The following is a 288,358-nucleotide window of genomic DNA, read 5'->3' on the forward strand; positions in this document are numbered from 1 at the left end:
GTTTGCAAACTGGAACACTTACGTCCGGGTTTGCGGCGCTCAGGAGCAGATTTGTTGGACAACTAAGCCATTTGAGAACAAAGGTACCACTGTACTGTACATCTTTGATAACACTCATCACATAGGCAGGAGATACCGTAGATGTCTTGCTAATTGACAGTGGAATTCTCTGCCTCCTTTAGATCAGCCTTCCTTGACCTAGCACCCTCCAGATCCTTTGGACTACATTTCCCATCAGCCCCAGCTAGCATGGGCGATGGTAAGGGATGATGGGAGTTGAAATCCAACATCTGGAGGGAACCAGGTGGAGAAAGGTCGGCTTAGATCAGGATTTCCCGGACTTGGGTCCCTGGCTATTGTTGGACTATAACTCCCAGCATCCATAGTTAGCAGGACCAGTGGTCAGAGATGATGGGAATTGTAGTCCCCAAAAAACAGCTGGAGACTCAAGTTTGGGAAACCCTGCTTTAGATACTGCTCTTTTTATTTATTTTTTAAAAAGTGATACAGTTTTATGATCACTAAGTAGCTACACGATTCCTTTAGTATGTTGTTGTTGTTGTTTAGTCGTGTCTGACTCTTCATGACCCCATGGATCAGAGCACGCCAGGCACTCCTGTCTTCCACTGCCTCCCGCAGTTTGGTCAAACTCATGCTGGTAGCTTCAAGAACACTGTCCAACCAGCTTGTCCTCTGTCGTCCCCTTCTCCTTGTGCCCTCAATCTTTCCCAACATCAGGGTCTTTTCCAGGGAGTCTTATCTTCTCATGAGGTGACCAAAGTATTGGAGCCTCAGCTTCACGATCTGTCCTTCCAGTGAGCACTCAGGGCTGATTTCCTTCAGAATGGATCGGTTTGATCTTCTTGCAGTCCATGGGACTCTCAAGAGTCTCCTCCAGCACCATAATTCAAAAGCATCAATTCTTCGGCAATCAGCCTTCTTTATGGTCCAGCTCTCACTTCCATACATCACTACATTTTAATATAGCCTAAGCAAAAAGTCTTATGGAATCTTAAAGGCTAATTTTTTTTAATGGCATAAGATTTTGTGGATTAGAGTTCACCAGATGCATAGAGCGGAGTCCATGAAATGAAGTGCATGAAAATGAACTATGATAATTTCATTAAAGCTTATCAGTGTATGTAAAATAACGACAGTGGTTATTCACAAAGCAGAGCTGATAACGCAGACATTTGTCATTAATGAGCTACCACCTATAGTAGGATAAACAATATTGATCTTCATTCAAGCGAATTTTGCGGGTTGTAACTGAGCTAGAAAAATGCCTAAATTATCAGGTTATTTCAAACAGTAAAGAGAGAACGGGGAAAGCAGAGAAGTAATATTATATATTATAAGCTGTGTGTCTGAATTATTAACTCTTCTCAAAATCATCAGAACTGGAGACTTTCCCCCACCCCCAATTGGATTGTACATCCAGCAGAGAAGTCTTAACGGAAATGACAAAATAATGAATTGTGAGCAATAGATCGACTGTTGAATTTGCAGAGTCCCGTGCACAGCGGAATGATGAGGAATACGTGTACATACTCTAAATTGCTTTATTTACATTTCAAAGCTGGTGGATTACAGAAAAACATCTTGCCTCTGCCGGAGCAGAAAAGGCATCCTCTCTCCTCTGAAGCACAGAGAGAATCACTGTGTGAGAACAGTGAAAAGCAGGAAAACCAGTGTACGTCACATCCAGTCTCCCTTTCCCGTGGGAAAAACCCAACAGTAATGCTGTCTGGAATGTAAACATTGTCTTGTGACAAGCATTTCGCTGCACAGTGAAGAGAGCAGAAACCAACATCCTCCCCCTTTCTGTGAACATCACTGGGCAGCGTGTTCGTACAATATCAGTACAAACCCAACTTCTGCACATAGGTACAGTGTTGATCCCTTGATACAATCTTGGACAATACATCAGCAGGAATTTCATTACCTGGCATATAGGACACCGTTACGAGTCCCTTTTGAATACATTCCCTAGCATGTTGCAACTTCAATTGCAAGTGCTTCGTGCTTTGCTTACAACCTTCAGAATTCAGCAAAGCCAAACATGCTTTGTTGTCCTGGTAAACCTGGATTGGACATTTGACAGGAATTTTTATGTCTTTGCACAATTGTAACAACCATTCACAATCCTTAAGTGAATAAGACAGTGCATTCAGTTCAGCTTCACAAGTACTTAAGCTAACTGTTGTTTGCTTCTTGCATGACCAATCAAATAGACCCTGATTGTACATGTAGCAAACTCCAGACGTGCTTTTCCTGTCTGTAGTGTCACTTCCAAAACTTGCATCTGCAAATATCTCAAGACCACCAGACTTCTGATTGTTAAATCTCAGTCTGTAATGCACAGTGCCTTTCAAATAGCGCGCTATACGTTTCAGAGCTTTCCAATCCTTAACAGTAGGATTGTTGACTTGTCTGCTTAGCAAATTACAGCTAACAGCAATGTCTGGTCTTGAACATCTGGCAATGAAGTTTAGCTTGCCTAGCACACTTCTGTACAGTGTAGTGTCAGAAAATGCTTCTTCAGTGTCATCTACCTGATAACCTGTTGTCATTGGTGTGTCTACAGGGTTAGCATCCATCAGGTTTAGTTTGCCTAACACATCAGCAATTTTCCGTGACTGGTGTACTAGAATGTTACCATCTTGATCTCTCTCTATTTCCAGAGACAGGTAGTTGTTTACCTCACCAAGATCTTTCATGTCAAAGTGTTCTTTCAGTTGAGCTAGGGCGTTATTGTACATTGTGACATCTTTCCAAAAGAATAATAAATCATCAACATAAAACAAACAATACAGTTTCTTTTGCCCCTCCTCTTTGACAAATACACATGGATCAGCTTTCCCTTGCTGAAAACCTAGAGAAAACAATACCTCAGTGAGTTTTGTGTGCCAACACCGTGCACTTTGTTTGAGACCATAAAGGGACTTTTTCAGAGCACAAACAAATCCCTGTTTTACCTGTACGCCATCAGGTGGAAGCATATAAAGTGATTCATCTAGAGATCCGTACAGAAAAGCTGTATTCACATCGTGGTGACTAATGTGTAGATTCTCCTCTGCAGCTAGCTTGAGCATAAGCCTAATGCTCTCATACCTCGCTGTGGGTGAGTAGGTCTCGTGATAGTCTTCACCTGGTACCTGTGCAAAACCTCTGGCTACCAATCTGGCTTTGTGTCTGACTACCTTGCCATTTTGATCAGTCTTCGCTTTGAAGACCCATTTGCTTCCAAGCAGTTTCATTCCTGGAACTACTGGAACAAGTTCCCATGTTTTGTTCCTTTCCAAGGAATCAAGCTCAGCCTTCATGGCATTTAACCATGGCTCAGCTTCCTTTGAATCCAAATCCTGGATTTCTTGGAAATTTGAAGGTTCAAATACCTTCTTGGAGCTTTTAACAGCTGTTACTGCTATCTTGGCAAACTCATCAGCAAATCTCTTTGGAGGTCTGCCTTTTGTGGCTCTTTGTGACCTGCGAATTAGCCTTAGGTCTTCAACACTCTCCTCTTCCTTTTTAGGAGAAAAGTGACCTATCGTGAACAATGGTTCCTCCAATTCTTGATCAGAGCTTTCAGAGGGTCGCATAGAGGCTTTCGCACTCTTGAAATCCTCTGAATCACCTGATTCAGTTTCAGACTCAGAATCAGAACTTTTATCAGTGGGTGTGGGTTGTTGCGGTTGCTTTTGACTATCCTCAGTCTCGTCACTTACATCAGGATAACATTGGAAAATTCCCACATTCTCCCCCCACTTGGCATTGTACTCAACACTTCTTGTGAGCTTAATAGTCTTAGAGCCAGTCATCCTTATTCTGTAAGAACCTTTCTCATAACCTAGAAAGATACCATGCAAACCACGCTTGTCTAACTTGGAGTTTTGTGGTGAGTGAACCCACATGTCAGAACCAAAAATTTTCATGTGTTTGATGTATGGTTTCTTGCCAAACATCTTCTCATAGGGGGTACAACCAATCGCTGAAGATAACCTGCGATTATAACTGTAAACAAAACACGAGAGAGATTCGGCCCAATAACTCTCTGGAAGATTTGCATCATGCAGCAAGGTTTTTAACCCTTGAAGCAATGTCTGATTTGCTCGTTCGGCAAGTCCATTCTGCCATGTCGAGCGAGGACTAGACAAATCGTGTTGAATTCCTTTCTCAGACAGAAAAGTTTCAAACTGCTGAGAAGTGAATTCTCCTCCGCGATCACTGAAAAGGGTTTTTACCTTCTTACCATGCACATTTTCCAACCAAGCACAGAATTCCTTGAACCTAGGAAAAGCCTCTGATTTCTGCTTGAGATTGTACACATAAATATACCTGGAAAATGCATCAATGAGAACCATGAAGTACCTATTTCCACCCAAAGAGGGCGCTAGTGGTCCAACCAAATCAGCATGAACAATTTGGTGTGGTTCTGTAGCTTGCCTACTAGACACCTTACCTTTCGCAGCCATTTTCATCTTGTTTGCTGCGCATGCCTTGCACTTCATGTGGTACCTGCAGGGTTTAATAGTCATACCTTCAACCAAGGCAGGCATTTTAGATACTGCCTCAAAATGCAAACGACCAAATTTTCGATGAAAATCATGAATACATTCTGCATGCAAACTTTCGTTAGAACCTGCAATGCAACAAGTGTCATCCTGCACAACATCATAATACAAAACATATAAACGATCAACATATTCAGCATACAATACATAATCATTTTTCTTTGTGATGATGCACCTTTTGTTCTTAAAGGAAACGTCAATTTTCCGCTCATTCAGCTGTCCAACGCTGAGCAGATTATGTTTAGCATCTGGTACATAAAGTACATTCTGTATCGATAAGTCCAAACTGTGAAGAACTACAGTTCCATAGCCTTTACTGGGGATTGTGTGGTCATCCGCTTGGTGAATCGCACCTTCTTGCAGTGTAAAAGACACGAACAGTCGCTTATCGTTGCACATGTGGTGCGTTGCTGCTGAATCAACAACGAAGAAAGATCTAGACGTCTTCTGGACCTCTGCAACTTTTGGAGTGAAGCGTGAGACCATTGCTTTGTGCTGCGTTGTCCTGGACACCGGACCTTTGCCTCTGCTTTGGCCTTTTCCACGCGATGAGCTTCCGCTGCGCTGCTCTATCTTGGCCCTGGGATATCTGCATTCCCTCTTCATATGGCCTAGACGTCCACAGGAGTAGCATTTCATTGCCTTCAAAGCTTTGGCGCCATCTGGTGGTTCCACTGCACTCTGGGATGACGTCTGTGAAGACTCCCCCTTTCCCATGCAGTCAGCACCCCGGCAATCTGCTTCATTCTGAATCACGGCAGTAATATAATCCACTGTCAGCTGAGCGGTAGGCTGTACAGCAATCTGAGTCGCAACAGACTCCCAACCTGAACCCAAAGATTGTAGTATCATGAAGGAATACACAGCCTCTGGAAAGTTGAGTCCTCTCTGTTGCAGCTCATGTCTCAGATTCTGCATCTCCATCAGATGTGTACGCACATCTCCACCTTCAGCAAGAGCCATATTATGCAGCTTGTTAAAGTAAAACATAGTAGATCCAGCTTCTGTCCTCAAGTGAGCCTCTCTCAAAGCGTCCCAAATTTCTCTGGCTGAGGTCTTATCACGCAATAGACAGAGCTCTTCTGGGGATACTATCAATGTAAGAGTTCCCCTTGCTTTGGAATCTTTAGCTTCCCATGCATCTGTAATTGGAGCTGGGGGGGGGGGTGTCTGTAATAACTTCAAACAGACCCTCTTTCCGCAGAATAGCCTCTGCATAGAGAACCCAGTCCGCATAGTTCTTCTTATTGAGCTTGGGAATCCCACAAGCATCCTGAAGGGCAATCATGACTCTGGCATTAGCCTTCTGCATCATCTCTGCTGCTTTAAACAAGCTGCTTTATACAAGCTGCGTCTGTGCTGCTTCAAGCCTCATTCCAAAGGCAAGTTCAAAACAGCCTCTGCCTGTGAGCCTGTGCCACTCTGCTTTACTGCAGCTGCCTCAAACATCATTCCAAAGGCAAGTTCAAAAGTGCTTTCTCTCTGCTGCCTTAAATCAAGCTGCGTCACTGTTTTCTGCAGCTGCTTTATCCCAAAAGCACTTTTAAAAGTTACTTTCGATTTCCCCAGCATAGCCTTCGCCTTTGATCCTTTGCCTGTGCCCGGCAAACGGACATAAAATGTCAAAGTCCAGCCATAAAGCCATTAATTAGATGCAGGCAGGCTGCCCGGAGCAGTAGCACATACCTCATCAATCATCTTGACGTGCAGAGCAGATACTGTTCCTCTGCCGCTGTTCCGAATCTTTGCTCCTTTGTTCCTTTGCCAGGAGCCCGATTCTACCTCTTGGCGTTTTTCTGGGCCCATAACCATGAATGTTGAATTTGCAGAGTCCCGTGCACAGCGGAATGATGAGGAATACGTGTACATACTCTAAATTGCTTTATTTACATTTCAAAGCTGATGGATTACAGAAAAACATCTTGCCTCTGCCGGAGCAGAAAAGGCATCCTCTCTCCTCTGAAGCACAGAGAGAATCACTGTGTGAGAACAGTGAAAAGCAGGAAAACCAGTGTACGTCACATCCAGTCTCCCTTTCCCGTGGGAAAAACCCAACAGTAATGCTGTCTGGAATGTAAACATTGTCTTGTGACAAGCATTTCGCTGCACAGTGAAGAGAGCAGAAACCAACATCGACACCTTCTTCATCGTGATATGAAGACAATATGAGACTGATTGAGGGAACAATAACCTCAACAAAGCTTTGAAGTGGTGGGAAAATCAATGCTCACGGCTCTAAAAGCAACTCACATTCTTCCTTGTGGGAAGGAAAGGGCAGAGCATTCTGAATTTTTATTATCTTTCCATGCAAGTCCTAGCAGGTAAAACCCATAGTAGAGCATCTCCTGTAGCAACCTGTCAGGGAACTGCCATCGGAGCCAGAGGCGGAGGCAAGGCTCCAAAGCGATGCAGGAGAAGGGCCCAGCAGGGAGAGGGGCAGCTCATCGGCGGGGGAAGGAAATCAGCGTAACACCAGGGATAAAGGGGGGCGGATGGGGGAGTCGGCGAGCGGGCTCCAGGACTCATCACTGGAGACTAGCGGGGAGAGCACAGGTCCTCCGCTGCCCACACCCACCCTGTGGAGAAGACTCCTGCGCAGGGAGAGTAGGAGGAGACTTGGCGTCAAAGAGCTTCTATGCTGGAAGAGGTTCAAAAAACGCCCACTGATGGATTCTGCTAGCGACTGAACAGCCACGAAGTGAAGGGCTGTCCAGCCAGACAGGTTTAACCAGGCTACCTAGCCAGGACTGGCGGCAACTTACGCACGAGCAACCCCTTATAACCATTACACAACCCATTCCTTTGCTAAGCAGATTGCCAGAATGGCCAGCTGAGCAGCTCGCTGTTAAAAGATAGTTCCTTGATATTTAGAGATCTTTATTCAATGCCTTGAAGAAGATAGCCAGGTTGAGAGCTTAGGAAGGTCATCCCTGCTTTAGCTAAGAGGAGGGAGAAGATGTATATTGATCATGTGAAGAAATAAGCTTTTACAGTTTGGAGCAAAGCCAGGCTGAAGATACTGTGTTAGATGTGGGGCATCTCTGTCCGGGTGTCTTGTTGAGGAAATTTGCTGCCTGACAAGAGTGCCTCTGTGCTTCCAGTTATGCTCTGCTTGCACATTTGTATATAAAGCAAATATTTCAAAGGTGCATGCCTTGCATGAAAAAGGCTCAAAGTTCAATCCTGGCATCCCTACGTGGAACCAGAAAACATTCCTGTCTGAAAACCTGCTGTCAGGCAGTGTTGACAATACCCAGCCAGATGGGTGGGGTATAAATATTTATAATCATCATCATCATCATGGGCTAGATGGATCAGTGGTCTGACAGCATGTGGCACCTTCCTCTGTTCCTCATTCAAAGCAAACAAAAACATTCGAGAACAGTGCCACTGGAACTCCTCAACGCACAGAATGATTGGAAGCAGCCAGCAATGTTATGTTGAGCCAAGGGATAAGGAATCATCTAGCTCTTGTTAGAAGACCAATGGTTTTACTTTCAGTTGGCAGGAGAGGAAGGAAATCCCCTGAAATGCATAAATTTAAGATAAAACAAAATAAAAAAATTCCTTCTAGTAGCACCTTAAAGACCAACTAAGTTAGTTCTTGGTATGAGCTTTCGTGTGCACGCACACTTCTTCAGATGCATGCACACGAAAGCTCATACCAAGAACTAACTTAGTTGGTCTTTAAGGTGCTACTGGAAGGAATTTTTTAATTTTGTTTTGACTATGGCAGACCAACACGGCTACCTATCTGTAACTAAATTTAAGATAGTTACTATAATGAGATAACCTTCCTTATAAGTGTAATGATTATGGAAGGAAGTAGTAAACCACAGATAGAGAATATGAGTGGAATTAAAAATCATCACAAGTGTGGTGATATTTCCAAATGAATTATTCTTTAATTTGGCACTGTTAAGATGCATGCAGCTGCCAGGAAATGTGTGTAGCAAATGTGATGGAATGAACAAACATATGACCAATCTATGATCTCCTTTCAATTTATGTTTAATATTTGGTTTATCATTTTGCAATCTCAATATGCCAGGGAAGCTGCAGAGCTCCAGGGGCTATGGAATCTATCTGTCTATCTACCTACCTACCTACCTACCTACCTACCTACAGTAGTACCTGGGGTTAAGTACTTAATTCGTTCCAGAGGGCCGCACTTAACCTGAAACTGTTCTTAACCTGAAGCACTACTTTAGCTAATGGGGCCTCCTGCTGCTGCCGCGCCGCCAGAGCACAATTTCTGTTCTCATCCTGAAGCAAAGTTCTTAACCTGAAGCAATATTTCTGGGTTAGCGGAGTCTGTAACCTGAAGCGTATGTAACCTGAAGCGTATGTAACCCGAGGTACCACTGTATCTATCTATCTCTATGTATATATCTATATCTAAAAGCTGCTATCACCCATTTCAACTGGAAGCCCAAAACTCATTCAGTCACAAATGAATCTACTATCAAGAATGCTCATAATGTGAACATAATGTGAACATAATGTGAACAGAAAAATCGCTCTCCCGGATGAGACCAAAGGTCTAGCAGGAAGACTGCTCAGAAGCCAGTGCATCCCTGGGATCTATGTCACATATACACTCATGGATATTGTCACAGGGCCACAGCACTGCCTTCCACCACACCTCAAAACCACCAGATGGTTTCTATGAATAACTGCAGAGTGAACACCCGGGCCCTGTGGGAAGAGACTTGGCCTGTGTGGTATTTAAATAAGCCACCTATGGCTGAGGTGACATAATTTATCACCGTAACAGATTCCATTTCACTTCCTCTGTCTACAGTAGGATTCCTATTTGGGGAAGACTTCTTGGTAGTGGCTGGTTGTGGTGAGGTCAGCTGTGGGCGACCAAAGTCTGCGGTGGACATCTCCCTCGAGAGGGCTTCTCTCTTCCCTTATGAGGGCATGAAAGAGGCCTGAAACTGGGCCGGGAGCCAGGTAACAGTGAGGAAGGCCTGGAGCTTGCCGTGACATGCCTTTCATGGCTGCCACCCTTATTAGAATCCCTCGTATTATTTAGCACAACAACATTTGGTGCTATGGGCTGTTTGCAAAAGAAGGAACAGAAAAGGAACTATATTAAGCATGCTGTCTGTCTCTGCAAACAGTAATTGCTTGAGTGGCATCACATTTGGCTGCGTTCAATGACTTCTTGTCATGAAAGTATGACTTACTTCCCACTCAGCCTCATTTGAAATGCTTTCATCAAATAATAATCCTAATAATCCCAACAACTTGACTGTGAGCTTTAAAATCTATGCCTATGGCTGCTTCATAGCTGAGAGAGAAAAGAAAGCATTTCCTAGAGATTGTTTTTGTGTTGGGTTGCCATATTTTGAAGAGCAAAAAAGAGGACACAATGGGCAACTTCTACTTTTAACTATGGATCGCTATGACAACTCTACCTATGAAAAAGAGAATGTGCCCTGGAAAAAGAGGACATATGGCAACCCATGCCAGTGCTTGGCCTCTCTTCCTGCATTGGCCTTGTCCATCTGTAAGAGCAGCTTAGGCCACTTCCAGATGTTCTGTTTAATGAATATTCTTCCTGAATTGTTTTCACAAAGTTTGTAGGGAGGTTAGACTGCATTGCTTCAAGCAATGTTTATCCCATTCTTTCCAGTGCATTTCCCCATCACTTTTCTTGTTGCAAAAAGTCTTGATTTGGGGGGTAAGCAGGTTTGTGGTGCAAGAGTGCCAAATGAGCTTTAATTTTGCAATCTGAATTTGCTGCCGTGTGATTGGATCCCACCCCAAAATAGAGAGTCTGGAAGCTCCTTTAGGCTCCTGAGCAAGGATTGTGGTAATTCTGCATTGCATCCATGGTGCATTCCACATCAAGGAGCATTATCCATTCCTTCAGATATCACGGTTGTATGAGCAAGCCTGTTGTATCTTCCTGCTAGTTCTTTAAGCTTAATCTAGCCATTGGCAACCTCAGACCTCCAGATGTTTTGGGACTACAACTCCCATGATCCCTAGCTAACAGGACCAGTGGTCAGGGATGGGGATTGTAGTCCCAAAACATCTGGAGGGCTGAGGTTGACTATGCCTGGCTTAATCCTATCACTTGCTGTGGCCATAAAGGCTAAGAACACTCCAAGTTGGAGCCAACTGAGTTTTAAGTACTATATTTTCTCAAATATTTTTGCTTTGAAGATACATGCTTTAAATGGCATGTATCCTGCAAGAGTCTCATAATGAAGGGCACCAACCCTCCACACGCACCAACATTTTCACCATATGGACTCCCCCTCATCTAGGTAGTCTGTGGTGCCATAGAAATTTTGTCCTCCTATGTTTTTAAACAAAGAAAAACAATTTGTTGAATGAAAAGTAACTGCACTTGAGACAGGACAAATCTTCAGAGGTGTTCGAATTGGCGCAGTTTGGAATGGTTCAGTCTGCCATCTTGATTCAAAATGGTGTCCAGCAAGTTCCAGTTACGGACAAACCTGTCTCCACAATCTCCAGGTGAGTGATGGTATCTCCTTGGGTATCCAAATTGGCCCAGTCATACCAAACTGGGTGATAGTAACTTCAAGAAGCGCCGCCTGAAAAATCCTGGTTCCATATAGACATCATCCAACTTGTTCTTGTGCTGATTTTAGTGTGATTTCATTTTGACAGTGTCTTGGAGCTATAAAGTGGGATATAAATATTAAATAAATAAGAGATTCTGCCTGAAGACCAGGGAGCAGAACTTGTGTCAAGCTTATATCAAGCTCAGAGACAAACCACTGCTGAGGTGCAGTGCTGGCGTAGGCAGGTGGAAGCCCACAAGTAAATAATGTAGTTGAAGACAGACCAGGGGCTATGCTTTGGATCAGGCAAAAGAAAAAGAAAAAAGCAAGGGGCAGAGGCAAGGATCATGGTCAAACAGCGCCAGCCCAATATTTTGTTGCCTGAAGTGTAGCATCAAATGCCCCTTTTGTCTTACTCCCCATCCCTTGGTAGGGTGAAGACATTAACGTCTCTCAGATATCAATTCCTGGCTTTAGCTGTCTACCTAAATAACACTGCCTGAAGCTGTGTGTTTCACCTTCCTGAATGAAAAAGCTACCGTAAATGGCCCTGTCGGGCAAGACCCGATGTTTGCTATATGTGGAGAAATAGCTCTCCTGTTTCTACAGAAAAGGGCAAAAGTACACAGTACAAATAGAGTCATCATCTTAACTTCCTGCACAATATAATTTCCACAACTTCCCCAAGGACAATGGCAGTTTTTATTTTCTCTTCCTTTTGTTAATTGGGTAATGCTTATTTGCCTCCAGTTTCATAAAAGCAAAAGCTAGGCTTGTGCATCCTGTCGTTTTTAATTATGCCCTCGAGGTAGAATTCTTTCTCTTAGGATTTGGATTTAAAGAAATAAAAATAAAAGAAAATCCTTAAAAAATGATATCTGCAAATGACCAAGGTGTGGAAAGTGTGTTTTAAAACTCACTTAGATGAGTGTACTTAAGCAAGTGAATGGTACCTCTGGGATAGCCCAAACTCTGAATACACAATCAAACAAAGGAAGGCCAAATTGTTGAGCAAGGCTTTGAATATGGTGACTCAAAAACCCATTGTATCACACCCAAACTCTCTATCTAGTTAATATACAGTGGTACTTTGAGTTAAGAACTTAATTCGTTCTGGAGGTCCGTTCTTAACCTGAAACTGTTCTTAACCTGAGGTACCACTTTAGCTACCACCGCGCCGCCACCTCGCAATTTCTGTTCTCATCCTGAAGCAAAGTTCTTAACCTGAGGTACTATTTCTGGGTTAGTGGAGTCTGTAACCTGAAGTGTCTGTAACCTGAAGCATCTGCAGGTACCACGGTATTGAAAAGTGCTCTGAATATCAAACACAATGGAGATTACTGAAAAGCACAATCATTATTTCCCTAGCTGTAACAGAGGCTCTGCTGTGAAATAATTGTGGGCAGATTCAGCATTCTGAGTATTGATATTCAGAAATCAACACTTGAAGAGGAACTATGGAAAACGTATACTGAAACATAGCCAGATCTGTTATCCTAATGCTTGTACATGGGCTTCCTGCCAAGTGAGGTGAGGTAATTCAACACATGACTTGGAACATCTTTCTGGAAATGCCTTCTTGAAGACTCAGAGAGAGATTCTAAAGCAGAGGTGAGGAACCTCAGCTTGGGGGCCAAATGCGGCCTATTTATCTGGCCCTTGGGGTTCTCCACAGGATACAACCCTCTCTTCAAATGCTTTTGTCTGGCTGGAATGTGATAATGCCCCTTACTTGTCTGGATGAAGGATGGGAGTATGACTTTTGCATGGTTGGAATGCAGCCTACTATCCCAGGAGTACTCACCTGTGGCCCCACCCACTTTTCCTGACTAGTGATTCATATGCAATTAATTATATAAATTACATTGTCATTAGATTAATCCACCTCATTCACTGTGCACCATTCCGCAGATGGGGGCTACCCATGGCACTCGCAGAGCCAGGACAGGATAGTGACCCACGAGTCACTGGGGAGGCAGCATCACACCAAGGCCAGAACCGCTTGGCACCATGGCCTAGGAACACATCACCTAGGACTTTGGGGGGGCCTACAGTAACTGCATACAGTAATTGCTTATCTTACTTTTCCTTGAAAATATTCACAAAAGGAAAAGTCGCTCTTTGAAGTGAGAAAATGGTGAACGTAGCTTCAGAACAGGGTTGGGTAAATATTAAGGCAGGTTGTTCCATTGTTCAACTCTCCTTCCATTTTTTGAGTCATTAGAATCTATGACATTGGTTGTTGTACAGGACTAAAGACATGCTTCAAGTTATTCTGAGCAATGTCCTCCCCTCCTGCTTTTCGCACCTTTCCTGTGAAAATATTGGTAACTGATGGATTTTGAGATGTGGAGGTACAATTTAAATGCTCACATAGTGCATTTTGAGCAACAGAGGGAAATTTCTTTCTTTTTTTTTGAGGGCTCTTGGATGCTAGTGGGCTTACATGAATGTAAGAACAACACAGGACGGGGTGATGAACTTTTTTCAGCTGCATTCCTTTCTGGGGCTAGGGGCAAATCTGGGCAGATTTGCCTTTGTACAGTAGGCTAGTCTCTACAAACACGCAACACCGTTCTCTACCCTGTATTTAAAGTAACTAAAAAGCTTTACAACAGGTGAAGGACACACCTGAGCCAGTAAAAACACTCAATAACAGAGCTGGGGAAGGGTTGTGGGATGGGGAGAGTCCTGATAGAAGGGGGCACATTTGGTCACTGGGCCTAATGTTCTCAGCCCATGCTCTAAGATATCTGGTTAAACCCTCCCCCCAATATTAGAAGAGTTTGGATTTGATATCCCGCTTTATCACTACCCGAAGGAGTCTCAGAGCAGCTAACATTCTCCTTTCCCTTCCTCCCCCACAACAAACACTCTGTGAGGTGAGTGGGGCTGAGAGACTTCAAAGAAGTGTGACTAGCCCAAGGTCACCCAGCAACTGCTTGTGGAGGAGCGGAGACGCGAACCTGGTTCCCCAGATTACGAGACTACCGCTCTTAACCATTACACCACACTGGCTCTATTAGAATTTTTACTAATATAAAAATTAAATACCCAATTTGGTGGGTGGGGGTGGGAGCGAGTGCCAAGTGGTCTCCACTCCCGACATAGGATATCATACTACAGTTGCTTTTGGGCTTTGTCTAATGAGACAACACAGCTACCTGCAAATTGCATCTGCTTCTGAGGGATTTAATCAACTGCAGGAATAACTAATGAAATGGCTCAAATCCTCAAAAGAGAACTTGCTTCAAAATGTACTAGATGAATATTTGAACAGTTTTAGAAAAAACAATGGACAAAATTTGTAAGTAGCCAACTTTGGGGAAGGCCCTACAAAGCAACCATTACAGAGAATGAGACTCTAATTTCAGGTTCATGGGTTCGAGCCCCATGTTGGGTAACACATTTCTGCATTACAAGGGGTTGGACTAGATGACCCATTTGGGTCCCTCTCAACTCCACAATTCTATGATTCTGTTCAGGGTGAGAGGGATCCAGTTGCCCAGGCCCACCCCTTTACTTCAGAGGGCCTTAGGTGTTGCCTGGCAACTGCCAGCCAGGGACTGAAGGCTGCCTCTGCCATCTGGGCTGAGTGAGATCCCACCACTTAACCCCAGTCCCTTGCCTCAGAAAAGCTCAAAGGGAGTTGCATGAATGTCAGAAATCCTGCCTAGATAGTCCTGGTTCCTTGTGGATGCCATGCAACCTCTGCTCCTGCACCAGATTTTAGTGTGTTTATACGGAGAATATTTTACAAGCTGTTTTGAATGCCCCTGTAGGCTAAAAAGAAGGAAAGAAGGATGCAAGTACCTATATAAACCAACAGCAGTATTTTCCTGTGCCTGAGGACCTGGGTGTAAGGAAAGTATTCCTCTCACATGCACAGGCAAACCAGGTCGCACCTATCTTTTCGATCCCTCAGAATGGTTACTAACTACAACCTGGGCTTCTCCTCTCCGTCATGTCCAGGAACACACTATCCGCCCATTCCCTTGTTTTGCTGAACTCCCAACCCTGCACAAAACTTGCCAAGTTCCGTCACAAAGCCTTTGTGACGTTTTCAGCGGGTCCCAGCAGCGAAGGTGCCGCGGCGCTGCTGCTGCTGCTATTTTCGAAGTGCATGGCTTCTTTAAAAGAGTGTATTCATCTTTGCAGGTGGCTTTTGGGACACATACACACACACACACACACATGACCCTGAAAAATGCTTGCAAGGGGGAGATGACCCTGCTAAATGATTGCAAGGGCCACGGCGCAGGGGCGGGCGGACTTCCCTGCCTGGGATGCATCCCCCATAAAGGCAGACGGAACCCAAACCAGGTCGCCTACCTGAGAAGCACTCCGCCCCTTCCTATCAGCGCCTCTCCACTTCCCTCCAAAGCAACCTGCCCCTGTTGTGTCCCACACCCCATTAAACGAAGGGGCGCCCCGCTCCGACGCGCGCGCCTCTCCAGCTTGCCCCCGCGCCCCAACACCCCACTGAAACAAGTGCATGAACCCGCAGCCTCCTTCCTTCTCTCCCCTCCCCTCTCTTCCCCAGAAGCGGCCGCTTGCAAAGGCACCATCTTCCCCGGCCGAGCCAGCCAGCCAGCCTCGACCTCCCTCTCTCCCCTCACCCCCAACCCGCAAAAAGAAGCCTCCTCCTTTGCCCTGCCTCTGCTGGGCAGCAATTGGCGCTCTTCCCTGCGCGGCGCCTTCACTCAAGAGCAGGGTCGCATCCGGATTGAGCGCCGCCCGTGCCACTTACTGGCCCGCCTGGCTCCCGCCTCCTCGGGTGCCCCGCGATTGGGCGGCGGCGCTGTCACTTCGGAGTTTTCTCATCTCCCCCGTCCCGCCTCCCTTGTTGTCACGACGCCGCTGAGGGTTGGGGCTTTTTTTTTTTTCCTTCGCCTCCTCGCTGCCGCTGTTGACTGATGTTCTGAGGGGAGAAGCGGCGGCGGCGGCTGGTCCTTCTTCTTCCCGCTTTCCTCTCTCGCCCCGCTTCCCCATCCTTCCCGGGCCGGCCCCGGAGTTGCGGGGCGGGGGGTGGGTCGGGGGTCGGGGGGGGGGGAGAGCGAGCTTCCTTCGCCATGACCACCAGTACCACCGGCTCCACGCTGCTGCAGCCGCTCAGCAACGCCGTTCGGCTGCCCATAGACCAGGTGAGGATCGGCGGCGGCGGCGGCGGCTGCAGGAGCAGCAAAGAGCAGCCGCCCTCCTGCTTTTAGAGGGAATGAGAATAGGATGTAGTTCCTCCCTCCCCACCCCCCATCTTATCCCTTCCCCCTTTTTCTGTGTTTCCGAGCTTGCATTCCTCCCCCTTTGCAACCCCACCCCACATTGCCCACCCGAAAGTAGCAGATTCCCGCCCCCGGTCATTAGATTTTTACATGCTTTTCTGCATCTACTGCCTATCTTGCATCTCTTTTTTCCTCCCTGTGCAGTGCTGTGTATTGTGCGCAAAAAAGGAGGAATCTGGAGAGGGTGTGTGTGTGTTGGGGTGATTATGCATCTGCACACATCCACCCTTTTGTATGTGCCATCATGTTCTTAGGGTGTGTTATGTGTGGTTGCTTTTGCCTACCGTTTAGACAGCCGCCTCTTTTAAGCCGCTGCATTGGCAAAATTCTGTTGCTGAATAATAATAATAATAATAATAATAATAATAATAATTAAGCGGGTGTTTTAACTATCTCAAGGTCGTATTGTATTTTTTTTTTAATCATTGGGGAAAACAACGTTTTGGTTACAGGTGCTATAGGGAAGAGTGATAAGCTTATTGATGTGCATAAACTGCTACTTTCCAAACCGTGATCGATAAGCATTTAAATCACAGTTATTTCCCCAAAAGCAGCGTTGTTAGAAATGTACTTTGTGTACAACCCAGAGACTTTAAAATAGGAAACTGGGAACCAGAAGCCTTGAGCTATTTTGTTGGCTGTGGGGGAAGTCCTGGCTCTATTAAAACCTGTGGCAAAATTCCCATTTGACCTCCTTGGGGGGCAGAATTTCATCTTTTTCAGTTTGGCCTTGGGAGAAGCTGAGAGAGGGGCTTGTGGGGCGCCAGACATTGGGAAGCTTTAACGATTTGCAGTTAATGGGTGCTGTGTGCTGTAGTTGAATGCAGAGTATTTATTTTGTGAGTCTGCATAAAGGCAATGCATTGTAATATTTACACAGAAGCAAAACATGTGATAGTATGTGTATACTGATTTTCCCTTTCAGAAAAGCTGAAAATGCTAGGTGATGGCAAAGTTCGTAAACATTGCACATTACCTGTACTAAAGAAGAGTGCATGTCATTGGGGGAACTGAGGCACACAAATCAATTTACTTGTATATCCAGGGAGGGGGAGGGGAGAGATGTGGAACTACAGTTCTCAAGTTAAATCTGTGGGCGGTCCAGTGAATACCTTTACTTGTATTTGGTCACGCTGATACTTCTAATCTCATAGTGAGTAAACGATGGGTGTGAAAATTTATCTTCTCATTAAAAAAACACCCTTTATGTACCCCACAGTTTAAAAAAATGACTTGAGGCAGACTGTACAGATGTGTTTTTAGTAAGAGAGAAATGGAAAATTACTCTTGTGCTGTGGTGAAGAAAGCTCTACCCGTACAAAGGATACATTTACAAAATAATTGGTAGTACTTTCTGAAAAGTAGAAAAAGAGCAGTAGTAGTTTGGAAACACCCAAAAACTTTTTGTAATATCTTCTGAGCAGAGCTGAAAATTTCTGTGTTTAGGGTATCTGACAATAAACAAAACTAAAAGAAACTGTCAAAGCTGAATCAGGGGCTGAATGCATATGCCTTAACATTTGAATCCTGATAGTTTGAGAGTATGCCTTAACATTTGAATCCTGATAGTTTGAGAGTATGTGCTCCCAGGTACATGATGCAATATGATTCTGTTTTATGGACGAATGTAGGTTTTGCTGACAAAGGTTACAATCTGGTCAAAGTTAAGGCCTTTAAGACCCATTGATTTCATTGGAGGAGAACTTTTTACTGAAATCAGTGGCACCAAAATGTGCTTAACGTTGCCTGGAGTGAATTAATTACGTGCTTCATTCTTATATTAGGACAGGGATCAACTTTTGCTGTGCCGCATCTGCTAGGTTTCATCTACGTTTTTGCTAATACTGTTGGTATTTTAGCAGTTGAGTATAACGTCATGTCAACCATTCCACACTTTTATGAAATATGTTCACCGTGGGCTTACTAGTGCTACAGTAGAGTTGCTGCACCAAGGTGTGAGTATGAATGGAAAGTCTCTGGTTCACTGCATTTCTCTAAAATGTGTTCACTGAGTGCTTGGAGGCATGTCGGCTGTTCATATTTATTAAGTTGCATTATAGCAAACACCTATGGCCAACATAATTGCTGTGTAAAAGTGGATAGTGTTCAGTCTCAAAAATTCCCAGAAGCAGGGAAGACTGAGTTGGTAATTTGCGACACAGATACACCTCTATACAAAATGTGTGGTACATTTTAAAAACCTCCTATTTGATTATGCAGCATATTTTGTGGGTACAGTGTTCTGTACCCAAGGCAGTGGGCGTGCCACCTCTAAATTCTGAGATGAGTATTTGCAAGCCTATTACAACTTTTTAAAGGTTTAAATATTCTTTTGATAAATATGAAGAAGAACCCTGCTCAATCATTCAAAAAAGGTCAGACTAATCCAGTACAGTGGTACCTTGGTTTAAGAACAGCTTAGTTTATGAACAACTTGGATTAAGAAAGCTGCAAACCCAGAAGTAGGTGTTTTGGTTTGTGAGCTTTGCCTTGGAAGCAGAACATGTTCCGCTTCCTATTTATTCAGTGTGTTCCATTTGTAAATTGAGTCCCCCACTGCTATGAGGGAAAAACAACGCCTTGGTTTAAGAATGCTTTGGTTTAAGAATGGACTTCCGGAATGGATTAAGTTCGTAAACCAAGGTACCACTGTATCCTGTTCTCATAGTGGCCAACTTGCTAGCAGGACGTGAACACAACAGTACTGTTTTCACTTGGGATTCTGGTATTTAGAGACATACAGCCTCAGACAGTGGAGGCAGAACATAGTTATCATAGCTGGTTGCCATTGATCGCCTTATTCTCTATGAATTTATCTAATCCTCTTTTAATGCCACCCCATTGGTGGACATCGCTATACTTTGTAAAAGTGAGTTCCATAGTATATAGCAGGCTTCCTCAAACTTGGCCCTCCAGATGTTTTGAGACTGCATTTCCCATCATCCCTGACCACTGGTCCTGGTAGCTAGGGATCATGGGAGTTGTAGGCCAAAAACATCTGGAGGGCCGAGTTTGAGGAAACCTGGTATATTGTGTGAAGGATTTCCTTGTCTGTCATGAATCTTAGAGCATTCATCTTCATCTTATAACATTCAGCTTCATTGAATGGCCTTGGGTTGTAGTATTGGGTTTTTCTAATTGGCCTTAGGTTGTGGGGGGGGGGAACCCCTTTTCTTCACACTGTGCATAATTTTGTACATTTCTATCATATCCCCATACTCTCCTTTTTTCTATACTAAGAAGCTCCAGATGTTGTAACCTTTCCTCATAAAGGAGTTGTTCAAGCCCTTTCAGTTGACAAGTGGGTGCCTATAAGAAAAAAAAAGTCATTCCCCTACCGCCTGGTTGGTGAATCATAATTGTGCTCTTCTGATGATGATCAAAGTTTAGTGTGAAGCAGCCTTTGTCCTCAGGATGTTCGACTAGGGCTAAGGAAAACTGGGTTCAGCACTCAGCCACGAATCCTTCTGGGTGACTTTAGACCAGACACAGTCTCTCAGCCTAACCTACCTCACAGGGTTGTTGTTAGGGTAAGATGATGGGAGAGAAAAACGGCCATACGTACGACTTTGAATGCCTTGGCGGAAAGGTGGGATACAAATGCGATAAAAATTAATATGTGCAGCTTCCACCATCCCCAGTTAGCACAATCATGAAGGCCAGAACATGTCCAAAAACATCTGGAGACACCAGGGTGGGGAAGGCAGGTTTGGACTGAAGACTGTTCATAGGAAACAAGCTTACTTTTCATGGTACTATTATAAGAACATCTTCAGAAGAGAAAACCTAACAGATCTTGGGCTGAATACTGTGCACTGCAAATTTGTCAGTGCAAGAATAAAAGCAGACATGGGCTTAGGACAGTTTGGTGTTCCGTATGAAATAGTAAGATGTCATCATTTCATATTGTATCCTGAAGAAGAAGAGTTTGGATTTGATATCCCGCCTTTCACTCCCTTTAAGGAGTCTCAAAGCGGCTAACATTCTCCTTTCCCTTCCTCCCCCACAACAAACACTCTGTGAGGTGAGTGAGGCTGAGAGACTTCAAAGAAGTGTGACTGGCCCAAGGTCACCCAGCAGCTGCATGTGGAGGAGTGGAGACGCGAACCCGGTTCCCCAGATTACGAGCCTACCGCTCTTAACCACTACACCACACTGGCTTTGGGGACTAGTCAGTCTTCCCCTGTCCTTCATGCCTTCCAGTTTGCATGCTCCATCTGGGTCCATTTCTTTTCCCTTCATTGTTTCAGTTTGTTTAGGGCCCTTTACTAGTATCTCTTGCTCCCCTGTAGGACAAGCCTTGCCATAAAACCTTTCTGCCTTGTAGGTCGATGAGCAAGCATAACCCATATTTCACATTCCTGACACCAGGTTGTCATGATTTCAGTTTGTTCATCTCTTATGTACATTGCATGCCAGCCCTTGCTTCAGTTATAGGTTGGATTTTTCGTGTTTTCCTCCCTTCCTCCCTCTTGTTCCTTGGCTACAGCAGCACGTGCACCAGCATAGTAGGGACTGAAGGAGCACACTATTTTGTTGCAACAGAAGATAATGGCCTCTTCCCAAGTGTTACTGATTTTTTGGTATTCAAGCCAGTTGTGAGTTACAAAGTAAGACAGGTTTTTCTACAGGTTGATTTATGCGTAGGCACAATTGCAGTATTCAAAGAGGCAAGAAGGATGTGTTTTGCATTTTTTGTTTGTTATAGTTCTGCAATTGTATGGCAATCGAGTGTGTATTTGTATGTATACGTGGAACGAACCACACTAATGCACAGAGTGTAGTCAGGTAATCATGAACAAGGGTTGGGTGTGGCAAAGAGCAATGAGAAATTGGCTCCTTATGTTATGTGCTAATCAAAAAGATAAGCTTTGGCGTCTGTGATATAAAGTGAAGTAACTTTTCCTCTCCATGTGTTGAAAAAGAATACCTGGCTCAGTTCAGAGGAGAAACACTTTTTTCCTTCTCTCCTGCTTGCAGATTGTAGTTTGCAATTTAGGGCTAATTGTAGTTTGCTATGACATACAAATTGGCCAATCACGTTTAGAGCCTCAACTTCAAAATGGTTTCGAAAAACATGGTTTGAAGTGGATTTTTTTCTTCTGGTTTCTGAGATTGTGAGAAGGCACAAGGTTGTGACTCATTTCTTATTCAAACCATATTTTGGAGCTATGCATGTGTGTTGTATAGTATGACCAGGGATGTAGATGTGGGCAAGATTGTAGGGGCCTGTTCCCTTCCTTGAATTTTTAACTTTTCATTAAAAAGTAAATCATGAACTCTCTTGGTTGTGAAGCTATAAGGAAGAAAAAGTGCAGGTTCAATTTCTCAGGAAGAGGTAAACCTGCTTCTGCTTTTTAGCATTAAAATGCACTTATTTTTCAATATTATTATTTTTCCCAATATTATTACTTTTTCAATATTATTAATTAAATTTTAAAGTATTTATCTAGGCTCTTAGTGCAAAACATCCGCTGTTAATTCCCCAACAATGTTTTTTGCTACAGGCTTCAGTGTTTAGAATACTATGATGGGAAGGAATCAGGAAGAATATTGGGAGAAGGGGTCGGTTTGATGGTACACTTTTGGTGCTTTATAACAAGTTTGATATCATATTATGCACTGTGTTGGGCAGAGTCCCATGTTCACATTCCTATGGCATCATGGACTTGGGAAATATCTCTACCTCAGGACAGTGGGAAAGATAGTACTCTTCTGCATCTAGATAAGTGAGGATCAACAGAATAAATATGATAAATCACGTTGTAGACTTGGAATTATAAAAAAATTATATTATTTTTTAATTTCCAACACCTTTGCTGCTGGTTAGTTGTATTGTTGGGAAACTGGCATAAAGCTGCTTTATTTTAATTTATGTAGAGTTGGGTTTTCTGAATTCCTATCTCTTTATTTGTATAGCACATTGTGAAAAAAGGGATCATGTTCGAGAGCTGATGTTGCACATGAATTTGTTCCTTGCTCTTCAGGGGAAAAAAAGGGGGGGAAAAGAACTGTCAGCACGGCATAAGAATTGCAATAAGAACGTTTCAGATTTACAGCCTGAAATAACTGACACAAAAGGAAAAGAGATTGGGAACGGAGGAGGAAAAAAGTAAAGCTAGGCATTATTTCTTTGTTACCTTACTGTTGTTGAATGGCTTATCTTGTGAGTTGACAATTGAGATCCTTCCCATCTAGTCTTCAGAGTTATCTCTGCCAGAATTCATTATCTGCCACTATTCATTTTGACTTGTCATTAGATCTTTTCTGCTTGCACCGAGGGCCTTTGGGCCCCTTGTTTTGCCCTTGTTTAGTCTGACCCTGGTGACTGTGGAAGACAAGAATCTGTTTTAACACTGCTGCTTTTCTGTTGCCATAGAAATGGGCAGCTGTGATAGAAAAGAGGTGCTGTACAGCCTCTTGGCTATTGGAGAGGGAAAGCTGCCATGGTCGATTCAAGAGACCAGGGCAAAGTAGAGAATGATCTAAATCTTCTTCCCATCAGCAAATTGCTCTGAATTGTGGAGACAAGAGAGAGGTTCTAAGTCAGGAGTTTCAGCGGCTGGGAATGGGGGGAAATCAAGTGCAACATGATTACTGGTGGGATATTTTGTGTATGGAATGAATTTTCTGTATAGCCGAAGGCTTGAGCCTTTACTGTTATAATGAAATGGCTTGATGCAAAGCAGCAGCTAGTTTATAAATGTAGATGGCAAATTCTGGACTGCAAATTGGGTAATTTTACAGATTGCCTTGAAACAGATTTTGTCTACTGACCAAGTGCACATGAAAATTCCATGACTTTTTGTCTATGCCCAAACGGCAACTTGTCATACAGCGTCTAAACCAGAAGAAGAGTCAGAAAATTTAGTTCAAGAAAGTGGTTTCAGGTCTGGTGATTTCACTTGTATACATGTTATTTGCCCTGACAATGTCATGTCAAACCATGGTTTAGTGTAGCGTGCCCAAGGGGAAATGAGCCACAGAAAACTACAATCTTGCATGTTCCCCACCTCTCTTTTTCTCCTCTTTCACCTGTGTGTTTGATTACTCATGGCTTGTCATGTTGCCTGGCAGGACAAACTCTGGTTAGTGTTAACTATGGTTAGTTTAAAACAAGCTAGCTTCAAATCATGGTTTCTGAAGCTGGCTTGTTTAAGCTAACTATTGCTAACCCTGGTTCTGGGTGTGGCCAGCATGGCAAGCTGCACTTAACCAGGCACGTAAGAAGTGGAGGTGAGGAGTCTTCAAGCCCAAGGCTCGCTGTTGCTTGATCCTGCTAGTGCATGTCATATTAAAGCATGTGTAAACTACAGCCACTGTGTGTGTGTGTGTGTGTGTGTGTGTGTGCAGCAGCGCAATCACTGGTTAATCTTAGGGTCCCAGGCTCACTGAATCAACATATCTGATTCTCCAGAAATCCTTTTGGGATATATTCTAGTTTAACGTGATCCTAAGATTTATTTAAAGCGATTTCTTCAACTATACTCTTGTGAGAGAAAGTGTTAGGATACAAATTTGAGAAATTCCAGCCCTCTTACCCTTCTAAAATTGGCACTTTGTTGGAGTCTGTAGCAGCAGCGTAACTACTGATCCGTATGCCTTAACTATAGGACCAGACTTTGGTGCCTCTCACTACTTTGGAAGGCAGCAATTCAAATGCTACTAATGCTTTAATTTATATCGTGCCAAAGAAATGTAATTAGTAGTGGGGAAAGCAAGGAACGGGGTGGAAAATTTGCCTTGTGTGGGCTTTGGCTGGAGATCGACAATCAGAGTTTGAAAAAAGGCTTACCTGGGCCAGGTATGCACACATTTTTGTCGCTCACTTGACTTTCACCATACAGCTTTTTTGAACCAGACCAAACGCCAGGAAGTTTAGTGTTGGCTTCAGTTTAGGAGGGCTCTTGGGCAAGAGTTTGGATTTTGGATTTGATATCCCGCTTTATCACTACCCTAAGGAGTCTCAAAGCGGCTCATAATCTCCTTTCCCTTCCGCCCCCACAACAAACTCTCTGTGAGGTGAGTGAGGCTAAGAGACTTCACAGAAGTGTGACAAGCCCAAGGTCACCCAGCAGCTGCATGTGGAGGAGCAGGGAAGCGAACCCGGTTCACCAGATTATGAGTCCATTGCTCTTAAGCACTACACCACACTGGCTCTTCCCAATAGCCTCCCGTACCTCAATGAGACTGTACCCTCACTGCCTTTGCTGGAGTGGCGGCTCCTCTTCTGCCACCTCATTACTATCACGAGTCTTCAAAATTAGCCAGGCACATTTTGCATTGGGCTATCAACCAGCCAAGTGAAGATGCCTGGGTACCAGGATGGTGCCTGACATCTCTACCATCTGGAGGTGCATGATTGAAGATCATTGAATCTTGACAGTTTTCACACAGTAATACAACATCCCTGTAGAATTCTATCAGATATATTTTTATCTGCACAATCAGAATGAATTTCAGGAACCCAAATGCTTTTTCTGTGCAGCCTGAGCCAGGAGCAGTGATCAACGTTATAGTTACTTGTTGTAGCTTGTCTTCACTTACCCCACCCCACTCCCTGCTCACAGTTGTGAAGAATATCATTAACATTGTGTGAATGGTTCGTGTCACCTTTAAGAAAAAGAGGTCGGAACAGGCCCGTATATATGCGAACTGTCCCTGGATCAAGTGACTTTTCTTCTTTAAGTTCTCAGAGTCCGTAACCCAACTCAAGGTAGTCATCTGAACTAGCCAGATGTCTTTGAATCACTCACAGTCAGTCTATCATTTGAAAAAAATAAGACTCTTTAGAGCTGCCTTACCCCAAAATGTCAAGTAGACGTTCAGTTTTGGTGACTGTCACCTTGGTTTAAGGAGGTATTTGGCACCTAGTTTATATATCTGGGTTTCTAACACTGGCTATTATTACCTGCTTGCTTGTCAAGCAGAGCCAGTGAGCAAGTAGGTAGTGAGTGACAGCTCCTCCTCCTGTTTGTTTGTTCATGGCCTCTGAGCCAGAGCAAGAGACAAGCAGATTGCAAGGGGGAAGAGAAGGGAGCTCTTGTCAGTGGGACACCTTCCTGGGGCATGGGACCTTGGCAAGTGCCTGGCCATGCAGACCCATCAAATCCTAGCAAGGTCTGTTTGACAAGAGACAAAAGTGGAATGAACTTCCATAGCCTAAGTAGTGTGATCACTGGTTTTTCCCCAGACTGACACCTCTTTATTTGTCACATCGGGACATTTCAAGATAACAGCCAACCTAGGCTTGGGGAGGAAGTCAGTTGCCACATCCAGACATTCATATATCAGTTTAAGAAGCCAAAATGTTCACGAGCCTTTTGCTTATATGTGCAGCTCCTCTCTTGGCTGTGCACTGCGATAAGCCAGGATATGTCTATCTATAGTTTCCTGCCTCACTGGGCCATTACACAAAAGATTGTGTAAAGGTCAAGAGCTGTAAATGTCTTCTTCAGCAGGGATATAGCGCCAGAAATATTTGTAAGGAGGTCTGCGTGTCTTTGGGATTGTGTCTCCTAATAACAGCACGTTGAGAAACTTAACAGAGCGTTTGGTCTATCATGTCGAACTTATACTCTGCTTTTGGCAGAGTAGGCATTCGAAATGTTAGAGATGTGTACTCTGTTTCCCTTTTTTAAAAACCTCATTCATGTATTACTTGTGTGTAGAACATAATCATTAAGACCAGGAATTGAGTATCTGTAATGCTTCAGATGTTGTTGGATTCCCAACTTCCATCAGCATGACAAGTAGTCATGGATGATGGGAGTTGTAGTGTGGTGAAGAAGGCATAGACTTGCTAAATAAAGAAGACATGGTAGACCAGGACTTCTGAAAATGAGAAATTTCAAAAAACTGTAAATGCCAGTGGCAGGTAAAGTGCAATAAAGCATTCCAAAGTAAATAGCCCCATAAAAAGGTGTTTGCTTTTATCTGCCATCAGGCTACTTTAATGTACCAGTATAAGGTGCAGGATGCGCACATATGGCTATGGCTTTAAATTGATATTCAGCACGGCTCTTAGCCAGGATAGGCAATTCTTGGCACAGTTAGGGTAATTTGATGAAAATGTCAACCTACAGACTCATTTTTCACTTTCATATATGGTTAACATGTTCTGTATAATTTTTTGGCTGCAGTGGGAGAGGAGGAAATTGGCAAACGTGAACTCCCTTTTTCCTTTCCATTAGCAGACATTTCTGCGGGATTAAAAGCACTCCCACAAAGACACAAGTTTGATGCACTCTCTTCTTTGTGGGCAAACTAGTCTTGGGGCAGTTTGGGCAAAATGGCTAATTTTGGATTGCCGAGAACCGGGAAATAAGTGGAGAAATGGCATCTCAGAAAGGGGAACAGGGAGCACAGGAAATCGAAACTCCAGTATTTTCTTGCTTGTAACACCACACCTTGGTTTACTGTTAATTCTGAGCTGTCACTAGGGTTTTAGATATAAAAATGGAGTGCTTCTTGAGATTACTCATGTTCTGATGCTTGAGGTCAAATTGTTAATTTATTTCAGTGTGATATGTGTGAAGAATCAGTGTGTGTATAATTCACATATTTTTCCTTCAAAATATGAAGTAGCGGGAACCTTATCCTTAACTAGTTTCCTCTTGTAATTCTTCAGAAGAAAAATAATCTACAAACATGCACCTATTCAAAATTGACATATGCGCTCTGTACTCTGATTTGACAACAGAAAAAGCATTGTGTTTTTGAGTAAGAAATATGTATTATGAGAAGAAATTCTGTAAAGGTTGAAGAATAGATCAAACCAAGGGATGCAGAGACAGATAACCACACTGTTATGCTTGTGAAAAGCAGAAAATGTGGTTTAATGTACTGGTTGTATACAAGCAGTTCCAGCAACTGGTTTCTAAATGCAGTGCCTGAGCCAAATGATACAAATGCTGTCTATTAACAAATATGAGAAATAATGATCAATTTAAAGGGCCATATATTTGTTGCCTGATGTTCTACATTACTTTTTAACAAATGCGGGTGGCGCTGTGGTCTAAACCACTGAGCCTGTGGCGCTGTGGTCTAAACCACTGGCGCTGTGGTCTAAACCACTGAGCCTCTTGGGCTTGCCGATCAGAAGGTCGGCGGTTCGAATCCCCGCGACGGGGTGAGCTCCCGTTTCTCGTTACCAGCTCGTGCCAACCTAGCAGTTCGAAAACATGCCAAAAAAAGTGCAAGTAGCTAAATAGGTTCCGCTCCTGCGGGAAGGTAAACGGCATTTCCGTGCGCTGCTCTGGTTTCGGTGTTCCGTTGCACCAGAAGTGGCTTAGTCATGCTGGCCACATGAACCAGAAAAACTGTGAACAAACGCCGGCTCCCTCGGCCTGTTAAGTGCGATGAGCGCCGCAACCCCAGAGTCGTCTGCAACTGGACTTAACTGTCAGGGGTCCTTTACCTTTACCTTTTTAAACGTGTGGATAGCCCCACTGAAGTAATTATCATTTATTTCATAGAATTGTAGAGTTAGACGGAACCCTGAGGATCATCAAACTTGCAACCTTGGCGTTATCACCACTATGGTATAACCAACTGAGCTATCCAGGCTACTTAAAGTGGGCACATTTTACTAGGTTGCTGAAATGAGATGTTCTCCCACGCACCAGCTTCTTGCTCATGTTTCTGGTTTTGGGAGGAAAATATCTATGAACCTAGTTATTGGGGTGATTTTTAAAACAACTTTCCTTTAGAAATTAGGATTCCCCCCTTACTTCTGCAGGTGTATTCCTATTTAAGATGTATTAGTGCATAGTATGTGACAAAGGAAATAATGAATTTTGAACTTACAGCAGATTTTGAAATATAGGGAGAAACATGGGTGTTATTTTTTTAAATGTTGGAGAATTGAATATCAGAACAGCTTCCTTTGTTGATGAATATGTTGGTTTTCAGTCCGGCATTGATTAAGCATTCAGGAAATGAACATTTAGCCTAGAAAGGGGCATAAAGCACGTTCACTCTCTAGGACTGTGTGAAGCTCTGCTGGCTTGTAACAAATATAGCCAGAGCAATTTTACACGTCCCATAAACTGGGGCAATTTCAATAGACATGGCTGTCGCACTCCATCTCACTTGCTTGTTGACTTTGCAAGAAGAGAGTTATGCTTGGACATGTAGTAAAAGCTCCAGAGTTGCGTTACGCAAGAATTGCATTTCAATTTGAGGATCTTAGTGTTTTGCAGGGTGGTGGTCGAAACCCACATAGTCCAAAGATTGGGCCTGTCTCCACCACAGCCCTGTTTTCTTCCACCATTTTAATGTTTTGCAAGGATGGTTGTGGAGGAAGTGAAATGGGGGGCAGTGGGTTGATGGGGTGGAACAGCGTAATCTAGAGAGAGGGGGTCTCTGGAAAGTGTTGGGGCCAAGACTGAGAGACCTGGTGGACTGTATTTGGCCTGTGGACTGGGAAGTTCCCAATCCCTGGTAAATGCACCCCATTGCTGCACAAACAGTTAAACTGGACAGAGATACAACATCAAAATCTGGAGGCTCAGTAATGGAACCTGGTATTACCAGTGGTCCATTCATGCACTAGATATACTAGGAAATAAATCCTCTCTCACTAAGTGTTGGCTCAATTTGTGCTCTTTGTACAGCACAAAGCATTCATCCACCTAGGTAGGGCAGTAACAGAATTGGGTCAAGTTCTGAATTAATATGTCCTCCTTTGCTGCAGTTTGGCATATGGTAGGGAAAGCACTTGGTGTGTGCATTGGACGAGATCTGAAGTTTGCTTTTGCTTTTCTTCTAAGGAAGTCCTAGAAGCAAGCCAAAATAGTATCCCTACTATGTATAGATGAAACCCTTAAAAATAACAGTTTTGGAATCTTTTTATACAAGTGTATTAACATTCTCCATTGAAACAGCTTTTCCCACCTTTATTTGGTCAGGATTTCTTTTGTATGTAATGTGCAAAACTCTGTAGAGCTACATCTTTACTTGTGAAGTGTCTGAAGTCAAATTCACTGTTTGCTGCACCAGTATTCTTGCTGTTACACACATGATGGAAATAATTTGATTATACCTGCATTTTGTTTGGTAGTTCTTGCATAATATCAAATTGATAGTGTAGGCATGCTCTAGGGCAGGGGTGGCTAATCTGTGGCTTGCTAGATGTTGTTGGACTCCAACTCCCATCAGCTCCAGACAACATGGCCAGTGGTCTGGGATGAAGAGAGTTGTAGTTCAACAACATCTGAAGGTTCCACAGGTTAACCACCAGTGCCCTATGGGAGTTTTTTAAAATAATGCTTTCTCTATACAGTATATAATTTTAAATTAAATTTTCTGTTTTACAATTTAGAATACTTATTTAAACAGCCTTAAAATATCAATGACTTCCCTTCTTCTCTTTCCATGGTTCATTTTGCATAACATAAATCCCTGCATATTTTATATAAACTAAACCATTCAGTATTCCATGATTACTTCCATCCAAACTTATTTACCCTGTTGAATTTATCTTAATGCTGCCAATGTTTTCAAGTGTACACAATTTCCCCCCATATTTTCAATAAACATTTTCCAATCTTCTTTAAAGGTATGTTCTTCTTGTTCTCTTATTCTATAAGTTAGATCTGCAAGCTGCACATATTCCATCAGTTTAAGTTGCCATCCTTCTTTAGTTGGGACCTCACTCGTTTTTCCATTTTGGGGCTATCGAAACACGGGCTGCAGTAGTGGCATACATAAATAAGGTTACATTTTATAATCTTTATTGAAAAATAAAAAAGATACAAGTGCACAGAGTAAGACCAGACACAAAAAAGTAGAAGGAAAGAATAGTACCCATGTGCAAAACAAAACAGAACAGCAAGAGAAAGTATACATTACCAAAAATAAATATAAAAATGTCATTTTAAAAGGTTACAAATGTTAACCAGATCTTAACCTAATACGGTATTTATAAAAATGAATTCCAAATATTGTTGAATTGGTCCATGGCATGTCTACATTTGTATGCAACTTGTACATGTGTAGCAAGTTTCTACACATTGAAGTTGAAGGGGTAGTTCCTTGCCTTCTTTTCCAGTCTGCTCTTTTGTGCTGATAGGTCTAGGAAGCGGAGATTTCCTACGCGACTGTGTAATAGTAGTTGATGGTATTGAGGCCAATATGACCCTCCCCATCTTCTTTCACTGGCATTTTGTCAGTGGGAGCCAGCGTCGTCGCATAGTGTTTATCTGAGTGTCTCAACAGGATCAAGTAGTCCCAAGTTCAAATCTCCACTCAGCCATGAAGCTCTACTGGGTTACTGTGTCAGCTGCTGTCTCTCGATCTAACCTGCTTCACAATGTCCTTGTGAAAATAAAATAAAGGAAGGTATAATGAAATCAAGCAAAATGTTAGTAAAACCTTAAAGCATCAGTTAGCGGCTAGGTGGGCTTGTGGCCCTGGGCAAAGATATGGTGCAGGGAACCAAGTTGTTTACCATTTTCATACTTGGCCACAACTGTGTACAGTGGTGCCTCGCAAGACGAAAAGAATCCGTTCCGCGAGTCTCTTCGTCTAGTGGTTTTTTCGTCTTGCGAAGCAATCCCATTGTCGGCTTAGCGGATTAGCGGCTTTTAGCGGCTTATCGGATAAGCAGATAAGCGGCTTAGCGGCTTAGAAAAAGGGGGGGAAAGGGGGGAAAAAACCCGCAGGAACTCACAAGACATTTTCGTCTTGCGAAGCAAGCCCATAGGAAATTCGTTTTGCGAAGCACCTCCAAAACGGAAAACTCTTTCGTCTAGCGAGTTTTCCGTCTTGCGAGGCATTCGTCTTGCGGGGCACCAATGTAGTCTTTCCTGGGTGGGCAGCAAAAATTGCAGGAAGCACGAGGGGCAGCCTAGCCTGTGTGTCCCTGGCAGTTTCTCTGCTGAAACCTTAAACTGAGCCTTCATGGACATATTGGTGAGCAGTGAGTCAAGAGGCAGAAGAAGTTTTGCCCACATAGCAGAAGTTAATGCCTGTGCTTTAAAACAGAGTTGGAAAACCTTTCATCAGTCCATGTGTAGATGGACAAGTCTCTGCTTTTTCTTTAAACTCCCTCCACCTTAACTCGATGAGAGTTTTGTTAGGACAAGGTTGTGAAATTATGGTCTGACTAACCCTCCTTCTTGTCAAACCAGTTACTGTCCTATCTTGTTACCCATACATTTTAAAGGGAAGCGAAACTCCACAGAAACTGAAAGTCTCTAGTAATAAATCCAACTACAAATGGTTACCTCTGTCCAAATATCTTTATGTCCTGTTGATTTCAACGAGGGAATGCAGTTAACTTTGCTCTGCTGAAACCAGTACTTACCTTTTGCCTGGATTGCATCTGTTGGGTGTGTAGTGTAAACAGTTTTGAGACTTGGGTACCTGAATGGTTGTCTCATCTCGTGATGAACCTGTTCCCTGTGACATCCTTTTTCAGGCCTCTCTGCTGTAAAAGGTGAGGCATCTGATGGCTGGGATTAGGGTATTTTCTCTCACATATACCGTATACACACACACACACACACACACACACACTCTCTCTCTCAAATTTTTCACATTATATTCCCCTCTCTCGAGCACTCGATTACGGTATTTTCCATGTCTGGTGCCCCAGTTATTGAATGCTCTTCCCAGGGAAGCCTTCTTCGTGCCCAGACCTAGTTCTTACTGTGATATTATTTTGATGCATGCAGCCTTTAATATTTTTGTTAGACTTTAGTATTAACTCTGGTTTCACATTGTTTAAAGGTACTCTGAGTCTTGGCTGAATAATGTGGCAAGAAGAAACAGAGATACTGGATTTGTGATAACCAGTATTTCTTTTTGAGGTTGTTTTTTTTAAGGTGGTGTAGTTGTTGAGAATATGGCATCCTCTAAAAGCGTCTTTCACCCAGACCATATCATTAATAGCTCACTAGCAACATTCACACACGGTTACTGGCTTACCTTGGATGATAAGATTGTTCCTGCTTTGCTCCTCCCTACTAGTGAGTCAAAGCAACAAACCATGATCCTTGGCTTAGCATCACATCCAAACTGGGAATAGTTTTACTCAATTAAATGATAATTGATAAACCAAGAATGAATCATGGCTTCAGATCATAGTCTGGAGCAGTACTCCCCCCCCCCCCGAGAAAAATAGGTGCTGATACTCATAATGAACGCGGGTGGCACTGTGGTTTAAACCACAGTGCCGCTTCGGCTTGCTGATCGAAAGGTCGGCAGTTCGAATCCTGGGTGAGCTCCCATTGTTCGTTCCCAGTTCCTGCCAACCTAGCAGTTCGAAAGCACACAGTGCAAGCAGATAAATAGGTACCGCTCCAGCGGGAAGGTAAACGGCGTTTCCGTGCGCTGCTCTGGCTTTGCCATGCTTAGTCATGCTGGCCACATGACCTGGAAAAAGTGTCTGCAGAAGCGGACAAACGCCGGCTCCCTCAGCCTGTGAAGCAAGATGAGTGCCGCAACCCCGGAGTCGTTTGCGACTGGACTTAACTGTCAGGGGTCCCTTTATCTTTACCTTTTACTCATAATGAAGTTGTTGCAGTAAGTGCCAGACTTTTTAACAACAAAAGAGAGGTGTCAGTACTGTGTAACCTTGAGTACCCCCTGGGAAAAAAGCACTGGTCTGGACTGAAATGAACCACAGTCTCTAGGGAGGATGTAATGCTAAGCTACAGATCATGGTTTGCTGTCCTGTTTGCTAGCAGGAGGGAACGCGGGTGGCGCTGTGGGTAAAAGCCTCAGCGCCTAGGACTTGTCGATCGAAAGGTCGGCGGTTCGAATCCCCGCGGCGGGGTGCGCTCCCGTCGCTCGGTCCCAGCACCTGCCAACCTAGCAGTTCGAAAGCACCCCCGGGTGCAAGTAGATAAATAGGGACCGCTTACCAGCGGGAAGGTAAACGGCATTCCGTGTGCTGCGCTGGCTCTCCAGATGCAGCTTCTCACGCTGGCCACGTGACCTGGAAGTGTCTGCGGACAGCGCTGGCTCCTGGCCTCTAGAGTGAGATGAGCGCACAACCCTAGAGTCTGGCAAGACTGGCCTGTACGGGCAGGGGTACCTTTACCTTTTACCTTGCTAGCAGGAAGGAGTAAAGCGATACCTTTGCGTATACAGTGAGTCATTATCCATGGTTTACTGTGATGTGTGAATGCACCCACTGTGTAGGTGGGACCATCATGTTATGACTAACCCATCCATGATTCAAATATTCTTTGATAGGGAAATGTATGCCACAGTGGGCCTGAGGGGGGACGGGTATTGCTGACACTTGTGGCATATGTAACTTACAGAGCTGGTGAGAGAGAGGCATTGAGAGTTCAGTAAGAGAAATGGGGAAAATATAAACCATGTTGCTTCCAGCTGCAATATATCGCATTTTTAATGCAGTTGTGCGTTTTTGCAGCTCCCCCAATTTCTTTTTTTCCTTCTTCCTCTGTTTGTTTAATATTAATTCTTCATTGGTGATATGAATTAAGAAAATCTTTTCCCGCCCCACTGTTTTCTGGAAATGTCTAGGCTCTATAGAATCTCAGGGGTGGGAGGAGGAGACCCATAGTTGTAAAAGAGATTCATAGTTATAGGGCACTTTCAGATGAACTTCAGAGCCTGAGGACAATTGGTCCCTTTCTTTATAGTAATGTGTTGAGAACGAATAATTCCTTTTGTCTGGCACTGCAATAATACTTAAAAGCAGCCATTGTTTAAATTTTAAACTGTGAATGCAAGTTTAATACAGTTTTTTTATGAATAGTAGTTCTTCACATTCCTTTAGAAATTTTCTCAGTGAAATGATAGGTGGGGTTGTATTGCTAATTGCAGTGTAGTCCAGTACACCACCCAAAGATTAATGAATTTCGCAACATAGGATTTTGGATTGTTAATTTTAATAATGGTGTTTACTTTAAGGATTTCCTAGGCTTGTTGAATAGGAGGTTACTTGGGCTGAAACAGTGCCAGCATCAAACAGCTTTTTAGGCTTTGCTGGTAAGGTTTTAATATGGCTTCCCGGGCTTGAAAAATCAGGAATTTGACTCTCTGTCTCTGATAACTCTGAAGAATAGGCACAATTGTTCCTGCTTTTAAGCAGTTTGGAGTAGCAGAATCCAGAAATATTGTTTGATTGGTAAGCTATTGCACCTGGAGAGGGCTTAGCAAATCCAGCTACCATATCATTATGCCAAAGTAGAACCTTGCAGTCAACCTTGACTCTCCTGAGAATTCCAGCCTGGATTGGTCCACTTACACTTTAACCAAGTAGCTGGAAGGAGGAGGAAACTCCAGCTAACTTTGTATACTCTTAAGGGATGGGCTTTTGACTGGCCCGTCCATCAAAGCATGGCATTAATGCCACCCTGTGTAGGTTTGAATGGTACCAGTCTTGGCCTGTTCATACTAGGGGGTTCTTCTTTTCTCTCCCTCTCCCTTTGACCATTATATGTGTTAATGGCAATTGTTGAAATGCTTTGACATCCACGGTGGAATGCTTTCACTTCAGCATGTATTAGCTCCTTCCTTGCTTCCCTCTTTCTGTACTCCTAGGTATTGGTTTTTCCTCTTCCTTTCCTCTAGTATTTGGAACTGAAGTTGGATGCATACAAATTTGCACAGTGTATAACTTCTCTGTTAATTCATGTGTGCGGTTGTTGGTAGCAGAGAAGTTAGTCCTCCCACTTGCATGCCAATTTCTTCTTGGGTTGTCTTTTCCCTCAGGCTGCTTTTATTCTTGGCCAGAGTTCTAGTTTTTGAGCCTGCCAGAGAGAAACTTTGTGGGAGAAATCGTTGAACAAGCAGCTGATTAAGTACTCCCTTCGTGGCCAGTGAATACCCTTTCCCTATGCCCGCCCTAGCAGTCTGAGGTGAAGATAAATTTGGGAACTTATAGTTTCTGCCCTGAAACATAACTTAATGCACCGGTTTGCCGGCTTCTGAATATGGAGTTCTTCAGTCTCATACATGTGGTGGCCTGTCTCAGCACATCCTTGCTGCATCTCTATGCTGTTAAACACAATTTGTATGTTTGATAACATTTAAACTTCAGTTCTTCTGTGAAACATTGGGACTCATGAAAGCTGTAGGTCAAACTTGTCTTTGCGGTTTGCTTAAAAAGCCTTCCTTGAATAAAAAATAAGTCTCAAAGAGGTTTGACAAATCGCTATGCGGACACAAAATCAATTTTTTAAAAAACCACAATATTAAATGGTGTTAAATTAATTTTGTGGCATATGGCTGCCTCCTCTGAATTCCAAAATAACATTCTACAGAATGGTGAGGTATCTCAAATCTGCAAAAGGACATTTCCAGAGCTCTAAATTATTTGTTTTAGAGTTTGCAGTGGACAGTACTTATATCTTACTCAGGATAATGAAGGTCATTGTTAGAAACTATCTGCCCCTCTGGTTTTTAAAGTTCTATGTATGCAGGGGTTGACTTGATGCATTTTAAATTGGGCATGAAATACAAGCCCTGCAGGGACCACTAGAAGCTGATCCTTGCCAAAAGCAGGGCTTGCCTTTGGTGCTGAACGCAAGCCCTGCATTTAGCAGGAATCTTTGCAGCTGTGGCTTAACTTCAAGCCAGGGCTGTAAAAGAATAAACTGGAGCGCATTTAGAGTACACTTGTCAGTTGAATCACCTGATGGCATGTGATAACAGGTGGGTGGCCCTGTTCACCTGTCAGAAGTGGCCTGCAGAGAGTCTTTGTTCAGTTTTCTCATGAAGTCTAATAACAGGGAGTACGTTTGTCTGATTTGTATATGCTTTACATTTGGTAAAACAGCTGCAGTATTTTTGTATGTATATAGATGCATGTTTTTGCGGCAGAAATAGCTTGAAGAAACTGGCATTGCATATTCAATGGCACTTAAAAGGTCTGACTGGAGCAGACCTGTGGTTCTGTATACCTGTGACCTAGACAGTGCATCTTACACATTATCTGGTTTTGAAAATAATACATGTTGTCAGGGACTCAGCGGGAGCGCAGGGAGGAGAAGAGATGGAGAGCGAGGGGGAGCAATCCGAGGGCAGCGTAGGAGAATATGACAGCAGTTCGAGAGATTCCATGAGCCTCTCCAGCGAATCGGAAGATTCACAGAAGGGGGCGCCGATGGGCAGGGCAAGGGGCGAGCCAAGGGGGACACCCCAGAAGCAAGGGGCCAGCGGGGACTCCCAGAGCAGCAGTTGGAAATCAGGAACAGCTTCCCCACCAGAGCGCAGTGGGGGGGAGGAGTTCCAGGTGTCAGAGCCCACATATGCACCACCAGCGAGAGAAGATGAGTCAGGGTTGGCCACGCCTCCATCGGAGAGCGAGTTAACGGTCAAGAGGAAAGTTGCAGGCTGGGCGCGCGCGCCAAGTTCAAAGGTACAGGCGAGCGGCACAGAAGGTAGCCCGGATAGGGAACCAGGTCCTAAAGCCCGCCGGAAGGAGGGGCAAGAATCGTCAGGGTCAGCGTCAGAGGAGTCCAGGAAAGATGAGACCCTAGCGGGCAGGAGGGCCCAGAGGAGAAAGGAACTTAGGAAGAGGTGGAGCAAGGCGAGGGTCTTAAACTGGTGTGGAAGGGGAGGAGACTCAGACGGGACTTCGCCGATCTAAGGTCGAGACGTAGAGCTGCACGCTGCGGCTTTAAAATGGAAACTGAATCTCAATAAAGACTTTTGTACATAACTACAGCCTAGCGTTGGTCCTCTGTGAGCTGGGACCTGGAGGCAGCTCTGACACATGTACTTTGAGTTTTAAGGGTATCTAATGTCTTAAAGTCATCAATTTTTATCTCAGTTTATAAATAGCTTTCATTTTTTCTTTTTTTTCTTTTTTTTTTCTTAAAATTTTTTTCCATGAAAAACTCCAGTCATATCAATTTACACATCACATATTTTAGCTTATTGGACCTCCCTCAACTTCTCTGACAATCATTCGTAGTTCGAATCCTATCTTCACATTCCTTAATTTTAATATTGCCATTAAACACTATATTTCTGACCTTATTTGCTTTCTAACAATATTCCTTGTATTTTCACAAAGCTTCTTTAAAGCACACTAGCGTTGTACAGTCCTCACATACAGTTTTCAAATACTCCGTAAATTTTCCCCAGTCCTCAAAAAACCTGTGATCCTTTTGGAATCTGATTTTCCCAGTTAATTTATCCAGTTCTGCATAGTCTGTTAATTTTGTCCTCCATTCTTCCAAAGTCGGTACTTCTTCTTGTTTCCATTTTTGGGCCAACAGTATTCTTGCTGCAGTGATTGCATACTGAAAAAGTTTACAGTCTCTCCTATTTATGTCCATTCTTGTTATTCCCAGCAGAAAGGTTTCTGGTTTCTTAACAAAGCTATATTTTAGCATTTTCTTTAGTTCATTATATATCATCTCCCAGAACCCCCTTACTTTCTTACAATCCCACCACATATGCATGAATGTACCTTCTTTCTCCTTACATCTCCAACATTTGTTACAAGTTTTGTACATTTTTGCTAATTTTACTGGTGTCATATACCACCTATATACCATCTTCATAACATTTTCTTTCAATGTGACACATGCTGTAAACTTCAGGTTTTCATTCCATATTCTTTGCCAATCATCCATTTCTATGTTATATCCTAAATCTTTGGCCCATTGAATCATGACCACTTTTACTTCCTCATCCATTGTATGCCATTCCAACAGAATTTTATACATTTTGGAAATTATCTTACAATCATTATTGACAATTTCTGTTTGAAATTTTGAATCTTTTTCTTTGTACCCTTTTTCTTTCACATCCTTTTTAAACATTTCACTTATTTGATAGTAGTGCAACCAATCATAAACATGTTCTCTTACTTGTTCGTATGGTTTTAATCTCCACTTCCCCCCTTCCTTCACCACCAAATCTCCATAGGTAATCCAGTCACTTCTCATATTAATTTTTTTTGACACCTATAACCTCTAATGGGGATAACCAATGTGGGACCCCCATTTCTAATATATTTTTGTATCTGTCCCAAACTTCCAATAACGATCTCCGGAAGATATGATTTTCAAATGATTTATAACCCTTTTTCTTTTCTTTCCAAAGGTGCGCGTGCCATCCAAATCTGTTATCAAATCCTTCCAAATCCAGGAGCTTCGTATTTTTAAGTTTAATCCATTCTTTTAACCAGCAAAGACATGATGCTTCATAATATAACTTCAAATCTGGCAGGGCAAAACCTCCTCTTTCTTTTGCATCTGTTAATAATTTATATTTGATTCTCGGCTTTTTGCCCTGCCAGACATATCTTGAGATCATCCTTTGCCAATCTTTAAAGATCGCTGCTCCTTTTAATATTGGTATCATCAGAAATAGGAATAACATCTTTGGTAGCACTGACATCTTAATCATTGAGATTCTACCCCAGAGGGATAGTTTTAGTCTTCTCCATACTTCCAGGTCCTTCTTAATTCCATTCCACACCGGGACGTAGTTGTTTTGGAACAGATCGATATTTTTTGGAGTTAACCATATTCCCAAATATTTCACCTTTTTAGCAATTTCAATACCCGTTTGTTGTTGCAATACTTCCATCATTGTTTTTTCCATATTTTTGGCTATAATTTTGGTTTTCTTCCTGTTTATTATAAAACCTGCCACCTCTCCAAATTTTTCAATTTCCTCCAGTATCTCAGCTGCAGTCCCCATCGGTTCTTCCACCATCAAAACTAAGTCGTCGGCAAAGGCTTTAACTTTATATTGGTTTTGGCCTACTGTCACCCCCTTTATGCTTTCATTTTTCCTTATTGAATCTAAAAAAAGCTCAAGGACCATTATGAATAATAGTGGTGATAGTGGGCAACCCTGTCTGGTACCTTTAGAAATTTTAATTTCTTCTGTTATCATATTGTTCACTATCAACTTCGCTTTTTGCTCCGTATATATTGCCTTTATTCCATTAAAGAAATCATTCCCCATTTCCCTCTGTTCAATATTTTTCAACATAAAGTCCCATGATACGTTATCAAATGCCTTTTCGGCATCCACAAACATCAACATTGCTTGTTTCTCATTCCTGGCTGTCAGATACTCTAAAATATTTATGACATTCCTCACATTATCTCTCATCTGTCTGCCAGGAAGGAAACCCGCTTGATCTTCATGAATGATTTCTTGTAAACCCTTTTTTAATCTCTCTGCAATTATTCCTGCAAAAATTTTGTAATCCGTGTTTAATAGAGAGATTGGTCTGTAGTTCTTTACTTGAGTTAAGTCCGCATCTTCTTTTGGAATAAAGGTTATAAATGCTTCTTTCCACGTCTCTGGAATTTCTCTCTCCTTTAATATGTTGTTCATTACTTCTCTCAGTGGTAACATTAGGGTTGTTCCCAATTCTTTATAATACCTTGCTGTAAAACCATCTGGTCCTGGGGCTTTCCCATTCTTCAATTTTTTTATCGCCTCCTTCATCTCCTCTATATCAATTGGGGTGTTCAGCCTTTCTTGTGCTTCTGTCGGGATCTTTTGCACCTCTTTCTCTTTTAAATATCTTTCTATTTTTCTCGTGTTGTTCTTTTCTTTTCGTTTATACAATTGTCTATAAAAGTCCAGGAATCCTTTTCTGATATCTTTAGGATTAGTTATCTCTTCTCCTCCCATTTCAATTTTATTTATTATGTTTTGCTCCTTTCTTTTCTTGATCTGCCAAGCAAGCCACTTTCCTGATTTATTTGCGAATTCAAAGTTCTTTTGTATCAATTTTTTGATGTTCCATTCCACTTCCTTGTTTATTATCATTGCAAATTGAGTTTGAAGAACCTTAATACTTTGTTTAATTCTTACGTTATTTGGTTTCTTGATTAATTTTTGTTCATTTTCCATAATTTGTTTTAAAATTTCTTTCTTTTCTTTCTCTCTATTTTTCTTTTTGATCGAATTCTGTTGTATTTCATTTTTTCTAATGGTAAGAACTTTGGTTAATATTCTGTCATGTGTTGCCTTTATAACATTTTTTTTGAGGGAAGTAACTGTTTCTGTTCCTACATATATGTGGTTTTTCCTTACTAATCCTGCATATGGAGAAGGCAACTTTCTTATTGGAATGAATTACATTAAAACAATCTTCCTGTGTTTCCGGCATATGATTTGGACCAATTGTTAGTGTCTTTGAAACTGATTTATTTTGACATGTTGGATCCACATCTGGTAACAGCTGTGGGAAATGTTTCTGGAGCATCAAAGGGTTTATGATAGACGTGATGTTTAGAGATTTGTACCAGCTTCACAAACGATTCATATGATTCTCAAGAAGATTGGCTTTTAAAATGCAAAAGACTTGGTTGCCTTATTTCTTTGCAACAGTGAGTATAAGCACTTAACCGCAAAAAAATGATGAGAGTTTTCTTTTCTCCGCAGGTCAACTTTGTAGTGTGCCAGCTCTTTGCTTTGCTTGCTGCTATCTGGTTTCGAACTTACCTTCATTCAAGCAAAACTAGTCCATTTATAAGGCATGTTGTTGCCACCCTTTTGGGCCTTTATCTTGCACTTTTTTGTTTTGGATGGTAAGTAACTTGATTTTTCTTTTTTGCTGTATCCAGGCTCTGGTTTCTGTAGTCCAAGGTTTCCCAAATTTGGCTCTCCAGCTGTTTTTGGACTACAGTTCCTATCATCCCTGACCACTGGTCCTGCCAGCTGTTGTATCAGTGCTGCTTGATTTCAAGGCTTGTCTGCTTTTCTGTTTGAAGTACTGCAAGCCTTACAAAACAAATATGACCATGGACCGCGTTGGGACATGCACAGTGAACATAGTTACTATGGGCAGTGATAGTTTCACAGCAATAATAATTTTATTATTTGTACCCTGCCCATCTGGCGGGGTTGCCCCAGCCATCCTGGGCAGCTTCCAACAAATATAAATAATCAAACATTAATATACAGAGCTGCCTTCAGATGTCTTCTTAAAAGTTGTATATTTATCTCCTTGACATCTGATGGGAGGGTGTTCTCATCTTTTAAAAGTTATTGCCTGTACACAACCTTTGTCAAAATTAACGGGTAAATATAAACATTTTGGATGAGTTAATCTGGGCAAAACGTATTTTCTCTTCTGCTGCTGCTTAGAATTGAAATTAACATTGACAAAATATGCAAACTACTTCGGCTAACCATACTTTGTAACCGTTTCCCCATTCTTAGGTATGCCTTACATTTTGTTATACAAAGTGGAATTTCCTACTATATCATGATCATTATAGGAGTGGAAAATATGCACAAGTGAGTATTGACACACTTTTATGTTTTCAAAGTGAAAGAACATAATTTGCAGGTGGGTGGAGCTTTAAAGCAGGGGTGGCTACCCCACCCTCCCTGAGCTCTGACATAGCCCTCCAAGCTGATTTTCCTGGGGCTTCATTCAGTACTACACTGAATTTTGCTGTCAAAGTGTAAGCTTTCTTTTTTTTAAAAAAAAGAAGAAGAAGAAGACACAGACCTGGGGGACCTGGCCCAACATGTTGATGGAAAATGCTGATTACTCCCTCTCCACTAATCAGATTGATGATTCATTGAGCAGAGAGGATGTCTGCGATAGCTCAGTTAGTAGAGCTTGAGACTGTTAATCAATGGGTTGGGGGTTTGAGGCCCACCTTTCGTAGCATGGTTTGCAAGCGCCCAGGGCTATGCAGAGTGGGTGGGTGAGTGTGCATTCAACTGCCTAAGGCAGTGGTGGCCAAACTTGGCCCTCCAGCTGTTTTGGGACTACGACTCCCATCATCCCTAGCTAACAGGACCAGTGGTCAGGGATGATGGGAACTGTAGTCCCAAAACAGCTGGAGGGCCAAGTTTGGCCACCACTGGCCTAAGGCATGCAAGTCACCCAGGAGATCACAGCCGCAGAGATCAGAAAAGAAGAGTCATTCAGTTGTCTGGAGAGGCCACTTCCTGGTTCACCTGGAGAAGCCTTTTTCAATGGAGCCTGGTGGTGGGAGCATGCAGCCATATTGAGGCAGCAATGGGTGTTGAAATTTTGCGCTCCTAACTATCTTGCGCATGAGGCAACTGTCGCTGTGCTGCTATACCCCTGCTACTGCCACATTGGGCAAAAAGATGACCCTTGTGGTCCTTTCCAATTCTTTGATTCTGTGATAACCTCTCAGCTGGAGTTTTGTTTTGTTTTTGTGTGTACATACATGCCAAGAGTGTGGGGTGGCCACAAGCACTGCTGGCACGAGGCCTTTGGAGGGGTTAGTGAACATTAGAGTGGCCCTTCAGCCGACAAAGGTTAGCCGCTCCTGCTTTAAAGGAACAAATTGTCCGTGATATCAGTGCAAGCACTCCTACCCTGAAACACTACCGTTTCCAATGTATATTTCCCTGAAGAGACCTTGTGTAGCAATGTGTTGCTCTTCTTGTTTGCTATTCAAAGTGCCAAAAGCTTTGTCATACCTACTGTTTATGGAATCAAGCCCGGTGGGGTGGGGTTGCTGTAATTTTAAGTACATAGCAGTTAACATGTTTCCATTGCTGCTTCATAAATTATCTGACGTGCAGACTTGTAATACATCTGAGTGCTAACTCCCCTGCCAGGTGAACATGTAAAAAAACCCCCACTCAGTAGCATTCAATTTTCCCGTTTCGTTTCTGAGAAATAAAAAATACATGGCACAATTTTATCCTTGGGTAAGCATAGCTTGGTATTTTTCTATATATTTTTTTTATTGAGCTGGGTTCATTTTATTCAGTATCTTTGCTGTCCTCTAGGAAATGTATGCTGTGTGCTGGTTTCTCTCTTATTCTGTCATACTGTAATACGAATTGCCATAGGCAGCAAATGCTTACGGGCCTGATGTGATAGAACTGTTTCATATGGAGGGTTGTGTTTACTCAGTGCAAGAGGATGCTCTTACTTATCTGTAGCAGTGTGGGTCCAAAGGCTCACTCCTGCTATGGCAAGGAATTTGGTACGGTTGCTTCATACTTTACATTTTTTAGGTATATACGATTTAACTGTGGCTGTGGAATTGTGGGCACAGATTGGCTTCTACCTGGTTTGGCATTAATGTGAATCTTGACAGCTTGTGTTAAAATGAGCTGAAGAATACTTTGCAAGCTCCCAAAGTGAGTTATATACTGAAATGTATAGCCTATACTGAAATGTCCTTGTTGTATATTATCATGCCCAAGAATCCACATTCGGAACAAATAAATGCCTTATTCATCCATTTCAGGAAGCAGAGTTACAACAGATAGATAAGATAGGTAGGTAGGTAGGTAGGTAGGTAGGTAGGTAGATACATGGAAAGCTATGGTATAGATAATACAATTTAAGTGCTTTGAACATTTAACTGGCTAATTACACTATGAGTTCAATAGTTCAAGTCATCAGTATGGCAAAGTGTAATTTGGATGGCTATGAAAGTCTACTTAAAAGTGTTAGTCTTTGAAATGATAGTATAGAACAGGGGATGCAAGCTGGTGTACGTAGTAGCCTCCCAACATACTTATGTCAGAGTGCAAACAAAATTGAACCTGTTCCATTTTAATGCACCAAGAACTTTTAAAGCCGTTTTATAGCACAGGTGTAGGTAACTAGATTCGGACCGATGTTAATTCAGATGCAGCTAAAACATTTAATACCATGTAAACTTGCTGAAAATCTGGTGGAGAAGATTTGCATAAACTGAGACTCCAGTAAGTTTTAATGGGATGCTGTGATTTTGAGTGATGCAGCAGTATGTTTGCCCAAGGACTTAGCCCTTGACCTGCTGGCAGTTTTCCTGCTGACTCCCCTCCCCTCCCCTTCTTTTCTTTGTGGAGAACTTCAGAGAGGTGTTTACAAGCACTATCTCAAAATTGCAGCCTTCATAGGCTGCTTTTAACTTGGTTAAGAAAAACCAACCTGTTGGTTTCACTATACTGTACATTTGTGTTTAATTTGTTTACTCCTCCCATATTCTCGGGAATGGGCTGGAGAGGAATTGGACTCTGCATTGAATGAAGTACCATTCATTTGCTGATTACAGGAAGTCTAACAGGATGTTTATAGTAATTTATAGCAGCTGCCTGCATTTGCCATGCTTCCAGGCTTTTCATTTTCACTATAATCAATAGACACCTGCTCATTTTTTAAATTCCCCCGAAATTTAATTTAGAAGGTTTTGTGGTCCCTATCAGATTCAAGACCACTTTTCTAGACGTCTTCAGACAGTGTAGTGTCACTCTCTAGATAGTACTGGCTTTGACAATGACTATGCTTTGTTGCAGTTTTGTTTGCTGCACAGCAAAAAAACACGCAAAGTGTATATAGGCAGCAGGTGCACTTAAAATAGCCACATACATATGCCGTGGACCTCAGAGTGTAAAATTGGCATATCCATGGCAAATCTGCTGGAGATTTTGAGGTGTGAAACTACCCTCCAGTATGTAAGTCCATTTGCATGGTTGTTGCTGATTTACTCGCAGAAAGAAATTTGCGTTGCATTTCAGGAGTAATGATATGTGAAATGTGTGTTCCATGCTGAGCAGGATTTTTCCACCTTCCATCTTGGACCTGCTAGATGGTTTAGGATACGGGTAGTATTGCTAGAACTGCTAAGATAGACAAACAGCACATTCCTTTTTCAACAGAAACTTGCCTCATATAAGAAACCATTATGGAACTTGTGTAAGTGTAAGCCCCATTGATATTAACAGTGTTTTCTTCTGAATGGGCATGTCTGGGATTGCGCTGAATATCACTTGCATGAATGGAGAATATTTTTCATTGTATATCGGCTACTGAATGCAAAATGGTTGTGTCTTAGGTGGAAGTCTTCCATTCTGCAGACAACAGTATTTTAGATTTGATAATGATTACTTAGAAGCTGACATATAAGCCCCAGATTTGACACTTAGAACAGTGTATATTCTTCTTCTTCTTTTGTAAAGATACTTGCCTTTGTCTGTTTTCTGGCAATTTTACATATTTTGAGCACTCGAGGGAAAAATAGCATTTGGTTGCAAAAGTAAATATGTTGGGGTTGGATTAGGCATGGCCAAGCCTTCTGTAGCGCATATGCCAAGAGATGACCTTGAAGTAACAGCCCTTAAAAAGCTCATTATTGTCTTGTTTCAAAAAGCTCAAAGCAGGATGTGAATTTTCTGTGCCTCCAAGCGAAGCTGACAGTACTTCGGGGCCCTCTCCCTGCAATATGTTTAGAAAACAAAAAACCCAGAACCAGTGATAACTGAAGAAACTAAAAAATAAGGTGGTTGGATTTCTTTACGCTTTCCGCAGCTAGCACCAGAAGTGCAACAATGCGCACACCTATCCATGAAGAGACAGTGTCACTGAAGGGGTTCATAGATGCTTGTGGTTGGCAGTGGGGTTCTTTTGGAATGGGAGATTTATGTTTCAGCACTGGAAAGGAGAAGTGCGTATCAAGAAACCTGACAAAAGGATGGGAGCATGTTGCTTGTGTCCACTTCTAAGAATCATAATTTAAGTTACAGACATTTCTACATGTAAGGTAAAGGTAAAGGGGCCCCTGACTGTTATGTCCAGTCGTGACCGACTCTGGGGTTGCGGCGCTCATCTCGCTTTATTGGCTGAGGGAGCCGGTGTACAGCTTCCGGGTCATGTGGCCAGCATGACTAAGCCGCTTCTGGCGAACCAGAGCAGCGCATGGAAATGCCATTTACCTTCCCGCTGGAGCAGTACCTATTTATCTACTTGCACTTTGACGTGCTTTTGAACTGCTAGGTTGGCAGGAGCAGGGAACGAGGAACGAGAGCTCACCCCGTTGCGGGGATTCGAACCGCCGATCTTCTGATCGACAAGCCCTAGGCTCTGTGGTTTAACCCACAGCACCACCTGTGTCCCTTTTCTACATGTAGTTCACAAATATTTCCTAGAATAAGTGCATTTGGTAATAAAAAACAACAACCTTAATATGCAGGAGATTAATTTTATATAAACAATTAGTAAGAACATGCATTCTCACCTAATTTATCATTCCTAAAGTTTGTAAAATAGCATCTGGAAGTTTGTGTCGCATTGCTAATAATCTCACAGGCAATATCTAATAAATGCCCAGGACACATTTCTGCAGCCATGTTTTACGTAACACTTGTATCACAATTGATTGCACTGGATTAGGTGAGAAATGATTACAGGGCATAATTCTATGCAACAAAAGCAATGTTTTGCCGGTAAAATGTTTGAATTCCCAGTAATAAATGAGTGAGAATTGTGTATTTATTGTGTCATAAACAAGTGTAATGACCTTTATTTACATTCAGTTAATTAACAAGTATTACCTGGCTCAGCAAGAGCTCAGTTGGGAAAAATGAACAGATTCAACTGTGACAGATCTTATTTCCTCCTGGGAAGACAAATAAACAATAACAAGGAATTGTTTCTGAGAGGGAAGGCTTGAACAAATGGCTAATTACTGTGGTTTTCTCAAAAGAGCATTGAGGAGGAATGCCTTCTATTATATGAGACCAAGACAGGTTCTGTTTTGTACAGAGTTTTGCTAAAGACTTGTCTTAAAAACATAGGCGATCTGTTTAAGAACTAATTATAAATATACGTTGCTGCTTTATCTGTTAATATCTTTTGTGTGTCACTTTTCTATTTTTTTAATGCTTGTTTGTTATGCAGAAGATATGAACTATGTGGAAAATGTGATGTTGAGCCTAGAAATATAAAATTCATATTTATGACATACACAATTTGCTAGATCAGACCGTTTGAAATGTCTGGTTTGCAAGATTTTTGTTTCTATCCCTTTGTTAAGCATCCTTGACATGGTAATTTATAACCTACCCTCTCACATTCTTTTCCTGTAGTTGCCTTCTCTTCAGCTGTCTTGTCAATCTGGCTGCAGATTTAAAAAAATATTTGACGAGGCTGAGCAGGTTCTCAATCGCTATATTAAACTATTGTTCTTGCTGACCTTCACTCGGCAGTCTAATTTAAGGATAAACATCAATCTAAGACAGAAGTTACTTCTTTTTTTAAGTAATAATGACATTTGCAAGAATGACATGACAGCTTCACTTTCTGTGCGTGTGTTTTTTCTGTCTTTCTTTTAAAAAAGACCTGTTACCTGTTGAGTGACACAACGGTCCTTAGACGGCAAATAGAGTTTCTGGTGGCAATAAACGAATGCAAAAATGCTGTATGGGCAGGGAGAGTCAGGTGGTATCAGAACCAGAAATACAGCTAACGAAGGAATACAAATGAATGCTAAGAGGGAAATGTGGGAGTGTCCAAACCTGGATTTCTCTCAACATTAACTTGGAGGCTGAAGTGTGTAATCTTTCCCAGCCCACTTATTATTATTTTTCCTGCAAATGTCCTATATTGTTACTAAATTAGACAAAATTAGATTCTGGAACTAGAAGTGATGCTCCATTAGAGTGCGGGTTGCCTTTTAAGGACTGGTTGCAGCTTAAAAAAAAACCCACTTATGCGCCAGTCCTCCCCAGTGTTGGTCCCTGCACTCTCTGTTACCTCTGGAAAGGTAGGCTAGTCCTAGGGGTTTGCTGAGAGCATCTAGATCAGCCTTTCTCAACCTGTGGGTCCCCATATGTTGTTGATCTACAACTCCCATCACCCCTAGCGAGCAAGGCCAGAGCTCAGGGATGATGGGAGTTGTAGTCCAACAACATCTGGGGACCCACAGGTTGAGAACCGCTGATCTAGATAGACCAAAGGGAACTATGGGTGAGTTGCTTGTGAAGTTGGGAGCAATAATGGTGGCACTTCAACCGATGACATAGACAGTTGAGTCCCAGAGTTGGCATCCATCTGTTTTGGGAGACAGTGGAGGAGTGCGCCTTTGGGGGTGAGGTCAAGCTGTTGGAAGGTTGCAGCACCAGCTGTGGCTGTAGAGACTGATGCCGGAGAGACAAGCTTTGTTACAACTTGGGCAGATGAAGGTGTCCTTCTGGTTGTGCTGCCGCAGATGCACCATGGCTTTTCTCCTTCTCTCTGTGCTTTCCTCCTCCTGCCACTGCTAGGGATGCATGACTTGATTGCCTGTCTCCACGCACTGTGGTGAAACTCATCCATATATGGAATAGCAAAATTTATGACACAAATGCATAATTACATGCAACACAGTAGAGGGAGAGCTTTGCAAGAGCTGTGGTATGCACAGGAGATCTCAGAGTGAAGATTAGTCTTGATCACTCCTTAAGTGGGGGGGGGCAGCTCATGGATGGTTTTGTGTGGGGAACCCCTTTCTCATGTGGGAGCTTTGTGTGCACATCTAAGCTTCTGCCTTGTGCAAGAATCTGCCAACCAGACGAACCTGTCTGGGCTTTAACTCTGAAACCTGCTTAGTTTAGGTGTGTTCTTGTTAACAGTTCCTGCCGTGTGTGTGTGGGGGGGGGGGAACCATGTGATGCTATTGCATATTTGAAGAGGAGAGACGCATTCCCTTAAAAACATGTAGCTCTGTATAAAGCATCAGAGTAAAACCTCCAGGTTTTGTCGTTGTGAAAGGGCAGAAATGATGATGATGATACAGTCCAGTATGCTAAGGATGAACTGTACTTCCTAGCAAAGATTTTAATTTGGGTTGCTGCTTAGGTGCACACGGTTGACTGCATTTCATGGCATCTGTGCCATATGGCTAACTGCTTTTGAAATGTCCCCACTCCCTCTGTTTCATGAACAGTTTGAGGAGATGCATTAGGTGTTGGTTTTTTTTCTGAGGAAAGAATGTTTAGAGCCCTTATGGGGTTCCATTGCTCTTTCAAAAAGAAAAGAAAGCTTGATGAGGATCGAATTACCACCCAGTCAGGTTTTTGTAGAAGTTTTATCTTCTAAGCACAATTGTATCTGCTGGTGAACGTGGACAGGTTAAGCCGGCTATTCCAAAAAAGCACCACAGATTATTATTTTGTGTGTGTATTACAATCCTGTCGTACAGTGCTTTGTTTTCAATCCATCAAACGAGAACTTCAAAGGGTGAAGGCATTTCTTTCTCACTGTCTATTCAGTTTTCATTGAAAGCAGCAACTGTATCCCTTTCCTGATGCTTCTGTAAGGCTGGTTACTCCACCTGTCAGGCTGCCAAGTGATTTGACTGGGAGCAAATGAGCTCTGAGTCATACTTGTACTGCTTGCGTGCTTTTATTACAGCAACAAACTATTCCTGTCAAATAAATCGGACTCCGCTACAAAATCAGATGCATTTAGGGAGGGGGGGGGGGAAGTCAGTGAAACGTATGTTCCTTTTCACCATCTTCACAGCATACAAGGTTGCTTGTAAAATGAGATTAGAAGTCATTGGCGGGAAGGCATGCATTGAAGGAACGGATGAGGTTGTTCTTTGGAATGTTGGTGTGTTAGCTTGGAAAAATCTTTCAATTACAAGACTTGGCTTTTTGTGTTTACTGCAAGTGTGTCGCTGAAGTTCAGTGGCTGCGCTGTGAATCTCCAGGGATTGTATAGCAGAGAAGAAAGGGACAAAAGAACTGGTATACGTAATATAAAATAACATTACATTCAATAAACTTCTCTTTCTAAAAAGGTTTAGGCCGAAAAAAATACTGCACTCTTCAACGTGAGTCATGTTATTAGGATTGGTTTATGCTTTGAAGCAAACGTCTTATACTATTAATTGGTTACGTGCAAGATTGTTAATTGACTTGCCATTTAATAATCTGGCAGCCTGAGACTGTTTTATCACTACAGAGTGCTGAGATGAGCTGTTATTTTTGGATTAGGCTGGGGGAACTTCAGAATAGCAAGAGTCAGACCTGCTTGTTACCATTGATGCATCGGTGTTTGGGCTGTTTTTCCCCCTCTTGCGTCATATGCAACAGAGTACTGTGTTTCAAGGGCATTGGAGCATTTTAGTGAAGCCAGCGGAACAGCCACATTTTTGTGCTAGACTATGCAGATGATTCTTAGCAACGTTTTAAAAATAGGCCTCTTTTCAACAACACTGTAAGCCAAAGTATGGCATAACAAGAATACGCACTGTTTGTGTAATCTTGCTAAGCCATAGTTTAACTTGCTATTTCAGGTGAACCAGTTTAGGCAACATCACTTTCTAAATTCATTTTGTTTTCTAGTTGAAATGATGATGATGATGATCATGTATTAGTAAGTGTGCATAGCTTTTTATGATATATTTGAAAGCTGTTTCCAATATCAGATACAAATATGTTCAGTCAGTACACAGGTTCTTCAGGTCATGACTTCTGATAAACTATGACTTGATTTCCGGTATATATGAATATCATGTCAGTTATGGAGGGCTATACATTGTTTAATTTATTGCTTATCTTCTTTAACACTTCCAAAGGGGGACTGGAAGAGGTGTTTGTTTGTTTTTAGTTTTCCCACTTGATTATTACTTGATTATTTTGAAGAAAAATTGGTATATTACAGGCAGTGTTCAAAATTAGCCAGGCGCTGGGCGCATTTTGCACCTGGCTATTGGCTCTGTGGGTTAAACCACAGAGCCTAGGACTTGCCGATCAGAAGGTTGGTGGTTCGAATCCCCACAACGGGGTGAGCTCCCGTTGTTCGGTCCCTGCTCCTGCCCACCTAGCAGTTCGAAAGCATGTCAAAGTACAAGTAGATAAATAGGTACCGCTCCGGTGGGAAGGTAAACGGCATCTCCGTGCGCTGCTCTGGTTCACCAGAAGCGGCCTAGTCATGCTGACCACATGACCCGGAAGCTGTACGCCGGCTCTCTCAGCCAATAAAGCGAGATGAGCGCCGCAACCCCAGAGTCGGTCACGACTGGACCAAATGGTCAGGGGTCCCTTTACCTTTATCAGCCACTTGAGACCAAGTGAAGATACATGGGTGCCAGGATCCCCCTGTGCTATTGGGCGAGTCAAATTTTAGCTGGCACTAACAATATGCACACTTCATTTTCAGCTTTGTAATCTTGCACAAAAAGGGTTCTCAAACATTCCCTTAGTGCACCCGTAACCCAGGTTTAAGCGAATAGCTTTTATATCTCAGTTTCTAACACTGGTTGCTGCATCCATTAGGCCCTACTGCATCATGGTGTCTATGCTTTTGTCTGTATGCATTGTGCCAGTAGACAGTAAAATGCTAGGAAAAGCATAGATGTAAAATATGTGCTCAACAGCGTTGTCTTACCTTACTTGATGTTGGTTTTTCATGTCTAACTGCAATTGCTGTCTATATCAAAGCCCTTTTTAACTTCAAAGGGCCGGTTTAACCTTGCAGCCCATTTTGATAGGTAGGCACGGCATACTTTTAGATGTGATCAAATAGTCTGAATCAAAACAAAAACTAATTGCTCCTTGACAGTTCCCTACAGTTCTTGTTTTAGTAGGAATTTGGGTGTTTTGAGCTGCTCTTTACTAAGGTATTTCTTTCATCCACACTGTTAAGATCATTGAGAGGCAAGTAGTAGCATGCCCATTTTGACTTTGTATGTAGGAACTTTGTTTTACTTTCCTCCTCTTTTTATTTCTTTTAACAGAGACGTTCTTTCAGGTTAGGTTAGTTTTTTTTAGGTTAGTCTTTTTCTCTGTGTGGCTTCTAGTTCACTGTCTGTGAGCGGTGAATGCAAGGTATGATAGTTTGTTCATGGCCCTAATTAAGACCTCACTCTGTCAAGTGTCCAGTTGGCTGCTTTTCTAAAAGCTTGTGTTTCTGGAAAGGCAAGAATAGAACTTTGGAAAGGCATTCTAGGTGACTTTTGCCTGCACATAGGAATGCTTTGAAAGCTGCCATAAACTTGAGCTCCAATATTTGGCTTCACTACAAGCGACTATGTGGCTTGGGGGGCAACTCAGTTAATGACTTTGACAGCTCTCTTTTGCCTGAAACAAGTGTCAGCATTAATTGCTGTATATTAGTGTAACACCTCAAAAATGTAAGGCTTAATAAAAGTTGTAATAGGATAGTGAAGCTAATATTAAGAAGGTCTGCTCAGTCTGTGAGCAGAAACCAACTTGCTCATTGAGACCCTTATCTGATACAACATTTAATCTAAGGTTTTGCAGTGAGCAGCAGGCCTGTGCATTTCCATCCCTTATCCTCCTCTGACATGACCACAGTTTTGTGATTTAGAAGTTTTCACTTTCTATTTTTAAGCTAAGTAATGTTCCTTGTGGTGACTGGACATGGGGAAACAAAGCAGGCTCATAAATTACAGATTGAAACTGGATTTTTAACAAGACTAATCACAGTTCTCCGAGTTGGGAAATAACAAAGATCTCTTGTTTGGAAGCATCCACTTGTGCTTTTACTCTCCTTTTCATGACTGCATTGAACAAGTGGGATGCAGAGTGTGTGATGCCACATGTGCACAACATGTTGAAGGTATGTTTCAGGTCTGTTTTAATATATGGTGATATTTCATAGGCTGCACGTTTTAAGAAATGCCCCAACACACGTGCAAAAATGTGGCTGGTATTTTGGAGGAGCTTTTCAGATAGCTCTGTTGTTGGCTTCAAAACAGGTAGTATCTCACAGACTCAAGCCATTAAAAAAATAAAATAAAATTGCACACATTTGCACCAATGCATGATGAAAGCAAAAATAAAAGGTGCTGCACCAGATTGGTTTTATTCCTAGAAATGATCCAATGAGCGTTGAGTTTTTCAGGTATTCAAAATTGCATTTTCCAACATTTGCAACTTTCCCCCAGAAAGAAGAATTGCTTTCTTTCTTTCCTCCAGCAAAGAGTCTTTTGCTGTTAGATTTCTGTGTCTGTGGAGAAACGAGAATCTGCATGCTTTGCAGAAAAGAAAATGCCTGTTGAGAAAAAGCTGTAAAGGTCAAAACCAGTCTTTTACTGCATGTTTGAGGGGTTTTGCTCTTTGTATTCTTTTTCTTTTGGGAGGGGGCAGGGGAAGCCATATGATGTAAGAATATTGTAGTGTAGAATTGGTATTCTACTCACCTAAAAGTTCCCAATTTTAACAATAGGTGTACAGATAATTTCGAAGTGGTCTTTAAAAGCCATGCCTTGCTTGAAGAAAAAAAAAAAAGTACATCTAGCATATGAGGTCAATGAGGATAAAGCAGTGTCAAGAGCCTATACCAGGGGTCAGCAAACTTTTTCAGAAGGGGACCGGTCCACTGTCCCTCAGACCTTGGGGCGGGCCAGACCCACCCTCTCCCAAAAGCACCCCCCTCTCCTGAAAGGACCCCCCCCCCCCGCCGATGCCAGTCATGCCGCCGCCGCCTTGTCTTTGGCAGTGTTGGCGGCGGCCTCTGTCTCAGCAGAGAGGAAGTGATCAAGCAGGAAGAGCTGAGTGGGAGGAAGCGGCAGTGGTGCAGAGGCTGCGTCAGCGTTGCCGCCTGCCCAGAGGCGCCCGTGGCTTCTGACTGGCTGCAGGAGCTTCCAGCAGCCAATCAGAAGCCGTGTTGTGTCATGGAAGTCATTCACCGTGTGGTGAGGTCTCCGCGCCGGTTTAGCATGGGGACTGACCGAGTGGGCAGCAGGGTCCGCAAGGTTTGTGGGCTGGATTAACGAGCCCGGCGGGCTGCATCTGGCCCATGGGCCTTAGTTTGCTGACCCCTGGTCTATACTTAGTTTTTGCTTTCTCCTTTGAGATTAGGAACAACGACCACTTAAGTATCAGTGCCTCCAGGCTACTTCACTTTTCTTACAGAAATATTAATTCCATCAAAGGAACAGTCTGCATACCTCATATATGCATGTTTCTACTCCCTGCTGTAAGTGTAATGCAAAGTATTCTGCTAATGTTGCGAAGTATAAGCTTGCTGGAAATACCCAAGTATTTACATAATTACAGAAAATGGTTTCAATTTATTATATTAGCAACAGCTGAATTTGGAGATGGTATTTTGAGCAGCTGGGCATTTCCTTTTCTGCTGCAGAGCTGGTGATCCAATCAGTTGCTTTCTTGAATGATATGGAAGCTTGAAAAATATGAGCCAGCTGTTTTTGGTGGCTCTCAAAACTGGGGACATTTGAAGCAAAAGGATATGGAAAGTTGGAAGCAGGTGGGATGAAGTGAAATATTCTGTTGTAGACATAAGCATAGAACCAAGGTCCATGGCGGTTCCTTCCTTCTCATGCATGTAGTGCCAAACCATGGTTTTGTTTGATGTGCAGAGACAGACAGTATGTTGCTTAGAGTGAGATTTGTGTAATAGACCTGCTCTGTGTGCTAAAATAACTTGGAGAAGAAGAGAACTAAAACTCTATTTGGGTCTATACCACCTTGGATGCTTTCTCACTAGGTTTGAACCAAGTTATCTAGGGTTAGGATTTTTGGCAATGAAAAGGGACATTTAGAGGGCATGCAAGCTTACATGCATTTCCCCCCCTTCCACCTGTTATGTTACCTGTCTCTCAGGAGCTGCTTTGGTGCCATTTCCTAAACAAAGTGTCTCCCCCCCCTTCCTGTCAATGTGCTCTCAGCCAATCAAGGAGCACATAGCCAGCACAATGATCTCATCAAGGGCAAATGAGGCCTTCGCATTGTTTCGCTTTGAATGGAGGGGATGGGGTAAGTGAAAGTGTTGGCCTGTTGCAAAGGCAACCATGCTGTTGCTCCCTGTTCCACTACACAGTGCTGGCAGGCGATGAATCTCTCTGGGGAGTTTGGCATGCAGAGAAGGCTTCCGTGCAACTGTCACTTACTCCGTGAAGAACTGCATCTTAAACGGGATGCATTTTTGAATGCAAATGTCTCTGTACTGCATTGCCTTCTGTGGGATCCAGACACAATATGAGTATACTTATGCACATCCCATTGAAAGCAATGTAGTGCAGCATCTGTACTGGGACAAGGATTCCCAAATGTTTTTATCTGTAAGCAGCAACTTTGATCCAGTAAATGGAAGGCACACACAAGCCTGGTTCTGCACACTACACTCTGTAATTGGATCAGGTCGTCTGTCTCATCCGGGCCATGCTGTATTTGATTTTCTGCCACTGCAGCAAGATGGGGAAGTGTTAGTGTAGTTGTTCTGGCGCATGCTTGTGCATTCCCTTCTTCCTCTCTCCAAACAACTTCCTGTCCGTCCTCCCTGCAAAATCACTGGAAAAAGTAATGGTTGTTTTCAAGAACGTGAATGTCCGTAGCTTTCCTCTCCCTGTTTGGTTCAACTTTAATTGTGACATCAGAGGAGCTAAGTCAGTGGAAGCTACACGGGTCACGATGCTTTTGCCTGAAAAGCCCTGGTATGAAAGCAGAGAATATCAGCTGCTGCCGTAGATATAGTGTCATCAGTTTCTGGAGCAAACAGACAAGAGAAGTTGAAGCATGCTGCAAGTTTTTAATGAGAAAACAAAAATACAGACTGTTACATTGATGAATTCTTCAGTAAATACGTAGAAATGACAATTGAACCCCCACCATAATTAGATTTGTGGTGTACTGTATATGTTGCAGAATAAAGACAAATTGAGAGGAGGAGGATGGAAAGATAATTCTGCATAAATCACTTTTGTTTCTGTCTCGGAGACATATGAAAGAGACAAGATGATGTAAAAATAAAATAAAATTCAAACCTGAGTGGTTGAAAGGACAATCTGAGGGCTGATTCTGATTTCCCTACAATTTTCATTATTGAGAACCAGGGAGAAAATGTGTGCCATATTTTCAGCTTGTCTTTTCACAAAATGTTGACAGGCACAAATAGTAAAGACGCTTGTTTTTCCTTGGTGCGTAGCAGTAATAACAATGTGACTGTCTCCTAGATCCCTCATTGTTAATGCCTTGATTTACTGGAATGCGCAGGGACCATTATGGTTCTAAAGGAAATAATTCATTGAAAAATATACAGTACAATGCAAGCGAAATCCATGAGAGATTACAGCTCCATTTGAAGAGCTGATGTGGTTCAGTAACTGGAGAGATGGGGAGAAAATTTCATTTGTCATGGACTTGTTTTTGGCAGGTCATGGTCTGTCACCCTTGGTTCCCTTTCTTAAAATGGGGATAATAGTCATCACAAAGCTGTTGTGAGAGCACAATAAAGCTTGTAAAGCACTTTGCAATTGCCAGCCCTTTATAAATAACAAGTAGCAACAATACTTAGCATTTAATCAATTGATGCAGTCTCTCTGCCTAGAAGAAAACTGGCAGCCAGCAACTTTGCCGTTCGAAAGCCTTGTCTGATTGCCAGTGGTGTGCCTTTTTGTGTTCATAGTACATTTAATATGTTACCACTTCAAACTTTGCCTATCCAAACAAGGAAAAGTAAACTTTAGAAACTGCTCTAATTAATTTTTTTTAAAATAATGTTAATTGTGTAGCTTTTTTTTAGTTGTAGGGCTATTATGCTGGCCACTGAGGTCAGGAAACTGGTAGAACAGTCCTCTGTTAAAGTTAAGCCACTAAGAGTTTTGCTTTACAATGTCTGTATCTTTTTATTATGTCTTTATTTATGGCAGTTCTAAACAGCTTTCATATTAAAAAAAAATAGTCAGTTTGTGCCACAAAACACATTTTGAACAAGAAGACGGCTAAAGACTCAGCAATAAAAGGAATAAATAATAAAAGGTATAGTGGAAAACCAGAGCTGTTTTATAGAAAATAGCAAATTAGTCTTTTGTAATGGTGAGCACCTGCAATACCAGTTGAAGCCAGCCATTTGAGGCTACAATTCTGTACAAACTTGCTTACGAGTAGACAGTCATAGGCCTGCATTGTTGGTGACCCTTGGAAGAGTTTTGGTGCACCCTGACATGTGCACAGGCATTTTTTGTTGCTGTAACGCCTTTTCACAGATTTTCCAAGCATGCCGCATAAAATGGGTGGCAGAATGATAGTGGACATGCCTGTTAACATGGACACCAGGAAAATAATTTTGAAAGGGACTGGCTGCCTAAAGAGTTTGTCCCCCACTGATGTAGTGAAATGCTGTTTCATGCTTATCCGTTGGATGAGGACGATTACAGGAAGGATAACAAACCTGCGACTTTCATGAAGATGCCTTCTCGCTGCAGGCTTTTCTTCTGATGAAAGGATTAATGTGAAACTAATTGAAGGCCAGAAAGATCTCTGTGGTTGGTTGAGTGTGCTGATCTAATCTTTCAAAGATGAGGTGAATAACGTAATTTTGGATTTACAGTGGCCTTTCTCTGAGTCTTGCTTTTGAATAGTATTTTTTTCATACTCATCTATAGAAAGAAGGCCAATAAGTCCAAACATCATGAATGCTGCTCCTAAATACATGAATAGCCACCTTCAGTTTTGCAGAAGTAATACCTCTGATGAGTGTTCTGTAGTATGGAAAATGTTTTAGTATCTGAATCAGCCCCCGAATTCCCCACTTGTTAGTTTGAAAACACTCATGAGGGTTATAGATGGGAGGAACTACTCTGTGAATTTCTTAAAAGCTGTTAACACCTGTTGTATAACTTTAGTTTTAGTTACGAAACTTTAGATTTAGCTCCATTTTGCAGTTAAAGACAAACCTACCTAATTTGCACACTGGAAAACAGTAATTGAATCATATCCTTCCTGGTAAGGAGCAGAACTGTCCAAGAAGTTTAGATTGCACAACTTCCAATGGCTTGTGACAAATTCTAATTTTGGAAGTTAATTGCTGGTTGTGTTGCTGGGGGTGGTGAGGGAAGGGAGGAATCTGGTACATCAGTATGTGTGCAATTAGAGTTTAGGACATTAAGGCTGAAATCCTGTACCCACTTAACCTGTGAGCAAGTCTAATTGAAATCGTTGGAATCTTTGAGTAGGCATGCATAGGATGGAATCCAGGACTTGCTTAGAGGAACAGGTGTTAAGGGCTCCTGTGCATGTTGTATAAGAATATTTATAAAGGCACAACTCTGGCAACAGATAAACCTTATTTTCTTTTCTTCTTGTTGCTTCTATTTAACTCCCAAATATGATTCTGAGCTTCATGGGAGTATCTAGAATTTGTGGCTGCTTAAGAACAGCTATGCACATTTGTTTTATGCCTGAAATCATTTAGTATAAACAAGAATTTTAATTAATGCAGCTTATTAATAACTGTTATAAGCAAGCAGATGCTCAGTGCTGCTATCATTGGCTTTTTACATAAAATGTGCACTTCCATATTCATTGCTACAGATTCTATCGTGGTAAGGGAATATTAATGACTGTAAAGTTTGTGTGTCAAATTATTGTATGTACTATTGTGTTCGAATTCATTTTCTGTAGTGCTCATTATTTGAAATGTCATCTGTCTTACCATAAATGGCATTTATCAGAATGCCTCTTTCTGTAATACTTAATGAAATAATCTGGTGTTGGAGTGGGCACTGTGTAATAGGAATTTAAGTTACAGATTTTCCAGCTATCAAACACTGTTTTACCTCCACCGCCCCCCACCAAATTTCATCTACAACTATGAATATTAGATTTTGTTTTTTATCAGATAAGTTGGAAAACGAGTGCCTGCACTCAAAACCGAAGCTATTTTTTTATATGAAATAATTAATAACCTTAATAGCTAATGGCTGCTTTGAACGCTTGAATTTTCTGGTCGAAAATGGTCATGTAAATGCTAATCGTTCTGACCAAAGACACGACCATTTTCGACCAGAAAATTCAAGCGTTCAAAGTAGAAGACAGGGGCTGGCCTTCAGTTTCCTACTCTAAACCTTCCCAGTTCTCATAGCAGCTACTCCAAGTTGCAATTTCAAGTTTATGTAGTAAAATACAACCCAGGTGTTCCATGGAACAAACCTGTGGAACAATGAGAGACTAGGGTAGCAGACATTTTGAGGTAGTTGTGAGTCGCGTGGTGTTGAATAAAACTTGCACCACGCTTCGATGGGCATAGTTTTCCTCAGCAGAAAATTATAAGCTGTCAGCCAGTGACACACTGGAGCTGGACAGGTCCCCTGCTGGGCAACCATCATAGTGAGAAGTCTCCAAGTGGAGAAGAAACAATAAAGGTACATACAATCCGTACCCTGCGGGTTCAGCAAAAAGAGTGGGGAAACAGTCCTGTTTGACCAAGCCATCTCAGTTGACTGTGGCATACAACTCCCAGGCAAAGCAAATCCGCTGGATGCAAAGCTGGGGTCGCTAAGGCCTTTCATGTAAACCACACAACGGCCCAACAAAATTATGGGGGTGAGGTGTTCACCACTGATGGTGGTTCTGGCAGGCATCATTAGCGGAGCAGGTGAAGTAAATGCTGAGGTAAAATATCACCCCCAAAATGGCTGTCCTGCTTCTAGAGGTTCTGGACAGGCTGCACCATCTCTTGAGTGTTGAAGGAAGAGAACGCTCCAAGCACAAGGAACCGACTTCTGAGAACTGCTCCCCATTCCCTTCCCTAAAAATAAGACTGTGGGGATAGGTTTTTGAGAGACAAATCTCTATCTGTCTGTCTGTCTGTCTATCTATCTATCTATCTATCTATCTATCTATCTATCTATCTATCATCTATCTATCTATATATCTATCTATCATCTATCTATCTTTTGATGGAGTTACAAGTTTGGTGGATCAGGGCATGCTTTTTGACAAAGTCTCCCATGATATTCTTACAGAGAAGCTGGTAAAAAGTGGACCGAGTGAGGTGGATTTGTAGTTGGTTGACTGACCGAACCCAAAGAGTGCTCACTAATGGTTCTTTGTCATATTGGAAAAAAAGTGACAAGTGGGCTATGCCACATGGTAGATACCAAGACAGTGTTGGAATCTTTCAGGGCGAAGGCATAGTTCCAGGGTTTATACTTTTTGGTATGTGGTCCTTTGATGCTGCTGTGTTATTACTTAGAATGTAGAAAGGAGAGATTCCTGTGAGCGAGGAAAAGCCTGTCAATACCAGTCCTTGTGAAGGAAGTATTGTTGTTCAAGATGGCTGTAGAACCCATGGTGTAGTTTTACCTGGGAGCTTGTAGATGTTCTTCCTTTCTTTTCTGAGCCTGTCCTGTCTACGCCTGTCTACATTAAAATACGCTTACAGGCTGGCTGTAGAAAGACGCTTCCATCAACAGTATGAAAATATCTACTTTAATAAGGTTACAAGATGGTAAGTGCCCTTTTTAAAAACAAATTAATCCCATAGTGCATATGAGACTATTACCACCTTTGTATAGTGGTACCTCTGGATACGAACGGGATCCGTTCTAGAGCCCCGTTCGCATCCTGAAGCGAACGCAACCCACACCTGTGGATTGCAATTTACCGCTTCTGCGCATGCGCGTGACATCATTTTGACCGTCTGCACATGCACGAGCGGCGAAACCCGGAAGTAACGCGTCCCATTACTTCCAGGTCGCCGTGGAGCGCAACCCAAAAACGCTCAACCTGAAGCATCTTCAACCCAAGGTATGACTGTACTGTGATAATCTCAGATAGCATTACCATATTTTTCCGTTTATAAGACCCCCCCCCCCATTTTTGGGGACTAAATTTTAAGAAAATGAGGGGAGATGGCCCAGAGTTGTTGAGCCTCTCCCCCAATACAGCCACTGGACTTGTTGTGGGGAAAGAATGTTCTTAGCGTGTGTGTGTGTGCGTGTGTGTGTGCCTGATCATCCATAGCTTTAAAGATTTTTAAAAAGCTTATATTACTCTCTAATGCACTTACATGATAATTTAATAACTAGTTTACCTTCTCTGTTTCAGATATTGTTTTGTTTTTGCTTTGGGATACCTCACTGTGTGCCAAATTTCTAGAGTCTATATCTTTGATTACGGACAATATTCTGCTGATTTTTCTGGGTAAGAATAAATAATACTTTCTATATCCTAGGTGTTTCTCTAGCTAAATATAGTGGATTGTATCCAATTAAGACAGATTCAGAGCAGACCCATAAAAATCAACTGACGTTAGTTATGTATTAGTTGGATACAACCCATTGAGGATAGATAGATAGATGATAGATAGATAGATGATAGATAGATAGATGATAGATAGATAGATAGATAGATAGATAGATAGATAGATAGATAGACAGACAGACAGACAGATAGATAGATAGATAGATAGATAGACAGATGAGTTAAACATGTTTTCCTGGAACTGTATACATGTGTGCACAATTTAAAAGTTCTTTAATCAGTTTCTATGGGTTTCTTTTGAGATCTTTGCCTATTTATCTATAATAGGAGAAGAACTCTGTACAATCCTCTCCATGCATGTAGCTCTATACTGAGATATCTGTCTGGGAAGGACTGCTACCGCACAAATTTCTACCTAGATTCATCACAGCTCCTTTTGGAGTTTAGATAGATGCAACATAGGAAATCCCTGGTGCCACTTTCCTGTGAAAATCCTCCCGCCCAAAGCTGTTGTTTGCCATTTGGGGCAAAGCATTTAACACTGCCTCTCCATTTAACTTTGCGTATGGTGATGTGCAATAAAAACACAAGTATTAAAAATTGCTCTCTTCATGCTGTTCTCTTCAACCAATTTATCTGCCAACGTGCTTTTGTCATCTTTCTCCTCTCCTTGGTACAAGAGGGTTTTGTAAAGCCTGCTGAGGGAGTCAAAATCCCTCCTTTATCTGTGGTTGGCGTGGGACCTCCAGATTACCATTTATTTACACTGTGAAAATGTGTTTTGATTTTTCTAGTCTGAATTGTGTAATCAGGGAATGGTGTTTCTCCTGAGTACCGATGGATCTTTGCTATATTGCTTTCTCTGTTATTATAATTACCATTACCCAAGTGACTAAAAGGCAGCAAACAATGTCTTCCTCGACATGCAGGAAAACCAATATGCTCCCTACAGGCTAGCTGTACAAAGACACTAATTACTTTTTATTGCTTTTAAAATAAGTTCAATTTTTCAAAGTCAGCTGCATTCTAATATTTATGGAGCAAATATGTGGCTGACAGCATGTGTCTGACAGGCTCAAACAACACTACTATATTTACTAGGGACAGCCATTTTTTTCAGGTACCTCTACCTGGTGAGTAATGCCCCAGATTTGGGAGTGTCTCTTAAAAAAAATAACCTAGACTTGCCATTTGCCAGGTTTTAGTCTCTTCCATTGGCTTTCAAGAACACCTGTGTATATGGGAATGGCCTTCATGGTAGGAAATCATGCATTTTGTCTGTGGCACATATGTGCATAAATAAATGCATAAACATGAATGCCAAGGAATGGCTCAGACACCCTGAGAACAAGCATTCAACAGCATCAGGTTTGACTGCTCCATCCTCTTCTTCACACTCTTCTGATGAAGGAATTCTGCCGCTGGTTTGTGGGAAACCATGTTGTTGTTTTTTCCCCAATCACAAGGCTTGTCCACAAATCAAGGTTGGAAATAAATGGCAACCCTGATCAAGCTGTTATCTTGTTATGCTAGCTCAAATGAAATGGTCATTTGTTTTCTTACACTTGTCATCCCACCCTTCCTCCAAGGTCTCCCTTCTTTTAACCTGTGTATATATCTGGCAAAAAGAGGAAACCCAATAGGTTTCCTTTGGGAAAGCATTCCACAGTTGCATAACCACCACGGAAAGGTCATGCTTAGTTGCTGAATAGCCCAGAATAGCTTCAAAATCAAAGCCTCTTGACAATGATCTGAATTCCTGGGCATCAAACAATATAGTTGGTTGGTTTAGTATTGATGCTAATGCCACTGGTTTCTCTTCCACACAGGCTTACCTAAGACCTACCCATAAAAAGACTTCTAGTGGCATGTTTTAAAAACAAATTAATGGCACGTTCAGTTCTATCTTTCTGTTGGAAAGCAATACTTTTATGGGTGAGATCTGCATGTTCTGTTTCTGAAGTCTTTTATTTTTTCATTTCCCTCTCACTTTGTCACAGCCCAATGATGATAATTACACAGAAAATCACAAGCTTGGCGTATGAAATTCATGATGGTAAGACTTTGGGGGGCTGGGGGCAGGACGGTGAGCTAAATCCTCTCTTGTTAATGCCTTCTCTTGCGGTGTGGAACATAAGCCATGTGGCCATGTTTATTTTCACATGTCTTTAACAGGAATTGGAGATGCATAATTGTGCCAATATGTTTATCTGTTAATGAGGGGAATGCTATGTGACAGTAAACAACAACAACAACAAAACACGACAGCCAGAACTATGTAAAAATTCTCAAGGAAGCTTCTTTGCTCATGCTGAACATGGAGAAGGTCATGCAAGGATATCCTTTATTCTCTGTTCTGGCAGTTCTTTACAATAGGTGAAGGAGTTGTGCTTATTGCCAAATTAACAAAACAGATAACTGGTGACTGTAAGGGCTGAATACTGTACCACTACTTAGCTGTTCTGTGCCTTGTTCAACTGTTCTTGGTTTTTGTATGCAATATGTATCTAGCAGTATTGTGGTATGTAAAGTTATGAAGACAGATAACAAAAGAGTTCAGATATACTAAACTATAGCTGTCGTGACTGATCAGTTTAGATAGCCACTCTTATAAGCAGGAGGATGTTTTGGGACTAAGCACCACATTTTTCGCTCTATAAGACGCACCAGACCACAAGACGCACCTAGTTTTTGGAGGAGGAAAACAAGAAAAAAAAATATTCTGAATCTCAGAAGCCAGAACAGCAAGAGGGATCGCTACGCAGTGAAATCAGCAATCCCTCTTGCTGTTCTGGCTTCTGTGATAGCTGTGCAGCCTACATTCGCTCCATAAGACGCACACACATTTCCCTTACTTTTTAGGAGGGAAAAAGTGAGTCTTATAGAGCAAAAAATACGGTAAGTTACCCAGTTCACCTGAAAAAAAAAAAAGGGACATAATGATAAATCAAGGTTTAGTGTTAGAAAAATCTCGACAGTCGTTGGGCTTTTATGTTCCCCTCTTCTATGAAGAGAACAGAACCTTCCATGGTGGATAAGCTGCAATTTTATCATGCCCCCAAACCCTACATTAATCTTAACTAAGGTTACTTGAAGCAAGCCTGCTTTTTAAACCATGGTTTGCAGTTGGTTGGTTTCCACTGACCATAGTTAACATTCACTGTAGCTTGTCCAGATTTGAACAATACACCAAGCTGCAGTTTATCTACAAGGGAAATGTAAGCTACTGTGCTCCTTCTTTATGGCTGCACTGAGGTGTGTTGGGGAGTCCGATGGCCCAAGGTTTACCGCAACCCATTCTTGTGACGCCAAGTTATGGTTTGGCATCAGTGTTGGACCCAGCCCAATACGTTACACTCCCATTTCTTTCCTCAACCCACAGGAATGTTTCGAAAGGAGGAAGAATTGACACAATCACAGCGATGCTTAGCTGTGAGGTAAGTTTTCTCTGCTTCAGTGTAAGCTGCCACCTGGCCCCTCAGACCTGCAATTGGCCATTCTGCAGAAAACAGGAAGCTAAGGAGACCCCTTAAAACTCTGGGTTGCATTCTGCTCATTTGTGTAAAGTACAAATGAAGCCATTTTGAGTTTTTCACCCCCCAAAAGTAGGAAAGAATAATATGCTTTGAATTAATAACTTTGGATATATTATGCTATAGAGACTGATTCAGCTCACTTTACATTTGAAATGAGTCAATTCCTCCCAGACCCTTTATTTATATAGACAAGTTTCTAATAGAGTGTTGACTCACCCCTTGGATTTCCCTTTCATTCCAGAAATCAAACCCCGTTAAATAATGCCTGTTAAGAGAAATCAATAAAGTTTGGCTTCAGGATTAAGGGGATTAAGGATTAAGGCTGCACTGGCTCCCGGTGGAGTACAGGATCAGGTTTAGGGTGCTGGTTTTAACCTTGAAAGCCCTGTATGGCTTAGGACCCTCGTACCTACGGGACCGGCTCCTTTGGTATGCCCCACAGAGGACCTTACGGTATGCAAACAACAACACTCGGAAGATCCCAGGTCCCAGGGAAATTAGACTGACCTCAACCAGAGCCAGGGCCTTTTCGGTTGTGGCCCCAGCCTGGTGAACGCTATCCCACAAGAGTCTAGGGCCCTGTAAATAGAAGTAATTGCAACTAGAATACAATCAGTGTGTGGTTTTAGTGTTGTTCTCTTAGAAAATGTCAATGAAAACCTCACCAGATGCTTGTCTTTGAATTACAGGCGCATGCCAAGTCTGCTGGAGTATTTAAGTTACAACTGTAATTTCATGGGTATCCTGGCAGGCCCATTATGCTCTTATAAAGACTATATTACTTTCATTGAAGGCAGATCATACCAACTGACACAGTCTGAAGCAAATGGGAAAGAAGAGATAAAATATGAACAAACAGATCCCTCTCCAAATGTAAGATCTACGGCTTTTTTTTGCTGTGCTGCTGTTCTTCTAGTGCATGAGAAGCTTTGTTTGCACTACGTGTTCTTTGCAACTCTCTCAAGCTGTATCTTGAACATGAGTGGTGATCATTCACGAATGGCACAGTTCTGCCTTCAAAAAGAAAATATTACCTATGTCTAAAAAGGTAGATACTCTCCATAGATAATCATTAATGGACCTTGTGGGCCAACGTATAGTAGCCTCGGAAGCAGTTACATATTTCAAAATGCACTTTTAATGTAATTTCCCTGCTGCTTCTAGTATTAATGAGTTCTTTTGCAGCAGCAGGCAAGAAGAATGAAGGAAGAAACTATGTACAGCAGTACCTCGGTTTTCAAACACCTCCGTTGACTAACATTTCGGTTTTCGAACGCCGTAAATGCTTCGGTTTTCGAACGCGCCTTGGAAGTTGAACATGAAATGCAGCTTTCGTATTGAGTTTTCCGTTTTGAGGCTTCTGTTTTCGAACGTTTCGGAGCTCAAATGGTCTTCCAGAATGGATTACGTTCCGAAACTGAGGTACCACTGTACTTTTTGTTAGATCTTATAATCTGAAGTAATACAGGGTGATATTCCAACTAGATTTATCCCAGGGGACATCCTTTGAAGTTAATGAATCTTAAGTTAGGGCCATTGAAATGAATGAATCTACTCTGAGTAAAACTTGGCTGAATAGCTCCCTGTATTATTTTGGATTCTAAGGTCTAACAAGTTTGTTTCGTTCGTTGCACTAGCAGAATTTGTTATGCTGGCTCCTCCCAGCACAACTGTTTAGCTGAATCGGGCCCCATATCTGCTTAGACGCAGCCTTTGGCTTTATCATCTGCTGCTGTCTCCACTACCATCCCCAAAGCTGGTGTAAATATTGGTGATGGGAGAAGTTGCAGAGGAAATGACTGATGCCAAGCATTGTGAACCAGGGTTAAATGTGAGTTTGGGTGGCTCCACTCATAGTAGCTAAGGGACTACTGAACTTCAGGAGCTCATTGCCAACCTCCTCCACCGCCCTGGCCTAGAAATGAGAAAATATTCTCTGTTCCTAACATAGAACCATGTGGTTGACAAAGAGATGGCCCTTTGCATTTTTACTGTATAAACTTGCTAGAAAACTCCCAAGTGTTGGTCAAGCGCAGGGTCTTTAATTGAGGCTTTTATAAAGAACTCTACCTTCATAATCTCGGCCGATCACACAGTACAGGTAAGTTATCTTTAGCTGTATTGCTCACATGCTTGACATTTTTAGTTACTTATGCTGCACTAGCTTTCTGACATTACTTTTAAGGGAACCTGTGTTTGCTCTTGATATTTTACACTTCCCAACTGGCATTAAAAGAGAAATATGGCTGCATTTTATAACGCCAGTGAGTATTGTGTGCTTCTTGGGAAATAACGTGGATCGTACAACTCTTTGCCCCCTGCTGCATTTGCTGTATCAGGTTGCTAGCTCAACTTGCTTACTTACATAAAAGAGTTGCACTTCAGTTTGCCATCTTGCTGAAATGCTTATCTAAGTGGGGGATTTTGGCTGAATTTTCATACTGATTTTTTTCTTTTATTTTTAAGAATAACAATGCATCATTAGATTAAGTTTAGCTTTCTTGGGTAATGAGGATCAGCAAATGGGAAGCTCTATATGAAATAACTCTCTTTCCCCTAATCTAATAAGCTTCCTTTCTCGTTTGAGTTTTATTTCTGTAGCATAAAATTAACGACAGTCCCTTCTCCTTCTGCTAACTTCATTAGGCGCATGATATGAGCTTAATGTAAGTTTCTACTGTGCTAATTGCATGTTAACTGAATATAGTCAAAATTCTCAAGTGATTTACCTCATATCTCCCTCCTATTGTGCCTTTTTACAAGCTATCATTTGTTGGTGCTCAAACTGGTGTCAACTGAAATTAATGTCTATCTTCGTAAGTTTCTTTTTCTTATAGCTATTAGCTACCCTTAAACTCCCATGTTCTTGTGGAACACATCCCCTTTGCTTATGGCTTCTTAGTAATATTTTTAGCTATTTAACCCCTTGTTAATTGCCTCAGTGTGTGTGTAACTCCTTGTGCAGCAGTCCCAAATGCCACAAGCTTTGCTGAACTAATTATATTTTGTGAAGCTGCCAAGCAAGCATCAAAATGAGCTCCACTCCAAACAGGTGTCTTAAAATAAAGTTTTAACCACCTAGGATCCTCTTAAACATCCACTGAGATTAGTTGCTGTCTTTCCCAGTGGGACATTGAATCTTAGGCATCAGATACAGAGTTAACACATAAAGTAATAATTTCTAAAATGCTTTCCAGCGCTCAGAATGTTTCATAATTTTGTGGGTGCCCACTTATGTGGAGTTCGTGTAGCAAAGTGGAGAGTGGTATGGTATAATATAATTGGATTTTTAAAATTTTATTTCAGGTGTAGCCCATGGATATATTTCATGAATACATATTCTGTGGAGGGCAGTATACATGTTTTCCATCTAGAAACTGACCAGATCCAAACCTGATTAGCTTTGGCAGGGTTGTTGTATCCTGTCCCTTCAGGCCATGGTTGTGAGTTATGAGTCAGGAAATCACAGCTTTAAATCTCAGTCATGAATTAATGGAGTGCCCTTTGGCGAGCCATTGGCTGCCTTTTGACATCACGCTAAGCTGTGGATTAGCTAGATGTGAACATGTCTAGCCCCTCCTAGTTTTGTGTGCTTCTGCTTTTAGTTAATCACAATCAGTTATGCTATCCAAACTTGACAAACGCTAGTTAATCAAACAAGTCAACTTTAGACCCTGTTTTCTGAAACAGGTTTGTTTAAGCTATCCATTGTTAAGAGCAGTTCTGCAGCAATCTGTGGCTAAACCAAAATGGTAGCCAAAGCTTCTGAACTCTACCCAGCCTCATGGGAAGATGCTGGACTATATATCTATATCTATTTAGAAAATCTAAAAGCATTTTAAAACAGCCACATACACTCACAACTAATGATTTCAAGGTTGCTGGGTACTGTATTTTTCAGTCGTCATATAACTGGGTAAATAAGAGGGTTTTTAAAATTTTCTCCTGGGCATTAATGAGAGAGAATGATGGTGCCTTACCAAGGAAGGCATTCCACAAGCAGGGAACTTGCCAGTGAGAAGGCCCTGTCATGAATCATTGCTAATTGGGCAATCGTGGATCATAGCTAACTGCTCATCATCGGCCCTGAGATGATTGCTATCATATCTTTCTTTTGAGAATTTGTAGGACACCCTATAACAAGTTTTAGGGTGGCTTACAGCAAAGTTTAAATAAATTAAATAGTCAGTGAAACAGTAACACAATGGAAAATATAAACAATAAAGCAAGTATTGCTTTCAGGGTCATTATACTTTTATTGAAATGACATTGTGTGAAGAACTTGAGTATTCATCATCAGCATCATCAGCTTTGTAATGGAGGCTGAAATGGTGACTTGCCCAATGGGCCCTGATCGAGCAAGTAGCCGAAACGAAACCAATATCCAATCCCAGCACTCTGTGCTTCTTCACCACACCGACACAATTAAGTATTCTGGCTTAACAAAAAAGAGAGACCAGCATCTTATAGATAAAAACAGTAAACGAAGGAAGGTCAGTTGCTCATGTTCAAACATGGTGAATATGTAACTGGAATGGATCTTTGACAATCACAAAAACTTAACAGCACACACAGAATGGCCCAGTGCAAACTCATGTAACATACAATAAGGCAGAAAACAAATAGTCTTATACATATGCAACAATTACCCATTTGCAGGACATTGCAGAATCATCAGACATTCTTGTAATGAATATAATTGATGGATAGCCAGGAAAGAGCTGTTTTCATTAGTTGTTCCTAGTGAGCAGGGCCAGCCCACTCATGAGGCAAGGGGAGGCGAGTGCCTCAGGCGGCAGGATCCACAGGGGCCGCAGATCCCGATGTTGATCTTTATTTCTCCCTTGTTCCTGATGTAGATCTTCACTCGCTCCTTCTTGCATGGCGGGGAGAGGGGGACACTATTTTGGGGTCTGCTTCAGGTACTAAAATGTTTTGTGCTGGTCCTGATACTGAGTATATAGTGCCCCCCCCACCCGTAACATAGTTTTTATTCCTTTTCCTCTTTAAACTGTTTAACATGCTTGCGTTGAGATACATCTTTGTTTACGTTAGGGCATATGACATGCAACAATTAAATAAATCTAAAACATCAATGAACAATCAGATAAACGTTTCTAGGATATAGTAATTTTAATGGGATTGCTTTATTGTGTATTTAGTTATGGATGTTTACATATATTAATGTCGGTGCAACTAGTTTTATTCTTTCTAAACTTGCATAGAAGCTTATTTTGGTGTGTGTGTGTGTGTGTGTGTGTGTGTATATATATATATATATATATATATATATATATATATAATATTAAGTCTATTTTAGAAAGTTTCCGCTCTAAAAGGTACTGAATGAACCACCCATGTATTTTGAAAACATTGATAATTCATATTTCATTTGCAAAGGAGTGTCACTTTGCTCACCCAATGAAATCTCTTTTAGAACATTTTTTATTGCCTATAGAAAACGCAAACAAACTGATGAGTTAAAAACATCTTCTCTTAAAAGCACTTTTGAATATCACTAATGCAAGTTTTGAAATGTACAAAAAAGTTTCTCATTTTAAGGCTTGACTTTAAGATAAAAAATGTATTTGTGAAAAATGATAAATATGTCAGAGAGTTGGCCCTCACTCTAAAATGGGTTAAATGAACAAAAAGCCGTATTGAATAAAAACCTACTCCAATTTTCGGATGATTTCATATGAGCTCAAAATTGTGTAACCCATGAATTAAGGAGCAAGTGCTGTTAAAGAAACGAGGACAAATCTAAGTAATAATTTAGCTCTCTGAGGCATTGTACCTAAGTTTACTTTCATCAGCAAGTGTATGATTCCAGTTCTAGGAATTTTTCTATATGTAGTTTAAAAATCTGTTGATAGATTTGGCAGTTATTTTCTAGTTTTGATAAATAGTAACAGCTCAGATTGTTATGATTAGTTAAGACTGGCTATTCTGAGAAAACAGCATTAAGGATTTCTGTACGTACCAAAATATATTGACTTACGGTATTTGAGGTCTCCTTTTGGATCTAAACATCTTTCTAAAGATGGCTAAACATCTTTCAGATCTTAAGATCTAAAGTATTATCTCTCTCTCTCTCTCTCTCTCTCTCTCTCACACACACACACACACACACACACACACACACGTGTGTGTGTAAATTCTGTTTCAAATAGATATAAAATTCTGATAGTTAGACTCTTGTATTTCACATGACCTTAAAGTGTCAGATATGAAAATTAAAAGTCATAATGGATTGACATTTTGGAGGGAGTACAAGTCTTGTGACTTGAGTGACTGAATTTTCTTTTGGATGCTTTCCTCGCCAAGTTATTTCTTGTCACTGTTGTTTACTTCTTAGATCCATTACAGCAATGTAATATTTTGCTGTAGGCCCTTCCTTGCTTTCCCTGAAGGAGGAAGTTAGGGGTATTTATTTACAGGCTCATAACATGCATAAAGATTTTGGGATCGGGATAACACAGATTGAAAACAATTTGGAAAAACTTCATTTATCATGATTGGGGAAAAACAGCTTCTGTATCCATTGTCTTCATCCCTAAAATACTGTTCTTATTCATAACACTATCCTTGAAAATAGAAAGCTCTAAACTCATTGAAATACAGAAAAGGACCATGAGATTCATAAGCTCCAAATAAACCTAGTAGAGCATCTAATGAAAATCTATATCACAGGATAAACAATGGAAGACCCAATAAAATGGAGTACCCAATAAAATAAGATACAATCAAGTTTCAGAACTGTGATAGATTCTGGAGTGGTTTGAAGATAATGATAATAAACTATGAAAGATTGAACAGGAATTTCATAAGAAACAACTATGGGAACTACTTTGGTTTAAACCAAAGAATATACATGATTGCACTTTTGCCTTGTTTGCAGAAGTTAACTTCAAGTTAACTCCAGAAGTTACCCTCGTTATTAAAAAGTGAATGTAGCAAACTAACATAATAGACTATTGATCTCTCTGTCTGGAAAAAGCTATAGACAGAATTCAACGTACCGCTAAGTGAGTTATGCACAATGGGAATGAGGTCCACTCATGTAGTAGGACTTCCCTCCTCTCGCCCACTCACACCTGTTCTGCACCCTTTTTGAGAAGTCCTTATTACAAACAGATATAAAAGAAAGCAATTTTAAAAATTCGCTTAATTCTCTCCCAGATGCAAGCACTATATAAGAGAAAATGGGAACGGAACGTAATGAAATACAACACTACAGTGTCAGAAGTAGTATGGGGTTGGGTGTTTAAAAAAATACCCCAATAACATTATTGAATGTTAATCTGAAATGAAATTTATTTAAGGTAACACTTCAATGTTGTCTGCCTATTTATGGGCTGAGTAAAATGCACAGGCAAATACTACTACTACTACTACTGGAGATGTGAAAGCTAAGGCAGATTCTGTGCACATTTTCTGAAACTGCATAAAAACCTTTATTGCGTTTTGCATATAATACAGGAAATGACAGAAATCCAAAAACGATTCTTTCTCTGATCTGAAGTTATTAATGCTGATCTCCAATTGGGAGCAAGTATCAACCCTGTTTAGCTCAGCAATGGAAAAATAAAGATGCTCCAAAAATCATAGGAAAATGTGGGAGAATGTTGCGATGATAAAGCTAACATACAGCAGGAATGCTATGAATTATAATTATAAAAACAAACTTTGTTCATTCAGCTTTGGAGATGAAAGTACCTCCTTACAACTCATTTACACTAATTTAACAATTTATCATCATGTAAATTTCCGACCTTTCCCCTCATCCCTCTGCTACTTTTGTTTTATTACATTATTCTTCTTTTACTTAGTGGATTGTAATATTTAAAATTTCTTTTCTCTTTCCTGGTTTTCAAATGAAAGCCACTTGATAAATTAACTGTGGATTGCTGAAAACTCCTTAACCTTCCAGAATTAAAACTTTATACCTGATCAGAGAAAAGAACCTTGAGAAACAGATGTTTGGTAACTCCATAAATAACAAAATTCATGTAATTTGAAAGCTGCAATCCTATACAGTGGTACCTCGGGTTAAGTACTTAATTCGTCCCGGAGGTCCGTACTTAACCTGAAACTGTTCTTAACCTGAAGCACCACTTTAGCTAATGGGGCCTCCTCCTGCTGCTGCTGCTGCACCGCTGGAGCATGATTTCTGTTCTCATCCTGAAGCAAAGTTCTTAACCTGAAGCACTATTTCTGGGTTAGCAGAGTCTGTAACCTGAAGCGTATGTAACCTGGAGTGTATGTAACCCGAGGTACCACTGTACTCACTTATCTGAGAGCAGGGCTGGCCTACTAGTGAGGCAAGGTGGGGTGATCACTTCAAGCAGCAGGATCCTCTGGATCCCAATGTCCATCTTTCCCCCCCCCCTTTGTTACTGAGGTAGATCTACCCTCGCCTCTTCTTATCTGGTGGGGAGGGAGACGCTGTTTTGAGGCCCCCCTCTGTTGCCACATGTCTTCAGCCAGTTGCCTGAGAGTCAGTCCAATTGAACTCAGCAGGGCTTACATCTCAGTGCACATAATGTACAGTTTCAGTGCACATAAACTAACAGGAAGTCATTGCAAGTACATACCCCTCTTTTACCAGCACAACTCTGCATTTTTATACATAGCACTAATGCTTTAGAAGCTCTACTTCTTTTAAAATGACTCCTGCACTTCAGTAGCATGCCTCTACAAACCTGTTCACAGCAGGTTTTATTCTTAGAACGGTGTAATTTTCACTTTTCAAGTCTTGGTACGAGATCAGATTAGATGGCATTGAATAGCAAGTTTTGGTTACCCCTTTCTCTCTTTTTACTTGATTCCTAATATACTAATCTTCTTAGATTACATGCAGCTCGACTGTTTAGTATACAATTGTTATTGCGTGCTGAATTTTCCTCTTAACGCGCCCCCCCCCGCTTGATTGTGTGAGAAGGTATTAGTCTCATAAACTTGGATCCCCTTCAGATATTTACCTATTTACCACGTATTAACAAAAAAACCCAGACACATTTGTATATGCCTTGGTAGCGAGAGAACTTTTCAAAAATATTGGCACTATATTTTAAGAGACCTTGACACTTGAAAACCAGCTTGCGAGAAAGAACTGAATCTGTTTCATGGGGATGGTATGTACATGTGGGCAATCTAGTCCAATTTTGTCCAGTTCGTGCCCTGAGGCATCATCCTGCTTGGACAAGACAGCATCTGCCTAACACATGAATGCTCCCTCTGCCAACTCTGTCCTACCATGATGAAAGAGCAGGAACAAATATTAAAAAACCTGCTTCTTTAGTTGTAGCTCCGCAACTGTTCTGATTTGCTTGTGTCTGGATATTTATATCCTGCTCTTCTTCTGTGCGGACGCGGGTGGTGCTGTGGTCTAAACCACAGTGCCTAGGGCTTGCCGATCGGAAGGTCGGCAGTTCAAATCCCCGCGATGGGGTGAGCTCCCGTTGTTCGGTCCCAGCTCCTGCCAACCTAACAGTTCGAAAGCACGCCAAAAAGTGCAAGTAGATAAATAGGTACCGCTCTGACGGGAAGGTAAACGGCGTTTCCGTGTGCGGCTCTGTTTTCGCCAGAAGCGGCCTAGTCATGCTGGCCACATGACCTGGAAAAACTGTCTGCGGACAAACGTCGGCTCCCTTGCCAGTAAAGCGAGATGAGCGCTGCAACCCCAGAGTCGTTCGCGACTGGACTTAACAGTCAGGGGTCCTTTACTTTTACCTTTACTTCTTCTGTGCAGAAGGTAACTAGAGCAGCTAGCAAAACGGAAACAACAAACAATAGCAACACATGCAATCCCGAGTAAAATATCAGAAATATGGGGCAGGGATGTAGCTCAGTGGTCAAGTGGGTGCTTTTATGAGCAGGAGATCCCAAGTTTGGTCCTTTGCATCTCTCAGGAAGGGATGGCAATGCCCTCTGCCTGAAATCCCGGGTAGGTGATACAGTGGTGCCCCGCAAGACGAACGCCTCGCAAGACGGAAAACCCGCTAGACGAAAGGGTTTTCCGTTTTGGAGGCACTTCGCAAAATGAATTTCCCTATGGGCTTTCTTTGCAAGACGAAAATGTCTTGCAAGTTCCTGCAGGGTTTTTTCCCTCCCCCCCCCTTTTCCTAAGCCCTAAGCTGATTATCAGCTGATCCGCTAAAAGCCGCTAAACCGCTAATAGCACTAATCCGCTAAGCTGTCAATGGGCTTGCTTCGCAAGACGAAAAAACCACTATACGAAGAGCCTCACGGAACGGATTAATTTCGTCTTGCGAGGCACCACTGTACTGTGCTAGATGGAGCAATGGTTTGACTGGGTGTTAACGCGGCTCCTTTTGAGAGGGCCAAAACCCCACTGAGTGAATAAGTGTCACATTCCAATCTCATAACATCACTAAGTTAAAACTGGGCACGTGGGGAAAGCATCCCAGTACACAGACCATCCAATCTCAGTTGCGGATTTGCGCTTCTCTGCAAGAAAATTTGTTGCTTCCAGAAATTCTGAAGAGGCTAGTGCCTACAATTGAAGAGTTGGTTCACTCCAGTAAGCCTCAAGCAGGGGTGCCAACTTGAATAAAATACGGGGGGGGGGGGGGGGGCGGCGGCCAGGTAAGCCCCGTCCTGCATGATCAATCACATGACATGGCACACACACACCATTTGAATGGCAACTGGGGTGGGCATCCCCCTCAAATATTTTATTGGGGGAGGCAAAGGAACCTCGGCCCCCAGGAGTTGGCTCCTAAAGTCTGGAGCATTTAGATGAAAAGCAACCTTACTATGTATATGGTTCAGTCCACGGCTGGTTGATAGCTTCTCTAACGAGGAAGTGCTCATTACCTGTTGGAAGTGTTCTCCCAAGGGATCCCAGTTTCTACTAGGAAATAAGTCAGGCCATGTTTAGGCTCTAATGTTTGTTTTTATTCTTTCGGGCAAGCAAAGACAATACTGTAAGAGTTTTGTCGACCCTTCCCCCCGCCAAAAAGAAAAAGATAAGGCACCTTCTATACTGTAAGATGGCATCGCTTGTAAGTTTCGTTTTTGAAAGGTGCTCACAAAGTTTTACATCTTGCATGTTTCAGACAGCTGTGGCGCAGAAACTCATAGTGTGCGGACTATCCTTGTTGTTTCATATGACTGTTAGCAAAACTTTGCCTGTAGAGTACAACATCGATGAACATTTCCAAGCAACAGCTTCGCTGCCTACAAGGGTTATCTACTTGTACCTGTCTCTTATGGCTGCCAGACCTAAATACTACTTTGCGTGGACGTTGGGTAAGTAGACTTTTTTAAAAAAGAATGTTCTTGCGCCAAGCTGTGTCATGTTGTATAGTTTGCAGAACATATTTGAGACACTGCCCTCTTGTGGATGGTGAAAGAACTATGGATTCTTTTGCAAGGCAGTAGGAGGACCTTATTTAACAATATTTCTGTAGTGCTTAGATTGAAATACAGTGGTACCTCGGGTTAAGAACGTAATTCGTTCCGGAGGTCCGTTCTTAACCTGAAACTGTTCTTAACCTGAATCACCACTTTAGCTCATGGGGCCTCCCGCTGCCCCTGCACCGCCGGAACACAATTTCTGTTCTCATCCTGAAGCAAAGTTTTTAACTCGAGGTACTATTTCTAGGTTAGCGGAGTCTGTAACCTGAAGCGTATGTAACCCGAGGTACCACTGTAAATCTGAAAGAGGTTTAGAAAAGTAAAATAAATAAATAAAAAGGCATTCATATATAAAACTGGGCTTTCATAAGAAGCAATAAATGAAATGATTTGCTAGTCGTTAGCAATTTATTTCAACTGGATTGCAGCTTAAAAATGTTGCATGTCAGCTATAAAGTTGGGGGGTGATGTAGGAAACATTATTTTAAAAACAGAGAGGAGTGTGATTACTTTGATTCTCTTTATTTATTATAACACATATTATGAGGCTGTCTTTTGAGAACCAATGATTCTGTTCATTTGTGCTGAAATAGAGACAGTGGTTTCCTCTTCTGCTCCAGAAGTTAAATTATTTAACCCATTCATTTTAGGATTGCTTTTGCCAAGTGCAGTTCATTGTGAATGATCCCTAGGCTTTGTATGTGTGCACCTGCGCCTGCATTTAAGCTTTAAATGCAAGCGACACAGACTGTGCTTTTTGCATTTCATTACCACTTACCCCCACTGTTCGCAGTAGCTTCCCCTCTACATCCACGTGGGTGTAATCCTGCCAGCTAAAAAAAGCCACTTTATGCATCCAATGAAGTGTACTCTGCTCTCTTGTCCATAAAAGCTTAGGCTATAATAAATGTGTTAAGTCTTTAAGGTGCCATGAGACTCTGTGTTGTGTTTTACTTCACCCAAGCATTTTTCATCATTAGAATAATTTACTTATTGTGGTACCTGCATTTCACAATAAATGGTCATTATCTTTATACAGCTCTTTTAAAAACAGGTGTGTGCATCTCTCTGTGTGTGTTGAAAGCAGTAATTAAAAGCAGTTGATTTCAAAACAGCAACATCCCCCCCCCCCAGATTAGCTGTACAGTAGTACCTCGGGTTAAGTACTTAATTCGTTCCGGAGGTCCGTTCTTAACCTGAAACTGTTCTTAACCTGAAGCACCACTTTAGCTAATGGGGCCTCCTGCTGCTGCCGTGCTGCCAGAGCACGATTTCTGTTCTCATCCTGAAGCAAAGTTCTTAACCCGAGGTACTATTTCTGGGTTAGTCTGTAACCTGAAGCGTATGTAACCCGAGGTACCACTGTACCTTCATATCAGCCAGCAAGGCAAGTTTTGTGTTAACTTTGCATTTAGCCATTTAGAATATAGCAATAGATTATCTATAATTCTGACGGGAAAGTTTTATTTATGCCAATGAGGGAGGAAAAGAGAGACTTCTTTTCTTTTTATAGTGCTGTATATTATGACAAGAGAGCCAGTAGGGGTCAGAAGCATCACAAAGTTTTATAGCTCTGATTGATGGCAAATAGTATTGTTATGGGAGCTGTTGTCACTATAGTTGTAGAAAGTATACCACATTTCTGGTGGCAGAAGATGTAAAGTGACACATTTTTCTTTCCTTTAGGTGTTTGTGTTGAGGAATAGTTCATTTTTGTTTGGCTATTAAGCAAAAAGAAATAAGTAAGGTTTTCTCTCATTTCCATTGCATCTGAAGCATATGATTAAGATTTTAGTGTGACTACAAAAGCACAATACACTTATAACATTAAATTATCACCAAAGCCCACATTATACCAAGAAGTCCATACTTTATTAGTTAGGCGTGTGCATGAAATGAGAGCAGTAATGCAGTCTTCTCAGGCTTCAGACTGGCAGAGAAATTTTGTTATTACCTTTTCCCTTCTCATTTGACTAAAACTTCTTTTATTGTAACTTTGAAAAGTGTTTTAGATGTCTTGCATCATCTATCTGGTCAAACCAGCCTTGTCGGGGACTTGGCTTTTCATTGAAAATTGTGACTGGTGTTACGAAAGCTTCTAAGCAGACATTTCAAACTTAAAACGCGAAAGAAGTCGAAATGTAAATCTCATTTTATATGATTTTTAAGCTTCTTGCAAATTATTCCCTTCTTTCTTTGCAGCAGATGCAATTAATAATGCAGCTGGGTTTGGATTTAGAGGATATGATAAAAATGGACTCTCGCACTGGGATTCAATTTCAAATCTAAGAATTCTTCATATAGAGGTTGGTATATGGATCTTCTGAAAATGTTAATGGAAAATGTTGAAAGTTGGATTTGTATTGGGCCTTTTCTGGTATAACTTTAGTAATGAGATACATATAACGTGAGACGGGAATGGAAGAATTCCAGTTGCCACTGGTGCATTAAAATCAATTGTGGAGACTAGCATTCAGGTTGCTAAAATGAGCAGCTTTGTCACATTCTTCCTGTTGGGTTACTAGCCATCTTGCTCCCGCTGTCTCCTCCTTATGTTCCATTTCCTCTATTGGAAATGAGGACTTGCATTCTCCCTTTATGAAAAGAGAAGAAGCTGAATCGCCTCCTTTCTTCCCATGTGAAGAAAAGGCGCATTGCTTATGTAGAGGAAGTCTTCCCATTCTATGTAGTAGATGGTGCTGGTCCACTGCTTTGAATGGAGCGCATCAAAGAGAAGGAAACAAGTGATGGAACTTCTGCCACTTTTTAGGTGCCTGTGTATAGTGAAAAGTTCAGCCCTGGCCAACATTTCCTGGTTTTCGATTTAGAATCCTCATTACTGCACTTTCAGAATTCTGTTTCTTGAACAGAATTTTGTTGTAGAGGGTCAGGGCTGAAAGAAGAGATAAAATAAAAATAAAAATTGGAAGGGGGGGCCAGCCGTACTCATTTGGCTCCTTCTCAAATGGCAGGGACCCCAAGCCACTTTCTTGAGTTAAGCTCTTGGAGGATAACAGTTGCTGCAGTAATCGGTAGTTTCTAACCTCAGGCAAGAGTGACATAAGGAATATCCACTGCTGATCATGCCTAAATCGTGTTTGTTTGTGTGTGTGTGTGACGGGCAGCACTCTTTTAAACTTTTGTTTGCCCAGTGGCACTATCAGAGAGGCATAGCCTAAATATACCTAGACAAACATTGAGACAAACCCTTCCACATCCCGCGGCACTTGCTATAGGGGTGCCTGTGTTTGTTGGGGAAGGGGAAGGGGCACACTTGGCAGTCCATCCCCACTGTGAGTCATGAAATGCTCCTGGTATAATGAGCGCACCTTCGACAGTGTACCCTCTTCATCTCTGTTTGCATATGGTGGAGCCAGTCAGTGTGGCATGTGACATGTCTAGGTGATTGTCAGCTACAACATTTCGAAAAGCAGCCAAGATGGCTCAAAGTAGATTATACTTTTGTCGCCACCCCTGAAAGAAACCTTTTTCATTTGCCCATCAATACATATTGCATAGGGGGGACGCAGGTGGCGCTGTGGGTTAAAGCCTCAGCGCCTAGGACTTGCCGATCGAAAGGTTGGCGGTTCGAATCCCTGCGGCGGGGTGCGCTCCCACTGCTCGGTCCCAGCGCCTGCCAACCTAGCAGTTCGAAAGCACCTCCGGGTGCAAGTAGATAAATAGGGACCGCTTACCAGCGGGAAGGTAAACGGCGTTTCCGTGTGCGGCTCTGGCTCGCCAGAGCAGTGATGTCACGCTGGCCACGTGACCCGGAAGTGTCTCCGGACAGCGCTGGCCCCTGGCCTCTTAAGTGAGATGGGCGCACAACCCTAGAGTCTGTCAAGACTGGCCCATACGGGCAGGGGTACCTTTACCTTTTTTACATATTGCATAATACATACCTCCTCCTCCTCCTCCTTCTTCTTCTTCTGCGATCACTCGTAGCTGAGTAAGGTTGTAACTAATACATATCAATACATACTGCATAAGGGACGCGGGTGGCGCTGTGATCTACACCACTGAGCCTCTTCGGCTTGCCAATCAGAAGGTTAGCAGTTCGAATCCCCACAACGGGATGAGCTCCCGTTGCTCTGTCCCAGCTCCTGCCAACATAGCAGTTCGAAAGCATGCCAGTGCAAGTAGATAAATAGGTACTGCTGCGGCAGGAAGGTGAATGGTGTTTCCATGCACTCTGGTTTCCGTCACAGTGTCCCATTGCACCAGAAGTGGTTTAGTCATGCTGGCCACATGACCTGGAAAGCTGTCTGTGGACAAACACTGGCTCCCTCAGCCTGAAAGCGAGATGAGTGCCGCAACCCCATAATCGCCTGTGGCTGGACTTAACCGTCCAGGGGTTCCTTAACTTTTTTACTTTACCTTATTTCATAATAATATGATCTCTTTTAAACCCTAAGTAATGACATAATGATTACCTCTGCATTACAGAAATACAATAACGGTGTGTTAATTTTACAGTTCTCAACAAGTTTCAAGATGTTTCTTGATAACTGGAATATCCAGACAGCTCTTTGGCTGAAAAGGTACTATCTGTTATCTGTTTTTTTTCTTATAAGCCTGTCGTAAAAAGAGTCATGTTATGCCATTCCTAAGATGCCAAAAGCACCAGACACATTGTTTACTGGCCTTGGCGAATGCAGGCGAAAATGGGTGGCCTTTGACTAAAACCTTGTCTCCTAAGATAAGCGGTCATTTTATCAGATGATTTGTGTGTTCATTGGGGGCTGGGACTCAGTGAACAGAGTCCCTTCTAAGTTTGAAACTGCCAATGATAAATACATTAAGTTATTTCTGCTAGGCTTTTTTTTTCTTTCTGAACTTCACTTCCTCCTGTTCTTAATAAATGTATTTTTCCTTGGATTTTTAGAGTATGTTATGAACGGGCCTCCTTCAGTCCAACAATACAAACCTTTATCTTGTCAGCCATTTGGCATGGGGTATATCCAGGATATTATTTAACATTCTTAACAGGAGTACTAATGACAATGGCAGCACGAACTGTAAGTACCGCTGCCTCTCTGCTCTTGCCAAAGAATTGTGCGAATTCAATGCGGCTCTTAACATTTACATTCAAAACCTTAAATTTGTAGGAGGGAGGAAAATATCTGCTTTTTTAAAAAAGGCATTTTGTAGTCCACTTCCATATTTTTGACTGAATTAACCAACCAAAGCACCAGTGTCTGAGTAATATAAGTGAATAATTGTGTGGTGCTTCTTCAAACTTGAAGTGGCAGAACATGGGAATTATTACTCTGTTTCCATCATTGTAGAGGAAAAGCATCAATGAATGACTAATTCAGGATGACCTTGAGCCTCCTTGGTGGTTGCCAAATGGTTGCCTCACCTTGTTTAATGATAGAACAGTCGCTGGGAGTAATGTTTGGAACAATTTATTTGACAAAGATCAGCTAGAATGTATGTCTTTATCAGCAACTGCACATGACATTGATGCATTTAATGCATTCAACATCTTGTCAACCCCTCTGATGGTAGTAATCAGGATTGGAACCCTGGCAGACAGGAAGGAGACATTTAACCCTTTTTCCCCACAAACTGTGATCCCAAGCTACTGCTTCTCCACGAAGGGAACACATTTAAAATAACATCCAGTGTAACTCCAAGTGGGCAGTCTTGTCAGGATTGGTTTTGGGGATATAATTAGTCCTGAAAGGACTAGAGAATAGGAGCTCTGGGAAACTGGCAATAAAACTACCAGAGGGTTAGCAAGTCATAAGCAATCACAGTGGGTCACTTAATAAGAACAGCTCTTCCGTAAATTAAAAACATCCAGAGTCAAAGACAGAGATGCTCGTGTAAAGCTGGAAGCATAGTGCAGGAAGATGGGAAACAGAGGAGGTGGTAGGTGAAGAAATTTGAATGTCTGTTCCCAGCAATAGACAGTAACAAGCAGACAAGTGCACTGTTTTTACCTATTCCAGAAAGAGGCCAAGAACTGATCAGGAAATTTATTACAGCCAGCTAGGGGTGAGGCGGTGGCGCTCACCTGACGTCTGGCCACCCATGTTACTTACTGCATACTGGGATAGGGGGGAGGAGGGGGGAGGTCAGTGCTGTGAAACATGTCTGCAGCAGTGCTGGATTGGCTCCACTGGTGCATTTGCATGGCCCCGCCCTCTGCTTTCACCCTCTCCATCCTGGCATGCGGTAGCGATGCTGGTTGACTGGAGGTCAAGCGAGCACCGCCGTCCCACCCTGCTATTGGCGGCTAGAGCAGAAAACCTAGAAGATTCTCTATTTGAGGGTCACTTCACAGCCATTCATCACATCCTATATGATTCAATCTTAATAAAAATTGAAGGATTTTACTAGAACGCAAACAATAATATTAGAAAACGGGAAGATGACAAAGTCAATGTAATGTCATTTTAATACAGATACCGTGGTACCTTGGTTTGCAACCATTTCGGATTACAACCTTTTGGATTACAACCATGTCAAACCCAGAAGTGCGTGTCCCTTTTTTTTGGATTACAACCCTTTTTTTTGGAGGCCCCATTGGCGAAAGCGTGCCTTGGGTTACAACCTGTTTTGGTTTACAACCGGACCTCCAGAACGGATTATGGTTGTAAACCAAGGTACCACTGTATATATATTTTAATTTTTAAAAATACCACCTAGCAGGGGCCACACTACAACTCTCAATGTTATGAAAACACTTATTGGATCAATAGGGAATCAAGATCAACACTAGGCTTTCTGTATTTTGGCTGCATCTAGATGTAGTTTCTTGTAACTTCTGATGACTACCTATTCTGTGATGACGATCCTGGTTCTCCTACTAATTATTTCCCCTCTTTTTTTGGTTTAGATTAGAAAGAACATTAGGCACTACTTTATTGACTCCCCAGCCATTAAATTATGTTATGATATCATGACATGGATGATGACTCAAGTAGCAATAAGTTACACGGTGGTCCCATTTGTACTTCTCTCCGTAAAACCATCATACCTGTTTTACAGGTGAGTTGACACTTTGTGCTTTTAAAAAAGATTTAAACGGCAGGTGGAATTATTCAGGGGTTCTCTTTCCCTGCCCCCGAAAGCTGAACAAGTAGTAATCTAGTCTTCAACTCCATTTGCAGAGAATTTCATGTGATATTTGATGCTTGGTGGAGGGATTGGGCAGATGGGCGAGGGAAGTAGAAAATCTGAACCAAGGTGTGTTGAACAAGAAGCACCCAGTGGCCATCATCCACTTTTTTTCGACAAGTTTCTTAAGAAGGTGATGGTCCCATTCCCATTCCAGTCGGATTTCAGGCCTGGGTATGGCACTCAAACTACCTTGATCGCCCTGTACCAGTGAGCTTTTTTGGAAGAGGGACAAAGGAACTGCAGTCTTGCTTGTTGCCCTCCAGCTCTCAGAAGCTTTCCATACTGTTGACCATGGTACCCTCCTGCAGTGGCTCTGGGGGGCTGGGAGATGGGGGACACTGGGTCCACAGTGATTTCGCTGCTGCCTCAGAGGCTGATTTCGGAGAGTAGCAATGGAGGGATATTGCCCAGTGCCTTAGGAGCTAACTTGCAGGGTTTCCCAAGGGTCTGTCTTGTTCCCTAAGCTTTTTGACAGCTATACAGGACAGAACATTGGGGAAGTGTAACGAATCCAGAGAAGATGGAGGTTCTGAGTGTGGGAGGTTCTCAAATCCAAGAAGATGGGGGGTTGCCAGTTCTGGATGGGGTTGCATTCCCCTAGAAGGAACAGATGCCTTGATTCTTCTATGCTGCTTGAGGTCTTGGTGCTCACTATAGCAGGCCTTCTGACAAGTAGGTCAGTGTTTATAGCTTTGTCACAAAACACTCCCGAGTTCAATTTGACTTAATATGGTTTCCTCCCCTATTTTTATTTTTATTTGCTTAGTTCCTGTTACTTCTGCCTCCACATAGCCTGCATTTTAGTACTGTTGATATCTCCGTTGAAAAGAACTCAAAAAGGAAATAAAGAGCAAGAAAGCATCCAGCCCTCTTGGTCCAAAAAGCAGGGTCAAGGAGGAGGAGGAAGAGATGATGATGAAGAAGAAAAAGGCGTCATGGGACATAACAGTTACTCCACGGCAAATAGTTTCAATCAGAAAAGAGAAATCACCTGCAGAAATACAACACTGAAGCAATGATTAGGAGATGCTATGATGGATATATTTTATATTTCGAAACCCGTTTATAGCACCTTTTAAAAGGGGTTGTTGTATTTGTCTGGAAAAGATGGGTTAGTAAGGAACGAATGCTATATATCCCTAGGGAATATTGAATACATTAGTAAGAATGGAAACAAAGCAAATTAACCTCTCCCGTGCCATGTTCCTGTGGATCACGCCTTATGTGAAAATATTACCATTATTTCAATGGGCACTCAGGACTTGCAGCATATGTCCATTGGGTCATAGGTGTGCCCCTTTGCTGAATGTATGTTGCACATCTCAAGGCACTTACGGGGATGGTGGGTCATTGTGTCAATTCAGAGTAACAGAAGGAAAATATCTTTAACAAGCAAATGCCTTGCCTTAAACCCTCTATCTACTGAAATAATGTTTCTAAGTGGTATTTTCATAATATGTGGGAAGCATAGTTCAAATATGGGGTTTTTTGGGGGAAACAGAGAAATGGAAGTAGAAAGTCAATTATAGCGTCTGATAAGAAGGAATTGCAATAAGCATCTCAGTATTTGGAGGGTTTTCTTAGTATATCAAATTCATGCAGTTCGGGACTGCAAACAATTGCCAATGCAGAAGTGGTTCATTTGATCAACACTCATTATAAGAACTCTTGGCAAATTTCTTTTTTAAAATCAAAATTCACCCTTTTCAGGGTGAAATGCTCTAGTTTTATGGGTTCTTTTCTTTTTTGCTCTATCAGTATATATGAGTTTTGCAACTAGATACAAAATGGCAGCCATAATAAGACACTCACAGAGTTTCTGTTAAAGCCACAACTTTCCAGTAAAACTCATCCTTTTTTGTCATGTAGAAATAAGAGTGACCTTAAGATAAAGTCACTTGGAAATTTTTGTCAGAGATGTAAAAAAATAATTTAAAAAATAGTGTGAGAAAGTGCTTATGATATAAGTATAGCCAGATTATATTATGGTTATAATTCAGTTTATATTAAACAAAGAGTGAAATTGTTAAATAGGTATTGTCTAGCTCATCTTTGACATTATATATCCTGTAACACTGGAGAACCTGTGATTTAGGAAATCCCTAAACCAGGGTTTCATTCATGGAGGGTCATACTGTACTTTTTGATAAAATATTCCCAACTGTTCTGTTCTCTAACAATTTTATTTTGAAACTATATCAAAGGAGTTGATAAATATTAATCACTTTCTGGTGAACATTAATAACTGCTAAAGAATTGAAGTACTAAAGGGCTATAATTTTTATTTTTCTTGTTTGCATACCATTTTCTTCGTCTTTAGTAAACGGGAACCATTTTAACATTTAAAATGTAAAGGAAGTGCCACAGCAAGTAATGAAAATCAGAACTGAATTGTTTCTAAAACAATTTTATTTCCACTAATATTGTATCTCAGTAATAGGAACCTGTGGCCCTTCAGATCTTGTCGGACTACAACTCCCACCAGCCATTTGCTATGCTGGCTGGGACAGATGATAGATGCGGTCCTCTAGATGATGTTGGACTCCCAAGTTCCTCATCCCTCCCCTAATACAGTATATAGCAGCTGACTGAATATTTTAAGTGAGCAGAGAAAGGTAAAATCAGCTCTTTGCTGTTAGGGATGTAGAAAACAAATGCATTTTCCACATGTAGAAATCTGAAAGCATCTTAATCCGCACAGATTCATGTTAAAATCAAGAGTAAGAAATAGGATATATTTCTTGTTTAGAGTGTTCCACTTCTTTTCATGGTCTGCCTCCATGATATCCCGGGATAGTTAGAGACAGTTGCATTCTGTCTAAGGAAACTGCAAACTAATGCATGTTGTTGATCTCATTGTTAGAACAGAAACGCAGAATAGAATATGTATTTGAAGATCAGGGCTTTCACACTGACTTGTGTCATGGAAATGAATATTAGCGTTAGAATAAATAAACTTGTAATATCTTTGGAAATTGTGCTAACACACAGCATTATTCCATTATCATTATACTAAAGAAATGTGTAGGGAGAAGTTGCAAGGGAACTTCTCATATTGCTGATGGGAGTTCAACACAAGAGAGGTGTTTCTGAGTGTGTGCACATACCACAGGATCTCTATCAGGGGAGGTAGGGTAATCTAGTAACAGGAGGCTAGAAATTGTTCCCCCATCCCCAACATTGTCAATAGAATCATAGAACTGTCAAGTTGAAGGGGACTCTGAAGGCCATCTAGTCAAACCCACTGCAATGCAGGGATCTCAAGTGGATCATACATGACATGTGGCCATCCAACCTCTGCTTAAAAACCTCCAGGGAAGGAGAGTCCACCACCTCTTGTGAGAGTCTGTTCCACTGTCAAACAACTCTTGCTGTCGGAAAATTATTCCTGATGTTTAGTCGGAATCTCCTTTCTTTTAACTTGAAGCCATTGGTTCAGGTCCTAGCCCCCAGAGTAGGAGAAATCAGGCTTGCTCCATCTTCCATGTGACAGCCCTTTAAATATTGACATCTTCTCTCAATCTCCTCTTATCCAGGCTCAACATATGCCCAACACCCTCAGCCGTTCTTCATAAGACTTGGTTTCCAGACCCTTGATCATCTTGGTTACCCTCCTATGCACAAATTCCAGTTTGTCATTATCCTTCTTAAATTGTGGCACCCAGAACTGGACACAGGTGTGGTCTGACCAAGGCAGAATTGAGTGGTACTATTACTTCCCTTGATCTGGACACTGTATTTCTGTTGGTACCGCCTAGAATAGCATTAGCCTTTTTTTGCCGCTGCACCTCACTGTTGACTCAAGTGGGGTGCTTTATTTTTTTCCAACAAATGGTAGCTGTTTACTTAATTGGGGGAAAATAAAGGGATGTATTTTTAACAGCAGTAGGAGTTGACCCCCACCTTACTATGGCTAACCTCAGACTTTGAGTTGGGGGCAAGCGTATTCACCAGCTGTGTCCAAAATGGCAGCCCATTCTTCCCTCCTAGTTTTCAGTGGGAACCCAGCTTAGTCCATCTTGCTTAGTCCATTCTGACTCCTGTTTCTATACATTAAGCTAAAGGCAAGTCTAGTTTAAAGGTTGGGGGTTAACCTACCTTTCCCACAAACACATATACATTGAGAAGCTAGTGTGGTGTAGTGGTTAGGGTGTTTGACTAGGACCTGAGAGAAAAGGGTTCAAATTCCCACTTAGCCATGAAGTTCATTCAGTGATCTTGGGCCAGTCACCCTCTCTTAGACTAACCTAACCTACCTCAGAGGGTTGTTGTGATGATGATAATATGGAGAGGGGGAGAGCCATGTATGCCACTTTGAGCTCCTTGGAGGAAAGGTGGGATTTTTAAAAAAAGCATAAATAAATAAAGTAGGTGGCCTGATCCTTCCCATAGCAATAGCAGTGGCCTCAGTTGGAACTAGAATAGTGAATGGGCGCAGGATCAAAGGTTCTTCTATCCATATCTTACTCATCTGTCCACCTGTTTTTCCAAACCAACTCTGACTCCAAGGCCCTGAGAAGGAAGTGTGGAATGTATTCCACCCACACCAAGCCAAAAGTTGCACTGAGGATAGACGGAAGTGGAAAGGATTAATTCCTTAAAATCCAGTTGTCTTCTCCACTGCCTATTAACATAATACTGTGATGCTATTTGGATTCTTGCATGACTATTATAGTTGCATAATATCTACATTGATAGACACTTGCAAATAATATATTTTTGACATCATACATTTGCAAACATGAATATAAAGTTCTGTCCTGTGATGCAAAAAGAAAAGAAAAAGGTTTAGTGCTTACGACTACTCATATGCACACATACCTGGAAGTACCGGTAATCTTATTGAATGCAGTGGGATTCCAACATGCATTGAGTTGCACAGTGAATACACAACTGATTCTCTGCTTCATTATATCTAGTCCTATACTAGATTGAAAATTCAGCTCAAGATAAGCAATTAATTGTATGACTAGTTCTTCCAACTGTAAACAAAATATATGCTTAGATGCACATGAATTAGGCTTCATTATAGCCACAGTTGGTTCAAACTAACAGTGCAAACTAACTGATACATATCTACTCAAAAGTAAGTTGGTTGAGTTTAATGGATTATTCCCACGTAGGCAGTAAAGGATTATAGCCTTATTCTCAATCAAAGTAATGAGATTAAAGTAATCAGGACTTGTGGCTTACTTAGTTGCATTCATTTTGGTGAGAAACACTCTTTACACCCACTGGATTGGAACCAGGAATTAGAAAAAACAACAACACCATTTGTCTAATTCTAAGTGAGTTGATATTTTCAAATAGTGATTTCAGCCAGAGGAAATCACTGCAAAATCTTAGTATTCCAAATCAGCCTTTAACTTCTAATTGCCACTCCATAAATTAAGTTAGGATTCATCTGAACCTAATTTATACATGTCTCCATTGGCTAAACATATCTTACTATTATCACCTGCCGCCTTTTTATATAAAGTGCATTTACAAATTTGCATTCTGAAGTCAATTCTGACTGCTTGCAATTTAACATGAACCTGACTTGTCCTAACAGCTACCTGTGACTCTTAAACATTTCCATATATTCTTAAAGGAATATACTGACCCAACGGGCTCCATATTCAGCAGAGTTTTAGCTTTAAAAGTAGGGTATCTTAAAAGCCTTGGCATCAAATTGAAATTTGACACTTGTAAGTTGTTTAAGGGGTAACTGTCACTTTTACAAAGGATATTTTGCTTTTGATGATGCATTTTGTGTAGTACATTGTTTTGAGAAACTTAGCATTTGAACGTTGCTGTTTAAAGAAATGATTTGTCAAAAGACCAGAATCCAATCACCCAATCAGTTCCTTTAATAATAAAATGGTTAGGCTAGGAGCCAAAGAGCCACATGCTCTCTCTTCCTACTGTTGGGCCTTGTACCCTCCCCAAAAACACAATCTTAAAAGTTGGGGACACCTGAAAAAAGCATAGGAACCTAGTAGGCTGCCTTGTATCAATACTATTTGACCATCAATCTTAGTATCATCTACTGTGACTAATAGCAACTTGCAGGGGGTTGGGTAGAGATCCTCCACATGTCCTTTGCAAGATCCTTTTAATGGGATTAACCCTGGAGTTTTCCAAATGCAAATCAGTGAGGTATGGTTCCTCATTCAGTTTGGCACAAAGAGCCGAAGTGCCATGGGGGAAATCTGAACACCACCCCCTACAGGACACGCAGATCAGTGCTTTTCTGCTTGGGGTGCCTGGACCTGGCCTCATCTTTTAAGGTGCCACCAAACACTTTGTTTTTGCTAATGTGGCTACTTTCCTGGAGTCCTGTCCTAATTACTCATGCATAAGTGCCATTGAAGTCCGTAGGGCTAACCATGCATAGCAGGTGCCAGGACCGCCTATGTTGTATGGCTGAAGCTCTCATCTCTGGGATATTGTCAGGCTGTGTGACATTGAAGTGGACTTTGGCTTTTGTGAGCTGGAGCTAACAGTATTGGGATGGTAGTAGACTGTTGCCCCACCTTGGCAAGAGCAGTAGCTGCATAGTACCATCCTTAGTTAGATGTCTGGTCTCAAAGGTTTCTAAGCCGTTGTCTTAAAAGTTGAGCCATTTCCCATGCTATTAATTGGTTCTGGTAGGTTTTTGCTCTCGTTCCTGCTAAGATTATAGAAAACTATGTGTGGTCTTAAGGCTCACACTTTGAAGCCTGGCATTAAGCAAACACATGCACTTCAAATTTAATATTTGCAGTTTCTTGCTCTATTGTTTTTATTTTGGATGACATTCACTGCAAATATTCATTCAGCCACTAATGTCTGGGCAACCTGCTGTGTGAGCAACAATAGAGTATTGGAATCCTTTTGCAAAGTAAGAAGTTGGTTGCTTTCAGACGAGTGGCTGTTTTTGAAAACCCTGAAATAGTGGGCTGCATCCAGTCTTTGCCTGAGCAAATTTCTAATGGTGCAGTGGGACTTTCTCGTTCCCATCTTCCCACAGAATCCCGAGAATCCTCTCTGGGGGACCAGGGGACCCTCTGGAAAGGCCTGAGATGGGATGGGATGTGAAGTTGCAGTGGGATGTTGAATTTTGTGCAAGCTGCCTCCCAATTTTAGGCAACCCCTCTCCTCTTGCTAGATCTCAGGCCTTGTCTGAGGGCCCCTCTTCGCAGAAGAGGCTGTTTAGAGGGGGCTGTGGTAGATTGGAAGGGATGGGAAAGTACTGTTGCGCAAGCACATTTCCACTTGTGCAACTTTCCGTACCACTTGCTGATACTTTAACCCTAGTATGTGACTTCGATCCTGGACCCACTTGAAAATACTGGAAGCTCTCTTTCTACCCTTTTATTCAGCCCCACTGTCCTGCCCGTCTGGGAAAAAAAAACTGCTGTTACTTTTGGCATTTACTCAGGTGAGCCTCTTTGGCTTCATCGTCTGGTTCGCTGTTGCTACAAGACACGTCGGGCTCATTTGGGCTCTTGTATTCCCACTTAACATGCGAGATGTGCTGCCTCCACCGGTAGATGACTCAGAACATCGTTTAGCTGTGCATATCGGCACTTAGACCAGAAAAGGTTTTATAAAAGGAGCATTTGCCTACACTTTTTGTTGTCGTCGTTGCCTTGAATGTATTTTGTCAGGTTCTTAATGTTTAATGACTGTCTCATTTCATACCTTTGTTTTCAATGTTCATTGATTTTGACTCTCTTTGAAGTCTTTGGATGTGTCTTACAGTGGCAAAAATGTCATGCAAATACAGTAGTATGTAGAGAGTTATTCTTGAAACAGACCTCAAGCGGATGCTAGCTCAGAGAGAAATTTCTATATGTGTATTGAAAGGAAACTAGCACCCCAATTCATGATAATTAAAATAATATAAAATTATTCAATATAGGAATATAAATATGAAATTTAGCTATTTCTTACCTGGCCACATATTGAAGGGGTCTATTCTTAGCTCAATGCAGAGATAGTTATGCTCCCTCCCTCCTCAGATAATCTGCTTTTTGAGATGAGAATATGCTTCAAAAGTGGATAGTTGCAGTATTTCCTCGATTTGCCTTCCCCGATTCAAAATATAAAGGCGTTGCCCATGAGTTTCATTTTTATTATTCCAATATATATATATAAATATATTTTTTAAAAATTGTTATTTTTCAACAGATCCATAAAATTAGGTCTTGGTGTATGGTAATTTAAAATACCACTGTGTTAGTTTACACTGTGATGTGATATTTTAATAATTACTTATTTCTAGTTTTGTCTCAAGAGATGCTACGTACAAGTAGCAGACTGCTATGTTTTAAAAGGTGTTTTTAACTTGCCTATAAATGTTTTTCTAATTTGTGTCTTTCAAATCTGATTAAACAGTAGTTTAAAAAAAGAGAGGCCTGGAATTGTTTTTTTCCATCTGTTTGGTGCTGTTTAACTTACACAATGTGATGCATTTAAAAACAACTACCGGTAGCTGTTTTATCCCTTCACTTGATGAGAGGAGTCACCGCAAAAAGACGCAAACAACCACACTTCCACAGCAGACCTACAATTCACTTACTGAACAGTCTGCAGTGTGTTTTGAAACATACCATGAGCAATGTGACTTTATAAATGACATCTGGAAATTTAATAGAATCTGGTCTGTCTGGAGCCTGTTCAGACATTACTTTTTATAAATGCAAGTGAAGTTATGTTAATCCCTTATCTGCAAATAGGAGAAACGCTGTTATGAAAACTAGTAGCATATGAGTCTGCCAGCTCTTTTGTCCAGATTATCCTTTTTTTTAGTGGTTATCTCTTTCCATGCACTTGGAAACATTGCTTTCTGTAGCATGTATACAGATGCACAGTAGATTTGGTTCCCAATACGTTTTGAGGAAACACTGTCTCCAAACCCAGCTGGTTGCATGTAATGGGACTTTGAGATCACAAAAAGCCAGACTCTTACCAAAATTTTACTCAGTGGTGAGAGAGACTTCATTTCTGATACTAGTGGTCTGAATTTATATATATATATATAAAGAGGCTAACAACTGCACTTGCATGTCCAAAACTCGAGCCAGTTCTGATCCAGAATTGAAAGAAATGGGATTAAAAGACAGGCTATCTATGTCTGTTGCAGACTTCCAGAGAAGTTGTTTGATTGGAGTTGCACTAGGGGTCACTGTTGACCTCTAATCAGAATGCAGGGCAGGAGCAGTGGGCAGAAGCAACCTTTTAAGAGTCATTGAAATGGAAAATTACTTTGGAAATGGTGAGATGTGGGGATAAGGGTCAAAGACACATCTCTCGAGAAGCAGCAGACAACAAAGCTGCAAAACAATACAATTAAAAAACACACCATGTAAGTACTTTGGGAGGAATTCAGCATCACACACTTCCAATTGTTCCATTCATGCAAGCATTTTTGCCTGGAGGAATGATTCCCCTCAGCCTGCCATGTAGTTTTCTGGGGATTCTCCAGACCCCTCCCCACCCTGATGTGAAAAAGTCCTGTTTGTGCAACTTCCTAGTACAACTACTTAACTTGCATCCAGCTCCCTTTCATGGGTCAGTGGAAACCAGACAGCACTCAATCAGGGGTGGAGCTAGCTGCTCCGGAACCCGTAGGCAGGGCCATGGGGCGGGGCAAGCACCCAAGGGGGTGGAGCGAGCCATCCATGGGCTGCTTCCTGGCCAGTGGGGGTGGGGGGAGGAAGCGGTGCTGCTCTGCCAGCAGCCTTCCTCCCTTCCCTCTTCCTTTCGACAGCTCGGGGGAGGTTCCCACCCCCAGGAAGCAGCCCGGGACCGGGGGGGGGGGGAAATGGTGCGTCACCTGCCCCAAGCCTCCTCAAGCTGTCAAAATGAAGGGGTGAAGGGCGCCAACAAGGTGGCGCAGCTCTGCCCCTTCCCCTGACGGCTAGGGGTAGGCTTGGGAGTCGCAGGCAGGTGGCGCGCCAAGTGTCACCCCCCTCCGTAATGACACCCAGGGTGGCCCGCCCCCACCGGCCCCCCTTCCTCCACTCCTGCACCCAATAGTGGCCCAATGTGGCTGATATTGGGAGAGGTACTGTTTTAGGTGGGACGTGGGTGGCGCTGTGGGTTAAACCACAGAGCCTAGGGCTTGCCGATCAGAAGGTCGGCTGTTCGAATCCCTGCAACAGGGTGAGCTCCCGTTGCTCGGTCCCTGCTTCTGCCCACCTAGCAGTTCGAAAGCACGTCAAAGTGCAAGTAGATAGATAGGTACCGCTCCAGCGGGAAGGTAAACGGCGTTTCTGTGCGTTGCTCTGGATTGCCAGAAGCAGCTTAGTCATGCTGGCCACATGACCCGGAAGCTGTATGCCGGCTCCCTCTGCCAATAAAGCGAGATGAGCGCCACAACCCCAGAGTCGGCCATGACTGGACCTAATGGTCAGGGGTCCCTTTACCTTTACCTACTGTTTCAGGTGCTATTCTCTTTCCCAAGTTACTTAAAATATTTGAAAGTGTTGGGAGCCATCAACCTGGGATTTTTTGTTATGGATTCCTCTCTCTCCACTAAACATGATAACAGAAATAAAAAATGTATGTCTTTTAGATATATGAGCGATTTCTTTTAACATTCAAACTGGAACCTTCATCCGTTTCCTGCGCTCTAGTTCCATTCCTGACAAAGTAAGACTGCAGTCTGCAAAAACACTTGTACTGAAAAACCAAGTTAGTATTTTAAAGCACTGATATAATCCAGTCTGTCTTTGTTAAACAAACAAAAGGCTAACCATAGCCCTGAACCTCTAATGAAAGGTGGGAAAGGAAAATTTGAAACAATGCAGCGTTTTCACAAAACACGGCACTCCAGAAATTTCACTGCAAAAGAAGCTGTCTTATATTAAGTCACACCACTAGCCCATCTAACTGATTATTGTTGACACTGACAGGCAGCAGCCAGGGATTGAACCTGGAGCTTTGTGCCTGCAAAGCAGTTACCCACTACGGAGCTACAGTCTTCCCCCTAATCCCAACACATCTTCCTCGAGGTTTGTGAAACAAGAACTACAAAACAAGAAACTAAGAACAAGGTCACACGTTACAAAATGAGACTGTAGTGCTTGCTTCTCAGTTGTCATAGAAACCTAGCAGTTCTCCCAGTAATTTGGGACTGAAAATGCTTGGAGAGTAACAATTGGCCTACTTGGCTTTTTCGTATTGGGATTAGAGCAAATGGCAGAAAGTTTTAATAGCTGGCATGATTATTCTCTGAAGCCAGTGCTTTTGCCTTCACAAATTATGTACACGGAAGAAGCATGATATCTGGAGGGAGTTCACTGGGCCAAGGAATACAGTATGAGGACCTCCTGGATTTTCAGTGGAAAACGAACCAGATGCTAATTCTGTGTGGTTCCAGCAGAGCTGTGTCAGACTCTGTTTGTAGTTTACTTTGCTTAGCTTAAACGAAGGATAAGGATTCCGTGGCCCTTGGGTAAACACTACAACACTCATTATGCTTGACCACTGACAGTGTGGCCTGGGGCTGATGGGAGTTGTAGTCCAGCAATATCTGGAGGACCACAGGTTCCCCCACTTCTGGTGTATGGGGAGCTTGGAGCTACACGTTAGCGATATTTACTTGTCCTTTGTCTTTTGTTGTGAACCAAAAGGAGAAAAAAAAGAGCTGTGTAGGCAACGCTGAGAGAAACTAGGCACAGAAGGGCTTAATGAAGGAAGTTGTCCTTATCCCCCCCCCATTTCTACCACCAACAAAGCAACAAGTGCTTTAGACTGTTTACAAAGAGCACAAAACATAAAAACCCCATAACACAAACAAAAGTAACACAAAAGAAAGGGAGAAACTAGGAAGAGCCAACACTACAGCAGAAATAGAATGCTATGCTGAAAGTTTTTTTTTTGGGGGGGGGAGTGTTATGGTGATGGAGCAGCCGTGGTAAATAGGGAGACAAATGAATCGTTAGGGGCAGGGATTTCCGTACCATAGATTCCACCAGTGCTGGCTGGTGCTCATTGGGACTGGTAGGGCAGAAGACAGAAAGCCCACAGTAGGTAGAGGCAGAGCCCACTAAACCTTGTTTTGCCTCTTATCTTCTCTCTGCTGAGTTCTCCAACAAGCAACATGGAGAATAAGAAAGAGGAAATTGACAGTCAACAACACTCCCTGAGCTGGATATGACTAAGAAGCCAGGCAAGTCGGGGATGGCTGAAGGCAGACTGAAGTTGGTGTGATAGTGCCCCATTTACCCTACTGGTGCCGGCCTCTGTTGGTGCCACAACCAAAAAATACCTCTTGCTGTATCCCCACAAGCCAAACCTCAGGTGAGAAACATAATGAGGCAGGCTTTAGAGAATATGTCAGCTTTCTAAGTTTCCTGCCGTTCGCGTTAATCCTAATACACGAAAAGCCAAGCAAGCCAATTAGTCTTGAAGCATTTTCAGTCTATTCCTGGAAAAGAGCCGACAAAATAGTTGCTAGGTTTCTATGACAATTTAGCAATGCTTAGATTCAGGTTCATCTTGAAATGAGTGCTAGGAAAGTCACATGACCTTAATCAACACCCTCCTCTTTTATATTTGACTGTTCGCCAGGTTAGAAGTCTTCCATTTCATGACATTTCCAGAATTCCATGCTTAGTAAAACAGCGACAAAAACCTTCTTGACCAAACTGGGCATCTATGCAGATGTGTGTAAAATTATCCCAATGTTCCCCACCTTTTTTAGGGAGGGGGAGCCGTTTCCTTAAAGGATGCCCATTTATTCTTTTCCTCCCTTTAACCCACCCTTAAAGGCATTCTCTCCAGGTAGAGTTTAAAATAAACATCTGAAAATGCTTGCTATTATGCTGGAAAGGGAGAGTGCAGTTACAATTTCACATCACTCACAGGAACTATTATTAGAGTTGTATATACCCTGCAGTCAGGCTCTTCTAACAACTTCTGATGGCAGCAATTAACTTTACTCTTCTCTTAACTTGTTCATAAACAGAGGACACTCCCTTCTGTAACTGTTTTATAATGTTTATGGGCTAGATTACTAGTTCCACAGGGCAGGGCAGGGTTAGTAAGCCATATTTTAAAAAATAGACTAACCCTAACCACATTTACTGGCAAACAAGTGCCCCAGTGCAGAGCATAGGATGGTTTGATTTCAAAAGGCTTAGGCATCCAAAGGTGTATGCCTCTCCTTGCTAAATTCTATACACATAGACTCCAGGTTTAATCACATTTACTCGAGAGCAAATCCCCCCCATCAAACTTAATGGGATTTCAGAATAAACCCAGTGAACATGATTGCACTGCTAAGCCCTTGTTGAGTGTGCCTACAGGAAGGGCCGGCCTTCCGGAGGGCCTTCTTGGTAGTGGCTCCAACCCTGTGGATGTCAAGGAGATGAGTAACCATATAACTTTTAGAAGACATCTGAAGGCAGCCCTGTATAGGGAAGCTTTTTAAGGTTTAATGTTTTATTATTGTTAAGTTGTGGGTGAACATTCAGGCGACACAGCGATTCTTCAAATAGCTCTTGTTTATTCACAGGCCAGGACAGAACTGAACTAAAGGGTTCAGTCAGCCTGCTTATATAGAGCACCAGTACAATGTAACTGTAACAATTTTCTAAAACTATCCAATCACTGAACGTCACTTTCAATCCCTTATTTGCATAACTATCTACAGTATCCCTCTTCAGGTACATAACAATTATGTTTTTTATATAATAGCCCTAGAGTGGTCTAGGGCAACCCAGTCACACGGGAGGGGTACAAATAATAATAATAATAATAATAATAATAATAATAATAATAATAATAATAATAATTCCATGAAGCCAAATGGGAATTGGCGCCTCCTGCCCCAACCAATTCCACAGGTGGAGTGCCCTGGTTCTTGCCGAACTTAGCGGCAGCCAAGTTGGCACCTCAAAGCATCGCCGCTCGGCTTCTCTGTGTGCTGGAGGGCCTCCGCCCAGTGCTGGATTAAACCCTGTGGAGGTCCCTAGACATTCGAAATCTTGGGGGTTCCCCCCCCCACCTCCCTGCAAATTATCTCCTAATACTTGGTTGCAATTTTCTTTCAAGACCAAATCAATATTATTGACAGCTATGGGGAGGTGCCACAGGGCTCTTTGTTGCACAGTAAACGTAGAGGTCGGGTCCCCCCCCCCAACTCTGTGGAGCTCTTGACATGGGCGTAGCCTGGATTTTTGTTGGGGGGGGGGGACGACAGAAACTCAGATTTATATTAATTTGTATTGATTTACAGTGTGAGGGGGCTTGGCAACCCAGACCCAGCCAGTCAAGCAGACCCAGCCCAGCAGCGCTCAACCCCGAGCAGAGCACGCCTCCTGCTCGCCCCCCCCCCCCGGCGTTCAAGCTCGCCGCTCTCAAGCTCGCCCGCCTCAGCCCGAGAAGGAGGAGGAGGAGGAGGAGGCCAGCCGCGCCCACGTGACCGCGCCGAGAACGGAGCGAGGGGCGGAGAAGGCAAGATGGCTGCCGCCGCTACTCGCGGGGAGTGGTGAAGGAGGAGGAGAAGCTCCAGACCCTCGCCGGGCTCTGAGGCGGCCCTGACGCTGCCACGACGACCCCCTTCGCCCTCTTCCTCCATCCAGGGTCTCCCGTTCTTGCTGGTAAGGGGCGTTTGACGGGCGAGGGGTCTCCGGGGGAGGGTGGTCGTGTGAACCTGTCAAAACAAAGGGAAGTGAAGCCGGCACCGCCCAGCATCCTCTTCCTCCTTCCCCAAACCCCACCACCTCGCAGTCAGGCGGAGGAGCCATGGTGGAAGGCACAGAATAGCGGCGGTGAGGCTGGTTGTCTCTGCCCAGTTACTTTTGGAGGAGGACAGGTTGCTGCTTTAGCCTCTTCAGTATGTATTTCTTCCGCCCTCCCCCCCCCTTCCTCGATGACGTCCCCGAACGTGTGAATGTTTTGGACGCGCGTCTGGGTGGCTTCTTCTCTTCAGTGCCCGCTTGTTTGCGGCGTCAGTCAAAACCCCGGGAGTTGCCGTTGTCTTGGGGGTGAGAAATTGTAGGAAAGGGGGGTCGCTGTGTTAGGCTGAAATCCTGCACTCGTTTACCTGTACTCAGTGGGATTTATTTCTTTACCTTTTCACCCTTTTATTTCTTAGTAGATGTGCGACATACCCGTCTTTTGTGTGCCTGAAAGTCTAACCAGTGTATTTTGGTGTATAAATCTCCCCGTTTAGCCTTTAAGGAGCCACTGTTTTTTCCTAGTGGGAATGAGTAATTGGTTTTCCCCTAAGGATACAAAACAGACAAGTAATCCCATTTTACCATGCGATATCTTGTAAACCTGTGTAAAAGCAACAGTCTCAGATTTAACTGTGTGTGTGTGTGTGTCCTTGCATGCATACCCATAAGCAATACCTATTGACTTAAATGAGCCTTACTTCCAGGTAACTTTATTTCATTGCTGCTTTATTGTAGCTTTGTCAGCCTTACAGATTTTGGTGCAATATGTGAAGGACATCTTGAGCTTATTGTCAAAGGAGACGCTGTCTAAGGATGGTTGATGGCTGAATTTTGTTAGCATTGTTATCTTAACATTTTTTTTAAAAATCAGAGAATAGAATTCATACTATTGGCTGTGTGCTAGGTGCTGTGCAGACACAGTGTCTAGTTGATTTGTAGTTTAAGAAATGCAAGAATGAATGGAGAAATGGCTGGAAGCCTTCCAGTTTTTATATGTGCCCTAAGAACAGAATGGCTTTTTTTTAAGATCATGAAGAAGTGGAATTTCAAAAACAGCACATGGCAATAATGGTTGCCAGCTCCAGTTAAGTATGTGGTGTCTGAATGGTATTACATTATTTGTGTGAGTGGGTGGAAGGATATATTGTGATAAAAAATATTATCACTGATTGTGATTATAGTAATTGCTTTATTTTTAACTTTTATTTTCATTCAGTTAGCTATTTATTTCATTTTCTTGTAAAAGGAGAATAACTGGAGAATATTTACTGAATTACAGTTGTAGAGGAATTAATGTGTTGAGGGGTGGGGAATCCAAGAAAAGGGAAGCAACAGTGTTCTATAAGAATTTGTGAAAACAAATGATTAAGAATGAAAAGGGTAGCATTAATTATTTTGAAAGTGGTGAACCTGCTTATTATTTCTATATTTGAGATGAATACATCCAGTATTTAAAATCTAAATGTTCCTGAGGTTATTGATAATTATGCAGTGTTTTTGACTGTCTGGTGTTGGCCTCTTCATATTCACTTATTTATACAGTGGTACCTTGGGTTACATATGCTTCAGGTTACATACGCTTCAGATGACAGACTCCACTAACCCAGGAATAGTACCTCGGGTTAAGAACTTTGCTTCAGGATGAGAACAGAAATCGTGTGGCGGGGGCGTGGCAGCAGCAGAAGGCCCCATTAGCTAAAGTGGTGCTTCAGGTTAAGAATGGACCTCCGGAACGAATTAAGTACGTAACCAGAGGTACCACTGTACATATCTGAAGAATTTTTATCCTTCTCTGACCAAGAAAGATCCCCAGAGTAGTTGTTCCCTAATGAGATGTGCCTGGTGCTAAAATTAAATTTTTTTGGCTTTAGGCAAAGACTTTTCTTTCCTCCTAGGCATTTGACACTTAACCTGCTGGGTGTTTAAATTGGTCTGTCTTCTGCTAGTTATGAGATGTTGCTTTTAGAATTGTGTTGACAAAGTGGTTGGTTGTTGTTGCATCTGTTTTTAATTCTTGTATATTGGGTTTTTTATATCAGGTGGCTATGAAATAGTATAAATAATATTCATTAGAGATCAAAAGGGAGACAGTCCTTGTCCTCAGACTTACAGCCCAAAACAGGGGAGGGCTGGAGGGGAGGAGGAAAAAGTCAACCCAGGCCCTAGGTATTAGTTACAAACTCATAGAACGAACAGCACGGATTGGAACTATTTTAGAGAGATGATGAGCCAGACGTTTTCTGTGCTCTGAATTGGGCTAATAGTGGCCCTGCTTTCACTCCCTCTCCTATAGTCCGATGAAATAGCCTTTGCCAGGTAACAATTCATGGGAGGAATATAACTGAATGCATTACAAATGATTATGTTGTACCTCTATAGTGTTCTTACTAATGGCACCTGTTGTGTGTGTGTGTGTGCTAAGTCTGTTTGTAGCCTTGCAGATCAGTGAGTGATTGTGTACATCATGGGCAGACAAACTAAGAAGGGCTGGGGGCCGGATCCGGCCCAATCACCTTCTAAATCCGGCCCGCGGACGGTCCGGGAATCAGCATGTATTTACATGAGTAGAATGTGCTCTTTTATTTAAAATGCGTCTCTGGGTTATTTGTGGTATTTATTTTAAATATTTCTAAACCACCCAATAAAAGTTTCTCTGGGCTACAGTGGTGCCCTGTAAGACGAATGCCTCGCAAGATGAAAAACTCGCTAGACGAAAGAGTTTTCCGTTTTTTGAGGTGCTTCGCAAGACGAATTTCCCTATGGGTTTGCTTCGCAAGACGAAACGTCTTGCGAGTTTGTTTCCTTTTTCTTAAAGCCGCTAAGCCATTAATAGCCGCTAAGCTATTAGCGGTCCCATGGACTGCAAGAAGATCAAACCTATCCATTCTTAAGGAAATCAGCCCTGAGTGCTCACTGGAAGGACAGATCTTCAAGCTGAGGCTCCAATACTTTGGCCACCTCATGAGAAGAGAAGATTCCCTGGAAAAGACCCTGATGTTGGGAAAGATTGAGGGCACAAGAGAAGGGGATGACAGAGGACAAGATGGTTGGACACTGTTCTCGAAGCTACGAACATGAGTCTGACCAAACTGCGGGAGGCTGTGGAAGACAGGAGTGCCTGGCGTGCTCTGGTCCATGGGATCACGAAGAGTCGGACACGACTAAATGACTAAACAACAACAACAATCACTACCCGAAGGAGTCACAAAGCGGCTAACATTCTCCTTTCCCTTCCTCCCCCACAACAAACACCCTGTGAGGTGAGTGGGGTTGAGAGACTTCAAAGAAGTGTAACTAGCCCAAGGTCACTCAGCAGCTGCATGTGGAGGAGCGGAGACGCGAACCCGGTTCACCAGATTACGAGTCTACCGCTCTTAACCACTACACCACACTGTAGAAATGAATTTCATGGAAGATGGAAATGGGCATGGCACATGCTGGCCCACCCCACCTCCTTGTGTAGATCAGAGTTTGAACATGGAGAGAAAAGGCTTAACCTATCTCCCCACTCTTGCATATAGGGCCTGAATGTGGAAATGCTCAAGTTACGGTAAGTGTGTGGCCTCTCCTGTGTTTCCTACAGTGTTTGACTAACTGCCCAGGTCATCTAAGGCAGTTTTATATGTTCGTATTGGGTAGTCTGAATATACTCCTGGGTGAAGCAGCCATCGTGGTCTTGATATTGATATCAAGCCTAGTACTATATATTCTAATGAATAAAGAAATTAACACCTTAGAAATGTGTTTCATAGAGTGCATTTCCCCTTTTTGAGCTATGTATAAGTGTTGCTAACACAGGAGAAGAATTGAAATTTGGGGGGGGGGGGACAAATGAGTGTTCCAGCCTTTACAGATTTGGGATTTCTGTTGAGGGAGGCGCTGATTTAAGCTTTGGGTGTGAAAACTGTATCTGATGTTGCTGAAAACCATCCTAGATAGGACAAAATCAGATGATGCTTCGACTTATGGTAAGACTTTGTCATCAAGCAATGATAGGAAAATTATGAGCTTTCTCCTAGTCAGAAGCAGAAATCCTAACAATAGCACTATGACACACACACACACACACACACACTGACCCATCATCCGGCAAATCCTAATGAAGAGCATGTACAACACCTCTTTGTGAACCTTGCTAAAACTTCCTTAGCATTCCTGAAGCTTCTTGGGTGGTGTGATGGCACTAATGGTTTAAAATTGGAGATAAGTATCCATTCTGCATATTGCAGAGAGATGACTGCAGAATCTGCAGTTGGATCTGATAGATTGTAAATGGATCTGAACAGTAGGTATCACCCAGGCCTAACTGGTATTGTCTGCCTAGACCTAGTTTTTAGTTGTGTTTCTGCAGGAACAGCTCTTTCTGTCTCATCCCTTGGCTGTGTCTGTAGTTGTTGGTATAACACTTATCCCTGTTTTCAGTCCATATATAGTTACTGATTTCTAATATTTTTGTACTTGGAAGTTTCAGTTGCTTTTTCAAAAAGTTTCTCTTAGTCTTTAAGGTGCAACAATACTGATTTTTGTTTTTGCTGCAATAGATTAACATGGCTACCCGTCTCGAAATGGTTAGAAATGAGTTTGTGTGGCCATGGTAGACGTTCATGTGTAGCATATGACTTGCAGTAACTGACAGATGGAAACACAACAGACCATAGTGCAGAAACTTCCTTTGATGTACAGCAGTATGTAACTCTTTTAAGAGTTTTCTAGGAAGTTGCATAATAGACTGTTTACATGGCAATTTTTAGAAACTGTTAATTATGAATAAGGCAAGCAGAATATGGCAATTACTTGGAAGAGCATGGTTAAGAAGTAAGTGTTACTGTTGAGAGCTATTATCTTTCAACCTTTTCCATCTGTCTTACGGCAAGTTAGATTACTGTGAAATTCTTCTCCTGCAAAGGGAGTACAATATGTAACCATGCCAAAATCTGTTCCATATTCTATTATTCCAAGCTTATAACAGACAGTATTAATATTTCGCAAAGTTAATACAGTACAGTACTAAGATTCATTGTAAATTTGAAAAGAAATCTAGAATAACTGAAAGTGCAATCCTATGTATATCTACTTGGAAGTCAGTCCCATTCATTTTAGTGGGACTTGCTTCCAGACAGGTAAATGGGTTTAGGACTGCAGTATGAAACTATGACTTTCAAAAGCCTCCTCCATCTGAGTTATTGGAGGTGGGAAAATCCTGGTATTTAAGTTGGCTGATAAGTTTGGAAATATCTACAGTAGTACAAAAAACATTATAAAGTGCAGTATGGTCAAATCTGTATCCATATATGCAATCTTTTTATGTGAAAGTTTGTCAAAAATACCTCCCCACCCACCCGCAACAAGTCCATAAAAGTAAGAGTCAAAAATTAACTTACTTCACCATTGCATATATGTGGCTGAGGGCAACATATGTTGATGACACTTCCTGCATTTACACTGTATGTGGGTTGCTTTTATGTGGAACTGTCTGCGAACAAATGCCGGCTCCCTCGGCCTGTAAAGCAAGATGAGCGCTGCAACCCCAGAGTCGTCTGCGACTGGACTTAACTGTAAGGGATCCTTTACATTTTTAAGGCAACATAAACATGCTGTAAATATTTTTTTCAAAATCATTTTACTTCCCCCTTTTTATTTAAATGAAATTGGTACAGTGCTCTTGATATTACATAGGTTCAGCCTGTCTTGCAATTTATATTGCAGTTGTGAATGTTGCCATTTCAAAACATACATTCTGTGTGATATCGCATACGCGTGATTCTTTCAGGAATTTGTTTTTGACTTCACTGATGTGTTTGTGTTTTAATGGTGATTGCTTCCAGTTGCTTAGAATATTAACTTCATCACCATTGCCTTGTTACATTTTGTCTATTCTAGCAAGCCCCCATTACCATTGTACTGTACAACATTTTTGTGTGTGTATAATAGTGACTGGCCGCATGCCTCAGTGTCTGCAGCTGGAGAGGAGAAAAGTGCTAAGAGTAGTTGCCAGGACTAAATTACATGGTATGGAAGTAGAGAGAAAGAAAGCATCATTGAAAGGCATTAATTTACTGCATGTTTACTCACCTGTTTGTTTCTTGTTCACCTCTTCCGTATGTTGATTTGGGCTGCCCCTTTCTCCATTCTGTCACTTTACTGGCTCTAGTCATTAGAACTGGTTTGGCTATCTCCTTGCTGCTGTTTGCAGAATCATTGTTTTATAGCCTGTTAGGGATAGGCACAGAAGGTATGATAATGGCATATGAGGGTTTGTTACATATCTCTGGTAATTGGGCCTATTCAAGTGGCTTTGCTTAGCCTTAAAAGTCAGAAAGGGTTGGAGGGTGGATTTGATCTAATTCTTGTACAGTTGAGTTGTACTTTGAAAGTCGAATGGAATCTGTTCCGAAAGTCTGTTTGACTTCCAAAACGTTCGGAAACGAAAGCCCCGTCGGACGTTTGGCTTTCAAAAATAGTTCGTAAACTGGAACCGTCACTTCCAGGTTTGCAGTGTTCGGGAGCTAAAACGTTCAAGAACTACCGTAAGCTGTTCAAAAACCAAGGCACGACTGTATTATGAAAATAATTTATATTAATAATCATTTTTGGAGAGCATCTGGGATAGCCTCACATATGGTGGGGAGCAGAAAGATAGATGGCATGAGGAATGAGATGAGAGTTCATTTTCGACTTTGAGTTACTGCTTGAGGTGTGCTACTGCTTGCCTTGGTCGACCTGGTGAGCAGCAAACTGCAGGGCTGATAAAGATATTATGTGCTCCACTGGTTCACTTCAGTTGTCCATTTAACCACAAGTAGCAAGTTTAACAGGCCAAAGATAATATTTTACCTTAACATGGCTAATTTACTGGGAATAGACCAGAGATCAAATATGACTACCTGAACATGCTAACACGCAATAGGTGGGTTGTTGTTTTTCCATTCCGTATGAAGTTGGAGACCTATGGGGAGTGTTAAGAGCACACAAAGGCTCAAAGCTTTTATGACTGAAGAATCTGTTAAGGCCATCTCTAGGGCTCAGGCTTATCCCACAAAGCAGTGAGACTTCTCTGCCTTAGATAGGAAGTGCAAAGTTACAAACACCAGCTTACCTCAAATGCTGCCTCAGCAGCTGGACTTTCTGCCCTTCAGGCTTCTGTTTTCATTCACCTGTACCATATTGCCTTTTAGGGTCAGCAATCCAAAGATTGGGTCACCTCTAATGCATCACCGAATGCTTTTACTCACATGTATAAAATCAGTAAGATGTGTTGTCAACCTTAGCTCCTTGTTTCTCTACAGATGGCAACATGTATGGCTGATAAAACTCCACAGGGTGCACACATCGGTCTCTTACATATGCACCACAGTTGATGTGCCCTTAAGCGACTTTTTTTTTTTGCAGGGGGGGGGGACGACTATCTATCCTAACAGACTGTTGAATGAAACATTATTTCCACATTACTGTAGCATCAGTTGCTTGCGGCTTATATTGAAGTCACAGAGTAAAGCAAGCAACATTAAAGAGAGTTATTTGCCGACTCAGCAGCTAAGTTATCACAGGAGTTTGAAATGTGCAAAATGCATTTATAGCAAAGCAGCAATTGCGTCTTACTTTTAAGCAGTGTATATGCTGGAAGTGTAGGTAGCAAGCTTCCAGAAACCACATTCAAATCAAGGCTTGGTAGTGTAATTAGGGGAAAGTTGACCCAGGTATCCAATCTGAACAGGAGTGCAAAATTGGTGAAATTATGTGATGTTTTCTGGTCTGTTTAGGATAGCTAGAAATGTTTTCAAAGCAGTAGGTAGCAGCTTTGTACGAAGGAGCCAGTGCTTTTCAAGGGCTGTGAATCCAGTTTTTACTGACAATTTCAGATGAAATATATCATTTATCTCTCAAATTGTTGTGTAAAAATCTGTATGTGCCTGGGTGTGGTAGGACACAGAATAGAGGGACCTGACCTAGTTGTGGAAGTTAGTTATTGCTGCTCATCTCAACAGTTACGTGCATACTGGATAACTGAGAATATATGACCCGATAGATGTCATGTAGGAAGATTCATCATATTCTGGGGAAGGTGTGTTAATTTTTTTAATAGTTGTTGCAAGTTATGTGCATGACAGAAATTGTAGACAGAATAAATTCTTTTACAAACCCAGTTACTAATCAAAAATTCACCTCAAAATAATTCGTAATATAAATTATAGTTCTTTTCAGCAAATTTCCTACCTTTATGATTATGTCTCTAATGCACTGCTAATTTTACTAGACAAATTACCTCCATGGCTCCAAATGGCCATTCTCTCTGAGGTTTCTACTTTGCTTGCAAATGTGAGGCTTGCAACCATGAATAAATACAGAACAGGCTCATATACGTTTACAGCAATTAGCAATCTTAAACAGGTAAGATCGCAGGGCAGAGATCCTAGGTTTATATTAACTTCAATCATCAGTGGTTTTGATGCTGCTTTTAAATTAGGAAAACTAAGAAAGTAACATACTTCCTTCATCTGTATGGTGTAATATGCATTGCCCTGAAAACTGGTTATTTCAGTTTGTTATAAAAATCAGTTTCTCCTCAAATTTGATCATCTGTGCTTTTCCTTCTGTAATTGTAGAATGTTAGCAAAATTGTAGTCCATGTATTTTTTTTTTTACTCTGCTAATGATGGTACATGAATGCTAATGATGCTAATGAAGCAAAGCTTATTTTAGCTGATTTCAGGTAGCTCACTTAAGCTTGTCTTCTAGAATAGTTTATTTTAAATATCCCAGAGTAGCTAAGAGAGTAGTATAATGTTGCAGTGCAGTTCATTATTATACCCTTATTTCAGTCTTGTTGACAGTAGTTTACAGAAACTCTGCAGTGTGGTCCATAGTTAATATTGCCGATGATGTAGGGCTGAGACTGGTTTAGATTCCTGTTCATATTCACATGCCATGCGTGAACACACACACTTCTCAGGTTGCAGTAAATTGCCCCCTGTGACCTCCTTCCAGGCTAAATCAAGCAACTCAGCTGCATGCAGAAAAGTTTGATTCCTTTAACTTGCATGCAGGCCAGTTTCACTTTAAAATGTTCAAAAAATGGGAGTGGGAAATATATATGAAGTAGGACCCAGGTAAGAGCAGAGATTCCTGCATTTGGTGCTAGCTTTTGTTTTTTCAGCCTCCTGAGCTACAACAGGAGGTTACTGATTCACGCCATGGATAGGCTGCATCATTATTTTGCAGGTCCTCGCTTGGAACTCATTCTGGGTACTGATCCTAGTGTAGCTGAAACATGCAAAAGAGGGAGGTATTGGAAGGCTTGGGAGAACTACAGGATTATTTACAGGAATATAAAAGATATTGGTGGGAAAAGTGTAAGGTGGGGAACCATTGAGGACTCAGTGGGTACAGAATCCAGACTGAGCAGAAGGAGAGGGGGGAAAGGAAATCAGGGTGGGGAGGTGGCAGAGAGAGGATGTTTGAGTGTACAGTAGAGTCCAGGGAAACTTGAATAGGAATGTTCTGCACAGGAACATTTTATGGTAGGTCCCATTGACTTAAGTTCCATTTTAAGGCGATTTCCCATTTAAATCAGTACAGTGGTACCTCGGGTTACATACGCTTCAGGTTACAGACTCCGCTAACCCAGAAATAGTACCTTGGGTTAAGAACTTTGCTTCAGGATGAGAACAGAAATCACGCAGCGGCACGGCAGCAGCAGGAGGCCCCATTAGCTAAAGTGGTGCTTCAGGTTAAGAACAGTTTCAGGTTAAGAACGGACCTCCGGAACGAATTAAGTACATAACCAGAGGTACCACTGTACTGCCCTGGATAAGGTTTAAGCAGCCCAGCTCCACTGCCCTGATGGCAGTTGGAGCTCCCAGTGGTTGCTTTGAACTTGAAGTCTCTCGCATCAGATGTTCTTTGGCTCCTAGCTGTAAAGCTTGTACCAAATAGATGACTAAACATTTAGTAATTCAGTTAAACAACAGCTACCAATCTATTTTCTGTTGAAATCTTTCTGCATTAAAAATGCATTTTAAATGTTTTATTTCAAGCGGAATAAGTGCCAGACAGAACACCCAGAAGCCAACTCTACAATGGTGGGCTAATATTTAAGTTTCGGGGTTGACTTCTTTTTTTAAAAAAATAAAAAATAAAAATTTAGCAAAGCTTTTCACAACCCACCACAGGCTTTGTTTTTCTGCTTTTTCATGGACAATCTTCTATGCCACCCTTCTGCTTTGTATTAGTTCATGCTCATGTTTCTCCGTCTCTTCAGGATAACGTGGCTATTCCTTACCACCTCATAAAATCTTCTGGTTGAGGACTGTATTGCCTCTGTTGTTTGGAGCACCCAGAACAATTTTGGCACAATAGAAATTGTTTCTTGCAGTAGGTTTTCTGTCATTGTTTTGTTCCACTCAGTGCAAAAACCTCATGTGATACATTAAAATTGTTTTTCTTGTTAACATAGATAACTAGCATTGTGGACTTTGGCTAAAGATGGCGAGTCTCGTGTCTCAGAGTTTGGTGACATATGTAGAAGAAGAAAATGTTCCTGCTTTGAAGGCACTTCTTGAGAAGTGCAAAGATGTGGATGAGAGGAATGAGGTAAGATAAATTTGTAATAAATATTTTAATAAATATTGTAGACATACATTTTTATAATCGATAAACATATGCTGCTGTGTTGTTCTACAATGTGGAGGTATGAATTTTTTTTTTGGGGGGAATAATTTTATTTGATAAAAATAAATTGATGTTTCTTTACTTTTTTTCCTAGTTGTATAACTTGGAGAAAAGACATCTTTCTCCCCACTCTCTGATAGAGTTTCTGTGATGCATATGTATAGCTGCCTGCTAAGTCAGAAAGGAATTGCTTTCACTTGTTTTCCAGCATAGTAACTGTAGAGATCTGTTGTATAAAGAAATAATAATAAAAAAACTCTCTGTAATCTTATTTGAGAGAAACCTTATCAAGCCCAGTGGACTTAACTTCTGAGTAGACCTGCAGAGGATTGGGTATTTTAATACGAGATCTCCATGGTGAAATTGAAGCAGGGCTTTCATTATTCTGGATTAATTAATTAAGGACACCTTTTTGTTTCTGGCTTCCCCCATAATTGGCTCTGGTTTCACATAACTACCACCATGCAGCCCCTGGCAGATTATCCTTGGAGAAGTGTAGCCCTTGACAGGGAAAAAAAAAAGATTCCTGCCGTTGATGGGTTTTAGCCTTAGCCATTTCCCTTTCTTCAATGCTGTTCGCTTTAACAGCATAATTAGGGCTAAACACACATCCATTTTATTTCCCATTCCATTTGTTTTCAGAAAGTAAACTTTTGTACCAAAATTTATTTCCTGTAGGAAATTCAAAATCAATGTAGAATGGTTTTATTTATTTAAAGCAATCATGCTGCTCAATAGTCCATACTCTATAATCATCAACTGTGAGGACTTGGATATGCGAAACAAACATCACATAAATGCTACTTTTAAGTAGAGGTACTTCACAGTGTTCAGCTGATTGTCAGTGGGTGGAAAGATACCAAGTGATGCATATGAATTTGTCAATAATCCATCAGGTGCCCACATGGAAAAGTAGATTTAAAAACCTATCAGAACACCATAATTTCAAGGCGGGGTGGTGTTCTATTGCAGTATAGCAACAACAACGAAAATCCTTTTTGAAAATGAATGTTTGATCAGAAATTCTTTTTGGATGAAACAGACATTTACAGTATAATATGGGGGGGGGGGGACACACAAGAAAATAATTAGTGCAGGATGCTTATTAAGCAGCAGTAAACAGCGCCCCTTCAGTTTGCTAAAACTTGTAACAATGGACCCATCTTTCTAATAATGTTTTCAGGAGTTGTACTACAATTTCTGTTTGTTTTTTTAAAAATTACACTTTGTGTGCCATTGTGAAGCAACGCATAAAACATTAGCAGCATTCTTGTATAAGAATCTACCTGTAAGACCACCTGTACAATTTATTAGTTTCTGACAATGTAATTGCATGTTTTGTTTAATTTCAGAATGGTCAGACTCCGTTAATGCTAGCTGCTGAGCAAGGCAACCTAGAAATTGTCCAAGAATTGATAAAGAAAGGTGCCAACTGCAATTTGGAAGATGCAGTAAGTATTGAATGGGTGATCTAATTCCTTGCTGTATTATTCTCTCCTCCTGCTGCATGTCCTATTTTGACCACACAATTCTCTTGTTAATCCCTCTCATGTGCTAGACTTGGGAGTCTTGTAAGCACAACAGGTCCAGACAAGAGTGTGTGTTTTATCACTTGCCGCACCCCATATGAATCGGGTACCCTCCAGATGTTCCTGGACTATAGTTCCCATCAATCTCAGCCAGCATGGCCATGTTCTGAGATGATGGGAGTTGTAGTCTATATTACAACATCTCAAGGGCACCACATTGTCCTTCCCTATCCTGGGATAAGAAGTCTATTTCTTCAAGGTATAGTCACTTCACTTCAACTGGTATAAACTGTGGTTTTAGTTAGCTATTGGACTGTTAATTTTTCCTTTTTCTCACTTTAGGATAACTGGACAGCTCTTATCTCAGCTGCTAAAGAGGGACATGCTGCCATTGTGTCAGAGCTACTTAATTGCAATGTGAACATGGAACATCGAGACATGGTATGGCATATGGGACCTTAGGGTGAAGGGCGTGTAATAAACAAATAACATTTTAGTCCTTCAAAATGGTGTAGGCCTTTTTTTTTATTAGGCTGCAGCACAGATAGATCTGTATTTCTAGTAGCTGACAGCATGCTGGGGTTGTGCCACTCGCCAGACCTCCCTCTGGCTGGTGTGGTGTAAACAAGTACAGCAGATTGGCATTTGCACTGTGCTGACCATGCTGCCAGCTCCCCCTCCCAATATGCAGAAGCAACTCATCCTGAGAGAGGTCAGGTGAGCAGCATAGCGCCATCCTACCAGGTGCTTCAGAGTTTGTTCTTTTGAAAATTTATCAAAATTCTGGTAACCTTTGAAATTCTTATGGATGATGGGAGTTGTAATCCAACAATGTCTGGAGTGCTGCTGAGAGTCTAGCCACATCTGGAGGGCCACCGTTTCCACACCCCTGAACTAGAGCAAATTATAGGAATTTTCAGCTAAAAAGTAGTTTAGATGGATTAATACTCCTTGATTTCATTGCTCAGTAGCAAGTTGTTTGCACCAGAGAACTGGGCTAACAACTGTGAAACATAATATTTTATGCAAATGCTGAAAATAGATTTTAAAATGGTCCATGTATTGATTTCCTGTGTTAGGGTGGATGGAACGCCCTTATGTGGGCATGCTACAAAGGCCGTACTGAAGCAGCTGAACTGCTTCTTGAAAGGGGAGCAAACCCCAACATCACTGGCCTGGTAAGTTTTTTCCATCTTTGTTTCTATTTGCAGTGGGGATAGTAGGGGAAGAATTCTGCGGTAGAGTAATTTGTCATTATTAGCTTGTGGTTTGGATGCATATTGAGCAAATAGAAGTTGAATTTAAAGTTCTCCTTTTAGTTTTTTGGCCTAGGACTACTCACTGATAATTTGTATAAACTTAACATTTTGCATGGAGCACCTTTAAACCACCTGAAATACTTTGAAAAAAATAAAACATTGACCCTGATTTATCTCTATTGATTCACAACTAACTGTATGCAACAAATGGCATGGGATGTACATAACAACTGTACCAAAATATGTATTCAGCTAGTTCTGTGGTGCCTTGATTTTTATCCTAATACAGATTAAGTACTGACTGCACAAGCAAAATCCCGTGTCTTATTTTAAAGCAGGATGCAGTAGTGTGTAAGGATCTTTTCAGAGTCCCAAGTCTATTCAGATTTTTTGGAGGAGACCTGCTGAGATTCTGAATCCTTTGGTAGATGCATTCTGAGTCTCTTCTCAACATACAGCCTCTTTTGAGGCTCAGTATTAAAGTTTTAATTTCTACACTGTGTTTTACATAGACATTTCTCTCCACTCAGAGACACTCAAGTGTGCAGGGCTATGCTGCTACTTTACATACATTCCTCCTTTTTATCAGTTTCTTTATTAAGTCTGATAAAAACCAGATGAAAATCAGTTCCTATATTAAGTCTATGGAATGCGGGTGGCGCTGTGGGTTAAACCACAGAGCCTAGGGCTTGCCGATCAGAAGATTGGCGGTTCAAATCCCCGCGACGGGGTGAGCTCCCATTGCTCAGTCCCTGCTCCTGCCCACCTAGCAGTTCGAAAGCATGTCAGAGTGCAAGTAGATAAATAGGTACCGTTCCAGCGGGAAGGTAAACGGCGTTTCCATGCGCTGCTCTGGATTGTCATGCTGGCCACATGACCCAGAAGCTGTCTGCAGACAAACGCCGGCTCCCTCGGCCAGTAAAGCAAGATGAGCGCCACAACCCCAGAGTCATCCATGACTGGACCTCATGGCCAGGGGTCCCTTTACCTTTATATTAAGTCTACCTTGCCTAAGCTTTCTCTGCTGCCTCTGAGATTGGTGGTGCTAGTACTCAAAGCTCCTTTTGTTCCTACCGCTGCCTGTCCTGCTATCTCTGCTGATGTTTCCTCCCCTGTCCCAGCTGTTGGATGCAGTAGGCAGGGGAGTCAGCACCTTCAGGCCAAGCCTCATCCTCTCTGGCATAGCTGGGTATAAACACAGTTGTGTCAGAGCTAGTGGAGTGTGGGAATTGGAGCTGTTTCCAGCTGTTTCTCCACAGCCTGCTTCCATGCATCAGTCTCCTGGTTCAATCAAAGCTCTTGGGTATATATCACAGTCAGGCTTGAAATTGGTCTTACTGTTTGTCCTTCCAAAAGAAGAATAACTTTATTTTTTCAGTTGTTTTATGCACTGAGTTATAATGCTATATGCTTTCTTGAGCTTTCACTATTAACATTTAGGTAGTACAGTGGTACCTCGGGTTAAGTACTTAATTTGTTCCGGAGGTCCGTTCTTAACCTGAAATTGTTCTTAACCTGAAGCACCACTTTAGCTAATGGGGCCTCCTGCTGCCGCCGTCGCACGATTTCTGTTCTCATCCTGAAGCAAAGTTCTTAACCCGAGGTACTATTTCTGGAGTTTGTAACCTGAAGCATATGTAACCTGAGGTACCACTGTATTGCAGTATAGAATTTTTGTAATTCTTATTCTTGTCAGAAGTTTGTACAGTGGTACCTCGAGTTACAAACACCTCAGGTTACAAACGCTTCAGGTTACAAACTCTGCTAACCTGGAAGAGTTACCTCAAGTTGAGAACTTTGCCCCAGGATGAGAACGGAAATCATGTGCTGGTGGCGCAACGGCAGCAAGAGGCCCCATTAGCGAAAGCATGCCTCTAGTTAAGAACAGTTTCAGGTTAAGAACGGACCTCCAGAACAAATTAAATTTGTAACTAGAGGTACCACTCTATAGGAATCAGGTATCTTGGGTGAAATCCAGCTTTGCCTGAACATACTTCCATTTATACAGTGGCACTTCCCCTACCTCTCTCTTCACTGTCCCAGTCTATTCTGAGAGGTCCTCCATCCCTCCATTGCAGATTGCAGGGAGCTGTGTTGGGTGTGGGGAGGAGAAGGGGAAGGAGAAGTCACATTGGGCGCTGCTTGATGTTGCCCTTTACATCTTGGGATTCTTACATCTTTCAAACCTTTTCTCCTCAAAGCAATACAGTGTCTATCCAATAATCTGGGCAGCAGGACGAGGCCACTCTCGTATAGTACAACTTTTACTGCATCATGGAGCCAAGGTCAACTGCTCTGACAAGGTAGGAGTTTTCTTTCTTTCCGGTAAAAGCTTACCTCGTTACCATAATAAGTTAAAATTGTTAAGAATGTTAAGACAGTATCCTAAGCTCTGTTTCACTTCATGGGATTTGAGAGGAATTTATGTTTAGACTTCATCTTAATTCATGAGGATGTTCTTAGTTAGAAGTTTTTTAAGTTAGTTAGTTAGTTAGTTAGTACCACACTTAGTTAGAAGTGTGGTACACTGGTTTGACATCAACTGATAGGAAGTGCCTACAGAGGGTGGTGAATACAGCACAAGATATTATGGGCTGTCCCCTGAATCCGCTGGATGAAATAGTGGAAGAACGTTGCCGCAGGAGAGTGAGGAAAATTCTCAGGGATGATTCACACCCTGGCCGGCACTTACTTGATCGCCTGCGCTCGGGCAGAAGATATAGAAGCATGACTAGTCGCACCAACAGGGTAAAGAGCCGCTTCTGTCCGTGGGTTGTTAGGCTGCTGAATGAAAAGATAACAACAGGGCAACTGACTTTCGGGATTGGTGGGTGTGCGTCAGTAAACGAGGGGAATTAAGACTAAGAGAGCTGCGTGGGGGGTGTTCGTGCAATCTCACTGTATACAAGTTGTACAAGTGACAATAAAGTATTTCAATTTCAATTAAACCGACTTTGCCAGAAGTCCTATGCATGCTTACCTATGCACATTTCCATTGGGGTGCTCTGAGCAATCATTCAACAGTATTCCAGCTCTAGTGCAGGCTTCTCCAGTCTGGTGCCCTCCATAGGTTTTAGGCTACAACTTGTCTTGTCCCTGACCATTGGTCATGGTGTCTGGGACTGATAAGAGTTGGAATCTAGTAAGAACTTGAAGGCACCAGGTTGGGGAATACTGTTCTAGTCACTAAAACATTTAAAATATCAAATGAAATAATTTTTAAGACTCTTTACAAGAGCTCACAGGCTGTATGTTGTCCAAACTCTGCCCAGTGATAGTACATAGACTGTTATTAGAGTGAGACTGTTGGTTATGGCCTCCTAAGGACTAGTAGATGCTGACCTCTAGGTGTACTATATAATCTTTCATGATATTCCCACCCTCTCTTTGACCATTGAATTAGCTCTTTGATTATTAAATTAGCTGTGATTTTACCTCACTCTGAGTCCACAATATATGCCAATAGCACTTCTCAGCTCTACCATACCTATACTTTGCCTTTTCCCTCTTACCATTGATCTGTCTCCCTGGACCACTTTGGGAATGTTGCCAACTTAGTAACTCTTTTAACTTCCTTTTCACATTTCTGTATTAGTGAGGTCTTCTGTTATGTTCTGGTATTATCCTAAAATGTTATTTTCATGTCTTCCGCTTGAACTTCTACCTACTTACTTGACGCCTTTCTTCTCCTGCCCACTCACAAACTGAGGGAGTTGTTCTGCTTTCAAAACAAAGCTGGAATGTGTCTCATATGTTCAAAATATATTCTACAGTATGGCACTACTCCACTGATCTGGGCTGCAAGAAAAGGTCATCTGGAATGTGTGAAGTATTTGCTGCATATGGGAGCGGATGTTGATCAAGAAGGAGCTGTGAGTACTTAAAAAAATGGGATCTGATTAGTCTAAATATTATTCTAATAATAAAGCAGTAGATAGTGTTTAAAGAAGATGGGATCATGGTGTCTGTTAGTCCAGATGGTTTAGTGCTGGAGTTGCCAGCCTGGAATCCAAACACACACATGTGCCCACTGAGGACTACCCTGATGACCACACCACCCTTCTCCTGCCCAACTGAGGGCTTTCTTCAGACTTAATTGTGATGTGGAGACATTTTCCTCTACAGCTCTGACAATCACAGTAAATTCTTAAACCATACAGTTAGGATTTTAAAAAGTCTTTCATTAGCTATTATTTTGCAATTTCAGGAAGGAGTCATAGTTGAGGAGAAAATAATTAACCCTTATCTCCTGAGCTGTGGTGCCCATGCCAGAAACCCATTTGTTGTGCTGCTATTGGGCTTGAAAGAAACCTATTGTATTGGATTCTAAGGTCTGTGAATATAAAATCTGGGGTGCAGATTTTCTGGGGGATTTTCCCTTGTTGCTGTTACCTGAAAATGTAGAATTGCTTTTGGTGTAAAAGTAATAGTGGAATGTAATGGTGTGTTTGAAGTTAATGCTACTGAAATAAGATGAACTTCAGAAGCGGAGGAAAAAATCTCCTCCTGTATTGACCAGTTAGTCTCATACTGCCACTAATATATTGTGTGTTTTCTACCTTTTCCCCTCTCCAGAATTCCATGACTGCACTTATAGTAGCAGTAAAAGGTGGTTTCACAGATTCAGTAAAAGAAATCTTGAAAAGGAATCCAAATGTCAACTTAACAGATAAAGATGGAAACACAGCTTTGATGATTGCCGCAAAGGAGGGACATACTGAAATTGTGCAGGACCTCTTAGATGCAGGAACCTACGTGAATATTCCTGACAGGGTAAGTAAGGGTTTGATAATGTGTATATATACAATCATTATTTTTTTAATACTTATAACAAAGTATAAAAAGCTAGTGTGGTGTCGTAGTTAAGAGTGGTAGTCTCGTAATCTGGGGAACCGGGTTCGCGTCTCTGCTCCTCCACATGCAGCTGCTGGGTGACCTTGGGCCAGTCACACTTCTCTGAAGTGTCTCAGCCCCACTCACCTCACAGAGTGTTTGTTGTGGGGGAGGAAGGGAAAGGAGAATGTTAGCCGCTTTGAGACTCCTTAAAGGGAGTGAAAGGCAGGATATCAAATCCAAACTCTTCTTCTTCTTCTATTTTGGAAGTGCTTTAAGACATTTGACTGTGTTCTGTCCTCATTGCAGAGTGGAGATACTGTGCTGATTGGGGCTGTCCGAGGTGGTCATGTTGAAATTGTGAGAGCCTTGCTTCATAAGTATGCAGATATAGACATTAGAGGGCAGGTAAGTAATTCTGCGTGAGTTCAGGATTTTGAAAAATGCTCTTGTTAATATATCATTTCCAAAAGCATCCCTTGGAGACGGGAAGCACATTTCTAGATGGCATCTTGAAAAACACTTGATTTCCTACTGTATTTGCAACTGGAAAGAACGGTGCACTTTAACACGACACATAAAGACAAACATTTTGTTCCTTGGCATTCTATACTTACTGTCTCTTAAGATATGTGTAAAGTAGGTATATCTGTTTTGATCATAAAGAACATCCATGCCCTATTCTGCTGCTTGGGAGCATTGCATCCAGCTTAGTTTTAGGCACTTGCTAGTGAGTCTAATTCAGTGAGTCATGAAGCACTTGCCTACCATCTTTATATAAACTGGTTAACCAAAAATCCGCTGTTGCTTTTAGTCATGGAAGGGGGATCGAATTGAGAGCTCAGAAGCCTGCAAAATGACAGGTGCTCAGTACAGCTTCTGACAGTAGCTGCTATTTGTCAGTGTATCAAAACAGCAGCTGATGCTGAGTACATAATTAACTGTCAGGCTGGACTGTGAAATCAGAATATTTCAGCTTTTCACTATAGTAAAAATATTTCTTAAGTATATCTGTTGCAAGGAGATTCCTGAAGCTACAGTTCAGAGGTGATGCAGTACACATTGTAGTTGCTTTGTTGATATGATGACGCTGAGTTACTTTTTTAAAAAAAATAAATAAATACGGAAATCTTAGGCAATTCATTATACATCCAGTACCGTTCCTAAAAGCAAATACCAGCAGAAGATTCTTCTTCTTCCTAAGACACACCCTAGATTTCTAGATTTGGTTGTGATACAGTGTTTAGAGAAGATTCTCCATCCCTTTCAATTAAATATATCGTGTATGCCAGCTTTTTGTGAAGTGGTTTCTGAATGCCATGTGTTGAAGAATTTTTTTGAAATACTATAATCCTAATTTTATCCAAACACTGATATGTAACTTACATTACATTTTAAAAAAAGACAAAAACCCAATGGCAGTTTCCTTTTTCCATTCTGAATTTTATCACTTTGCTATATAGTGTTGAATATAACCTGCATAATACGTGGTTTGTGAAGTTAGTTTGACTGCATTTAATGTGCTTTTCAAATATGTTGTTTATTTGTAGGATAATAAAACTGCTTTATACTGGGCTGTTGAGAAAGGAAATGCTACCATGGTTAGAGATATCTTGCAGTGCAACCCAGACACTGAAATATGTACAAAGGTAAATATATCATGCAATGGCTTTGATCTTCGAGATATGGTTTATTTTGCAACAATGCTTTTTCACTCTTCCCTGTGTTGCTGAATATGGCATTTTTGTTAAAAATGTTGTCTTCACTAAATGTGAGGCGAGAATACTTGAGTACAATTCTAGTTTGTTCGTATTTGCTTTTCTGTGCTTGAAATTTCCTTTTAAAACTATGTTCAGAAAGCCTGTGGAGCACATTAAAAATATATATCACCAGCATTTCCCATCACCTTTAAAAAAAATAGAAAATCAATATCTTAACTGAAATGCATTTTGAGCAGAGGCTATATGCACATACTTAAGCTAATTTTCCTTCTGAGATACTTTCCCATAAATAAGTCTAATGGGAAATGCTTTACTTTGTATTAATTAGCAATAACTACCATTGCAAACTAGAACATCAACGAAGGAAATAATTCATAGCATGGGGAAAATACCACACCAAATTTGTGTTCAAGGGGATGCTTAACAGCACAATCCAAACCCAATATCTGCTTGGATACGATAGCTTGGATTTAGAGGATCTTGGGCTTTCTTGGATCACCAGAATAAATCCCTCACCCCAGCTCGGCCAGGGCTCAGCCAGCAGAATTTAAGCCTGTGTTACTTACACCAGCATAATCTCCCCAAAAAGGGGTGGGACTGGACCCGGCAAGGAGAGATGTAGACCTATTCCAAGCCCTGTTCAGTTTGGTCATGCAACCTAGGGCCCAGTCCTAGACCTTCGCAGAGGCTTCCAAACAGAATTTAGAATAGTAGTAATGTATGCTGGTGAAAGTTATGCCAGCCCAAGTTACACCAGTTTCCTCTAGTTAAGATTGCTCTGTAAATGTATTGAGGAATAACTGAACTTCATTATGTAATACTGAGTATCTGCCTTGAAAATCAACAACATGGGCTACCAGTTTTGACCCCAAGGGCAAACAAAAAATTATGTTACAATTAAAATTACCTCAGACTTCTAGGCTGGAGGTGGGTACTTAATTTTTTTGCCATAAAATATGCAGGTGTTCCAGAATTCAAAATTCATTGCTGCCAGAAGGCGTGTTGTGCCTGTCTATTTTGAAGGCATTCACAAAGCACCATTTTACTTTTGCTTTTAGGATGGAGAAACACCTCTTATAAAGGCCACCAAGATGAGAAATATTGAAATAGTTGAGCTTCTGCTTGACAAAGGAGCTAAAGTTTCTGCTGTAGACAAGGTAAACTCTAGTTGATAACCACTGTATTTATTTTAATTTATTGTCCTTAATGCTTTCACCAAACTGTTTAGGGCACATTGTCCTCTATTAAATGAAGGCAGTTGAAAATGATATTGAGGTAGACAACTGATTTTACACATGCTTGTAAATGATTCAGTAAAATTAACCCAAACCCTAAAGGGTTATTTAGAGAGCGAAAAAACTAAGGGAAGGTCCTGTTCTAGGGGGATAAGGGATGGCAGTGAAGGTTACTTGTCAGGGCAGCTTTTGAGTAAGTAAGTGATCTACTCCACAATAGCTATATCCTCGCCCATTCTCTTTTGCTATTGTTACAGAAAGGAGACACCCCACTTCATATTGCTATTCGTGGGAGAAGCCGTAGGCTTGCAGAGCTGCTTTTAAGAAATCCTAAAGACGGCAGACTGCTTTACAGGCCCAATAAAGCTGGAGAGACGCCTTACAACATTGACTGTAGCCACCAGAAAAGCATTTTAACTCAGATATTTGGAGCTCGTAAGTATTGTGCATTTTCTTCTTAATCTGCCAGCTTCCAAGCTGCAAGGAAGTGACCAAGGCGTCAAGTGAGGACTGTTGCTCGCAAGCAGAGGGGGTCTCTCAGACTCTACCCCTAACATAGCCAGCCTTCTCAACCCATTCACCTATCCCTCCTCAGCACAGCCTCCCCTTTAGCTCCACAAGCCTATGAAGAGAAGACAGCTGCTCCTGGAGCAAAGAAGAAACCTCCCCCCCCCCTCCGGTCACCTTTCCCAACCAAGCAGCTTAATTCAGCCAACACTCAGGACAGGGTAGCCTGGAATGAAGAAAATTAGAAGTTACATAAAGACAGGCCACACTGAAAAGATACTGAAGTTCTTTTCGTGTTTGTCTAAGGGAGGCTTGTTTATACTGTTGTTCTAGCAACCTGCTTGCTCATTTTTTGGGGGGCCCTTCCTCTTATCAGTGGTACCTTGCAGTGGGTGCTCCCCTGTTCCCTCACTCTGTGTGTTTTCTTTTCCTGGAACAATCTGTATGCAAATAGTGTGTCTTCCAGGACCACCGCTTCTTCCTTAATGTGTGCGTGGCTTGCTGTGGCAATCTTTTCTTATCGCACCACTCCTCTCTTCTGTGTGCATGTGGATTTTCTGCAGTTCTTTTGGCACACACACAGCAAAAGAGGGCTGTGATGTGTGTGCCTTTTTCTGTGACAATATACTCTTGTTTGACCGCTCCGCAACGTGTGTGTGTGTGTGTGTGTGTGTGTGTTTGTACACTCCTGCAGTGCTGCTCTCACTGCACCAAAATCATCTTTCAGGTAACAGCATGCAAAAAGAAAATAAATGTGTTAATTTTATGTGGGGCTATGAAAAGAAACAAGGGTTTCTTTTCAAGAGTGAGTGGTTTATTTTAAGTTGGTTTAAGCATGCTCGTTGTGATTTGCCAATGTATGAAAAGCTAAATACTTACGTGCATAACTAATTTACTCCATGAAGCCTGTTTGGTTTTGCAGGACACTTATCTCCGACAGAATCCGATGGAGATATGCTGGGTTATGATCTTTATAGCAGTGCACTAGCCGACATTCTTAGTGAGCCAACTATGCAGCCTCCCATCTGTGTTGGGCTGTATGCCCAATGGGGGAGTGGGAAATCTTTTCTGCTCAAGAAACTTGAAGGTAAAAATCACTCCAGTTTATGCTTTTTTATACGAAAGATCTGCACCGCGAAATTCGGAGAAGTTAGAATTGTTAAGGATGGCTGTGTTTCAGTTATTGTATTGTTGCAGGATGTGTATTGGGTAGACTTGCCTTAAAGTACAAACTGAATCTAATCCCCCCCTATCCCTTCTTCTTAGTCACCCCTTCCTTATCATGTTTTCTAATGGAAGATAATATGGAAGAGTAATTCATTTCTTTTAAAACGGTAGATTGTTCTGTAAGGGAGCAATCGTAGCCATACAGATAACCGCCTTTAGAATTATCTTTTGATCAATTCTTTTCTTTTCTCTTTTTTTTAGATGAAATGAAAACTTTTGCTGGGCAGCAGATTGAACCTTTGTTCCAATTTTCCTGGCTGATTGTTGTCCTTACGCTTTTGTTGTGCGGTGGTGTTGGTCTACTGCTTTCATTCACTTTGGATGCAAAACTTGGAATAGCAGTGGCACTGAGCTTGCTGGCACTGCTATATGTATTTTTTAGTAAGTCTTAAATTGAATTAATTAAAACCTATTATGTGCCCAGAAGTAAGCTGAAATTTAGTCCACGAAATGAAACTGTTTGGATGTTAATATAATTGTGAAACGTGGATTTTCAATATATGATGTATTCAAGTACACTATCACAAAAATAAGGGTAGCTAAATATTTACAATACTCAGGTTTCAAATATTTGTTAAATTGAGAAGGAGGCCAGTACCTGTCTTTTGGCTCCAGAAATACGGTGTTCCATTAATTTTGAAGATTACTAATTCCTGTTCCACAACGTTATCAATGACAGTGATATAAAGAAATATGCACGCACCAAAATTTGCATGTCCCAAATTTTCACCCCGCCTGTGAAAAGTTGGGTGTTAATTGCTTCTAGCTTTTAAATGGGAAATAACATTGGGGTCTGCAGCATCATATTCTGCAGAAGAAGCTCAGAATTTTTTTTGGATGTGTACATAACTTAAGAATTAGGATTGTTAAGTATGAGCTAACTGCTTTTGTCATGCTGTGAAACTAAATGAAAATAGTTGATAACATATAAATAAAATATATAGCAATGACAAAAGTTAAAATGTGATTGGTGTCAAAAGGGTTTGTGATTTGGTTTCCTGTTTTAAACCCATAACTGCTATTAACATGGAGGGTATTTGTAAAACGTCTTCTTCTAGCTGTGATATACTTTGGTAGCCGAAGAGAAGGAGAGAACTGGAATTGGGCATGGGTGTTAAGTACAAGGTTGGCAAGACATATTGGCTACATGGAGTTGCTTCTTAAACTTATGTTTGTGAACCCACCTGAGCTGCCAGAGCAAACAACTAAAGCCTTACCTGTAAGGTTAGTATAATCTCACATCTTGTTCTTCTAGTTGTGAATCACATCAGAGAGCATCTGCTTTAAAAAAGAAAGAAGTCTGATACAGTGGTACCTCGGGTTACATACGCTTCAGGTTACAGACTCCGCTAACCCAGAAATAGTGCTTCAGGTTAAGAACTTTGCTTCAGGATGAGAACAGAAATTGTGCTCCGGCAGCGTGGCAGCAGCAGGAGGCCCCATTAGCTAAAGTGATTCTTCAGGCTAAGAACAGTTTCAGGTTAAGTACAGACCTCCAGAACGAATTAAGTACTTAACCTGAGGTACCACTGTAGTTGAATGCTCATCTGAGACCAAGTTTCATGGAGATCAACTGATCTGGGATCTTTAGCCGATACTCTAATTAGATTGACTATGCAGCCACTTACCTGTGTAGGACTGTCCACACAGCATAGAAATAGGAAACATTCTCTTTTCAACATTCTATTGTGCTACAATCTCTTGGAACTGAATTTTGAAATTCCTCAGGTGGCAACGCTGTGTAAATGTTGTCATCCTGTGTGTGTGTGTGTCTGTCTGTCTGCCTGTATTTGGATTTTTAAATGTCTAACTGGGTTGGTTCCTTGAGATCTTGTCCTGCAGCAACAGAGAGAAATATTGTTGGGATCACTGGCAAACTCGCCAGTAAAACTGCAGAATATTTTCCTAGGCGTGCTAGGAAGCTCTTCATCAAAATACAGTTACTAACACTTTGTTGGATTTTCTCTAAGGCTGCAATTCTGCATGGAGTGACATGCCTTTGTGACATATCTGGGGTTGCAGCCAGCAGTAGACCTACTCATTGTAAACCAATTTAATTTAATGAACATGACTAATCTAGGCCCATTAATTTTAGTGAGTCTACTCTAAACCCTGGAGTCCTGATTAAGCACTTGGTTGAAATAATTCCTGTATTACATTGTTAGAAGTGTGTAGAAGTTAAGAACTGTCATTGCATGTTTTTTAAAAGCAGGGGAGGAGTGGCAAATAAAAATACAGAAGTTTACTGTATTAAAAGCAGCCTAGCATTTTAAAGATGTGTATCTTAATGACAGAAAAAAGCTTATTCTATCAGCCAATAGCAAGCAAACTGTTTCATGTGTTTGTCTTCAGATTTTTATTTACAGATTACAATAGGCTATCCAGTGTTGGCGGAGAAACTTCAATGGCTGAAATGATTGCCACACTCTCTGATGCCTGCGAGAGGGAATTTGGTTTCTTAGCAACACGTCTTTTCCGAGTATTCAAGACTGAAGATACTCAAGGTATTATTATTATTATTATTATTATTATTATTATTATTTTACCAAATCACTGCTTTCCCCCATTTCTGTTGTAACAATGGAAAAATGCATCTGCTTCGCAAATATATTTTCCCTGAAACATTTAGAAAGTGTATAATAAATGGAAGAAGCTAGAAGGTCTGCAGATATCCCCATGGTATAAAAATGTTTGAAACTTAGCAGTTGTGGAAAGAATAACACATAACGTGAAGCTCTCCAAAGATCTGTAAAATCCTCAGGATCTTTTTTTGATCTGTATTTTTTTTCAGGAGAGAGTCATTACTTTTGCTCTTTTAGCCTGGCCTCATAAACGATCCTCTGTGTGTAGTTCATATAACAGCTAAGATAGAAGTGTTGTTAGATGCTAGCTAGCTCACACCAGCCCTAGCTAGCATGGCTAGTAGATAGGGACAATGGGAGGTGTTGGCCAAAAACATCTGGAGGGCCACACGTTCTTCACCTGTGGACAAGGATTTCTGAAACTTGTGCACATAACTCATTTTGAAGCCATGGGGGAAAGTGAAGGGACCTCCTGTTAATATTTTTCAAGAATATCATGGAATCATAGAGTTGGGATCCTCGCCCTGTGATGCAGGAATCTCGACTAAAGCCTCGATGACAGGTTCTGCTAAAAAACCTCCTATAGCTGCTGTTCTAATTTCATCTCAGTTTTAAAATATCAGACTGTTAAATTTTGGTGGTGGCACTTGAGTTTCCTGCTGAACGTAGAAAAGTGCTTAGCAGTTGTTGGTTTGTTTCATAGGTAAAAAGAAATGGAAGAAAACTTGTTGCCTCCCATCCTTCGTTATTTTCCTTTTCATTCTGAGCTGCATTGTTGCTGGGATCACTCTTCTAGCTTATTTTAAAGTGAATCCTGAAAACATGACAGTGAATGCTATTCTGATATCATTTCTATGTGTTGTGGGTTTGGGCTTCATCTTGAACTGTCGCACGTGGTGGCGAGTGATGGACTCAGTCTTGAACTCACAGAGAAAACGGCTTCATAGTGCTGCTTCAAAACTACACAAGCTGAAAAGTGAGGGGTTTATGAAAGTAAGTATTATTATATTGTCATAAAAACTGTGGCAGGTGCTTTGAATTGTATGATGCTTGTTTAACTTGAAATTTAAAAGGTGGGGAGTCATGAGAATAAAGCACAATAAATGTTCAGTTATATCATTGAACATTTCTGTCTTTTTTATTTAATAGAATTTGTACACTACTTAATTGTAAATAAAACCTCTAAGCAGTCTTGATTTATATTTAATTCCCAGTGAACCTAAGGAATACATTTGTGCAAAAGGGGTTCACTGTTTTAAACAGTGAAAGCAAAATGTGTCATTTCAATGAGATGTTGGAGGATGGTAACACTACCGTTTTAACACTACTTTTATTTTGATAGGTTCTTAAATGTGAAGTGGAACTGATGGCAAAGATGGCAAAAACCATTGATAGCTTTACTCAGAATCAAACCAGGCTTGCGGTAATTATTGATGGATTGGATGCATGCGAGCAGGACAAAGTTTTACAGATGCTTGACACAGTAAGTAACTACTATTTTACCTTTGAGTGCTCTTGGGCAATCAAACACTTTGAGTGTTCTGAAATCAGTCAAGTATATGAGAATAAGATTTCCTTTATATTTGGTTTCAATCCAGACTGAGTAGTTGTGACTAAATCTTACCAAAAGCAATGGAATAATTTAGCTGTTTTGAGTTGATTTGCTTTCAGTGGAACTCACAGCCCAAGCCTATGTTCCACCTATATCGGGGGCTTGCTCCTAAGTTAAGATCTTTGCCTGAAGAGATTGCGTGAATTGTTTTGGAACTATAACATTGAAAAGTGGCATGTGATTTCATCCCCGCCCTCCCTTTGTGAGCTAACCTGAAGAAACAACAGCAACAAGATCCAGAGAATCCCTTGCATGAGTGGAAGGCACTCAACAGCCCCTCCTCCTGATTTCTGCCATTTCTACCCCCTTCAGCAGTTCCATTAGTCACATCCCAAAATATCCCAGAAGGCAACTTCTTGTAGAGCGTGAAGGGCTGAAGTGACAAGATGAAAGTGGGAGAGCCCTGTTGTGCAAGTACTTCTCTGGATCCAACCCAATCTGTGTTCCATAAACTTTGTGTCTCAGCAGAATCCTTTGCTTCCTGTGGTGGCAATATATGAGTGTGCTGTTCACAATGCACACCACAGCACATATTTGCAGCCCCCTTCCACATTTTACTTCCTGCTGAACTGGGAGTGGACAGCAACCCAGTACAGAAGAAATGGGCAGTGGCGGGGTGCGGGGTGAGCTATAGTGGTCTTCCAACTATAGGAGTGTCATGAAAGCCTTGCTACCTGAGCCACTTGTGCCATCTTTACTGTGACTAGACCACCCATGGGATACATATTTTGAATGATTTCATTCATTTTTCTTTTTTCTTTTCACAGGTTAGAGTCCTGTTTTCAAAAGGCCCATTTATTGCAATTTTTGCTAGTGACCCACACATCATCATTAAGGCAATTAATCAGAACCTGAACAGTGTGCTCCGTGACTCAAATATAAATGGGCATGATTACATGAGAAATATCGTACACTTACCTGTCTTTCTTAACAGCCGTGGACTCAGTAGTGCTAAAAAGATGATGGTAGCCGCAACCACAAATGGAGACGTCCCATACTCAGATGGTGCAGGTATAGTGTATTATAAATAATCAGGCATCAAATGCCAATAGTGGTGTTTTTTTTAAAAAGATAGCATAAATATTTGAACGATTACCACTTAGTAGAAATCATCTGTTGCATGGTAAAATGAAAATGTGTTTTAATGAGAGACATTTCCTAGGATTCCATGAAGATGTTGATCGGAGGGTTTCACAGAATAGCCTGGGAGATGTGACCAAGCTTGGAAGCAAAACAGCTCTCAACAGGCGGGTAAGAAATGGCCAGTTGGAAATCTTTTACACATAATTTACACATGTAAATGATTGTTATGCATTTTAGCAAACAGCTGTTTAGGTCATGTATTCTGGGTTCATATTCATAAACTGGCTTCAGATGTAGCAAAATTCTTTAAGCTCATTGGCTTTGTGGACCCTGGACTGGGTCCACAAATTGCTGCTAGAAAGTGGTGCTTGGCAAGACCAGATCAACCATGTTGGTCATTTAATGTCCTGTCTTTAGGGTAAACCCTCATAAGGCATCTTACAAAAATATATACGTCAAAAGCAAACATAGTAAGAGTGGAACAAATCTAATAATAAAAATATCTGCATAGAAACCTTAAAATACGACATATTGATTCAGTGTTATGTTTGGGAAGTGGTTTTTCACACAGCTTTTGCTAACAAGTAGGCTTACCATGTTCAGAAGAAACATATGAGTACATTTCTGATTTGTTTCTTACATTGAGATCTTTAAGCTCCATAGGTGCACACTTTTGAAAGCTATACATCTCATAAGCATTTGAATCTATGATATAGAAATAGTATATTGTGGACAGTAACATCACTAACTTTTTTAAAAAGTGTCACTGAAATGAAAATTATTGCAAGAAATACCTACATATTTTTTCTTGGTGAGACATTTCGAAGTACGTTAGTGACTCCTGGTGTTTGTCCAACTCTGTTCACCTTTGAATGCACTAATATAACATCTTGCCTTTTTGGTAGACTGTAAAACATGAAAACAGTTCATACAAATAATACCTGTGTTCTCTCCCCACCCCCCAAAATTAGGACACTTACAGAAGAAGACAAATTCAGCGTACCATTACACGTCAAATGTCTTTTGATCTGACTAAGCTTTTGGTTACAGAAGACTGGTTCAGTGATATTAGCCCGCAGACAATGAGGCGATTGCTAAATATTGTTTCTGTGACAGGTGTGTTTCCTTATTATACTTTACATATCAAAGTGAGGCATTTAAAACCTACAGTTTCCATGCTATGTGTAGCATGTCAGCCATGTACCATAGTCCGTTAGCTGCCCTAGGAAAGAAAAACTGTTTACATGTTCATGGAGAGCAGGTTCACAGTTCCTCCCTAGTCTTCTAGAGTGAGCCATGGAAATGAGACTTTGTGTGATGAGAAATCAAATAATTTACACCATATTCATTACACACTGTTTTCACGATAAAACGATGAAAACTGCATAAAAGTCAAATTATCTAGAGAAAATTTGGGCAGTGTCAGATGAGCCAAACTATGGCTGCTGGAGTTGTTTTATTTTCTATTTACGGTTAGTGATCAACCTGTGGTGCAGGGGCGCCATCTATTTGGGGCTGTGAGGGCCAAGGCCTCAAATTTTCATTGAAGGGGCCGGGTCCACACAAAGTTCTGTGGTGGCCGCACACCCTGTGATGTGCAAAAGTGATGTCAGCATGGTGCAGGGCGTGCTGATGTCATGTGTGCACGCTGCATTGATATCATGCAGCCCCGGGCCTTTGAAGTCGTGGGAACAAGGCGGCATGCCTGCTGTGGCATAATGGCTTTTTGGGTTCAATAGTGAAGTTGGCTGAAAAATTACAGAATGATCAGGTTTTTCAACAAACTGCCTCTGGTATAATCAGAGAAGCTAACTTGAGAAAAGCAAAGCACAGGTAGTATAAAGTACATGAGGTGACATTTATCTGTGCATGAACAGAACGAGCTTCTACTCGTGCACTGGGGCTTCCACTTCTTCCCCTCCCTCCTATAGCCTTCCATGCACCTCCAGAATCAGATGTTGGGAGGCGGGTGGGAGGAGAAAGAAAGGGGAAACCTGTTGCGGAAGAGAAATGAAATGTGGTTTCAGATTATGAAGGCAAGGTTTATTCCTAATTTCCTAACTGTGGTTTGTTTTGGGGAGCACAAACCATGAACCCTGGCCTAGATACAATGCTGAGTCAGTCGCTGTATGCTTTGTTGCCCCACTTGAAGGATTTATGCACAGTACAGCTTGTGACTTCGGGTCACGTCCGTATGTGGCCATTAAGTTCCTTCCTGTGAACTCAGAACTTGCTCGGGTGTTGGTGACATTTTGGTTGGTCCAAATAAAGGTATGGCTCAGCTGTGGATTTTGAAATTTACCTACACAGCCTTTCATATTTTAAAGGTCGTTTACTGAGAGCTAATCAGATCACTTTCAACTGGGATAGACTGGCTAGCTGGATCAACTTGACAGAACAGTGGCCATACAGGACCTCTTGGCTCATATTGTATTTGGAAGAAACAGAAGGTGTTCCAGATCAGCTAACGTTAAAAACTATCTATGAGAGGTAGGCGTGATTTTGAAATTTCCATTTGTTGGTGGGTGTTCAAAAGTCAGGATTTAACTATCTTTGTTTCCTGGGTGAGAGAAAGTAAATGTCCACAGTAGATGGGAGTAAATTATTTTGGCGTTCTGGTACTTAGAAATTAGCATATGTCTGAATGCTTTGCTTTGTTGGGGCAAATGTTTCAAACTCACAAAATAAGGTGTGATTATTTGTGATATGCTATTACTATTTTTGATTACTATAACTTGTGATTCTTAATTACTATGCTAAAAGAGACAGATATGGCCAAACTTGGCTGTCCTTCTGTTTTGGGACTACAACTCCCATCATCCCTAGCTAACAGGACCAGTGGTCAGGGATGATGGAATTATAGTCCCCAAACAGCTGGAGGGCCAAGTTTGGCCATGCCTGGATTAGGCACTATGATTCGTTAACAGAATGGGGTATAATTATATCTGTTAAATGAAGAGAGTAAGGCATTAATGGCTGTTACTGTCTTCTAGCTTTTTCTTTTGCCCATCATTGGAAAAGCAGCAAGGACACAGTATAACATAATCTAATGGTATTACCCCCTCTATCCATCCATATCTTTTTGGGAACATATGTAACTGTAAGGAATAGTTGTAGTATAGTAATTAGTTGTTGTATAGTAACTAGTTTTAATCTCTACTCTGCCATGAACTGAATAGGCTTTCTTTGGGCAGTTGTCCACCTCTGCCATGGGGTGTGGGATAATGACATTGATTCACCCCATAGAGTAGATATAAGGATTATGACTAGGTAATGCACGTTAAGGTTTTCAAAAACTTGTTACATGTTACACATCACACAAATACTAAGTACGGGATTAAACACATTTACTACCTTCTGTGTGTCCTTGTTCCCTTTTGGGATACTCCTTTGATACATTCATTCATCATTTTATTTGTGTGCCACCTTTCCATAGTTGTAAGCCACCTTGAGCATGGTTTTGACATGAAGAAATTTACATAATTACACACGTAAGAAAATTAGTAATAAACAATAAATAAAACACATCAACAGGTGCGCAGCCGAACCAAACAATTTCAACATAAATCATGGTATGATCTAAAAATAAAGATGCAAAAAAATTAATATCCATAACAGCAGCAGCCCTTCCCCCAACAAAAAAACCTGAAATAGCACCCCAGTGCAAGAGTCTGTTCAGCAGCCTCAGCTTCTGCAGCTGGAGTCAGTCAGGGCCCTGTGTTCCCAGGCCAGGTGGAAAAAGGCCTGTAGATCTTCCAGGACTCACAGCCAAGATGGTATCAAGGAATTAGAAAACCTGCCATGAGAGCAGGCTAATAGAGTCAGGAAAGAACAACAGTAGCTGGGGCTTCTGCCTGCTTGCTTGCTCCAGCAGGGTTGGCAGTACTTGGGCCAAGGTCGGATATGCCCGAGCTACAGAACTGTTAGTTATAGGGTCTCCATTTGGATTGAATAGCTTTGCCCTTCTAATGTAGTATGTCGTAATGGTAGGTTAACGTTCATTGTTAGTACCAGTTAGATAAACTGCCGGAATACGTCTGCAGTACAATTCAGATGAAAGCCCTGTTGAGTTCGGTGGAACTTCCAGATAAATGTGTATAGAGTTGGAAGCCTGTTTTTCATTAGTAACTGCCTTTAATCTTCCAGCAGATGGCACTAACATACCAATGATATTGGTGAAGAGGTCTGTCATTCAGCGTTTTAACATTAAATCTAGAATTCATATTTGTCTTCCTGTTCGTTTCAGTAGCTTCTCTGTAACTTTTAAACACTGAAATAGGTGAGGGATACTCTTTGTGGCTTGCAGGTTATGCATAGCTACAAATACTAATTCATCTACCTGTAAATGAGAGTTTGTTCTTACAATTCCAAGGCCCAGTGCAGGTATATTGCTTGGTACTCAGCAAACCATGGTTTCCAAATAGAAGCCAAATTCTTGAATGTGAGCTCTTCTTCTGCTTTCCAAATTTCACTCCACTTCCTGTTTTTTGCATATAATTACACATGCAGTACTGTAAATCCTTCTTGAAACTAACCAATTCCACTCCTGGTTTGCAAACTATGGTGTGCATAATCTTCAGGCAGCAAGAATGTGAGAGAGGTTTTTAGTTGCTTCCCACTAGCTACCTCACTGAAGTCTAATCAGCAGGAACACTATAAAATACGTCTGAAAAAGCTTTGGGGGGTGGGGGTCTCAGGTGGGCTTGTGCTCCTTGGAAGCTCTATTCTGACAGTGAAAATGTTCTCATGTGATATAGCCCTAAGTGCCCCTGGGGTATATATAGAGTGTCTTAAGATGGGTGACACCTGGCTTGAGAGCAGTGCATGTGAAAAGGATCTAGGAGTCTTGGTTGACCACAAACTTGACATGAGCCAACAGTGTGATGCGGCAGCTAAAAAAGCCAGTGCAATTCTGGGCTGCATCAATAGGAGTATAGCATCTAGATCAAGGGAAGTAATAGTGCCACTGTATTCTGCTCTGGTCAGACCTCATCTGGAGTACTGTGTCCAGTTCTGGGCACCACAGTTCAAGAAGGACACTGACAAACTGGAACGTGTCCAGAGGAGGGCAACCAAAATGGTCAAAGGCCTGGAAACGATGCCTTATGAGGAACGGCTAAGGGAGCTGGGCATGTTTAGCCTGGAGAAGAGGAGGTTAAGGGGTGATATGATAGCCATGTTCAAATATATAAAAGGATGTCACATAGAGGAGGGAGAAAGGTTGTTTTCTGCTGCTCCAGAGAAGCGGACACGGAGCAATGGTTCCAAACTACAAGAAAGAAGATTCCACCTAAACATTAGGAAGAACTTCCTGACAGTAAGAGCTGTTCGACAGTGGAATTTGCTGCCAAGGAGTGTGGTGGAGTCTCCTTCTTTGGAGGTCTTTAAGCAGAGGCTTGACAACCATATGTCAGGAGTGCTCTGATGGTGTTTCCTGCTTGGCAGGGGGTTGGACTCGATGGCCCTTGTGGTCTCTTCCAACTCTATGATTCTATGAAGTTCTGCAGATAAATGTGCATTGCTCAGTATTTTTACCAGTTCTAATGACAAAATTTGGTATGTTCTATTAAACAGCATTTTTCTGGGGTAAATAATATAACTTCTGCGTTATAACTTTGCTTTTAGCAAATGGAACATATTTCTGTCTCTCTGGGTTGTTAGTAGGGTTTGAAAAAGTATTTACAGTGTGTTAATAGGAGAAGGCATAAATGATACATGTTTTATTAAAGAAATCTGAGCTGATAAAAAATCAGAATAAGAAATCTTTAGCACCAGTAGTAAAGTTTAAATCCCCCCTCCCATAAAAAGGCTCATTTATTTTTATAGCAATTTGATGACACATCTGCTTGCTTTATTCAGCTGGAAAAAAAAATGTTGGTTCTTGATGTTTGGTAAAGTTGCTTTTGTTAAATTATTTTCCAAATCGTTCAACTTTTAACAAATGACATTTGATACTAACACTGGAAAGCAATTTCAGCTAATTAAGTAGATCCTTCTATAAACCATCAGAACATTAAGATGACAAACTGTTCATTCAGGATTATTTTAATTGGGACAATTATTGTAATTTTGTTGCAATTATGTGTTGAGCTAAAAGCCTTTGTCTAAATCATTTGAGATTTTTTTTGTTAACATATACATAACTGAGAAAAGAGAAATGAAAACTCGAGCATTTTCTGTCTACTTTTCCAGTACCACATTTAGACAAATGATAATTACTCATTCTATAAACTGTATTTGAGATTTGTAGGGTGCTTTTTAAAAATGAGAACATTTGTACAAGGTAATTCTTTTTTAAAAAAGGTTTCTTCTCCAGTAGGTGGTAGCGGGTTTCTATTTTAGGACAGTTTTAACCAGTTTTGTTTAAGGGAGAGAGGGAGAAATATATGAGGTTCTATTGAGTCTGTATGGAGGGGTGCTTTTTGAAGTTGCACTTTCTTGTTAAAATTTATATAGCTGGCTTAGCATTGCATCCAAAAGGAGCCACTTTTATGCAGTCCTGACAAGAGTTAGGTACTTTGATTTCAATGGGAAATTTGGGTCTTCTTGCAAGGGCACTGCATTAGATACAACCCACGTGTTAGCGTGTGCTCACAATTACTTTTCTAATATGTAACATTTCCCCCTCTCATAGCTTATCCTGACATTTTCTTGCCCCACCTCCCAGTGGCTCATCCAGTCCAGCATCCTTTTCTCAAAGTGGGATGACTATGGGAAGGACCTGAGAGCAACAGCACTCTCCTCACTTGTGATTCCAAGCAGCTGGCATTCCCAGGCATACTGCCTGCAAAGTAGATCACAACCATAATGGCTAGTGGCCACTTACAGCCTCACCCTCCATTAGAGATCATAGAGGTCACAGAATTAATTTGTCTAATCCTCTTTTAAAGCCGTCTGAGTTGGTGGCCATCGCTGGCTCGTGTGGGAGCGGATTTCAGAGTTTAGCTACGCGCATAAACATAACAGTTGGTGGGATAGACACTTTCTGCTGTTGATTGCGCCCATCTGCTGAAAAGGAGTCTGCCTCCAAGGGTCCACATGGACAGAAACAGTGGTCAAAGCTTTTGAAAGGAGGACAGTCTATTGCTCCTTTTTTACCATTTGCCTAGCCAGCTGTACTTCCCACCCCACCCCATGGCCTGTTACCCTTAAAAAGGAAATAAACCAGCAGCACACGTGATGTGCCATCTTCTCTGCAAAATTATATGCCATGTCTGTATTCTGGCACTACCTAGATATTGTTATTTGGATGTGCCTTGTTTTTGTTAGCAAATTCCTTCTTGTGTTCATTGCATTCTCCCCTTCAGCTTGCCTTAAAATATACCCAATTATCTAATTTCCCCTAATTACTTAGTTTGGCTGCCAGAAATGATATGCATATGTTTAGTACACCATTTTACTTTGTCCTTATTTTACATTCTTAGTGTTCTTATACATATCTCAGTGGTACGACAAGCCTGATATCAACTGTCTATTTCTGATTTTTTACTTGATTGCTAATTTGCCTCGTTTCTTGTTTAACAAGCTGTAATAGTTGAATTTGCAAATTTTGTTTCAAGATGAGCAGCTTACACTTCCAAACAACCTATAGCATGAACACACATAAACACACCCACACACATCAGTCCTCTTTATTGGAGAATACCCATACTGTACTCTCAGACTCTTTACCTTTCTCCCTGTCACTGTACACCCAGCCTCTCATACTGACCATCTCTTAACAAGCATTCTCAGTACAACCATGCATTTAATCCCTTTCTATTTATTATGTTCCCATTATTTCCACCATCTGATTGATCTTTCTATTTTGACCATCTCAACTGTCTATGTAGGAGACAAAAGGTTCGTATTTATGGAAGGTCCTTCAAACCATCACTGAAGCCTTGTAATAGATGAACTTGGTCCTTCAAACCATCACTGAAGCCTTGTAATAGATGAACTTACATCCACCATTTGACACTATCTTTATTTATCCGCGCTTCTAAAAATATACACACGTGATTTTCTGATTCCGAAACATTCAGAAATTCCTGCTGTTTACTCTTACTCTTGCTAACTTCCTTGTAGCCTTAAAATTCAACTCCCTGAGTAACCTGTCTCCTTAATACAAGGCAAAGATTATTGATGCAAAAAAAGAAAGAACGAACAAAACATTCTGTTAATTACCTTGTATAACTGATAAGCGTAGTTTGCTCTGCCTGGCTTCATCCTAATCTTGTGTTGAAGGAGCCGAGGTAGGGTGAATTGTAAAATTTGGAGATAAGAAGAGCAGAAGTTCAAAAGGCAACAATCCCCAGGAAAAAGTGAGTTGGAAAAAATGGAAATGAACAACCCAAATTTGTGTATGCATTGGAAACAAGTTCCACTTGTGTTCAGTGAGGCTTACTGTTGATAGAATTGCTACTGTTGACAAACAGAAGACAAATAAAAAGGAGTTTAGCAAGAAGCAATTGAGGCTTCCAAATTCTGTAGTGTGCATGTGAGTGCCTTACCTCACAGTGTTAATCCCTAACCGAAACAATCTTCATAGTGCATGAGAGTTTGAGCGGTCAACAAAACATAAAAGAGCACCAACAAACCATCGTTAACTCTGTGGCAACTTCCCATCTTCCTGTTCTCAGTTTTGGCACAAAATAATGTGCACATATTGGCCTGGTTGGGTCACTAAAGTTTGGCTTAGTGTGAACATGTGTTTCTGGAGAGCAAATCATGGTCACTTTGTTCCTCCATGGTCCTTTCCACTAATGCATTGAAAGAAACTAAGGTTTATTAGCAGCAGATGTTCCAAAACAAGAATACTGCTGCCTCCATCGCATAATGTGTAGTCTTTGAACTAACTTGGATTTTAAGGGCATGTAACTTTGCAAAAATTTGTGGGTGAGCGTTTTCCTTTTTTTTAAGTTGAGAAGCACAGACACATAGATTTGTGGCCCTTCACCAAAAGATTATCATTTACATAAATATCTCTTTCAACATAATAGTTTAATGTATTGAGCTCAGAAGGTTAGAATAGAGATTTCAATCTATAAAACAGCAGTAGGCTATTAGCCTCTGAACAGGAGTATTGTTCATCATATGCAGAACACTGTTCACATTCAGACTTAAGCAGAGCTGGCATTAAAATTCAGCTAATTTGCTTCATGTGACTTCTCAGCTGTGGTTTTTCATCTAAGTCTTCAGCTCCTTTTCTTTCGGAATCTTGTTTTGAAAAAAAAAGCAACCCCAAAAAACTTTAACTCTTTGTTCTCGTTCTTAACTTTGTTTTGCGGCAATCTCAGCCATGAATGTGTGAAAAGCTGCATTTGTTTACAAGTTGTTTGTGAATTATTTGAGGGAAGATTTGGATAGGAACATGTTTAAGTTAGTAACGATAGATCTGTTACTAGGTTTGTGATCCTTAGCTAGACAAATGCCTGATAAACCTTCTGTCTGAATTTACTCAGGACTTTATAATGTGGAGTTTCTTTGCTTTCTGCAGAATTTCAAAGAATATTCCAACAACTAAAGATGTCGAACCTCTGCTTGAAATTGATGGGGATATTCGCAACTTTGAAGTATTTTTGTCTTCACGAACTCCAGTCCTTATAGCACGTGATGTAAAAACCTTTCTTCCATGTACAGTGAACCTCGATCCAAAACTCCGAGAAATTATTGCAGGTAAACTGCCATTTGACTATCCAACAGGAAAGCTTTTAATACCAACATCAGTGTAATGAAATGAATAAATAAAATAAATTACTTTTCTAAGAAAGAGATATTTGTGTTATCAGAACGAATAACATACACAAGGACAGTAACAGAAACACGGCAGCACAAATCCCAAGTACATGATCACTATTCAGAATTGAGTATGTTTTACCCTTCTAGTAATGAATGAATAAAGGACTGGCAATGCTTTGTAAAAAGCATTGCCCACCTTCTTTGGTCCATATGTAATGTGTCAATTTGACAAGAACTGCATATTATTATTGTAGTTAAATCTCCCATTGTTAGTGTTCAAACTACTAGTCTCTAGAATTTAGCATATAAAATCCTAGCAGTGCTTATAATGCAGGAGATACACTGTCACAGAGGAATTAAGAGATATTTTATGTAGGTATTTCCTGTTGAGAAAACCAGAATACACATATGTATTCTGTAGTGCTGAATATTGTTTCTGTAAGGGCTGCTTTACAAGCTCTCGTATGTTGTCCTTTCAGGCAGCTAGAGAAACAGACTGGAAATGGTTGGGTTTCCCCCTTCCAGTGTAACATAATTTTTGTATTTGAAACAAAATAAAAAAAAATCCTTCCAGTAGCACCTTAGAGACCAACTATGTTTGTTTATTATTATTATTATTATTATTATTGGTATGAGCTTTCGTGTGCATGCACACTTCTTCAGATACGTGTGCATGCACACGAAAGCTCATACCAATAACAAACGTAGTTGGTCTCTAAGGTGCTATTGGAAGGAATTTTTTTTTATTTTGTTTCGACTACGGCAGACCAACATGGCTACCTACCTGTAACTATAATTTTTGTATGTTAGCATATAACACATGCATATGTACAGTGGTTTTTTCTGGGGGGACACAGGGATACGCATACCCATAAACATTTTGTGAATCTTCGTACTTTTGTCCATTTACTGTATTTATTTCCCCCGATTTGAACTATAAAATGGTGATTTTCTTGAGTCAAAATGAGAGTACCCCTAAACATATATTTTTTTTTTAGAAAAAAAGCACTGCATACATATACAGTATGTACATAATGTATAACATCTTGAAAGGCAGCTCTCCCTTTGGCGGCAGTGTATTCTGCATCAATATAAGCCTTTCCTCTTGACCCAGATAGGCAAGAATAAACATGGAAGTCTGGAGAGAGGAGGCTCGTTCCCAGTTTCTTTTGAGGGAGGTCTTTTGTTCCTCTCCTTCCAAAGCCACACTCACTTTTATTTCTCCAGGGCGTTGGGAATATTACTATTTTTTAAGTGAGAGCCAGGAGGACATCGGGTACTTTTATATCCTACTAGACTTGGGGATAGGACTACCATTATAGGTGATTCCTGAAAAGGCCTGCTCTAACTCTGACTTGTTAACCCATGGCCTTGCAGAGCCGTTCTGATGAGAAGTGCTCTTTGAGAATGACTAGTATCTCCTGAGAGCCAGCGCAGGAAGCATGAAAGCAACTGTGTACTTAGCAGCCCAGCATGAATGGTTTTGTGTACTTTTCTATTTGGTTGGAAGGGTTCTTCAAGAATAAGTTGGTTTTCTTTGTGACGAGACAGGAGACAAACCTGTGCCACAGTACCTCACTGTAGTGAGGTCAGTTTTTCTCCCTCTCTGCTCCACTGAAGGCCCATTCTTTCCACTGAAGCATTTTCAATGTTCCCAGGATGAATTCCGCCTTTCACAAGCCTCAAGAATTCATTCGTCCCTTAATGCCTTCAACTTACATGCTCTAAGCAGACAAAGTGACAAGCCTTAGATATGTGTAGGACCCTAAAGAATAGGACAAAATACAGTCATACCTTGGAAGCCGAATGCCTTTAAACTCAAACGTTTTGACTCCCAAACGATTGAAAACTGGAAGTGATTGTTATGTTTTTCGGAAGCCAAACGTCCGTTGCGGCTTCCGATTGGCTGCAGGAAGGTCCTGCAGCCAATTGGAAGCTGTGACTTGGTTCTCGAACCATTTTGGGTGTTGAATCCCAGAACAGATTAAATTCGAGAAGCAAGATATGACTGTCCATCATGCAAAGCAATCTATCATGGGGTGGGAAGTGTTTGTTGCAATGGTCGTTTCCTTTCCAGCAATCTTTTCCTCTTAATGAGTCTGTGCACCAGAAGAAATTGGACCCATCTGGTGTGATGGGCAGCAGGTTTTGTGGACATCTTCCCATTGTTGTTAACATTCAGGAGTTTTTCAGGACATGGCAATTGGCACCATGGTATGGTGGTCTTAATCAGTGTCTCCAACCAATTCAGTGGCTGCATTTTCCAGTTTTTGTCTTCTGTCCCTTCAGAATATGAGGAAAAGAGGAAAAGGCTAGAAGGCTGTCACTTGCCTTTATATTTATAATATCATTTAAGAGCCTTGGCTCTGTGTGTGTGTGTGTGTGTGTGTGTGTGTGTGTGTGTGACAGACAGTAACAGACAGAAAGACAGAGAGAGAGGGAACTTGGAGTGGAGGTGGAATGAAGCCAAGCATCAGGAAAAAAACATCTCAGTGAGTGAGTCTATTTATTATTATTATTATTTATAATAGAGGACAATGCAGTGGGTGAAGGGAGCTGAGGGGAGGGGGTGCTTAGCATCACCAGCGTCTCCCCTTAGCATTTTCCCTTCTTCCATACGTTTGTTAGCTGCAGCAGCAAAAATAGGGAGCAAGAGGTAATATGAAACTGCCCCTTTAGTCTGCTTCCTGTTGGGACAGGGTGGGGGGATTTGACAAATGTCTTATCCACCCCCCCCCCTACTTTCCTTACTCTTTTTGGAGGTTTGGTTGCCCCTCTCCTTTTAGAAGTAATGTGGAGACACACCACTTTCTTGAAGGTCCTTCATTCATAATTCTCGCAAGGTAATTTGAGAGGAGCAGAACCAGTAGAATGGGGCGTGTCTACCACTGGCTTTATCTACCATTTGCTGCCCTGTCTTCTGCCAGGACCAATAAGGACCAGCTGCCACTGATCCTTGCTGTTTTCATTGCTCTCCATAATGGAGCAGTACTCGTATATAACAGGGGTTCGAGGAAGCAGGGGTCAGCTCTTAAATTTATTTTATTTTTTTGAGATTCTGCGTTCTCAGTGTTGAACTAAGAGGTCTGGAGAAAGAAAGGAAAGCCCTTGTTCTGTCAAGACCTTCCAAGTTTTTGTTCTTCCTCTGGTTCTGGGAGAGAGAGAGAGACTGATCTTAATGCTGAATCCACTTCTGTCTCCAGAGAGAGAACAGAACGTGCAACAATTTGCCAGGAAGCTCTAATTGTGTCCTTTGTTTTGATTTTTAGATTATATGTTATTGGCAATGCTTGCTGATTACTTTTGCAAATTAAATATTTCAGATGTCCGTGCTGCAAGAGACCAAATTAACATTGGAGCAATCCCATATCCCACGTTACCTTTGCAAGAGGCAGCTCCTAGAGCATCGTCGGTGTTTAGCCAGCCTTCCTCAGCCTGCTCTTCAACACACTCCTTTAATGGGCCTTTTAATGCAGGAGTTGTATCTCCACAGCCTCACAGCAGCTACTACAGTGGCATGACTGGACCTCAGCATCCATTCTATAATAGAGTAAGAAAGAAAGCTGCTTTTGAAAATTGACGTATGATGATGATGATGATTTTCCTGGTATAATAAATACTTTGTTTAAAATGCCACACTTCTTCAGCAGAAAACTGATGAAAGCCATAGCATTTTTATTCATAAGTACACAGCAAATTTCAACCATTGGGCTAAGTTTCTGAAGAAATGCACTTTTGGTTCGAATGATGCAACAATGATGAAATATTTTGGAATATGTTCAGAATTTTTAAAAAAGGATTTTGTCTCTTTTAGTGTGCTGGTTTTGAACATGCATGTTTGAACAAGACTATCGGTAGCCATAAATCTTTACGTAATTGCAGGAAGTAGACAAATGGAAGAAAGATTAGGCTCCATGGTTTTGGTAACTGCATAGAAGGAAGGTTGTTTATAGGGTCGCTCATAGGTTAAAGCGGCTTCCCCAACTTGGTGCCCTCCAGATGTTGTTGGACTCGCAACTCCCATCATCCCTGACCATGGGCCATACTACGGAATTGGATTCCAACAGCAGGTAAAGGGCGTAATGTTGGCTGCTTAGAATGTGCAAAGCCCACTTACAAGTATAGAGTTATGGCACGTGTTGAACTAGTCTTCTCAATGGTTTACCAGGTTGCCAAGTGCTACACAAACCAATCTCTGAAAAGTGTGTTCAACCAGGGTGCTGTTTTGCAATCTGGATGCATGTAGAATAGTTCATCAACCTAGTATGGGTGACCATATTTTGGCTTGAAATGAGATGCGAATGAGCCTTTTGCCTGCACACACAGCCTTTTCTTCTCTTTGCAGCGTGAGCAATCAGACCATGAATCATGTAGCTCAAACCAGGAAACTGTGCTTGCTAGCTTAGCTTTGGAAAAAGCCATTATAGTAAACCAGCCTCAAACACTGGTGAATAGTCTGGGAACTTTGGCTAACTAAGAGCTCTTTTTTTAAAGAGTGAAAGGTTTGTATGTGCAAGCAAAATATTTGTTCTTATCTCTGCTTATTAAGCTAATATGTGATCGTCCAAACATGGGGATTGCGTTCAAACCCTGCAAAAACCTGTTTGTGTTGACTTCATCACACAATCTGGATTAAGACTGCAACTTTATAGCCAGTTATCTCTGCAAGTAAGTCTCATTGAACTTGCTTGAACCCTTCAGATGTAGACCCGGATACATGCATAGTCATGAATTGGCCAGTCACTAAGTTTTTTAATATTAGAGGTCTCCATCACAAGGTATTTTTCAAGTTACACCTGACAAGGTTTGAGAAGCAGTCTGAATTCTAAAATTGATGAAAATTGAATAACACAAATTGTCTCTTGAATTCACCTGTGGAACACTTCCTAGATACTTAAGCCATAGTCCTCAAGTCACATTTATTCCCGTGAGATTATTCAAGTATTAGGATGGAATTAAACTGTCTGATTTTAGTATTTGCTCTAAATTGTCTCATTTAATTGCTTTTGGAAGGTGTATAGATGTTTTCATAATTCATTATAAAAATGTTCCATTGTCCTACTGTTTGTGTCTCATTGAACTAAATTGGAAATCTCTCATTGGCTTCAAGTTGGGTATGTAACTACCTAATTATTTCACCTTTGATAATATTCAAAATAGGATTGTTAGAATTACCTCAAGTAAATTTTTTGTGTGTGTGTGTTTTACTTTTATGTTTTACATTCTTAAATAAGTTGTATTTGTTGAATTAAGTTTTCTTTTGATTTTTGTAATGGTCCCTTTTTGTTGCATGTTTTTTTCCATAGCCATTCTTTGCCCCATATGTTTACATGCCAAGGTATTATCCTGGCAGTTCTCATCTCATCTCACGTCCATCACTAAAAACGAGTATGTCCAGGGAACAGAGCAGTGGTCTAGTAAGTATCTCAAACAGTACGTGTACATGCTAACTTACAAAATAAGATTAGTCAATAATTCAGCAATAGATGTTTGATGTGAGCACATAAATGCACAAGCAATTTTTAAAAATATCTTTTATAAAAATTAAAGCCAAGGTTAACTAAGATTGTAAAATGTGTTTTTTTTTCCAAACTTTTTAACAAGTTTATATACATAGAAATTTTGAACTCTAATATTAAGAGTAATATGTAAGAGTCTTACAGAATATTTTTATAGAGTGAAAATGTAGAGGTTCTGTTTATAGTATGTAATAAGTGTAGTTAACGTATTGTGAATTTAGGTGTCGTTTGCTAGAATAAAATGATTAATGTTAAGCCACTTATAGACTACAGAAAGATAATGGTTGTACCCAACACTGCTGTTCTGCTTGCACAACAGGATTTTATTTCTCCTCCTGCTGCCCTCTGCAGCTGCCTACACACTCTCAGAATCTGCTCCAGAGGGTTGGGGGACTCCAAAAAAGCAGATTTTGGGGAGAAGGAGAGGAAGGGGAAGTCATGTTGTGTGAGCAGGCCTCCTTTTGTACAGTGTTGGATACAACCTAAAGGTTCTTTTTTGTTTAGATTTAAGAAAATAGCAAACCATAATGACAAAGGGGAAGCTGTGGATTAAAAATTTGTATGCTAACATTCAGGTATAAAGCAAAATATGTTTTGTTTTTAGTTTGGGCAAGTTCTAGAATTTGAATTTTCCTTCCGCATATAAATTGAACTTGTAATCACATTTGTGAAATGGTGCCATAATTCCATAAATTAAAAATTTATTAACAGGAAATCACATTGTACTATGTTCTTTAAATAGGAAGTATTAAGAAAATTATTAAGCTACCTCAGCTGTGGAATATAGGTGCCTTTCAGGCAAAGCTGTACGGAGTTTATAAAAATGTTATTGTAAACATCTTCAAAACCTAGTAGTAGGCAGTTATAGCCTGTGGACCACTATTGACCTGCAAAGACTTCTAATCTGAAAGAGCATTTCTTCCCAGTTCCCGGGAATGACTGATCTACTGCTGAGTCATCACAGGCGCTCAGTTCGGATATAATGCTTGGCCAGAACATGAATGAGCCTTGCGTTCACATGCCTCTTCCTCTTTTGCTTCACTTCAAGTTCTGATTTGTGGACAAACTATGCTCCACACAAGTCATTGTTTGCCTAGCAGTGATGTGTAATGGCAAACAATGGCTTCCTGCTAACCCGGAAGTAATGTAGGGAATTGAAGCATGCAAAGGGAAGAGTAGAGGGGTGCAAACTGTTCCTGATTGAGTGCTGGGAACCAACTCACAGTGGCCATGCACAGTTCTTTTTCACAGATCTGGGGAAAAAGCCTTGTCGAGCCACATCATGTTCTTGCAAGTCTTAACGTTCCTCACCCCTTAAAAACCGAAAACCAGTTCTTTTGCAGAATGATATATTCTTTTCATCCATTGTTCCTTCATACTTTTGTTGCATGCTTAACCGTTTTGTCCAAATCGTAATAATTTGTTGTTGTTGTTAGGATGTTATCAAGGAGGATGCTGCTGAGTGGCTTCCTTCACCCACAGACCCCTCAATGGTAAATGAGTAGTCATGTGGTGTGGATCCTTAGCATCTCATTGCTTCTTCAACAGTAATGAGTCTGCTTGAATGACCATGGCAGTTCACTAACACTGCATTGGTGGCTTGATGAGCAAATAGAATAGATGAAGACTAATGAACATAGTTTGTGAATGAGTACAAGAGTACGAGCTAATATTCTACTTATAATGCATATTGTATTTGTATTTGCCTTGCTAGACTTCTGTAGTCTGTGGAGTACAGTGTTTTCAGTAGAGTACAGTGTGTTCTGTCTTCATTAGCAGTATTGCCCTGGCTAGTAGAAGGGAATTAGGCTATTAGCTATTCACTTACATAAAAGTGACTGGTTGATGCCTTCTCTAAGTGTTTTAGCCAAATAATTTATACCTGCCCTTTCTTGGTTATATCAGGGCATAAAGCTGCTGCAGTCAACAAGACATAAAGCTGGTCATAAGACAGTTGTCATGAGAATGGAAGGTGCCTGTCATGAGCTTTAGGAATAGGCAGGCTTTGCATTTTACATTCTATCATAGTTGTTCTTGCCATACAAATATCTCCATAGATTAGCATTAAACTCGGATCTTACTTCCAAAACTTCTAACTCTTAACTTTATTTTAAAGTTGTTGATTTGAACTTGGATGATCACCCTTCTCTCAATGGCTTTATCCTGTTTTTCTGCAACAGCTTTCAGTTGTATGATTTTTGTTTTCTGATCATAGTCTAAATACTCATGCAGGATAAACTCAGTCTCTCCCACCTTCTTCCAAATATTTTAGAGAATAAGAGGAGGATTCCATCAAAACTCACTCCTCACCCTGCATCACTTCCACCATGTTTATAGCTTAGTGTTTCTCAACCTTGGGTCTCCAGCTGTTTTTGGACTACAACTCCCATCATCCCTTGCTAGCAAGACCAGTGGTCAGGGATGATGGCAATTGTAGTCCAAAAACAGCTGGAGACCCAGGGTTGGGAAACACTGGTGTAGACGAATCACCTGCATAATGGGTATGGTCCAGCAAAATGACCTAGCCTGCCTCTTCTCCCTTCACACCTGTTGTTCAGTGACAGCAGATTCCTTCCTTCTCTTGTTGCCACCACATTGGCCATTACTGGTGCAAGTCTTGAGTGAGACAAGTCCATGGATAATAAAGATCAAAGTTGGAATGATTATGTTATGGATTTGGGAATCCAACCTAACATATGTTTGAGTACAATGATAATTATTCACAGGGAAGGGTATATATAGAAGCATTCATATAAACAGATAGGAGAAACTTTTGAGTAGTTGCACAGAGCCTGTTTTTCTCCTGTTCAATCTGATATAAGATGGTTTACCCCCCATAGATAGTAGGTTCTCTTTTTATAACAGCTTTATGATACCGATAAAATATACTTTCTTTCCCTTGCTATCTTTCTTTTTATTCACAAGTGCATTTGAATTAATTAAAAGGTGCTTACCTGATTGTATAGTAAGATTTTAATTATTTCCTAGTGATTATTTGAGAAAGTATGAGTGACCTCAACCTCACAGTTTTCTGAAGTTTGAAGGTGGTGTCAGTTTTGCTCAAATGTTTTAAAATGTTTGTCTCATCAAAATTCTAAGTTCTTTTTTTACATTCTCCCAGGCAGTCTCTACAATAAGTGTTATAAAAACTTGATAGATTACAAGGTGATTGTACCAGTAGAATGGACAAAATTGGTTTTATTAAACATAATACCTTTACATTTTGCTATTTAGAAAAGACCAAAACAAGGTAGAAGGAAAGCATTACCAAAAGAAGCTAGCATTAATAAATGATGTGAAAATGAGGGATTTAGTTTGCATTAAAAATTGAGTGTCATTCATGTTGAAGCATGGTACAGGCATGATTCTAGTATTTCACCCCAATGGCACTATGCATGTAATAATAATAAATCCTGCTATGGGTTCTGCAGAACTGTTTAACATAACGGGCTAAGTCGCACTGAAGTAACTGCTTTCAGTGGGACTCTTGCTGGATTCCTCTCAGTGAAAGAGATTGGTACTATACCCATGGCCCTGAATTGAGTATAAAGCTAGGTCTTGTTATCAGCAGTAAAAGCAAGGAACCTCCAGCACTGGCCATTGCAATAAGAGTAAAAACCTAGCTACACCTGGAGGAAACATTTGCTGGATTACAATCCCTGTTTGCAATAAATCAGGTATTTTATTTGTATAAATATGAAGGGTGGAATTGAACTCACGTTTTGCTCAGAATAGACCTGTTGAAAACAATGGCCTTAACTTCGTGGTGTTTGTTAATCTAAGTGGGTTTACTCTTGAGTAAAACACAGTTGAACAAGGACAGTACTCACTTGTGCACAATGGGTCTTCACCTCACTCTCCTCCTCTCTCCAAACCTCAGAATGCTCTCAAAATCTGTTCCAGAGAGCTGGGGTACCTTCCAGAGCAGATTTTCCAGGCATATGAAGGCTGTAGAGGTGAGGAGGGGAAGGCGAGTCCTGCTGTGCGAACGGAAGTCTGCGCAGGCAGTATTGGATACCATTTTGAACTTGGAAGCCCTGAGTTTTCATGATATTTTTTACACAGACTTCTGTGCCTTAATAGCCCTCCGTAGCAGGGGTGGCAAAGCTGTGACCCTGCAGATGTTGTTGGTCTCCCATCTCCCGTCAGCCCCAGCCAGCAAGGAATGATGGGAGTTGGAGTCCAACAGCAATGGGAGAGCCAAAGTTTGGCTGCCCTTGCTTTGCAGGAATTTCACCGCAGATCAAGAGTGTAACGAGCTGCAGAGGTGCATAAAAAGTTCTCCAGTGCATACCGTGTTGTCAAACAGTTGCTCTAAGTGTCTCTGAGGGCCTGAGACTGCACTGTGGGGTTATGATCAGTGATGCCATATCAGAAACTGATTTCGAAAGCCCAACATCGGTTTGCAATGCAACATGGAATTATTGGAGAAACACAGAATCCCCTTGGGTGTGTAGAACAGTTCTTTGGATCTTGTCTAGCATGTGTTAATCAGGAGGTATTCCACTTTTAAAAGAAATCCCAGCTGTTTATCCTCCATCACTTTGACGAAGAAATCTTAATAATCATACTAGCTCATTCTTTAATGGCACTTTTTTCATGTTTCATGTTAAGCTGTGTCACTTTTTTTTGTCCTTTTTCTTAAAGCAGTGTAAAACTGGGTTAAACAGACAGAGACAGGTACAGCAACTTTCTGCAAACTGTTCACTTATTTTTATATTCTCATTGTAGATTGCCCATACTAGCACTTCATGCTGGCTGTCTTATGCACTAATGCACTTTTCAAGTCTTGAGGATTGCTTTGACATCCTGCTTTTTGGATTTTGCATGGCAGATATTTAGTAGAATTAATGTTCTTTCCACATTTATAATGAAAGAGACTACCACTGGGGGAAAAAATATGTCGGTTTTAAGTACAGTTCCAATTCACTTATGACAAATATCACTAAAAGCACCTGCACTGCTTATTATTTAAATACTGCTTTTTTAATAGGGAGCATTCCAGATTAAACTGAATCTCTGTCATATGATTCATGCATTGACATCAGTAATCTATGTATTTTTGTAAGAAAAGTCTTCCCTAAAATAGCTTACAATGCATGCTGAAATGACTATTTGCCACTGAAATACAGCATCAGTAATTACTACATTTTGTATTTTAGCAATTTTCTGCTTTCCTTCCTGCTTCATACATAGTTCAGATACTGAGTTTGGTAACTGGATAGTTGGAATCGTAACTGAATTCTAAACATGTTAGGAAAGCCCACTAAAACTGTATATAGAATTTATATAATATAGATAAAACTAATGCATTTAGGCGTTATTTTTAATATTGTTTGAATTACTGAGTTGAGTAAGAAGTGATCTATAACATTCTGCTTCAGTTTTTATGGACTATTTTATTCATTATCTTTATGCTTATTAAAATTGTGACTTCTGTTAAGAAAACGTTATCAGAGCCACTTGTCGAATGTGAATATGGGCTACACAATGAGACTTATGACTACCACTGCTACATATTGACCAAGGAAGATGGAAAGCCCTAGTTATCCATCTCCATGCAGCCATAGTCTTTGTGTATGTGTATGTATGTATATATGTATATGTACACACACACACACACACACAAGCCTGTCCCATGCAATGCTGGGGTGGGTGGGGAGGGAGGAATTTCCCTGTTCAAGCAGACTTTTTTGTGTTGCGTGCACACTGAAAACTGGGACACCGCTCCCCATAATAGCAGGCACAAACTCTTCCCCCTGCATCTGATCACAATAGAATAGATCCTGAGAAATGTATGGTCTCATTGACCATTTTGGGATCACTTAAAGAAAAATAATTACTACTTTGTCAATGTTATATTGATTAGTAATGTCTATTAAGCTGTGAAGCCAGTCTTGTGAAGGAATATTTCAAAAAACTTGTACAGAGCACTGTAATTTTTTTCCAAATTACACCCCTCTCTTAGTGGCCACACTCATGTGTAAGTGGCCACACTCATGTGTAATGATAACCTAAAGAACCTTGGTTTAATAAACCGTATAGTGCCTGGCGATGCCCACTTTGTTCTTCCCTTTGCACGAATGGATATACGAACCATAGAGAGGATTAGAATGGCATCCAAACATGGGATCATTGTTTTCTTTCTTTCTCCCTAGCAAGTCAGGATTAAGAAGCAGACAACCAACCTTGGTTTAAGACTGTCCAACAATCCTGGCACCAACATGCCGGTTGTGCACAGTGTGGTTTATTAAGCCAACGTCTTTGTTCATTTTAACATGCAACACAACCACTGATCACTTTTTTTTTTACGCCAACTGTCTTTTAAGATTACAGTTTTGGGCAGTATCCTAGGGTAGAGGTTATACAGAAATGAGGCATAGATCTAGCATCTGAGAATCACTTACCTGGCAGGGGAGACACCTTGATTATTTTTTGGTTGTTTTATGGTAGCAAGTTTTTTGTTAGTATTGGGCCCGACTCAAGCACTCAAGGAAACCTTTTCAAGACTGCATTAAGCGAACAGAAATAATAATAATAATAATAATAATAATAATAATAATAATACTATTTCCACCTTGCACCAGACAGGTTGCAGTCTGCTTTCCAGACGTTTTCTGAATACTGTAATGTATCGGTTGTCACAGTTTGGCTTGGCTTTCAGTTGCTTTGACAGGTCCTTAGTTGAATCTGCTACCTGTGAGCTGAGCTGAGTGCAAACACCCCACAATGGCATTAAAATACTTTGTTGCTGCAACTTCATGCCCTTCCTGAAGCAGCTTGTTATTCTGGGGCTTTCAGTGCCAAAAATACTTTGGAGAATTGCATCCTTTCTTGCAAATATGTTTATTTAGCACCAGGCCTTCCTAATCCAGTGGCCCCCAGTTATCTGTCCTGGTCCTTGATTATGGTCCTTTAGACAGTGAGCTTTCCTGGCTTTTGAATGTGAAAAAGAGAGTATTTATGAGTTTTTCAGAGCAGTGGAATGTTTCTGCGTCGATGAGGTAGCTCCTTATTAAACAAGTTGAGTGAGGATGCTACAGTTTTTTAAAGAAGCCTTCATTTTTTTGGGAGACGGACATGATTTTTTTTTAAAAAGACACGCTTCCATTAGCAGGTAACCTTTGTGGTTTTAAAGCACCAATTTTTCAAAATGTGCATTTATTTCCCTTGCACATAACACACACAAACACATAGAGTGCTCTCATGTGGCACAACTGCCTCTTGGATTCCTCCCTAAGACAAAATGTCTAAAACTGGGGACATACCATTATGTCCCCCTCTTTATTGGCTCAGGCTATTCAAAAAGCATCGGGTTGCAGCCAGTGTTAGCCCTACTCAGAGTAAACCCATTGAAATAAATTGACCTAAATTAGTCAGGTTTATTAATTTCATTGGGTCTGCTCTGATTAGAACTAGCATTAGCTAAGATCTGGTTCAAGGACACTATGCTATTGTGCCAGGAATCCTTGGGACAGATTTATATAATGGGTGATATTTTGAGCGTCTTCCTTGGTTCTTAGACCTTGCTCTCATAAGAACCAAGCACTGAAAGTATATGTGAAGAATAAGTACACTGCAGAGGTCATCAAGTTTCCTTGGTCTTTATGTCAGAAGTTATTTAACTTTTAAATCCATGAACATCTTGAGCAAATTTCTAATGGGTCTCCTTGCTTATAATGACACAATGCAATTATTATTAATTTTTAAACACTTTTTAAAAACTGGAGTATTAATCTGGAAAGGACAGTGTCTCAACTGGGGTGGGGTGGGGGCACCAGACAGTATACCAATATTCCCAGTTCTTGGGGGGGGGGGTGTTGCCTTTCCATTGTGACTCAGATGCGTGTTACGTTTTGCTTCTGCAAAGAAAAGCAATGTGCAGTAGGCATAATGAGCCTCTGAACGTATTGCAAGTATGTACTTCTCCCTTGCGCAGGGAACAGGCTCAGCAACACCCCAAGTGCCTTTGAGCTCGATGACGGTTGACGCTGTGTGCGAGAAGCTGAAACAGATCGAAGGACTCGACCAGAATATGCTGGCTCAGTACTCTGCAACTATAAAGAAGGTGAGTCCCTTCGTTTAAAAATGGCACATCGTTTTTCATTTAAAAATGGCACCTTCATTTGGGCTCTACATTCTCCAGCAATCATATATTGAGTGTCCCTTCCTTTTTTTGCAAAACTCATTGCCAATTGAACACCAGCATGTGATGCAGAAAGCACAGCAAACTAAAAGAAAGATGGTGAAAGAAGAGAACATAGTTTGTTTTGCTCTAAACAAACCGTGATAGGACAAGTTGTGTTCTTGGCTTACTGAATACGGTTGGTTTGAGAGAGAGAGAGAGAGAGAGAAGCCACAGTCCCTGGTTCATAAGTAAGCTGAGGACTATGGTTTGTTTTCTGTTCATTTGCATGAAGGAACAAAGCAGCCTAGATAGGCACGTTCATGACAAACCATCACTATGAAGTTAATCTTGTTAGTAACTTCTTTTTAGTGTGGTGCTGTATATTTTAAGTGGTATTATCACTGTTAGGCACCTTGGGTGTTATTTGTAGAAAGGCAGTATATATATTGTAGTGATGATGATGATGATGATGATGATGATGATGATGATATCATCCATCAAGGGTGCTACCCTAAGAATATCTGGTTGTGGCACTGACTTCCCTTTTCCACCCTACATCTTTTAATCCCAGTCCTATTCAGTGTGATACAGCAACACTGATCCACTACATTGCATAGAGCTGAAATTAAGAGGTTTATAAAGTTTTTTTGGCTGCTAAAGAATCAGTGCACTGAATGTTCTCTTAGCACGCTGGATCTTTGTTTGCAATAATTCCCTAGTTGGCACAGGGTTAGCTCAGCCTGATGGAAATCTCCAAGGCTGTTAAGGCTTACTTCTGCTTTCGAAGAGGGAATTTATGTACCCCTGAGCTTGGCTTGAGAACTTAGCTGGCATCTCAACAGGAAATTGCTGGCAGAAAGCTGGACAAGGAGCCTCTAAAGCTCTGTTGTACCATGGATGTTCTGAACAGGTGTCTGAAAACTGGGATGGATGAGGGCAAACAGGTTGACACTTAATCTAGAAAAGATTGAAGGGCTGTTAGTTGGGAAATTCTACTGATACGGACAAAGAAATGTAACCATCTTCCTCCATAATACCTACGTACTCATGTCTCACTTCCTCTGAAGGATCAAATTTGCAGCTGGGGGATTTTCCTGGACCTAGCACTAACCTTAGAGGCTCAGATGGCATCAGCGTTTCAGATTATCTTTTTTCTATTTTGGCTGATTTTGCCAACTGTGTCCCTGTTTGAGGAAAACAGACCTGGTTTAAATTATTCATGTGCTGGTACATCCAGATTTTTGCAATGCTTTCTACATGAGGCTGCCATAAAAGACAGCTTGGAAACTTAATTGGTTCACAATGTAGCCGCCAGAATACTGATATTAGCATGCTGGTTGGATCAGGCGATACCTATCCTACACCAGTTTACTGATATATATTTTTTGGCTCAATTTAAGGTGCTGGTTTTGACTTTTGAAACCCTCAGTGCCTTGGACTCCCAGGACTGCTTTTGCCAGTATGAACTTATCAGACATTTAAGATAGTCATCTCATGCTTGTTTTATGTGAACCGGAGATGGAGCCTTTTCTGCAGCACCTCCTTGCTTGTGGGATTCTGTCCCTGGGGAAATTTGCCCTCTTACACTTTTAAGCGCTTACATTTTTTTGGAAAGGCATTTTGTTAAAAGTTTCTAAATCTACATTTGCTTGACTTTCTTTTTGAAATATTTTCAGATGGGCTGTTTTTGTTACGTTTATTTATCCATTCTTTTTTGTTGTTGGTTGAATATATTTTTGTAAACTGCCTTGTGAGAAGGCTTTCTAAAAGGCCAGATTTAAATCCAGAAACTGCAAATTCCCTATATGTAATTAAGGAATATGATGCATTTGATTTGTTTTCTCGACATTACAAACTTACAATTTGTTTTATGCCATAGTGGAAATTATAAGCTTGCATATTTTATCAAAGTGTTTAAATTTCTTCTTGCAAAAGGTACAGTTATTCTATCCCACTCGTATTAACCATGCACTTTCACGTGAAATTCAATTTAAGGGGTTGTTTTTTAGGTCACGAAATATTTACAGATGGCAAGGGTGTGTTTATCTGTTTTGTGTTTTTAAAATTTGTTTAGGCCAATATAAACGGTCGCGTTTTAGCACAGTGCAACATTGATGAACTGAAGAGAGAGATGAACATGAATTTTGGCGACTGGCATCTCTTCAGAAGTGCAGTAAGAGAATTTTAAGTCTTATGTAAATATAGATGCCTTGTTGACGGTGCTTGTGTGGCTGGATCCTAGTCTGTTAGCTTGGAAGTAACTCCCACTGTCTTCAGTAGGAATTAGCACAGGGGCTGGGAATTGCTGGCTCACAGTCTGGATGTTCCCCACCCAGCCTGCATCATCAGCTCCCAACCCCTTCACCTACCAGTACCACATTTAGGCTTCACAAAATCCTCTTATTGATCCCATTGGTGGGTTATTGAAGCCTAAATGTGGCACAGTGGGGCAGTGAAAAGCTAGCCTTTCCTCTCTGGCTGCAACCCCATCCTCTGCTTTAAAATCCTTCCTCTTATCCAGGAAGATGCTTTTTGGAGGAGCCTAAATACTGAGACTGAGAAGGTTATTTTGAGAGAGATTGCATGTGAGAGAATGAATGGGTGTGTTGCATGTGTGAGCAAGTTGCATGGGGGAGATGTTCTTCCTTTGACCACATTCATTTTGGGCTTGTGGTCCCCGGCCGGGCTGGGTGATATTTGGTTTTCAACATTGTGATATATCAGCAACTAAACATTGTAATATACCTATATATCATGATGTCTGAAGTAAGGGTGGAGCTATGTCAGCTGGCTTCACATTTTTTCCTGCATCGTGATTTTTGCTGGCTTCTGCTCTTGTGATTTGCTGCCCCCTCCAGGTGGCAGGGGAGAGTTGAGGCAGCAGAGTTAGCAGGGACTGTAGGAATCGAGAGAAGCGTTGGCTGGCTTCATGGTTTTTGCACATTGTGATTTTTGCGTAGCACACACACACACCGTGATTCGTGATACATGGTCAGGTCAAAAATTATGAAACCCATATCATGATACCAACTTCAAACTGGTTTTGCACAATATATCGCCCATCCCTGTTCCCCCTAGGGTTTGCCGTGAAACTTTGTAGATCTCAGCCAAAGAAAGGTTCCTCACTCTTGGTTTAGCACCAGGTACTATACATGGAAATGCAGGCTTTACATGTTTTGGTTTGCCTAACTCTAAGGCCTTCTCCTGCAAAATAATGTCTGACATCGTATCTGGCATAGTGCTTTTATATAAAGTGGCAGCCCTGTGCCAGGAATGTTTGCTTTTTACAAGGCTTTGCGGCCTTGAACAGTTGTCTGTTTCAGCCCTGTCAGTGCACTCATAGAAAGCCTGGGTGAGTATTTATAGGAGGCATTGGGGAAAGAAAGGAGTTATTTATTAAAGCAGGGTTGGCCAGCCTTTTTTCTGTTGAGGGCTGCATTCCTTTGGGGGTGATCTGTCAGAGCTGCATGCCGAGCTGATGGGCCGAAGCCCGTGACTGGGTGGGCAGAGCCAAAAGTGGCTTTTACTTACCCCTTTTACTTTTTCTCTTTCGCCTTCCCACCCCGCAGGCTGCCAGGAAAGGGATGGATCAGTCTTGCCGTAGGCTTGAACTGATCGCTTGCAGAGAGCTTTTGGAATTAAGTGGAGTGCCACAGGTTGCCCAACCCCATACTAAAGTGATGCTCTTATCCCACTTACTAGAAACGGTCCATTGTTTCAACACACAATTATATAAGATTGGTGTTTTGTAGCAAACATCTTGATACCATGTACTTGCATAAATGTGTATGTCTTAGCTTGTTTGTGAAAAGTGTTCACAAACACAGTACAGGTTCCAAAGAGTCCTTTGCGCACATGTCTTCATATACACGCAGTGAGAGTTTTCAGGTTTCCCCTTCTCATTATGTTACAGTAGGACCTGCTCTGCTGGGTCTCCCAATTTTCCAGAATAGCTTTTCAGTGATTTCAAAGAACTTTTCCAAGGGTTTTCACAAATCCTGGTTTTCTCACAGAAGTGTGCTTCGCAGCTTTATACTCTTTGACTTGTTTATCCAGTTTTTAATCACCTCAACCAGATTATCTTTTCAGAGCTTTTCATGCTGCATCCTAATTGCTGCATTTTCTGTGTTAGGTACTTGACTTGAGAAATGTTGAGAGTCAGGCTGCCCATGAAGATTCCCGGGCAGCAAATGAACACGCCAGTACCATACCTCATAATGATCTTGCTCGTCGTCCTGCACTGAACACTGAATTGCCTCATACTGAGCTGACTGGTCTTCCGGGTCAAGCCCCCTATGCTCTCAACTTCAGTTTTGAAGAGTTGAACACCATTGGTTTAGAAGAAGCCCCTCCACGTCATAGTAACCTGAGTTGGCAGGTACTCTCTTCGACATAGACTTAATCTCAGCCCATTCTGTCTTAACATTAGCAATTTTACAGAGCAAATAGCTTCCTCCCTCACCCAAATCAGCAGGCAGTGGTGGCATGAAGAGGAAATGCCACATTTTATGTTCATTAAATGTATTTTCTGGAGTTACAAATATAAACCCCATTTCAGGTCCTGTTGTTGTTGTTGTTTCAGTTTAGTTGCTTGATATGCAAAGTGACTTACAAAACACCAGATGGAGACATAGAAATCTCCTATTTGGCACTGTTTCCCCCTTTCACTTCAATGGAGAGGCAACTCTGAATGCATAAATAGGTGTGTGTGTGTGTATAAGACCAGCTTTCTGCAACAGACACCTTGCATGTGTGCACTTGCATAAATGCAGGTGTGTGTGTATATGCAAGATTTTTATGGTTGCCTCCTTCATTGAAGCGAACCTTTTCATGCAGCACTATAGAAAGGGACAAAAAGATGTTGCATTATAGATGTCTCTGTGTTCCTGTATACCTGGCAGGAATCATACATTCTATTATTATTCTAAGCATCAGGTAAATAAGATGCTTGAAATAAGAGATGCAGAAATTCATGCATCTCAAGTTGTCTGTAAAAATATTTATATAGTTAAGTGAACATAGTGCTCAAAGTACTGTGCACAGGTAATAGTTGGTATGCCCATAACACTGAGTATTCCCACCATATGCAAGGCGTATGCTATACCACTGAGCTGTTGGTCCTCTTTGGTTATGAAGGAGCCAAGTGTTATGCTGCACTGTTCACAACTGTGTTCTTGGGGTGAATGTCTTTTCTGTTTTGAAGGACTGGTGTCAACTCTGCTGACTTTGTATTAATGTGTTTTCTTTCTATTTGTACAGTCACAGGCCCGTCGGACGCCAAGTCTTTCAAGCCTGAATTCTCAAGATTCTAGTATTGAAATTTCAAAGCTTACCGATAAGGTACAGGCAGAATATAGAGATGCATATAGAGAATATATTGCTCAAATGTCACAATTAGAAGGGGGTGCCAGTTCTAGCACGGTGAGTGGTAGATCTTCCCCTCACAGTTCAGCAGCCTTCTATATGGGCCAGAGCACATCAACAGGCTCCCTTCATTCCAGTGTGGAACAAGATAAGGGAAAGGATGCTGAGCAAAAGCAAGACGATGGAAGGAAGTCCTTCTTAATTAAACGGAATGATGTTGTAGATTATAGTACATCAGGTGTGTCTACTAGCGATGCGTCTCCATTGGATCCCATCACGGAAGAAGATGAAAAATCAGATCAGTCTGGCTCCAAACTTCTCCCAGGGAAGAAATCTTCTGAAAGAACCAGCATTTTCCAAGCTGCAGACCTGAAGCTGAAGGGTGTAGCTCTGCGCTATCAGAAACTTCCAAGTGATGAAGATGAGTCTGGAACAGAAGAATCTGATAACACTCCCCTCCTCAAGGAAGGTAAAGACAGAAAAGTCGAAGGGAAAACAGAGAAGCAGCCCAAATCTCCAGAACATGGATCTGAGCCCATTCGAACCCTGATTAAAGCAAAGGAGTACTTGACGGATGCTCTTCTCGACAAAAAGGACTCCTCTGACTCTGGGGTAAGATCCAGTGAAAGTTCTCCAAACCACTCTCTCCACAACGATACAGATGACTCCCAGCTCGAAAAAGCAAATCTCATTGAGCTTGAAGATGATGGCCGCAGTGGGAAACGGGGAATCCCTCTCAGCTTGAGCGGCCTTCAAGACGCAACCATGGCACGTATGTCAATCTGCTCGGAAGACAAGAAAAGCCCTTCGGACAGCAGCTTAATAGCCAGCAGCCCTGAAGAGAACTGGCCAGCATGCCAGAAAGCCTACAACTTAAACCGAACACCCAGCACAGTCACGCTGAATAACAACAGCGCCAACCAGCCAACCAACCGAGCTAATCAGAATTTTGAGGAGATTGAGAGCATGAGAGAGCACTCTCAGATCATTTTGTGCCCCGGACCGAGTCCTAATTCTGTTCCGGTACAAAATGATAACATCAAAGGTGTGGCCCATAAGCGTAGCCAGCGCTCGAGTTATGCCAGGCTTTCAAAAGATTCTTCTGAGCTCCTTACTGTTACTGGCTCTGATGGTGCAGGCTTTGGAGAAGAGAGGGAAAGTATTCTTTAAAAGAGAGCCAAGCTAAAACATACGCTGCTTCAACACTTTTTAAACATGCTGCCTCTTGCTGGCTCTCGACCAGGCCTATAAATCTTCTCTTAGCAAGGCTTGGTTCCCTGCCCTTTTTTCACCTGTGAATTTCCATAGCAAGTGAAGGACAGAATCCTGCTGAAGTTCAGCATGTTTGAGTCCCATAGATTTCAATGGGAGAGATTCAACCACTTGCTTAAAATTAGGCAAAATAAAACCAGCGTTTCCTTCTTAAATAAAAGCTTAAATTTTCCAGTGCAAGTACAAATTCCTTAGTCTACATGCTGAAAAGGGAAATGCCTTAAACATTTGGATGATCTCACAAAGGCAAAAATGAATAGTTTATCTGTATATCATAAGGTTCAGTACTACTTATTTGTTTCGAAATAGGAGGAAGGAATGTCTCACATTCAACGAAGCAGAAGGGTCAGACTGTTATGAACCTGAAACTACGGAAACAACTGTTAATTTGCATTTTCCAATTCTGTGTGTGACACTTATAAAAGTCTTGATGGTTTAAGTATTGCTGTAGAGTGGTCAAAGTACAACTGTTGTTTGTTCCTTCTAAGCAGTGCAGTCTTTGGGAATGTGCCATGTGTGTGACTGTAGTTTTAATGGATTACTGCATGTTGGACATGTTAGCTGTGGCTGAGATTTGGACGTAATTGATGAACAGCACAATCCTTCACATGTCTACTCAGAAGTAGGCCCCATTGATTTCAGTGGGACTTACTTCCAGGCAATTTTGTATAGGATTTCAGGCTGAATTCTCTGTTTGTTGTAGATGGTGCCCACAGTAGTATTGAAGTAATTGAACAAAGTAGTCGTGGTCATGGTGTTAGGTGAAGCCAGTTTGGGTGTAGTCTTTGGAACTATTATGAATATTTACAGTTTTCAGAAATCATGGCCTTTGATTAATAGGTTTGATCAGATTGTAGAAAGTCTGAGGAATGAGAAATTGTCGTTCCCTCAAGAGTAAGTAAAAAAAAATCTAACATTTGGCAATGTGCAACAAAACGGTACATAATTTCCCCCCTTCTGTTTCTAGTATTGTGCCTGTAATGTCAGTAATTTGTTCTGCAGATGAAATATGCAGAAATTTGAATACAATCAGTGAACCATGTGTATTCCGCTAGCATTGAGAGGACAATAAAATAATAAGCATGATGCTCTTTGTGTCAGACTTTTTTTATTTGTGTCTTCAGGTGATTAGAAGCATTAAGGCGACTGGTTCTTAAAAAAAATATTATCTGGATAACGAGAGAATTGATGAAGAAAAATGTAGGTTATCCTTAGAAGTATGAAGCATCTGCATCTCCATTTATCTAGAGTTGGATAGATGTTAACTGTTGGGTGCTCTGTGAAGAGTTCTAATTCTCCACCATTTGTTTGACCCAACAGCCTGATTGAAAATTGCTTGGCTCCTTTCTGCATAGCAAGATGCAGGTGATTTGTTCAGTGAGGAATGCCATTTGCTTGAACGATGAAACGTACATGAAACGACTGTGTTCAGAGGTCACAATAAACCCTGGTTTATCATGATGGAAACTAGCCTAACTTGCACTCTCCTGCAGCATGGCCACAGGGCATTGATAAGAAGCTTTTGCTTCAAATTTAAATTAATCTCAGTTGAATGTTAATGTCTGAATCCTAACCTGTGGTTTATCTTAACTTTGGTTTATTTAAGCAAGCCAGTTCCATACAGATACAGTGGTACCTCAGGTTACATACGCTTCAGGTTACAGACTCCGCTAACCCAGAAATAGTGCTTCAGGTTAAGAACTTTGCTTCAGGATAAGAACAGAAATCGTGCCCCGGCGGCGCAGCAGCAGCAGGAGGCCCCATTAGCTAAAGTGGTGCTTCAGGTTAAGAACAGTTTCAGGTTAAGAATGGACCTCCCGAGGTATCACTGTAGTTTGAAGTTGGCTTGTTTCAAACCAACAGTAGTCAGCCACATATTACTGAGCTAAAACAGCCTATCAAGCTGTGGTTGATGAAATACAGAAGCAAAAGGTTTGGAACTCCTTGCTTCTGTGCTGAAGAAAGAGCCCAGCAGAATATGAAACTTGTTCCTGTCATCATAAGCAATGGATTGTTGTGACATCCAAATGCAGCCAAAGGAAGGAGAAAGGGAAGAGCTTTTCCTTTCTTAATGGGACAGCAGCTACTTTGGAGCTCTATGCATGTCAGAGCCTTTCTGTGATGTGGATTAGGGAACACATGGAAGGAAAATCCAATGATTTTAGTGGAACTTGTACATAAAAGGCATAGTCCAAGAAATAATTGGGCATGAGTTAGGTCTCTTTGTTTAAATAGTTGGATTCACTTGGATATACACTGATTTGTTATTGTGATGTATAAAAGCTGCTGCTGTGTTTTCAGAATGACTGAACTTTGAGTTGAGTACTGTACATCTTTATTGGTATTTACAGGACGAACATTTACAAAAATAGAGAGGGGTCGATATCCCCATAATGAGGAAGGGGAAAACTAAGGAAGATAATGACTGAAGAGAGAAAGAGAGATTCTAAAAACACAGGAGAAAGGAAGCCAGGTCTGAGTTAGCACACAATTGATATTTAACACTGATGTTTGCCAATGTTTGCTAAATGATTAATATAATATGTACAGTATTTTGTAAAATACTAAAATATTACGTTTCCTATTCCTGGAATATTGTTGCTTTGAATCACCACTAGCTATATTATATGGCCCAGATTTTCAGTTCACAGAACAAATACTTCTTATGAAAGATTTTAGCCCTATGCCAAACTTTATTTCTTCCTTTATGAAAAGTTCATAATATAAAGATGGCTATATGGTCAGAACAGCATACTTGCCTCCCCAAATTGTGTTCCCTGCAGTATCATTGACAGGTATTGATTAAATTCAGAAAGGAACTAACATTTTTACAACGTGAGAACTTTAAGTAATGTTACTAGGGATCATAAACTGGCTGCCCAAACTTGGGTCTTCTGAGAAGTACCAGCTGCTTCCCTCCCTCCAAATTAACAAACCTGATGCAACTGAAGGTTGTGGAGGAGTGTGGCTGTTGCAACTTGCTAGCATCAGCTGTCCCGAATCCCATCTTCAAACCGGCCTTCCAAAAACTAGTTGCTGACATTGGATGTACAATGTACTTGGTGTATCGACAGTAGTTGTTGTTTTTTTACTCTCCTAGATGGATTCCATTTTATTTTGCCCTTTCTGCATACAAGGAACACAAATCCTCTGTAGCCTTTCCCCCTAGAGTTATCCTTCCAACAGTCCTGTGAGGTAGGTTAAACTGAAAGATTTTATTTATTAATATTTCATTCGAAGAATTCCATTTATAAAAAGAGTGATAAAAAAGAGAAAGGAAAAAGCAAGTGAGAATGAAAACATTTGTCTTAGAGGTTTATAATTTAGAGGAGGAGGAGAATTGCTTAGAATTTGCAAGTATTTAAGACTTTAAGGACTAATATGAGCACAGCTTGTGTATTAATTCTGAGCAATATGTCCTCAGAATTGTAGGAAGGCACAAATCCCAATATCTGCTAGCCATGCGGAAGCTCCATCCTTCCCAGAGGTTCCTGGTCTGACAATTCAGTCTGGTATTAAATATTTCCAGGTTGACGGCTATCTGTTCCTTTGCTGTATCCCTCAGTTAGGAAAGATGGAGTCTCAGGATTTTCTTGCAGCTGCTTCTCTTAACTAGTTGTGAAAAGGAATCCCAATTATTGTTCTGGCCCACTGTTCTTTCAGTACTACGTGCGCTCACAGTATTTATTCATGTTCAGTGGGACTCCTCAGAAGCATAAAAAACCAGGCAATAGGTTTTCCTTCCCCAGTTCTGAAGGTACCCATCTGCCCACGTTGAGCACGGAATGAAAGAGATTGGCTTTCCTGTACATAGCAGCTGTGACTAATCTCTTCCCAAGCAATGGGGGGGAGGGGGGCAGAGGGCGGAGAGGGAATTCAGGTCAAATCATCCTGTCTTTCTTTTCCATCTTATTCATGGGCACCTGCTATCTCCGGGGGGGGGGGGGGAAGAGCGGGGATCTATGGACATAGGAAGTCAGCTTGCTGATGATGGTGTAAGAGCCCCTTGTTGCTTATGTCTTTCAAACTTCTTCAACAAGAAAAGGATCGGTCTTTTGTCACATTCTGGGAGTGGAGTGGTGGAATGGACACAGGATATGATCCTCTGAGTGCAGTACTGGTCAAAGACTTGAAGATTGACATCAGCCTAACCTCAAGAAAGTTTTGGAAACCAGAGCCCTTTCTAAGTCCCCAATAGGTTTTTCAAAAGAAGGTCACATTCCTAAAAACCCTGTTTTAGGTTGGGAGCATCATTAAAGCGAGATATCCTATTCTATATGCATACAGACATACGGTTGGGGTTATAGCTGATCCAGAGAATTGTCATCACTCTAGGTTCTCAGCTTTCCAAAATTACATTGGGATTTTTGCCCTGATAAATAACTGGTGAGGTCAGGCAACTTTTCTACACTGCTAGTCCAGAATGCTGCCTGAATCAGAGCACTGCATTGCATCTTTTCTGCCCCTCGTACACCCCCTGCCTCAGCCAGTGCTAGGGCTAGATGTTTTTAAACTGGCTTTATTGCCTTCATTCCACTACTATCTTCGTTTGTAGGACAGTGATTTCTATGGGGCAGGGTGTCTTAGGAGAAAGCACGTTCCCTTTGCTGCCTGAAACAGCTCAGACCATCTTCCATGGTCAGATTAACCCTGTTTTTCCTTCCACGTGCAGCAGTGGAGGATCCAGATATCTTTGCCCAAAGAAGAGCTTTTGTTTCTGGGGTACTGCATTTCGCTGGCATCCTGACTGCCATATTTTGTCACTGAGAAAATGCAGTCTTTCCCCCAGTATAGCTTACCGAACCTTCCAATTACAGGCAACTGAAATATACTAGAACTCACGAGAGAATTATGCTGGCACAAATTACAGTGCAATCCACATTTCAGGCATATACTGTGCTCGTCACACAGCTGCCCTTGGACGGCAGTCTGAAAGCTTTGACTTGTGCAGAGAGCGCAGGAGTACTTAACAGCGTTTCAGAGCCTGTGTTGACTTCCCAGCATTGTACAGGATCAGTTCCAAGTTCTGCTTAGAACCTCTGGTGCTCCAGATAGCCTGGGCCCTGCACAACAAAGACACAATTCCTATTCCTTCGCCGCACTGTGTGGAATCTGAGAATGTTTGAACAATGGTCTCTTAAATTTTCTAGTATACCTCAAGATGGGGCTGCAAGAACAAGTAATGGAAGTGTTATTAGAGGCTGCTCCTCTGCTGTGAAATTAATTTTCCTTGGAAATCTGCTGAAGTACAAGTTCGGGTGCCTCTTCACTGTTTAAAAGAGATGGTCACATCCCCCCACCCCCTTTATGAATCTGTCCGGTTCAGAGTTCTTTGGCATTTAGCTGGAGGTTAGAGATGAGGGAGGAGGGCAGCTCTACCTTCTCTTGGGGCAACATCCAAGGATGTCCTGCCTGCCTGCACAATGAAAATCTGGTTTTTCTGTTCCCGTTTCCTGGGTGCCCCCAAAATACGGCCCAAAGGGCCCCAACCCTCTAAAACAGATTTTTGGGGTTCTGCGGAGGGAAGAAAGGAGGGGGAAGACCTGTTGCATGAGCAGATGCCCACTGGTGCCACTTTGCATCTCACCCATGATCTCCTTTAATAAGAAAGGTGGTGTTTCCATAGGGGCAGCCTTAAAATCATACATTTCTCTGCTGTTATGAAGACTCTAAATTAGTCAAGGCTCCTGAAGTTGCACCTGTATAAGTCTCCCATACAAGATGAATCCCATCTGGTTTCAGGTAAGTGGCAAATGTCTCATTTGGTTATGACTCCAATCTTTTTAGTGAGCATCTAGAAGATTTTCTGTACAGTTGATATCACATATGTTGTGATATCTTGGAATTACTATAATAATGCCGGGATATAAAATCTACATAGGGACGGAGTCTGTTGTAACAGCGTTTGTGCTTTATATGCCAGAGGTTCTTGAACGCAATAAATTAGAAGCCTCTGAATAGAATCACTGTGGGAGAAAATATTGAAAAACAAAAAATAATGTACTAGGGCTATGCTGCTGTATATGTGGGTCTGCCCTTTCACATATATTACACGCCAAACTAAACCTCTGGTCAGTCTTCCATTATTCCCAAAGTGATTTAGTGAATGTATGCCTCATTTATGATGAGCACCCATCTTAAAACATGGATCTTGAGAATTTTAGATCAGTGTCCGTCGTCCCCCCCCCCCAAATAATTTTTGTCTTGCCTTTGTTTTGCTTGTAGCTGCCATGCAACATAAAGTGATACATTTAAAAATAAAAAGCTGAGCTAAGGAAAAAAGACCCATCTCGTAAAATATATGCCACAGCTAGTAACTATGCTAACCTGCCCAAAGGCTTGTCTAAATAGCTAGGTTGGGGTTATATGCCAGAAGCTGGGCTTTCCACAGCTGAGGTTCAGTGACTGAAGAATCCCTAGGGTCTACAGAATTTCAGGCCTCAGAGAGTAACTGAGCGTGGATTCTGAAACTTGAGTACACTCGTAAGTACATATGGGAGGAGGCATTAATCCTATGCAAAAGAACAAGCCTTGGTGATGTTGCATCACATGGCTTCTACAAAGAGAAGTTTTTCCCCTTATCAACCTTTCAGAATTCTTTTGAGAGTGTCAACAAGCATATTGATGGTGTGATTCAATAGACAATTGGGCTTTTGACACCCAAGACTCCTGAGCAAACTTCGCCGTCACACAGGATATGAATCATGGGGCAGCAGCTGTAGCTGGTTAAAGAGCAGAAAGCTGCAGGAGTGGACCATTTTCACAATACAGGAGCTTTGTTGGGACTGCTTGCATTAACATTCAGAACTGATCTGAAGCCAGGGCGGAGTAGCAAGAGCAGAGGTTTTCAGAGGGCATCCAGTTAGTACAGTGAAGTTGAAAGCATACTATGAAGAGCTCTAGGAAGATCTCTCAAAATGAGTATTCTCAGCAGCAGAAGGGCAAATGGGGCAAAAATGGTATCCAGTTGCTGAGTGGGGTCTCAATGACTGTGACTGTCCAGGAAAGAGATATTGAGTCAGTTTTTGCATGTCCCCCCTCTTCCCTTCACCCTCAGCATTGCCAGAAAATCAGCTTCAGGGCACAACAGGAAAGGCAGAATCTGCCTCTTCCATTATCAGACATCTCTAGTGTGTCAATCTGCGGGTGCAATGGCACCAATTTGAGTCCGCTTGCTATGTTCAAAGACTGTATTCTGTATACTAATAAAGCATTCATTCTCTGACAATCCTTATGTAGCAGAAATTAGGGAACTCCCAACATTTGCAGAAGTACTTTTAGAGAAACATCCTAAGGAGGAACCCCCAAACAGCAAAATGAGAACTCTGAATGCTCAGTGGCTGCAGAAAGCAGAGTGTTGTGAGAGGGGGAAAGATGGAAATTTTTCCACCCTGGAAGATGGCATGGTTGGCTGTAACTCCTGCACACTGTCATTTCACATTCTGACATTCTGTTGCTAGTCTCTGAATACCAAGCACCTAAGTCGCTGAATACCAATAATTTGTATTAGAAGGCTTTTGCCTTCCTTCCTTTCTGCCTCCTACCTTCCTGAAGGCATTCAGTTAGCCACCGAACCATGCCATTGGTTGTTTCATATATACAGTATAGTAGTTGCATCGTTGTTCTGCTGACTGGAATGGCTGCTGTTGGAAATGCATTCTGGGAGAAATGGGATGCTGAATCCTGAAAAGACAGAGGTGTTCTGAGTTCTTGAGTCTGGGGGGAGGGGTGAGACTGCTTGTTCTGAACAGGACTGCACCCCCCTAGGAAAAATCAGGACCCTGTCCTGAACCCCTGGCCTGTCTGGCGACAAGTCAGCATGTCAAGTTCCCAGTCTGGGGTTAATCCACATTTCCAAAGTCCAAACCAAAGCACAGCCCCGCAGAGATCCTGGAGCACTCAAGTTGAGAGCTATCAACGTGTTCAGGTGAGCAGACTCCGGACCTCTGCTCTGCTGATTGCAGCATCTGGGCTTGATGAGGCAGATGACCCTCACCTGTTCCAAACCTGCTGCTGCTGAGGAATCACACACATCCTCCCAGAGCTAGCAAGGCCCACCTGGCCAGCTAGGGAGCTAGGCTGTGGGCTCTTGCCTGCCTCAGCCTCTTGGAGCACCCTGTCTGCTGTTCCCTAGGCCTCAGAGCCCGCTGCATTTTTGAAGACGGAGCCCACTCTGGTGATGGGCCCTGCTGCTCTGGTTCCTGTGCACTGAGCCTCATCTCCTTGTCATCCTCCGTCACCCTGTGAGTACTTTCTACACCATTCTCTCCTTCCTCAGCCCAAGCTTGCCCCAGTGTGTCCTAGTCCCAGCTACACCCCTCGCAGGGATCCTGTTCCTCCTCTTCCCTGTTGTCCTGCCAGTTTAGGGGTACTCCTGGATCTAGCACTAGCGCTCTGTGGCTGGGAGTGCCTTCATTTCTAGCTATGGCTCCTCATGGACAGAGACGATGTGGCCACTGTACTCCATGTTCAGGAAACTGCCATATTGGACTACTGCAATGCGCTCTACATGGAGACTCCAGAAATCCAGCTGTTCCAAAATGAAGCAGCCAGGTTACTGGCTGGCATTTCATTTAGAGCTCATATAAGCCCTGTTTTAAAAGCACGGGTTGCTGGTTTGTTTCCAGGCCCAGTTCAAGGTGTTCCTATTGGGGTGGAAAGCCCGAAACAACTTAGTGCCCAAATATTTGAAAAACCGCCTCCATCCCTACCAACCCTCTTGGGTGTTGATATGAGCAAAGAGGGCCCTTTTGATATTCCACCACCCTCAAGTACAGTGGTCCAGAAAAGATCACAGAAGTGCATCTAGCATATTCATTGTATAGCTTCTATGTCATGCTGAAGATGCACCCCCTTTTAGCCTACCCTTTGATAAGTTATGGTATTATGGGACCCAACTTTTCTGTTTTGGTTAATTTATGCTCTGCTGTTTTTGCTTGAATTAGTTCTGCTTGGGTTTTTTGTATAAACAGCTGGACTTCCATTTTCTTTTTATTGTATAAAAGTATTGCTACAGCCCGCCCTGGGACCTTGCAGTGGGCACTGGAAAAATCTTACAATTAAAGAAATAAATGAAAGGAGTCAGTCCCAGCCCGAATTGTGGTGTGGGAGGGCTTTTGTGTCTCATCTCTCAGATGCAGTTGGATGGAATGCTAAGCAGGGCTACTTAAATGTTGTGGAGAGTCCCATATTTCATTGGACTCTCTGGCCCTTTCTGACAGGAAAGAGTTTGTGTTTGTTTATTTGGCAGCCGAATTGAGTTATAACAGAATCACAAGCCAACTTTTTGAGAAAATGCCCAAGGACATTTGTGTCACTTGAATCATTAAAATGGGCTTCTTTTGGAGGAAAGGTGGGATATAAACTTAATAAAGCAAAGTTCAGACTTCCAAATTTACTTCTATCAATATCTCTTTCAAATAGATAGTTCTGATCTATTTGTAAATACAGCAGGAAGCCTTTTTTTTTTTTAAAGTGGAAGTTGTCATCTTTGTCTAGGCCGCAAGGTGGTGCTCACTGTCCACAGACGGAAACAGTAATGTTTGGCACGAATGGAATGCTTATCAAAAATAGGAATATTCAATATTTGCATGCATTTCCTCACAGTTACATTTCAGAATGGCAGGCTTCTTTAGGTAAGAGAGAGAGAGGATTTGTAAAGCACTTTGGTAAATTCTTAGCAACCCCAAATTGTAATTGGACAGTTCCCTTAACTTTTTTTTGAAGTTCTTGTAATTTGAACTTGACAGTAATACATCTTACAAGACTGGCTTACACTGTGTGAATGTTGCCACATGGAATCATTTTTGTCAGCTATCCTTAGCTGACACACCTCTGACCATAGACTATCCTGCTCTGTATTGGCCATCTTTTTGTTCAGTGCTGTATCTGCAAATGTGCTATTTCAGGCCTGTTTTGCATTAGATTAGCCCCCAAAGAGAGAACTATTGGCATGCTGATGTTTGTTCCTTAGGAAACTTTTGCCAAACAGTTCAGTTAATCTTTACTGCGTTTCTTTTTCTACACAGCAGGACGAAATGCAGTATTTTTTACAACTCTTGCAAAAGGCTTTTAAATTATCATACTCTTGGTGAATGGAGTCAGATGTACACTACACACATTGGAATTGTTCACTAGTGAGTCAACAGGGCATTCTACCTTTTCATCAAGCTGTTTATATAAGCAGAAGTATGATCATATTGAATACAGTCACACCTCAGGTTACAGGCACTTTGGGTTGTGCGATTTCGGGTTGTGCACAGCGCCTCGAACCTGGAAGTACTGGAACGGGTTACTTCCTGGTTTCGGCACTTGCGCATGCACAAAGCACTAAATCGCACTTTGTGCATGCGAAGTGCCAAATCGCAACCCGTGTGTGCGCAGATGCGGCGCTGCGGGTTGCGGACGCTGCAGGTTGCAAACGTGCTTCCCGCATGGATCACGTTCGCAACCCGAGCGTCCACTGTATAGTGAAGAGCTTTTCAGAAGCTTGCTCTGGGAGCTGTTCTATATCAGTGACTGAGAGCAAGCCCCACAGATCAGTTAATCTGGAAAATAAAATATTGAGACTGGCTGTTCCCTCAAATTCACTTCCATCTAAATTGTATTTATGAACCATGTTAATGATAGATTAATGATTAATGTTAATGATCCATTCTCACAATCTGATACAGGCTTGAGAGCATGTTGCCATCTTTATAACACTTGTACCTTCTTGTAAAGTGTTGGGTTTGGCACGCTACAGTGGAGTCCGTCTTAACAGCAAAACTAAATTTGATGTAAAATCTGTTGTTTCCGTTGAAATGCTGAGGAATTGTTTGACAGAATCATGCAACTAACGAAGCCCATAATACAAAAAGGGGTAGATACACAATTTGTGTGACAGTTATTGCAGTTTAAGGCAATTATTTGTCATTTAGGTTTAATTAATTCTCTGCTGTTCCCTCATTTGTTACATGCAAACACTAAAACTGACTGGTAAGGAGGAGGCAGCTATGGGTTTAGATTCTGTAGTGTCCGCTGATGCCCACGCGTTAAAAATTGAAGTTGTAAGTAACTGTGGAAAGTTTTCAGTGTTCTTATTACTTTACTCCTGGGGAGGAGTCAAATACATTAGTGGCATGAATGACACATTGTTCTGCCTATGCCAAAGAGCCTGAATTTGAATATTAAGATGAAATGCCTTGAAAGAAAGAGGAAGCAGGATAGTGAGTCATATGGGTTGCTCTTGGGAGCAGCCAAAATACTCTACAGAATAAAACCCTCTGCAAATTAAATTCCAGTTTGCAGATATGCATCCCAGAGCATGTGGAAAGTTCAGATATGCGACTCTAAACTCCTAGCGATCTGCTGCCGACAGAACTTTGCCTGTTTGGTGAAAGATAAAACCATATTTATCGTATATTTAAGGCTTGAGCTCCTCATTAATTTGACGGAAATAGTGACGGAACACAGGAGGCAGAGAAGATGAGCTCTCTTCCCGCTTGGATTGCTCTGATCCCTTTTGAGAAGGCTGGGCCGCTGATTGGTTGGGGCAGCTTCTGTACTAAACTGATCTGAGCTGGCTCCCCCCCCCCCTTCCCGGTCTCTGTGGATAGATTTGATGTCAAGGGCGAGGAAAGACAGCTGCGGCAGACTGTGCGGCGCCACCCACACACCTGTTCTTTTTGGTGAAAGTGTTACAGGCCCCAGGTGAGGCTTCTGCATTTCAGTTTAAGAGTCCCCACAGCACAGAATACCCAGGCTCACGCCCAGGTGCCAAACGGAGGCATTCTTCAGCAGGACTCTTTCCCCAAAACTTAGTGCAGTCTGCTGCAGATGCTTCTGCTGTGCAGCTTTGCCAAAAGTCAGAAATTAACATAGTGTGCTGTTGCTGGTGGTCGAAATTGACCACATCCCATTAATTTCCAATAGGCAGGTACAGTATAGCTGCTACAAATGAGTGTTTCTGCACTAGAAAGTTGGGGTTGCATGCAGAACAGGAAAAAAGGTGCAGAATTTTTTTTGGGGGGGGAGCAGGAGAAACCTACACATATTTACACCGCCAGAATTCCATGTGAATCACTGTATTGCAACATCCTAACTATGTGCAGGATTGCAGCCTGCCTTAAGGCAGTACCACAAATACAACTCAATTTCTTTTGCAGGGAGAGGGTGATGCTTAGAGCAGCCAAAGTTTAATCAATAACATGAGGGGTGACTTTCATTTCTCAATAGCTTAGTCATATAGGGAAGCTGCTGCAACTGATTAACTAATACCCTTTGCCTTGAAATATTGCATGGATTTAGGTAAAATTTTCAGTTTAGTGCTACACATCAGCTTCTCCGTTAAAATGTGTTGCAGAAGCTGGATGGCTGGGGAAATGTAACAGCTCTCTGCTAATCTTAGTTAGGCATAATTATCCAAAAGGGCAAGTTTGCTTGGAGTTGAAGTAGTTCCTGTGCGAAGTTAATGCAAGTCAATCAACCCAGGATGAAGAACAAACAGAGCAGAGGAATTTCTCTGGCTAAACTGAATTTGATTTTGTCAGAGCTTAACATCATTCTCTAGGTAATGAACAACTTAAGCAGTTTCTCCTACGGCGATTTCATAAGCTGATTATCAGACATCTACCATACCTCCTCCCCTCTTTTTTAAAGCAACTTAGGAACATACATTCATTTCAGGTACTTTTTTATTGTGTAGGTTTTTACAAATACTCCCCCCCCCAAATCACCCCCAGAAAACTGTTGGTCACTATGAATAAAGCAAGCAAACTACTGTTCAATAAACACACATTATTTATTTTGATTTTGTATAAAAAGGTTAAGTTTACAACTAAACTTTTATAAAAAGTTTAGCATGATTACGTACATCATTACACTTTTTGCAGAAATGCACATTTCTGCTACTATACAAGAAAACTCTAATTAAAGAGTTCAAAGTTTCATTCCCATATTTATATATAAATATATACATAGCATTCAGTCCTACGTTTGTGTCAAAAGAGGATAATTTTTCACAAAGACTTCACCGAAAAACTGAACACTAAATCCTAGTACTCACGCTCCACCTTTGGAGGAAAAAAGGCAAAGTCTGCATTTAAAACGGGCAATTCCTTATGAGTTTTTGTTTCGTTTTTTACATTTCATTTTGCTCCCCGTTGTGGGGATATTATATAAACTAGAGAAAGGGCATTTTTTAAAGTCTCTTCATAAATAATTAAGATTAGTCCATGTTGTAGAAGAGGGGAGATGGGTGTCCACAATTTCGCTTAAAATGTCCATTTAACTGGATATGGATTCTCCCTCTCCAGATACAGCTGAAAATCAGATTCAGCAGCTCACCCGAAAAAAAGGGGAAAAAAGAGGCTGTCTTCTTGTGCAAAAAAAAAAGTCAGCAAACACCTGCAAAAGATTGAAGAGAGGCATATTTAGAAGAATGCTAACAGGGCAGAGATCCGGACAGACTGGCGCCAGAGAGGAAGCCACAGTTTGAACATTTAACCAAACACTCAAAGATTGGGCAAACCCTGGCGTCCAGATGCAGCATGCGCACACAAACACACACTCTGATACAGACACCACATATGAAATTTAAAAATTGTCTGGGGTTTGAGTATGAAGAGACTCCTGGTAACACCCTCCCCTCTGCCCCCAAATTCTCTATATAATATCTATTTGAATCTATTTGCGGTGACAAGAGACTTCTCTGAGCAATTATCCTTTGATTATAAGTTCTTTAACAAGGAACGATTCTGTATCTCCATGTTAAGTTTCACTGCCCCATTTGATTAGGCTTTCTGGAGGTTGTCCCTGAATTTACAGCATCCAACGTTTTGGGTACAGAATATGCAGAAGCCAACATGCATTTTATGACTTAAACTGCCACTTCATAGGATCCTCGGTTCTGTGTAATTTTAAGACAGTTCCAAGGGCAATTCTGAACACCCCCCCTCCCACAGTTCTGATGGGCAACACTGTTAAATCATATACTTAAAAAACAGAAAGAAACCTGAACAACTTACCAATTCCTTTAGCCACAAAGTGCTTTGCTGTCATTTGACATTAACTCTGAGGGGAATTCAGCTGCCTGCAACGGGGGAGGGAAGGGGGAAGGCAGTGTGGTGTTAAGATGCTTAACAGTTCAAGAAAGCATATGAAGTACACTCCAGATTACCAAAGGCACTAAACGTGACGGGCAAGGATTCCGATTTGACCACAATGGGGGACAAGGAACCCCAACTCATTATGCATTCCCTTTGAATCCAACCACTTTTTTTTTTTAAACAGAGATCTAAAACCGCGCAGGTTCAGAACAATGTCGCTTTCTCAAATCCTATTAAAGATGCGATACACGAAATCGCCGGGGAGGAAGAAGTAAGCCAAGGACAGGGCGCTTACCTGCAGCGGCGTAGCGTGGGTTGTCAGCGCCCGGGGCAAGGCAAGTAATTTGCGCCCCCTAACCCCTAACCATGGTCATTAATACTGACGGCTCTACTCTGGGGCAAACTTCGTGGTGACTACTGCCCTCCGTGGTCTTGTTTTTGCAATTAAAGGACCCCTGCCTCAAATAAAGCATCTTGGGGATTGGGGACTGGGATTTGCCAAGGGAGCTGGGAAGTGCAGTTCAGTGGCGGGTCAGGGGGAGAGGGTCCCTTCCGCGTCTGGCTGCCGCGGGCCCCTTTGCGCCAAGACGCGCGTCTTTGGGCGTCGCGACGCAGCCTTCTCGGTCTCCCTCCCCGGCCCGGCTAGCCCCGACGCGGCTTCTTTCTGGCGCGGGGAGGGGGCGCCTCTGGGGCCAGTGCGTCGGCCGGCCTCCGGCGCGGGTGGGCGGGCCCCGTCGGGGCGGCTGGGCGGTCTTGGCGCGCAGGCACTAGAGCGCAGGTGGCTCCGGCTGGGCGCTTCATTCGCCGCCGGTGGCGCGTTTGGCGGGCTGCGCGCGTCCAGACAGCCACCCGAGCCTGGGCGGCGTGGCGCTTGGTGCCGGAGCCTCCGCCCGCAGCGCCCCGTCGGGAGACCCGACCGGAAGGAGCCTCGAGCCGGCTGTCGGACGCGGCTGAAGCAGCCAGGGCGGCATGGCAGGCGGCGGCTCCTCGGCGACTCCACGCGGCCAGCCCAGCGCGCTGGCCCAGCCCCGCAAGCCAACGCTGCCCGTCGGTGAGGAGGGGCTGCCTGGCCCTGATGCGCGGGACCGCGGCGAGCGCTGCCAGCTCGTCGGTTCCGGGAGACATGGGGCTCTGCTACAGCCTGGGCCCGAGGCTCTTCGCGACTCCGGAGGCAGCGAGCGCCCGCCCCCCAGAAGTTGCGCCGGGTGCGGGCCGGCCCCCCCCTGCACCCCCCACGCTACGCCACTGCTTACCTGTAATGACAGGATGCTGATGTCTGTGTTTAAGGTGGTCAGCGGGGTCCTGGAGGAAGGGTTTTGTCCCGGTCTCTGGTGATGGAGGCTGACGATGCTGGGGTGCGTGTCCAGAGCGATCTGCAGGTCTAGAATATAGTCGATAACGTGCTGCAGGATTTCCATCTTGCTGACTTTCTTGTTCTGCGGGATGCTGGGCACCAGCTCTTTGAGCTTGGAGTAGCAGTCGTTCATGTTGTACAGCAAACTCATCGGGTCGTCCACCGGGGTTTTGCTCCGGGATATCCCCAAGCTGTGCTCCGAGAGGCTGTTTTTCCGCACGGACCGCACCGGACTGAACGCTTTCATGTTGGTGGAAAGAAGAGAGCAAGAGAGCCGGCTTTGCCTTTTTGGTGACTAAACGCAAAAACGCACGCGCCGCAGGGAGGAAATGGCTCTCGCGTCTCTTCTCTCCGCGCCTAGCCTTCCTCCTCCGATTCCTGCTCTTTGCAGCTGTCTGATCCGCGCTCGGAATGAAGCCGAAGGCGCCTCGTTCCTGCTTTTATACCGCACGTCCAGCAGCTGACAAATCCAGGCTAGGCGCGCTGCGATTGGGCACCCTGGACACGTCTGTCAGGCGTGCAGGCACTTCTCACTGGCGCCAAGGCAGCCGAAGAGAAGGCTCGGGTCTTCCGCATTCGCAGCCAATCCTGGCAGAGCGGGGCGGGCCCCCGAGCACAGCTGTGGGTAGTAAATACTGCACAGGCAAGAGCCGAGCCTGGAGTCAAACCGAGAGCATTCTGAGGGAGAGGAGGGCGGAAAGGGCTGCTCTTTGCAGCTTGGTTCCCAAGAGGCAGGCCTGAGAAAAGAACGCAAGAAGAGCCCTGCAGGATCAGGCCAACGAGATTCCATCCTGCTCTCACAGTGGCTGTGGCTACCTCACTCTTCCTGCGTGTCAACTGGACATAGGATGCATCATATACAGTTGTCACCATGAGTGTAACAAGTTAGTTTTCTTCCATGTACGGGCCACAGAGTTAGTATTATAATATATATTTTTAAAGAACCTGCAAGAGTGTTTTTTAGATGCAATGCTTACCAAAAAGGGAACACACAAGTTCTTTTTATAAGCAAACCAAACAGCAGTGATAGTAACTTCCAGTCTTCTCTGGCAGTCTGTTTCAAGCCTGATTGGCCCAAGACAGATTACTTATTTTGAAGCAGTTCCCTTGAGATATGTGAGTGTGTGTGTGTGTGATCTCACTCACGGTCAGATACCGTAATTATTTGGCTAAAACAACTGAATAGTTTATTTGTGGCTATTTTAGTGAAAAGACATCATTGGATGCTGGAAGCCGAGGCACCACGGGGGGGGGGGGGGTAACTGTGACCTAGTCAAGCACATCTGTCAAACATGCGAGGCTTAAATGGAACTGTTCCCTCTGCCAGCGGTGCAGAAATCCAGAAGTTTCCGAGGTGATGGAGTTGTTTAGTTTCGCAAGTACGCTAGCTAAGCGACGCTATAAATTTCAGCGCGTTAGGCTAACGTGCATATGTAGTACCCATAGACATATATTGTTCATGTAAGACTCCTGCTTGTGCCCCTTTAATGTATACATGGCATTTAAATAGATATAAATGAATCACAGGACAAATATGAATGCCTTACTTTATTTGGATGCGTGAAGCTTTTCTTGAAGATAACTATGGCGGAAGCCTGCTCAAAACAAATCACTACACCATACAGATCATTATACCTAATTATGACATGGCGGGTTGTCACTGAAAATAAATATACCTCCAGTAAACATTAGATTCAGGGGTGCATGGGTGGTTTTGAGGTTATTTGCAATATCTATGCTGCCTATAATGCAGTGTGTGTGTGTGTACACACATACACAACTATATATACTGTACTTTGAAATTTGAGGGAGATTACTTGCGCAGGTAAGATCAGGCATTGGCACCTCTGCCTTTTGACCTCTCTGGGCTACTGGAAGGTCTTCAGGTTTTGCTATCCCTCATGTTCCTCTCTCCCACTTTTTTGCCTTTCGATCCAGCTCATAATTTGTGAGCAACTCTCTCCCATAATGAGTACAGGTGGTGCTCCTCCCCTATATATATTTTTTGTTGTTGTTAGAAAAAAGATGTGGGTTGTTAACATCCCAATGACATTTCCTCATGTGGCGTTATTGTTTGTAAACGTTCTTTTCCCACCCTGCAAGGGAAATAAAATTGCACTCCACGCAAGTGGCTGTAATCACTGAGTGCCAGCTTACATGTTCTTGGAAAGGAACATAATAGGTTGAAGGGCAGTAATTGCTTCCACCAACCAACCAAGATATGACCCTGGACTTGCTCTCGCTCAACCCTTTCCCCACTTCTTCCTCCTCCCCAAAGTATGTGGCTTCTCAGCCACAAGACTACACTTACATTCCTAATCAGGGTACCTGGGTACAGAGCATGGGCGTGGCCAGGGGGACAGGCTTTTTGTTGGGGGGGGCAGAATTGAGTTATCTGCAACACAATTGGCCAATGATGAAGTATTTTTATTTATTTACTTGATTTAGGGGGGCACCTGCCCCCCATCTACGCCCATAATGCGGAGTTATAGCACAGGTTCAGTGTTTAGCATCCCCATCCAAGGCTGAAAAACCTTGGAGGATGGCTGCCAGTAGACAGTGAACAAGGTGGACTTAAGGAACTGACCTGGTAGTGTTTCCTGTGTACTTTGCCACTCATTTAATTGAAGCTTTACTATGCCTTATGCTAAAGAAAAGATTAATTGACCCTGTAATGCTACGCAGATAATAATGGAAGTTCTACCGAAGAGTTCTCAGTAACGAAGCACAGGGCTGCACTTTAAAACTGCAATCCAGCTGTTAGGCTACTTAAATCCAGTGGAAGGCCATGATCCATGCAGCATGATCCCTAAGTATGCTTACTCAGAAGTAAATGAGCTCAGTGAGAGTTGCTACTTAACAAGAGTGCTTTTGAGACTTCAGCCTTAAGCAACACGCAAGATCACAGCCGTATCTTTTAGCAACAAAATAATGTTCATGACAGTTTTATTTCTTAAATACGTACGATGGCTAGTAAAAAAACACACCAAAACACATGATTTTGCCCCCAATGACTTAACCCCCACAATATTTCCTTATGATTAGCTGATTTCTTAGCCTATGTTTGAGGTCTTCTGAGATACATTTTTCTGGCTATGTCAGACTTCATCACTTCATGTTTTTATTTCAGACGAGACTGTATGCAAATTGAACAGACATTTATCACTGGTTTGTTACTGTATGCTCAAGGAAAAAAATAATAACCAAGAACATTCATAGGTAGGAAAGGATAAAAAAAAAACAGGTAGGCTGGCAGGATATACTGCAGTCACTTTGAAATACAGAGGAAAGCATCTTAAACAGAAGGGCAAAACCATTGTTAAAGCCATACTAATTTGGCACATGACATTTATGATGCTTAAATCTCTTCCACTGATGCTTAAATCTCTTCCACTGAAATCAGTGCTAGAGAAGAACTTAATTGTGGATGGACACTCTTTGATAAAAATTACTTTAGTATACATTTACCACTTCCACTACCAAATGTACACAATTACTATTGTATTAACCTTTGTAAGCAATTCATTGCTATAAATACTTTTGAAGTGTTGCTGTGCTTGAGGCTATGTTATCTTCTCGAGGCTATGTTATCTTCTCGATCATTTTCTTTTCCGTTGGAAGCCACTTTAATATCCAATTGTATTTTATTGAGAAACTGTGCACTAGTGTTCTCCAGAAACTAAGCTGTCACATGCATGCTTATTCAGAAGTCGTGGTGTATTCAGAGGGGTTTATTCTCATTGCAACCTAAATCTAAACTAGATTGTACAGCTCTGCAAGCCTATTTGCATTCCAGCGCTCCGGTTCAATGCTCGATTGTTTCTACCTCATCAAGCTAGGTTGGGTACAATCCTAGCCATAGGTCTGCTGGGATGAGTTAAGATGCAGTGGATATTTGGCTCAGAAGACTAAATCCCAGCTCAGCTGGGCTATGCTGGCAGCAAGTCCCCAACCCCAACTCAGTTGGAGATATGCCAGCCTCAAGTCAACTGAGCTGAGACCAGTGAAACTTCTGCTGGAGTAAGCTCTGAAAAATGGCCGTTCCAGGAGAGTGGGATCGTGCCGGATTTTTTAAAAGCTGTATCCTAACTCTGCTCAGCTTGGTCATGTGGCGTGGCAACCTGCCAGAATTTAGGAGCCTGGCAAAAAGTGTGGTGTAAGTCAAACTCTGTTAAAGGCTTGTTTTCCTTTGCCAGGTTTAGGCCAGCTCAAATGGCAAAAGCCCTGCTCTGAAACAGATCCAGTGTAGTTTGCACTAGCTTAACATTTAAGCCAGAGTTATTCATGCTGGCTTCCCATACTGAGGAGACTGCTTCCTTATTTGCAAAATAAGGCACAACAGATGGAAAAAGCACCCAAATCCTTGCGTGGTGTCCTGAAGACTAAAATCAGTGCATTCTGAGAACCTCCTCTTTAGGGCTCTGAAACGTATTGCAAGCTGGAATAAGAAGTCCTTTCTAAGAATGGCTTCAGAGTTAAATTGGTTGGGAATTCAAACAGTTTGTTTAGGGCCTGATGTAGAAGCTGCCCATCCAAGTGGCGGAGCCTGGCAGCCTTTCCCCTCTCGGTTCAGAAAACAACAGTCAGAGCGTCTGCTTGAGGAAAAAGTGTTTGCGCCACCTTTGACGGCGAGGAGGCGTGGGAGCCGTCTACGTATGCAATGGGTGCCCTTCTTCTTCCTCTTTCACGGGGCGTGAGGAGAGTGAGACCATGACTCTTAACCTCAGGGTCGCGGGTTCACGCAGGCAAAGAGATCCCAGCCTAGCAGGGGCTTGGTACATAGCTGTCAACTTTTCCCTTTTCTTGCGAGGAATCCTATTCGGAATAAGGGAATTTCCCTTTGAAAAAAGGGAAACGTTGACAGGTATGGGTTGGTATAGATGACTCTTGGGGTCCCTTCCAACTCTAATACCCGCCTCTGGTTCCTTTTACAGGGAAGCGGCGGAGGGAGGTACACAATTGGAGGAGGGGTGAGGTGGTGAGAAAAAAGAGAGGCCGTTTCTCCTGTTTCTTGCAAGGGGGGGGGGAGGGCTAAGTGTGCAAAGAATTTCGCTTAGGAGCTCCTGCGCCTCAAAAAAGGGGTGGCGAGGGAAAGCCCCTCAGTCCGGCCTCTCTCTTCACGACCCACTTCCTTTCACCCCCCCCCATAAGTGAGCAATAAAAAGGACGCCCCGGCCCCCGAATCCATGCCTCCTGCACCTGGGCTGGCACGGGCAGCAAGCGGCGGCTGCAGAGGGGGCTTCCCCTGAGCGCCGCCGTGCGCGCCCCAGCCGAGCGCCTCCTTCCTCCGGCTGCTCCCTTCCCGCTCCTCCGGGCAGGCCTCCCACCGCCTGCCTGCCTTCCCTCCCTCCTTCCTTCCCACCCAGAGGCCGGGCCCGACTCGGCGGCGCCAGCCCCGTGACGTCGCTCCCCCGCTGCCTGCCCTCCCTCCCGGTCCAGGCCGGCGGCGCCTCTCAGGCGGCTGCCATGGAGACCGGGGCTCGGCCCGGGGCTGGGGGAGGCTGCAAAAGGCGGGGCCCGGCCCGGCCCAGGCTTGGCAGCAGCAGCAGCGGCGCGCTTTTTCCTCACCCGCACCTGCAGTGCAGCTCGCGCTTTCCTTCCCACCCCCCCCCCGCTTGCTTGTTCTTTGCAACGGTGTGTTGGTGCGCGCGTTTGCGGAAGGAGCGAAGCGGGCCCGGGAGGCTTTCCTTCTGCGGACGCAGCGCGCAGAGAAACACCGCTCGCCGCCAGTCTGCGCCGCCGCGGAAGAACGGAGAGCGCCGCCGCAACACGGTTGCACCCCAAAACTGCTTCTGTGGCTGGGATATTTTCCTAGTCCCGTGATAATTTCTGGCACAGGATACATAGGCATTTGCGTGTATTTATGTGTCCAATATAAGGATCATGGAAATTTATTTTTTTGTTGCGTGTGTGGGGTGGGGAGTTGAATAATAGTGACTTTCGCGGATGTTTGAAAAGTTTCCTGTTCTCCAATCCATTTTGGGCGCACTCTCCAAAATCCTAAACACTCAAAAGAAAGGGGTTTTCTTTTGGCGTGGGTATTAAAAGCAGGTCTATGTACTTAAAGTTATATAGAATAATAGAATTGTAGAGTCGAAAGGGTCCCTGAGGATCATCTAGCCCAGCCCCCCACAACGCAGGCATTATCAGCACCATGCGGTTAACCAACTACTATAGATTTAACTGCAGGGCACGTGGTTCTGCTTTCTTACCTATTACCTGGATGAAGTCGTTGCTTCGCGGGGTTCACAAACCTCTCACACACTCTAATGGGGAGTGGCTTTAATGTGCAAACAGCCGAATGACGGGGATGAAGCACTCAAATTTTTTTTTAAAAAGCGGGGTGGGGGTTGCAAACTCAAAACTAGTTATAGCGCCACAACAGTGCCATGCAAAGGTTTCTAGTCGCTTAACAGTCCTACACGCGCTTACCTGGAGAAAGGTTTGCTTGCGCATGCATACATGCCATAGAATTTGCACTGTAAATACAGTAGATTGAGAACTGCACAGGGCAGGGGTTGCGTGAACCCTGTCCGACTTACAGCCAGGGCAATGACTTGCAAACTTTTTATTTTTGCATCGCATTGCCCATCTGTTCAAAGAGAAAAGTTTTAGAAAACGAGGGGAGGACAGCTCATGGAGGCGCGCGCACTCTGGCTGGGGTAGTAGAGAGAGCGAGAGAGGAATGCCTGCGAAATATTGCTGCAGAAATCTGTGAAGTGCACTGATCTCGAACAGCATTTTTTCCCCCTTTTTCTTTTTCCTGCTTCCACAAAGGATTCTGCTGTTACTTTTGTTCCGGTCACAAAACTGGAGCAAGCGAAAGAAATTAACTAGGGAAAGATAAGGTCTGGAAAACAATCTGGAATTGCCAGTGTTGGTGGGAGCTCTGCAGGGTTGGCGTCAGGAAGTCTGCGCCGCCTTCTATTACTGTTGATCCAGCTTTGTGCAGCTGCACTCAGTACAATTAGCTTGTAGAAACAATCCTGCTGTAGGCAGCCTTTTCCCTTCAAAGCTCTTTTCTGTACTGACCTCTCCTCCCTCCCCTCCCCGCCCCACTTCCCTCCTTCCATTTCCACACACTCACACTCACACAAAACACACATACATACACACCAAGCAGCCATCATGATGCTGGAAATCAAGTCACAAGCCGATCACTGTTTGGGCAACATCATCTGTGGGAATTCATCAACCCCCCCCCGCGCCCTAGAGATGCAACAAGAGATTGTCCAGAACTTAAACTTGCAGCTTAATACTGTATTACGATGTAACCCATACAGAAAAAGAGAAAGGGGAAAGCCGGGCCGGGCTGCGTAACAAGAAACACATTGTGCTCTTTGCTGTTCGCCGCCGCCTCTTGTAACTGGGCGCAGAGTAGTGGGAAAGGGACGCAAAGGCACCTTCGAAAACTTCGCCATCGGAAACAATTCAGAGTTCTCATCATCAACTTAATTGCTTTTATTTTTAAGGGGTGGCGGTAGAAATAATGCGTCGCTACCAAGCTGCATCTCCCCCCGCCCCCGCTTCACTTTGGTGATCTTAGATGTGCAAACTCTTTCACGCTCGTCTCCCTCGAAGTTTGCTGCTGACTCATTTCCTCTTTATATTCCATTTCAATTGTTTATTTTATTATTTTGCGCTGCGCACCCCTTCGCTTGCTATTCGCACGGCCGATCCCCCCCCCCCCACTTTCCGGCTTCTGGACTCCTCCACGCCGCCTGTCCCCGAGGTAACAAGCGCGCCAACCGCCCATCCCCCACGTCACCCCCCCCCCGGTTTCCCCGCCCGCTGTGTCTCCTCCCTCCGCCTCTGCGCCCGGTTCTGCGGAACACCAGGCGCCGCTGTTGCGAACTCCGCCACACGCCGGTCGCGTGCTGCTCTGCGTAAACTTTGCCGGTGGCTCCAGTTCCACGACGGGGAGGGGAGGCGGACCAGGCCGCGGCTTCTTCAGCGGGCAGCAGACGCCTGCGTTGCCCCAGCGGATGCAAGGCTGACGGGCAGAAAAGAGCCAGACGTGTGTGCAGGGTGTTTGCAAGAGAAACCCTGGGTTTCGTATTAAACCGCGGCGCGTTCCGTTTCTAAAGGTTTGCCTGCCCTGCAGAAAAAAAAAGCAAGGTTCAGATGCAGAATACGTTGCTGTTTGGTTACTGGTATTTGCGGTAACTTGAGAACTTGAGTCCCCCCCCCCCTCCCCATGTATCATAGACCATCTTTATCCGAGGCAGAGTGAACCAATATTTTACCAGAACGCTTTAGAAAATGGATACCAAAACGAAAAACCTTCCTATCATAAGGGCCAAGGTTCCTTCACCTCTCCCCCCATAAAGCATTTGAGGGGGACAGCCACCCCCAGTTGATGGGCATTGCCATTTAAATGGCACGTTTCCGAGCACAATTCAAAGTGTTGGTGCTGACCTTTAAAGCCCTAAACGGCCTCGGTCCTGTATACCTGAAGGAGCATCTCCACCCCCATCGTTCTACCAGGACACTGAGGTCCAGCGCCGAGGGCCTTCTGGCGATTCCCTTGCTGCGAGAAGCCAAGTTACAGGGAACCAGGCAGAGGGCCTTCTCGGTAGTGGCACCCGTCCTGTGGAATGCCCTCCCACCAGGTGTCAAAGAGAACAACAACTACCAGACTTTTAGAAGACATCTGAAGGCAGCCCTGTTTAGGGAAGCTTTTAATGTTTGATGTATTACAGTATTTTAATATTTTTTTGGAAGCCGCCCAGAGTGGCTGGGGAAGCCCAGCCAGATGGGTGGGGTATAAATAATAAATAATTTATTATTATTATTATTATTATTATTATTATTATTATTATTAGTGTGCCACATCTCGTGATGGATTGTGTGAGGCAGGGCTTACCTGGAATCCCCCCCCTCCATATTTTATTCAAGTTGGCACCCTTGCTTCCTGTATTTTTGAAATGCTGTTTCTCATTTCTGTTTGAGTTGGATCCTGGACATAAATTACACTTGAAGAGTAAACCCACTGAAATCTATGGGTCCTACATTCGTCATGGCCAGCTTGAGTCCCATTGGTTTCAGTGGGTCTGCTCAAAGTATGATCGTGTCCAGGATCCAACCATATACATATGCTTTGCTTTTCAGCCTGCAATAGGCTTTGAGATGCATTGGTGTGTGCCAGCCTTTCTCAACCCGGCGTCTTCCAGATCTTTTCAAACTCCCAACTCGTATCAGCCCCAACCAACATGCTGTTGTGTGAGGAGGTGGCACGGCATGGTTTTGTTCCCAATATTATTTAATATCAGTGGTGGTGGTGGGGTAGTCATTTAGGGATAAGGTGTCAATATGCTGAAGATGTCCACCTCAATTTCTGCACACGTCTGGAAGTGATGTGTGCATGCAGTCATGGGCTGGTTGAAAGGTATTAAACGGTGACTGAAGTCTGACAAGATCTGGGCATTATGGACACGCTGCTCCCTGGATCAGGAATTGGGTGGTGTACCAGCTCTGAAGGGGGGGGGGTACTCCATCTTATGGAGCAAATGCCTAGTTTTCGGGTGCTCTTAGATTCATCTCTACAGGTCCACATGACCTCAGTGGCTTGGAACAATTGTTGATTTTGGTTGGTGCACCCAGTGCAACTGTTCCTGCACACAGATAGCATTGTGTCAGGAATTGGACTGAAGAGGAATGGTGGGACCTTCCAGAGAAGAGGGAAGCAGTATTGATTTACAACAGTGGTTTGCAGAAGGGCACGGCTCAGAGGTAGAAGAGAGGCAAAGCTGGGAAATAATGGGGGAAGAGGATGGGGGGAGAAGCTGAGCAGGAGCACTGGCTGCCATGTCATCACTAGAAAGCATTCCAGACCTCCCTTCTCCCAGAACCTGGCGAGCAGTGAAAGTGGGAGAGCAAAGAACTAAGAGGCAATTGGCCTTAAGCAGCCCCTGTAAGGGGGCGGCGGCGCAGGGGACAAATGAGAAGGGAAGGGGGAGCGGAGATTACCCGGAGCAATGCCAGTACTCCAAGAGACGGCATTCCTAAGCCTCTCTCTGTGAATATTGAATAAAAGACTTGGTAAGAGCTTTCTTGTCTACTTAATCCCTGGTAGCCTGCCATGGGGAGGGGAGAGGGGGATCTGATTTTCTAAACAACTAAAACAATATACACAAAACTGAACATTAACAACAAAATCATATGTATACAACACAATGAAATTTTGATGATAAAGTAAAAAGTTTTTTTTTATAAAAACAACAACCAGGAAGTAAATCAACTGGGTAGAATTATGAAATTATAAAACTGTAAAATTATAAATAGGGTATAAAAACACAAATTACAATGAAGAAAATGGGGCAAAGAGGGAAGAAAGGTCTTGCCTGTTTACAGACACTGCCAAACAGTATCACATTTTGAAGGAATTTGTCAATCGTGTCACTGCAGATGTCATATATTTAATAAATAACTTCCAAAACAGAGGTGAAATCAGAAGGGTTAGCGTTATCCAGGCTTCCTCAAACTCTGCCCTCCGGATGTTTTGGGACTACAATTCCCATCACCCCTGACCACTGGTCCTATTACGGATGATGGGAGTTGTAGTCCCAAAACATCTGGAGGGCCGAGTTTGCCTATGCCTGGCGTAACCCCTAGCAACACAAAGATTACATGTCAATGTCTGTGACATAGCAGAGAACATAACTTTCTTGAACCATTATCTAGGTATAACACGAAGCATCTTTCCAGCCTGAGCGATTACTAAATGAGCAGCTGCCATATAAACAATTAACTGTTTACATATAAGATCCACATCACCTTTACCAAAAAAACACATAGAGTAGGGCCTAGAATCACATTAAGTATACTGATCTCTGCAATAATTTGTTTCCAAAATTTATGGACTCCACCATGTGTCTCCACAGCCCCACCAGCACAAGGGAGATCCTGATCTTGCAATAAGAACCAAACACACTGGCGAAAAAATACCACCAATGGATGACTTTTAAAGAATTCTCCAAGATGCTGGCAGAGACCAGTCTAAAAGAGATGATGGACCAGATCATTGTCAGTTGAGATGCATCAAATTGTTCCTTAAGATTGTCCCACATACCAACCGTATGGCAAAAACTGTAATAGCAATAATAGGCAGTTGCGAGGATAGAATCTCAGAATTCTAGAGTCATCAATCTAGTCAAACCCCTTGCTATGCAGGAATATTTTTGCCTAATGTGTTTGCCCGAACCAGTGGTCCTGAGATTAAGAGCCTTGTGCTCTACCAACTGAGGATGCTGAGCTTTTACACATATTACATCGTACTGAGAAAAATCTGCATTGGCTGCCTTTTAGCTACCGACTCAATTCTGAGGTTTTGCTGCAGGCATTTAAAGCCATAAGTAACCTGTAACCAGGTACCTAGCAGCCTCCCCAGTGCAGAGGAAGTTGATCTTTTAAGATCTTCAGAGGAGACTCTGCTAGTCCTTTGCAAGATTGTCGCTTGGAAGCAGGCCTCAGTGACAGTACCCACCCTCCAGAACCCCCTCCTTTCACTAATTCATGAGGCAGAGGCAGCAGTGGCTTTTAAACATTCCTTGTGTGGAGTGTTTTAATCTGGTTTGTGCCACAGTTGATCTGCATTTTAAGAGTCCGACACATACAATAGCATATAAAGGCGCACAGGATTCTGAAAATGGCCTCTTAACAACTATAGTTGTTACAGGGCAGGGGAATTATTGTTGTTGTTTAGTCATTTAGTCGTGTCTGACTCTTCGTGACCCCGTGGACCAGAGCACGCCAGGCACTCCTGTCTTCCACTGCCTCCCGCAGTTTGGTCAAACTCATGCTGGTAGCTGCAAGAACACTGTCCAACCATCTCGTCCTCTGTCGTCCCCTTCTCCTTGTGCCCTCCATCTTTCCCAACATCAGGGTCTTTTCCAGGGAGTCTTCTCTTCTCATGAGGTGGCCAAAGTATTGGAGCCTCAGCTTCACGATCTGTCCTTCCAGTGAGCACTCAGGGCTGATTTCCTTCAGAATGGATAGGTTTGATCTTCTTGCAGCCCATGGGACTCTCAAGAGTCTCCTCCAGCACCATAATTCAAAAGCATCAATTCTTTGGCCATCAGCCTTCTTTATGGTCCAGCTCTCACTTCCATACATCACTACTGGGAAAACCATAGCTTTAACTATACAGACCTTTGTTGGCAAGGTGATGTCTCTGCTTTTTAGGCAGGGGAATAGTCTATTGGAAAATTGCTTGCAGATACCAGCTCGTGGAATTATAGGACCAACTAAATTGAAAATAATACCTCCCGATTCTTTCGAAAAGCGTCTTCCTATGCTGTTCACCACAGCCTCGGTGACAGATTTCAAGGGGCAGGACCCCAGTGAATGAGGACCATAGAATGCTGTTTCAATTTCGTCGGAGGGTTTTGGGGTGGCGGGTGGGAAATTGGATTAGCAAGGAGATCATGGAAATGTGTTCCAGGTGACTGTTTTAGAGGGGAGCCAACCTTTCTTACTTAGCAGCAGGGGTGGGGTTAAGACGGATTTGCATGAAGTGCCCTGCATTATTTATGTCGCTGTCATCATCATCTTCATCATCATCATAGCTTAAAGTTTTAGGGGAAGTTTGAGATCTCCAGATTATATATATGAGCTAATTCTCAGTAAACTTGGAAGTCTGTTGTACTGGCATTGCTTGCTCCCCATTCTGACCCACCAAGTCAGGAATGGAGAGTAACGTAAAACACATGCTTTCTGCGGGGTGACTTAACTGACACTGCTATTACTGGTATTAAGGGAATCTCCATGGTGCTTATTATCGGTCATTTTCGAATATGTAGCAGGACCCAGCTGTTGCCTGCAGGGTTCCCATATAATTTCAACAATCCTGGCTCATGGCAACATACTTGCACAGCTTAGGGGTGCTCTGTAGGAAACAATTATTTCCAGGAGGTTTAAAACTCGGGCTTACAAATTCGAAAGGATTCCTGTCTTAGATGTGGAATAACTGGATTATTTGCAGAAATGTAACAATGCAGTAGTCTACTTTTATCGTGTTGTTTTTTCCAGTTGATCCTTCCAGACTAGACCGATTGAAAAGTTGAAGTTCATTCAGTATGTAGTATGCTGGGAATGGCAGAGTTTTTGTTTTTTTAAATGTACAATAGTTGCAAAAGATCAATTAGGCTCCTTTTGTCAGTATCCAATCACCATTTTTTGATAGATGCCTAAACATTTACATATATATAATCTTGGTGCGGGGAAGTTGAGGAGATTTGAAAGAGTTGCCACTGCTCCTTGTGGTTGGCCTACTTCTCTGGTAAACAAGGTTTTTTCTTCATTATTTGGGGGGGGGGGGACGACGACGACTGCAAAACCTTCAGTCTCAGTAACTACAGTGGTACCTCGGGTTAAGTACTTAATTCGTTCCGGAGGTCCGTACTTAACCTGAAACTGTAATTAACCTGAAGCACCACTTTAGCTAATGGGGCCTTCTGCTGCTGCTGCGCCGCGCCGCTGGAGCACCATTTCTGTTCTCATCCTGAAGCAAAGTTCTTAACCTGAAGCACTATTTCTGGGTTAGCGGAGTCTGTAACCTGAAGCGTATGTAACCTGAAGCGTATGTAACCCGAGGTACCACTGTACTTCAATGGGGGCAAGACCTGCAGGAGAAGCGCTGAGGGCCTTCTGGCGGTTCCCTCCCGGCGAGAAGCCAAGTTACAGTGAACCAGGCAGAGGGCCTTCTTGGTAGTGGCACCTGCCCTGTGGAACGCCCTCCCACCAGATGTCAAAGAGAACAACAACTACCAGACTTTTAGAAGACATCTGAAGGCAGCCCTGTTTAGGGAATCTTTTAATGTTTGATGCATTACGATATTTTAATATTTTGTTGGAAGCCGCCCAGAGTCACTGGGGAAGCCCAGCCAGATGGGCGGGATATAAATAATAAATTGTTGTTGTTGTTAACTCCTATGCACATCCTTTGTGCCATGCTCCTGATGTTCCCTTCTTAGGTGGCTTGCCAAAGTCCCAGAATCTTTCAGATGCAGAACAGGACCTTCTTTTTGCGCTTGTGTAACCCAAGAAGACTAAGCACCACTGCAAATTAATTTGAGGCCACAGCCTCTCCATCTGGTCGCTGAGAGTTCCACAGAGCGATACAGAACTGTGGAAGAAAAGGCAGGAATTCCATGGGGAAGGTAGGTCTTAAATCCCCTTGGCAAAAAAGTTTCCCTTCTCAATGTGTGTCTACCACCGAATTGATATTGCCCAGCTATTAGATGAGGCACGCACAACGAAGCAAATGTGGCAAAAAGGACGGGATAGGGAACAGCATCATTTTTCATGAGCTTTGTTCCTACACCTAAAAAAATAAAAACCTCGAGACACTTTATTTCTCTTGAAAGAGAGAGAATAGATTTACAGTTGTACCTCAGGTTAAGTACTTAATTCGTTCTGGAGGTCCGTTCTTAACCTGAAACTGTTCTTAATCTGAAGCACCACTTTAGTTAATGGGGCCTCCTGCTGCTGCCGCGCCACCGGACCACAATTTCTGTTTTCATCCTGAAGCAAAGTTCTTAACCTGAAGCACTATTTCTGGGTTAGCGGAGTCTGTAACCTGAAGCGTATGTAACCTGAGGTACCACTGTATAGAACTGTTGGGTTGGAAGCGACCCTGAGGATCATCTAGTCCAACCCCCTGCCCTGCAGTTGTCCCATAGGGGGATCGAACCTTCAACCTTGACATGCTATGCTTCATGAAGGAATGCCTTCCTGGGAAGGACTAGCTCAGCAGCAGAGCATCTCCCTTGCTTGGAAAAAGCCCATGCTAAATCCCCAACATCTCCAGGTTGGGCTGGGAGAGAACCATGTCTGAAAAGCTGAAGAAGTGCTGCTCTCAGTCAGTGTAGTCAGTACTGACCTAGATGAGCTTCCTTTGCCTTCAAAAAGCCAGGCAATGCAGGTGAGATGCATGGTGGAAGTGGATTCAACCAGCATCAATTTGTAGCAGAGAATCCGAACTCTCTTAACAACCAAGGCCGAAACCAAGTGATTATGTTTGCGGTAGATGAAGACACATTGGTCTGTCTTCAGTGAGGTGGTGCAGCGAAGTGTGATAAGCAAACAAGGCCCGAGGCTGCGCGAGGAGAGGGCTAACCTTTTTCTTTGTCTCCGTGCTAATGCATCTTGAGTCTAGAATTAACAGATTAATAAGAATGTTATTCACACGGACATGTATAAGCAGCTTGGGAACTCTGTCAGATCCAACTCCTTTCCTGATCCTGGAGACTGTTCCATTTAATAACTCTCAAACATCCTTCCCTGTTAAGTCGATGTCTAGCATTTTAAAAAGATCTGCATGGGAGGTACTGCAGGGGTCGGCCATCAGGGAGACGAAGAATGCCAAAAGAAAACGGATGGAAAATGTAGCCTAACTCAAAAAACAATGCAATAAATTAAGCAAAATTGGGGGAGGAGAAGCTTATATATATATTGCCTACGAATACTACCTTGTTCCCATTTCTTTCAGCCTCTATTTGGGTTCTTTATGATCAAACCACTATCCCAGCTCTTGTTCTGCAATGTGCTTGGACCAGTTGACTAACGTTGAGTATGACTGATGGCAGCTTTCAACAACAATAGGAGAATTACTCACCCTAATCCCTGGAAACTTGCAACGCTCTATGAAAGAGGCACCTTGCTGTTTATCAAAGGAGCCTGTAAAGTTTGATCCGAGCGTTTTTGTATATTGACGAAAACTGGTGATAACACGGAAGATCCTGGTTTCTTCTCAAGGATGTGGGCAAGGACACAGGAACCTCATTCTCTCTTCCCACAGTTAACAGGAAACCAGCCATTGGGATGCCACGCTCATGTTTCAAATCCACACTGTCTTCACCTCTTGTGATGTCTGAAGATCTCATACAGTGCCATCTGCAACATGTTTCATGGGCAGTTGGCATAATGGAGACTCCTGCTTTTCCTCTCAGGAATTGGGTTGTGGTAGAAATTTTCATCCTGAGGGCCATATTTCTTCCTGATCAGCCTTTCAGGGGCCACTTTGCATTGGTGGGTACAGCCAGAGGTAAAAGTTGGGGCACAGCAACAAAGGTCATTTGGTTGGTTCATGTTTAAAATATAGCTGCTGAAAGACGCTATGCTCCCAGAATATTGTACGGGACTTAAACAAACAGTCTCTGATGCCCTCAGTTGGCTGATTCACTAATTCTAAATACGGCAGTGGCAATTACTATTTTTTAGCTATGTAAAGGCAGCATTATTAACACTAGAAAGAAATTTCAGCCAACATTGTACCATAGGTTATATATATTTTTAAGCTCCTTAACAAACTATGGTTGAGAAGGTTTTTTCTTGCCTCACACACCAAGACTGCATGAAAGACTCTCCTGCTGTAGACCCAATATCTTTACTCGCCCTTCATCACGATTTTCTTGGCACCAACGCCAGGAATGAATATTCCGAAATTCAGTGCTAACGTGGTGCCTAACCCAATGAATGTCGAGAGCAAAGAGCAAATGCACTGTCATATCTGAAATGGTGGTGGTGGGGGAGACTCAGAAATGTGCCTCTCTTGGAATCATAGAGTTGGAAGGGACCCTGAAGACCATCTAGTCCAGAAATATGCAGCTGCCCCATACAGGGATCGAACCTGCAACCTTGACGATGTCAGCACCACACTCTAACCAACTGAGCTAATGTGATGCTTATCTTAACTATTAGTTTTGTCATGGCCATCCCAACTAAACATAAGTGTTTGAGAAATAAGGGGCAGATTTACCAGAGCCTGCTATTCACATTTTTAAAAAAGTGAAACACTCTTTATTGCAGACAACCTTTATGCGGTCCACACAAAAATTTACAGAATTGTTTTGAATGTTTATGCAGGGTAAATCTACGTACTAGTATGTAACTGTTGTCTCTGATATGTAATCTCTCCCTCTCTCCTCTCCTCTTTTAATAAGGAAAACAGCTATACAGTATAATTCATTATATTTAAGACAGAGACCAGGTTCAGATGTCACATTAAACCAGAATTTATTTTAAATTATAGTGTAATGTGTGAGAGCAGTGTCCTGATTCGCTCCTTCCCTGCTCCTGCTTGTGCTATACCAGAAAGTAAGGTGGATGAGGAGGAGAAACAGAGGCTGGCTTAGCATGGCGCATGACACAGCATTTGTGATTTGTTTCTTTCAAGCAAACCACAGTTGGGGAAGCCAAGGCTGCTTTAGAGTAAACAGTGGTTTAACGTGACACGCAGACCATCTCTTCTGTCCCTTGCTGTGTTTTTAAAGCAAAGTTCTTTTGAGTTTTCTATCCGGTTGTACTTTAAACTTAAAAGAATTTGCAAGCGCAGGATCACATGGGACTGGCCAGTTCTGTGTGACTCAGCAGTTGTCATCTTAATGTTCAGGCAGTAGAATTACATCATGGGAAGTAAACTTTTCTGAGTAATCTACTATGCAAGATCCATCTGTCGACCACACCTGTGTGCATGTGTCTTTCCTTTCATGAATGCCAGAGCATTTCCTCCCAACCTTTCACTGACTTTGTAAAAGCAAAGAAAAAGAAGTTGGGGTGGAGAGAGACACGTCTGTGCTTATTAGCCCTTACTTGTGCAGCAGTAAGCAGTTGTCATAATTTGCAGCTGTCTGTAGGTTACATTTGCATTTTTGCAATTGTTGCATAGTATTTGGGCTCGGTTCAAAAGTGCTGGTGCTCACCTTTTAAAATCCCGAGTGCCTTAAGACCCAGGCATCTGCTCGACTCTTGGGAGAGATCTACATGCACATGGTTTTGCACATGTGGCTTTTGCATGTGCCGCTACTAATCCAGCGGGTGATGGATAAGCAGAAATGTGCTTTCACAAGCTAATAATCACTATCTCTTGATCAGGGTCTGCCTGATCTGTAGATAGTGTACTATGAAATCATGTATTTCCCTTTTCCTTGATCACTCTGAATGCAAACTTTTTTTGCAACTTGATAAAAAGGCCATAGCTGTCAACTTTCCCCTTTTCTTGCGAGGAATCCTATTCGGAATAAGGGAATTTCCCTTAAAAAAAGGGAAACGTTGACAGCTATGAAAAAGGCACTGGTTCATTAGCTATTAGAACGTCATTCAAACTATTTGTCCTTTAAACTATTTGGCAGCTTTATTTTTTTAACCCTCAGTGTGTTTCTTATCAAAGACAATGTTTATAAGACTCACACCGAAGATCACGGGTTACAGATCAAGTGCGAGGTTTAAATATGTTTTTGAGTGCAAATGAATAAAAAGGGGATGCAGTACGTATTACCAAGTGCCCCATACATTGGAATCTGTTGCGTTTTCCCAGGACCATGTAGGAGTCGTGTTAACCGGCGCTTAAAACATGTTGGTGTCATAAAACATATCGCTCACCCAACGGCCAGAACCCAGTTCACAGATGTTGGAACGGTTTGAGTCTATTTTGGGGACTGAATAGGGTGAAAAGGCTGGGTTTGTTGAAGAGTAGAATACCTATAGAGGCCTTTTCTGCAAGCAATACCATGACTTCATTACCATGTCAATTCTGGGAAAGGCCTCTGATTTAACACAGCAGTTGGCTGAATCCATATGGAGCTGATGAACCTCTGAATGAATAGTGAATGGAAAAACTGCTGGAATCTGCTTTCAGCTTTTTGTTCCCAGGATGACCAATGTAAAAGAGCTAAGGCCTATACAGCACAGATGGTATAAAGGAGTAAGAATCCTGCACGTTTTAAATTTGTTCTTTTATCCTACATTGTTCGGGCGTCTGTAACTGAAGTAAAAATACCAAGATTCCCATGTCTCTCTGCCCCCGCCCCCTGCACCAAAAAATAATAATTCTGGGTTGGTGCAGGCTACCATTCAAGCCCAACATTTTGTAAAATCTGCATACATATTGTAGCAAGTTACCATTTGGTAATAGGTCATCTGGGCTGATCGTCTGCTTGACTATTATTATTGTGTTATGAATGAAAGCCAACTTGTGGGAAAAGAGGGGTTCAGAGCCAGACCCTCCAAGTGTCCCTATATTCCAGGGACAGTCCTGGATTTTCAGAAGGTGTCCTGGTTTCTGATTAGATCCCAGAATGTCCCACTTTCCTCAGGACGTCCCTGTTTTCATTGGAGAAACGGTAGAGGGTATGGTAGGACATCCATATTTTCATCAGAGAAATGTTGGATAGTATGGCGAGCCAGTGTGGTGTAGTGGTTAAGAGTGGTGGACTCGTAATCTGGTGAACCAGGTTCGCTTCCCCGCTCCTCCACATGCAGCTGCTGGGTGACCTTGGGCTAGTCACACTTCTCTGAAGTCTCTCAGCCCCACTCACCTCACAGAGTGTTTGTTGTGGGGGAGGAAGGGAAAAGGAGATTGTTAGCCGCTTTGAGACGCCTTAGGGTAGTGATAAAGTGGGATAGCAAATCCAAACTCTTCTTTTTCTTATGCAACCCTGCAAGCTAAGGAGATAAGTAACTATACAACATTTAGAAGACATCTGAATGCAGGCCTTTATAGAGAAGTTTTTTTAATGTTTAATGTTTTATTATGTTTTTATAAGCCATCCAGAGTGATTGGGGCAACCCAGTCAGATGGGCGAGGTATAATAATAATAATAGAGTGGTACCTCGAGCTAAGTACTTAATTCGTTCCGGAGGTCTGTTCTTAACCTGAAACTGTTCTCAACCTGAAGCACCACTTTAGCTAATGGGGCCTCCTGCTGCTGCTGCGCTGCCGGAGCACGATTTCTGTTCTCATCCTGAAGCAAAGTTCTTAACCTGAAGCACTATTTCTGGGTTAGCGGAGTCTGTAACCTGAAGCGTATGTAACCTGAAGCATATGTAACCCGAGGTACCACTGTAATAATAATAATAATCATAATCATAATCATAATCATCATAATCATAATCATAATAATAATAATAGATGTCCCTATTTTCATTGGATAAATGTTGGAGGGTATGAAAACCACCAGCAGCCTATACACAGCAAAAGTGGTGGTGGTGGTGTTTTAAAATGCATTTTGTCCAACAGCAGACCAAGCAAGAATGGAAATGTGAAGTGTGATAGTGAAAAAGCCGGGGAAGGGAATTCTGGAATTCCTTCCCTTCACACTATGTGGTGGGAATATGCAGATGTTCCCATTGACACAGCCATGTACGTCCACTAGGGTTACATGCTTTAAGAGTTCGACACATTGCTGCAAGTGCCAATACAGTAAATCAAAAGGCTCTGTGGCATTATCTGGTTTCCTTTTTGGCTTGAGAAGTTAGAACAGATGTCACCAGAGAGGACAAAATGGATTTTACCCACGGAGAGGAGCTTTATTGCCGCTCTTTAGTAGGAAGTTCCTTGAAATGCTAATGGACACAGTTTGTGTTGCTGGGTTTGCATAGAGAGGGTGGGAAACGGCTCTGATCCCTAAGAGGCGGGGGGGGGGGGGAGGCAGGGGGAAGAGAAGAGAAAACCCTTTTGTTATTAATCAAGGATATCTGCTGCTTCAACAGCAAAGCACGTTTAGTGGTGCAGAGACAGACCTCTTTCCAGCAATCTCCTGCAAACACACATACAAACTGCTGAACATTTTTTGACAAGATACGACGTACATGTATCATAGCTCCGTCGAATCTGCAAAGATGTTTTACCCCCTTCTTATTGTACAGAGGACACACATAGTGAAACAGCGCAGTGAGTTGCCCCCCGTCTCTCCTACTCAATATTCCAATTCTTTGCAGTCTTGTTTCTTTCAGCAATCCGATAATTCGAGACTGGCTAAGCATCCTTTGCAGGCCAGGCTGTTCCGTATTTAAAGTCCTGGCAGATTGAGGAGGAGTCTGTTTGATTCCACAAAAAGAACCCACCAGAGATATCGCACTCGCTTAATATCGGTGATGCTGAGCTCCTGTTCAGCGCCTGTGTGCTCTCAGACATCAAAGCACAATGCTGACCGGCTTGAAAAACCACTCTCTGTTTTCTTACAGACTTCCAAGGGAACAAGTTTGGTTCCATTGTTCAATGTCTGAAATGAAGGACCATGCATATTATTCCTCAGATTTTACAACAGGTAAATTTCAGTCGAAAATGTTTGCTGTGGCAGAAATATTTCTTAAGTTACAGGGAAGTTATTGGGGAAAGTGACATTAAGTACAATAAATTTCCCGCAAAAGTATTGTTACATGCCACCCCAATATCGACAGCAGTGCGAGATTCCAGGGGTACCAGGCACGCCTACCCGGGTCTATATGTTTCTTTTTGGAAAGCCAGGCACAGCAGAGACTGATGTCTTAATGACATATGGTTTATTTACACACATGTCATTACTGTGTGCTGATGAGTCATTACCTTCAGGCAACCACCTACAAGGAAATTAATCTGTCTTGATCAGTTCTTAACCCATGTTGATTCCCTAAGATTTAGAAGTGCCTAATACACAGTTTGGGACGCGGGTGGTGCTGTGGGTTAAACCACAGAGCCTTGGACTTGCCGATCAGAAGGTCGGCAGTTTGAATCCCCGCAACGTGGTGAGCTCCCCTTTACCTTTAATACACAGTTTGGTAAGTTAGCTTTTCACACATGCTAATTCTGGAGGGTTAAAAAGGCTTAAAACACAGCCCAAATACACACAGGTCTAACTATCATCTCACACAGGAGACTAGCCTCTCCCAATTAGCTTTTGTCACCCAAGCCTTAATTGAATTCTAGCACCTATTGGTCCTAGGGATTTAGGAGAAGTCTAGCACCCACAAACACATCACAGTATTTTAAAGGTGCACATGCTAAGCCTTCTTTAAGCGTTGACTGTAGGCACACTGAACACACCTGAAGGAGTGGGATTGTGGCAGCAACCCTTGTTCTTGACCACATGTCCACTTGGCTGTTGGAACTGACCCTCCACAAACATACTGACTTTATGCACATGGCCACTGTCTGCCTGCGAACATATCCAAAAGCCACTGCCATCCCTAGGATTGCTAGTTGCTCTGAGGCAGGAAACTACCTGTGGCTATAATGCTGGATTTAATTTTATTTTTTACCTTCATGAAGTTCAGTAAATGATGGGCTGATATTGCAGCACCCATCCAAATAGTTTCTGGGACAAATTGCCTGTTCTGTTGTTTGTGGCTCTGCTTTCACATTGCCTAGATTAGCAGGCCATTCTTTCCAACATCAGTGACACACACAACAACTTCCAGCCATCTCAAGAGGGTCCCAGGGGATCCTCAGGCACTATGCTGATGTAGAAATTCCCATTGAACAATCTCAAGTTTCATGCCTGCCTAAGTCTCCACCACTGGTCATTGATCAGTGATAGCAGCTAATAACTTCATGGGCTCTCGTCTTCAGCAAGCATGCTGAGGGCTTAGGAAGAGCTCAGCGCTATAACGTTTGTTATCTAAGAATGCTAAATGTGCCCACAGCATGACCTTCATGAAAAGTATTTCCACTGGATCCTTCTCCTTCACGCAGTTGCACCAAGTCACAGCAGTTTGCTAGACTAGTCTAGTAAATTTCAGAATGGAGGGAAGCCAGAGAATGAGGAAAACATTAATGCGGAGGCTAGATACTTTTTCCTTTCCTTTGATGGGGTCCCTACTTCAGGTTATCCGTTTAAATGGCAACACCGCTCTGCAAGATTGTCTCCATTTCTAATTAAAATCAAAAGGTTTCATCTCAGCTTTTGTTAAAGCTCCATTTGTCTTTCGAGTTGAATTTCTTCTATAAACATCTATTTGGTGATTGTGAGCTAATCCTATTATGCTACGTACTGCTGCTTTTGGGTGGGTGTATATTTGTGTATATGTATATATATGTGTGTGTGTATTTGGATCAACACAGCTGCCTGCATCTTTTGGACTCTCTTTGGGAACGTGGCTATGGGGGCGTCACGATGAGCTTCTGCACTTCAGAACTTCCCGCTCCATCACTGTATTTAAAACCCCAGTTCAAGAAGCTTGATAGCACATGTGGTTACATTTTCTAAGAAGATGGTGCGGAGGTGTTTCAACAGAAGAGAGAGAGAGAATGGCTCCTTGCACATTCTTTATTAGGAAGTGGTAAGTATATTTGTCTCAGTGCAAACCAATACCTATTTCTGGAAACATTGGTTTAATACTTTTTCCTCTAGCAGAGAGGATGTTTCATTCTATAGACGGTTTTCAGACGCACTGACACTGTTTTCTTAAAAAGTCAGAAAGTTGAGTGTGTGTGTCCCTGCCTCGGAAGAACTTTTGTCCTATCTCTGGAGACAGAAACGAGCAAATGACAAGACTTTTAACTTTGCGACCCAGCAAAAAATCAATTTGGGGCACATTTCCCCCTGAAGGTGCACCCTACTGCTCATCAGATATGGTGCAGTAGGGCCTCTGAGAACTTTGAGAGACTTTTGCCAATGCCCATTTAAACAACGGATTACTTTCTAACATTTCTGAAGGGGTCCATGCATCAAATTTACAAATGCTAGGGTGTCCAGAGAAAGGTGGTTTGTGCTGGTCTTACAGCTATAGGACACGTTTGTTAACCACTCCAACCAAACCTTTGTGACACGTCAAAGCATGCATTTAAAAATGGTGTTGCCAAATTTTATTATTATTTACTTGCTCTCCTCCTTTGCCTTCATAAACTACCTGATCGCATAGAAACAAAACAAGCCCCTTTAACTCCTTCTGCAGCTTCTTAACAAATAGTTGTTTAATTCATTTGGTCAATGTGAAATCCATTAACAGTTGAATTAACACCGCTTCCCAAACTCTGAGGTTTTCAGGGTCTCTGTTGAAGGGACCCTTCCCTTCCCCTCCCCTTCCCTTCCCCTTCCCCCACCCCATCCCCAGCTCAGCTGCCCAACACTTGAAGCTGTACATTCAGTATAGTGGGCCCAAGCCTGTGGAACTCTCACCCACCTGAGATTAGACAGGCACCCTCCTTGCTGAACCTCTGGTGCATGACAAAGACTTTATTTCAACAGGCATGTTAAGGTAGTTCAGTTTTGTTGGCATGATGAATTTTAATTGTTCATATTCTCTGTGTTAAACATTTATAAAAAGCTTTTTTGGGTGGGAGAGAAGAGTCCTTTAAATTGGACTGAAGAGGACACACACGGGAAGGGGACAGTCAGAGAGAGAAGGGGGGTCCTGGCATGAAAGGCAGGATAGAAAGGGTCTCCCAGCAAGAAGATGTAGGGTCCCAGGTGGGAGATGGGAGGGTCTACCTCTCTGCGTGTGGTTAAATGATAGGATATATATGATAAAAACATGATAACGGGCCTTACAGTTTTTTCTCTTTCTCTCTCTCTCTTTCTCCTCTTATTTTTTCTATTCTTGTTCTGTAGACTAGTCCAATTCTTACTGTAATTTATGTCAAAAATTCTCAATCAACATTTTTTTAATAAAAAACGATTTTAGACACACCGCTTAGAAATTCTGAATATTAAGGTTTATACAAATACAGTGTGGTACCTCGGTTTTCGAACACAACCCGTTCCGGAAGACCGTTTGAGTTCTGAAACGTTCGAAAACCGAAAACTCAATATGGAAGCCTAAGTATGGAAAACTCAATGCAGAAGCCGCATGGCATGTTTGACTTCCGAGGCGTGTTCGAAAACCAAAGCATTTACTTCCGGGTTTACGGTGTTCGAAAACCGAAATGTTCGTCAACGGTTACCACTGTATCTGAAATAATAAATCTGAGGCCCTGCTTCAGTTGACCATTCATGGTTTCCTCAGAGAGTTGTCTTTTAAAGTATGTCTTTGTTTGTATTATCAAGGCAAAGTCTGGGTGAATAACTTTGAATTCGTTTTAAAATTATTTCCCCCGCAGACTTTAAAACTTGTATTGTTCTCTTCCACTTCTCCCCCCACCCTTCAAACTTCTGCTGTTAGGTAGCACCCTATAAAAGTTGCTAAAACTCCAACACCTAAAATGGCCTCATAAACCCTGCGGACATTGAGCTCCTAGAGAACAGATTGGATGGGTAAAAATTAGTGTGTGTGTTCTCGCAGAACCTGAGAAAATAGCACCTTCACTTAGTTAAAAAAAAATCTGTTTGTGCCACTCTAATAATCACTTCATAACTGGTGGGATAGCAGAACATATGTCTCTGGAGTGGCAGAACAGAGAAGGCTCCTGTACCTCTGTTCCCTGAGAGAGGGAGAAATATCTTTTGGAGCGTTTCTCTTGCAAATTCTTTGCCAAAGGGCTCCTCTTCAGAAACTTCAACTGAAATGTAAATTGCTCATGAAAACTAAATGAAATGTTTGTTGTCGTTTTTAAGGGTGAGATGACGTGTATATTGAAATGCTATTTGACATATGTCCCAACTGTCCTTATTTACCAAGAGCAGTCATTATCCCTGGTGCGTTCCACCGCTAAAATGCTGGTGAGGTGTTCATTTTGCTTTTTTGAAGAGCTACTGAGGTTTCTTTCTTTAGTGTTGTAAGCAAGCATGCATATATGCCAGAGATCGTCAGGTTTTCAGTTATGTCTCCTGAGTCTCGCATACCCTCCAACATTTCTCCGATTGAAATAAGGACACCCTATTCAATTATTATTATTGCTATTATTGTTATTACAACTACTACTGTTACTATTCTTATAATATTTATAACCCGCCCATCTGACTGGGTTGCCCCAGCCACTCTGGGCAGCTTCCAGCATATATTAAAACTTAATAAAACATTAAACATTAAAAAAAAATCTTCCCTATACAGGGTTGCCTTCAATTGTCTTTTAAAGGTTGTAAAGTTACTTATCTCCTTGATTTGGGGTGTGTGTGTCACATAACACAATGCCCTCCAACATTTCTCTGATGAAAATAGGGACTTCCTAAGGAAAAGCGGGACATTGTGGGATGAAATCAGAAACTGGGACAGCTTCTGTAAAGACTGTCACTGGCAAATAGGGACACTTGGAGGGTCTGGTCTTGACAGCTCATAGAACAATATATATGAGAAGATTGAATGACTGTTAACTCATGCATTGGACAGAAGTCGTTGTCTTGGACTTTTTCCAGCATTGACAGTTGTGTGTTTACATGGAGAAGGGGTGGTAATTCTTACAATTTTCAGAGGCAGATTACGTTTTTTTAAAAGTAATGACTGGCATTTTGAGGATGGCGGCATCATTTAGATGGTGCAAAAAACTCAAGTAAGTCCATGAGTGACACCAATTAATTCCACAATCAACCTCTTATGTGGAAGGGCCCTAACATGGCGACTTTCCTGGAAATGAGTAAAGGCTACCCTTAATACTGGCATTCTTGGGTGACACCAAACAAGGGCTCGGCTGGCACTTTTCAAAAGCCATATAAATGGGAACTCTTCGAATGGTTCAAGGATTGTTTTGGATTGTTTTGAAGTTGCTAGTAAATGCAGAGCTGAGCTGGAATGCAAGGACTGTCTGCAAGGCCATGGCGGGTAGCTTTTGCGGCGACAGCAAAAGTATCTTGCTTGTTTACTATTACAAAATTGCCTCGGTGAAAATGTTTAAAAGAACATTCCCATTCGCCTTTTGGGCTCTGCACTGAAATAGTACATATGAAGGAGCTGAGAATAATTTAGAGCAGGGCGTAGCTGTGGAGAGGAAAGCTGTTCCAAGTAGAAATGGAGGGTGATTCAATGGCTTGTAAACAACCATAAAAACATATGTGGACTGGCCTTGGGTGCCGCACTGCAGGAGGAACTGAAAACAGTTGATGTGGGTTGAAGGCAGGGCAATAATCTACACCCACCCACATGTCACACTCAAGAGTAGACCCATTAAAACTGATGAACCGAAGGCTCTCGATATTTAAAAACTTGTAAGATCTTGGGTTAAAGTCCAAAGGCGTTGTTGCAGGCTAATAAACAGATTGCAAACTAAACAGTAAGTGTTTAGGATTGCAGCCTTCAGGTGACGTGACTTCCCATGCGAATATCTTTTACCCTGAAACCTACGTGCTCCTCCTTATATCATCAGACCAAAGGTCAATGCTTCCAGCTCATGAGGCAGGTTTGTTTTAAGGCAGACAGTTTCTACGACTTTGTAGCAAAACACAAGGCAGTATACTGAGGCTCACTGCGTGAAGTTGCCTTTTGATTTCCTAATCCCAGTGGATTAAGCATCCGTTTACAGCTGGGTGGACAAGCAAGGGCTACTCAACAGTGAGATCAAGGAAAAGCTGAAGCCCAGCCTTCAATGGAGGGTTTATTCTCTCTCGCCCCTCTCTTATTGCACAAGCAGTTTGCCCCTCACCTGCCCCTGGACTTTCAGGAACCAAGAGAATACAGGAACAGGCAGGCAGGGAAACAACAGAGAAGGAACGAAAGAAAAAGACAGGAATGTTGGGAACACGAGTGAAAATCAGAGGGAACAAGGCAGGAGGGAATGAAATGCGTTGGAAAAAATGTGTGTGGGGGGGCAGCCCCTGCACACCCATTTAGGGATGAGGTTGTCTCTCTTCCCTAATCTATAGTTGTTCTGCGTTATGCCCTAGACTTCTTGTGGAGGAAGGGCAGGGTATATATCAAATAAATAATTATAATAATAGTTGTTGCCTGTAATAAGCAATTCATGTACCATTCACATCAGGAATAAGGCCCAGGGCACAAAATAATATCAATACATCTAGCTAGCCTTCCCTTTGTGCCTCTCTGAAGCTGCATCAGCCTACAGCATTTTGTAAGTTAATTTAATGTTTCAGTGTGATGCGGCTAGAATTGTGCACTTTAAAGTCCCCCTAATAAAAAAAGGAAGAGCTAAACAAGCCTGGATAGCTCAGCTGGTTAGAGCATGGTGCTGATAACGCCACGGTTGCAGGTTCGATCCCTGTATGGGACTGCTGCATATTCATGCTTTGTGGGGTCTAGAATAGATCAGGCATCCCTAACCTTGGGCCCTCCAGATGTTTTGGACTACAATTCCCATCATCCCTGACTACTGGTCCTGTTAGCTAGGGATCATGGGAGTTGTAGGCCAAAACATCTGGAGGGCCCAATTTTGGGGATGCCTGGTCTAGATGGCATGGTCCCTTCCAACTCTACAATTCTATGTTCTATATGCTTGAATTTCTCCCATCGAAAGGGTCAGAGGTGGAACACAAGTCCCAGGTCCATTCCTTGGAATCTCCAGGTAAAGCTGGGGAATACCTTGGAGAGCTGCTGCCAGCCTGTGTTGGTACTACTGAGCTGGGCCAATGGACTAACTCAGCACAAGGCAGTGCCTTCTGATCCTTTCCAATGGGCCTCATGTACTATGCTAACTCAAGCTGTATTGTGCCCCGTGTTATTAATTTAGGCTTCTGTGTATTTTCTCAAAATGTCACTTGCTTTTATGGTTGTTCACCTAATTGACGTTAATGCAAATAATGTGTAGGGACTTCTGTAAAATGTCTCCCAAGTAGCTGCAAAGAGAATAGCTCCACATATGGCTATGATTATATGAGTATTTAAATGTTTATGATGGTGGCTTGTAGATGTCAAATGAAATCATTATGCATAAGGTATTTTTAAGTTTTGATTTTTTAAAAAAATGTATCATTTTCTATTATAAAGTAATGTGTAGGACTTCATATCTGGCCCCTTAAGACTATATTGGGAGGTCGGTGTGGAGAGGTGGGGAAATGCAGTAATTTTCCTTTATCTACAATTTTAAATCTTTCATTTTCAAATTCATTTATATGAAACCAGGTCCCTGTTTTTCATGCTTTAGTCACTGGTGTTGCTGTTGTGACGCTTGCTTGTGTCAAGGTTGCAGTAGGAGGTAATAATAATAATAATAATAATAATAATAATAATAATAATTTTATTTGTACCCTACACATTTGTTTGGTATGATTATGAAAACTCAAATGAACTGTTGGAACTTTCTCATTTGCAGGTTTAAGAACTGTGAGCACAGTCTAGGGTGTATCAGTTCAGAATTTTAAAAGTATATACCTTTTTAAAGGTTGGCATACCTTTGACCCCCAACTTCAGGGTCTAGAGAAAATGGGATGGAAAGGCTAAGGTAATGCATGGGTACTTGGAGGTCAAACTTTCTCCTATCATCCCTGATTGGTCATTCTTAGGGCTGCCATACGCCTGGAATTTCCCAGACATAGCCGGGATTTGCCCCCCATAAACAGCGTCTGGGCAGAAAAAGTTCAATAGCTCTTGTGCCCAGATTTTCACTTTTTGAAATATGGCAACCGAAGTCATTCTGGCTTGTGTGGATGGCCTTGAACAACATTTGGGGGTGTCAGGTTGTGGAAGACTGTTGAAGAATGTGTTTACTGCTTATGTGGCATGGAAGTTAAGTGGGTATTGAGACTGCTGATGCTACCTGGCAGTTTTGCGCAACTGCCTGGGCTCTGTCGCCCTGGTAGGGTCCACTGGCAATAGGTTCTCTAGGGCCCCTGCATTGGGTGGTTTCAAGCTATCATTTAAAATTTCCCACAATGCCCTGGTATGTTAATCATAGCATCGCCCCAGGGGATTGTGGGAAATTTACAATGGTAGGTTAGCCCAGGCCAATTGCTAAGCCTGAAGTTTACCCAGGAAGCACTGACATAGGAGAGGGATATGGAGGACTAAGAGCCCCACATATCTAGAGCCCACCCATGTGGGTGCCCTAACTCTTCCCTTAAATGGAAAGTCTGGGCAGGAAATCTGCTAGAATCAGACCACCTTTAGGAAATAGATACCTATGTTCATTCTGCTCACCTTACTGGTTACACGTCATTGTCTTTTTCCATTTTCAGATAAAATCCTTACCAAATCTGGCACATTCTGAGCCTTTGCGAAGCTTTCGTGTTCCTTCAGATTATGTTGATAACAGCTTGAGTGAACAATACAGAAAGCAAAGCAAGGCATCTTAAGTCCTTGGAACAAATCTGACCCAAATATTTGCTTTTCACAATTGTCCCTTCAGAGATGTAAAGGTCAGTGGGGGGAAATTACTCAGAGACAATGGTGATTGTGTGTTGACCTGTAAGATGGTGACCTGGCTTATTCCACACCTCTTTCTATTTCACACTTCCTCCTGACCTTGTGAAACTCACTGCGGATCAGTTTGCACATTCTGAAAAAGCACATTGAATACCCTCCACTCATAGTAGACAACTCCTAGGGGCTGGGGGTCTTTGCCCTCCCCCCAATAAAATATTTGAGGGGACTGCTCCCCCCCAATTTTTTTGATGGGCATTGCCATTCAAGTAGTGTGTGTGTGATAGATTATGTGGTGCTGGGCTCACCTGGTTTACCTGCCCCCCAATATTTTATTCAAGTTAGCACCCTTGCCCCCACTGCACTCACTTAAGAATGCAGATGGGAGACTGATTAGTCCCCCATTTTTAAAATAATAATAAAAACCTCAGGAAAAGTTTGTGTTGTTGTTGTTGTTGCTAAAAATGTATGTATTATTTGTTGTTGTTTAGTCGTTTAGTCGTGTCCAACTCTTCGTGACCCCATGGACCAGAGCACGCCAGGCACTTCTGTCTTCCACTGCCTCCCGCAGTTTGGTCAAACTCATGCTGGTAGCTGCAAGAACACTGTCCAACCATCTCGTCCTCTGTTGTCCCCTTCTCCTTGTGCCCTCCATCTTTCCCAACATCAGGGTCTTTTCCAGGGAGTCTTCTCTTCTCATGAGGTGGCCAAAGTACTGGAGCCTCAGCTTCACAATCTGTCCTTCCAGTGAGCACTCAGGGCTGATTTCCTTCAGAATGGATAGGTTTGATCTTCTTGCAGTCCATGGGACTCTCAAGAGTCTCCTCCAGCACCACAATTCAAAAGCATCAATTCTTCTGCGGTCAGCCTTCTTTATGGTCCAGCTCTCACCTCCATACACCACTACTGGGAAAACCATAGCTTTAACTATACGGACCTTTGTTGGCAAGCATAGCTTTAACTGTACGGACCTTTGTTATCCATATGTATTGTTTAATGGCTTCTTATTGAAACAAAGAATAATAGTAAAATATACCATGGTTAGAATACATGATAAAACAATCTCATATAAACTTTCCTAATTCAAACACTCAATGAAATAATCCCATTAAAGGGACCCCTGACCATTAGGTCCAGTCACGGACGACTCTGGGGTTGCGGCGCTCATCTCGCTTTACTGGCCAAGGATGCCGGCGTACAGCTTCCAGGTCATGTGGCCAGCATGACCAAGCCACTTCTGGCGAACCAGAGCAGCGCACAGAAACGCCGTTTACCTTCCCGCCAGAGCAGTACCTATTTATCTACTTGCACTTTGACGTGCTTTCGAACTTCTAGGTTGGCAGGAGCTGGGACCGAGCAACGGGAGCTCACTCCGTCGCGGGGATTCGAACAGCAGACCTTCTGATTGGCAAAACCTAGGCTCTGTGGTTTAACCCACAGCACCACCCACGTCCCCTAATCCCATTAAAAGATATCAGTTAAAGAAGGAATCTCAGGTCAACAGATAAACTGCATAACCAGTGTGTCTTCCTCAAGAGCAAGTGTTATTTCATGGTACTGTACTCCTTATACTATTCAGGGTTTCAGCTCTGAGTTTGATGGACAAGGTTTGATAGGCAAAGCGATGTCTGGTGTTAACTCAGTCAGTGGGTCTGGTGGGTTTCCCTCTTGATGGTGGCAGTGCTTCATGCAGCACTGGGCAGCTGAGCCTAGCTGCTGTTTTAATCTCCCACAATATCACCGAGAGGTGTGGCATCAGGGACATTGTGGAAAATTTAAATGGTGGCTTTACAATTCTCATGAGCCTTCCTGTTTTGGAATGTGGACAAAAAAGCTTATTGACTAATACTTTTGCATAAATACTTTTTTTTAAAGCTGCAAATACAGTGGTACCTCAGGTTAAGAACATAATTTGTTCCGGAGGTCCACTCTTAACCTGAAACTGTTTTTAACCTGAAGCACCACTTTAGCTAATGGGGCCTCCTGCTGCCACTGTGCTGCTGGAGCACAATTTCTGTTCTCATCCTGAGGTAAAGTTCTTAACCCAAGGTACTATTTCTGGGTTAGCGGAGTCTGTAACCTGAAGCGTCTGTAACCCGAGGTACCACTGTATTTATTTTGCGTCTTCTTATATAGAGCTGGACCAGGGGTAGGCAACCTGGGCCCGGGGGCCAGATGCAGCCCATTCGCCTTCTCAATTCGGCCCACGGACGGTCTGGGAATCCGCATGTTGTTACATGAGTAGAATGTGTCCTTTTATTTAAAATGCATTTCTGGGTTATTTGTGGGGCATAGGAATTCGTTCATCCCCCCCCCCCAAAAAAAATAGTCCGGCCCCCCACATGGTCTGAGGGACGGTGGACTGGCCCATGGCTGAGAAGGGTTGCTGACCCCTGAGCTGGACTCTGCTAGCCCCGTTTTGGTAGTGGTATCTTAAGTTTGCCATATTCATTCCACTGAAGCAAAAAACTTTGAAAATACTAGCAATCGGGCTCTCTGCACATCACAATACTGTGTGTATGGAATGTGTGTGGCATTGGGGTTATGCATGCTCTCCCTGCCTCTCAGATCAACGCATTTTGATGAATTAAGAATGCAATCCTATACGTACTTGTCTACCAGAAGCAATCCCCATTGAGCTTAATGAAATTTACTCTGCACCCTAAGGCAGAGAGAGTACATGTGTAGGCTGTGTGATTGGGGTCCCCAATTTAGGCTGCAGTCAGACCACCTTCAGCTGAACATGGGGAGGCTGCAGCCACTTAGAGGTTTATTCACAGCATATTAGCAGCATATTAGTTTTGTTAAATAAAATAAATAAGACGACTGGAATACTAAGTGAGGCCGTTGGTCCATCTGTCTCCATATTGTCTATATATACTGACTGGCTACAGCTCTCCAGGGTTTCAGATAGGGGGTCTCATTCAGTCCAGATAGGGGTCTCACCTGACCCACAGACCTGTGATCTTTCTGTAGGGTTGGAAGCAGAGACTATGGATGCTGTTCTGCCCCATCCTTCCCACATAAATTGGAAAAAAAGAGAGAACCTCCGATGCATAAATTGAAGTGTGGGGCAACAGTGACATGGAAAGTCAGAATTCATTGTTTCATTTGTTCACTGAAATCATTGTTAAATACATTAAAATAACTAATCTTTGTTGTTCTTTTTTCTTTTCAAGAAACCCCATGACTTTGCTTTGAGGTAGAGCGAAATCAAATTGCTTGTTGGAAAATAAGAAAGTGTCAAAGGAGCATGGCCAATTGATGCTGATGTGAAGCAAGCTTGTCTTTTTTCTTCAGTTGCCTTTTCTTCTTCTTCTGATGTTTTGTTTAATGTTCTCTGTCAGCAACTTTCGGAGAGAGATGGATCAAATTGGCGGAGATTGTTTATCTGCAGAGGGCTAGCACAGGGTACCTCCAGATATCCACAGATGGTCCAAGACATTGTGGTGCTTGAGGAGGAAAATCAAGATGGCACACCTGTAATAAAAATAAAAATATATCTTTTGCTTGGGATGGTTTTAGGCTATTCTTGCTTGTTCCTTAGCTATTGCTGTTTTGTTTCTGCTTTTAAGGTAAATCTTTCTTATCCTAAAATCTAACCCACGTTGTTCATCTCCACACAAAAGAGACTAGAAATCAACAACTTCTCCATAGGCCTCATGCTAAATTCACTCCCCCCTCTTACACACACACACACACACACACGTAAATGAAGTGATAGAGCCCTGATACATTGAACAGCCTATTTTGTTATTGCTCATTCGATCCCTATCCTGCCTTTTAATTCAGAAGGACCCCCAAATCCTACAGGAAATGAAATACAATCATACTGAGGCAGCCTCTATGCCCCACAACATCTGTCATCGCTCATAGAATTCCCTCACAGCAAATCCAGTTCTTAGTAGGCCATTTGACTGTTCCCATTACATTCTGTCCTGACTCGCACCCCTGCTGGCAATTTGGTGTTTGGCTGTGTGGCTTTATGCTCTCTCTTGAGTGGAGTGTCATAAGTAGGGTTTGTTGCGCACCAGGGTTCCCCAACGCTGAGCATCACTGAGGTTTCCCTACCCTGGTGTAGACCATGCCTCGGAAGATTTGAAACCAAAGGTGTTTTTCAGAGCAAAGCTGCCAGTGATAAGTTACCAGAGGGCAGAAACAGCAGCTGTGGCAAAGCCCCACAAATATTTTCTCAGGCGCTGGCTGCAGGACAACCTGGTGGGGGAAATAACAATCTCTCCATGCGAGACTTCATCTTGCATCAGTTGCTGCCACATAAGTTATTCTGAGCTCGTTGTCCCACTTCCCTCTTCCCATATGCCATCCTTCGAATGTGAAGATGAGTAGGCTTTCAAAGTGGGAGGCATCACAATGGAAGGAAAATTGTGTAAGAGAAGTTCATGATCCAGGATGGCAGGGACGCTTCAGTCTCTGAGCAGTTGTAGCTGTTACACCCTGAAGTCTTTACATTTGTGTGTGGCGTTTTCACATTGCCTCCGTCGTCTTTTTATTGTTTTCTCCTGCTTCCTCTTGGTAATAGGACTGAAAAATCTTAGCTTGTTTGTCTACAGAAGAGGCACATGCTTTTGGCTGAAGCTGGTGGTCACATTCCCTTTTGTGGAATGACAAAACAGGGAGAATTTACAGCGAGAAGTGCATCGTCGAGGCCTCGTTCATGCCTAGGCAGTGTGTTCCATCTTGTGGGAAATAGGGTGAGCGGGAAGCTTGTGACACTGTGGTCTCGGTAGTTATCTCTCAGATTAATAACAGTCCTTGAATGGCGGAATAGTCACTTGTTGTTTTCCCCACATTTTAATTTTGTCCTTCCCCCTCTTTTTTTTTTTTAAAAAAGAAAAGGACATTCTCCAACAGTGACATTGTTAGCCTTGAAAGAGGGAAACAGTCTTCATTGTGCATCCATTCTCAAAGTGTAACTAGGGATGAAGAAAGACAGTCCCCTTCAACAGTTATCACCACAGCGGGTTCTTCACTTCTCTTGAGAACCCAGCTTTCCCGCTTCTCTCATACCCTTGTGTACTAGAAAACTGAAAACTGCTGTCTTACTGTTCTGCCCATGTGGCAGGTGACCTGTCCATTTGAAATCTTTTAAAGAGTCTTGGTTAGGCCATGTGTCTAGTTCTGGGTGCTACAATTTAAGAAGGATGTCGACAAGCTAGAATATGCACAGAGGAGGGTGATCAGGATGATCAGGAAAACAAGCCTTATAAGGAACGGTTGAAAGAGGTGGGTATGTTTAGCCTGGATAAGAAGAGACTGAGAGGAGATATGATACCCATTTTCAAATATCTAAAGGGCTGTCAAATTAAAGATGGAGCAAGTTTGTTTTCTCCTGCTCTGGAGGATGGGACCCGAACCAATGGATTCAAGTTACAAGAAAGGAGATTTTGACTAAACATCAGGAAGAAGTTTCTGACAGTGAGTCTGTTCGACAGTGGAAGCAGTGGCGTAGCGTGGGTTATCAGCACCCGGGGCAAGGCAAGTAATTTGCGCCCCCTAACCCATGGATTTGCGCCCCCTAACCCGTGGATTTGCGCTCCCTAACCCGTGGATTTCCCTAACCCCCAGATGTTGCGCCCGGTGCGGCCGGCCCCCCCTGCACCCCCCACGCTACGCCACTGAGTGGAAGAGACTCCCGTGAGAGGTAGTGGACTCTCCTTCCTTGGAGGCTATCAAGCAGAAGTTGAGTGGCTGTCTGTCATGTATGATCTAGTTGAGATTCCTGCATTGCAGGGGGTTGAACTAAATGTCCCTTAGCGGGTTCCTTCCAACTGTACAATTCTACAATTCCTAGGCCAACCCCCTAGCCCAGAACACAAGAATATATGTGCACAGAAACTGCTTCATTAACTCCAGTAGAGGGGGCAGCTCAATATTGTATGCAAATTTACCTGTGTGTAGAACAACGTTTTCTATTTAAATAAACAGGGCAATGACTGTGGGGAGTGTAAACTCTATGCCCAGTTTTGAATTCCCACACTGAACTGAAGGATTGAACTCTTAGACTATTGAGTTGCTACCCTCCCCCCATCTCCCCAAAGCTATGAATATTTTTTTGCATTTCCCCCAACACCAATACTAAAGGTTTGCAATTCATGTGGATGAAAGCCTTCGTCTGTCAGTGGAAGTTTGTCCATCTCTGGGGTAAAATACAGGGAATTTAGGAAGAGAGGAATGTAATTTATTACCAGTGTTTGGAAACCAGCCAAGATACTGAGATTAAAACCACTCATCATACAAAGGGTGCCTTGGGATTTTTAAATGACCGCAAATGATCAGCTCATCAACCTTTTAGCCTAAAATCCTCCACTGTGAATATTCACTTTCTAATAATAATTAGACTGATATTCAGGTAATCATGGCAATGCCCTCTTTAATTAGATAAGGCCCTCATTCAGATTTCCCACTGAGGTGTTTCATATATTGTTCACCTGTTGCCTTTGTCTGTGGGTCTCTTATTGATGTCGTCTGAGTTTGCATCAGGATAAACAGGCAGACCAAGCCTACAATTCCTCTGTGCCAGCTGCTGTTAGGTTGGTCTCAAACTAGCATAGCATAGTCATGATCTTCAGTACTTCGGCAGCAAAGAAAAAAGCACAAGAACAGTTTTGGGAGCAAGACACAAGATAGCTGAAGGAGTATCTCCATCCCCATTGTTCAGCCGGGATACTGAGATCCAGCACTGAGGGCCTTCTGGTGGTTTCTTCATGGTGAGAAGTGAAGTTACAGGGAACCAGGCCTTCTCAGTAGTGGCACCCACCCTGGTATCAGATGTCAAAGAGATAATACAACCTTTAGAAGACATCTGAAGGCAGCCTTGTATAGGGAAGCTTTGTAATGTGTAATGTTTTATAACGTTTTTATATATGTTGGAAGCTGCAAAGAGTGGCTAGGACAACAACAACAACAAACACAACAACAACAACAACAATGTGTCAGCTCCTCCTTCTACACTTAGGCTGGATTAACCAAATGCACAAATGTAGGGTGGGAGACACTTGGCTTGACAGCAGTGCATGTGAAGATGTTCTGGGGGGGGGGGGTTAGTAGACCACTGAGATAGCCATCTTCAGGTATCTAAAGGATACCACATGATAGTTTGTTTTCTGCTACTCCAGAGGGTAGGGCCCTGAGCCAATGGATTCACATTACAAGAAAGGAGATCCTGACTAAATGTTAGGAAGAACTTTCTGACAGTAAGAGCTGTTCAACAGTGGAATGGACCACCCTGAAGGGTGGTGGGCTCTCTGTCCCTGGAGGTTTTTAAATAGAGGTTGGATAGCCATCTCCCAGGGATTCTTCAGCTGTGATTCCTGCGTTCAGGGGGTTGGGCTAGATGACCCCCTGGGGGGGGGTCAACTTCCAACCCTACAGTCCTATGATTCCGTGGTTTCACACTAACAATGCCCCTCCCATTAGCCATGTATAGAAAGCACCAATCCGTATGTGGTGATCACGACAATGAAACGTGGCCTTGTAATGAGTCAGAGCTTTTGTTTATTTTGTGCGGTGCTGTTATTCAGCTATGGCTCTTTCCTATATGATGTCATGCTACATAGTCCACAACCCGCTCACCCCCCTCTCTCTCACACACGTGCATAAGAAATAAGAAGATCTCACTGTTCCTTGCTTATCAGGTGCCTTCCTGGTCCAGGAGATTGCCTGCATTGTAGTAGAATGTGACCAGCAGTCTTTTTGTTCTCAGTAGAATCTCTGTGCCACGGAACAGCAGCAAAAATCCCGATTCCGCTCTGAAAGAGGGGAGATTTCCAAGTGACCCTATCTATCCCTTTCCAGCAATCATAGAGAACAGAGAGAACAGTTGTATTGCTAGTCAACTTAACTGGGGGCGAATGTGTCCTAGAATTACAATACCTGAAAACAGGATTTGCCTCTCTCTCTTGAGTTTCTTCATATGCACACAGAAAAGCTAGCGAATAATCCCCACCCCCACCCTATTCTAGAATGGGAGAATCTCCCTGCTTTTATTTTTAAAAGCATAAAATTGTTAGCAGGCCCATGAAAAGGGAGAGAGGGAGGGAGGGGAGAATATTACGGTCCCTTGTTTGTCGGTTAACCTTCACTGCAGAATTGATCTATGGGAATTTCTCACAGTGTAACATACTGTATCCAATTCCATAAACCTATTAGTGCCACCTGGGTTTGCATATCTGCAGTGCTGTCCAAGTGAAGACAGATTAGCTCTGTCACATGTTATGCCAGAGGGACAGCCTCACGAGGAGCCTGCCCTCAGGGAGGGGGGTGGGAAGAGAGACTCAGACCTTTAATGAGAATGCAGTGCTTTATAATAGCATTTGGTGGCCTAGAGATTTTCTGCCAAGTTGTTTTGAATTAAACTGGAATTCAGGATTCAGCCTGTATGATATTTTTTTCCTGTGTGTGTGTGTGTGTGTGGATGCTCTGTATACTGCTAATGTTAAATCAACTCTCACGCTGAGGTCGACGAAATGCAACAGACTGTTCCCATTATAGCCTTCCTCTTTTTTTATTATAAAAGTTATTAATTTAGAAAAATCAGCAGAAGATAAAATTTCCCAATATGATGCTAGTTTGATTTTTTTAAAAAATATAGACTATATTATAGAGGCTAAACTGGTATATTATTTCCACAATAAACCAACTTTCTTCAACTTGGTGTCTTCCAGATGTTTCAAACTTCAGTGCCCATCAGTCAATGGACAAGGATGATGGGAGTTGTAGCCCAAAATCTCTGGAGGACATCAAACTGATACACCAATGAAAGATGGCAATTAAATATTATAGGGCAAACAGGGGGAAGAATAGGCTGCCCTATATTATAGGTACTGGAGTGTAACACCACAATTTGTATTAAGGATTGCTCCTTATTACAATGCCTTAAACTCGGAATAATGCAGAATTTCATCCAGGATTGCAGTTTTGAAATTGCTATGATAGTGAACATTATACCAAAGATATACTATCCCATTGCGAAGCCTAACATGCTAACTTTTTTTTTTTTAAAAAAAAGCCTTGCTGAGTTTCACTCCCCATAAATGTGCATAGAATTGCAGCTCATACCCCACCCCTTAAAGCTTTCATAAAATCAGCATGATGGCTCCAGGTGGTTTGTTCATGATATATAACTGGCACAAATTCCCTGACAGGTGTTGGCAACTTTTCTGATAGTGCTCTTGTGCCTTTAACAGGTATGATGTAGCTTGAAATTCACCAGGTGCAGCCTGGGAAACAGCTGAAGATGCACCTCTTTATTCCTGGCTGTTGACACTTAAGATGTATATTTTTAGGACCCTCCCATTTTTAAGTTGTGTTAAGCTTTTTTAAAATATTGTGTAATGTTGTTGTTTAGTTGTTTAGTCGTGTCCGACTCTTCATGACCCCATGGACCAGAGCACGCCAGCCACCCCTGTCTTCCACTGCCGCCCGCAGTTTGGTCAAACTCATGTTAGTAGCTTCGAGAGCACTGTCCAACCATCTCATCCTCTGTCATCCACTTCTCCTTGTGCCCTCCATCTTTCCCAACATCAGGGTCTTTTCCAGGGAGTCTTCTCTTCTCATGAGGTGGCCAAAGTATTGGAGTCTCAGCTTCATGCTCTGTCCTTCCAGTGAGCACTCAGGGCTGATTTCCTTCAGAATGGTTAGGTTTGATCTTCTTGCAGTCCATGGGACTCTCAAGAGTCTCCTCCAGCACCATAATTCAAAAGCATCAATTCTTTGGCGATCAGCCTTCTTTATGGTCCAGCTCTCACTTCCATACATCACTGCTACTGGGAAAACCATGGCTTTTACTATACGGACATTTGTCGGCAAGGTGATATCTCTGCTTTTTAAGATGCTGTTTTAATATTGATTTTATATTTTAATTGTTGCAACCTGGCCTGGGACCTTAGGTGAAGAGCAGGTAATAAATTGTAGTAGGAGGAGTCATCCTCATGTTTCACTTTCTGCTTGTCATGCAGCTTTTATGGACAGAAGGGTCCTGCCAAGACCAAGGAATGGGACAACTCTGCTGCTAGAATCCACCCAACCAAAGGTATTAATATGTTCATCTACTATATATTGTGGAATATATTTTGACCAAGTTTTCTGCGGCGGTTACTGTGAACAGGGTTTTTCCTCTCTGTTTGGGTACAACTGGACACCATTTTGATTCAAGATGGCTTACCAAGAATATGTCATAGAGAATTTATTATGTGGGGGGAAATGTATGGAAAGGAACATAGAATTCAATGTTCCTCCCTCCCACTCTTTTCCTTCCCAGGTGCTGCTGATGTACAGTTGCCCTGTGCCAAATAAATTGGATGGTCACTCTGCAAGTGTAAACACAGGCTTAAAGACATGCTTTGGCTTTTATATTTATTTCCCCACTTCCTTATGAAAAAGGCATTCTCAGTCCCAGTTTTCAGGGCCCTGCAGAACCTTAAGAAGAGGCAAGACTATTCACCCAGCCCAGACTGTTGAGGGACCTTAAAAGAAATATTCATGGTTCCATTAGTTTCCTTGTATTCTGTGAAACATGTCAGGAATCAGAGCCAGCCCTACCATTAGGAAGAGTGAGGTATGTAACTGTCTCAGGCAGCATAAGTTGGAGAGCAGAAAATGGAATCAAGGCATTAGGAGAGCATAGCTGTCTTCCTTAGGTAGTCTGTGGAGCTCAGGTGTGGCAGAGAAAGCTTCCTGTTGCCTGTGTTGAAGTAATATCAAAAAGCCAGTCTGGTTGGCTACCCTGAGTGGAATGGGGAGCGCCATCTTGCCCTCCGCACCCCCTGCAGCAAAAAGTCCTATCTGATCAAGAAGAGCCTGTGAATGGAGAAGAACGTGTGTGGTCATACCTGCATGCATGAAATTGGTACTATGTGAAAACAGTTGCAGGACCGGGACTGGGACTATATGGTAACTTGAAGATATGCCAGTTAGTGTATAGCCTATATCTTCACTTTTGTTTTGCTATTGCACTGTTTTGCCTAAAAACCTCCCACAACAGCACATGGAAGACCCATTCACAAAACATTAGGATCATTCACAGGTGGGGAAACTGGATTCTACTTTATGTTAGCTTTGGAAATCTAAATTTGCTTGTAGATGTTGAGATGAGAAAAGCATGTGGCAAAGTGCACTTAAAAAACCCCAAAAAACTATTTACAGTCTTCAGCAGGAGATAATAAGATCATCCAGATAACTTGATGTATTTTATTATGGAGGTAGGGGGACCATAGCTACATGCCTGTCTGGTTCAGCTTGGTAGTCCATTGGGATTTTTTTTATTTTTTAAAAAGAGAGGCATTGGACAACTGAATTAAACTCATATTTCACCCATGATTTGAATCAAAGTCAGGGCTTATCCACACTTTCTAGGTGCAGGTCTGTGCTTCAGAGCGCTGTGTCCAAGTGCCCTGGCACATTCCCCACAAAAACCTGCTCTTTACTGCTGAAAACAATTCCACAGAGAATCCTGATTAGTGTTTGCACTGATTCAGCAGACACTGCCTAGAAAACAAAAGTTAAGTGTGGATGAGCCTCCAGTCTCAGTTCTCCATTTGTAAACTGGGAATGATGCACCCTGATCAAAGTAGAAATCTAAAAAAGCAGGAGTCAAATGGCATAGGAGAACCACACCTTCTCTCTTGCCTGTGTGTGTGACTGCAGTGACCTTACAACTCATTCTGGAAAAAGAACTGAGTCTGAAACTTGTGTCAGAAACATTCTGGGGTGGGGGTGGTTGTGGCTGGACTCCCCTCTCACTTCTCTATTTGTCTTCCTTGTTGGTCTGTGTGGGGAGATGACATTAAAGTTTCTGAGGGAGGCGGCCAGTCGCATTACAGCAGCGGAAGGGAACCTGTGGGGAATCTGCATGTGGCTGGACTACAACTCCCATCATCCCTGACAATTGGCCATGCTGGCTGGGGCTTATGGGGGGTGGGTTTGGAGTCCAACAGCAACCAGATGGCCACAGGTTCACTGTCCAGTTTCACATGCTCCCTTCCTTTGTCTCTTGCCCCACCCCATGGCAACTCTCCACTGCAATTCTCCGCCGCACTGGTGGAAGTGAAGAGCTCCACTTCCCACCATATCAGTTATGAAGGCTTAAAGCTGAGGACTGGACCATAACAAGTTAAATCTGCTAACATTCTTTCTTTGGGGTATTTTCCTCCCCTTGTACAATTATTTCCTCCCACGTAACAACTGAGCTAAAAACATATAAAGGCAAGCTTCATTACTTAGACAACACCATATGCCAAGACAACTGGACAGAGCCCGATAACGTTTGTTGTGCTGAATATGTTTTAAAGTTTTGTGTTAAGGTATAAATCTTTTAAAACTTTATTTCTTTCTGACTGGTTTTTTTTTTCTTTTTTAAAGAAAAACTCCCCCTTGTTTGATTTAATGCATTTCTCTGTCTTTTCCTAATAGTATAACCAATCAATATTAATACGGCACAACCAATTAATGATAATACAGATTGTTTTATGTCGTTTAGCAGCGTACGAAGCTTTTGCTTGACTTTAGTTTTGCTTTTTAAAAGCAGAAACACACATGTAGTGCCCCCCTGACAAATGAAATAATTAAGAATTAGTTCTTAGGAAGGGCACTTTGAGATTAGGCACTCTTTTGGCTCGCGTTTGTATTGTAGTTCATCAACGGCAGCAAGTAATCTGTTATCATGGCGTTCTCTTTTAAGCCCTGTTATCTGGCCTGCAGATTCCTACACATGACTAGTCCTCGGCAGCGAACAAAAATGGCATCTAAATCCTGAATGTCACTCTTAAGCACTTGGCAGCAGAAGGGCTCTTCTGAGGAAGATTAAGTTAATAGAAGTGTTTGGGTAACATCTGCATGCCTCCATCTTAGCAAGGCAAACTCGCACTGCAGTGACACGTGATCAGGGATTTCTCCGATTATCACTTAAGTACCTGACTGGGTCCAAGTTGAGTTTTGGTGCATAGATACATGTGCATATGCACACATGCCCTTTCTACATGCATGTAGAAAGTTACAATTTATGTGATGTAATCTCTGTGTTGGAGCATTTGTGTGTCTGTAAAATACACATTGTCGGCGGTTCGAATCCCTGCGGCGGGGTGCACTCCCGCTGCTCGGTCCCAGCGCCTGCCAACCTAGCAGTTCGAAAGCACCTCCGGGTGCAAGTAGATAAATAGGGACCGCTTACCAGCGGGAAGATAAACGGCGTTTCCGTGTGCGGCTCTGGCTCGCCAGAGCAGCGATGTCACGCTGGCCACGTGACCCGGAAGTGTCTCCGGACAGCGCTGGCCCCTGGCCTCTTAAGTGAGATGGGCGCACAACCCCAGAGTCTGTCAAGACTGGCCCGTACGGGCAGGGGTACCTTTACCTTTACCTTTAAAATACACATTTGACACTGCATCATGTTAACATGATGTTGGGTGCCTCCCCCTCTCTCTGCCTCAACTCTGGCACAGAACCATTTCCTTTGTTACCTTAATGGTCCATAGTTAGAGGCTTCCTATTCCAGGAATGGAATCTGTGCTGTATCAAGGAATTAGAAGGAGGCTCAGGCATACAGCCTACACCACCCCCAGTTCATAACAATATGTAGGATTGTGCTGTAAATCCTATTGAAACCGATGGGATTGAAAGATTTCAACTCACTCAAGTGCCAATGCTTTTTAGTAAGATCTAGCCATCACAAAGCTTCAGTTAGGATCGGGCTTGTGCAAACTATTAAATATTGAAATATGGTCCCGACAGATGGTCTATATTGATGTGACACAGAGAGTGCATAATAAGTATCTGACTAGTTAATAAAAAGTAAAATAAAAGGAGAAAGTAATTTTAACATCATATAAACTTGCTATCGTTTTCATGAGAGAACTATCTCTGGGGATCTCATATACCTAATTGTAATGAATAAATAAGTGTCATTATGGCCCCGGATCAGGGACGCAGGTGGCGCTGTGGGTTAAAGCCTCAGCGCCTAGGACTTGCCGATCGAAAGGTCGGCGGTTCGAATCCCTGCGGCGGGGTGCGCTCCCGCTGCTCGGTCCCAGCGCCTGCCAACCTAGCAGTTCGAAAGCACCTCCGGGTGCAAGTAGATAAATAGGGACCGCTTACCAGCGGGAAGGTAAACGGCGTTTCCGTGTGCGGCTCTGGCTCGCCAGAGCAGCGATGTCACGCTGGCCACGTGACCCGGAAGTGTCTCCGGACAGCGCTGGCCCCTGGCCTCTTAAGTGAGATGGGCGCACAACCCCAGAGTCTGTCAAGACTGGCCCGTACGGGCAGGGGTACCTTTACCTTTTACCTTTATGGCCCCGGATCAGTGCATGAGCTTTTCACCTCAGTTGACTTGGACCCCCAAATACGGTTTTTGTTGAGCACCTAGGAAAAGTTCGCTGTACTACTCTTTCATCTTTATAAATGCCTCTTATAATGGCTGTCTCGAATCCCTAAGAAGCAAACCTTAGTATGTGTGAACAGGAAGAGGGAAAGCATCAACACAGCAGAAGCAAGTTTGTCACATGGTCTGGTGGAAGTTGTCGCAAATGGGGGGCATCCACTGGATCCGACAGCAGTAGTCAGTGGAAGGCTCCCTTTAAAGCAGAGGTAGGGAACCTGTGGCCTTTCAGAGTTGGCTGAATTACGACTCTTTTTGTTCCTGTCCAGGGAGCGTCAGCTGGGTGAGCTGATGAGACTTGGAGGCTAACACCACCTGGATAGATAGCCACAGAGGCTTCCCGAAATTCAAAAACATTAATGTTTTGAATTCCCCATTGAAATAATAATAATAATAATAATAATAATAATAATAATTTGTATGCCACCCATCTGACTGGGTTGCCTCGGCCACTCTGGGCAGCTCCCAACAGAGTTTGATAAAACATCAAATATTAAAAGCTTTACTAAACAGGGCTGCCTTCAGATGTCTTCTAAAAGTCAAACAGTTGTTTATTTCCTTACCATCTGATGGGAGGGTGTTCCACTGGGCAGGTGCGACTACTGAGAAAGCCGCCAGCCTGGTTCCCTGTAACCTCACCTCTCACAGTGAGGCAACCGACAGAAGGCCCTCAGTGCTCGATCTCAGTGTCTGGGCTGAATGATGGGGGTGGAGACACACCCTTCAGGTATACAGGGCCAAAGCCTATTAGGGCTTCAAAGATCAGCACCAACACTTTGAATTGTGCTCGGAAACATACCGGGAGCCAATGTAGAACCAATGTTCTATGGTCCTGACGGCTGTTCCCAGTCACCAGTCTAGCAGCCACATTCTGGAATAATTGAAATTTCCAAACTGGTATCAATATCTCTTTGGGCTTTCTGAGCAAATTAAATCTTCCCAATTTAAAAGATGGCCGAATACCTGGAATCATCCCAAAGAGCTTACTACAGGCTTTGTTCTGTACATCAGAGATGACGCACCATTTGCTGCTCCCTGGCAATATTTTTATGATGCACTGGACGGAACAGGCACAATAGTTTGCATGCCTGCGACCACTTACCACACCCACAGAAAGTAGGTGTTAAATGCAAAATTAGGTTTGCCAAAACCAGGACACCCCAAAAAACCAGAAATTCTCCCTGGATGTTAATTCTGCTTTTGAAATCCCAGTAAGGTCCGGACGTATGGCTGCCCTAGCAAAATGCTGAAATATTGTTCCCTGTCAGTCCAGTCAACGAGATTTGGTTGTTTGGTTCTGTTTCCGTGAGAAAGATCCCCTTCTGCTGTCAGGCTGCTGCTGTTGCACCTTGAATCATCCATTCTAACTTTTTAAAGATTGTTGAGTCTTTAAGGAAGCCATAAGCATTTCTGATGTTTTATTAATCCCAGTCTGCTTTGATTACTGTGCCTCAACTGACTCCAGCACTCCTGGGTAGTGATGGCAGAGGCGGTGGCAATCAGGCTAATATTGATTTACCTACATACAGCATGTAGTAGATCAGTGGTATCAAGTGCGATTCTGTTTTAGCAGTGGCTTTGCAACACAAATCTAAGCTGACAGTTTTATAAGACCCTCTCCGGCTCAATTTTGAAGGAAATAGGTTACAGCTTGTGTTGTAGTCCTTTTGTTTTAACACCAGCATTTGGCAATTCAAAAGTGTTTTTGAAGACCAAAACAGTTCCCAAGGTTTCATCTTTTGACTATGCAGCAGATATTCATTATTTATTTATTTATAACTATATAAAACAAAGGGTGCAGAGATATCCAAGAAGCCACATATGCTTTTACAGTATGCTCATTCTTGGAGGACATCCGTGGCTTATATGGCCCTCCTTTGGGTGCTAATCCAAACACGGGGCAGGGAAGTTTGTTTCCTACTTTCAAACCTATTTGCTTATATATGAAAGAATCTGCTTAAGCCATCAAATCCCTTGCTCACAGGATATCTGCAAAGAATACTTGAATGGAGGTGATGCCTGTCCTCAGACATCACCCAATGTCTAAAGACTTTGGCTCCTTTCCCAGATGCTTGAAAGAACAGATTGATTAAAGATCTGGGCACTTTTGGCTCTCTCTCTCTCCCCCCCCCCCCCAATTCCTGGATTTGTATGATTGCAATGAAGTTCAGTGTGCCATGTTTTAGAAAACAACTTTCTGGCCTTTGGAGATACATAACTTAGCAATACCTGGCACAGCTCTCTTCCCTAAAACCATAGTTCTGAGAAACCCTTTTCTCTGTACCCTTAGGCATTGGGTTGACCCTTTGGGAACAAGTGAGAGGACAAGATGGGCCTTTGCCTCATCCAGAAGAGCTTTTCTTACATTGCTACATTATTTTCTTTTTGACCCCTCTCCAGCAGAACACAACATATATGCAAGGCTGAGGGAAGAGAGTCTGTTACCCACAGGGGTATGGACATATTGTTATGAGGTTGGGATGGGAGGTACAGGAGAAAAGATTGAGAGTCTCTGGTCAACATGTTTCGAAAAGCTTTTGTGTCCTGTTCCCCCCAGCTGGAACAGTGAGTAAAATACTATAGGCTAGACTCAACATTTGATCTTTGTTGAAAGTTTTGCATGGCTTGATATCAAATCATATTTTCCATACAATTTGCAAAGATTTTTGTTGGGAGAGGGGGAAAAATGTGGTGTGAATTAATGGCCTTTGTTTTCCAGCTTCAAGAAGGCAAAACACAGCTGGAATTGTTTCTTTTGAATGTTCTTTCTCCTCGGGACTCGTTTAACGGGTTTAATTATAAAGCAACAATTGACAAAAGACATCAAATACAATAGTCCCCAACATTCTCTCTGTATAGCCTAGTGGTCCTGGGTGGATTTTTTTTAAACATTAGGAGGTTCAGGGCGGCCCTTGCAAGGTATATTTGCGAGTACTGGAGATGCACTGGTATCTTTGATTGAGTAGTCATGATGGAAAGGGTTCTGTGTCGCTGTTAGTGGGAGAAATTGATCATTCTGCCAGTTTGGGTTTCTTTCTGTTTCTCATGTTTCCAGTCTTAAACTCAGTTCTCCGCATTTCTGAACCAGTTTGCTTTTATTTAAAAGAAAAGAAAAGGCCACATACAAATTTGTCAGCATTTAGCGGAATCCCACCCCCCTGGATGAACTCATTTTTGTGTGTCATTTTGTCCAAAAGCCACATTTTTTCTGCAAACAATACTGTCTCGTGTCATGCATTTTTGTATGTTAGTTTCACCGATGCACACATTTTTACGCCCCCTTTCCTCTAATATACACATTTTGTATGCATTATTTGGTTGGAAAACTGCACCACAGAATTCAGAGAAGTGTGAATTTCAAAGGGTAGCTGCACTTCAGTTTGCATATTGTTTCAGGAAGTGTTAATTAGAGTTTCATATTCACATGTCAGCTGAAACAAATTTCTCCCCTATCTTTGTGTGTGTGTGTGTGTGTGTGTGTGTGTATTTGTGCTTGTGGAAAAGCAAGGGGTGCTAGCTTCCTAAAACATCACTTTTGAAATCTAAACTAATTCATTTATTAAAATATTTTAAACCACCCTTCATCAGTTAGATATGGAAGGCAGTGTACGAAAGAAAAGACCAATAAACAGTCTTGCAACCATAATATATAAACATAAAATGCAAGCAAAACAATGTGGGGTTTTTTTGCTTAAAAAAGGCAATAAAAACGTAACCAACTGAAATACCTAGAAAAAATAGAAACACTTTAACTTTGCTTTGCAGCTCATGTTCTTTTGCCTGGCTGGAATGTGTTCTTGAACTCTGTTGATGCTTCTTGTTCATATCGATGGAGGATAGTCAAAGGTAAACGCTTGCTCCTCCCACTTTTGTTGCTCCTCCCACATTTGCCTCTGGCCCCACCCACTACTGCCAGGTCATCCTTGGAAAGTTGCCAAGAAGGGAAATAATAATAATAATAATAATAATAATAATAATAATAATTTATTTGTACCCCAGCCACTCCGGGTGGCTTCCATAGAAACCAAAAATACACTAAAATATCACAGATTAAAAACTTCCCTGAACAGGGCTGCCTTAAGATGTCTTCTGAATGTCAGGTAGTATTTATCGCTTTGACATATGATGGGAGGGCGTTCTACAGGGCGGGCGCCACCACCAAGAAGGCTCTCTGCCTGGTTCCCTGTAGCTTTGCTTCTCGCAATGAGGGAACCACCAGAAGGCCCTCGGCGCTGGACCTCAGCGTCCGGGCAGAAGGATGCGGGTGGAGACGCTCCTTCAGGTATGGTCCTTAGTCTGAAAGACGCCTGCAAATGTATTCCCCCCTCATCCCTGGCATGGCAGGGGTCTGTGCACATGCCCCCCAAATTTCCTGCTCCATGCTATAGTAGGGCTGCCATACATCTGGGATTTGTCCGCTGAAAATAGCGTCTAGATGTATAGCAGTCTATATTGGAAGTGTTGACTTTTTGGCGAATTCCCCCCCCCCCCCCCAAATAGCTCAACAACATTGGTCCAAACAAAACAAAAAAAGCTCAACAACTTTTGTGTCCAGATTTTCACTTCCTGAAATATGGCACCCCTATGCTATAGCCCTAATCCAGACCAGCCCCAAACTGTTGTTAACCATAGATGGGGAAACATGCAGGCATGACTGTGCCTGTATGTTTTCATCTCCATGGCTAATAGACCTTGGGGATGGGATTTGGACCAGGGGCCACCTTCAGATGTCTTCTAACAGTCAGATAGTTGTTTATTTCCTTGACATCTGATTGGAGGGTGTTCCACAGGAAGGGTCCCACTGCCGAGAAGGCCCTCTGCCTGGTTCCCTGTAACTTGGCTTCTTGCAGTGAGGGAACCACCAGAAGGCCCTCAGAGCTGGACCTCAGTGTCTGGGTTGGATGATGGGGGTGGAGACACTCCTTCAGGTATACAGGGCCGAAGCCTTTTAGGGCATCCTTCAGGTATTTGGGTTCGAAGTCTTTTAGGACTCCCCTTCTCCTTGGGCCATGTCCCTGATTTAAACTGGTGGACCCACAGCTTCTTTCAGAAGATGGAAAGTATGTTGGGAGATCCAGTTGCACTTCTCCCCCAGAATGTCCCTAGACCATGAGACCATGTTCAAGCCCTGGAGAGTCTGGCATAGGCTTCTATGTTCTGAGGCAGAAGTTCCATATATATACGGTGTGTGTGTGTGTGTGTGTGTGTGTGTGTGTGTAATAAGAGTTGACCCTACAGCTTTAATTTTCTGGAAGCCAGCCTCTGAGCCACCTCAAGCAAGATTTATTTTTGTACATGAAAAGGTAGAGGTAAAGGATCCCTAACAGTTAAGTCCAGTCACAGGCGACTCTAGGGTTGCGGTGCTCATCTCGCTTTACAGGCCGAGGGAGCTGGCATCCGCAGACAGTTTTTCCAGGTTTTCCATGACTAAGCCGCTTCTGGTGCAATGGAATGCCGAAACCAGAGCAGTGCATGGAAATGCTGTTTACCTTCCCGCTGAAGCGGTACCTATTTATCTACTTGCACTTTTTTGGGGGTGGGGGTGTGTGTGCTTTTGAACTGCTACATAGGATGTAGTACATAGAATGTGCATATGATACCTGATGACAAAATATGAGTTGAGCACCAGATGTGTACAAGTCTGCATTTTCTCACCTGCCCTTAGCCCTTTAAGAATGTGTATAGATAGGGGGCTTAATCTTTCCTTGATCACTGCCTGTGTGTAGTAAGAAATAAGAGAATTGGCATGCAATTCCCACATGTGTAATGCAGATGTCATACGTGACATGTGTATTCTCCACTCTGGTATTGTACCTTAGTACAGAAAATTTAAATGAAGGGGCTTTCAGAATGTGGTAGGCTGTAGGCTTCATGTCCACACATCTGAATAATTCCCTTACACTATTCCATGACCTCAGTGTGTTCTTCTACTACCGTACATCTTGTTTGGAACTGCTAATATGGTCAACGAACCATTAAGACAAGCTCTGTAAACTTCCTGTAGACAAACCAAAGAGCATAGCTGTCAACGTTTTCCCTTTTTAAGGGAAATTCCCTTATTCCGAATAGGATTCCTCACAAGAAAAGGGAAAAGTTGACAGCTATGCCAAAGAGCGACATAACCAAAGAGTAAGAGTACCAACTCCCTTCTTGTGGTTGTCGATGCTGAGTGAATAAAGGAAAAAAAGAGCAAACAGTAACAGAAGAAATGAAAAGAAAAAATGGGGCTCAGAACAGAGATAGACGCTGCAAAACCCAAGTTCTCTGAAGTTTCAGTGCTTTCAAAAACAACCTCATAATTAGCATGCCACAGCATTCTGCCAGGTTACATGTGAGATGATAGTGATTTTTATAATGAGGGTAAACACACACCAAAATGATCTGTGGTGCAAGGGGTCATTGTGTCTGGCTGTTCACCAGAAGGTGGGTGGTTTGTGCCCCCCCCCCAGGGATGGCTGTGGTCAGGATTCCTGCTTTGCAGGGAGTTGGAATAGATGAACCTTGGGATCCCTTCCAACGATTCTGTGAGGTATTTTTATGAGATGAATGGGCCTTAGGAAATGGGGAAGGAAGGAGCAGGGAAGAGGGTGGGTGGAGGGACAGAATGACGACAGCGGAATGTTGATATTCTTGCAAATGGTGGAAGGGGAGCAGAGTGACGTCTGAAATTGTGAAGTGGTGTTTTGAGTTTTGAAGCACAGTCAGCTCTCTTCCTTGTCCATGAAGAAGAAAACAAAGATCATCGTGGGTGGGTAGGACAGATGTCCATGTGAATAAGACAGATACTTTCTAAAGATGAGGCAGCTTCTAAATACCAAGTTGTTTTCTACACAATTTCAAGCCCACTTGAATGCTCTGAAGTTCACTTCTGAGTAAAAATCCTCCGTGTCACTCAGAGATAGGATGGCTCATGAATCATAGTTCAGCTCCACAATCAGGTACGATTTGTCACCAGTTCGGAACCCTGCAGGTTATGAAATGTTCCATTTTAGACATTGTCCTATGAACCTTCCAGATTTTATTGCTCTACACTAGATCCTGGGGCTGAGCATAAATTGCCAAGTCTGAAAGGCAGCCTTGCCATCTATTTTCTCACCAGTATCCTTGATCAACAACTAGCTTTTTCAAGGTCATTTAAAGTTCAGGGCAAAGCCATGTGGTCTGCATGGCTGCCAAAGCCAATATCCTCTTGCTGAGTTCAGTATGATGGTGGTTTCACACTGATGTGCTATATACTGCACCTGGCTCTCAGTGGCAAGGAGGCAGTCTGTGGGTACCAGCACCATGTGAGGAACTGGTGCGTTGCAGAACCCTGCATATTATTGGAGTCAGCTGGCTGAATTTCCCTCTTATCAGGAGGATTTTCCAGTCCGGGGAAGAAGAAAAGTGCTGGATAACAGGAACCCCAAATACTCAAAAACCAGGAGGTCTGTAAGCCATTAACTCCAAATGTTAAAAGAATTAACCAATCAGAAAAAAGGAAAAAGTTAACTAATCAGATATGACTGTGTGACCAGATGAGTCCTAGCCTTGGCCTCAGTCCTCAGCCTCGGCCCTCCAGATGTTTGAGACTACAATTCCCATCATCCCTGACCACTGGTCCCGCTAGCTAGGGATCATGGCAGTTGTAGGCCAAAAACATCTGGTGGGCCGAGGTTGAGGAAGCTTGTCCTAGCACTACTTCAAATGATGGCCTCATGGTTTTTGGTACATTGAAATCAATTGATAATTTTACTGATTGAAAACATTTTTATAGCACTCTTCATTAAAAAAATTCCAGGGACGTTTGTAACTCAAAAATGCCAATGCATTAAAACAGCCCATTAAAATTCAAAATGTAGGCCAGTGACTCCCGTAATCAACCCTTTAACGGGCCCTGCAAACGCCGCTGCATGGGGGTGCATGAAGATGCTACCCCTGTCTCAAAGATAAGACTATAGAACAGGGGTCAGCAACCTTTTTCAGCCGTGGGCTGGTCCACTGTCCCTCAGACCATGTGGTGGGCCGGACTATATTTTTTTGGGGGAAATGCTACACAAATAACACAGAGATGCATTTTAAATAAAAGCACACATTCTACTCATGTAAAAACACCAGGCAGACCCCACAAATAACCCAGAGATGCATTTTACTGTATTTTTCGCCCTATTGGACGCACCGTCCCATAAGGCGCACCTAGTTTTTTGGGGGGGAAATAAAGGGGAAAAAATTATTTCCCCCCCCAGGCGTGGGGCTGGGGCGGGGGAAGCCCGAGCTTCCCCGACCCCAGCCCCCAGAACAGGCAACTCGGTGCGCACTGACCCCTCTCGCTCTCCAGGCTTCAGCAAAAGCCTGCATTCGCCCCATAGGACACACACACATTTCCCCTTCATTTTGGGAGGGGAAAAAGTGTGTCCTATGGGGCGAAAAATATGATAAATAAAAGGATACATTCTACTCATGTAAAAACACGCTGATTCCTGGACTGTCCATGGGCCAGATTGAGAAGGTGATTGGGCCGCATCTGGCCCCTGGGCCTTAGGTTGCCTACCCCTGCTATAGAATACCAACCAAGGCCTAAAACCACCAAAGTTGTGACGATTTGCTACAGGGAAGGCAAAACCTGCCAATGCAGGGAAATTCCTTCTCGGTTCTGGAACACAGCAACCATCTTACGACCATAGCAGCGCCCGCTGACCTAGGAAGCAAGAGCTGAATCTGCAAAAGAAGACCGGGTTATATTTTAGGGAGGGTCGGGAGGGTGAACCTGGAAAGAAATGTGAGCATCGGCCCTATTTCCTGCCTTCGCACAGCCCACAGCCCATTGGCCAGCTGGGATGGGGGCGGAGCGACGGCCACCCTGTAGCCAAAGTGGGTGGCACCCTGGTGCCAGGAAGCCCCCGTTGGGTTGCAAACCCCGCTTACCTCTTGGAGGGGGTGAGCGGTAATTCCAAAGTTGGGGAGCATCTCTTGATTTGAGGAACCACGCGGGTGGGAAGTTTAGGTAGAATATGAGGAACAAAAGGGACGCGGGTGGCGCTGTGGGTTAAACCACAGAGCCTAGGCCTTGCTGATCAGAAGGTTGGTGGTTTGAATCCCCGCGACGGGGTGAGCTCCCATTGTTCGGTCCCTGCTCCTGCCAACCAAGCAGTTCGAAAGCACGTCAAAGTGCAAGGAGATAAATAGGTAGTGCTCCAGCAGGAAGGTAAATGGTGTTTCCGTGTGCTGCTCTGGTTTGCCAGAAGCGGTTTAGTCATGCTGGCCACATGACCTGGAAGCTGTCTGCGGACAAACGCCGTCTCCCTCGGCCTATAGAGCGAGATGAGTGCCACAACTCCAGAGTCGGTCACGACTGGACCTTATGGTCAGGGGTACCTTTACCTTTACCATTTATGAGGAACTAGCATGACGCAAATGATCAAAATCTGGAGCTTTTCACCTGTTAATAACAAGGTAGGCAGGCTGGGTAATTTGAATAAGCCAAGTGGAGTGTGAGATGGCCAGGATGAGTGGCACCACATGATATTTCTAAATGGTGGTGATGGGGGAACTTTTTGAGTTTCTTTTGGACAATCCTCCAAAGACCAATGCTGATGGTGTGTGTGTGTGGGGGGGGGGGAGCAGAGGCAAAATTGGGCACAGCAATGGACCTGAGTTTTACCATGGTGCAGAATACTAGTTTCGACAGACGCTTGCACAGCCCTCTTTTCTTTTCAACCCAGACAAGCAAGAGGCATAAGCAGAGTTCAAGGACACACTCCAGGGGGCAAAAACACTCAATGTCTAAAGCAGGCCAGAGAGTGGCATGACCTGGGGTCAGTTCGAAGGGCTTGCAGGGTTGCGTTTGGTCCCCAGGCCTGAGGTTTCTTTCTCCTGTGGGGAAAAGGCCTAATAAGCAGGCCAAGCGTGCATACCGTAAGCTATGCTTCAGCCAGGAGTATGTAAATGAATAACTTTCCTAATAAGAACTGTTTCTTGCTTTGAGCCAGGCAAATTCCTTCAGAAAACCCCAGCCTTGCCAAATTTTTAATTCCTGTTATTCTCAGTGAATCATTTGATTGACACTAGTCTACAAATATTGTTTATATACATATGTTTCATGTAGGCATATATCGTATACTATAAGGAGAGATGGATTTATTGAATGCAAACATAAATCGGGGGTAAATATTTGTTCTAGGGAAAAGGAAGGAGGGGGAAAGGAGGAAAATAAAGAACACGGATTGTCAGAACGCACACAAAAAAACGTGGTTCAGGGACAGCTTATCCTTTGTAGGAAAAACGGCCTTTTACATTGCAGTAATGTTCTCTAGCGCGTTTGCAAATCATTTCAGAATACTGACTTTGCTTTTAGTTTGTTTTGGCTGCTGGTGTTCAAGTTGCATTCCTAACAAATGGCACAAAGTACTTTTCCATTATTTCTATTATGTTTCTCGGCAGAATGTGGTTATCTTGCCTTTGTGTCACACTCCAGCACCAAACTGCATTGATGCTCTTTCAGAAGAGAATACTGAAGGTCTGACATTGAACTAACACTTTGTATATGAGAACCACAGATTGCAAAGTCAGGGATTGCTTTCGGTCTAAAACGGAGAAGATCGGGCACTTTTTTAATGAACAGCTTTACTCCTGTGAAACCTGCAATTTTTCCGTAAATATTCCCAGGTACCTTAATTTGGGATTATAGAGTCAAAGAACTGCAGAGTTGGAAGGGACCCCAAGGTTCATCTAGTGACTAGTCCAACCCCCTGTAATGCTGGAATCTCAACCAAAGCATCCATGACAGATGGCCACCCAACCTCTGCTTGAAAAGCAGAGATGCTCCTTCAGGTATACAGGGCCAAGGCCATTTAGGACTTTAAAGGTCAGCACCAACACATTGAATTGTGCTTGGAAACATACTGGGAGCCAATGTAGATCTTTCAGGGCCAGTGTTATATTGTCCTAATGGCTGCTCTCAATCACCAGTCTAGCTGCCGCATTCTGGATTAGTTGTAGTTTCCGGGTCACCTTCAAAGATAGCCCCATGTAGAGCGCATTGCTGTAGTCCAACTGGGGATAACCAGGACATGCACCACTCTGACAAGGGGCAGGGATAATTGGAGTTGCAGTCCATCAACAGGGTGGGTGGGTACAGGTTTCTCATCTCTGGTTTATGGCTACTGCCTCCACATAATAACTTAGTGCTATGCACTGAAGTGTTTTCCTTCCATCACATTCCATAACTGCAGTACAAACTATTATCCACAAAATATGAACGGCTGAGATCTGCCTTGCAGCTTTTCAGAGTGGGGAGACATGTGGCGAGCCTTTACTACATAGCAAGTAAAAGCATTTTATTCTGTGAGTGGGGAATAATCTAACTGCAATTCAGAACGATCACTTTCCAAGGTTGACCTCTAGGTAATACTTTGCCCATGCCGAGGGTTAGTAAAAGGCTGAACTCTATAGCTTGTCTTCCCCTGTCCTTTAACAGTTAGTTAATAGCAATGTGACTGTTTGTTTTTCCAGTTATTTCTAACCTGGCCATAAACTTGTAACAAGAAGCAAATGGCAACCAAGTAATTTAACATCGCAAAATGCCTGGATTTACTTTTGACCGTAGTGTTTGCTGTTGATTTAAGATCTGTGCATGTATTTCAAGCTGAGCCTTTGACATTTATGGTTAAAATATTAAAACAAGAAAGCAGTACAAAACACACCATCAACATTAATAAGAACTTAACAAAACAACAGCTTCTAGGCTGTCTAGTTCTGCTGTGGTTTAATACGCTCTCTGGCTGATCATTGTTAAACTCTTGACATCTCATATCACCGCATCTACGTGAAACCAGAGTTAGGAGCAGGGATTTTATTTTTCCTCAAAAAAGGGCTTTAGTGTTTTGGTGCTGATGGGATAATTGCTAACAGGAGCTTTTCACCAAGTATTGGTATTCTCAGTCTCTCTCGCCCTCCCCCTCCCCTGTATTTCCCACAATCCTTTCCTCTACTTATTCATCCCTCCTACTTAAGGCCTCCTTGAAACAGATGTAATGGCTCTTCTTGGGAGAGATGCAGTAGGTCTGGGAGTTCCCTCATGGCTCTTTCCTCTTAATAGCTGATCCTGAGTCAGCACAGTACGCATGGCTGGTTGAAGCAAAGTGCAATCTGAACAACTCCCATTCCTTCAAAGCAGCATAAGAAAAAACTGTAGAGTTCTTTAGCTCAAGAACTTCCAGTCTCTTCAGTGTCATAGTTTATCTTGTCATAGTGCATGCTTGAATGCTGCCCTCTAAAGTCTAGGCCAATCTAATGAACCTCCATTAGGAGTAGGTGGGTTATGAGCCTGGGACTATTCTCTTGGGACATTAGGCAAAGAGGCTTATCTTGTAGGGTCTTTGAGAAAAGTGCCTGTATTTTCTGGAAAATGAAACCCTATTTTCTCCCAGTTTGGACATGTTAAGAAGGCCTTGTTAATAATTTGAGTTGGTAGTGTTGTCATTCCTCAGGAGGCTTCAAATCCCACGCCAGAGTCTCTGGAAGCGAAATATCTGAGTGGGTCATGTTTACATTTTGTCTCTAGCATACAGGTAAATAAATGCATGCTTATTAAGGCACCCAAGGCAGCCCACAGCCCGCCACATCACACTGTAGCTGCTGAGGGTTACTCTGAACGTATTTCTGGTGAAAAATGAGAGCTAAACTATGGACCTAAGCAGGATTAAAGCAACTACAATCTCCTTTTTGAGAATCTGCATGGCCACACTAGACCACGGTTTGGCTTAGTGTTGCATGCACATCGAGCCTCTGTCTAATTCTGTTAATGTTTTCTGCATCAAATGGATAACTTCTTCAACTAAGCCCAGGTGTAAGCTTTTTCATTCTTTCCTCATGTGTCAGCAGGTTCACATCCTGTCATGCAGTGGAATGATGGGTGAAGCAATTTTTCAGAATCAGGAATTCAGCTGCTTTTTCAAGGGCTGAATGTCTTTATTAATGCAGGTGACACCACCTCAGAATTATTTGGCATTGGATGAATAATCTCTTTTGAGTATATGGGTGATTCCAGCCTGACTCTCCCGATTAGGCTTCTTCAGTTGCCTAGATTTTAACATGACCATGCTTGAGAAGGCTCAAAGCGTTTCCATGTTGCAAGACCAAGGCAGCTATAATAAAATATTCTTTTAACTTCATTTATTCCCTTTTTCTCCTGGACTGTGGGTTACTTCCTATGTGGATGTGACTTGTGGCATGGTGCCTGCAATGTAGACATCACTTGCAGGAGAAAAAACGAACCCCTGCCAGATAGGTTGTATCACTTGCACAGAGAGCATTCGTTCTTCTGAAGTGAAATAGGACGTAGATTGCTCAAAAACCAGAAACACTCTTGCATTATGCTGATGCAATTAAAAGTGGGGAAAAGCCACATGGTAAATGGCATTTAACCAGTGACGGAGGAAGGGGGGTATGGGGGAAGCGGGTCGCCCTGAGTGTCCTCACTGAGGGGATGTGTGACAAAATGAGTAAAAAAAATAAAAAATTGGGCTCTCGAAACTTTTTAGAAGTGACGTGGTGGCTTAGTGTGGTGTAGTGGTTAAGAGCAGTGGACTTGTAATCTGGTGAACCGGGTTCGCGTCTCCGCTCCTCCACATGCAGCTGCTGGGTGACCTTGGGCTAGTCACACTTCTCTGAAGTCTCTCAGCCCCACTCACCTCACAGAGTGTTTGTTGTGGGGGAGGAAGGGAAAGGAGAATGTTAGCCGCTTTGAGACTCCTTAGGGTAATGATAAAGCCAGATATCAAATCCAAACTCCTCCTCCTCCTCTTCTTCTTCTTCTTTGATGCCTGCAGGTTCCGCGCTGCCTGAAACGGCATCGGCCTGCTGCCTCTCCCTTCCTACAGCTGAGGGGGAGGCGGCGGAGAGGCTCCAAGTGGCAGAGAGGCTTGCCCCGCCCCCCATGGGCGGATCACCCCACCCCCATGTACAGCTCACCCTGCCCCCAGGTGCAGGACACGCCCCTGCACCAGGCACCCAAGCGGCTAGCTGCGCCGCTGCATTTAACCTCTGCTCATTGATATCTTTTATGGTGGAAAAAAGGCATATACATGGGGAATGTTAAAACAGCCTCTGCCTGGGCAGATCATAGATCACAGAATTGTAGAATTGAAAGGGACCCTGAGGATCATCTAGCCTCTGCATTACAAACCAATCTTGGTTTTATGCCAGTTTTAACTGTCATGACTCCAAAGAATGCTAGAGATGTTGTAGTTTGATACTAATACTAGAAGCTTTCAAATCAAGATGGATGAATTTAGATACAGTGATATAGTGGGCATAGCAGAAACCTGGTGGAATGGAGAGAACCGCTGGGGCATGGTTATCTCCTGATGTAAACTCCATTGTGTGGAATGTGACATCACTGTAGCAGTCAAGTACAACATTGCCTGTTTGCCCAGAGTGGACATACAGGGGGATGTTACTCCAGCCAGGAGGACTTCCTGTCACACCTGTCTGGAGCACACCCCCCCCCCCGGAAGGACAGGAAAGGATGTACTGGAGGCAGTATTGCTCTGTCTGTCAGCGACAGCCTCGAGTCCACCAAGATAGAAACCCCCAAAGGGGCAGACTCCTCCACAGAGTCATTGTGGGTGGTGAGTAATTTAGTACTGGGGACATGCCGCTGTCCCCCCTGATCAAAATGCTTAGAAAGATCTTGAGATGAGGAATGAAATCAAGGAAGCCTTTCAAAGAGTAAATGTAGTCAAGAGTGACTTCAAGTACACTCACATAGATTAATAGACCTAGACCATGAACATATTACATTATAAGAGGTTGGCAGAATGACACGGAAGCCTGTTCTTCTCAGAAAGGCTCAGCCTTGTCATTTGTTTGGGCTTCCAAAGTTCTGCCCTAAAGGACATGAAGAGAGAGTCAGAGACAGACAGACAGACAGACAGACAGACACACAGAGATAATTTGCCCCCCTCACCCACTCATCCTTGTTATCAATATGCTACTGACAAGTATTCTTAGCAGTATTCTATGGGGTTAAAACGCCCCCAATAAATTGCACCTATCTCTCTCTCTCTCCTTTCAGCAGACTGAATCTGTGAGCGGGAGATGCTGATAAGGTAGATATTTCTGAAGATTGCCAAGAAAAGGTTTCTGGAAGATCCACACATACCGCACCTCAAACCTCTTAAGCTCTGTGGGGCAATGTAAAAACACCACGCCTGTAGCTGGTGGGTAGAATTTCCATTGACTTTACCTGGGGCTTTTCCTTTTCCTTTTGGTAACTGCTGACATCATATGTAGGTAGAAAGTTCTTTCAAAACCACATCCACTGAAGTGTGTGCGTCTCTGTGTGTGTGTGAGAGAGAAAGAGAGTTAGTGAGAGAGCCCACGAATGAGTGAGAGCTTTGTGTTTCATACCCTCAAACAAACTGCAGCCAGAAACATCAACTTATTGAGAAAAACCTCTGGTTGTGCAGGTGCGTTTCGCAGTCAACTCATCCAGGTAGTGAGAGAGCTGAGTAAACCGTCTCTGCCCTGTGACATGTGCAAATTGTGCTCCAACCATTTGCTCCCACCAATGGCTTTTGCTGTTCACTTGCCCTTGTTAATCTTTAACCTAGAATCCAGTGTGTAAGGAACAGCAGCTATAGAAACAAATCTGTTCTTTTGGTCCCTGTTCTTGGTGCCTCCATTTTTGGATCCCTGTAGATGATGATGATGATGGTTTTATTATCCGTCCTATACATGTAGATGTCAGGGCAGTTTACAACATAAAATTACAGTATAAAAAGGGCACAAAATACATAATAAAAAATAAAATAAAAGTGAAGACAACCAACAATCCCCCTCAGAGGATGATCTCAGGGTCCGGGTTGGTTCATATGGAGGGGCGGTTGTTGAGGTATTGCGATCCTGAGCTGTTTAAGACTTCATACATCAAAATTAGCACTTTTAATTGGGCCCAGAAACTAATTGTTAGCCAGTGCAGTTGGACCAGGATTTGTGTAGCATGCACAAACCACCTTGCCCCAGTAAGCAACCTGGCTGCTGAATTCTTCACTAGTTGAAGTTTCAGAACTTCTCACCACCAAAATACTCATTTTTATTTCCTAGACTGTCAGATGCTGTTGGACTCCAGCTTCCACAAGCCCCAGCCAGCATGGCCAATGATCAGGGGTGATGGAAGTGTAGTCCAGCAACATCTCGAACGCTACAGGTTCACCACCCATACTCTAGGCCAGTGTTTCCCAAACTTGGGTCCCCAGCTGTTTTTTGAATTGCAATTCACACCATCCCTGACCACTGGTCCTGCTAGCTAGGGATGGTGTGAGTTGTAGTTGTAGCTCTAGGCTGTGGCACTATAGCATTTTGAATGTGTTGCAGGATGTTACTGGTTTTTTGTTTTGTTTTATGTTACATGTTTTGTGTTTTCATTTTGCATTTTTATGTTGCAAGCTGCCCTGTGATCTTCAGATGAAGGGCTGTATATAGATTTAAAAAATAATAATGATAATTGTGACAAACCTAGACAGCATCTTAAAAAGCAGAGACATCACCTTGCCGACAAAGGTCCGTATAGTTAAAGCTATGGTTTTCCCAGTAGTGATGTATGGAAGTGAGAGCTGGACCATAAAGAAGGCTGATCGCCAAAGAATTGATGCTTTTGAATTATGGTGCTGGAGGAGACTCTTGAGAGTCCCATGGACTGCAAGAAGATCAAACCTAACCATTCTGAAGGAAATCAGCCCTGAGTGCTCAGATTGTGAAGGACAGATTGTGAAGCTGAGGCTCCAATATTTTGGCCACCTCATGAGAAGAGAAGACTCCCTGGAAAAGACCCTGATGTTGGGAAAGATGGAGGGAAAGACAAGGAGAAGGGGATAGTGGATGAGGATGAGATGGTTGGATAGTGTTCTCGAAGCTACCAGCATGAGTTTGACCAAACTGCGGGAGGCAGTGGAAGACAGGAGTGCCTAGCGTGCTCTGGTCCATGGGGTCACGAAGAGTTGGACAAGACTAAACAACTAAACATCATCAACAACAATGATAATTGCAACTAACACAGTCAAATGTAGAGAGTTCTGAATCGTGAGACTTTGTTTTGAATATTGCCATTTTTGTCTGCCTTCTGGAAAGAGGTATTGCTGTTGTTCTCTGCCTCAACGAAGGTACATGCATGAAGAAGAAAAAAGTGAAGTTGAGAGACTGACGTAAAGGAAGAACTTGGTGGCAGAAGGGGGAAAAGTCCCTTTTGATACACCACAGCAAACTGGAAGGATGTTTAGGGTTTCATAACAACATGACAATGAGGTGGTCTAGTAGTTCAGAACTTAGGCTAATAACCTGCCAAATATTGAGGCAAAACTCTACAAAGAGAGTTCCAGCAACCATGCTACGCATTTTGCATTGTCCTGGAATACAGCTAAAAGAACACCACAATATAAGCAGAGTCTTGCTACACCAGGTCAACCATTCATATGATTCAACATTTCTCCAATGAAAATAGAGACATGTGCTATTTTTCTAGGAAAAAGTGGTGCTGGGACGCACCACAAACACTCCCCTCATTCTCTTAGAATGGAGAGGTGCTGGAACTGAGTTTCAGTGAGTTCTGGCTGAAAAAAAGGCATTGGGACATCCTATTCCATACCCTTTGTTACGTACTAAGCTTGGATCCTAGAACAATAGGCAGGTAGGATCCTAGAATGCAACAACTGATTGGCTTGCAGGAGAAGACCAATCAGGCTTCAGGAGGAAGTTAATCAGCCTATTAGGCTGGTTGGATCGTAGAATGCAACAGCTGATTGGCCTGCAGGAAAAGACCAATCAGGCTCCAGGAGAGAAGCAGAATCAGACAATTAGATGGGACTTATTGTATAAATAATGTATATAAAGGCCTGAGGTTTGGGGGGAAATTCAACCACTGTTTTACAAGCTGCAATAAAGAGCATGAAATCACTACAGGACTCTGAGTATATTTCACCCTCCAACATTTCTCCAATGAAAATAGGGATGTCCTAAGGAAAAGCGAAATGTTCTGGGATCAAATCAGAAACCAGAGTGGCTTCTGTAAACCCAGGACTGTTCCTGGAAAATAGGGACACTTGGAGGGTCTGTCTGTCTAGTTCAGCATGCTGTTCTCACAGTGGCCAAGCAGTTGCCCACCAGAGACCTACAAAAACAGCACTCAACTCACCTGTGATTCCCAGCAGCTTATATTCAAAGGCATACTTCCCCCATCAGCAGATGTAGAACATCTATGATCTGAAGGTGTATCACACAGTTTTGTTTCAATACCTAAGCAGGTTCTGGTCCTGTTTTAACTGCTGGAGTGAGAAAGTGTCAGTCTGGAAGCAATATTTAAGCTTCACAAAGGAGAAAGGGGTCTAAAGTATACAATGTACATTAAAAACTCAGCCCTGCGCATGCTTGCTTGGAAGCAAGTTCCAGTGTGTTTACTCCTAGTAAGTGGATATATAGGACTGAAATCTAAAAGGCGGTAGGAAATTGTGGTGTGTTGTTAGTTAGAACAATTATTCTTCAACTTACATATTTCTCTTCATTCATATGACTTTAGTATGCTCTGAGATTTTGTATGTGCATGTGTGCCAAAGACCCAGCGTGATATGCTGCTTAGCTGAGATTGTACACTGAATTTTATGCTAATTTTATTTTTATTTTTATTAATATTTACTTGCCCAGAAAAACACAGTTCAGACACAGCATCTGATTTTCTACAAGGTCCTGACTTTCTTTAAATAGTCATTAGGAGGAGGAAGGAAGTAATATGAGATTGTTGCTTGTAAATATTTACACTTTGCCTCTGTGCTAATGAGCCTTCACAAAATAAAGCGAGAGACGATGTTTTTGCTGTTGGAGAGCAAGGTTTTGCTTACTGTGCTGCACGATAGGGGCAATAAGCCCCTATAAAAGCCTGTCTATATTCAGGAAAGTGGCCTCCCCAGCCATTGCTCATATGCAGTACATTTAAATATACACAGCTTTTAAACTTGATCCATTTTTAGCATTGGGTGGCAATACAGCCAGTATTTCCACATCCAACATAGCAACCTTCGCCTCTAGAGGGGCAAGGATATTTTTTCTCCCATTGACAGCTGGATTCCCAATCTGTTGGTGGGGAGAGGAGTGCATACTGCTGGGGGGGGGGGTCAGGAATGAAGCCAGGAGTAGGGAAGGCCACTCCCTTCTCCCCCCCTCTCTCTGCTACCTCCTTTCTCCCCCCCCAAAAAAAAACTCATTTTCTTTCCCTCTTTCTGCTATCTCTCTTTCTCCCTGCCCAGATGGTTTCTCAGAGATGAACAGATAGCATTTTCCAGAAGCCTGAACTGATTGCTTGCAGAGGACTCTCCCCTCCTCCTCTGGCCATTGCTCCATCTATTCGGTTCTGTTTGGCCCCGTTTCCCCCCTCTCTCCTTCCTCCTGTGCTTTTTGGCCTCCTCCCTGCACCCGTATGAAATTAGGCAGGGGGACATGTGCAGCCCTCAGCCTGAAGATTCTCTACCTGTGCTCTGAAGAGGTCACATGATCAGAGGTCACATGATAAGAGACAAATCAGAATGAACACTCAGTAAGCAGGTTGTGTGGAAGTGCCCATATTAGACCAACACTCTAACCACTCTAAGAAGAAGCCTCTAAGAAGGTTTTTCTCATTGGAAAGGTGCTCTTATCCCCCGATGGCTCGTTTTGCTCTTTTCTGTACTTTTCCCTAGCTCGGTTATACAGTTGTACCTTGGGTTACATACGCTTCAGGTTACATACGCTTCAGGTTACACACTCCGCTAATCCAGAAATAGTGCTTCAGGTTAAGAACAGAAATCATGCTCCGGCGGTGCAATGGCAGCGGGGGGGGGGCATTAGCTAAAGTGGTGCTTCAGGTTAAGAACAGTTTCAGGTTAAGAATGGACCTCCGGAACGAATTAAGTACTTAACCCGAGGTACCACTGTACCCTTTTTCAAGCTGGTGATGGCCAATATATTACAAATTTAATTAATTAATTGTTTTCCATTTTACAACAAACACACAATAACATTTTCCACATCAAATTCCAATACCTTATTTTGGATTTATTTATTTATTTCATTGATAGACCACTATTTTCCCCCTTCTTCCAAGGAGCTCATGGTTCTCCTTCTCCCCATTTCATCCTCACAACAACTCTGTGAGGTAGGTTAGGTGGAGAGGCAGTGACTAGCCCAAGGGCACCCTATGCGCATCATAGATGAGTGGGGATTCGAACCCTGGTCTCCTGGGTCATACATAGTCCAGCACCTTAACCATTATACCATACTGGCTCTCCATTGAGGTTCCACTGAAATAACCCCTCATATAAAGTTTACCTTCCCCATCCCCCCTACTATGGCTCTAAAGGTAGCTCATCACTGCCCACTTTATCAATGGCAATAGTGCCTGGTCTCTTGCAGGCTCCCATAACTGGGTGGTAGCCCATGTTCAGCCTGATGGGTCGCAAGCTCTACAGACTTGAATTCTACCCCAGTTCCAGTCTTCCAGGTAAGCCACCACGAGAACTTTAGTTATAGGGTGGCCTGCAAAATAAATAATTCACCTACCCTGAACAAAAAGGAAGAAAAATGCATATACAGTGGTACCTCGGGTTACATATGCTTCAGGTTACAGACTCCGCTAACCCAGAAATAGTGCTTCAGGTTAAGAACTTTGCTTTAGGAAGAGAACAGAAATGGTGCTCCGGTGGCACTGCGGCAGCAGGAGGCCCCATTAGCTAAAGTGGTGCTTCAGGTTAAGAACAGTTTCAGGTTAAGAACGAATTAAGTACTTAACCCGAGGTAAAAAGGTAAAGGTAAAGGTACCCCTGCCCGTACGGGCCGGTCTTGACAGACTCTGGGGTTGTGCGCCCATCTCACTCAAGAGGCCGGGGGCCAGCGCTGTCCGGAGACACTTCCGGGTCACGTGGCCAGCGTGACATCGCTGCTCTGGCAAGCCAGAGCCGCACACGGAAACGCCGTTTACCTTCCCGCTGGTAAGCGGTCCCTATTTATCTACTTGCACCCGGAGGTGCTTTCGAACTGCTAGGTTGGCAGGCGCTGGGACCGAGCAGCGGGAGCGCACCCCGCCGCAGGGATTCGAACCGCCGACCTTTCGATCGGCAAGTCCTAGGCGCTGAGGCTTTAACCCACAGCACCACCTGCGTCCCTAACCCGAGGTACCACTGTATTATTATTATTATTATTATTATTAATAATAACAATAAATTTTATTTATATCCCGCCCTCCCCAGCCGAAGCCGGGCTCAGGGTGGCTAACAACAATAAAATAGTACAACATTCTATTACCTTTGTTTTTGCCCACATAGGTCCTGTAAAAGTTGTATCACTTGCACTGAGACTTACTGTGACATGATTAGTTGAATATTTTAATGTGTACGTAAGAGAGAAGGAGGGAAAAAGCAACTTCTTCCCAAATGTTGTTGTTCCATTTTATATAACATATTTTCTGCTCTTCTGTTGTCGCTTTACCTGACTAGGCTTTGACCCTGCTGCAAAGTTTTAAGACAACGCTGTTTTATATATTTTAAAGTTTTCATTATTGCGATGTCTTGCTGTTTTAAAGGTTTGTTTTACAATGCTTCAGGGCCCTTTAATTTTCCAGCAGAGAATGCAGAATAAAGGTTTGAAATAGAGTAAGTTTAACTGAGGCAGACAGCTCCTGAGCTGGCCTTGTCTGCAAAGCAACCAGCACTGGTCTGTTGTAACAATGTGCAAGAGTACAAAGACAATAGTTTGGCACCTCACTGAGGCCACAAATCTGTAGGACTGCAACAACCATCTTCTAAGTTGAGTATCATTGACCCTGTGCCCAAATATGAATGATACCTTCAATACTCTGTATGCCTGGAGCAATAGGAATGACTTGCACATGTTCTTGCTTCCTCCCTCCATAGAATAGAATATCCTTTACAAATCTGTAAGTGTGCATAGGATCAGAGCTCTAGGTATGTTCTCAATCTAATAAGTGTGGTCCCTTCTAAGAACATAGACCAGAAAATAAAAAATTGCCTTGCCAATCAAGCTGAGGCCCATCTAGCTGAATGTTCTGCTTCAGCCAGCCAGAGTCCTTTGGGCATTCACAATCAAAGCGTAAAGTTGATGGCATTCTCCTGGCCTGTGCAGTGCATTTCTGAGGGCTATTCTTGTGTCTGGTCTTGACTAAGGCACAGACAGAGCATCAATGCCAGCATGAGTAAAGCAAAACTCTTTCCTATTCTTCCGCCGCCTGTTTGCAGATGGTCCCTGTGCCATCCTAGTCCCAGATTCATATTTTATTTTTAGTAGAGATTGAGTCATCTCCTTCATGTTAATCTGCATTCACGGCACAAAGAATACACTAACATACTACTGGCATGTGCCAAGCACATTTTGGTTTATATGACATAGTTCTATATTTCTGAACTTTGTGTAAGAACTGATCTAGCTTGGGTTAAAGCCAATAGAATAATTTCTCCTGGATCTTGATGGATCTGGATCTGCTTCTTAGGTTGGAGTCGTGAGATTGCTTGTGGCCAACATTTTTTAAAGAAGAAGCATCCCTTGAAATGATTAGAAGTAGACAAAACAAGGGGAAAATTTCTCTCATGGTGAGAGAATATATCCAAATGACCTAATAGAGCCTTTCCAATGACAACATATCTGCGCTTTCAGGATTTGGAATCAAATTGTTAAATATTAGGGGATACATTTTCCAAATAGACGAGTGGGCTGAAGCCCAATAGTTTCTGGAGGGGGTTTACAACCTCAAGTTATAGAGAGTGCCATAATCTCTTCTCTCCAACCCACATATTGGAGTGAGATTTTTCGCTGCAAAATTCACTGTAATAAACAAGTTTCATTAAAAATACGTTCAGCAGCAACTGGGGCTATATGGGTTTCTTGACCACTGATGATAAGCAAAATCAATGTTAGCACACAAAGACAATATAAGATATTTTGATGCCTATGGCAGAAAACCCAAATAGCAGTCATCTTTGTGAAGGTAACCTAACAACAGCAGCAGCAACAAGAATAAACCGAGTATGCAATCATACAAAAATTTTGTTTAAGGTAAAAAGGTAAAAGGTAAAGGACCTTTGGACGGTGAAGTCCAGTCAAAGGCGGCTATGGGGTTGCAGCCCTCCTCTTGCTTTCAGGCCGAGGGAGCCAGTGTTTGTCCACAGACAGCTTTCCGGGTTGTGTGGCCAGCATGACTAAACCGCTCCTGGCGCAACAGAACATTGAGCACAATGGGATTTCCAAGTAAAAGTGGGGTAGGATGATATTCTCAGGCAGAGATGGGGAACCTGTGGCCCTCCATATGTTTTGGGGGCTCCAACTTTCATCAGCTACAGCCAGCATGGCCAGTGGATAGGGGCAACCTGGTGCCCTACAGATGTTTTGGACTACAACTTCCATCAGCCCCGGCCAGCATCCTAGGGAGCCTGTCACAGCAGAAAGGGGGAGACACCCATGACTCCTCACCAGCCTGACTCATCTCTGCCTCTTGGCCTCCCTCATCCTACTCTCCTGCTTCAGCTTCTGCCTCTGATTCTGGACTTCTCTCTGCCACAGACTCTCCCTTCTCACTAAGCCCTGCGACCTCCTCTTCTTCTGACACCTCCTCCCCACAGTCTTCTTCCTCTCCTCCCTCTGACCACTCATTGTCGTCCCACCATCAATCCACTGCTAGGGTTGTCACCTTTTTTCTGTAAAAATACAGGACGGTGCAGTTGGGGGGGTGATTCCCCCCCCTCATGTGGTGCTGGAGTGACTTCAAAGCAATCCATTACAGTGTTACCTCAGGTTACAGACGCTTCAGGTTACAGACTCCGCTAACCCAGGAATAGTACCTCGTGTTAAGAACTTTGCTTCAGGATGAGAACAGAAATTGCACAGCAGCAGCGGGAGGCCTCCATTAGCTAAAGTGGTACCTCAGGTTAAGAACAGTTGCAGGTTAAGAACAGACCTCTGGAACGAATTAAGTTCTTAACCTGAGGTACCACTGTAGCCTAACACAGTGGCCCTTCTGGAATTTGTCGCACGTGTACGTGCACATGCGAATACACATTTATTTGTAAATTTTGCTGTGCTTGGCTCTCCAGAGCTTAAATACATGAACTTTCACATGCCCTTCCATGCACATGCATTTGGAGAGGATCCCTAACTTGGCAGAGACAGAGAGGCAGAGAGACCAGACCTGAAATACAGGACAAAACTGTATCAATGCAGGATGCAGCATTTTACAATGAAATATGGGACAGTCCTGTATTATACAGGACAGGTGGCAACCCTCTGAACACTCTTCCCTTGGGGGTTCCCCAGTTGGTGCCTCCTGCCAGTCCTCTGTATTCAATGAGTCCGTGAGAGTTTGCATCCACCCTGCTATTGCCTCTGTCAGGACAACTTTGATAGCATGGACCTGAGAGTGAAGCTGCTGCTGCTGATTCGGCAGAATCACTCTGCATTAACTTTCTGAAACAATTCCAATGGACCTTCAGGGTGGAATCTGAGTCAGAGTCCAATCAGATCCCCTCACATGCTCTCCCATGGTGCCTGCAGGAGCTGATCGGACATTGCACAGTTTAGTTTCAAACCAAAAGCCTTTAGTAGCATAGCAGTGGCAGCGGCGGCAGCAACAGCACACTTTTTCATGTGACAGGCATTTGCACATTTCACCATTCAGCTGATTGTGGGTGCTGTTCTATTTTAAACCCACATGGAAGTATGATTTTAGGCCCATCTGCTACCGGCCCTAACCCAGATGATACAGAGCCTACCCACAGCATCCTTTCCTCCTTCAGACAGTTCCAGGAACAAGCAGTGAGTCAGCTGCGCAGCTGAGCTTGGGTTTTTTTGTTGTTTTTGTTTTAAGCTAACCCCTCCTGAGCTGGTGCAGGATGCAGCTCAGCAACAGCCGCACTCCAGGTGTGAGGCCTTGTCATTTTTCATTATCGAAAAATGGGACCTTGCTTTGGAAGGAGATGACTTGGGCAAAAGTCACAGCCGTGCACCAACTGCTCTGGTCGCAGGGAAGGTTGTGAAATCAAAACGGCCCAGGCAGCAGCCTGCAGCTTTACAATTTCTCTCTTTCTTTCTCTTTTTCTCTCCCCCACCCCCTGGTCACACAGCTTCTCTCTCCCTGGGGAACAAAACATCGCCACAGTGAGGACCATGTCCCTCTTCAAGAACAGTCCCTCCCTTTTCTTGGGCTGGGATAATACCGTTGTACTTTATTATTAACATTTAGCTGGAAGCACCCACCCTGGACAGGATTTATGTGCACAAAACATTCTTTGTGGGTCCTTATGGCTTCTGAATCTCGGCAAGACACCCTTGGCATTCTCCATCATGGACGGCCATTACAGAACACCACCTTGAGGTCATTCCCTCAGAGAGAAAATACTTTTGTTGTTAAAAGCCTGATGAAACAAGCTCAAGATATACACGATTGTGTTTCAACAGTGGCAATCCTATTGTTAACATTGCCACTGTTGAAACCCAATCATGTGTATATCTTGAGCTTGTTTCATCAGGCTGTTCCTGGGAACTCAACAGTTATCAAGGCTATGGGGCTTTTGGATTGCCCCTACTCTTGCTTAGAGAAATATGGGGGTGTTTTTATGGGGGCCTGAGACTTAGGTCTTTTGTGGTGAGCCCTGGTTCATCCCACCCCTTCTTTTTCTTAAATGTGTGTGTGTGTGTATGTGTGTGTGCAGGCCCTCCAAGTGTCCCTATTTTCCAGTGACCGCCCCAGATTTACAGACGCCATCCCAGTTTCTTATTTGATCCTGGAATGTCACACATTTCCTTAGGACGTCCCTATTTTCATTGGAGAAATGTTGCAGGCTATGGAGTTATGCGACCCCCAAGCCAAGGACATAAGTAACTATACAACTGTACAACGTTTGAAGGCAGGGAAGTTATAGGGAAGTTTTTTTTTTAAAATGTTTAATGTTTTAAAATATGTTGGAAGCTGCCCAGAGTGGCTGGGGCAACCCAGTCAGATTGGCAGGGTATAATCATCATCATCATCATCATCATCATTATCGTTCTTCTTCTTCTTCTTATTGATAGGACATCCCTATTTCAGCCCACAATGTCCTAGCCCTCGTTTTCATGTTCATATATACTACAGTACTGACATCTAGATTCTAATCCCTGCTCTGCCATTAGGTTCACTAAGTGACTGTGAACCAGTCACTGTCTTTTAGCCTAACTTACCTCATAGGAGCACTGTGTGGTTAATTTAATAGGTTTGCAGTGTGTGCTTGGTTGTGTGGTGCCCACAAATGCCTGTCCAGTTTACAAATGTACCCACAGGCCCCAAACGGTGGCAACCCCGCCATAGGTCCTTTTTGCTCATGCTGTGTATACCTCTTCACTGATGTGGCCTTCTTTGTTTTAAAGAGCCTGAAGAGATTTGTAGTGGGGCGGGGGCGGGGGCGGGGGCGGGGCGGGCGTTGCTGTCCAGACTCTCACACACAGGGCTTTTCCCCAGCCAGAACTCACAAAAATTCAGTCCCAGCCCCTCTCAGGTGGGTGCCATTGCCATTATAAGAGAGCAAGGGTGAGTTTGGGCACCTTTTTTTCTAGAAAAATAGCACTGCTAACAATGCTTCTCAGGCATCATGTTGGATGAACAGAATGGGCTTAGTCAGACCAGCAACGTCTTGTGCAATGGGAAGCAGAGACCTCTGCAAATGATGGGAAGGGGAACCTGAGGCATTTATTGGCAGGCATTGTGAGGCAACAGAGTAAGCCTGGGGCCTGTTTGATCAGTGCATGGCTCCTGGAACTGCCAGCGAGGCCAACATAGGCCACTGACACTGGTCCACACTCATGCCATGTGCTGACCTAACTGTTCTCATGCTGTCACTTTGCAATAATAATAATAATAATAATAATAAAGTCATTTCTCGGGGAAAAAACGCTTCTGGATAAGTATTTTTGGGTTGCGCTCCGTGGTGACCCAGAAGTAACGGAGCACGTTACTTCCAGGTTTCTCTGCTTGCGCATACGCAGACGGTCAAAATGACATCACGCACATGCACGGAAGCGGCAAAACACGACCCGCACACGCGCAGTCGCATCTTACATTCTGTTTAGGATGCGAATGGGGCTCCAGAATGGATCCCGTTCGCATCCCGAGATACCACTGTAATTTATTTAAAGCCCACCCATCTGGCTGGGTTCCCCCAGCCACTCTGGGCAGCTTACAGCATATATAAAAACATAGTAAAACACCAAACATTAAAAGATAGGTATCTCCATCCCTCTCAGTAGTGGTAGTGGCCTGCCATTGCCCATTTAGTGCATTACCTCATCAACAGCCACCAAAGAAGAGTAAACACCAGTAACTGTATGCCTGGGCCTATGTGGTTCTCTGTGAAGGGCATGGGAACAAACCACAGCAACACCATAGTTTTGTGTTTTTGAGGAAGCAGGTTTCCTACCCCAGGAGATGTCCAAATTATCACCCCAGCTGATATTTGGTTAAAAGCTTTGGGGCGCTGAAATTTTGCATGGGCAGCTTCTGCAGCCTATTGCCAAAAGCTTTTGGGAACTTTTGACTTCAAAGGCGTCTGGAGAAGGCTGTATGTGTGCATTTCACTGAAAGCAGCAAATCCCATGTCTGCTGAGGGTCAGCCAGAGTACGAATGCTGTTGTTACCCTGCAGCACTTGGGCTGACACAAAGCAAACCCAGATCAACTGGTTTGTGCTGGAAGTGCAGTGCAGCCATGCAGTTGGAGAGCAGATTACAAACCACTTCCTAGCACAGAGATTGCTAGACCTCAGAAGGCCTGTGTAGATGGGTGCTGTCAAAAAGTTACCGGTAGGTTTCTCCTGGATTTTAGCTAGTTTTGATTGTGAGGTTTGCAGTACGCAACAGGTTAAAAGATCCATTGATTCCTTAAAGTGCAAAGCCCATTTAGCGTGGTGTGGATAACTTCAGTATCCAAGCAGGCCAGGCAGAAGAAGACATTTGCATGCGAAAGGACAGTCAAAATGCCTCAGTGTTTCCCAGCCTTGGGTCTCCAGGTGTTTTTGGACTACAATTCCCATCATCTCTGACCACTGATCTTGTTAGTTAGAGGTGATGGGAGTTGTAGTTCAAAAACAGTTGGAGACCCACGGTTGGGAAACACTGCTCTACCTGCTCCAGTGAGTAATATGTATTGTTGCCATTGTTTCCAAAAGGATTTTGGCAGCAAGAGACATTGTAAGTAGACACTGGAAGGGCTTATCAGGAGTGAACATAGACCACTGGTACCAAAATGTATGGGAAACCGCCCTACTGGAAAAGTTAGCCATCAAACTTAAATTAGCATGGGGACAAGCAAAGGAGGATGCCTTCACCCCAGTGTAGTTCCCCTTTATCTCATACACAGCACAACAGGACAATGACCTATCCCCCCCAATAGCATATGAATCAATATGGTTTACCTGACCCAACAACCTGTCCCTGCCATATAAACAAGCCACACTGAAAGCAACTGAACACAACCAACCAAGCTCTGTATCCCCTAACACCTCTCTCTCTCTCTCTCTCTCTCTCTCTCTCTCTCTCACACACACACACACACACACACACCCCACACCCTATTCATGTATAGGACACCTACACTAACACTAGGTAATGGAATGAAAGAATAACACCATCTCTTCTCTCTCTCTCTCTCTCTCTCCTCTCTTTCCCTCCAATTGTACTTTTCTCCCCTTATTTGTCTTAAAAACAAAAAACAAAACAAAACCCTAATTACAAAAAGGGTTCTAGATTGCTTTTGATGCAGGGAAAACTCACTTTCTCCCCATGGGTCTTGAGAGGCCATTCTGTATAGAGAAGTGCCTGAGAATTGTGACTTATGAGAGCAGGGTGATTAATGCATAACCAGCAGCAACCTAGGAGTATAAGTGCCTTGCTTTGTATCCTGTATTTTAAAACGGCAAGTCTTCTGCCCCAGGTGTGTGTGTGTGTGTGTGTGTGTGTGCGTGCGCGACACACACACACACACACACACACACACACACACACACACAGTCATGTTTCTGTCACTGAGGATTCCGACCGGCCTTTCCAAGCCCACGCTGATGGCTTGCTCTCACAACACATGACACTGAATTTGCTTCAGTCCTCTTCTGACAGGCAGCCTTTATCCTCCTCAACAGAAACATCCGCAGCTGTACCACAGCAAGCCCTGGGCTTCAGGGAGTTACTTCATCACAGCTTGACAGCTGTGTCCCCTGACCATTATCTGGCGGCTGCATACTTCAATAGCAGGGTGAATGTACTGCATGCACTCCACTACGGAGCAACCTGACAGTGGCTGCTTCCTCTCCCAGAGTATATCTTCTGCTGCTACTCAGCGTCCTAACAGTTTATCTGTGGTCAGCTTTCTTTACCCATTTCCTGCCAGCTGCTACTGGTCTTTCCACTTGCATTGCACAGGCATGTAGGGCACTAACGCTCTGACTGCGCCATGTATTCACCGAGGTGGCATCCAGGCACAGGATTTCCTACCGTTGAGCAACATTATCGCTGGCCATCACTGGGTTTTTTCCTCCCCCTGCATAATAAACAAGGCTAAAGGAAGAGGGTTTCTCTCTCCCCTGCCCCACAGCCACCTTCCTCTTCCTTGCACTTTTGCTAAACAAGCCACAAGATCAGTTTTATTCAAGAGATTAGCAGTACTGAATCTTTTTTTAAAATATATATAAGCGTTAACTTCCCACCCCACCTTAGGCACATTTCAGTGGCCTCATAGGATGACCTGTATACTGGCAGGTATTCGGAGATGAATCCCTCAGGGCATTCCAGTGGGGTTCATAGAATTGCAGAGTTGGAAGGGACCCCAACTCAACAATTCAGGTGTGTATGTTTTTTTTTAAAAAAGCAATGTGGAATGTCTGCAGGTGAGGCACTGGTTAAAGGCACAACAGGGTCCACCTCCGAGGGTCTTCTGGCGGTTCCCTCGCTGCGATAAGTGAGGTTACAGGGAACCAGGCAGAGGGCCTTCTCGGTAGTGGCGCCCACCCTGTGGATCAGATGTCAAGGAAACAAACAACTATCTGACTTTTAGAAGACATCTGAAGGCAGCCCTGTTTAGGGAAGCTTTTAATATTTGATGAATTACTGTATTTTATTATTCTGCTGGAAGCTGCCCAGAGTGGCTGGGGTATATATTATTATTATTATTATTATTATTATTATTATTATTAAATGGCAACATTACGATTTAGCTATAAAGCTCACTGGATGGCACTGGGCAAATCATAATCTCTCAGGCTACAATATTGCGTACTTGTCAACTGTCCCAGAAAAATAGTTCCTGCAAGAGCATGGCGGCCATTTGGGCTGAGATCTCATCCTGAAAAAAGCATTTTTGGGGGGGTTTGCAATCTCGTGCAGTGCCCCCAACTGCATGTTTTGGGCACCGTGCCTGGAAAAAAAAACAGCTTTTCCGGGGCCACAATCTTCTATGGGTCATGTGACTCACATGGGAATGTGGACCCGGAAATGACATCCTGTTGGATGGTATGATATTGTCCTAGCATGGAAATGGGGGCCACTTCTTGAACTTCTGCCTGCCAGGCAGCTCTTAAATACCCCGGAGCCCTGACAGGGAAAACATGGCAACCCTTCAAGGGCTTGTGATTGCATGCCGAGTCTAGGCAGCCATTAATTGTCCTACGTAATAAACCGGGCAAACTTATTTATAGAGCTGTGGCTACAGCTGGGAGCACACCATAAGCCTTGCATGCTGCTTTTCCCTCTTTTCTTAGTAATATACTTTGATTTGCTGTAGTTCATTCCCCTCCGCAGTCTGCTTTTTGTAGATAACATAAAGCACTTGCCAGAGTGGTTGATAACTGAATGTACGAAGCATGACATTTCCCTAGATATATAGTGCACTACATGAATACTCTCCTTTCCTATCAGAACCTAGAAACTAGAGTTGAGTAAGGGCAAATAACTTGCATGGGTCCTTAAGAAAGAAGGCCGGTGAAGCTGTCTCCTACATTTCCGAGGCATTTGCCATACAGGCTAAAGGAATGCAAGTTTTATGCTGATGCCACAGCAAGACAGAAGCTGCCTAATGAATGGGCAGGCAGTAAAAGCTTGTTGTTCAGTAGAGGAACAGAGGCTGCATCCAGACAGGACTTTATCCCATTCCTCCCCCAATGTTTCCTTACCCAATAATTTCTGTGTTTTGTGTGATCTTTCACACAACCCTCTTTTGGAAATACAGTCGAATCCGGTGGAAGTTCAGCATTCATTTCCAGGTTAATTCTTTCCAGAAAAAATAAATAAATCTGTTTGCTGACTCATAAAATCATGGGAGTTTTGTGCTGTAATTTCGTTTTATGAAATTCGGGGTGGTATTCTGTCATTACTGTTCTTTCCCACCATTTAAAATGAATGCAGCGTGACAGTATATTGATTTTTTTTTTTTAAAAAGCAGCAATTCTGTAACACGACAGACAATCCAGTGTAAAAGCAATGTCAGAGAAGTGCTAGCATCAGGAAAATTTACACAGTAATCTGCATGTCTGAATGCACCCAGAGTGTCTTGAAACAACATGTGAGACGAACCACTTTCCTGAGGTGTCCAGGAGAGTCATCAGCTTTTCTCTTGACTGTTCCCAGTGTTTGGTGATTAGCCCCAAACTCCTTGCTCTTAGAGCAGCCCAGCACAGGAAGTGCTGCTGGGTTTACAATTTCATATTTTAGTAAAGGAAGTGGACAAAGAGATTTTGATAGGTGCGTGTGACAATTTGTAGCAAAATCTAATCGGGGTGGGTGGGTTGGTTCTCCCTTTTGGAGGAGCAAAAGCAGAAATTTTCCCAATGTGTGACTTAAGGGGTTAATTCTGCTGTTGGTCTGAATGACAGCAGATTCTGACTGGCAGATAGTCAGTTAGAGATCTGATACCTGGAGTTCTGAAGAAGTCCCCCCCCCCCTGTAGTTCTGAACCCTGAAAATAAGGCAAAATCCTCTGTTTTATTTCCCCTCTAGTTATACCCTGTTCTTGTTCAGTTTACCTCAGGGAATTATTATCCCATTTCTTTTCACTCTGGACTCTGTCTGCTTTATTCTAGTCACTCACATCCCCCCCCCCCCGATCAAATGAGGGGAGCATGCAGGGAGTGGAGGGGGAGCGACAGTACATATTACACAGTATATTTTTAAGAGCCCCATGCTTAGATTCTGCACCCCACTTTAAGTATAGATCAACATGCACCTCAGGAATAACCGTGTGCATCCTGGGACTCAGGTGACAAAAAAAGACAAATCTCTTGCAATGCCTCTAAGTAGAAAAAAAGGGTAGACTGCAGGCTTTAACTAGCCTTTCTATGTAATGCCTTTGTTTTGTGCACTAAACATGTACTTGTTTTGTTTAGGAAATGTGGTTTAACTCTGGTATTTAGTTTGCATGCGTAGAAGGTGAAAAATGACTGATTACCTCTCTTTTTTTGCATACATGGAGCAATATTGCTCTGAGAACTTTGGTTGAAACTAAACTAAATCTTCCCCTAGAGGATTCTGAAGTCGAAATGCAAAAGCCACAGTGAGGAAGTAGTGGGACGTCCAAATGGCATTATGGGACAGATATAGACAAATGAATGCATTTACGGTCACAGAGAATGATTTTGATGATGCGCAGCTCTGAAGGTTCAAGGCTGGTTGACTGTATGAGATACAAAGATTCATTCCTTACATGCGCTGCACAATTATTAATCTTTCAGTGTTAACTGGAACTAGAGTTTTAATAAAACGAGAAGGAAACTGTGTGGTCTCGTTCCATTAGTATGGGCAGCTGCTCCTGAAAGCTGAAAACTTCATGGCGTGTAGTTGGAACCTTCAGTGGCTGTTTCCCAGCAGAGTTTGTTCCAAGTTCCTGTCTCTGTAAGTGAATGTTGCAATGGGTTACATCTGATAAAGTGTGACCCACATAAGGCAAGCAAATTAAATTCATGCAAATGTCTATACTTTGTATAAGTAGAAGAAAAAGTAACTATGGGCAATTTCAAGGTATCTGATCTCTTACTGCTCCCATCTGCACAGCTTGCCACAAAACCATTGTTCTTTTTACAGATCCCCCTCCCCGATCACTTACTGCTATCAGTCAATAATTATACTACAGCTTCAAAAGTGAGACAGGGCTAATAATAATAATAATAGTTTTATTATTTATACCCTGCCCATCTGGCTGGGTTGCCCCAGCCGCTCTGGGCAGCTTCCAACACATATAAAAACACAATAAATCTTCAAACGTTGAAAGCTTCCCAATACAGGGCTTCCTTCAGATGCCTTCTAAAAGTTGTGTAGTTCTTTATATGCTTAACATCTGATGGGAATGCATTCCACAGGGAGGGTGCCATTTCCCAGAAGGCCCTCTGCTTGGTTCCCTGTAACTTCACTTCTCGCAATGAGGGAGCCACCAGAAAGGCCCTCAGTGCTGGACCTCAGTGTCTGGGCTGAATGATGGGCATGGAGACCTAGCCACACCTCCTGTTGTCCCACTCTTTCACGCTCAGTTGAAGCAAACAGCAATTTGGGTTTTCTCTGGATTGACCCTGGCTCTGCTAGCGTTGCCATATGTCCTCTTTTTCCAGGGCACACCCTCTTTTTCATGGGTAGAGTCATTCTAGCGATCCATAGTTAAAAGTAGACGTCGGCAAATATGTCCTCCTTTTTTGCTCTTCAAATATGGCAACCCTAGCACTAAGGAGCAGGTTTGCCGCCACAGGCACATAATATCCGTGGCTGATTCAGGGAGGCCTAAAACAACTGACAGGAGACTGGAATTAGGTTGAACTAGGCCATACCATAACTCTATTGATCACAAGCAAGATTGCAGGTTTGGCTAATGCATTGGGCATGTGTCTAGTGTCAGGCAGCCTGCATGCTGCCTGATAGGAACCCAGTGAGGTCGACTCTGTGCTGGGGAGTCACCCCCGACATGGATTGTGTGCCACGACCCTGCATAGGCCTCCATTGGGAGAGGTGCTGTTATGTACTGAGTTGAATAGGATCCAAAATGCAGCAGTCTGATTGGTCCTAGAACAATAGGCTCCAGAATGCAGCAGTATGATTAGTCCACAGGAGCCACCCAATCCAGCTCCAGGTGGAAGTGAATCTGCAACCTGATTGGCCTACAGGACAATCCCGGAATTAGCCAATCACATGCAGCCCATTATGTAAATAATGTATATAAAGCAGACATTCTGGGGGAACTTCCATTCCTCCTCACCACTATGAGCTGAATAAAGAGCATGAAATCCACTCTCGACTCCGAGTATATTTCAGGTGCATTGGCTCATTGGTGTGAACTCCCGGACAGAGTCAGCTCTCCTGGACCCCCTTAACAGGGCACCCCCATGATTAAGGATCCAGCCCAATGCCTTATCCACCAAAGTTGCGACAGTTGCCCATGAGGTAGGCGAAAACTTGCAAGGAGAAAATTACTCCCTGGCCCCAAATATGGCGACTGAGTAAACGATTGCATGGTGCATATGCTAACTCACTCACTCCCCCAGCGGGTGGGCCGCTAACAGACTGGGTGGGTGGGTGGCCTTGATTCGGATTCCATTGCCATTGGATTAGCTGGGACACAGGAGAGAGCTTCCTCTGTTCTTATGCCTCGGTTGTGAAATTCCCTCTCCTTGGAAGCGTCATCAGATCCTCCATTGCTGGTGTTTAGATAAACTTCAGTATAGTTTTGTTTGCTCTCCTCTCCCTCCCAAACCCCCCCCCCAGCGGACTCTGCTCCGTTTTGTGAAGTTCTGGGTCTGCCATAATCTTTTTTTTTATATATTATTATTGGGTGCATTTTGTAGATAGTTCTAACTTACCTTGTGAGGTGCCTTGAGGGCAGAATAGAAATATTTTAATTAAGTAAGTAATCTACAAGGGCCTTAAGCAGGTTTTGCATATTTCACAGAAAACATTCAAGGGAGATGGAAACATGGGAAGCGAAACTGAAGAGCGTGTTTATAAGCACAAATATAGATTGATGCTGAAAAGAGAGAGAGAGAGCGCCTCCCCCCCCCCTCCCGCGCGTGGGGATGCTGACAGAATTATTTTGGTGGCTCGTTCTGAAAAATTCAGTCCTGTAGTGTTAATAGCGAGGAAAAGTCAAGCCCGAGATTGTGACAATGACTTTGCATTACATACTGAATTCCAGGAGTTCGATAAGACTACAGGGTTGTGAAGCTTATATAGGAGATAGGGATGGCAGAAGCATAAAGGTAAAGATGTTGTTATATTGACTTCAGTAGTCAGGCTTGATTAGAGTTGGGCAACAATGATGGGCTGAAAGGATTCAGAATAAACCAATTTAAAGTGTAATTATGTAGGGTTTGAGATATAGTGTGTGTAATTATTTTCTCTTGCTCATGTGTACTATACTGCAAATGATTTGTTCTCCGGGATATGGGGGGAGGGAGGGAGGAAAACTGGGAAATGAATGGAAATCAATAGATTGCTTTAAGAGTGTTTTCTGAAAGATGGGATCCTTTTGTGCGTAGCTAGACCCACCCTCAAGTGCAGAGTTGCTGAAAGAATGTAGAGTAACATTCTCCCGCTCCTCAAACAGAATATATTTACATTAATAGCAAGAGATTGAGGTGGGGTGGAGGGAATACAGCAGAATGCATGGGGTGGTGGGTGGAATGTGGAAATTCATTGTGTGTCAAGAATGGCAGAACCTTGTATTTCAATCCTGCAGAAGTTTTAACTGGATTAGAGAAGATAAATATGTGATGGAGTAGGTATCTTCTGACAGGTGAGAAATCCCAGTGTAAGGGGTAAGGATCTTAAAGCGAGACATTTGGAGGAACGAGAAAGGAACATCATGTACCTTGAGCGGGGGACAGGAAACAAAACAGGGCTGATTTAGAAGATAATACCTCAATCAAATAAGCCAAAATATGCACCACCTGGTAACTATCCAATGCCAAGTATCCTTTGGGTACTTTTCTCAGTTGCCAAGTATCCTTTGGGTACTTTTCTCAGTTGCAAAGCAATCTAGTTGTTCTTTACCAAAATTTACCGGTAATTCCATAAATAATCCATTCTATTTCCCTTTGACATTTGTTCTAGCCCTCCCTAGTTTCTCCTATACAGTCATACCTTTCGAGTTGAACGTTTTGGCTCCTGAATGCCGCAAAACCCGGTTTGCGAACGTTCTTTGGAACCCAAACATCTGTCATGGCTTCCATCGCTTCCAATTTGCTGCAGGAGCTTCCTGCAGCCAATCGGAAGCCGCGCCTTGGCTCCCGAATGTTTTGGAAGTCGAACGAACTTCTGGAACGGATTCTGTTCGGCTTCCGAGGTACGACTGTGCTTCCTTTTAAAACCTGATTTTTAAATACTTTTAAATGCTGCAGCTGTAATAAAGATCACCTTGGACCAAGTAACCACAGCTTCCAAGACTGGATGAAACAAGAGGCTATAGTTAATTGGAGATGTCCATGCAGGAGGTCTCAGGTTCAGTTCCAAGCATCATCAGCTAGGTCAGGGAATGTCCCTGCTGCCAGTCAGTGTAAACAATACTTAGGGAACCAGTGGTCTGACTCGATATATGGTAGCTTCCTTCGTTCCTGTGAAATATTGTATCCCTTAGGCACTTACAGTCTTTCAAACGAATATTAAACATCGAGTAACGCAGAGACTGGAACTTCACAAATGCCACCAGGCGCTCTTTTCCACACCTCCTTATAGACGACTGCAATTCTTGTAAGATTACCAGGGGAATTGCAAACGGGAACGCTACTTTCTCCTGGTACAAGGTGGGAGCACTGAGTGCTGATAAGGCTTTCCCCCACTGACCCATATTCCTGGCTCTCCTCCAGGCGCAAGGCTGGAGCTGCTGGAAATGGAGGTGATTAATCAGTTCGCTGCAAGCAGATAGCGCCATACAGAAGCACAGTTAATGCACCTGTTATTTCAATAACCTGAGCTTTAGCTGTTCCACTTTAAAAACTAATGAAGCAAACAACGATACGACACAGTTGTAGGCAGCAAAAATATGACAGGGAAAGGCAATTAACCTCTGTACTAATGAAGTCTTTGCAACATTAATACAGCATTTTTCTATACTGTAGTGCCTCCATCTTACAAATGCCTTGGGAACAAAGGTTGTTTCTAACTCTAGACCAATTATTCTCCTTTCTATGGTCCTCCAGCAGCCCCACTTCTTCCCTTCCAAACCACTCTGAGAAAATTGCCTCTGCTACATGTCCACTCACCTTTCGTAGTGGGTGGTGTTGCGGCCAGGCATCTGGGCCCTTGCCGTGATCTGGGTTGGGAGGGCTGGAGTGTTGATGCCCCCCTCACAGCAACCCTCAGCTGTGTCATACCAGCCAACCAATGCCAGCATGGGGCGTGGCCACGGATGATTTAAACTGCGATGCAGCTGGGGGACTTCCCCCTTTTGCCTCCTCACTGGATCTGTTTGGATCAGAGCATCGTGGAACTAAGGGACGCAGGTGGCGCTGTGGGTTAAAGCCTCAGCGCCTAGGACTTGCCGATCGAAAGGTCGGCGGTTCGAATCCCTGCGGCGGGGTGCGCTCCCGCTGCTCGGTCCCAGCGCCTGCCAACCTAGCAGTTCGAAAGCACCTCCGGGTGCAAGTAGATAAATAGGGACCGCTTACCAGCGGGAAGGTAAACGGCGTTTCCGTGTGCGGCTCTGGCTCGCCAGAGCAGCGATGTCACGCTGGCCACGTGACCCGGAAGTGTCTCCGGACAGCGCTGGCCCCTGGCCTCTTAAGTGAGATGGGCGCACAACCCCAGAGTCTGTCAAGACTGGCCCGTACGGGCAGGGGTACCTTTACCTTTACCTTTATCGTGGAACTAGCTATCAGATGAAAAATTCATTCTCATTCAATGATCGTGTGAAGGCACCTCAGGTGGCAGTCTGTGGTTTAGAGGGGGCATTTTTATTATATTTATTATATATTATATATTTTATTATATTTATTATATATTATATTTATTATATATTTCCCTGGTCATAACCCATATATCTTTAAATTAGGAGATGAGGCAGCCACAGCTGTATCTGCCTTTTCTAGATTCCTTTTGGGTACACTTTGGCTGTGTACACACTGCCCCATCTGTAGCACAACAATGTAGTCTTCTTTCTCAATCTAGAATCATTCGCGCTCATCTTCAGCGTGCTGCTTTCCATCTAGACCAGCTTTTCTCAACTTGTGGGTCCCCATGTGTTGTTGAACTACAACTCCCATCACCCCTAGCTAGCAAGGCCAGAGCTCAGGGATGATGGGAGTTGTAGTCCAACAACATCTGGGGACCCACAGGTTGAGAACCGCTGGTCTAGGCCATGCCATCCTTTCCAACTCAACAATCCTATGACTCTACAAGTTTTGAGATTCCTGCTTTTCAGGGGGTTGAGGTTGGGACTTGGAGAAGCAATGGCTCTTGCCTGCTGCTTCAGGGGCAAATTGAAAAGGACAACGGGTATCTAACTTATGACCTGGGAACTCTGCTTTGTTTCTTCTTGGAACATAGGAGGAGCCTTCCTGGAAAGAAACATGATACGTCAAAAGCAATCATGTGCTATTCGTAGCATCAAATTTGACCCAAACATCATGGCAGTGATTACCTTTAATATTGCACCTCATGTGGCTGTTTTAACCTGTGAAGTATGAGATAAAGTGAAATTCTGAGAAAATAGCAAACCCAAGTAGCTTAGATTCAGAATCATGCATGCTGTTTACATCTTGCATAACTAAAACACTTCATACACCTTTCCTCATTTGCCCTCATAACCATCACACAGGGGAGGTAATTTTTATTCCATTTTAGAGAGGGAGATCTCAGGTTGACAGAAAGCAATTTGCCCAAGGCCAGTTTGAAAGCTTAGTGACAGACGATGATATAAACTCAGATTTCTCCAGGGAGCAAGCCCACCATCTTATATAAAAGGTTTAGGCTGCCTGGGATTCTACTGTGGTGTTCTTGGTGAGTTGATCACGGCCCCAGAATTTCCTTCCATGAAAACTCTGCAAAGCTGAATCATTTTTATTTTTTTTTGAGAAGCATTGTAAGACATTTTATATGGCTTTACTTTTGATAGCTGGGACAAATCTGGAAAATAGGGTTTGGAGAATTTTATATTTCACTTTGGGGTTTTGTTTTGGTATTTGTTCCTGCATTTCAAACATTTATACTCTGCCTTTATTTTGAGATACTCAGTGCAGTGTTTTACAAAGAACCATAAATAGACATTACTAAAATGTAATCTAAAGTAGTTCTGAATCTGAGATTTAAAATCACAAAACATGCAGCAAAGTAAACCATGGAAATATAGGCTGTTAGACCTTTAAAATATCCCCTTCTAAGTTTCTCCCAAAGCTACCCACTTCCCTTGGCATAGAAAGAGACCACATGTCTGGTAAGGTAAAAATGGCTTACTTATAAACACTTCAAAGGTCAGATTCCTGTGCTTTCCCGTGAAGCAGCAAGAAAAGACAGGCAGCACAACTTAGTTGCAAAATTAGTAAATGCTTCTAAATTGTTTGTATAGAAACACAAAGATGGCTTGCTAAAGCCATGTGGTCTGGCCTTAGAGCAACCAGCCCAGACATCATTACTAGTTGGTTCACATAGTGGAAAAGGAGACAAGATGTAGAGTTTGGTAACCCTTCCTCCGAAGGTGAGGGGGTTTAACCTAGCTAAGCCTGACAGGACAGCTTACTCTGTGGTCTTAACCCTTCATGCATTAATTAGAGTTAAGCAGGTTGGCTATTCAGGTTACAGACTCCTCTAACCCAGAAATAATACCTCGGGTTAAGAACTTTGCTTCAGGATGAGAACAGAAATTGTGTGGTGGCGACACGGCAGTAGGAGGCCCCATTAGCTAAAGTGGTACCTCAGATTTATTTATTTATTTATTTATTTTAAGAAGAAGAGTTTGGATTTGATATCCCACTTTATCACTACCTGAAGGAGTCTCAAAGCGGCTGACAGTCTCCTTTCCCTTCCTCCCCCACAACAAACACTCTGTGAGGTGAGTGGGACTGAGAGACTTCAGAGAAGTGTGACTAGCCCAAGATCACCCAGCAGCTGCATGTGGAGGAGCGGAGACGCGAACCCGGTTCACCAGATTACAACACTACTGCTCCTAAATGTGGTACCTCAGGTTAAGAACAGTTTAAGGTTAAGAACGGACCTTCAGAATGAATTAAGTTCTTAACCCGAGGTACCACTGTATATGACATCAGGTGTAGGGCAGGGAGATGTGGTTTTGCCCAAATGGCTTTATACACCTACACCAAAACCAGCACCTTGAAATTATCCTGGGAACTGTTTGGCAAGTAGTACAATTCATTCACCAGTGGGGTAACATGTTGACATGACTTGAAGGAAGGAACTGTGAGCATGCTAGCAACCAGGTGAAATAACAAGTAGACCAGTTCGCCTCAAGATACCTTAGCTGGATTCAGATTGTGACAACAAGAGGGAAGGGGGAACGGCACAGCCAGAGCAAAGAGCCAATAGATCCAGTCAGATTATTATTATTATTATTATTTTTCTGCCAGGAGACAGATGGGTGAGACATCCTGGCCATAGGAATCCTTTTGGCTTGAAACTGGCTGAGTGGTGCAGAGACCTGATTGGGCAAGGTTTGGGACCTTGGCAAGGATCCTCTCTACAATGGAATGGATTGTGTGTGACAGGAAAGAGTGTGGCTTTGAGATTTGGGGTGTGGGAAAAACATTTTAAAAAAATAAAAATAAAAATTCAGATAATTTCATCTGGTAGAGCTAAGGTCTGGTTGCCCAGCCTCTGCCGTGTTTACGTCAGTCACATCTGCCATGGGGTAGTAAATCACTGATTTATCTGAACATGCTCTCAGTCATGTGTTAAGGTGACTGAATTAATTCAACAATTTGTTTCAGGCGTCAGCTGACATTTGCCGAGCCTTCACCAAATTGTCTGGCGTTTGAAATCCCATTCAGAACGTTGAGCCGTTACTAAATCAAGAGCGGTATCCTGTAACCAATGAATCGGCTGCCGAATATAATGTAACAAAAAGGGTGAAGGTAGATGTTCCTTAAAAATCCAAAACAAAGCCACATGTCAGCTCCCAAAGCTTTGTTCTTGTGGAACAGGGAATCACATTGATTGATTGGTCTTATTGTTTTTAGCACATTTTCTATTTTAAAAAACATTCAGTTTGGTATTTTTTTTTAAATGTTAGACAGGTTAGTGGTTTGGAAAATGTGTTTGGCAGTCTGTTAATTAAAGGGAGAAATTGAAATATAAACTGATTATTTTTGCACTCCTCATTTGTGGATTTCAAAGTTCTTTTGCAAGCATTAATTAAGCCTCATAACATCCCACAGAGGTAGGTAACTTAAGTGTTGTTATCTTCATTCTGCAGGTGTGAGGGCCTGGGAAGAAAAAAAGAAGTGTTCTGGGTCTGAGCCTGTAAATCCCAATAGGTAAGAGTTAAGAATGTTCAGTAGTCACAGGAAATGATAGGAATAAGTCTTGGTTGGCGCAATTGGTTTTGGACAGAGGAGGCCCAGGATCGAACTGCTGCTCATAAGATGGCCTCTGGCGAACCATTATCTCTCACCCAAATTTGCTTATTTTATCCGTGAAGATAAAATAAGATAAGACTATATGTATTGACGACTGGACCTAATGGTCAGGGGTCCCCTTTACCTTTTACCATATGTAGTGTTATTTTTCTAGAAAAAGAGGTGCCGGGACTCTCCATGAACACCTCCCTCATTCTCTTAGAATGGCAATGGCACCCACCTGAGAGGTGCCGGAACTCACTTGAGAGATGCTGGAACTATATAGAAAGGTCTATTGTTTTGTGTACATTCGACTGTAAGATTAAATATATGCGAAGGGACTTGACAGGAAGTCAAACTTGAAGAAAATATTTTGTAAGATAAAAGAGGAAAAAAATATTTACTTTCATTATTACCTTAATTTGTGTGTGTGTGTGTGTGTGTGTGTGTGTGTTTTGTATGGAATGTTTGGGAGGAAATAAGATGACAAATAACAAACTAAATATTGAAGTATGTGATTTTTATTTATCAATTATACTTTGTGGTGGTATGGTTGTAATTTTTTTTTTTGTAACATAAAATCATTCAATAATTTTTTTTTTTTTAAAGAGAGATGCTGGAACTGAGTTCCAGTGAGTTCTGGCTGAAAAAAAGAGCCCCGACTATATGAAATCTAGGGTTGCGGAACCTGATAGATCCTTGGAATGTAGTTTAGACAGAGAAATTCTGTCAGGTTTAACTTCTCTGATCACCGTAGCAGGACTTCGATGGAGAAAACTGCAAACAGACGGCATCCTTTTTATACACCCCCCCCCAACAAGATTGTTCCCCACCCTGAGCTCTGGCATAGACTGAGAAAGCAACCTAAATGCACAGACTTCCGAACTGACCCCTGAAAGCATGTTCAGTCGGCCATACAAAGGATTCCTTGCAGCTCCACTGTTAAGAATCTTATTAAGAACCTCTAAATAGTCTCTGTAAGAACTGGCTGAAGAAAGAGGCAAACTCAAATTCTTGCTGAAGAGATGTGTGGAAGAATAACGACATTTCTCTTAGCAACCTTCTATTGAATGAGATTTTCCAGTGCAGGGACAGGAACACCAACTATATACTAATGGGCTTTCCATAGCACCTCTTGCCATTTGCCAGGAAACCTCTACACGCATGAGAGAACTGAGCGTGTAGCTTGTCATTTCTGCTAAGCCTGTTGCCGTTGCTGAAGAGGCAAGCAACTATAACGTTTAGCAGCAAAGCCTGCCAACCAAGCTCCAGGTGGTTAGATGTAGGGTTATTGTCCCTCATGTGTGCGTATCTTATCCTTCTAAACTAGCTGCATAATCTGAGGCATGTTCATGCAGACGTAAGTTCCACCAAGTTCAGTGGGACTTATTCCTTGGCTTTGGGTGGCAACAGATTAGGACAGTTTTCCAAATAAGACTACAGTGGTTTCTAGTGAAGTTTTTAATGGCTGACATTCTACTGCATTTTAAATATTTTGTTAGGAGCCACCCAGAGTGGCTGCAGCAACCCAGTCAGATCAGTGGCATCATCATCATCATCAAACACAGGTGTTGTTTTTAAAAAAATACTTTTCAAATCTACTACCGGTAAGTTCATAGTCTCAGACCCTTAAAGCCAGCCACAGGGTTGTTTTTTTTTGGTGTGTGTGTACACACTCCGCTAACCCAGAAATAGTACCTCGGGTTAAGAACTTTACTTCAGGATGAGAACAGAAATCATGCTCCGGCGGCACGGCGGCAGTGGGAGGCCCCATTAGCTAAAGTGGTGCTTCGGGTTAAGAACAGTTTCAGGTTAAGAACGGACCTCTGGAACAAATTAAGTACTTAACCTGAGGTACTACCGTACGGTTATCCTTCACCTTATTCTGATTAGACAACAACAACAAAAGAGCCCTTTAGCAAAGAACTATTCACAGCATGACTTTGCAACGTAAGGTGGATGTCCTAGTTTTTCTCCCCACCCCCTCCCAATAACTAGGGCTTAATTTGAAACAAGGATTGGGTTTGTATATGTGTTTGAACCAGGAATGGGGAACCTGTGACCTTCCTAAAGTGCTTTCACAAGAACTGCCACCACCCCTGACAATTGGCCCATGCTGGCTGGGGATGATAAGAGTTGTATCCCAGTAGCATCTGTCTGGCCACAGGGTAGGGGGATATAATCCATACTGCAGTCCTTGCAGATTGCTATGGGTATATCGGACGCAGAAATGATTACATTTAAATGTGGCAATTTTTGTGTGTGCACAAGGACTTGAGAACACAAGGAATCCTTCTGCCAGTGTTATGTGTTAATAAAGTGTGTGTGTGTATGTACACACATACACAGCGCTACATTCTCATTGCATATCCTGTAAAACTGGATGCAAATAGAAAGGGTTGAAAGAAAAGATCTGAGGCACAAATGGATCAAGCTTTGTGTGTGAGTGTGTCAGAGATCGAGAATGAGAATGAGTGTGTTTCCTGCTCACTGAAGACAGGGAGTGATATACATTCATTGACAAAGCAAAAAAAAAAAACCCACCACCCAATTTTTATTCTTCTCTTTTGCATATTGCAAGTATGGCATTTCAATAATTCTTTGCATGATATACTGTAGTAATATGTTGGTGGAAGAGGCATGTGTAATTCCCATTTGCTCGAGGCAGCTATTGTTACAGAACACAATCCCCTTTACCTTTCGCTGTGTGGCCGTTTGTCTCTGTCTCTCGAGGTTAATGACATATATTTCTTGACGCGTTTGTCTACATGGGAGCTGCCTTGCATGGGAATTACTACTCGTGCATGGGAAATTCACTTCTCTGTTACTTAGGTTTGTGGGGTTTGTTTTGTTTTTTTTGCCACAGCTTGCGATTTTCTGTTAATCATGTTCAAATTCTTGTTGAAAACTCACCTCTTCACTTCGGTGAAGTCAGATTGATTTCCCTCCCCTAATTTCCCTCCTTTCCTTTCCCTTTCCTTCTCATGGGCGGCTTGTGGGCAAATCCGATGTGTTTTTATTTCATTTCACGGCTGTATGCTGACTCCAGGTTCTGAGACAGAAGAATAATCAGCTGGGAACAACATTGGGGGAACCTTGTGGGCTTCCCAAGATGCACCTATCTGGTCACTGTAGGAAATTGGATGTGGAACTAGATAAGCCCTTGGTCTGATGCATCAATATTCTTATGTAGCAGCAGGGGCCATTCAGTTTGTATCTTAAGGGTTATTTCCATCATCAGTAACTCAGCTAACTCAGAGGGTAGGGGTGGTAGTAGAGGTGTTGCTTAGCAACCTGGTATGGTAACATGGTGTTCGCTGAGGTAGCACATGCCCTGATTTGTTGTGTAGTTCTGAGGGAGTTTTCCTCTGCATGTTTGGTTGAATGAATCCTTGCTCTGTACAAAGCCTGGCCTAAGAAAGAAAGAAAACTCTCTCTTCCTTTCTCCTCAAATCATACACTGCTTTTCTCCAGTTTCCTCACCGAAGTGTTAGCAGAACTTATCTTCTCTCTGGACCCCATCTGCGTTATTTAAGTGCTAACACTCTCACAGTGTTCTTACATTTCGCTTTATGCAGGCGCTTCAGGAATTCATCCTCATCCTGAGACACCTAGAATTTTCTAGGACATTAGTATCCCCCAAGCTTAGATTGCTTAGATTTTAGGTGCAATAACAGGACTGCACAGGATTTCATGGGTTACCTATTCTAGTTCTGTGCAACCAGGCAGCGTTCACTGAACACTTCCAGCCGTGTTTATCCAGCCCATCTTATGAAACTGCAAATGAAGGAAGTTGCACAACTTGTGAGACAATGTGGTCTATTGCCCAAATGATTTTTTTTTGTTTGCAGTCAAGAAGCTATCTGGCAGAAAAAACCCGTAGCCTGAACCTATAGAACAGCAGTTGGTGTGGCTTGTGCTTCTCTAGGAGCTATAACACAGTGATGGCAAATGAGGGTGGACTCTCCCTTCTTTCCGTGGCTCTAGCAGGCTTGCTATGCAAAAGGGCCATGAAAAAACCCGCTTCCTCTTCTTTGCTGCCATTCCCATATGATGGGCTGAATACCCTTGCTGCTGGCAGCTGAACATACAAAGCCACTATATAACGAGTCAAACAATTTGCTCATCTTGCACAGCACTGTGTCAGCATGAGTTCTTCCCTCTTTCTCATCCCTTCCACCTGATGCCCTTTTAATTCGAGAAGCCAGCAGTAGATCCAGGGCTCAGATTTTTACTCATACGGATCATACCCTCTGCTACAGAGGTTTGGTCTCTCTCCTGCCCTATATAGTCGGACCCTATCTCCCTGTATACAGTTGTTGGGGAAGGTCAGCGGCTTGGTGGTAGAGCTTTTGCTTTCTATGCGCAAGTTATCAGGTTCAGTCCTTGGCATCCCCAGGTAGGAGCTGGGAATTTCCCCTGTCTGAAATGCTGGAGAGATGCTGCCAGAGTCTGCAGCGATAGGCCCATCTTCTTCTTCTTCTTTGCCTGGGTTTCCAGGTGACCACAGAAAGTGGGACAAGAAGGAGTGAGGATAGTGAAGTTCCTTAGGCAGCTTCTGGAAGCCTGACCCAAAGAATAGCATGTGACATGAGCATCTGTAAGAAGGTGCACCTACAACAAAACCATAGTGCTGGAAGATATTTGGAGCATTTAGTCCAAGACACAGGGCCTTGTATGTATCGACACACTTGCACACTAATCCTTAAAGCTCCTCCAGGTGACTTACTCAACTGAGCATCCGTCCTGATTTGTTGGTGCAAAACTTAAAATGGTTTACTATGATTTTGTCCTTGTTTCTGAGAAAACTGCTATACTTGAACAACGCATACTTTTTATTTGTTTATGTAGTTGAACTCTTCTGGCTCCTCAATTGCTAGCTTGCTCCTATCTTTTGTTCCTGTCTCCTTTATTGTGTTTGTGAGTTAGGTGTGCTTCTGAAGGCTTCATACCGAAATTTTATGCTCAAATCAAAATAGCTAAAAAACAACAACACACCAAACCAAACCTTATGTGGTGATTTGCTTGGCGGCGGTTTTATACAAAAGTGAGCATTCGTTCTTCATTCATCATGGATGGCTTGCAGGGTGTTTACACATATTTGCATTTATAATTCATTCATCTCACACCTTTCAGTGTGTTTTCCTAGTGGCAAAATACTTTTTTTTTTTAAGGGGCATTGTTGTGGTAGGGCAGCAGAACACTTAAATCCACTTTAATTGCTCAAACCTAAAGTTTGGTGTGCTCTTGAACCCTTGCAACAAAATAGAACAAGTTCATGCAAAGTTGCTCCTGTTTAGTAAATCCACTTCACATCCTTAACCCTCTTTCTCTGTACAGTTCACAGGAGTTTGGAGCAGGAGTATAGACTTCCCTTTTAAAAGGGGTACCTTAAAAGTGTGAGCAAAGAGTTTTTAGCAAGGTTAAAGCTTCCCCTCCCTTTTCTTTTCCCTGCTGGTCTTTTTCCATTGCAGAGCATATTGCAACTAGCGCTCTAAAGTCACATGCACACCATACATTTAAATAAGTGTTTCTCAACCCAGCTGTTGTTGGACTACAATTCCCATCATGCCTGACCACTGGCCCCCGCTAGCTAGGGATGATGGGAATTGTAGTCCAGCAACAGTTGGAGGTTGAGAAACACTGATTTAAAGCTCACGACTTCCTCCAAAGAATCCTGGGGACTGTAGTTTGTGAAGGGTGCTGGGAATTGTATATCTTTGAGGGGTAAACTACAGTTACCAGGATTCTTAAGGGGAAGTCACGTGTACTGAATGTATGGTGTAGATGTATTCTTGGCCATAGAGCCAAGAAGAGGTCTGAGGTATCTCAATGTGAATACACTGAATGTCGGGCAGGTGGTGGAGGTCAGGGAGACAATGGGACTATTCCTGCCTTTGAGAACCTGGACTACAACTGTGTAGTCATAACTGTGTGATCAATGCCTTAAAAATGCTACTTAAGGGCTACACTAGACTTGTATTACTCTTTAATTTGCATGTTTTTAAAAAATGCAAATCGCCTTGGGATTGCAGCAGCAGCTGGGGGGGGGGAGAAAGGAATTTAACCCTTCCTTCCCCTGTTGCATTCCTGTGGGAAATCCTTTTTCTGAAGTTGCTGTTTATGTTGAAAGGAAATCCCCTTGTTGCCTTCTCAAGCATGTGTTAGATTTCTAAGCGGACCTATTCAGATTCTTCCTCCTTGCCCTCAAAAGCAGCTCTGTTTAGATTTTCATCTTTGTGAATGTTGAACTGGAGAGGGACACCATCCCATTCAAGATCCCCCCCCCCCAATCTTCTTTCAGCCACTGAAACTGCAATCATGGCACTTCTAATGACCCTTTTGAGATTCTCCTCACAATCTGGCACCTATTTTGTAAGCCTGGGTTTAAAGCCTTTTAAACGCTGCCCATAGAGAATGCTGAGATTTATTTTCCGCTGTCAATGAAAGGGAAAAGATGGGGGGGGGGACGGACAGACTGTAACAGATCTTTGGTTCTTGCACATGAATAATAAGGAGGAACAATAGGTGCTGTATATGGAAATGATTTTTCTTTTGAAAACACTTGCACCAAGAGGGCTATAAATACAGAAATCTACTACAGGTGCTTCAGAATGCAGGGGTGCCAAATGTGTGTGCAGAGGTAAAGTGTGTTTGCTTTTATTACAAAGAGAAACCGTATCTTTTCTCTTTGAGACAGACAAAGATACTGATATTGGGCTAATTATGTTGAATACATAAGTATAGTTGGCTTGAAACAGTTCTGTGGTTTGTGCAGGTGAATTGAAATTATCCCACTTAATATTTTAGTTTCTTGGCTTTTTCGAAGGAGCTGTTTTAATACTGTTTACTAGCAGTTTGGAACATCCTAGTCTATGTGCTTCCCCTTCAGGGAGACTCAGGCCTTTTCAGGCAACGGAAAATTAACCTTTTTTTTAATGTTATATTGGCACTAGCACTATAATGTACTTACTTAATAAAGTTTAGGGGAAACTGGTGGTTATGTTTGCAATGAGTGCTTAATGTAGAACTGGTAAATGATATGCATTTATTTATAAGATTTCTTACAAGACTACTCCCAACCCCCAGGAAACTTGGCTGTTGTTGTTGTGAATTTGGGGGTATATGTGATAGTGCAAATGCTTCAGGCATCTCCTGAATGTTTCTTGTGAAACAATGATTCAGCAATCAACTAATTAATTAATTAATTAATTAATTAATTTTATTATTTATACTCTGCCCATCTGGCTGGGTTTCCCCAGCCACTTTGGGTGGCTTACAGAATATATAGGTAAAGGGACCCCTGACCATTAGGTCCAGTCGTGGCCGACTCTGGGGTTGCAGTGCTCATCTCGCTTTATTGGCCGAGGGAGCCGGCGTACAGCTTCCGGTACATGTGGCCAGCATGACTAAGCCACTTCTGGCGAACCAGAGCAGTGCACGGAAACGCCGTTTACCTTCCCACTGGAGCAGTACCTATTTATCTACTTGCACTTTGACATGCTTTCGAACTGCTAGGTTGGCAGGAGCAGGGACCGAGCAACAGGAGCTCACCCCGTCACGGGGATTCGAACCGCCAACCTTCTGATCGGCAAGCCCTAGGCTCTGTGGTTTAACTCACAGCGCCACCCGCGTCCCCTACAGAATATATAAAACATAATAAACCATGAAACATTAAAAACTTCCCAATACAGGGCTGCCTTTAGACGTCTTCTAAAAGTCTGCTTGGGATGTCCCTATTTTCATCGGAGAAATGTTGGAGGGTAAGAAATTGTTAGGATTCTATGGCTGAGATGGACATTACGTAGTTGAGATGTGCTGTTGATAACTTTCTACCCACCGGCTGCTATGCCAAAAAGTGGGAGGAGCTGAAAAAGCAATTTCATTACGGTGGTTCCCCCCCCCTTTTTTGCTTGCTTGCTTTTTGCCTGAACCATTTCTCCTCCTCCAGGCGAAGGGACACCTGAAGCCGACCTTTCCTTCTTTGTCTGTCTCACTCTGTAAGGTGGAGCCTTTGTGGCAGCCTCCCGCTAGGCAACCAATATGCTGCCATGGAAGCAGAGGATATACTGATGAGCGGGGAATCTGCTCTGCACCTGTTTAAGCACCAGAACAAAAAAAGCGCAGGAGGTACTTAGCAAATGAGGGGCGCACACCTGTGTGTGTTTGTTTGCATTGTGCGTGTATGTGTGCGTATTAATAAAACCTCTTATATTTAATCATGTGCTATAAGTCATTTTAGAACTGTCAGGCTGTTTTTCAGCTTCTTGTCACCGTTGCCTGATGCATTTAATTAGCCCCGTCCTCCAGCTGACAAATATCAGCTGCTCCTAACTAAAAGGCACTTTCCCCCTTAAGTACCTCCCTCTGGCAAAGTGAAATACTAATTATGCCCCCCCCCCCCGCCCACTTCATTCCATGATTATTCATGGGTACAAATGTCACCACAGGATGGGACTCATATATGTCGCTGTCATAAAATGCTCAAAGTGGGGATTTCGGAACACCAAACTGCTTCAGGAGTAGGAGAAGGCGTAAGGCTGCACGGCAGCTTACATGGCAGTCGTTTAAAACTGTGTGATTACGGTCAGGGATCCCCCCACCCCACCTGCCAGAACCTGACAGAACTCAGTTCCTGCACCTCTCAGGTGGGTGCCATTGCCATTCTAAGAAAACAAGGGAGGAGTTCACGGTGAGTTCCGGCACCTCTTTTTCTAGAAAAATAGCACTGGCATCAAAATGTGTGAAGGGCAGATGGGCATCCCTGAAATTCACAATGGTCACTCACTTGAAAATGGTAGCTAACCCTGTTATGTAGTGAAGTTTCACCCTGGGCCAGCAGGGGGATACTGTATATAGTTTTCACTCAGGTCCACGTCAGTTATTTTAGGCGGGAACTCTGGGCTGTTGTTGCTACAATGTTGACAGCCGGCTGCCTATCAAAGCAGGCCGGCTGAGCTGTTTGCAGTCAGTTCTATTCCAGCTTACAAAATAAAGAGCTACTTGGAGAAATCGCTGTGTCGTCTGCTATGTCAACCCACAACTTAACAAACCCGGCGAACGACTCTGGGGTTGTGGCGCTCATCTCGCTTTACTGACTGAGGGAGCCGGTGTTTGTCCCCTGACAGTTTTTCTGGGTCATATGGCCAGCATAACTAAGCCGCTTCTGGTGAACCAAAGCAGCCACAGAAACGCTGTTTACCTTCCCGCCGGAGCGGTACCTATTTATCTACTTGCACTTTGACGTGCTTTCAAACTGCTAGGTTGGCAGGAACTGGGACTGAGCAACGGGAGCTCATCCTGTCGCGGGGATTCGAACCGCCGACCTTCTGATTGGCAAGCTCTAGGCTCTGTGGTTTAACCCATAGCGCCACCCGCATCCCACCTTAACTAAATAAGAGTGGGTAAAAATGCAGGGTTGGAACTTCCAGTGGCCTCATATTCCCAAAGTTCATAGGTGAGGTGCTATGATATCAAAAGTGTCTGTGTCTCAAATAATTCCAAGGTACGGCAATCTGCCATAGAGAAGGTTGTATCCTGTGTCACCACACCTAGTAGTAAGACCAAAAGAAGGGTCTTCTCCCTCAGATCTAAGGACTCTGACAGGCTGGGGTGGGGAGGGTTGCCCCCAGCTGCTCTGGGCGGCTTCTGACAAATTAAAGCATCACACACAGTAAAACATCCAGCACTGAAGACTTCCCTATACAGGGCTGCCTTCAGATGTCTTTTAAAAGTCAGATAGTTGTTTATTTCTTCAACATCTGATGGGAGAGTGTTCCACAGGGTGAGCATGACTACTGAGAAGGCCTTCTGTCTGGTTCCCTGTAACCTCACTCCTTGCAATGAGGGAACCACCATTAGTCATTTAGGACCTTAGAGGTCAATACCAGCATTTTAAATTCAGCCCAGAAGACAATAGGCAACCAATGTAGATCATTTAGAATTGGTGTAATGCAGGGGCCGACAGCCCTTTGGGACCCGTGGGCACATTTGCAAAATGGAGGAAATATTGGGCAGCCAAGAACATCGTACAACCTAATCCATTGGCTACAAGAGAAGGCTTATTTCAAGCCTAATCTCAGCAGGGGACCCTATGGGCACTTGAACATCCATGGGCATAATGTTGGTGGTCCCTGGTATAACAATCCATGCTGGCAATGTCTTGAGGTGGAATGTAACCAGGGCTATTTTTAAAGATGCTCCTTACAGGAGCTCAACTCTGACACCTCTCAGATGGGTGCAATTGTCATTCTAAGGGAACAAGGGAGAAGTTCACGGTGAGTTCTGGAGCCTCTTTTTCTAGAAAAACAGCACGGAATGCAACTTTTTTATAGTTAAATAATCATAAATATTCTATGAGAGGCACATGGATGCGCTGCTATAAAACGTTACTAATGACATCTTAATTTACTATTATTGCAAATTTGTCAGATTGCATTTGAAATGCTGTATTATCATGTCCCCTGAAATGCTATGGTTCTGTAGTTATGTAGAGCAATATAGTAGGGGTAGCCAACGTGGCAGTCTCTAGACTTTGTTAGACTACAACTCCCATCATTCCTGCCCATTGGTCATGTTAGCTAGGCCTGACTTTTGTTGTTTAGTCGTTTAGTCGTGTCCGACTCTTCGTGACCCCATGGACCAGAGAATGCCAGGCACTCCTGTCTTCTACTGCCTCCCGCACTTTGGTCAAACTCATGCTGGTAGCTTCGAGAACACTGTCCAACCATCTCGTCCTCTGTCGTCTCCTTCTCCTTCTGCCCTCAATCTTTCCCAACATCAGGGTCTTTTCCAGGGAGTCTTCTCTTCTCATGAAGTGGCCAAAGTATTGGAGCCTCAGCTTCAGGATCTGTCTTTCCAGAGAGCACTCAGAGCTGATTTCCTTAAGAATGGATAGGTTTGATCTTCTTGCAGTTCATGGGACTCTCAAGAGTCTCCTCCAGCACCATAATTCAAAAGCATCAATTCTTCAGTGATCAGCCTTCTTTATGGTCCAGTTCTCACTTCCATACATCACTACTGGGAAAACCATAGCTTTAACAGGCCTGACTGCCCCTGTTATATAGGGTCATGTTACAAGAGGGGGAGACATTGTCGATAGAATAGAGGAATAGAGAGAGGGCCAAAGGAAGTGTGTGGGGTTAAGCACAGGAGTGGCCCTTGTGCGCTTGTTTTTTGTTTGCTAAATAGCAGCCACAGAGTGGGGACGGATCCAGAATGGTGCTGGGAGGGTGGAATTTAACCATTTGACCCCACCACAATCCTGAACTGTAGGACTTAATACATTTTGATTTAGATTTAGAAACACAATTTATTCATACACGTAAAGCAAAACACAGATCCCCCACCCTTCATAATCCGCACATTTGCTCTCTGAAACTTTTTTTTTTGCTATGAAAATGTACTTTTGCACAGTCCCATGCCCATGTTGCCATAAAGAATTAGCATTTATATGATCTTCTAATTAAGCGTGCCTTTTGGATGTGTCCCTAGCCACTTAGACGAATAAAACTATAATACTAATGATTGCAGCATTCGTTTTAATATTTCTCTGGGGACTCATCCATGTCCATTATTTTTAGGATGCTGTTCTAACATTGGTGTTGTACCACCAGCTTCTGTTGAGGAGGGTTCACATGACTGAACAACGTAATTGTAATTGTTTTCCGTAGTATGGTACTGGGAGGGAGGGTGGAGCCATGACCCAAAGGTGTGTTTGTGTGTCTGGCAGAAGATGGATACACGGATAAAAAGGGAATAAATAAACCCTACCACCTTGTTCTCCCTTCCTCACCCCCTTACTGCTGATGAAATAATGTTGTTGTTTTTAATGTACAGATATCCAATTAAGTTACTCTGCAGCATGAACCTGTCACAAAAGTTCAGGGAAGGCAGTGATAAGTGCAAAAATCAAAATCCCTCATTTTAAATGTTTTTTTAAAATACAGGGCTACCTCGGGTTACAAATGCTTCAGGTTACAGACTCCGCTAACCCAGAAATAGTACCTCGGGTTAAGAACTTTGCTTCTGGATGAGAGCAGAAATTGCGCTCCGACGGTGTGGCGGCAGTGGGAGGCCCCATTAGCTAAAGTGGTGCTTCAGGTTAAGAACAGTTTCAGGTTAAGAACGGACCTCCGGAACGAATTAAGTACTTAACCCGAGGTACCACTGTATAATATTATTTAAAATATTATTATTGTTATTTACTTTTTTAAAAGCTACGAAAGCATGCTAAGTGTTTTAAAAGATTTCCTGTCCCAACTTTCTATTTCTAGTCAAATGTGTTGCAATAGTTCTGAAAGTTGCCAGGGCTCGATGTGTTGTTGTTGTTGTTGTTGTTGCTGCTGCTGCTGTTTATACTCCACCTTTTCCCCAGATGAGGCTCAAGACGGCTTACAGATAAAAACAATAATCACTAAAAACATAGAAAAACCAATCACTGAAAAACAACTTTTTGAATCGAAACTATATACATATATAAAATCTGTTTAAAACAGGGTCAGCAAACTTTTTCAGCAGGGGGCCGGTCCACTGTCCCTCAGACCTTGTGCGGGGCCAGACTATATTTTGAAAAAAATAATGAAAAAATTCCTATGTCCCACAAATATCCCAGAGGTGCATTTTAAATAGAAGCACACATTCTACCAATGTAAAAACACAGGCAGGCCCCACAAATAATCCAGAGATGCATTTTAAATAAAAGGACACATTCTACTCATGTAAAAACACGCTGATTCCCGGACCACCCGCAGGCTGGATTTAGAAGGCGATTGGGCCGGATCTGGCCCCCGGGCCTTAGTTTGCCTACCCATGGTTTAAAACATACCAATAATTACAATAAAAACAGCACAGCACCATTTCTTTAATTACTGATGACAGACACCAGTTTACAACTGAGTGGGCCTCCTTAGATATAGATGGAAAGTTAAAACGGATCTGGGAAACACTTCTGCCCTGGCCACGCTCATTGTGATGAGAACTACCAATAATAATAATAATAATAATAATAATAATAATAATAATACTGTTTTCTTAAGAACACTGTGGTTCTCAAACATGCATGACTCAATACTGGATATGTGCCAAAGGATTACGTTGACGCCGTATTACATAACCTTTCCTTGTGCTGTGTCCTGTGAGTGAAAAACTAATAAGGAGCAGAGTGACATCACTTGACATGGGAGAAACGTTCTTCCCCCTGGAAGGCAGGCAGATACCTGCTTACCATTCAAAGACAGAGGGAGCCTCTGATTGAAAGTTACTGAGGTGAACAGAATCAGTGTGAGCACTAAAGCCTTCCAAACTGGCATACGTGGTGGGTATCCAATCATTCTAATTATTTCCAAGTAATTTAGCATATCTCTAATTATAATATGAGGTCATCTTAATTAGAATGACATAAAATAATGTTTAATTAGACACAATTCCCTCTTTCAGATACTCGTCATGGATTCTAGTGGAAAAACCTTTGGCTCCTCTTGTGGGGAGCTCTTTATTCTTAATTTACATTTTTCCTTTTTTCCTTTTTTTTTGGTAACTAATTTCTTTTTAACAAACAAGGCAAATCAAGCCATTTGAATCTAATTAGTGTTTCTTCCTTGGCTCGTCATTCTCTCCCTGCTCCTCCCTCCTTTTATCTCGAGGTTGTTCTAATTTATACATGTTTGTTTGCATAATGGCCTCTGGCTGGAGGCTGGCAGGAGACCACCACAAGTACAGCGGTGGGAGCTCTGGGGAAAGAAGTGGCTGGCTGTGTCCTGTCCCATACGTTCCTGTGACATGGGCATTAAAATCTGCCTTTCTCTCTCTCTGTGTGTGTGTGTTTGTGCACATGCCAAGTTCTCGAACTTTTGTTGCTGAAGGCATCATTGTAAAGAGAGGGCTATCTTTCCCCCTTTGCATGTTAATGACACCTATATCTGTGCTCACAGAAGAAGAGAAGAAGAAGAGTTTGGATTTGATATCCTGCCTTTCACTCCCTTTAAGGAGTCTCAAAGCGGCTAACATTCTCCTTTCCCTTCCTCTCCCACAACAAACACAGTGTGAGGTGAGTGGGGCTGAGAGACTTCAGAGAAGTGTGACTGGCCCAAGGTCACCCAGCAGCTGCATGTGGAGGAGCGGAGACGCGAACCTGGTTCCCCAGATTACGAGACTACCGCTTTTAACCACTACACCACACTGGCTCACAGAACACACGTACGATGCTTCTGCTCCATTCCTGGGACCAGCTATAGAGCTGATGTGTCCTTGGCCCTACATGATCTCCACGTTTTGGAGGTGATTTCTGTAGAGGATGTTGACATGCAAACCTAGAACCACCTTCCTCAATCTTGTGCCCTCCAAATGGCTTTTTGTGCACAACTTTGACCAACTCCAACCATCTCCTGTCGGGATCTCCGCTCGGCCAAGCTGATAAAGCCTCATTTTCCTCCGGCCGAGTCCTCCGAAGATAATTAACGACCCGAGCCTTTGATGAGGCCTCAGGCACATTCCCATTCAGCAGAGTTTCCAGCACAGGGAAGTGATGAGATTTATGACTACATCACTATGCTTTCTTTCTTACTACGCAGACAGCAAAGAAATATACATCCTCTCTCTATGAAAGCAGAGAGCAACTGAAACAAAGGAACAAAGGAACAGGAAACCACTAACGTCACATCCGTCTCCCGTGAGACTTCCAACAGCCTGGAATGTCTCTGGAATGTAAACAGAGCCTTGTGACTCTAAGCAGCTGCACAGTGGCAAAACAGAAACTAACATCTCCGTGGTCGTCTGGAGGGCATCAGGATGGGGGGAAGATGCTTCCCTGGAAAACTGAAGGGCACAGATTGCAGAAGCAGAGCTCATGTGTGTTGGCACGTGAATGCACAGAAACCCCCCTGTGCAGGCATCCACAACATCTGGAGGAAGTGCAGTGATGAGCATGGCTTGTTATGGTCCTTACCATGCTGTAAATCCAGCTGTTCGTGGAATGGCCATTTGCACAGCTGGAGTGAAACTTAGTCTGGGCTTAGAATAGGAGAGTGGCGGGGGGCCCACTAGGGGGCGCATAGGAAGATGGCCGACAATAACATCTCTCCGACCCACGGGAGGTATTTGGAGGCTATGTTGGGAGTAATTAGCCTCCCTAAACCCACTCAAGATGGTGAGTGGGGCCGTATGCCTGCTGTGCCCGATACCACCCCCGAATTTTTGAGGGGGATGGGGGCATTAGGCACAAAACCCGTGGGTCGGCACTCCTTGACGCCATCTCTGACCTGCGCCACTAGCTGCGAGAACTTCAAAAGAAATGATTTGGCACGAAGGAACGCACATACTTCAGGAAATGAGGAGGAGTGAATACTGCAATAAAGAGGTCTCTGGAAAAACAAGATTTAATTTATGAGAAGATACGGTATGGCAAAGACTGATGGGGGAGGGGGGAAAACGTTTTATTTTTACTTATGTGATTAACCCCAAGAATCCCCTCCCTTCAAGAGTCAAAAGCCAGAAATGAGGTTTTAAGGACTTAAGCTGTGAATCTAAGGCTGTATGGAGATAAACTTTTGAATCAAAGTATGTTTTTAGAAGACTGTGGAGAGTATAAGAGCTTTGTTCCTACGCAGTCAAAAATGTCGCCGTCGCCATCTTGGGAAGCTCTGTCGGAGGAATAAGCCTGGGAGGACAGTGAATATCGTGGGAGAGACTCATCAAAGGGGCTTTAAGTACGACAGAGCTATGAATTTACGAGGGAAAAAGTGATCTTATCTCCGAAGGTGATGATTTATGGGAACCATCTGGATGGAGGTTCACGACGGGAAATCTACGCAGGAGCATTACCGGTGTATATCGGCTTAAGGAGACCATCAGGAGAGACCATAAAGGACAAAGAGAAAACATTTGATTAAGAAGTGATGTGGAAACAGCAAGATAAGACTGGAAAGAACTATGAATATGTGTTTGGACTGTTTGAACATCTATTTGGACTGATTTGGACTGATTTGGACATTAATGCAGAAGTAATGATTAGATCAGAATCCCTCCTCGGATCTGGAAGTATGGGACCCCCCAACAAAATTTAAAAATTCGGCACTGTAATTTGGAATCTCTGTGATGTGGTTTGATTCGATGTGATTGGCCGGTTAATAAAAAATTATTTAAAAAAAAAATAGAATAGGAGAGTGGCAAGTTGGCAAGGCAGATGGAGAAAACTTTGCTTGGGAGTTGAGGCTTGGCCAACAGATGTGGAACTTGCGTGCATTCAGCATTTTCCAGCATAGAGGAACCTCTTTGGGATTTAATGGCTTGCTTTCTTAGACCCTTGTTTGGAAGTAATAACTTCAGAGATGGGTTAAGCTTCACTGAGATTCACTAGAAGTGGCTCAATGAATAGGGAAAGACTGCTGTCTACTGCTGTCATTCCTTCCTTGCGCTATGGCCAGCAGCTCCTCAGTCTGCAGCCTGCCATTTACAAAATGGTTTTAGTATTCCAGAAATGAGTGGCACAAAGCATGCGAAGTGTAATGATATGTTTTCAGAGTGGTGGGGATTACATAATTGACTCTAATTACGATGGAATTAAATTTATTTTGTGCTTTGCACATTCAGTCAGCTTCTCAATTCAAGGTTCCTCCATTCAAGCTCTCTACGTACATGTCTACTCGAAATTATTCAGCGAAAATGAAAAAAACAACCCATAAATATCCAAAAATGGAATTCTACTGAGGCTGGAGTAAATTTTGCCAACGAGATCAGCCAGTGCTATGCATCACACACTCTACTTAAGCAGCTGTGTGTGTGTTAAGCACACACAGTATAAGTAGATTAATACAGGATGTATAAGATGATCAGTTAAGCCTTGTTGAGCACTAAGAAGAATATGTGGAAGTATGTGTGAGATCATCGTTGAGACCATGGGTGGGGGGACCTGTGGTTCTCCAGATGTTGGCAGGCTTTAACTTCCATGAGCCCCAGCCAGCACAGACAGGGATGATGGGAGTTGGAGTCCAGCAACATCTGGGGGGGGGCTTGCTGCCCCCCCAATGCAGTAGATGGCTAGGTTGTTTGTTTGTTTGTTTATTTATTTAAAATAGTTGGACACCACCTGCAATCTCTGCTGAGCTCTGATAAGATTTCAGGGGGTTCCAGGTGCTCATCCATGCTCGTCTGTGTTCCTTTGGAGGTTGTCGTAGCTTTAAGAAATATGATTTAGTCACATACTTACACCTGAGTTTGGATGGAGGGAGTCCAGATATTACAGCATGGTCATATCAAAAGGGGCTTGTTCCCCACAGCAGTGCAGCACTGGAATCCAAGGCAACTCTCCCAGGCTCGATCTAGACACATGAAAGAAGTGTTTCAGCTTAAACACATTGTAAATTTAAACAGGGAAAACTGGTAGAGAAAAAACGGGACTCCACAGCACTGTCTGGTGGCACAACGTTATATTGCATCTACAACACATATAAATCGCTTTTTCTTTACCAATCGAGCTGAGTCCCCAGACTGCCTTCAAATTCACTAACAGACTCTTAGTACTCCAAATCTTTAACAATATTTGCATTCTGCCCTTTCACAGAGGGTGACTGATTATTTCTTAGCACCCGTTGTATATCTGGACAGCATTCTGAGAACAAGGGTCTGGGAATGAGTTAACCATTTGTGCTTCACCTGATGCCTGCAGGAACTAACTGAGAATAAAAAATGAACACGGCTCAGAGATCAGGTGGCATGTATTTGCGACTTCATACGGAACTCATATGTGAAATTTGTGGGTTTTGTAACTTAAATAGGCAACTTATTACTAAAGTCAGCCACCTGATTTAGCATTGCTAATGACTTCTCACAGAAAGCAATGATTAGGTCTATTGCGTGCACTGTTGACTTCTTCTGGACTGCACCAAAACATTCAGTGTAAACAGAGTACTTTGCACTCTCCCTACCTTGGATCAAATCTATGCTTCCAGGTGTCATAAGAAAGCTGCAGCGATAGTGCAGGATAGTGCGCACCCCGGAAATGATCTCTTTCAGCTTTTGCCTTCTGGAAGAAGGTACAGGGTTATAAAGACTAGGACTAGCCGCCTGAGAAACAGTTTCTATTCAAATGCAATTTGGGTTTTAAACGCAGTGTAAGGTAGTCTCTATGGGAGTATATTGTATTTAATTATGGGGTGCCAGAGGTTTTAGGGGGCTAACCAGGCTGGGATAGCAGGCTTGTTGGTTTCAGAATGTCTGATGTAGATTTTCAATTTCGTTTTTCTGTATGGGACAATGACAATTAAGATTATCGTATTGTATCGTATCGTACATGAACTGTTAGAGCAGCTCATCTCCCCAACTTGGTGTCCTCTGGATATTGCTGGACTGCAACTCCTATTGTCTTTTGCCCTTGGCCATGCTGGCTGGGGCTGATGACAACTGGCTGGAGAGCCATAGGTTGGAGAAGGATGCTGTCGAACTTTCAGAAAAACCTGCCTATAATCTGCCCCTCCCTCCCTCCCTCCCTCCCTCCCTCCAACAAAACAAAACAAAATAACAAAACAAAACAAAATCCCATGGACACTAGATCAGGACTTGCCAAGAGAAGCAAACACCTGTCACATCACCAGCATGCTTGCTAGCTGAGACATTACTAAGTGGCAGCATTTGTCCTTTCCGGAGATGATTCAGGCTGTGAAGACTTCTGGTAGGGATGGTACAAACTCAAGCTACTCGCTGGAAGCAGAACTAATGAGCAGTGTCACTCATGTAAGCATCTGGTTTGACAACAGATGCACCTGTTGGTAACTAAGTATTTGCCTACGTTATTTTATGCAGGAGCATCTCAACTGCTCACCTGTTAAAACCCTCGGGGATATTTACGAAGTTTCGTAAAGTTCCAACCTTTCCCCAGGGAAACTGGAGAATAGCACCCAGTAGACGGGCATCAGCGAGAGTTGAACCAGTGGGTGCAAAACAGAATTTATGGAAAGAACAGGAACCCTAACACAATTTTCAGTAGGGAGAATATGATTTTTCACTAGGAATAATACAATTTTTAAGAGGTTCAGAAATGCATATGTTCCTCCAGAATTTTGGATTTTGGAACAAAGGAAGCTGTCTTATATTATTGGTGCATCTAACTCAGTACAGTGGTACCTCGGGTTACAGACGCTTCAGGTTACAGACTCCACTAACCCAGAAATAGTACCTCGGGTTAAGAACTTTGCTTCAGGAGGATAACAGAAATCGCAGGGCGGCGGCGTGGCAGCAGTAGGAGGCCCCATTAGCTAAAGTGGTACCTCAGGTTAAGAACAGCTTCAGGTTAAGAACAGACCTCCAGAACAAATTAAGTTCTTAACCTGAGGTACCACTGTATTATCAACAATGACCAGCAGCAATTTTCCAGGGTCTGAGGCATGGAGTGCTTCCCAGCCCTTCCTGGAGATACAAGGACTCGAACCTGGAACCTTTTGCATGCAAAGCATATTCTATAACAAAGAATATTTACTCAGTCATATTTTTATATATTGTACTTCCTCTGGAGTTGTGTGCTTGAAACATGCTTGGATTTCTGTTCTCTGAGCAAGCCTTATTTGTTGACACCTTTCAAGTTGATTCTTTCTGTGCGCAAATTAAGTAATTTGCTTGTTTCAATATTCTAGGAGGCCCTAGAACCATTCCACCACCCTTTGGGGTGTGAGAGATGATGGCATCGGACAGGGCTTCTTCTGTGGTAGCCCCCAAACTGTGAAATTACCTCCTAACAGAAGAAGGGACTAGAGTCAGCATGAATATTATTTCAATTCCACGTTTCCACTTCCCCAATCTTAAGTTTAATTCTCCAAACATCAAGTTTATAGTTTTTTAAAAAAACAATTCTTGTGAAAATTCATTAGAATTTCAGTGCAAATTTCCTATACTAAGCAGCTTTGCCTGATACACACATTCTTGTAACAATTTCCTCTACAGTAATATAAAGCATTTTTTGTGTGTAACTCTGACTAATGTGTGCATTTTTATACGCACTTTGCCTGGTGCATGCATTTTCCTACACATTAGTTGCAGAACTGCACTAAAAAATTGGAACAGGTGCTTTAAAATACAATACAATACAATACAATACAATACAATACAATACAATACAATACAATACAATACAATACAATACAATACAAACCAGGAGGAAATTTATGAAGGATGGTTGCATTTCGGTTTATGCATTGTTGCAGCATGTATGAATGAGGTAGATTTGCCTTTAAATGTGAACTGAACCAAGTTTCTCATCCATCCCTGCGACTCTTTAAATTGGTAAACAGTGTTTTAAATGTATGCTGTGAATGTGGCCACTCACACAAGGTGCTGCAGGGGGTGGGTTCCTAAAAGCTTCCTAGCTGGGGTCTTCCATTCCCTCTCGCCTCTTTTTCCAGCCAATGATCAATGGCAAGGGAAGTGAGAGGACGTTGCAATGTGCTGTGCGGTCATGTCTGTTCACCAGCGACAGCTGCTGATTGGCTGCTTTTCCTTCAAAACAGAATGGGCAGTTTTTAAAGTGCAGTTAACCTAATGTGCCGTCTGACCTAAGGAAGACAAGAGCATGCTGCTGAGCCAAATTGTTTGAGCTTGTAAAGGTTACTACATTTGTCTGTTTTAACTTCTCTGGTGTACTTTCTGGCAGAAATCGAAGCACTGTTGCGATTGCCTTTGGAACAAAAGACCAGAGAGCCCAGTGGCGAGGACGTTTATGAAGGCTCAAATATTGCTTAAGAAAGAAAGAGAGAGAGAGAGAGAGAGAGAGAGAGAGAGAGAGAGAGAGAAAGAGAAAGAGCTCTGTCCCCCTCCTTTTCATTGGCATTCAAAAAAACAAAATTGGGACAGATGGCAGAAACAGACTCAAATTTCCCATGGGATGAAGCAGAATTGCTACAGAAGATCGGGATCAAACCAAACAGGTGATTCTGAAATCAAACTATCTGAAAACTTAATTTGCAGTGAAGTGATAGAAATGCAAGACAGCCTGAGAAGCATTCCACAATCTTGAGTGATGCCGTACACAGGATAAAATGGAAGGAAGTGAACCACATGACCAAAGAAAATCAGGCACCATCTAGATAAGAATCAAACAGAGATGTGACACGTGCAAGAAAACCTTTTATTTTGACTCGGGATGAAGAAGTGGATTTATAAACTGAATTTGGCGGTTCCAACTTGATCGATCTTCAAGCACCTCTTGCATCAAGCACCTGCCTATTATTTGCTGACTGTAGATTTTTATTTTTTTAAGGCCCAACTAATCATATGCAAAGTTTTCCACATTATTTTTGTATATTATATGTATAATGCATATGAAAGAGTCAAGCTTCATGTGGTTCTGTATTTCTGCTGCATAATTTTAAAAGTATTAATATATAAGTACCTTTGCATGGCTGAATGTATCTGTTTATATTCTGGATACTTTAGGAAACGTGGAGGGTATATGCATATAGTTTTTGCTGGTATCTGTCTGTCTCAGGAGACAATGGAGGAGTGCGTTTTGAGGGATTAAGTCAAACTGCTGGAAGGTTACAGCACCTGCTGTGACTGTAGAGAGCAATACAGGAGAGGTATGTTTTATTGCAGCTGGGGTAGATGAAGTTGCCCCGTTGAGCTGCTACAGACACGCCATGGTGTTTCTTCTCTCTGTGCTCCTCCCAGCGGTCATTCCTCCTCTGGTCACTGCTGTAGATATGCAACTTGATGGTCTATCTCTTGGCACTGTGGTCACCTGTAAGGGGTTCCTGCACAGCAGGGTTGATGTTGCCAGACTTCATGTCTTATTTGCATTGTTGTTGTTTAGTCGTTTAGTCGTGTCCGACTCTTCGTGACCCCATGGACCAGAGCACGCCGGGCACTCCTGTCTTCCACTGCCTCCCGCAGTTTAGTCAAACTCATGCTGGTAGCTTCGAGAACACTATCCAACCATCTCGTCCTTTGCCGTCCCCTTCTCCTTGTGCCCTCAATCTTTCCCAACATCAGGGTCTTTTCCAGGGAGTCTTCTCTTCTCATGAGGTGGCCAAAGTTTTGGAGCCTCAGCTTCAGGATCTGTCCTTCCAGTGAGCACTCAGGGCTGATTTCCTTCAGAATGGATAGGTTTGATCTTCTTGCAGTCCATGGGACTCTCAAGAGTCTCCTCCAGCACCAAAAAGCATCAATTCTTCGGCGATCAGCCTTCTTTATGGTCCAGCTCTCACTTCCATACATCACTACTGGGAAAACCATAGCTTTAACTATATGGACGTTTGTTGGCAAGGTGATGTCTCTGCTTTTTTTTCATTTTTGCATACATTTGCATACATCTTTGTAATGCAGAGTTGGATACAGTATGCGTATAACAATGCATACAGTGTGCATGCAGTAATTCGTAGGATAATTGGTCATATTTTTGGTGGAACTGGAGAAGAACAACAACTTGCTTCTCATCCAGATCAAGCAGCAAGATTGGGGTGGGTGGGGGTGGAAATCCATGTGTATAAGCTTGACATTGAGATTTTCAGAAAACCCCATCCCTAATTTTGAGAGACACATACATTTACCAGTCAGGCCAAGATCATAAGAAGACCCGGATGGTCACCAGATTCTGTGTACAGATCTGTATGTGCAGACCATTTCCCGACTCAAACTGGTTCGTTAAGAAATTCCCCAAACTCGGTTCCATGGGTGACTCTGGGTCATCTCTCTGCGGTAGCTTATCTTAAAGTTTTAAGTGTCTATATGTTTATCACATTTATAAATTTTAAATTTATTGTTGTACATTGTTTTAAATGTTTGTTTTCCTTCTGGTATTGAACCCCCAAGTGTGTTTTATAAGCTGGTCTCCGACCGTAATAAATTATCTATCATCTCTCTATCTCTCTATCTCTCTATCTATCTCTCTAGCTATACATTTACCAGATTCTGCGACTAACATCATTGACATGAAGAAAGAGGAACTGGATGCTTTTGAAGTGCTCTGTGGTGGCAACCAGAATGATCAAGGGGATGAAGCAACTCCCTTGTGAGGAAACATCTGGGGCTTTCTAGTTTGGAGAAAAGGCAATGTAAGAGGGGACATGACAGAGGTGTATATAATTATGGAAGGTGTAGACAGAGAAACATTTCTTGCAGTCTCTCATAACACCAGAACTCAAGGACATTCATTGAATGCTGGATGATTTAAGACAGTCAGTGGAAGTAAAAGAATGCTTCTTCCCATTCTTCTTCTTCTTCTTCTTCTTCTTCTTCTTCTTCTTCTTCTTCTTCTTCTTCTTCTTCTTCTCCTTCTCCTCCTCCTCCTCCTCCTCCTCCTCCTCCTCCTCCTCCTTGGACTTGTTAGTCACTTGTTACACAGAAGTCTTCAAGCAACTCACTACATATTTAAAAACATAGAATGCCATTTCTGAAGCTTCAGCAATGGGTTTTCAAGAGCAACCCATCTGCTAGTTCAAACTTTAGCAGCTTCCACTTAGTGCATAAATTAAATATACTAACAGCAGCCTCAATTTAATGGTGAGGTGAGAGAGACTTTGTCACCCACCCGCCTTGCTTCACCTTCCACCCCTGAGAACCTTTGTAAAGGAGTTGCTTTTAGAAGATCTCTGATGGGACTTCCTGGCCTTTGAGGTTGAGACATAAGGGGTTAGGTGTACTAGGTACTAGGTGTTCATATTTTCAGCTTTGGAGCTACTTTTGAATGGGAAGTTAGTATTTTCATTTCACCTATTGGTGAGCTTTATGCTCACTTAAATTTTGATATCTATTAGTGATTTTGATATCTGTTAATCATTTTTTTGTGTTACCTTGTACTGATAGTGCAAGTTTTATTATTTATCGTTGTTGTGTTTAGGCTGTGTCAGGGAACTGCCATCGGAGAGTCAGGTGGTGGAAGGGCTCAAGGAGGCTAGGAGACCCTCGGATGCTGAGGAAGGAACCAGCAGGGGGAGAGGGAGAGTTCCTGCAGAAACTCAGTCGGAGGAATGGCTCCAAGATACTTCCAGTGAGAACAGCGGGGAGGTCTCAGGACCTCCGCTGGGGACGCCTACTCCGCGCAGGAAACTGTCACGCAGAGAATCCAGAAGGAGAGTTTCCGTTAAGGAACTCTTATGTTGGCGTAAATTCCGGAAGCGCCCACTGACGGATTCTGCCAGCGATTGAGGTAGCCATGCACCCATGGCTCTGCGGACTGGGAGAGTTTAGAAACTGATTGCAAAGCCTTGAGGGCTTAAACGCTTACGCACAAGTAGCCCCTTTATCCCATTACAGGCTGTATTTATGTGAATTGCTTTGAATACAGGTGTATTTGTGGAAAAACACAGTCCATAAATAAATTGAGTGCAACCAATTCTTCAACTATAGGTTCTTATGCAGACAAAACAGAACCATTTGGACACAAGAAGGAGGTATTGGCAAGCTTTGGGAGGAGCGACCCCAAGCTTCACAGAAGTACAAAAAATATTTGGGAAAAACTCAAGGGGGAGACACCCTAATGCAGCTCAGTGAGAACTGAGCATGCTGAGTAGAAACAGAATTCTGGCTGATTTTTTGGCGATGGAATGGAGCATCCTTGAGCCCCAGTTTCTCCAGCTGTCCTCCCTTACTGGGAAAGAGGAAGGATCCCTTCAAGGCAATCTAATGGGAGATGGAGTTCCTGACTTCCAAAGCCCTGGAAACTGTTTCCTCCTCCCATGTGTATCTACCAGTGTGGTGTAGTGGTAAAGAGCGGTAGACTTGTAATCTGGTGAACCGGGTTCGCGTCTCTGCTCCTCCACATGCAACTGCTGGGTGACCTTGGGCTAGTCACACTTCTCTGAAGTCTCTCAGCCTCACTCACCTCACAGAGTGTTTGTTATGGGGGAGGAAGAGAAAGGAGAATGTTAGCTGCTTTGAGACTCCTTCGGGTACTGATAAAGCGGGATATCAAATCCAAACTCTTCTTCTTCCCCTGCTCCCCAACCCAGTCTGCACACAAGTGCTTGAAAGCTTAGCATCTCCTTATAGTACCGGGTCTGTGGGCATTACATAGGCGCAGGTTTTGCTTACATCAGGATGGAAAATCCCAAATGACAGAGTCTAGAGAAGAACAGGAACAACAGCTACAGCTGCATGTTGATTTCCCCAAATGTAATTTGGGGCCAAGCAGAAATATAAGAGCACTTCTGGGTGTGTGCATGGGCGATGAGTTCACGGGGAGAAGGGGAATTCATGGCGGCTGGGAGGGAATCCCCCCTGCACTTTATATGTTAAAGAAATATTATTTTACATCTGGACATCTTAACCTCTAGAGTTACCCGTTTTGTGTTGCACAATTGGACGTGCAGTGCTCTGAATTGTGCCTAAGGGCTTCATCGGGTTTTGACGCATGCACGCAAATGGTTGTAAGCACATTGCACCCAAATGCAATCTGCATGGGACAAAACATGCAATTTACCACCATAAATGTCATGCACACTATGGAGGCAGTTAGCTGCATTTTCCCATGATGATAAATGCGTATTTTCTGCCACGTCTTTTGCAAAACAGCTCCTGTTAAATGTAACACCTTTATTAATTGAAAAAAGACGCCCACTGTCCCTTTGTCAACTGAAAAATAATGTTAAAAAATAGTAATGAGCAACACCCTACCCTCAATAAATGCAGATATCATTCTGGACTAGGAATGGATGAATCTGTCTGTTCCACTTTCTCATTTATCTCATCTTAAGTTTAGTTCTCCACATTTCTGCATCAGTTTGCAATTTTTACTATACACATTTTAATGCAATTTTGCCTGATATGCACATTTTTGAACACAATTTCCCCTAATTAATGGGTTTTAAATGTTATTTTTAGGTACACTTTCTCCTTCCTTAGAGGTTTTTAAGCAGAGGTTGGATGGCCATCTGTCATGGATGCTTTAGCTGAGATTCCTGCATTGCAGGGGTTGGCCTAGATGACCCTTGGGGTCCCTTCCAACTCTACGTTTCTGTGATTCTGTGATTCATATACACATTTCTGTACAGATTACATGGTTGGAGAACCGTGTCACAAAACAAAGCCTGGGTTTTGAAGGATAGCTGTGTTTCAGTTGGTATATTGCTTTGGAAAGTAAGAATGAGGTAGGTTCACACTGTACAGTGGTACCTCGGGTTACATACGCTTCAGGTTACATATGCTTCAGGTTACAGACTCCGCTAACCCAGAAATAGTACCTCGGGTTAAGAACTTTGCTTCAGGATGAGAACAGAAATTGTGCTCTGGCGGCGTGGCGGCAGTGGGAAGCCCCATTAGCTAAAGTGGTGCTTCAGGTTAAGAACGGACCTCTGGAACAAATTAAGTTCTTAACCCGAGGTAACACTGTACAGTGGTACCTCGGGTTAAGTACTTAATTCGTTCCGGAGGTCTGTTCTTAACCTGAAACTGTTCTTAACCTGAAGAACCACTTTTGCTAATGGGGCCTCCTGCTGCTGCTGCGCCGCCGCCGCCGCCACACAATTTCTGTTCTTATCCTGAAGCAAAGTTCTTAACCCGAAGTACTATTTCTGGGGTAGCGGAGTCTGTTACCTGAAGCGTTTGTAACCTGAAGCGTCTGTAACCCGAGGTACCACTGTATTTAATTTTCTCCTCCACCCCTGTTCTATGCTTCTTGTTTATTTATTACCTCGAAGGTGTTCAGCTCAATGCTGTAATCTGTCGGACTGAAGTAGCCGGTGTGTCGGTCGGTTCAGCACTTCTCTCTATGCAAGATTTAATGTATCTGATGTCTGCATGACAGATGCCAGTCAGTGTGCACTGGGGGGGGGGGGGACATAAGGCAAAGACAGGCTTGGCTCTAGAGCCTAGCAGTTCCGCTGAAGTTCATTCGAGTCCTTTCCAATGAGATCCCTTCGGAACAACCTGCAGTCAAAGTCCAGTGAAGTCAATGAGATTATTAGCATTAGCTAAGATTAGTTGCCCGAGCAGACATTTGTGGGATCAGATCCTAAATTTACCTCTAATCTGCCTTTGCAGAAAGATGTACTTCATGATCTAGCCAATAGCCTCCTTAACTCCCATGATCTTATATCCCTGTGCTGCTGCTGCTGCTGCTGTTGTGCTGCTAGACACAAAATAGGTATGAAATGTTGCAAACCTCAAGTTTGAACAAAGTGCCTGTTACTTAGAGGTAATAAATAGGAACTAAATTTACATTTCTCTCCCCCTGTCTTTTTGGTTGTTGTTGGAAGCAATTTGCATGTTATGCTGCTGGATCCTAAAGTAAAAGGAAATGTGCTTGACGCTAAAATTGGCTTCGTGGCTCCAGTTTCCTCAGCTCGGCACCACCTGCCTCTAATCAAACTGTCCAATTACTGGAAACAATTGTTTTCTTGCCTTCTGGGAAGTAAAGACTTTCCACCAGAAAAAAAGCCTGCTTTGCAAAATGTTCCTTTTTAACCAAGATGCTTTCATAACTTAAAATAAAATCAAATAGCACAATACTTGAATATGGGATGCAATTAGGGTTTGGATGGGAGGACCCTGCAGGACCGACAGCTTGGCTGTGCGAAATGGCACCGGGAATATGCAAGCATTGCTAATAACAGCTGCAAAAATAGTCAGAGTATCCTGTCTAAAACCGGAGCAAAGCATCAAAGAGTTATCTAGGGTGTAAAAGCAAGATCAGAATGATGCTCCAATTAGTCCATATGCTAATAGGGCTGATTAATATAGGAAGGCAAAGTTTTCTGCTGCCTCTGTGTGAAAGGATAATCAAGGGCTCTCTTTGTATTGCAGATAACTCAGTGGAAATTTTGCTCAATATGTGTCAAGTGCCAAAGGCAGAGTTGTGTCAGCTGATGCAGCTCAGATTTCTGTCGATGGCTCCCCCAGAGACACACACACTTTTGCCCTCTTGCATGATGGAATTAAAAACCTGCCTGGTTCGGATTGTGTGCCACAAAGGTAGAATCATGACACCTAGCATGAAATCCCAAGAACACAAGCAACTTAAAGCCATGTTGCTAGGCCACATGATGGTAGAGACAAATTTGAAAATGTGTCAGCAGTTTTAGTTTAAAAAATAGGGGAAAGTGTCTGTGTATGTGTGTGTCTAAATGTGGTAAGCACAAGTTGTCAAAAGCACAGAGAAAGTTCATTTGGCAAGTAGGAATAAGAATAAGAATAATATTTATTTTATACCCCGCCCACCTAGTTGGGTTTCCCCAGCCACTCTGGGTGGCTTCCAGCACATATAAAAACATAATAAAACATCAAACATTAAAAACTTCCTGATACAGGGCTGCCTTCAGATGTCTTCTAAAAGTTATGTAGTTCTTGATCACCTAGACATCTGATGGGAGGATATTCCACAGTGAGAGCACCGCTACCGAGAAGGCCCTCTACCTTGTTCCCTGTAACTTCACTTCTTGTAGTGAGGGAACCACCTAAAGGCCCTCAGAGGTGGACCTCAATGTCCAGGCTGAACACTGGGGGTGGAGACACTCTTTCAGGTATACTGATATAAACAACCAAGCTACATGTTTCTGTCTACTGAGTGTTTGGTTTCGTCCTGGCGATGACTAGTAGGCTGGAGGTACCTCTGTTTAGCAGTTGTTCCCTGAGTGACACACACATAATAACATAGTTGAAAGCAAGCATTTCACTTACCTCAACAATTCCAAATAGCGGTGCTAAGAAAACGTCCCACAAAATACTACAGCAAAATTAATATAAACCCTAAAACATACCTTTCCATACATGGTTGGCAATCACATTAAAGCACGTCCAAATATTAGGAGCATGGAAATGAAAAGGTCTTTGCTTGGCTACAAAAAGGCACAGGAGTGGTCACTAACCAAACTGTGTGTGTGTGTGTGTATCTTCTGCGTCAGTGAGGGGGCAGCACTAATGAGAATGCCTTTTTGTTCCACCCACCTACCATGGCTCAACTTGTAAGGGGACATGGAAATGGTCCTGTGTTGACAATCTCAGGACTTGGGTAGGTTTATATGGGAAGCAGCAAGCCTTCAGTTATTGGGGACCCAAGCATGGTTGGTGAGGAGGTGTGGCCTGGGAGCCAGGCAAAGAGCCACATCTGGCCCCCAGGCTTCAGGTTCCCCACCCCTGTGCAGTGCATTGTATGCATGCAGGAAAGTTTGCACCATGTCGCCATTATGTCCCAGCTATCACTTTCTGTTGACTGGGACCATCCATGTATGGCTAATATAGGGGTGTCCTTGGTGAGTATTATTTTGATTAGTGGGTGGTGCCATTGTTAGATAGGTGTGGATACCTACAGACGTCATTTCTTCTGCAGCTACTACGCTTTCAACTTTGCCCCTGGGAGCACGCAGGATCACAAGGAAGTTGCAGCACTGACGTTGCTTTCGTGGAATGGTTGCCAGCAACACACTAACTTTCCTTGCACCAGCTCCTTTCTTTATTAGAAACTTGCCTCTTTTTCCCTTTTTTAATTAAAAGTGAAGCATGAAAAAAAACAACGATCAGAACTGCTTTTTAAAAAATGAAGAGTGTGGATGTGTACTGAGGACACAGACGGGCATTAGCTGTATTAGAAATATCAGCAGTCGGTGCTGAACCTGAATCACCAAGGAAGCATTAGGCTCACACAGTGGCAATGGAAATTATATACATTATATTCCATAAGGGTTTATCTTTATCCTTATGACTATTCCACCCCCACAGATCCATCCTTTCTAAAGCCCAAAATTGTGCAGCAACAAAACCAGGGATTTATATATGTGTCTGTTGACATGTACTATTTAGCAACTTTTGTTTATCTCTTAAGAGATGGGGGTGGAAAGAGAGGCATTCTTCCTCGCGTATCTGAGCTTGTTTTAGTTACACTTGAGTGGCTAGACTTACTACATATGTGTGTCTCTCTCTGTGTGTGTTTGTGTGTGTGTATCTTTTGCAGGCAAAGACTGAACAGTTCACATGCAACAATAAGGATTTCTGAAAGTCAAAATAATAAAAGCATTGGCAGCAACAAGGGTCAATGGGAGGGGTTTTAAATAATGGGTTTAAATAATAAAAAGTATGTCCATTCAAACCACTATACAAATGTAAGGGTAAAATTAGGCACTGATCTACTTACTTTGAAGTATAGGCAGTAGGGTTTGCTTTTTGTTTTTTTAATCCCATGTGAGAAACTCCCTGCATGCAGTGAGCAAGTCCATGAGAGAATATTTTTGCATAGCTTCCCTCTGTTATGCTAGTTTCCTATATGCACATTGAAAAATATGATCATTCCTCACCTACAGGCTGAAGTGGTACAGTTCAGAGTTCTGCCACTCCAGTCTATCACTTCATTCTGCGTAATTAAGAATTTATTGATATTTTAAAATGGCATTCAAATACCTTTTTTTTTTTAACTGTGGCTTTTCGTGACTGATTGTCTGACAGCTCTGACAGTTTTTAGTTTGACTGTGTTATGTTGAGTATTTTGTCTAACTAGTGCTGGTTGTAATAATTTTGAACGTGTCTCCGTAGTGATGTCAACAAACTTCAGAAGATAACACTACAGTGACAACCTGTGTTGTGCACCTGATAACTAGATATGCTCTAAAAGGCATTAATTTGAGACTAATGAATTTAACACAGATATCTCAAGGAAGCTCAGTGCGGTTCTCTCATGTGACATTAAGACAGTGGATCACACAGTGCAAAGAAAAGAATTGAAAAAAGGAACCAAACAGAAAGCTAAAATATTGGGATTTTTGCCTGGGAAAACTGCAGATGGGACTGGTGTGTTCATCAAGTTTGGTCCTGATGGGTTTCTGGTTCTGTAAATTGTTCTTAGATTTGGATGTCTTTGAAGAGCCCTTTTGGACCTTTGGGGCAGGGGAAGTGGGAGAGAGATGGGGAAAATCTAGAAATATACCTGTGCGCAGGTAGGCATTATGGGCTGGCCACATGGCCCTATGGATAGTTTCTGAGCCGATCATGAATGAGTAGTCAATAGCTGATCTTTAGGAAGGAACATTATATGGAAAATGGGGTATAATGGATGCAACCAAAACATACATTTGTCCTGAACTTTGCTTAATACATTCCACAGCTTAGACCCGGAATGCTGCCTTTCCCAGAAAATGCCAGGTTTCATCCTGAGACTTGTGATATAATAACAGAATGCCTCTGAGTAC

The 288,358-nt window shown here is 42.8% G+C and overlaps 3 protein-coding genes and 2 long non-coding RNA genes across 14 annotated transcripts; 3 read left to right on the forward strand and 2 right to left on the reverse strand.

The window, feature by feature from the left end:
• Positions 1–6,851: 6,851 nt before the first annotated feature.
• Positions 6,852–15,464, reverse strand: LOC307212740. Its single transcript, XR_013837162.1, has 3 exons — positions 14,933–15,464; positions 7,369–8,099; positions 6,852–6,929 (listed from the first exon to the last, which is right to left on the reverse strand). It is a non-coding gene; the product is annotated as an uncharacterized lncRNA (long non-coding RNA).
• A 432-nt stretch (positions 15,465–15,896) lies between these two features.
• On the forward strand, positions 15,897–90,781 carry MBOAT2 (membrane bound glycerophospholipid O-acyltransferase 2). 2 transcript variants are annotated; one of them, XM_079969906.1, is made up of 13 exons: positions 15,897–16,263; positions 40,753–40,898; positions 41,533–41,610; positions 60,883–60,978; positions 63,039–63,094; positions 64,421–64,475; positions 65,264–65,447; positions 75,659–75,851; positions 78,162–78,265; positions 80,436–80,500; positions 80,845–80,977; positions 82,807–82,958; positions 83,857–90,781. In XM_079969906.1, the coding sequence occupies exons 1-13, from the start codon at positions 16,192–16,194 to the stop codon at positions 84,107–84,109; spliced, it is 1,587 nt and encodes a 528-aa protein (XP_079826032.1). In that variant the 5' UTR covers positions 15,897–16,191; the 3' UTR covers positions 84,110–90,781. The 2 variants fall into 2 exon arrangements, with proteins under 2 accessions (XP_079826032.1, XP_079826033.1); XM_079969907.1 differs by lacking the exon at positions 15,897–16,263 and adding an exon at positions 25,383–25,521.
• A 6,691-nt stretch (positions 90,782–97,472) lies between these two features.
• KIDINS220 (kinase D interacting substrate 220) lies at positions 97,473–157,095 on the forward strand. Of its 8 annotated transcripts, none has more exons than XM_079969609.1 (31): positions 97,473–97,669; positions 108,204–108,340; positions 109,771–109,869; positions 110,290–110,388; positions 111,027–111,125; positions 113,408–113,509; positions 114,980–115,078; positions 115,782–115,979; positions 116,349–116,447; positions 117,590–117,688; positions 118,819–118,917; positions 119,253–119,430; positions 120,425–120,589; positions 120,931–121,110; positions 121,788–121,953; positions 123,082–123,233; positions 124,015–124,304; positions 124,654–124,794; positions 125,691–125,934; positions 126,086–126,174; positions 126,978–127,122; positions 128,334–128,496; positions 135,485–135,663; positions 139,050–139,276; positions 141,033–141,143; positions 142,682–142,738; positions 145,893–145,925; positions 149,185–149,313; positions 151,448–151,546; positions 153,506–153,751; positions 154,633–157,095. In XM_079969609.1, exons 2-31 carry the CDS (start codon positions 108,233–108,235, stop codon positions 155,905–155,907), a joined length of 5,370 nt encoding a protein of 1,789 aa, XP_079825735.1. In that variant the 5' UTR covers positions 97,473–97,669; positions 108,204–108,232; the 3' UTR covers positions 155,908–157,095. The 8 variants fall into 8 exon arrangements, with proteins under 8 accessions (XP_079825735.1, XP_079825737.1, XP_079825738.1 ...); XM_079969611.1 differs by having other exon boundaries at positions 145,896–145,925; XM_079969610.1 differs by lacking the exon at positions 97,473–97,669 and adding an exon at positions 97,776–97,905.
• An 11,676-nt stretch (positions 157,096–168,771) lies between these two features.
• On the reverse strand, positions 168,772–171,856 carry ID2 (inhibitor of DNA binding 2). 2 transcript variants are annotated; one of them, XM_079970209.1, is made up of 3 exons: positions 171,350–171,856; positions 170,016–170,080; positions 168,772–169,395 (listed from the first exon to the last, which is right to left on the reverse strand). In XM_079970209.1, exons 1-2 carry the CDS (start codon positions 171,695–171,697, stop codon positions 170,024–170,026), a joined length of 405 nt encoding a protein of 134 aa, XP_079826335.1. In that variant the 5' UTR covers positions 171,698–171,856; the 3' UTR covers positions 168,772–169,395; positions 170,016–170,023. The 2 variants fall into 2 exon arrangements, with proteins under 2 accessions (XP_079826335.1, XP_079826336.1); XM_079970210.1 differs by having other exon boundaries at positions 170,009–170,080.
• A 129-nt stretch (positions 171,857–171,985) lies between these two features.
• LOC307212775 lies at positions 171,986–194,481 on the forward strand. Its single transcript, XR_013837204.1, has 3 exons — positions 171,986–172,334; positions 192,415–192,497; positions 194,270–194,481. It is a non-coding gene; the product is annotated as an uncharacterized lncRNA (long non-coding RNA).
• Positions 194,482–288,358: the final 93,877 nt, after the last annotated feature.

This window comes from Podarcis cretensis (genome assembly GCF_951804945.1).
Source record: "Podarcis cretensis genome assembly, chromosome: 3".
In the NCBI taxonomy this organism is placed as follows: Eukaryota; Metazoa; Chordata; class Lepidosauria; order Squamata; family Lacertidae; genus Podarcis; species Podarcis cretensis.

What these genes read in the sequence shown, in the direction of transcription:
- KIDINS220 (XM_079969609.1), top strand. Translation starts at nt 108,233, where the DNA reads ATGGCGAGTCTCGTGTCTCAGAGTTTGGTGACATATGTAGAAGAAGAA. An exon ending in ACTGCTATATGTATTTTTTA is followed by an intron (nt 121,111 to 121,787) that starts GTAAGTCTTAAA and finishes GTCTTCTTCTAG; the next exon opens with CTGTGATATACTTTGGTAGC. An exon ending in TTAAAAACTATCTATGAGAG is followed by an intron (nt 128,497 to 135,484) that starts GTAGGCGTGATT and finishes TGCTTTCTGCAG; the next exon opens with AATTTCAAAGAATATTCCAA.
- MBOAT2 (XM_079969906.1), top strand. Translation starts at nt 16,192, where the DNA reads ATGACCACCAGTACCACCGGCTCCACGCTGCTGCAGCCGCTCAGCAAC. An exon ending in GGAGTGGAAAATATGCACAA is followed by an intron (nt 41,611 to 60,882) that starts GTGAGTATTGAC and finishes TCTCTGTTTCAG; the next exon opens with ATATTGTTTTGTTTTTGCTT. An exon ending in CTACTTTGCGTGGACGTTGG is followed by an intron (nt 75,852 to 78,161) that starts GTAAGTAGACTT and finishes CTTTCTTTGCAG; the next exon opens with CAGATGCAATTAATAATGCA.
- ID2 (XM_079970209.1), bottom strand. Translation starts at nt 171,697, where the DNA reads ATGAAAGCGTTCAGTCCGGTGCGGTCCGTGCGGAAAAACAGCCTCTCG. An exon ending in TCAGCATCCTGTCATTACAG is followed by an intron (nt 170,081 to 171,349) that starts GTAAGCAGTGGC and finishes CCCCCGTTGCAG; the next exon opens with GCAGCTGAATTCCCCTCAGA.